The 287,500-nt window shown below is 41.8% G+C and overlaps 7 protein-coding genes and 8 long non-coding RNA genes across 24 annotated transcripts in view; 12 read left to right on the forward strand and 3 right to left on the reverse strand.

Moving 5' to 3' along the window:
* Window positions 1-142, forward strand: part of LOC143420756 (protein NLRC3-like) — a 29,378-nt gene extending 29,236 nt beyond the window's left edge. Inside the window, exon 9 of the mRNA XM_076888904.1 lies at window positions 1-142. This exon is cut by the window's left edge and continues 723 nt beyond it. The gene's annotated coding sequence lies outside the window, so the exon portion shown is untranslated.
* A 23,004-nt stretch (window positions 143-23,146) lies between these two features.
* Window positions 23,147-25,101, forward strand: LOC143420765 (uncharacterized). The gene is made up of 2 exons (XR_013100496.1): window positions 23,147-23,639; window positions 23,965-25,101. It is a non-coding gene; the product is annotated as an uncharacterized LOC143420765 (long non-coding RNA).
* Window positions 25,102-28,691: 3,590 nt separating this feature from the next.
* LOC112432791 (uncharacterized) lies at window positions 28,692-38,230 on the forward strand. Its single transcript, XR_013100483.1, has 2 exons — window positions 28,692-36,442; window positions 36,610-38,230. It is a non-coding gene; the product is annotated as an uncharacterized LOC112432791 (long non-coding RNA).
* Window positions 38,231-54,306: 16,076 nt separating this feature from the next.
* On the forward strand, window positions 54,307-55,823 carry LOC143420769 (uncharacterized). The gene is made up of 3 exons (XR_013100501.1): window positions 54,307-54,410; window positions 55,403-55,481; window positions 55,643-55,823. It is a non-coding gene; the product is annotated as an uncharacterized LOC143420769 (long non-coding RNA).
* Window positions 55,824-55,891: 68 nt separating this feature from the next.
* Window positions 55,892-74,672, forward strand: LOC143413412 (protein NLRC3-like). Its single transcript, XM_076876419.1, has 6 exons — window positions 55,892-55,916; window positions 55,958-57,755; window positions 58,943-59,116; window positions 59,330-59,503; window positions 59,679-59,852; window positions 73,650-74,672. The coding sequence occupies exons 1-3, from the start codon at window positions 55,892-55,894 to the stop codon at window positions 59,049-59,051; spliced, it is 1,932 nt and encodes a 643-aa protein (XP_076732534.1). The 3' UTR covers window positions 59,052-59,116; window positions 59,330-59,503; window positions 59,679-59,852; window positions 73,650-74,672.
* Window positions 74,673-95,931: 21,259 nt separating this feature from the next.
* LOC143413413 (protein NLRC3-like) lies at window positions 95,932-177,285 on the forward strand. Its single transcript, XM_076876424.1, has 8 exons — window positions 95,932-96,068; window positions 98,820-98,940; window positions 99,025-99,126; window positions 99,435-99,533; window positions 99,604-99,702; window positions 174,959-175,037; window positions 175,199-175,385; window positions 175,502-177,285. Exons 2-8 carry the CDS (start codon window positions 98,852-98,854, stop codon window positions 177,283-177,285), a joined length of 2,439 nt encoding a protein of 812 aa, XP_076732539.1. The 5' UTR covers window positions 95,932-96,068; window positions 98,820-98,851.
* On the forward strand, window positions 100,391-110,668 carry LOC143413255 (protein NLRC3-like). Its single transcript, XM_076876029.1, has 5 exons — window positions 100,391-100,406; window positions 101,969-103,769; window positions 104,863-105,036; window positions 105,402-105,575; window positions 110,433-110,668. Exons 1-5 carry the CDS (start codon window positions 100,391-100,393, stop codon window positions 110,623-110,625), a joined length of 2,358 nt encoding a protein of 785 aa, XP_076732144.1. The 3' UTR covers window positions 110,626-110,668.
* On the reverse strand, window positions 122,250-125,679 carry LOC112432783 (uncharacterized). Of its 2 annotated transcripts, XR_013100485.1 has the most exons (4): window positions 124,517-125,679; window positions 123,644-124,226; window positions 123,461-123,554; window positions 122,250-123,124 (listed from the first exon to the last, which is right to left on the reverse strand). It is a non-coding gene; the product is annotated as an uncharacterized LOC112432783 (long non-coding RNA). The 2 variants fall into 2 exon arrangements; XR_013100484.1 differs by having other exon boundaries at window positions 123,461-124,226.
* On the forward strand, window positions 147,909-150,445 carry LOC143420766 (uncharacterized). Its single transcript, XR_013100497.1, has 4 exons — window positions 147,909-148,132; window positions 148,596-148,635; window positions 148,782-148,828; window positions 150,411-150,445. It is a non-coding gene; the product is annotated as an uncharacterized LOC143420766 (long non-coding RNA).
* Window positions 154,443-157,060, forward strand: LOC112432489 (phospholipase D1-like). 3 transcript variants are annotated; one of them, XM_076888922.1, is made up of 4 exons: window positions 154,443-154,806; window positions 155,097-155,345; window positions 155,769-155,862; window positions 156,201-157,060. In XM_076888922.1, exons 1-3 carry the CDS (start codon window positions 154,585-154,587, stop codon window positions 155,820-155,822), a joined length of 525 nt encoding a protein of 174 aa, XP_076745037.1. In that variant the 5' UTR covers window positions 154,443-154,584; the 3' UTR covers window positions 155,823-155,862; window positions 156,201-157,060. The 3 variants fall into 3 exon arrangements, 2 of the variants coding, with proteins under 2 accessions (XP_076745037.1, XP_076745043.1); XM_076888928.1 differs by having other exon boundaries at window positions 156,205-157,060; XR_013100475.1 differs by having other exon boundaries at window positions 154,446-154,806; window positions 155,097-155,679.
* Window positions 177,286-197,364: 20,079 nt separating the features above from the next.
* On the reverse strand, window positions 197,365-216,231 carry LOC112432365 (phospholipase D1-like). 5 transcript variants are annotated; one of them, XM_076888915.1, is made up of 6 exons: window positions 216,139-216,231; window positions 208,455-208,560; window positions 200,651-200,767; window positions 200,113-200,361; window positions 199,596-199,689; window positions 197,365-199,257 (listed from the first exon to the last, which is right to left on the reverse strand). In XM_076888915.1, exons 2-5 carry the CDS (start codon window positions 208,470-208,472, stop codon window positions 199,636-199,638), a joined length of 438 nt encoding a protein of 145 aa, XP_076745030.1. In that variant the 5' UTR covers window positions 208,473-208,560; window positions 216,139-216,231; the 3' UTR covers window positions 197,365-199,257; window positions 199,596-199,635. The 5 variants fall into 5 exon arrangements, 3 of the variants coding, with proteins under 3 accessions (XP_076745030.1, XP_076745029.1, XP_076745028.1); XR_013100473.1 differs by lacking the exons at window positions 208,455-208,560; window positions 216,139-216,231 and having other exon boundaries at window positions 199,779-200,361; window positions 200,651-201,164; XM_076888914.1 differs by lacking the exons at window positions 208,455-208,560; window positions 216,139-216,231 and having other exon boundaries at window positions 197,365-199,253; window positions 200,651-201,181.
* Window positions 216,232-227,236: 11,005 nt separating this feature from the next.
* On the reverse strand, window positions 227,237-228,405 carry LOC143420764 (uncharacterized). Its single transcript, XR_013100494.1, has 3 exons — window positions 227,630-228,405; window positions 227,433-227,544; window positions 227,237-227,361 (listed from the first exon to the last, which is right to left on the reverse strand). It is a non-coding gene; the product is annotated as an uncharacterized LOC143420764 (long non-coding RNA).
* Window positions 228,406-240,017: 11,612 nt separating this feature from the next.
* LOC143420762 (uncharacterized) lies at window positions 240,018-243,628 on the forward strand. 2 transcript variants are annotated; one of them, XR_013100488.1, is made up of 4 exons: window positions 240,019-240,506; window positions 240,796-241,378; window positions 241,468-241,561; window positions 241,900-243,628. It is a non-coding gene; the product is annotated as an uncharacterized LOC143420762 (long non-coding RNA). The 2 variants fall into 2 exon arrangements; XR_013100487.1 differs by having other exon boundaries at window positions 240,018-240,506; window positions 240,796-241,561.
* Window positions 243,629-254,851: 11,223 nt separating this feature from the next.
* On the forward strand, window positions 254,852-257,191 carry LOC112434379 (uncharacterized). 2 transcript variants are annotated; one of them, XR_013100499.1, is made up of 3 exons: window positions 254,852-254,940; window positions 256,610-256,739; window positions 256,995-257,191. It is a non-coding gene; the product is annotated as an uncharacterized LOC112434379 (long non-coding RNA). The 2 variants fall into 2 exon arrangements; XR_003024028.2 differs by lacking the exon at window positions 254,852-254,940 and adding an exon at window positions 256,475-256,534.
* Window positions 257,192-262,309: 5,118 nt separating this feature from the next.
* Window positions 262,310-284,090, forward strand: LOC112434502 (ribonuclease inhibitor-like). The gene is made up of 5 exons (XM_076888907.1): window positions 262,310-263,467; window positions 268,456-268,635; window positions 271,470-271,649; window positions 278,349-278,522; window positions 283,060-284,090. Exons 1-5 carry the CDS (start codon window positions 263,235-263,237, stop codon window positions 283,250-283,252), a joined length of 960 nt encoding a protein of 319 aa, XP_076745022.1. The 5' UTR covers window positions 262,310-263,234; the 3' UTR covers window positions 283,253-284,090.
* The last annotated feature ends 3,410 nt before the right edge of the window (window positions 284,091-287,500 follow it).

The following is a 287,500-nucleotide window of genomic DNA, read 5'->3' on the forward strand; positions in this document are numbered from 1 at the left end:
GTGATGTCACATGTGTTCCTGTCCACACAGCAGAATGAGTCTATTGCTGACAGTGATGTACAAACAGAGTGAGCATTTCTGAGGCCCAAAATAAACTGAGTAGTTCACTGAATGAACAATGGACTGTGAGCTCAGTTCCTTCATCATTAGTATGGATTATATATGTATATGTATTATATTAGTATCATATATATCAGGTGCTGCTGCTTTCAGTCATTGTGCAAATGTGCTGTTTGTAAGCTTGTAAAGCTGCAGTCAGCTGAGACTGAAGAAGTCACCTGATCAGTGAGCAAACGTTTCTGAAAACGTCCAGATGAACAGAATCAACCTTTGGGATAATCTGTTCCACACATCCATGTTTCACTTACTGCATTATATTTCCTCATTGCTGTGCACACAGGCCTGTGGCTTATAACCAACTCCAAGTTCAGACTCAGAGGCTGCTGAAGCTGTTTTCTGGAACAGAGACGTGTTGGATATAAAACCAACTCTTCTTTATGTGTCAGCACTGAGGAAAGGAGCAGCTTCGTTTCTAAGTGTATGAAGGACTGTAGCAGTGTGTGTGTGAGCTTTATTTCACAGACAGAACCATGTCAAAAACACAACTTCAGGTAAAAACAATACAAAATCAAAGAGTCTGATCAGAAGGATTAAACAGAGGAGTGTGGGACTGTTTTTAACAGACAGCAGGTTAAGCCAGGCTGGAGGAGTAAACTGAGCCTCGGTGTGAGCAGCAGTGTGTTTGACAGGAAGCTGAGATAAACAGTCTGGAGCCCATTTAGTGCTTCATATGAAAGTGTGAGGATTTGAAAGCAAATCTAAAATCAAGCAGGAGTCAGTGTGAGAATGATTTGTGCTTTTCCTCAGTCAGATGCTGGGAGTTTCAGTTCATCCATGTTCAGCGTGCTGTGCTTTGTGTAACAGGAGAATATGACAGTATAAATCAAGTCTTCATGTCACTGAAAGCCTCCACAGTCTGCTATGGAGGTGCATCAGTTTGGATTTACAAGAAGAACATTTCTTAAACCTGCCACAAGATGGCGCTCCAACAGAAGGGATGTCCACAGTGTAACACAGACACACACATACTGTGTGAATGTGTGAGTGAATGGGCTTTCAACACAAGGCTTCTGCTGCTACCTTTAATGACATAATTAGCTAACAAGAACAAACTGTTAATTACCACCAAAGAACGGCTCCAGATTTTAGCTGCTGACCATTTTGTGAAACGTTGATTACATCAGCTTATTGTTGATTTTTCAACCTTAATATCAGCTGCTTTAAAGGAGCCTCGTTCTCTGGCAGTAACACTTTTCTTCACTAGATGCAGTGCAGGCACAGTCTGTGTTTCTAAACTACACACTAATGTTCATTGTTGTGCAGCTAAATCCTCCCTCTGGATGGGAAGAATCCCTGTCAGGCTTCAAACACCTGGCTTGGTGTTCTGGAGCTAATGTGTCACCTGTGAGGACTCTGAGATGAACACACAGCAGACACTTCAGTTCTCCGTCTGTGTGTCCTCAGTTTCCCAGCATGCCTTGGCTGTGGTGGTGGAGGTGAATGAGGGGGAACATGCTGCTCTGTCAGCACTCAGGTTTCATACCTGGTGATCTCAGAGGACAAAGCGGCGTTACAGCAGCGCACGTTGATGAGACCTGATGCTCTGAACAGTTCAGACTTCAGCCTCACTCTGAGAAAACAAACGACTGACTGTCAGCAGCAACTACACCTGCTCCATCAGTGACGGAGAGAAGAACTGAGACTGAGAGACATACAGCTGCAGGTCAAAGGTCAGAAACGCCCGCTCTTTGTACGGGTCAGGAGTTAGTACTGCAGAGGTCAGAGGTCAGCTTGCTGACAAACCATTTGAAACAGTTTGGAGCTAAAAGCACAACAGCAGAGGAAAGAAGAGACACTGCAGAGATGATGCAAAATATTGTGTTTTGTTCTCAGCTGTCAAAAAGTGTAACACACGTGTTCCAGCACAGCCTTTGTGTACTTTCACTTCTCCATACTGTCCATTGGAAATCCTGTTTGTTACTTTTTGATTTCAGTCCATGTGTCCAAAGCAAACTTCTGTCCCACACTTTCTCTGCTGACTCTTCACCGATGCTCAGATGATCTCAGATGATTTCACCAGAACTCATCAAAATTCGGGCTCCACAGAAACCCAGACGTCACTAAACAAGCGTAACAAGCAAAGTGAAAACTGGTCGTTCAGCTTTATTGACCAAAGATAAGCTCACATGTCACCTCATGACACAGACACTTATTTCCACAGCATGCACGAGGACTGACAATAAGTGTCTATAAAGCCACTTCTATCTGCCACACCTGTGCTTCTGTCATGGTTGCTCTCCTCTCACTCTGTCATTTATCCACAGTCTGCCTCCCTCTGCTCCGTCAGCTGACGTCCTCTCTACACCACCTGCTGTGTTTTATCCTGCAAAAACACATTTAAGAAGCGTTGCACCGAGTAACGGGAGGAACTGCTATAAAATCCATTTAAAGGAGGTGGTGCTGAGTGCTGTGACTGGGGTCCCACCACTGACATCACGGGTGGAGGACATGTTGGAAAACTGCTACAAAGTGCTGTGCAGCCAGCAGAGCTTACAGTCTGTCCTGTGTGTCATACAGGCTCTCACACTTAGTGTTTCTGTGACACATTGAAGAGAAGTTTGTGTTGTTCACAGTTGTGCTTGTACTGAGTGACAGCTGACATGACCTAACAGGAATAATGTGTCTGTGCTGGGTATAAATAAAGTTACCTTACCTGCAGACGCTGTGCGCAGAGGTTCAGGAGCAGAAGTCCCGTTGTAAACATATCACGGCAGACCCGACGATGTTTGCATGAACGCGCTTTTTTTAAAAGTCAGGTCAAGGCTCCAAAAGCCCAAAGGCGATATAACAGTTTGTGTTTGCTACATGGATCATTGTAGTTCAGCTTTCCTTTGTTATATTTCTTTAAGAGCTCAAAATGTGTTCATTACATAAATCAAATGTAATTTTCTCTGTAGCACTTCATGGATTTCATAAGCAACACACTGTAGTTGTTCACACAAAGCATAAAGGTAAAAACAATATACACAGTGTTATCTTCATTTTAGATGTCACAAAGTATTTGCGGCTCCCAGTGTTTTCCCGAACCCTGACCCTTTGCGTGGAAACCGGGTCCAAAAGGCTCTTTGGGTGTTAAAGGTTGCTGACCCCTGCACTAGGCCCAACTGACACATATATTTGATTCCAAATACAAAAAATAATGTGTAACCTGCTGGAAGAATGTAGGAGGTTGAGACAGGATCTCAACACTTGGTGTCTGCAACAAAAGACAACAATATGTGGGCCGATCGTGGCTCAAGAGTCGGCAGCTCGTCTTGTAATCGGAAGGTTGCCGGTTCGAGCCCCGGCTTGGACAGTCTCGGTCGTTGTGTCCTTGGGCAAAAAAGCACTTTGGGGTCCTTAGGGACGAGTAAAGCGCTCTACAAATACAGGCCATGTAATGGCAGAAACATTCTCTAGTGTAAATCCTGACTAGTTCATTAACTACAGATCAGTTTCAGTGAACATTATTCACAGAGGGATCTGAGTTCCTTATACCAGACTCTACAGAAACTGTAACACTGTACAGCTCTGCGACTCAACAATATGACAACAATGTAACACACACTAGAATCATCAAATAAAGCCCCACTAACCACTAGAACTAGAACTAACTAACTAGCACTGGACACTTGCATATTAGAGATTTCTACCACCATAGGAGGCGAGATATCATCCTTGAACCAGAGCATCCAGCCCTCAATTTCGGACATAAAAAGCGACGTGGCCAGGCATGATAACACTTTGACTGAACTGCAGGACTGTGCCTCGAACCACTCTGACACCATCGCCACTCTCCAGGCCACTGTGGAGCGTTTGTCTGCGGAGGTAAAGAAGTTAGATGAGAGATGTGGAGCTCTTGAGGCACTCCAGGAGGAATAATTTAAGAACTGCAGGAATACCAGAAGGCACAGAGGGACCCAAGATGACTGAGTTGGTTCACACCTGTTGGCGGAGGCGCTATCTCTCGAGGAGAAGCCACTCATCGATCGAGCACATAGAGTGAATCGCCAGCGTCCCAAACAAAGTCATCTTCCTCGGCCCATCATCTTGAGATTGCACTACTACCACATTGGTGAGGAAATTCTGCTGAAAGCTGCAGAGAACAAGAACCTGATGTATAAGGGTTTTTAAAATAAACATCCTCCCAGATTTCCCTCCCTCTGTTGGAAACGCAGAGCCGCATTTGCAAATATGAGAGGAAGACTACGTGGGATGACCGGCGTCAGGTACAGACTGCTATACCCTGCAAAGCTGTTAGTGACCCATGGTGATGTGAGGAAAAGCTTTACCCATCCCAAAGAGACCGTAGACTACGCGGAGAAGCACCTCTCCCACCCACCTTCAAATGTATTAAAAGCAAGGATATATCTATATGTCTAACGCTGACACAGCACTGTGTTTCTTCTTTTCCCTTTATATTCCATGTAAAGGTGAATATGGAGCGTTTATGGAGCTCGTTTATTGACCAGCTGTCAGTTAGAAGGTAAGAGTTACTAGGTTAACAGAGGTTAGCAGTAACAGTACGGGGAAGTATATTGTGTTGTTCTTTTGTTGTTTTTTATTTTATCCTACTTTACTTTGTTATTTTGATTTTACCTGTTGTGAGTGCTTCCCGTAATTCTCCTTTTTCTTGCGCCGCTGCGGCCAGAGTTCACAACATTACATATTTTTGTATCTATAAACAGGAAGCTGACACTCTCCAGACTTTATCAAAGGTGTGAGCGTCACAGCAGAGGCCTTTGTGTCAACGTAGCTGAAGACAAAACACAGAAACACATGAAGGAGATTTTCCTGGCCTGGATTTTATACAAATATTCTGCAGTACATCAAAAATGAAAGAAAACCATTAGTCAACATATGAACATCACCTCTGAAGTTACAGAGCTTTGATTGGAGACACAGCTGAGCGTTTTGCATTTTGCATAATTAATTACATAATTAATTATGTAACCATAATTAAATGGTTACATCATCTTTAAAGTCCCCAGAGATCAGGAAAAGGGCCTGAGGGTGCTGTGTTTGGAGTCTGCTGGTTACAGTGTGCAGGACCTCACAGGCTGCTGCAGCGTTAGCAGAGGGCGGGACATACACAGCTATCATAATCACGTGTGTAAACTCTCGTGGTAGATAGTACGGTCTCATGCTAACCGCTAGCAGCTCAATGTCCTTACAGCATAGCGTCTCTTTGATAGATAAATGCCCAGAGTTACACCATCTATCGTTCACAAACACAGCCAGACCCCCTCCTCCCTTCTTACCACTCTCCGCTGTTCTGTCATAAGAGGCTCAGCAGCTAAAGCAGCACACCTGGGTCTCCCAGCCTATTAAAAGCAGCCCTTTGCTTCACCTGCTTCACTAAACATTATTATTTTAAGCAGAGTGGTGTGATTTATGTAGGCATTGCTGTGTGACAGGATGACTTTTCTTGCACACCCACCAAATGAGGGCGCACATGCTTCCACGCCCACTGGTGACTGCACACATCCTTTCAAGGAAGCATTTCATTCATCCCTAACAAATGGAACAAAACACTGTGCAGCGTGTTCAGGTTTGAACGTGGCCCTGGCCTCTCTCTGCATCCACCTGGCACATGCAACACACATCCACTCCCTGCTGAGCTGCTTGTATTTGATGTGTTGAAGTTTTGGTAAAGTTTGAATAAATTCCACTTTATTTATAGGAACATTTCATCTGTGGACTCCTGCTTCCCCTCTCCTTGAGCCAGTTTGTGACGGGAACATGACATAAGAAAAGTAATTTATCCCTTTTTGATTCTGTGTATCTGGCGCTCATCCAGTGAGTTCACACTTGGCAGAAACAGACTGAATTTGTCTGGAGAACTTTGGCTTCAGCCAAGTTAGATAAACACACTGTGTCTCTGTCAAAACAGCAGTGTAGTTGTGGCACCCCTGTGAGGGAATGACCACATGAATATTATTTTGTGTAAAACACTCATGTAACGGGACATTTTTCATTGCTATATGTATTTATTTTCAGTTTCTTTAAGAGGATAGAAAATCCATGTAACAGGGATTCATTTTATGTTAGAAAGCAGTGAGGGCGGAACTTTGGTGCTTGCTCCGGGGTTTCGGGGAGCAGTAAGTGGAGCCCACCTTCCGCTGCTTCCTCAGACACGTTCTGGAGGAAAGCAGAGACGCATCGTGTCTTCCTTACTCTGCTCTTCACCTGCTTTTACAGGTCGGTACACGGTGCTCGCACCGAAAATGTTGTTTATTGTCACCATGGTTACCCACGTTAATGTGAATGGGAGAGTTAAGGCGGTCCGCCAAAGTTATTTATATGTAAACACGGGAGAAAACCAGAGGAGTGTCCCGCGCGACCGCACCGCGAGCCCGCTCGTTAGGTGGAGCGCTCGTGAAGCAGAGTCAGTGCGCTCCTATGCTCTGTGCAAACGTGTTGTAATGCTCCAATCAAATCAGTTCTGTGAGATGTGAATGTTAATAGTTCTGTTAAAGTGACTGAGTAGATTAGCTAGTGTAACACAAGCACTCTGAGCAACTCTGTGTAGCTAACAGAGGCATTCATGGGTTGATTCAACAAGCTGTGTTTCATGATGCACTAAATAGTGATTTTGCCAGTAAATTACTGGAGGGAACAAATGTAATGTATTTACCAATGCTGTTATTGAATAGAACTGTTTAGCCAGTAAGACACTGCAGAAGACAATGTGATGTGTTTATTGATATGATAAAAGGATGTAGCTGTTATGGAAAGAAGTGTGAACTTGAGAAACTGAACCAGTTAAAAAGAGTATATTTCACTGATGTTGTGAAATAAGTAAATGTAATTGATGTGAATGAGGAACCAGCTGAACAGTATATTGAAAGCTCATGTTTAGTGTTTTATAGCATTTATTTGTGTGAAATAAATCAGACTCAGACACGTTCTGGAGGAAAGCAGAGACGCATCGTGTCTTCCTTACTCTGCTCTTCACCTGCTTTTACAGGTAACATATTTGTCATCGAGGTCTTCATCCTTGGGACCCGTAACATAGTAACTTCTTCATTGTTATACTTCTATAGTTTTCCCATTTTGTGAGCTGTGGATGTGGAAAGTGTCTCAGTGACACATCCACATGAAAACGGCGTTACCTTCGTTCATTTGCACGTCAAATGAACGAGCTGTTTGGACTTTAACGTCACAGCTGATGCTTCGATACTCGAACTCAAGAGTTCAGCTTCCACTCAGAGGTACAAGTACACACAGCAAAGATAAACGTGTACACAAGGTGGAACCCACAAGTGCACAGCTCCAACCAGAGATGGGCAGTAATCCGATTACTTTTTTCAAGAAACGAGTAAAGTGAGGGATTACTATTGCAAAAAAGGTAATTAGATTACTGTTACTTTCCCGTAAGCACGCTGCGTTACTGCGTTACTAAAACCGCAGCTGTGTGCAGATGAACAATGGATAATCTATCGAGTGTGGAGAGAGTGTGAGCGTGCAGCGTTTAAAGCGTGGACGCACTGACCTTACTTTGAGTTTGACTCTGTAAAAAGTGACAAAAACATTAGCATCCGCTGTTCACTGCGTGGGAAGACAACATGCTCACTCACTATGTGTTAATGGGCATGCTTATTTATAACTTTGATAAAATGTCATAAAAATAATTCCATGCCAGCTCACCATTGGTGATCAGGTAGTTTCTGTTCCAGTTCCAGTCCCATAAATCATGAAGCTTGCTGCCAGAAAAGCTTCAAATCTCCTTTGAAAGCTGTTTGTGGTCTTGATTGTGGGAGCTTCAGTTGTCTGACTCCAGCTGCCACACAGTGCTCACTGATATCATTTGCAAAAACCCCAGTGTGACAATATTTATCAGTGAAGCAGAAATCAGGAAGTGACGACTTTTCTTTGAACATTTGCTAAGGCTAAGCTGTGCTTTCTACCACAGTTGGGAATTTCCTGGTTTACAACAAATTATTGTGTCAACACCGCATAAGATTTCAAACTACAGGAAAATCACTGGAGTTATAAGAGGCAGACAACGACACACACACCACATGCATGCTGTTGCTATTTATTGTGGATTAACCTGTCAAGGGCAAGAACAAAATAATTCTGCCTCAAATACAGGAAATCATAGCTTTCCTGTATTTCCTCCATTGTTGGCATGCTGGTTAGTGCTGTTGCTCCACAGTAAGAAGGTCCTGGGCTCAGGACGAGCCGCTCCCAACCTTTGTCGCCCACATGTTGAGTGAGTTTGACAAACTGAAGAGGCCCCCACCTGAAAAAGACAGAATTGACCTAATTAGTAAACATGCTCTCGAAAAATACAGAGTTGCCCTGTATGGCGCTAATGTCACTTCTGTAATGGACCTGCTGCTACGCGCTCATGAGCTTCACTCAGTGCTTGGACCACAAAGACCACAGCCTGCTTTATGTAGCAAAGACAACTATAAGTCTGAACTTTACTGCTTCAAATGCTCTCAGCCAGGGTTCACTACACGCACCTGCCCAAACTGTAACACCCAACCTCATTTGCCACAACGAGCCTCGAACACCGCTAGGCATGGCCCAGTCCAGCCATTGCCAGCACCTGGCCCCTCTGACCCTGGCCATGAAAAGGTGGAATTAAGCAGCACCACATCCCAGCCACAATACAGGCAGTCGGGAAACTACAGGGGGGGGGGGAGGACATTTCACAGAGGCCAACCTTCCCCCAGTTACTAACGGAGCCTCACACGGCCGATTCACTACAGGGTGGACACAGTCTTGGACACTTGGAAGACAATTTTTCACAAGTCCACTGGAATACCCCACTAAGAACGAAAGTGAACTTCAATGCTTCATCTGTGGATGCTACCCTCGACACGGGTGCTTCCCTCTCGGCTGTATGAACAGATCTCATTCAAGTAAATGACTCTTACCCTAGAAACACAAGTGAGTGGAATGGTCCTGCAGTTAACCTCGCCAATAATGCTCCCTGTATCCCTGTTGGTGTTATTTGGCTCAATATTGGATTCATGAACAAGAACTTTTACCAGCTTTTTGCCATAATACCAGATTTGTCCTCTCCTTTCATTCTGGGAATGGATTTTATGGCAAGAGCTTCTGTTTCTATTCACATTCCCACTAGAACAGTCTACATTGAGGACATCCCCTGCCCACTCGCAGACAATGAAGAGGACCTTCAAAATGATTACTCACATTCACCTGGAACACTGATGTCTTTGGACTTGGTTCGCTCAGACTTAACAGCCAAACTGTCTGAAGCAAGTCTCTCAGAGAACAACAAGGATGCTTTACTAAATCTGCTCAGCAAGTTTAGCTCCTTGTTTGATGGTCAACTTGGTCGAACGGCTCTCACTGAGCACGCCATAGAGACTGGCAATGCAACACCTGTCAATCTCCCACCCTATCACACGTCACCTGCTAAGAAACGTGTGATTGAAGAACAAGTGCAACAAATGTTGAAGGACAACATCATTGAACCTTCCACAAGCCCTTGGGCAGCTCCTGTAGTCATTGTAAATAGAGCGGCCACGGAACCAAGGTTTTGTGTGGACTTTTGAGGGCTCAACCAAGTTACCCGAAAAGACTCTTGTCCCCTGCCTCGTGTAGATGAGTCTTTGGACTTTCTGGCAAGAGGAAAGTTTGTCTCGACATTGGACTTAGCGCGAGGCTATTGGCAGATTGCTGTAGCAGAGGACTCGAAGCCTAAAACTGCCTTCATCTCTCACTGCGGTCTCTTCCAGTTTTGGGTGCTGCCCTTTGGGCTCTGCAACGCACCTGCAACTTTTCAGAGACTCATGAACTGTGTGCTTGCTGGCTTCATTTACAAAACGTGCGCAGTCTACCTGGATGACATTGTTATCGCCTCACCTACCTTTGAACAGCACTTAGTGGATCTTGAGGAGGCGCTGGGCAGACTCCAGGCTGCTGGCTTGTCATTGAAGCTCAAAAAGTGCCAAATCTGCCTCGATGAATTCACCTTTCTCGGGTACCGCATCACATCATCAGGTGTTAAGCCCGATCCGGACAAAGTAAAGGCGGTTAAGGAGTTTGATACCCCAACCTCAGTGAAACACGTCCGTCAGTTCCTTGGCTTGACTGGCTATTATCGACGCTTCATTCAGAATTATGCCCGCCATGCCGAACCTCTTCACGCCATCACCAGAAAGGACAATGCTTTCCACTGGGACGACAGCTGTCGAAGGGCCATGGACACTTTGAAGGATCATGTCACATCAGCCCCGATCCTGTCATTTCCAGACTTCAACCGTCCCTTTTCCATTCACGCCGATGCATGTGACATTGGTCTTGGGGCAGTGTTGATGCAAAAGGATGACAAGGGTCGTGAGTACGTTGTGGCTTTTGCTAGTCGCTCCCTTTACAAAGCTGAACTCCCCTACTGCACTTCAGAGAAGGAGTGCCTCGCTGTGATATGGGCTCTGGAACACTTCCGCCCATATGTTGAGGGTGTTCATGTTACTATCTTCACTGACCACAACAGTCTCAGGTGGCTCATGTCTCGTCAAAACCCAACGGGCCGACTCGCCCGCTGGTCACTTCGTTTGCAGGACTTTGATTTCACAATAGTGCACAAACCTGGTGCACAGAACAAAGTTCCCGACGCACTGTCATGCAACCCTTTGCCTCTGACCTGTGACAGGCCGACTGATCTTTTACCAGATCATGCTGTTATGGGCAGCCTGGACATTCGTACTCTGCCCCCCGTCATTCTGGCTGACCGTTCACAATTCAGACAGCTGCAGTTAGACGATCATGTCACAGGTCCACTCCTCAGAGACATTGAAGCAGACTCTCTGAACAGCTCGGACAATGCCACCTTGTTACAGTATGTTGTGTATGACTCTCTTTTGTATCACAGAGAACCCAAGTCCATATGTGCTTTGCACCATTTGAAAGAGCTGAAACTGTTTGCCCCTACTTCCATGAGAGGCACCTTGCTGGACTATTACCATGACCACCCCACAGCAGGTCACTTGGGTGTTTCTAAGACATTGGCTAGACTGCGTTTTAGGTTTTTCTGGCCCAAAATGGCAGCTGATGTGAAACGCTATGTGATTTCATGCTCAGTGTGCCAACTCACCAAGCCAAGTCAGAAAAAAGCAGCCGGTCTTATGGTTCCCATTGTCCCCCAGAAACCCTGGGAGTATGTGGGTGTGGATTTTGTTGGGCCACTTCCCCGCACCCCCACTGGTAATGCTTATTTGATCGTGTTTGTTGACTATTTGACTACCGTATTTTCACGACCATAAGACGCACTGTGCTAAAAGGCGCAGTCTCAGTTATGTGTGCCATTACTGTATTTAACACACACATAAGGCGCACTGGATTATAGGGCGCATACAAGTACCGTATGCGTATTTAAAAATAAAGCGGGAGCAAAACAAAGTTTGGTACTCACATTTTTATTACCAATAATCGTCATCATCAACAACACACAAACATACAAGTGTGCGTATTTAAAAATAAAGCAGGAGCAAAACAAAGTTTGGTACTCACATTTTTATTACCAATAATCGTCATCATCAACAACACACAAACATACAAGTGTGCGTATTTAAAAATAAAGCAGGAGCAAAACAAAGTGTGGTAATCACATTTTTATCATCAATCAAACCCATCGAAGTCCTCATCCTCTGTGTCTGAATTGAACAGCTGCGCTAAATCTCCATCAAACATGCCAGGTTCACTTTCTTCACTGTCAGAGTCACTTTCCGTGCCGTGCGGCTCCTCGGAAATGATGCCGGCTTTTGCGAAAGCTCGAACAACAGTGCCAGCAGACATATTAGCCCAAGCATCTACAATCCATTGGGAAATTGTGGCGTAACTCGCCCGGCGCTGCCTTCCACTCTTGGTGAAACTGTGGTCTCCATCGGTCATCCATCGCTGGATGTGTTTGTCGCCGATGTGTTTGCTGCACTAGGAGCGGAAGATGGCCAGCTTTTCCTTATAATCCGCTGGAAGTTGCTGCGCTACCGTAGTCCTGGTCCGGATGGAAAAATGGCACCGTTTCATAAAAAGTGAAAGTGAAACTGCTTTTAGCCGAATGGTGACCGTCGAAACGCTTCTCCCGCTCGTTCTTTGCTCGATGATCCACCGCTCGAGTCTTTCCTCCAACTCGGGCCACCTCGCCTTATGTCCGCGGAAACTCAGCTGCGTTTTCTTGACCTGCCGGAGCTTGTTTTCTAGCTTCCTCCATTTGCGAACCATCGATTCGTTAATCTTAAATTCTCTCGCCGCTGCTCGATTTCCATGTTCCTCCGCGTAGCTGATGGCCTTCAGTTTAAACTGTGCTTCGTAAGCGTGTCTCTTTGCCATTTTCAGGGTTGTTAAAACAACGATGTCCTGCATAACGCACATACCTGTTCTTTTATACAGGTATGTGCGATAAAGTCAACGCACACACTTCACCCTTTAGCGTTCTCATGGCGTTCTCTACTACGTCCTCATTACAACACACAGGGCGCACTGCGCTATAGGGCGCGCCGTACTTTTTGAAGAAAACCTAAGACTTTTAAGTGCGCCTTATGGTTGTGAAAATACGGTAAATGGGTTGAAGCCAGTGCTGTCAAAGAAGCTATATCTCAGGTTGCAGCTGGTAAATTCGTCACTGACATTTTTGCTAGGCATGGTACACCCACTTACCTCATTTCTGACAGAGGGTCTCCTTTTGTGAGTGAGCTTTTTGAACATGTTGTTTCTGCCTTAGGCTCGGTGCACAGACTCACTACGGCATATCACCCTCAGACAAATGCTACTGAACGCGTCAACCGGACTCTGAAAACTGCAATCCGCGCTTATGTAGGTGATAAGCACACATCATGGGACAAGTTTCTCCCTCAAATTTGCTTTGCTCTGCGCACCGCCCCCCATGACAGTACAGGTATGACTCCTGCCATGATGCTTTATGGTCGTGAGTTAGACACCCCGCTTGACCTTATCACTCAGCCTTCTACAGTAGGTGTTGATGAACCGGGTGTGCCTTACCCTGAGACTCTGAGAGCCTCCCTGCAGGAAGCTCACGACCACGCCAAAGCAGCTTTGGACTATAGCCATGACAGACAAAAACATTACTATGACTTGAAACGTGGCATGTCGATGTCTCGTGTTGGTGACCTTGTGAGAGTTAAGACGCACCCCAGGTCAGACGCTCAGTCTAACTTTACTGCTAAACTTGCACCACTGTTTCAGGGACCATTGTGTGTATCTCAGAGACTCAGTGATGTTAATTACAAATTCAAATTCAAATTTTATTTGTCACGTACACAGTCATACACAGTACGATATGTAGTGAAATGCTTGGACAACTGCTCGTGACCTAAAGAAAACAAAAAAGGAAAAGGCTATGAATAAGATAGGAAATAAATATGAAAAATTAAAAAGGGTAAATTTAACTAGGAAGGAATAAAATATAAATTAAGGTTAAAAATGAAATAACTGTACAACACAAATTAGAATGAAGGGTAAATTTAACTGGGAGAATAAGATAAAATATATAAATTAAATTGAAAATAAAATAACTGTACAACAAAATACACAATATAGAACTATATAAGAATGTATGAACAAAATACACAAGAAGTATAAATAAATATATACACAATAACAGCAGCAGTGATTTAAGTGATGAAGTGAAAACAATGTCCAGAATGTCCAGTGTGTGTGTAAGAACTATATGTGTGGGTCAGTACTGTGTGGTGGTGTGATTGTGATTGAGAGACCGTATCGCCTGCGGGAAGAAGCTCCTCCTCAGTCTCTCTGTGTTGGTCTTCAGGGAGCGGAATCGCTTTCCTGACCTCAACAGAGAGAACAGTCTGTTGTTGGGATGGCTGAGGTCCTTCACGATCTTCCTGGCCTTGGTCCAGCACCGCCTGCTGTAGATTGAGTGCAGGTCAGGGAGCTCGGAGCGGATGGTGCGCTCAGCTGATCGCACAACCCTCTGTAGAGCTCGTCTGTCCTGCATGGTGCTGTTCCCGAACCAGGTTAAGATGTTTCCCGTCAGGATGCTCTCTATGGTGCACGAGTAAAAGTTCCTGAGCACCTTGGAGGGCAGTTGGAAGTCTCTCAAGCGTCTGAGATGGTAGAGACGCTGACGGGCCTTTTTCACCACGGTGTTGATGTGACAGGACCATGACAGGTCCTGCGTGATGTGAACTCCGAGGTATTTGAAGCTGTCCACTCTCTCCACTGGGCACTCGTTGATGACGGGGGTCTGGTAGTTCCTCTCCTGCTTAGTGCTGAAGTCCACTATCAGCTCCTTTGTCTTACTGACGTTTAGAAGGAGGTCCTCTGGCACCAGTTCTCCAGATTCCTAATCTCCTTCAGGTAGGCCGTTTCGTTGTTATCAGAGATCAGGCCCACCACGACGGTGTCGTCAGCAACCCTACAGGCTCACTTGGGTGGACTCCGGTGTGGATGCAGGTGTTTATCATGTTGTGAACATGCAACCGTTCCATACCTGGGACTCTCTCACTTCCAAAGAACATTCTGTTTCATTGCCTGCTGAGAGAGAGACCGCAGAGGGTCTGAACTCTGACTCTCAGGCCCACCCTGGCCCCCCTGCAGACACTGACATTGACTCTGAGCCATTCCCCTTTGATTTACCGGACATTGACTCTTCTTCTGGTGTGGGCGCTGTTCCAGAGAGTGTTTCACCCAGATCTGTCCAGCACCCAGCTGCTGGTGGACATTACAATCTCAGGCCCAGACGTTGCCCCAGAGTTACGTCTGGCTGGAGCAACAAAAGATGGACTAATGATTTTCACACAACCAGGCTTGATCTGAAGTGAAATGTTTTGGTTAAACCTGTTTGATGCTGTCTTGTTGCATTGCTACTTTGAGTCATGATATGTAGATGTTTCTGTTTGCTCTACTTAATCCAGTTTTATGGCTCTTTCGTGCGTTAAGGTTCATTCTTGGCATTTACTTAGAAAAAAAAAAAAGAACAAAAGAAAAAAGTGAAAAAAACTAAAAAAACTGATTTTCCACTGTACATATTCGTCTTATTTTCACCAATTTCATTTTTAAATGGTCTTTTGCCCTGTGTGTGTGCACCAATCTTAGCTGTAACCTCTATGTATAGGGTACTGTTAGGTGTGGTGTGTGCTTTTTCGGCTGTGTATGGCTGAGGACAGCCTTTTTCTCACCAGGGGGGGACTATGTAACAGTTGCTATTGTAATGCAGTGTATCACCACATGGCGGCGCCTCCTGTCTCACGACTGGTGTCACCCCCTTTTGGTTCTTCTTCGCACTCCTCCTGTAATGGATGCTCCCGTGTGTACGCGGACTAGTGTGCTCTTTAGTAATGTGTGGTAGAGGTAGCACTTTTATTTTTGATATTGTAAATAAATGAGTACTTTTTGGAAAGTCAGAAGCTGTTGCTCATTCGCTATCCACCTGCACACCTCCGCGGCTGGCTTCATCTCCACTGCACGTTACAATATGTTGATTTTTTTCGCCTACTCATATCATCATTTTTTTACTCCTGGTTCTGTATGTTCATGTTCTGTTCTTTTGTAAACTTCATCTGTTTGTATGTTGTATACTAATTGTGTTTCAATAAAGTTCGATTTAAAAAAAGGTACGTTCTAAACGAAGCTTCAGACGTCACTGATCACGTGACTCTGGCCAAACGAATCAAGCCTCGACACGGTGCTTCTGAAGCAGCGCGTTGATCTTTCTGACACACGCACCGGAGCGTCAGCTTCAAGCGGACCATCACTACCTCTCACATCTAAAGGTGTCAAGGTAACTTTGAACTGAGTTCAGTCAATCTGGAGTTTTTCCAAGTTTTCTGTTGCTCTCTGTGAGAGAAGAGCGTTAAAGGCGGGGCTCTCTTCTATTGGTGTGCAAACCAATAGAATGCATCGTGGTGGGGGGGGAGGGGCATCACGGGCATTGGCAAGAAAAAAATAAAAGAATCGGTCGTACCCATGCTTCCCCGACGTCATGCCAGCGCATATTGGGAAATTCGTAGGCACCGATCGGTTTTCTATCAGCCATTTGCTGGGAGTAAGGGCGCCCTCCGTTTGCGAGGTGCTGCTGGCGGCACAGGGAGGAGAGGGCGGGGCGGCGGGGAGTCTCTGGCTGGCTGGAGCGGCATCTAATAACCAACTCGCAAAACAAAATAAAAACAACACAACAAACAGATATTATGATACAGACTTATAATCTGCACCGATGTTTTTTCTAAATTCTATAAAGTGAGCGCGAGAGCCCTCGGTGCGCCTGCGCGCTGCTGAAGTCAAAGTAAACTTTATTGTCATCTCCGCTACAGACAGTCCAGCATATAGAGAGACGAGACGACGAGGCTGCAGTTACAGCGGTGCAAGTAAACAAACAATAAATATAAGAAGAGTAAGAAAATAAATCTACACTTTAGGACTCGGGGTAAAGGATCAATAACAATTTAATTTATAATTTACAGTTTGATGATTTAAAGTCTCACACAACCCGTCAAAAGGGGCGGGGCCGGCTGCTTCCAAGTAGAGCACATTTCATTTATAATGATGTAAATCCAAGCCCATCATGGATTCACGATCTGAATCCTGGGTTGTGTGAAATCCCAGAAATCAACCTTAGACAAAGTAAATCTGTGAACTAAGGTGTAGGTCTGTTAGGTTAATTGTGCTGATCCTCGGGTTGGGGGATTTGTGTTTGTACTGGAGCGCAAAATTCAAACCAATGGAAGATGGACAACAAAAGTTCAAAGCCATCAGGTGCTCAGGTTGGAAAAAAGAGAAAAGATGCAGGTAAGCAGACGTGTGATTGGATAATGGCAGCTCATCCTGAACCAATCAGACTAAACTCCAAACAATACATTATGTTACAGATTTTAATATTAATTAGTCATTGTTACTTGTTGATTTGTCCTTTTCTCATTGTGTGACGAATTATGACGACTGTTTGGTAGCTGTTATTGTCTCTCTCTCTCTCTTCATGTGTGTTTCTCTGGTGAAACAATAGTTTTGTGTTAATGTTAGGGCTGCACGATTTTGCATAAAATGAGAATCACGATTTTTTGGCTTAGAATTGAGATCATGATTCTCTCATAACAATAAATAAACATAAAACAACAAATGTCTCACGTTTTGTTGTTGCAGCAAAATGTTGTCCTGCTTGAAATTCCGTCTCCACCGTTGCTCGACGCTGCGTGTACAGAGCAGGTAGTGCAACAATAGAAAAATAGTTGCGGGACGGCACTGTGTAGCGTTTGTCTAGGGTGTTGATCGTTTTCCTAAATCCCTCGTTTTGCACAGTGTTGATGGAGCCATATCTTTGGTCAGGTGATAAGTGATAGCCTCCGTGATGTCTTTGTGCCTGCGGGAGTTCGACGTGTATAGGGAAGCGCTGTATAAGGTTCCCGTTATTGATGTTTGGGTGGTTGACCGGGACGGATTTTCTCCTGTCACTTTCTCGTCATCCCTGACGTGCTCTCCGTTGTTGTTTCCCTGCTAATTTTAGCATCACACGGCACAGCTTCTGTATCACGTGGTATAAGGCTCTGCCCTTGTCATTTGTTGAGCAGGAAGAGTGAGCGCTTGTTTTCATGCAGAGTACGTCCCGGATCAAAATGTGAAGTTTTACAAATCACCACTTCTTTAGTGAATATCATTTCAGTCTCAGACAATCTCGTTTCTCTTACAAAGGTTGAAAGCACCTTCTGCGGATGGCGGTACCACACAGTGTGCGTGGACTTCCCCTGCACAGAAAGCAACTACAAATGCTGTGAATGCTAAATAAACAGAAACAAATGATCCCTGTTGTCTTTGCTTGATGATTGGTTTGAGTCTTGACAATCCACATTGCTGGTGTTGCATCTTTCAAAGCCAGCAATGGCAGGTATCAGTGCTCAAACCTTTTGTGTTTGTTTCCAACAAGTTGCCCACCTCGGGAAACAAAAATGTGTTCTTTTACTTGTCAGATGAACATATGAGACACTTTGACTCTTCAGTGCAGTGTGGAGCCTAACAAAGATCTGTTTTGTGTCCCAGCTGATCAGCAGGAGGAGGAGAGTCTGACGGAGCAGCAGAGGAACATTTTCAGCTACTTGGACTCAGCTCAGCCACTACAGAGGAAACAATGAGCTCAACACAGAAGGTGACAGACAGAGCAGGACCATATGACCAAAGATATTTATCACCATATACATTTGAACATTTGCCATAACGATGTAGCTGACGATAGAATTGACACCAGACAAAATACTTTACAGCTGCACAACTTTATTAAAAACCCATCAATGTATTTTCACTGAAACAAGCAGCTGTTGTTTATGTGCATTAAAGTTATATAAAAATGTAACAGTGCAAATGCAAATTCCTCGCTGACAGTTTAACCAAAAGGCGTTTCCAGTGGAAACTGGCCGACACATCCTGAGCATAACCATGTATAATATCCACTAAACTTCAGAAGAGGTTATACAGTCGTGGCCAAAAGGTTTGAGAATTGCATAAATATTGGAACCTGGAGAAGTTGCTGCTTAAGATTTTATAATAGCATTTTGCCTGCACTCCAGAATGTTATGAGGAGTGATCAGATGAACTGCATCGTCCTTCTTTTTATAATACAGATTTGTACTTTATTTCAAATTGAACCTTTAAAGGGGCATTTCTGGACTTTTAAACACCAGTAATGTACTTTTAAGGGAACATTCAAAAAAAATGTTCCTATAGGTACAAAAATGTTCTTATTTCGTATTTCTGAGAGTGTATCATGTAACACTATAGATCAACTTAGCTCAGAATATATAAACAGTTACAGCAATATGATGCAACAAACACAGCAGCTGCTGATCCAAAATACTCAAAGCTTCATAGAACTGAAACCAACATTTATTTTTAGCTCCATCCTGCTGCTGATACAGACTTTAGGTTTCTGAACATTAAACTTGTTGCTGCCTTTCATAGTGTGTAACTTGAAGGCCCTGAGTACTTTCTCCCACACTGAAAACACTGGGATGATCACATTATTTCAACATTACCTAATAAGACTGATTCAGCACAGACAGTTATGTTAGATTTGTATTGTTGATTGTTATTTATGCTTAGAAATATTTACTTATATATGCTTAGAGTTTTGTAATTAGTTGTAGATTGGTAGAGGTTTTGATCCTTGATAGTCTGCAAACTTTGTGTGTATTAGACAGCACTTTGGGAGCATGAGAGGTCATACCGTGTCTTATTGTTTTATGGTAGGATTAACGTAGCTACGTCTGTTCTAGTCTAAGTGCTTTTCTGTTTAGATGAACTGCTGGACTTCCTCACCGGGGGGGGGGGTCTAGTCTACCCTCTTCCTGACCAAGGATGTTTGACCCTTTGATCAGCAGTCCACACACACACACACACACACACACACACACACACAGGCAAGGTACTCTTTGTTTGTATGTAGACGTCATATGTTAATGAACTTATGCATATTCATGTAACCTCAATAAAAGAACAGTGGTACGGGAGAACGGACGAGAGCTACTGGGGTCAAGCGAAGGAACGGCGCTCTGTCTGGTTCTCTCCCGTGCACGAGTAACATGAAGAAGTTTGCCTACTTGCGTCTTGCTTGCAGTGTAATTATATTGTCTTAACGTTCCAGCGAATAGGTTTATGCTACAAACCTATCAAGTTATGTTAAACTTTCCTAGCAGTCCTTCACAAACAGGGAACAGTCTGTCTATTCTCTCCATCTGTCAGCTGCTGCTGGCTCTTCCTCCTCCTCTTCCTCACACACTGCTGAGTTTGTCCTGGTGGATCATCAGGGCTGCAAAGCCTCACAGATGATGTGCAGCAGTGGGTCCCTCAGTCTGTCCTCACTCTGGACACTTGCAGTCGTCACACATGGAAATCAAATGTGTGATAAGCTGCAGGATTCAAACACAAGTGTAACTTATAAACAGATGTTCATACTTTTATTCCACAATCAGAGAGAAAGAAACAGAGAGAGAGTGCAGGACAGACAGACAGGTGACAGTCTCAGGTGTACACACTGCTACACAACAGCACCAGAGAAGCAGGATTTAGTGTTTGTGTTATTACGAGTGTAAACAAGAAGAGTTCCAGATGGTGCAGTGGACACATGTGTGACTGCTGTGATTAAAGCATCTTTCTTTCAGCTTAACGAGTGAACCGTCAGCTCGTTCAAACACACGTTAAAGTGCGTTTGGCTCGACACCACCGAACAGAGGCAGCAATATAACACAGCTAACATTAACAGTGCAGTGAATCCTGCTTGTGCCGTGATGTTCAGGACTGCAAACCGAGCAGCATCACTGACTTTCAGCTTGTTGTGTTTGTGGATATATGACTGACTTTAATTATCCACAAAATCATCACATTCTCTGTCAGATTAAGGTCGACTATCCGGTTGTTCAGTGATGACGCGACGAATCCTACTTCCGGGTCTAAAGTAGTCTGCGTTTAATATGGCTTTTTTGTTGTTAACATGTTTAATGTTATGTATTTTCTTCTATTTGATCTCAAAATCTCCTAAAACAGTCAGTGATCACTGCTGACCTCCCTCGGCTTTTATTACCGCTAATCATTTATTTAAGCTCAGGTTTTAAAACCTTAGGATGTAACTACAGCCCAGCCCATGCAGCAGTATATGAATGACTAACCTCGTATTGTGGATGGATTATCTCAGTTGTTCTCCTGGCTGAAGTTTGGTCCTTTTACAGCATCCTGCCATGCGATTACATTTGTTCCTGACCACCGAGAACACTCACATAAACTTTTATCGAGTGGAAAAAAAGTTAGGTTGTTTATATTATGCTAACATAGCTGTGTCGCTAGCGGTCACGTAGCACATCATTATATACCAGCTAGCCCAACTTCAGTAACCCTACAAACGTCACTGCTGTTTAGTTTTCTGTCTTCATTTATGTTGGAAGTGATAGCAGAGCTGTAGGTTTTAATTTGTTTCCAAAACCCCGCAGTCAGGACATGCTATATTGTATTTAGATAGAAGCTAGCGAGCTAACTCCCTGCTAACTTCTAACTCCGTTAAATGTCATAAATTCCGTTTTCATGGATGCCTGGATGTTAAACTCAGTTGTTACACCTGGTAGAGCAGAACGCTGATCATTTTATTAAAGATGAAAGACTTTAGACAGTTTTTCAACTCTCAGTAATGCCATAGTGATCGTTTGATATATGGACCTGCAGCGGAGTTTAGACCCAGACACGGCTAGTGACGTCAGACTGAACAACCGGATTGAACGGCGTATATTTTAAAGGCTTTAAAACCAAGTTAACGCTGAAAGTACAAACATCACTAATGTCACATAACTCTGCCGACAAGGCATAGCTATGGCTATGAAATGCTCTTTGTGTATCACTTCTTCATTATGAAAGATGTCATTAATGCACTAGTAATGTCTCATCTGGAGTATTGTTCAATCATTTGGTCAGCAGCTAATAAGACAGATCTTAACAGACTTCAGTTAGTCCAGAATAAGGCGTCCAGATTAGTGTGAAGATGTTCATACTATACTAATATTGATCAAATGCATAATAACCTTTCTTGGCTTCCTGTACAGGCTAAAATATTCTATGGCTTACTTGTAGTTCTAAAGAAAGCAATTCTGTTAAACACACCACATTTATTCTGCTCAGCTGCAGTATCCAGATGAAATACATCATCATATTACACAGTTTTCAACAAGCTGCAATTTAGTAAATGCTCGAGTTAAAAGTAACGTTTTGTAAAACTGTTACATTTAGAGCAACTTTTAAGTGGAATAAGTTGCCTTAAAAAATTAGAGAATTATTCAAAACTTCAATGAACACTTAAAAGCCGATTTACAGAGCTTTTAGTTCTTGTAAATATTGTAAGACATGATTTGTTTTTGAAATTTGTGTAATGTGCCTCAATGTTATTGATATTATTATTATTATTATTATTGATTGCTTATATTTGAACAATTGTGAAACCTCACTGTGGATGTAAGAGTGAAATTATGTGGATATCTTGAATCCACTTTATTGTGTAATATTTTATGGGAGTATTTGACGGAAGACGAGCAACATCTGTTGTGGAAGCTAACGGGGTTCCTTTAGAATAAACAAACATAGGATTTATTATCACTGAATAATTCTGTATAAATCTATACAAATTATAGAAATATGTAATAGGAAACAACAAAATAATCTAAATTATAAAATAATGTGTGTGTGTGTGTGTGTGTGTGTGTGTGTGTGTGTGTGTGTGTGTGTGTGTGTGTGTGTGTGTGTGCATGATTTTAGTGTTTGAACAGTCATGAATTATCTTTAACAGCAGGTTGGATGTAATGTGTTAGAAGTACCAGCAGGTGGGGATAAGAGACCTTTAAGGTGTTTGGTGCCACGCTCCACCTTCAGGTTTAAAACTAGTGTTAATGGAGTTTGAAGGTTGAGTTTGTTCCACGACTGCATTTCACTCACTGCCTCTGTTTGTATCTCTGTCACTGCAGGACCAACATGGAGCCAGAAGTCAGCGCTCTCAGGAGGCCGACAAACCTCACAGAAGAAAGGGAGAGAAAAAACACACCTGTGACGAGTGTGGGAAGGGTTTTACTGAGAAGGCTAAACTAAAACAGCATCAGGTCATCCACACTGGAGAGAGACCGTTCAGCTGTGACTTGTGTGGAAAGTCTTTTTCCTTCAAGCGTTCCCTAAAAAGACACCAACTCATCCACAGTGGAGTTAAAGCGTACAGCTGTGATCAGTGTGGCAGAGCTTTTACTCACAGTAGCCACTTACAGAGTCATCTAGTTACCCACTCTGGAATTAAGGCATACAGCTGTGACGAGTGTGGGAAGGGTTTTACTGTGAGGGCTAAACTAAAACAGCATCAGGTCATCCACACTGGAGAGAGACCGTTCAGCTGTGACTTGTGTGGAAATTCTTTTTCCAGGAAGGGTTCCCTAAAAAAACACCAACTCATCCACAGTGGAGTTAAAGCGTACAGCTGTGATCAGTGTGGCAGAGCTTTTACTCACAGTAGCCACTTACAGAGTCATCTAGTTACCCACTCTGGAATTAAGGCATACAGCTGTGGCGAGTGTGGGATGGAGTTTACTCTGAAGGCTTCACTAAAACAGCATCAGGTCATCCACACTGGAGAGAGACCGTTCAGCTGTGACTTGTGTGGAAAGTCTTTTTCCTTGAAGCGTTCCCTAAAAACACACCAACTCATCCACAGTGGAGTTAAAGCGTACAGCTGTGATCAGTGTGGCAGAGCTTTTACTCACAGTAGCCACTTACAGAAGCATCTAGTTACTCACTCTGGAATTAAGCCATACAGCTGTGACATCTGTGGAAAAACTTTCAGCCAGAGAGGGAGCCGAAATACACACCTACGCATTCACACCAGACATGATGTGTACTGCTGTGAACAGTGTGGCAAATACTTTACAACAGACGCACAGTTACAACGACACATGTTTACCCACACTGAGGAGAGACCTTATCAATGTGACCTGTGTGAGAAGACTTTTAAATCTCCACATGACCTGAGACTACACCAACAGATCCACACCAGAAAGAGACTCTACAAGTGCAGCTACTGTGAGGTATGTATTTATATTGTTATCTTGTCATTTTAGCCTGACTGTTTGGAACAACTCTGCTCATTAAACTGTGTTAGCATGTTAGCAATTCTACTGCATGGAAAAGCAGCTCTGAGTGATTATTCAGATTTTCCTTTCAGTTATGATTTTAGTATTACTGTAGTATTATGGTGGTAGTATTGTAGTTATTGCAGACCAGTAAACTGAGTGTGTTAACTGAAACAGTCAAATGTAGTTGGACGTCTGCAGAGATGCTCTTTATTTCAGGCGACATTCAGGATACAAATGTTGAAGGACTGACTTACACTGTCTTTGTGTCTTTGTTTAGAAGCAGAGCGACATAGATGGATCCAGTTCTCAACCCTGTCATCACTGTGGTGGTGGGAAAGACTTTCATTGTGACCTCTGTGGAAAAACTTTCAGTCGGCAAAAGACCCTAAAAGTACATCAACGTAGACACACTGGAGACAAACTGAAATACTGCAAAGAATGTGGGAGAAGCTTCACCACACCAAGTGATTTAAAACGACATGAACTGATTCACAGTGGGGTTAAAAAGCACCTCTGTGATCAGTGTGGGTCATCCTTCACCACTGAATGTGAGCTTAAATCACACAAACGAGTCCACACAGGAGAGAAACCACACAAGTGCAGACACTGTGAGAGAAGCTTCTCACAATCAGGTAGTCGTAACATTCATGAACGTGCACACATGGAAGGAAACTACAGCTGTGACCAGTGTGACAAGAGCTTCAGGAATCTCAGTTCATACTCTGCACACAAACGATCCCACGTTACTAATAAACTGTTTCACTGTTACCAATGTGCCCAAACATTCACCTCATTGTCTGCTCTGTGCAAACATCAGCGCGATCACTCAGGGCTGAAATCACTCCCATCACTGGATCACAGTGAATCTGAAGACACAGAAAGATCCTCTGGTTTCCTCTGGTCAGAGTCAAAAAGATTGAGATCAGGCTCCACAGAGTTCAGATAGAATCATTTAAACTTGTGTTGAACTGAACTGGTTGCTGGGCTGAACTTCTACATAATACAGATCTACATGGGATCTTCTTTTCTGTTGTTTTACTGAGTCAGTTTTGTCCTTTTTTCTCTGTCCTGGTTTTGCTCGTCTGTAAATGATTGAAACTCAGTCAAATAGTTCATTGTTCTCCAGCAAAACGTTTTGGAAACTCATGTTTAACCTTTAAAACTCTGACATGTTTTAGCACACAAGGCTTCATCGGGGAGTTCACTCATGATTGGACCATGAGAACAAAGGTTTTTAGTTCTTTCAAAGAGATTCTTGGAGATGTTTGATGTTTCTGTTTTTCTGAAACCACCTGAAAGAAAAACTATTTTTCTTGCTTTATGTAGTGTGGAAGTTTTTAATGTTTCTTCATCTGTGATGTTCTTGAATGTGTTCACGTGAAGATGGTACAAATAAACTGTCCTTTCAGCTTTAGCTCCTAATTTATTCATTATTTATGGATGTAGCACAGCAGCCGTCTCTTGATTAACACATGGAGGGCTTGGGATCTGATGGTGTCGTCTCCCTAATTTGCCCACTCAGTAAATCTCACTCATGGCCAAGAAATTGAAATAAACCTTGTTTCCCTGCTGGATAGTGATCCACTGTAACTCTGCTCCTCCTTCCTGTTTAGGATTTCTGTGGCTGAAGTAAAATTCCCTCCATCCATCACTTATCCCAGCTAACCCAAAGTGAAATAAAGTTTTGCTGGTCTTAAAAAAGCATTACAATAATGGGCATTACCAATGCAAACTGAATGATACAGAAGATGAAAGAAGAGACTTTGATCAGTTAATAAAGCTCATGATCTGGATTCATTGTGGCTGCTACACAGATACTTCTGGGTCACTTCTCTCAGTTAGGAACCTTCCTCACCAAACTGACTGTTGGACCACACCCCTGGTTTCATGAGAAATTGTTTCAGCCATGATTTCTCTTCCTGTATTTCAGAGTAAAGACTGAAGTGACAAATGGAAGCATGTTTAAAAAACACAATGTGAGAGAGACGTTGAGGTCCTTAGAAGTTACCCTGGGTTTTTCTGTCACCCTGCTAGATGTTACACACCTTGTTATTGGACTGATTTCTACTGCTGGACTACTCCTGCGGAGAGTAACAATACTCTTACTAATTAGCTCCCTTTCACACCTTTGGGGATATTTATTTTTGTGTTTGCAGCGCTGTGAGCCAGAACAGCGAGAGAAAAATCTGCAACAGCGACGAGCCGAATGCTTACGTGAATCGCAGCAGCTGCACATGTGCTACGCTGAATTAGAGGATATCTTTGCTCTGGATTTCTATTTCTACTTTTTCATTTCTATATGATTCTTCTTGCATCTAAACAAAGATGATTCAATTTGCTAAATGTTGATGGCTCTTCGTGCTCAGGTGTAAATGAGACGTAATATTTGCTCTTTGTTTGGTTCTCCTGTACAGAACCTTGCAGTACAACAGAAACCTAAAAACATTATTTGTAGTTGTTATTCTTAGTTGTTCTGCTGCCTAAATACCACAGGGTCTGATTATGAAGTTATTGAGCTGCACATACTTTACGACCTGCTTAAGTTCGAGGTCACAGCGTCTGTAGAGCAGCTGGAACATAATGAAGTCTACAAGGTTAAAGTTTTCTCTTCAGTTATTGTTCTTTCTGCTGCTTGGTTTGATGGATCTGAGAGCTTTTGTTTTTATTATTGTTATTATAATTATCATTAATATTTTACTCTCTAGAAGCTTTAAAATAGTGTTTGTGTTTGAAAAAATTGATTTAAGAATTGAACAGAAACATCTGTCCTTCTGAAAATGGCCCAAAGGCACGGAGACAAAGTCAAAGGATGCAACCTGTAACTTTCTCTTCCTTCATGTCAGGACCACCATCCATGATTTCATGTGGGAGTGACCCCCCACAGAGGGACAAAAGGACCCCCTGATGATCCTCTAATCGCCTGAGCCAAGGTGTGAAACTGGGTGTGGGCTCCAATCAGCCAGAGTTTCGGGTGTGTTCATTGTGAAACCTGGCCGCACCTTATCATGCGAATTCCTGAGGTCAGATGGCCCAGGATGTGAGTGGGCGTTAAGGCGTCTGGGAAGGGATCTCAAAACTGGATTATAGATGGCAGAGAGTTGGTGTCGTAAACCCCGCCTCTGTTCAAAGATGGTCGCTCATAGTGGACATAGATGGCTTCTTTCACTCCTCTTTCAAACCATCTGTCCTCTCTGTCCAAAATGTGAACATTGGCATCCTCGAAAGAGTGACCTTTATCCTTAAGATGCAGATGGACTGCTGAGTCTTGTCCTGTGGAGGTGGCTCTTCTATGTTGTGCCATGCGCTTGTGAAGTGGCTGTTTGGTCTCTCCGATGTAGAGGTCTGGGCATTCCTCACTGCACTGTACAGCATACACCACGTTGTTAAGTTTGTGTTTTGGCGTTTTGTCTTTCGGGTGAACCAGTTTGTGTCTGAGCGTGTTGCTGGGTCTGAAATACACCGGGATGTCATGCTTGGAGAAAACTCTCCTGAGTTTTTCTGATACACCGGCTACATAGGGGATGACAATGTTGTTGCGTCTGTCTTTCTTATCCTCCCTCGCTGGTGTCTGATCTTCTTTTCTGTGCCTCTTTGCTGACTTTAAGTCAGCAAAGAGGCTCCTTTGACTACGATGACCTGGATGACTGAGAACCTTCACAGACACTTGTGGTCAAATAATGTGTCAATAACCTGTGAATCAAACTGTGTGTGGCTCAGTTCATGTCACAGTGTTGTTTAGTATATCTTCACTTGTCTCACTCTCCTTCTGTTCTGTCCATCAGGACGATCCTCAGCGCTTACACAGATCCTCCATCGATGTTGTAACTGTTGGCATGATGACATTGTATATAATTTGGATTATTTCTTTATCTTGTCAAGATCTATGTCATGATTGTAAATTGTTTAAGCTGTACATTACTGTTTGTTTTTTGTAGTCAACGTTTTGGTGCTTTGTGCTTTTATTTTGAAAGTCAAGTTCGCTTACAAGTTGCGCTAGAATAAAGGTTTTTAGTGGTTTTATTATAAAGGTTTTATATATTATATAATAATGATAATAATAATAATAATAATAATATCAATAACATTGAGGCACATTGTGTGGAGGAGGTTCAGTCATATCCTGATCATCCAGACAGATTTGATGTTCGTCCTCAGCTGCTGTGTAGAAATGGTCTGACTGGTCGCTGTTACTGGGAGGTCGAGTGGAGAGGAAGCGTTTATATATCAGTGAGTTACAGAAGCATCAGAAGGAAAAGGAGGCAGTGATGACTGTGTGTTTGGAAACAATGATCAGTCCTGGAGTCTGTTCTGCTCTGATGATGGTCCTGATTCTGTCTGTCACAATAACAGATCAACATCCATCTCCTCCTCCTCCTCCTCCTCCTCCTCCTCTGTCTCTAACAGAGCAGCAGTGTATGTGGACTGTCCTGCTGGCACTCTGTCCTTCTACAGAGTCTCCTCTGACACTCTGATCCACCTCCACACCTTCAACACCACATTCACTCAAACTCTTTATCCTGGGTTTATGTTTCCCTGGTCTCCTGGTTGCTCAGTGTCCCTGTGCTGAGTGGAGTGTAAAGAGTGTCTCCTGTTACAGAAACACTCTGACTGTTGAACAGATAGTTCAGTCTGTACATGTCTGTCTCTTTCACTCACAAACACGTTTTCAGATTCATGGATTCAATCAGTTGATGTTTGAAACTCTTCTAAATGATTCCTTGTAAACTTCTTCCTCTTCAGTCACAAACAAACAGGAAGTGATGTCACATGTGTTCCTGTCCACACAGCAGAATGAGTCTATTGCTGACAGTGATGTACAAACAGAGTGAGCATTTCTGAGGCCCAAATTAAACTGAGTAGTTCACTGAATGAACAATGGACTGTGAGCTCAGTTCCTTCATCATTAGTATGGATTATATATGTATATGTATTATATTAGTATCATATATATCAGGTGCTGCTGCTTTCAGTCATTGTGCAAATGTGCTGTTTGTAAGCTTGTAAAGCTGCAGTCAGCTGAGACTGAAGAAGTCACCTGATCAGTGAGCAAACGTTTCTGAAAACGTCCAGATGAACAGAATCAACCTTTTGGGATCAGCCAGCAATGCAGCATCATTGTTGTTCAGCTTCAGAGGTTTGCAGGAATGAACTGATGACCAGAAACAGCTGCAAAGTCCAAGAAAATACCAGCTGGAGTTCAGCTGCATTTGAAGAAGTCAAAGAAAAGTAAGGATGGCAAAGGGCGACGTTTTCTTCCAAAGAGCTGCAAACATGGTCGACGCCTCATTAGAAGAATCATCTGGACATTTGTGAGGAACTCTAACCAAGAAAGCAACGTCACACAGATCCAACAGACAGTTTCCATGACTGCAAGTGTTGAGTGGAAAAATGCTACATTGCATTATTGCATCCTCTCACCACAGGAGGCGCTGTTGGCACCACTGATTGCTGATCAGCTGTTCTCTGATGATCTGATTGATACTGTGAATAACGGGACTCACTGAACTCTGTGACACAGTGAAGATTACAGAGTTGAACTTCAACATCTGACTGACGTCACACAGACAGAAGGATGAACCAGTGAGGCACAGAACACAGTTACTGGAGATACTGGATCAGCTCCATGTGAACCTCTGATGGAGAAGCTGCTGAGCCAGAGAAACATCAGGACATGACAGCAGCTGCACTTATCTAACAACATGTATCAGAGCTGATCTATGTTAGAGGATCTATCACAGCAGCTGAAGCCAAAGTCCAACACTGGATACCAGCTGAGCCTGTGCTGAGTGTAGTGTTACAGGAAAAGGGCAGAAACACTGGTAGCTCCCAGTGATGCTGACTGGGGCACAGAGCTGAATGATGCAGCATCAGGACACTGTTTCAGTCTGACTGACAGAGAAACCTGTAGCTGTATCTACATGTGAGGCAGAGGCCACACAAGCAGCTTTCTATGTTTCACAGTGACTGAGATCTTCAGTGGAGGTGGACATTGTGACCAGGAGATATTTTATTTTGTATTCTTATGATCACAGTTAGAATCAGAAGTATCAATCATTAATCATTTACCATTGTTGAATCTGTTGACAGTATAATCTTTTAATTACATCTGTGTTACTCTGAGCAAATATTAATGCACACTGACTGTTTATATAAAGTTGTTGCACTTTAGTGCAGTCACACCAGTCAGACCCACCAGTCCTGTTGGGCCCGGCCCGCCTGCGTGTAGTTCTGCACGTACGCCGGCCTGTAATCACATGCACGCACTTATGTAACACACACGCACGTTCACCTACACACTTAGTAATAATAGGAGGGTCGTCTGAGGACAGTTTTCTGATAGATACACTTTCACAAAATGCACAATGTACTACACACTTGTTTTTCTCTAACAACTGGCAGTTGATGTCCATATTAGGTAAACTCTCTGAACAGGCCCAAACTGTTATCATTTCCAGTAAGGTCTGACTGTGTGACGTCATCATGGCTTATATAAGGAGGGGGAGCTGTCCACTCTTTGGAGATCTGTGGCTGTACGCTTGTCTTCCCATGCTTCTGTCTTAGAAGTGTGTAATAAAATCACTATGTTTGTCACCTACACGGACTCGGCTGTTTTTCCTTCTTACCCAAACTGAACCAGACGCAACAACTTGGTGCCGAAACTCCGGTTGGGGAGGAAGGGAGCTTGCAGCTATCGTGTGGGTGACAAACAGGGGCGGAGGCCAGCAGCCTATCTGAGTGACGCCAGGCGACATAAGAAAAGGTGAGTGCCACCTGTTGATTTTTATCCAAAGGCGCTATATTGGAAGTTAAAACTAAATTTAATTAAATAATATTCACTCGGTCTGGGTTTCTGGCGTTGGTCCATAGTGATCTTGACTAATTAGTTTTAAAATAGGGCATAGTAGTCTGACTAAATTCATTGCTGTTCATTTTGGGGGTGAATTTTGAGTTAAGAAGTTATGTGTTTAAGTTAATACGGTTTAAGGTGTGTGGAAACAAATAAATACGGTTTAAGAGGTTTAAATGTGGGTTGACTGGGAATGCCAGCCAGTCAATCGGTAGTGTAGGGATAATTTGGTTTTAATTGGGTAGCAGAGACGGTCTCGGGCTTCAGATAAATGAAACTGGATGGCAGGGGTCCAACAGTGAGGCGTTTAAAACAAGTAAATTCGTTTAGGACTGAGAAGCTAGGCTCTCTAAGAATGCAGTTGTTCAGCAGGTGGCGCTGACACCTGACCGCGGACGCGTGGTTAGGCTTTTGCCCGGTTTTGGCCTCCCGCTGGGGACTTGGGACTCCCGGTTAATTGGCCAGGTAATCTATGAGTGATTGCCTTCTACTGCATTGATTGATTAAGAAGGTTAGACCTGGCTGCATCCTATCTAAACGTTGGGCACACTGAGCTTTAAGTAAAGCCAAAAGCGTGAACTGTGATGTGTCACGTGGCCGGTGGAGCTCCGTGTTTTCCTGGCGGGGAAGTAGTTTTAAAAGTAATTAGAATTTAGTAATTTGACCGTTCTTCAAGGCGGCGTACTTGAAACGGTAATTGAAAGATGCTTTTAAATTAGTCAAAGATTTAGGAACACCAGCAGAGAAATAGAGAAGTGAGATAAAGTTGTTCTGGCATATGGTGTTTTCTTAGGAATTCGAGCGCTATCGGGAGGGCGTTCCCGAGGCGTGTATTGACCAGCAAGGCTAGGCCTGGGCTATAGGTGCTTTTAAATTAGTCAAAAAGTTAGGTGTAACCTCTTGTGGCATATGACGTCTATGCGGGCCCGTGTGTATATAGATTATAAATTACCGGTGTGTGTAAATAAGTTGTATAAATCTGTTAGATCTGAAACTCCGGCTAAAGACTTCATCTCTAGTAAAAATCTTTTCTCTTCTCTCCCTCTTTCTCTCAGTTGGGATTCTGTGTGTGTATGTGTGCTGGAGAAAAATAAAAAAGGAAAAGGGTCTCTCTCTCTGTCTCTGTGAGAGAAAAAAGGTGGGGGCCGAGTGAGCCCGCGGGGCCGAGTGGGTCCGCGGGAGCGAGCGTGTATGCTGTATGAGGAAGAAGGGAGTGGGAAGGAGCGAGTGAAAAGAGTAACCGAGTATTTGGTGATTTTTTATTATTTCAGAGGCTCTGGGTAAGAGTTTTGACTATATTGATTTAATTCTGTGGTTTTGGAGTTGGCGACTTTAGCTGTGAGAGTTGTGAAAAGAGCAGGTTTTTCTTTTGTTGTGATGTTAAGTATAAATTCAATAGACTGTGAGTAATTGGTGTTTTTCTGCCTATTGTGCTGCGTGGAAGACACAGAAGTGTAGAAATGTTTGTGGTTTATCTTTGTTTGACGTTTTATATAGAGTTGGTTGATTCAGGGTGATTTCTCCCGTTTAAGGGAGGAGTTGCATTGTGGTTATGTTAAAGCTTTGCTGTAGGGGTATGAGTGTGAATTTGTGCTGCCTTCGCATGTTTAAATGGATGCATAGAAGTTTGTGAGTGAGAAATTGTTATGGTGGGGTTTAAAGTTAGTAAAGAGTCAAACAACGCCCACTGTTTTAAAAAGGCCCAAAACATCATGAAAGACACCTCACATCCTGGCCACTCCCTGTTCGAACTGTTGCCCTAAGGCAGACGGTACAGGGCAATCAGAGCAAGGACTAATAGACTCAAACACAGCTGTTATCCAACTGCAATAACACATCTGAATACTACAAAATGTCCACCATGCCACTCTTGTGTTAATCTATGCACGGTCTGAAGCATGACTGTGGGAATACTTAGTATGTTAAGTATTCTATCTATTTTATTTATTGAATTTTATTGTTTTGTTTATATTTTGATATTGCTAGGGATGATGCAATGATCGGGGACCATTCTTAATTTCGTTGGTCTCATGACAATGACAATAAAGTTTTTGATTTTGATTCTGATTCTGAAATCAACCCTCCTCAAGAGTTCAATAATTTAGGCAGTTATGTTTATACAAATACTAAATGTATGTTTAGTGTCTTCATACAGGTGTTTTTTCTTAACCTGGAAACCTGAGTACGGCAGCAGAAGACGGGCCAAGCTTTGGCTAAAAATTCACGGCTGGACACCAGAGTTGTCCCCACCCCTCCCGGAAAAAAAAAAAAAAAAAAAAAAAAGAGGGAATGTAGTTTTAGGCAGGTTTTTCTCGCTGAACTGCTCTGGGTGCTGTGTCCCTGAATCTCACCAGTGTTAACCTCTGGCGGAGGACATGGAGAAAAGGAAAAGATGTTCCTGGTAAATGACCGAAACAAATAAAACCACACACAACCAGAGAAAGGTATGAGAAGTGTGAGGAATAGACACATGTGCGTGTTAGAGAAATGCCTCATTTGAGAAAAAGTTAAATTAACCCATACACTGCATTTCGTTGCCCTGTACCTGTGCATGTGCAATGACAATAAAGTGGAATTCTATTCCATTCTATATACAGACGTACCCATACATGCAATGGAGAAACAGCTTACATACATGTGCACGTACATGGAAGATTAAAGTAGCGACACTTAACACACACCTGTTTTTAAATGATATAGTTTATCCACTACTGACAAATAGACTCTCTGGGTTGCAGGACGACAACTTAACGTGAAAAGACAAAGACACTGGTCTGATGATTAAGTGAGGATACGACAAATTTAGTGGTTAAATTGGGATATGTTTTTGTTGATTGTTTGAGACAAATGACTACTGAATGGGAGAAAATTCCTTTTTAGGTTTCTAAACAGGATCTAAGAATTTTAACACGTACCTGTGTTGTCCTGTCAACTTGGGGGGTTATGAGTTGATTATGTGGTGAGAAAAAACAAAAAGGGGGGAAAGGAGACCTCGTTGTTTCTCGCCTCTCTGGATAACACAGCCAACACAACACAGCCAACACAACATCATTTTCCTGTTCGCCTGTTTTGTTTTGTTTTTGTTTTTTCTGAAAGCCGAAGCTGACCTGGACTCCTACCCTCCCCTCTACCATCGTTGCCCTCTCCGCGACCATCTTTGACCCTTTGACCCCTGAAGGCCACAGCAGCTGGACTCACAACAACAACTTGAGGATGTCAATAGTGCTGCAAAAAAGCGATCTCATGCAGTAGAGACGGAGAGCACTAAACCTAAAAAGCCCGTTTCACTACACGGGGGAAATTCCCAGATTGCGTCAGCTGACAGAGCTGTGACGAGACGCGCATGGAGCCCGGAGGAAAAGGGAGGGTGAGCAGAAGAATGCTGACCTCTGAGAAGAGCCGAACAGCAGAGCTGCAGAAGGCCGTGGAGCAAAGTAAAGACAACATAAATAGACTCCAATCTGACGTGGAAGGAAAAGACTCTGAGGTTTTTGCCCTCAGTAAGAGCTCAAGGCATCAGAGCAGAAATTGAGCATGGCTCCGGAGGAGCTGGCTGCTAATTGAACTCATCAGTCAGATGTGGAGTTTCAAGTACAGGACTTGAAATCAGGCGGAAGCTTGCTGGAGCAGGAAGTCGCCAGACCTGACGCAAAGCTCCAATAGCAGGAGTAAACCCTGAAAGAGCTACAGAAGCAAAAGGGTCAAGTTACAAGGAGAAGATGCAGGCAGCTGCAACAACGGATGAAAACAGACCCAAAGAGGAGGGGAGGACCCCAGGGCATGCTTCAGGCCGCTGGTTTACCTAAACTACAGAACAGGAAGGTGATGAACACAAACATACACCAACACACGAACACACACTTCTGCATGCGCCGACTTAGAATGAAGGGAAACACACACATGAACACTTATGCACTCGTTGAGGGAGTGAAAACTGATACACACCCATGCACCAAAATCAAAATGTTGATTCAATTCACTAAGAAGTGACACACAATGCTCCAGCTGCTGCAATGAAGAATGCTTTACTGACAAAGGCTCAATGCTGCACACGACAAAGTCAAATACAGAATTTGCTATAATAATAAGCCCAGAGGGCATTTGTGTGGTCTGGGGAGCAGAGTCCGGAGCGGTTTGGTTATGAAAACGATGCCTGTGCGAGATATCTGGGGCTTAAGGCCTCGACTCAATTGTTTACTGTACACTAAAAAGAAAAGAAAACACTCTGAGCAGTGGTGCAGAGTGAAAACGAGGAATTAACAGTGTGAGTTTTATTTCAGAGCGCCACATCATTGTGATGGAGATTTAATAAAAGGAGGAACACACGGACAAAGAAGAAGAGAAAGGGGGGGCAGCCCTTGACCCCGATTGCCTGAGGTATTAAAGTTCTGTACTAAATTCTGGTTTCCAGTGTGAGAAAAGTCACGCAGTGCCAGTAGTAGAGCTAGGTTGAGTGATGATTCTAAATTACTGTAAGTAAATCATCGTACACCGTTCAAGATTCATGATAACGGGGATCTAGACTTTGTTGAACCCTAGGCAATTTGAACAGGTAAAATTTGAGTGACCAAGTAGCAGTTGAATAAAAGTCATTGAATAAGTGTTGAAATAAACTGGCAGAATTAAGAGAATTAAAACATTTCAAGAGCTCAAATTATTTAATATGGAAACGGTTCTATTTTGTTTCACGAATGCAAAACATATAGGTTTATGAATATGAAAAAGTTGAGGTGGTGTTGATTTGACTCTGTGTAGGTTTAGGTGGGTATTTTTATTGATGGGAGGAATATTCAGTGACAAGTCCTAAGACCCGGGCGTCTGCATTTTGTTTTTGTTATTTTTCATTTTATTTTGTTTTATATTTTGAACAGTGCACTGATTTTTGTTTGTGAATCTTTTCTTTAAGCAGATCTGCACATCGGAAATTACAAGCATTACACGTCGGCGAGAAAATTGTTGTAAGTGAGTTTCTCCGCATTGAAATGGGTTCTGGAGGAAACACTTGTGGGGACAATTAGAAATGAGAGTCCCTGTCTAAAAAAGGATTCAGCGAGGTAATCCAAACTCAAGTTCTTGTTTTCTTTTTGAGATGACGTCATTTTGCTGAGTGTGGAAACTAAATGCGACGACAGGTTTCACTATCAGCAAAGAAAGAAAGAAATGAATGAATGGATGAAAGACTGGGAATAAAAACAAACGGACTGACTGGTAAAAGATGACAAGACTAGACCATGACTCAAGGTTAACCACCTCCACCTAGATAGGATAAAAGGGTGGATGGATTTATGTGTGTTTCTTTTTACAGGAGTAGAAGGAGGACAAAATATTCGAGGAAGAGTGAACCTTTAAATGCCATTTTTGTGTCTTGTGTTGTTTACAGAGGTAACTGTGCAGCGTTACCATTTACATTTTCTTCCCTACAGGGTTACAGTTTTTAATGTTTTTCTATTACAGGATTTCTGGGTGGATGTGTGAAGAAACGGTGGTTATGGGTTAGGAGTTGGTGATGCTATTACACTGTATTCTGGTGAGAGGGTTGGGGGAGACACACCCTGTCTTGAAAACTGTGATTCTTTTACAGGAAATGTTTTTATAGCACCTATGGAATGAGGATGGCTGACTACGGTCAATGTGCTGCTAATGTTTGCTTTGCTTTGGTGAGAAGGGTGCAGTAGAAAACAGACAAGTGACATGAAAACAAGTAATAATAACAAATAACAAATTTGGGGACAGTTTAACCTAGAGCCCACTAACTGGCCACTAGGGGCTCTCTCTCTCTCTTGGAGTAATATTGCCCAAAGGGTGAATAAAACAAATTGCGGCAATAATAGTGATTTAATGATTGGAGAAACCTGAACATGATACTTGTCTGTTGTGCTGAATCGTTTATTACTCTTATGATTTGCAGGTGGTTGTAAATAAGCTGTTTGCTTTAACAGGTTTGCTTTTTAGCTGAATTGCAAAATACAACTAGAACGATTAATTGAGACTAATCGCAACTAACCTGAAACTGAGGAGGTTCTATATAAGGAAGAATTAAAACAGGTATAAAATGCATCCGATCTTTAATTGCAGGTGGGACCATGAAGATTTTTTGGTACAGATTGCAGGTTGTTGCTCATTATTGAAGTGTGCTCATAAAGGCAAAAGCTATATAGGGGGTCTATGATTTGGTTTGTGTTTTAATAATTTAGGTATGGCAAAATTAAAGGTTTCTAGACAATTTAGGGAACGAGTGAGAAGCATAATGAGATGATCAGAAACTGAGTACTACACTCAAGTTAGAATTAAGAATGCCCAATTTGTTTGAGGTCTGTTGTTCATTTTTATACACACATTGCAAATGTGCTTATAAGGAGCTGGCACTTAGTCTGTGAAGGTCAAAAGCTTCATCCGACAACGGATCGGATTGATATATTGGAGCTATTGACTTCACGTGCAGAGGGTTAAGTGCATGCACGCTTACACACATAAGCATGGCATAGGATTGGAATAAACAAAGTCAACAACATTAGGTTAGGAGAGCCAGCGCAGGAGAGGTGTTGGCTTTCTGTCTCTTGCAGAGAAGGGAACAGACACCAGACGGGGACACGGAGATATGGGGACCCTCCACAGCAACGGGGGTCAAGTGTCATGGCCTTGGGGCTCCTTGAGAAGATGGATCCCATAACCACAGCGATAACCAGGAAGGGGTTGGCGAAAACTAGGAACACCAGAGACCAACGAGGTTCGAGAGGCTTTTGGCAAAAAGGGGGACACGGCGGTGACAACGGACAATAAACATACAGATCTTTGTTTGAAAGTGGGGCAGAATAATCCCCAGATCTGTGTAACGACTGAAGGGTGGTCTAACCCCGGATGTCGAAGAAAGAAGAATCTGAGGGCGTTTCTTCACTCCAAGAGGAGGTGGTAAAGGGGCCTGAAGCGTGTCAGGCTGAAACTCGAGTCTGAAGCTAAAAGAACAGCTGGGTTGTGGGAAAATTGGAAAACAACGGAGGTGTTGGGGTTGATAAGTGTCATAACGTGTTTGTTTGGTTTGGAAATAAATCCTGGTGTGAGTTGGGCTGGCAAGCCAGCCCAAAGAGGAGGAATGTGACCAGGAGATATTTTATTTTGTATTCTTATGATCACAGTTAGAATCAGAAGTATCAATCATTAATCATTTACCATTGTTGAATCTGTTGACAGTATAATCTTTTAATTACATCTGTGTTACTCTGAGCAAATATTAATGCACACTGACTGTTTATATAAAGTTGTTGCACTTTAGTGCAGTCACACCAGTCAGACCCACCAGTCCTGTTGGGCCCGGCCCGCCTGCGTGTAGTTCTGCACGTACGCCGGCCTGTAATCACATGCACGCACTTATGTAACACACACGCACATTCACCTACACACTTAGTAATAATAGGAGGGTCGTCTGAGGACAGTTTTCTGATAGATACACTTTCACAAAATGCACAATGTACTACACACTTGTTTTTCTCTAACAACTGGCAGTTGATGTCCATATTAGGTAAACTCTCTGAACAGGCCCAAACTGTTATCATTTCCAGTAAGGTCTGACTGTGTGACGTCATCATGGCTTATATAAGGAGGGGGAGCTGTCCACTCTTTGGAGATCTGTGGCTGTACGCTTGTCTTCCCATGCTTCTGTCTTAGAAGTGTGCAATAAAATCACTATGTTTGTCACCTACACGGACTCGGCTGTTTTTCCTTCTTACCCAAACTGAACCAGACGCAACAACATGCTCCTGTACAGACCTCTGAGGAGAACCAAGGTGCAGTCAAAGAGTCCAGTCTGTCCTCACAGATGTGAACATGTGCTTTCATCAGGTCTGCTGTCAGCTAGCAGGCTCACATCAGAATCACTGTTCCTGAAAAACACAGTCTGTGTGACATCATCAGTCAGCTGATGGTCCCAGATCTGAATGGTTTCTGTCTCTACTGAGGAAGTCAGAGAATATCACTGAGGTGTGGATCAGGTCTGAGTGAGCTGTGGAGGGACAGCTTTAAACAGTCCACAGGTCTCACGTCCTGCTCAGTCTGCTAGCAGATACCTCGTATTGTTCCAGATGTGCTGACATCAGCAGCAGCAGCACAGCTGTGTGATACCATGAATCTCAGTTATTGATCCAACACACAGTAAATACAAAGATCAGGATTTCTGAGAGTAATCATTATGAGTCTGAACACATGATCACTGAATGTTAGTCTCCACAATAATAAGCTAACACAAGCAAACACAGCTTTCAGCTCTTATTTTGAAACTGGCTTATTTAGAGAGCTGTGATGTGAGCGTGCCTGGCTCTGAGGCACTTGGGTCAGCCTCTGTTGTTTAGAAGTGTTACAGACTGTGAATGACACAGACCTGTCAGTTTCCATGTTTGTCTGTAACACAGCTCAGGGCTCCATGCTGAACGCATCCATCCAGTGTTATTGATCCAGGACTGATACCAGCATTGGGATCAATACTACAACACACAATCACATGTGTCCACGTGATGTGTTTGACCAGCTTTATTCATTAATGATCAATCAGCTTATTTACTGCATCTGAGTCCAGCTTCATTTAAATGATCCAACCATGAAAATGACATCAGTCCTACAGAAGCACTTCATGCTAACAGGAAGTCATTGATTAAGGTGGAATAACACAGAGACACAACCACTCACAGCTAACCTGACCCCACTAACTGCATGTGTTTGGACTGTGGGAGGAAGCCGGAGTACCGGAGAGGACGCACACAAACACGGGAGAACATGAAGCTCTGAAACAAAGATGGTGGATTTGACCTCAGGACCAGGCGGGGTTACGGGGGTCATGACCCCCCAATAATAGATCCAGCTACACTGAAACTGTCAATTTCATTTACTTTTCCTGTTTTAAAGCTATCAGGCTGCTTTGTGGCTCACTCAATACTAAACTAAGATACTTTCAGTGTGAATCATTTGCAGGAACACAGGCAGGATTTAAAGTGCAGAACTTTACAGTCTCTGTCTCAAAGTTGGTCTAAACATGCTAACAGCTCTTTGTTTTTTTCAGTTTTCACTGGTTTGATGTAATGAAAGAAATTTTAAAGAAGCAGACGATTGTTGTTATTTTAGTTCTATAGTTTCATAAATCGTGGTGTGGATCTAAGTCAACATTCAGAATAAATAAGATAATACAGCACTTTGATGGTTGCCTTTGTATTTTCCCAGCAGTGCTCAGGTTGGTTCTCGGCTACATTTACATACAGATGTTAATGTGTTCAGCAGCTGGACTCATCTGAGGAAGGAACATTGGAAAGGTGCTCAGTGCACAACTGCATCACTAATTTTATGTAAGACCCTGTGTTTTATTGTATTTATATATTTGTAACATTTGACTCAAACACTTTTGGGAAGGATGAAAATGTTTTCAGGAGGAAGTTTTTCCTTCTGTCCGACTGCAGTACACACAACACTGCGTCTCCCCCCATTATCACACTTCCTCAGGCTGGTGATGAGCGCCCCCTGGTGTCAGTGTTGATGACGTCATGCACAGTGAAACATAAACAGTGTCTGTTAATAAAAAATCATGTGTCCATTCTCATGTTTGCATCATGTTTCTGTAAAATCATCAGCTGTTTCTGAACCTTCTTCATTGTTTGACTCATTCCAACAGCTGTGAGCTGTGATGGAGTCAGAGCAGCTTCATCACTGATGTTCAGGTGAAGCTGAACTTAATAAACTGTAGAAATGATCAGGATTCAGGCTGGGTGTGTAAAACACTTCTGTGTGAGGTCGCAGTGCTTCATATGTGTGTGTGGGCTGAAGCACACATGTGTGAGTCCTCAGAGGTTTCAAACACATCACTGCACACACTTATAATCCTAGTTTAAGCTTGTGGATCATATCGGACACATCAGCAGCTCTTTGGAGACAAAGATTTGAGATTTAAGATGAGTCATAGTCTTTCTATCCATGGTAGCTTCCACTGCTGAGGCTCGGGAAACATGAAGAGGATGATTAAGAGCAAGCATCAGCTCTGTCTCATCTAACTACACAGTATTATGATCATGCACTTATGTCTCAAACTAAGACACAATGAGACAAAATGAGTTCTGTGAGTCTTTAGATTATCAGTAATTCTGGTGACAGTTTGACGCTCAGTGGAGCCATTTTTGGTTTGTGATGAGTGTTTTGTGAGCTTCTGTTTTGTGAATCGCTCTTTGTAATTTAGAAGATCGTGCAGAAATGTGCGCGCCCTTATCTGAGAGGACACGGAGAGAGTGTCGCAGACTCGAGGTGAGGAGATAAACCTCGGAGCAGGACGGCCTGCACGTTACCCATGTGCATCTTTTCAGTGACATCAAGTGAACCCATAATAAGCATTTCTATGTCTTAGACATCATGTCCATTTCTAATGAGAGATTATTTTTAAATGAGGGAAACCTGGTCTAACAACACGCTTCCAACAGAGCTAAAGGTTCACCACAGTGAGACGGTGGGACTCTGATAAGAACTGAAACACTGTGTATGAACAGCTGAGACAAAACTATATATAAACACTCATTTATTCCAGTTTAGTTTACAATGATTTTAAAGTGGAACGATTCATGTTCATGAGCTGTTACAAACACAACTATTGATTTGTCTATATATGGTCGGACTACAAGGCTCGTGTTGAGGCTCTTGGAATAATGTGTGAATTACAGCAAGAAATGATGGTTTTCCATTTTACCAAAGTGGAATAAAATCACCACAGCAAAGAAATCATGTTATTGTCTGCAGCTAAAATATATGGTGAACATGGTTTTATAATAATGTGCAAACACAACCTCACTCTGCTCTATACGAGGAGCCAACCACAGCTGTCCGGGTCTTCATCCACCACCTCCACCATCTTTGCTCATCATCATTCACTTAATTGCTGATTGGTTTAAATCAAACTCCATTACAGGTTCAACTCCATTATATAACAGCATGTTGACTTTGGATCTGGTGTGCAGTGCCACCTTAAAAGATGAGGAAACTAAGAGATTACAAAAAAAGAAGTGGAGGAGTTAAAGAGCTGCAGCAGATTAACAGTTTCTGACAGTCATGTGTTAGAAATAGGACGATTAGATGAGCTGAGGGATCCATCTACTGCTCAGTGAAGCCTCATCAGAAACAGTCTCAGTGGAAGGATGGCTCTATTGTTAAGGAAGGACACAGGCAGAAAGACTGGCGTCTGTCACACAGGAACTGGACTGAAAATCAGCTGCACATATTCATCAGTATGTGCAAACATATTATAGGTGTGGAATTCAGGACAGTACCATCAGAAGTTGATCCACTGTGCAAATGTCTGATTGGCAGTGGCTTCATTTTTCACTATGAACAAACTGCTAATGCAGCATCACAGGACGTCAGCCATGGATTGGCCTCCCCAGACCTCAACATTACTGAAACATCTTAACAGAGGATGGAAACAAAGGGAACCAACATCCAAGAAAAGAGCTGCTGCTGAAAACTTCCTCACAGAAAACACAAACAAGCTTGACTAAGAGACTCCAGGCTGTGCTGAATTATAAAGGTGGACTGACCTCCAGGGTCCTTAGTATCATATAAGCTCAGTTTGTGTCTTATATACTTTCCATTTATATAACAAAATATATAGAAAGGAGGGTGGTTTAAGATGTCTGTAGAGTTTTATTCATTATCTTTAGACAAACAAAGAAAGCACCATCCATTCGTCTCCAGTCTGTATGAAAAACAGGGGAAAGGTCAAATTAAACCTTTGAAATTCCTTTCACAATAAATCCATAAATAAACAAAATAAAACATAGAAAAGTGTTTAAACCCACTTTTCCATAAAGCTGTCAATAGGAAATGTTCCAGTAAACATGTCTGTGTTTCTGCTGTTTTCCTTTCATGCGTCCACAGCTGACAGGTAACCCTATTGGAGTCGCCATAGTGACGGGTGGCGTCTCAGCTTCAGCGTGTTGATGGGCACAGCCATGGTTACCACAGCTGGAGTTGGTGTACGGCGAGCTGTGAGAGGACAGAGATGGAGAACGCACATTTAACTCTTTAACAGGAGATACGTTACGACTAACAGACGACTGCTGTCTACATGATGTCTTTGCAGCCCTTATGCTACATGTTACACAACTTTTCTTCATGCCAACAAGACTGAGGTGCCACATAGTCGACACATACAGCTGATTATGATGCATGTTTTACTATTGCTATGTTCACATCATCTGCTTGGCTTTATTACTGAGAGCCTGGAGATCCTCTGACGTGTGCATGGCTGATGTGAAGTATGATTAGTCCTACATGACATCAACAACAGAGGCAATGAAAGCTTTGTTGTTAACAGGTTGTAGGTAAAGTCAAATGTCTACTTCTACACTTGTGTTGGGTAAAGTTCTTCTCACTGCAGCAGATTTATATCTGTGCTTTCACAGGGCGTGATGTGGAGCTCAGCGCTGAGGTGCAGGTCTCCTTGGAGACGGCATCCTGGCTGAAATATTATCATGCTTCCAAAACATTTCAGCTTTTATTTTGAAAGAAACAAGACTTGAAAACGAATCCCCTTCTTCCTCTTTGTCTTTGTTCTTCAGAGGAGTGTCACCTGGACAAACTCAGGGCTGTTCTAGAGCCTTTCTTATTATTTGACTCCATAGAAATAAAACTGAATCGAATCAAACAAAAACTCCCAAACAGCTAAAACACTTTGCTTTATTCTCTTTTTTAACAAATACGTTGAAGTCCATCCATAACAACACAGCTGAGATCTCCTTTGTAATCAAGTGTTTACATCCTTTGTACAGATCTGCATACAAAACAATCATTTACGTCCCACAGAAGTCTAGTTACACGTAACTATACAAGAACTGGTGAATGACAGAAACATAAGACACATGATCACAGGTGATAACAAAAAGAGAAAGAATTCATGTGTTAGTGATGTTTTTCAGCCCTGATGGCTCATGTTGGAGAAACAAGCTGAGGTACGTGGAAAGTTCACACACACAAGTGGGCGTGAGCGCACACACAGAGAGAAACACAACTGAAGCATCTGTTTGCTGTTTCTGCTTTCATCATCTCTGCTGCTGTGTCAGGCTGGGGTCTCTCAGTGACGTGGTTGAGGTGAAGTATGACGAGTATCCCTGATTCAGTCCATCGAGACAAAGGGCAAAGAAAGCTGTTGTTAACAAACTCTATGGTGATGTGGCATTTAGCTCTGACTCTACGCTCTGCTGAATCCTTTGAACCTGCTGATCAGTAAAGCTCTACGTGCTGCAGCAGATTGAGCTCATCTGTGTTCACAGGTGTGGACCTCAGCGCTGAGGTGCAGGAGAGTTTCATTCAGTTCTCCCTGCAAACAGCATCCAGCCTGGAAATACTGTCATCTTTCCCAGAAACGGTGCTCTTATCTCAGAGAAGAAGTCTGATGTAAATAACTGCAATCAACAGTGATGTTCTGCACAGATCACTTTTCCATTTTGCTCTCTAGATGAGTCCCAGCTGCCTGACCTTGTGTCCAGGTGATCGTCTCACTGAGGAGCTTTTGTTCTGAAAATCTCACGTCCATCACCTGTTTCCTTTTTACTATCTCTGCTCTTTCTTTATTCACAATGCTCATAATATCACACAATTATATTCATCACCTGCATGTTTTTATCCAGCTGCTGTTAGAACCAAACAAATAAAAAGGATGAAAAGCCTGAAATCCTTTGATTTATTACATTTGAAACAAATATGAGAGCATCCCTAACAGCACAGCTGAGACCTTTGTTTTAATCAAGCCTTTGTATCGACACACTTGTAAAGATTCATATACAAAACATAATAGAATAAATCAATATAAAATACACATAATCACAAAAATGCAGCCATGTTGTGAGTTTGCATGTAAAACATGCATGTTTCCCTTTGTACAGGCAGATTTACAGCAGACAAAGCAACACGCTGATCGACTTTGACCGCTGCAAAAACAAAATACCCACCAAGTCTGAAGTCGATCAGAGGAACTGTTGACAGACTGACAGACAAACAGATGCTTGATTCATTAGTGCGATTAAATGTTCTTCTTTAGCAGCATCACTTCATGTGTTTGTGTTCCAGGAATAAAGGTCTGTTTAAACTGGACGTCTCCTCAGCATCACTCGTGCTGTCGTGGTTTCAAAGCTGTGCAGAAAGAATCTGAGGGATGATACAGAGGTGACCAAAGTTACAAACATCCAGCTGTGCTGCAAATGTTTGCAGAGCTCCAAACTCTTTGGCTTTCTGCAGAGCAAGTATGGAAGAAGCACCTGAGCTAACTTCAGTTTAGACGATATGAGGAAAAATGCTGCTTCCCAAAGTTTCCTACAAGTATCCAGTTTATATTTAGAGAAGCGAAGGCTCTTTATCCTGACAACTACTCCCTGGTGGATCCCTGTCCTGTGACAGCAGCAAAGACTGTGTATCAGTATCATCAAAGCCACTTCAATAACCAGTGTTTAAAGCTCTCTAGCAGATGGACTTCAGTGGCAGCAGCCTCTGTCTGCTGTGTACAGAAGGTTCTCTGATGAAGCACACAGCAGATGCTGCACTACAACAGCAGCAGCAGCTCAGCTTCAGTTTGCTTCGACGCCCTTTTTGACCTGTGAAACAGCAGAAAATGAAACATTTCAACACCCGTTTGTTAGCGTGAGCTATTCTGCTGTTTTTCATCATTTCACAGGTGAAATAAAATCACATTTACTTCCTGTAGGAGTGATCGTGTCCAGCCTGACTGAGACCATGTGCTCCATCCTGCACAGGTAATAAACCTCTGACATGAAGGGCTGTCAAGTAGTTTTAGACAAATGGGGGTAAAAGAGACGTTAAAAGCTTAAAGAGAAACTACATTTTCTAAGAACTGTCTGACGTTCACCTCTCACACAGTGGATACGATTCTGCCGCTGCAGGAATAATCTTTGTGGTTATGAAACTGTCCATGTGTTTGCAGAAAATGTCACATGTTCAAAGCCATCCCAGCACCTGGGGTTTGTATAAGTGCAGCTGCTGGTGGGGAGATAGTCTCACTCTTCTATATAAAGAGTCAGCAGGCAGCAGATCTTCATCTGTGATCTCCTCCATCATCACGTCTTCACTCTTCAGCAGCTATGGCTTCACTTCGTGCCCTTCTGGGAGTGGTGCTGTGCTCCTCATGGTTTCTGCTTCTGCCTCAGGCGGACTTTGATTTACAGAGTCATCCATAATATTTTTTATTTTACTGCCCATCTATTTTCATACAAATGTCTCCGTCTTATGGAAAAGGGGTGGAGCTTATCCAACGAGGACAGGCAGGGCCCCCCCAGACAGTTTAGCAGTCTATACAGGAGGCTGACCTTTGCAACATGTACTTCTATAATGACTTCACCATTTAGGTTATTTGGTTATGTTTCACCCTGGATTTTGTGTGATAATATTTATTTTGTCCACTGATTTAAAAACAACAAACTATATGAATATAAAACAGAGTGAACAACAAAACATCAGCTTTGGAAACTTTGATGTAAAATTCTGCAGTTGTTTTCTCAGATATAGCATAAATCAAACTAACATACATCAGTGTATTATTAATGTGCACACACACACACACACACACACACACACGTGTTACAATAAACAGCTCTTATGCTTCTGTATGATTCTCAGTGCTTTCCATTTGCGTGTCCACAGGTTGCTGTAAGTGGTGCTTGACTGCAGTTTGCTCTCATTTCAAGTGGTTTGCTGTCACAAAGCCAACAGGAAGTCCGGCCATGGTTGAGCCAACTGAAGATGGGTTGAAGGTGGCGTCCTCGTTTCCTCTGTGAGCGCGAGAGGACAGACAAAGCAAACACAGTTTGGACAGCATTAAAATATTTACACTGATGATTAATGTTGTGTCTTTGCACCTGTAGCGATACATGTTGGAAAATGGAGACTTTAGCCACCAAGACTGACGTGCCTGGAAACTTCCCTGTGAGTACGCCCACAAAGACAGGAAACAGTTTAACCACCGCGGTTAATCCTCCATCATCATCATCCAGTATTTTTCACATCTTTTCTTCTGCTGTTTCCCTTGTTGTCAGTCACGGGGTTTGTGACTGAAATGCGTGTGGTCGACGGGAAGCCTGACGAGTACGGCCTGAATCATTCCATCAACACCGGACGGAGTGAAACCTTTGTTGAAAACAGATTATATGGTAACGTTGCATTTAGCTTCAGTAAACTGTGAAGTTACAGCAGCAGATTTACATCACGTGGCTTCACAGGAAGTAGTCTGGACCTCAGCGCTGAGGTTCAAGCAGCTCTGCTTGCAGACGGCATCCTTCCTGAAAATGTTCTTCATCTTCCTCAAACCAGAACTTTTACATTGGTGCTGAAGTTCTATATAAAAACAGCCTGAAATACAAAGTGATGTTGTGCACTGATTACCTCACACTTTCCATGTTTCCTTCTACAGAGGAGTGTCCGCCTGAGTGTTTTGTCTGATCTGTTGTTGATCGTCTCATTGACACTGCATGCAGATCTGACACCAGGGCTGGACTGGGACAAAAAATGGTCCCGGGCATTTTGACTGGAGACCGGCCCCCCAGGTATTAAAGGAAAAACCATGAAGCCTTTGAATGAAAACAAACGCTGTTGTCACAGTGATGGACGCTGTCTTGTTGGTATACATGCATCAGTCTAATAAACTTAAACCTGCACCATCCTCCCTGTCCTGGTATTCTAAACAGGAAGTAGACTGTTGGTCGAGTTAACCTCCTGAACATCTACAACACACGGTGGAAACCTGACATTAAGACAGAGACTAGAGGTGAGACATGATCATTGCTGATTACTGATGACAGATTTAGATATATTTTCATAAACCTTTCATTTGCCACATCAATAAACAGCACGGCAGGGCAAAATATGTTTTCTAACATGGCAACCTTTAAAAAGTGAAAGGAGACAGAAAGACAGCTGAGAAAGAATCAAACTGACTTTTTGATGCATTTTACACACAGCACTGGTGCAGAATCTAGAAAATGTGGGAAACACTGGCATCATATGCAGTACTTACTTCTGAAGAAATTATGATGGGACCCTAAAAAAATGACTATGTACAATAATGGATTTCTATACATTTTACATCAGATGAAAACGTTTGTTGTAAGATTCAGATAATTATTTATTAAAAGTGAGACATTTTAAATGAGAACAAGAAAGAAAAGTATGTCTTTGTGCCCCCCTCTCCCTGTTAATGCCCTACCTGCCCCCCCTGGCAACACTTTGCTAGACCCGCCCCTGCACAGTTACCAGCTGTCAGCTACACAAAAAGGATCCTGGTGTTATTTGTCTCTCAGAAACAGTTCATAACTTCAACTCATTTTTGTTTTGTCATGTTTTGTTCTTTACATTGTCTTTCTTCTATATAATTGTTAAACATTTAATAAATATGTCTACAAAAAGATTTTAAAAATCAGACATTTCACACAGACACCCAAATGATTTCTGACTGATGAAGGGGGCTGAAGGTGCCCTGCTCTTGCCCAGCTTCTGCTGCTCTCTCCCTGCTCACTGTCAGCAGCTGGCAGCCTCGGTCCTGCCTGAGACTCTTCATCTATCAGTGCCAAAGAATATGGGAAATAGCAACGCACAACATGCACATTACAAAACAAGCACATGAATCAGCATTACATTCATTAGTGAAGTGCTGACGTTCGTTCCTAAACTTTGGGCCTTAATTAACATCACTGTGAACTAATGATTGCTTTGCTTCTTAACCAGTGAAGCAGCGAGGGGCTTTCTGAGGTTCCTGCTCGTAAATGCCCAAAATGAGTCGAGTATTTCTCTGCAACTACAAACTCTGCTTTCATCAGAGGTGTAAATATTACAGCACTGTGTCAGAGTCACTGAGGCTGGAACACAGAAAAAGGAAGTAGATGTATTTATTTTTAGACTTTATTGCCTGGAACCACTTTAAAAATACGCTTTGGGTCACAATTAACTGCAGAAACCAGGAATCCACATATGAACATTATCTGTGCAGATTTATGCTTCTGAAGGTAAACAGTGAAAACTTGCAGCACTAAATGCACAGATAGCCAGGCGTTTCACATTTTGGGACCATCTGCCAGTTTTCATTTCTTAGGTATTGAAGAGCAGAAATGATTGAATTTTATTTACATGCTTAAAAATGTTTGCTTTTGAATATTATTTGAAGAATTACCCACACACTCAGGCACTGTGGGCCTGTTTCCCTTTGCACAACCGAGTGTTGGAAACGGGCCTTTTCTCTTTAAACTCTGAGGGGCTGTAACTTTGGCTTCTATTGGCAGATTTGCATGATTGAGCCTCTTTTTAAAATAGTTTTAGCCAAGAGAATCAAGCTAACATCACTGTTTTTACGTCAGCTCACGTCACACGAGCTGTTTCAAGAAAAGTCCTCCTGTCACACAGCAATGCCTACATGAATCACACCACTCTGCTTAAATAATAATAATAATGTTTAGTGAAGCAGGTGAAGCAAAGGGCTGCTTTTAATAGGCTGGGAGACCCAGGTGTGCTGCTTTAGCTGCTGAGCCTCTCATGCTAGCCTCCATCTATAAGCTGGGATCACAGGAGCACTGCAGTCCTGACTAGATCAAGGATTGTTATTCATGCAGGTGACAAAAGTTTACATTCACAGAGTCATAGGATTGAGCCTGGTTTGAAAAGCAGCTGTTTAATGCAGCTGCTTAGAGTTCACACACAGTAGAAGAATCAGACTTGAGTCACATTTCAAACACTGGAAAAATACTCAGCAAGTAACAATGAAAACAGCACAGACTCAGTATATCCTGTTCAGTCCTGTGTTTGATATGAATGTGCTGTTCAGAGAGGATCTCATGTCCTCTTTTACAAAGCCTTTGTTTCATGATGTTTGTGTATAAATGAATGTAGGTGTGTTTCTAAGTGTGAAGGAGCCCTGGGAGAAAAGACTGAAGCTTGTGCCAAAGAACAAACAGGAAAGAAAGATCAGCATTAATGAAGACGAGCACAGAAGGAGCCCAAGCACGTGTTGCTTTTTCAGATTTCTCTAAAAGTGTGTGTTCATTTGTTCCATCCTTCACAACAAACAACAGCTGACAGACACACATGCACTCTGTGTCACTTCACAGGGGCTGATGAAAGTGGACACAGTAAAGGGAGAGCTGGACCTGCTCTACACATCCTGCACTCTGTTAACAGACTTTATTCTGCAGCATCAACAGATAAAAATATATGAAGATATAGAAACGTTTAACATTGTGACTGTTCACATTAGTGAAGCTGTTACTTTGCTGCCAGGTGGGAAAAGAAGCCTAAAGCTGAGTCTGATTAAACATCTGCTGCACCAGAGAGTTTCATGGCCCTGCTTTATCCTGTGCTTGCTGACCACCTCGTCCTGAAACCTCTTCATCATCCTCACAGTTGTGTGAAGAAAGAGGGAAGCAGGTGGAAACCATCTGTGCTGCTGTGTTCACTTGTGTGTGTGCGACTATGGTCATATCTAATGTGTACCTACAGACAAACACAAACACCTGGCATTGCACAAGAGTCTCTATGGAGCAACCTGCAGATGTCAGCGATGTGATTAGAGGGTAAAGTGGACTAGTGAGAGCATCTATGTTGTTGTTGTCTGCTGGGGGACAGCATCAGCTCCAGAGATGCATCAGGATCAGCAAACTAATCTGCAAGGCTGCAAGTGTCACTGAAGGAGTTTGAGTCAGTGAGGGACTCAAACTCACACAGCTGGTCAAGAAGGCTCAGCAGCTGCTGTATTTCCTGAGGAGGCTGAGGAAATTTGGTATGTTGGCCAAGATCCTCAGCAGGTTCTACAGCTGCACTGTGGAGAGCAGCCTGACCAGCTGCATCACTGCATGGTACGGCAGCACTACTGCAAACCGCAAACGCCTGCAGAGAGTGATAACAACTGTGGAGAAGATCATCAGGACCCCGCTGCCCTCTCTGCAGAGCAGCTACCATCACAGAGTCCAGAGGAGAGACACACCTCTGCCCTCGAGACGAAGGTTCAGAAGTGTGAAATGTAGAACATCCAGACTCAACAACTCCATCTTCCCCACTGCTATCAGACTCCTGAACAGCTGACCGACCTCAAACTGCAGTTTGCACATCAGGTCACTTTGCACACTAAGTTCATTTTGCACATTAAACTCCATGTACATCCATGTACATCGACATCTGCAGACCACACGTGTCTTCAGTTACTTATTTGTACTTATTTGCAGTTATTTATCTTTTTATTTTATTTTTTTAAGTTATTTCTTATCCTTATTTTATCTTTTGATTTATTCTTATCTTGTTCTTTTAACCATTATCTAACTTGGCATTGTGCACGGTGTGTTTAGATTCAGTTTAAATTCAGGGACACGGAGCCCCTGTTGATCCTCTACCTAATCACACGAGCCACGGTGTGAGAACGGGTGTGGGTCTCAATCAGCCAAGGTTTTGGGTGAACCCATTGTGAGATCTAGCCCCACCCCATCATGTGATTTCCTGTGATCAAATGTCCCAGGATGTGAGTGGGCGTTAAGACGTCCATGTCCCTCTTCAAGCAACTTAAAGAAGTCCAGACGCTTTTCTTTCCAAGCTCCTTCAACAACATCATTCATAGAACAACTTCCAGCTTCTTTTGCTCGGCTACAGTTTGGATGGATTTGCAGATGCAACAAGACTAAAATGGTTAGGGTCAGGAGGTCAAAGGTCAGAGCTCCTGTGGGTCTGAGGGCGGCCTCACGCTGGAGAAGGATGAAGGAGTCTGACCTGAGCCAGTGTTTGACATGAACACATCAGCACTGCTGTCAGTGAGCCTAACGACAGCCGTTAGCATCATTTCAGTGTTTCAGTCATAAAAACACTTCCTGTCACTGTGGTGGTTACAGTGACATCATGCAGTTTGTGCTTTGACCTCCAGAGGGCGACAAATCAGCACAGACAGAGAGCTCCATTCAAACTTTGCTGCCATCAGGAATAATTCTTCAAATATAATCATCAGTGTTTGAGCAGTTATGATATCAGGGACAATCTAGACATGTGTGACAATACTGAACATGTCACATGACACACCTCAAACATCATGTGATCCACTCTCAGTCTGCACTTTCATTCATGACTTCAACAGGTTGAAATGAGCTTTGAAGAAACATTCAGTGAAATAAATCTTTCATGGATTCATGTGAGCAGCAGATGAACTTTGTACCAACAACATCTTCAATAACAGAGTCTGAATGAAGCTCAGGTGTTGATGCTGCTCACTGATTGGACGCTTGGTTTCAGCTCTGCTCTCAGTCTTTACTGCACAGGTGAAGGTAGAAAGTGTGACTGGATCTATAGACTGGAAACAGAGAAACATGCTGAACATTTGAAGCTTTGCAGCAGAAATGTTCATGTTACAAATACAGCAGAGCTGATCTGGGATCAGTGTGTTCACACCTGCAGCTACAACAAGGTTTCATGTCTCCACACGTCAGCATGTGAACTTTACTCTGACTCAGTCTGAGCAGTCAGACGGCATATTTTTAAAGTTAACACATCAGCACACACAGAGCTGAGCCCCTCCCACCTGTGCTGAGCTTCAGGTGGAGCCCCGCCTCCTTCCAGGAAGCAGCTCACCTGTGTGTCCGTGTTTAGTGTCCAGGTGTGGAGTGGAGCTTGTTGTTGGTGTGTGAAGAAACTGTAAGTTTGCTTTGTTTCCTCCTTTAACAGTTTGTCTTTAGGAACTTTACTGTTTGTTCAGCTCGTGTTTGATTTCTTCACACAACAAACTGTGTGTGTTTGTATTTCCGGTCTCTCCATTAAAGTCAGTGTGTAATGTTTCCTGGCTAACATCAGCTGTGTGCAGCTTAGTTCAGCACAAATCTGCCGCTCCATAGTTCACGGTAACGGACTCACAGCTGGACCAACGAGGCCGAGTGTGTCCGCCACTCTGAGCTACGTTCGTGTTTGTGTACTTGTAGTTTGTACTTTGAGTTCACTCAGAGCCCACAGAGGACGCAGCGTACGTGATGACGTCACAGCCCTTTACCTCCTTTACTGTCACTGTGATTAATATTTACACACGAGACACCTGCAGAGCTCTGACGCTAAGCTAGCACACAGCATGCTAACGCTAAGCTAACACTAAGCTAGCACACAGCATGCTAACACTAAGCTAATGCTAAGCTAGCCAAGAACCCAGAGTGAGGTTAAAGCTGAGTAAACACTGACCCCAGACCAGCACCGTGATAAAGTGAGCTGCTGCTGCTGAACTTGAACAGGTAACAAAGTGATGAGCAGTCAGGCTGCAGGTTTCTACCTGTTCATGTTTCTACAGTAGAATCACTTTGAAGTGTCTTTGTGCTGTTTCATCTTTGATTTGTGTTCATAAACACTCAGAGAAACATCACGTGACCTCATCAGGATCTGTGTTGGTGTGTGGGGCTGTACCTCAGCTTTATGTTGTTACATGCTCATTTGTTCATTTTACACAGTAACATCAAAGTAATGTTATGAGGAGTAATGAAGTAACGTACTCCATTACTTTTAATCAAAGTGTTCTGTGTAATATGTGTAATAATGACTGTTTTGAGTAATGACCAACACTGATCACAACAAAGAGGAAATGCCTCCAACATGCACAAACATTTGAGCCACAACATGCAGTTAATGTGCACAAATGTCTTTGATATGCTGCTCAGTGATGGTGGTGACTGTCAGAGCAGAGCTACTGAGAATCAATAAGTAATATCAATGATGGGATCAGAATCACTAAATTCTTCTCATCCCTGTCAGTATCATACATGTGCTGTATAATGTGATAAATGTAGAGGTGCTGGCTGTTCTCTCACTCTGCTGTTTAGCTGTAAAGGACGCCTCCCTGCCTTTGTCTCATTCATGACCTTTAATAGTCTCTTCTAACATGCAGAGATCTGTATGATCTGTTTCATAGAGTCTAACCAGCCTGTACAGGTAACAACAACAGTCACTGCATCACTGACACACAAACGTCATCTCTGTCAATAACAACATTCATACATGGAATAAAAACACATCAGTGGATCATTGCTGGAGCTGATGTTTGTGCTCCTGGTGCAAAGGCTCTCAGTTTCCTCCTTGAAATAACATCAGTGGTGGGTCAGCGACATGCTTTCTTTCCCTCTCAGGTTTAAATATCTGGGACTCTCCACCGTTTGGTTTTAGAGCTGAAGAAGCTTCTCAGATGAAACGTCTTCCAGAAACTTAAAGACGTCTCTTTTCTCTCCAAGCTCCTTAGATCACATGACCTGGATGACTGAACCTACAGACATATTGACCTGGTTTCATGGTCACATGACGGGTCAGAGGTCAGCGACTGTAACTCAGTTCCTCCTGTTAATGTGAACTCACTGAGTGTTTGTGGTTTACCTCTCAGACTGACTGAAGATGATGATGGAGGAAGAGGAGGACAGAGCAGAGTCTGCAGGGTCCAGCTGTCCGTCTGTGAGGAGTGACCGGTCCAAACCTCTAAATCCTCCAGCCTTCAGTGGTGAACCTGGAGCAACGAGGTCAGAGAGCTGAACTCACTGAGTAACAGAAATAATTCTGCACTGACATTATAATCAGTGTTGACTCTGGTTGATTGTCTGACTGTGTTTGTGAGCTGAGAGGAAATGAAAATGAGTTTGTAACAAAAATCAGTTTTGTCCAGTTTTCCTGTAAAAAGCTGAACTCTAATCTAAGAGGATGTTACTGACAGGAAACAGCTGCATTATCTGCAGTCTGTGTGATCACAGCTGCTTCAATCATGTTTGTGTCTGCAGAGGTCAGAGGTCACAGTCTGCAGGGTCCAGCTGTCCGTCTGTGAGGAGTGACCGGTCCAAAGGCAACGTTCCACACTTCAGTGGTGAACCTGGAGCAACGAGGTCAGAGAGCTGTGATGACTCCTTTACATGTTTGTGTTTCCTGGATAAATATGACCTGAAACATCCTCAGATTGTTACAAAGATTCATTGAAAAGAAAACAATGAAAGAGAAAAGATCCAAATGTTCGACTTGGTCATTTGCTGTTTGAGGACAGTGATGCTCATATCTGTGGGGAAAGTGTGACCTGAGTGGGTTCATGTTTGTCTTTAAAGAACAGAGCTGCTCTGATTCTCTTTGTGTCTGATCTGTTAAACAGTCTGAGAGGTCACACAGAGACCCAGCAGCTAAAGCCTGGATCATACTGGCTGCTGTTACTCCATCAGGACAACACTGAACCACAGTGGTGTGGATGTAGTGGATAAATCCCACCATACTGATGCTCAGAGTTAACCACAGGGAACAAAACCAGATGTTACCTTCAGATTGTGACCTTTGGAGTGGACGATGCAGATTTCAATAGAGAATAAATGTTGTTGTTTTTCAGCTGTGAAGAAAGAATCTAATTTTCTGAACTTAAGAATTTATGATGCTGGAAACAACATGGAGACTATAACACAACATTTCCACTGTGTTCATAGAATGAATGTAAAACTGTCAGACATTCATTAAATATGCAAAATGTCTACAGAAGCATCAGAGGGTCAGACGTGAAGCACTCAGTGATTTTGATCAAATGACTCATCAGTTATTGATCTGTACTACACTGATCTACCACGTTAGTAAAGCTGGTGTTCTGGTGGTGGAGGGAGACTCGGATCATGTTCTGGTTTTGGAGCAGTGATCTGCTGATGGTTCAGTTTGATGAGCTTCTTCAAAATCATCCCTGACATCACCACTGAAAGGACGTCCATGAAAACAGACTGAAAATTACTGATATGTTCACAATCTGAGAGTCTAAAACTTGACAGACTTGATTCAGATGAAGTTATTTGAGCAGAAACTCCTGGATCTTTATCCTGTGTTGATCTAATCCTTCATGGTTCCTCCACAGAGTGGACCAGCAGAGCTCAGAGGTTCCCAGTGGTCAGTCTGCCCAGCAGCATCAAACACAGCTGGACTCCATATTTATGGTCTGTACATGTACAACAACTACTGTTACATCTGTTCTGTTCACAGTCGTCTCCATGCTGCTCTTTGTAGACCAGTGGATCGTCAGTGTGTCCAACATGGATCTGATGTTTGGCTCCATGATTTCAGTCTGATTGGCTCATTCATAAATATTCTGTTCCAGCTGCTGGAGGACAACATCATCACTTTTGTGAAGAACGAGCTGAAGAAGATCCAGAAGGTTCTGAGTCCAGGTTACCCAGAATGCTTAGAGAGTCAGAGGAGCAGCAGCAGAGAGGCATTTGTGAAGATCACAGTGGACTTCCTGAGGAGAATGAAGCAGGAGGAGCTGGCTGACCGTCTGCAGAGACGTAAGAGGATTTATCTAAAGATTTAAGCTGCTGGATAAATGAACATTTTCCAGAGATGGAAGATGGAGCAACATGTTTTAAAGATTAGCTCTTTTTGGAATTGAGTGTTTATTTTTCTTCTCATTCAGAACTTCAAGCTCCAGTTTGTCAGCGTAACCTTAAATCCACCCTGAAGAAGAAGTTCCAGTGTGTGTTTGAGGGCATCGCTAAAGCAGGAAACCCAACCCTCCTGAATCAGATCTACACAGAGCTCTACATCACAGAGGGAGGGACTGCAGAGGTCAATGAGGAACATGAGGTCAGACAGATTGAAACAGCATCCAGGAAACCAGACAGACCAGAAACAACCATCAGACAAGAAGACATCTTTAAAGCCTCACCTGGAAGAGATGAACCAATCAGAACAGTGCTGACAAAGGGAGTGGCTGGCATTGGGAAAACAGTCTTAACACAGAAATACAGCCTGGACTGGGCTGAAGACAAAGCCAACCAGGACATCCAGTTCATATTTCCATTCACTTTCAGAGAGCTGAATGTGCTGAAAGAGGAAAAGTTCAGCTTGGTGGGACTTGTTCATCACTTCTTTACTGAAACCAAAGAAGCAGGAATCTGCAGCTTTGAAGACTTCCAGGTTGTGTTCATCTTTGATGGTCTGGATGAGTGTCGACTTTCTCTGGACTTCCACAAAACTACAATCCTAACTGACCCTAGAAAGTCCACCTCAGTGGATGTGCTGCTGATAAACCTCATCAGGGGGAAACTGCTTCCCTCTGCTCGCCTCTGGATAACCACACGACCTGCAGCAGCCAATCAGATCCCTCCTGACTGTGTTGGCATGGTGACAGAGGTCAGAGGGTTCACTGACCCACAGAAGGAGGAGTACTTCAGGAAGAGATTCAGAGATGAGGAGCAGGCCAGCAGCATCATCTCCCACATCAAGAAAGCTCGAAGCCTCCACATCATGTGTCACATCCCAGTCTTCTGCTGGATCACTGCTACAGTTCTGGAGGATGTGCTGGAAACCAGAGAGGGAGGACAGCTGCCCAAGACCCTGACTGAGATGTACATCCACTTCCTGGTGGTTCAGGCCAAAGTGAAGAAGGTCAAGTATGATGGAGGAGCTGAGACAGATCCACACTGGAGTCCAGAGAGCAGGAAGATGATGGAGTCTCTGGGAAAACTGGCTTTTGATCAGCTGCAGAAAGGAAACCTGATCTTCTATGAATCAGACCTGACAGAGTGTGGCATCGATATCAGAGCAGCCTCAGTGTACTCAGGAGTGTTCACACAGATCTTTAAAGAGGAGAGAGGACTGTACCAGGACAAGGTGTTCTGCTTCATCCATCTGAGTGTTCAGGAGTTTCTGGCTGCTCTTCATGTCCATCTGACCTTCATCAACTCTGGACTCAATCTGCTGGAACAACAACAAACAACATCCAAGAAGTCTGAAACAGGAGAATCTGCAAAGAAACACTTCTACCAGAGTGCTGTGAACAAGGCCTTACAGAGTCCAAATGGACACCTGGACTTGTTCCTCCGCTTCCTCCTGGGTCTTTCCCTGCAGACCAATCAGACTCTCCTACGAGCCCTGATGACACAGACAGGAAGTAGCTCACTGACCAATCAGGAAACAGTCCAGTACATCAAGAAGAAGCTCAGTGAGGATCTGTCTGCAGAGAAAAGCATCAATCTGATCCACTGTCTGAATGAACTGAATGATCGTTCTCTAGTGGAGGAGATCCAACAGTCCCTGAGATCAGGACGTCTCTCCACAGATGAACTGTCTCCTGCTCAGTGGTCAGCTCTGGTCTTCATCTTACTGTCATCAGAAGAAGATCTGGATGAGTTTGACTTCAAGAAATACTCTGCTTCAGAGGAGGCTCTTCTGAGGCTGCTGCCAGTGGTCAAAGCCTCCAACAAAGCTCTGTGAGTAAACATGTTGTCATCGCTTCATTGTTAAAATCATGGGAAATAAATCAGAAATGCTGAGTTCAAAGAGCACTGTAACATTTTTTTAAAATAGTAAATTAAATGATCATCAGTCACTCGGTAAATATATGGTAGTTTTAATGTTTCACTCCAGCATTTCTAAAACACACTTTGTTCTGTAACTCTTATCAAAGGACAATCCAGACCCAGCCTATAAGAACATGAGCTCTGATGCTTCAGCCCCTCTGACAGGTTTATTATCCTCAGCTTGTTCATTTGTCTCCAACTCCAGGAGTTTGGTTGTTTTATTCTAAAGCACAAACTTCACCTGCCAGACTTCACCTACATCTTTTTCTGATGTTCATAATTTAAGTTCAAGTTTGTATCTCACTTTCAGTGCACACCCTCCCTTTTTAAATATAAATCTCTGCTGTGCTGTCATGTTTTCATCCTGTATGGAGGGAGAAACTCGGTCTTCATTACTGAAATTGCCTCTAAGGTCGTGTTTCTTGTCAGTAACCATATGTAACTGTAAGGCTTCCATAACCAGTGTTATCACAGAATTACAGTGGGTTCACTCTGGGTCCTCTACAGTTTCTTCCCACTGTCCACAGACATGCAGTTAGGTTACCTGGTGATCCAAACTTCATGCAGGTGTGAGTGAGAGTGGTTGTCTGTCCCTCTGTGGGCTTAGTGGAAGAGACTGGATGGATCTCTGCTTTGTCTTTGATATATGCTGACAGCAAACATTCTCCATGAAGTCTGCATTTCAGCTCATCTCCTTTATACGCACCTTTAACAGGAAGAGTTTTATACAGCTAGTGTTTAAAATCAAGTGTTATTCACAATACACAGGTAATGAGCATGATTATTGAATTACTAAAATTTTCTAAAATAATTGTTTTAGTTAATATTGTATGATAGTATACACAGAATTATTAGCTCAGTAGGCAGAGTGGTCGCCCCATGATCATAAGGTCAGGGGTCGAATCCACCGAATAGTTACCTTGTGGTACCCCTGAGCAAGGTACCATCAAGGTACCAATCATGTGCACTGGACTGGTAGCACTCATAGTCTCATAGGTTTAAATACATTTTTTTTAAAAAGGGTTCAACATATAAACAAATTTAATTTGATCACATATATTGTTTGTTTGTTTTTGTTTTTTTCCTTTCTCTCACAGACTGAGCAGCTGTAACGTCTCAGAGAAAGGCTGTGAAAATTTGTTGTCAGTGGTCAGCTCCCAGTCCTGTAGTCTGAGAGAGCTGGACCTGAGTACCAACAGCCTGTAGGCTTCAGCAGTAAAGCTTCTGTCTGCTGCAGTGGAGAGTCCACATGCCAAACTGAATGTTCTGAGGTCAGATCAATTTGTATTATGTTTAGTTCTGTTTGTTTATGTGTTTGATGTTTGTTTTTGTTTATGTCTTTATCCAGTTATCCTTGTTTCATAGCATTTTTATTCATTTCAAAGTTAAACAGAAGTTTTACTAACCTGCTCAGCACAAGACAATAAGCTATTGCACCTTGATTACACTTTAACAACAATCTTTATTCATGTTTTTATCTTCAGACTTAACATCTGTGAACTCTCAGAGGAAAACTGTGAAGCTCTGTCCTCAGTTCTCAGCTCGCAGTCCTCTAGTCTGACAGAGCTGGACCTGAGTATCAGAAAGCTGCAGGATTCAGGAGTGAAGCTTCTGTCTGCTGGACTACAACGTTTAAACTGTAAACTGAATACTCTGAGGTCAGATCAGAAAACATTTAGTTTTTAGCATTATTAATTAAAGTTCATACATATGATGTTGTATCTTAGTATGTTTATGTTTCCTTTAAAAATAGAAAGTCAACATTTAATGTTGTGAAATGTATTAACAAACTCTACATGAGTACTTGTTTATAGATTGTCTTTTATTTTTCAGACTGAGTGGCTGTAACCTGTCAGAGAGAAGCTGTGAAGCTCTGTCCTCAGTCCTCAGCTCCCAGTCCTCCAGTCTGAGAGAGCTGGACCTGAGTAACTCTGACCTGCAGGATTCAGGAGTGAAGCTTCTGTCCGCTGGACTAAAGAGTTCACAGTGTGCAGTGGAAACTCTCAGGTCAGGATTCAAACTTTTCCACAGATGATCATTTGAAATGTGATTTATATTATTGTATAAACAGGTAACTTTTACAGCTGTCAAGTGAACTTTTATTTACATTTGAATGGATAATTGGACTCTGAATTACTAAAAGTTGTTATAGTCATGTCTTTGTTTATTTAAAAAAATACTTCACGTACTGCCTAATTTAAAGATTTAGGCTCCTTTGGGCCCATAATATATATATTTGATTTCTTTGTGAATGAAATTAGGAGGATATTGGCGACTGCTGATTGGCTCGCTGTTTGTTTTTTATTCACAGTACTTAATTTTAAAGGCTGATTTCTCAAAATGAGATGTTTATCTTTTCTTCTACAACACGTGGAGCCACCAAATCTTCTTGCTTGATTTATTCATTACAGTTTGATTTAAAGAATATTAGACTCGTAACATAATAAATATATTTATTTCACTTCTTCTTGAGAGAAAGAAAGGGATGACTGGGTGAGCTCCAGTGGTTCATCCCAGCAGAGAGAGCGGCACACTGGGCTGCAAATGATCACAGTAGTAATGGCCATAGTTTGATAAAACAGGCAGTCTTACCCTGTAGATAATACAGGGTTCTGGTGCCGATGTGGGGGAGGGGAGTCGCCCGGTACTAACTACATACTACTAACTACCTCATCCAGATGTCTTCCCTACTAAACCTGATAAGAAGTAACTGCAGTAGCCTTATAGGTCAAATCAGTTTCACCTGTTAAAGTTAGCTCCACTATTAATTAGGGGTGGGGGAAAAAATCGATACTGTGTAGTATCGTGATATTTTGTTTGCTAATAATGTATCGATACAGGGACAGCAGAAATCGATATTTTGTTACAAACAATTTTTTCTCTGAAGTCAACATGCTCTGGAGTCAGAGCATGTTGACTTCAGAGCATGTTGATCCTTTTTCTGAGCAACAATCCTGACATTCCTTCACTGTCCAAATGTGTTTAACTGACAGTTTACTTATTTTAATTTAAGACATGTTTAATTTTAATTAAGTTTGAAACTTTTTATTTAATGTAAAATTATATATTTTTTTAAATTTACTTTCAAATTCTTCAGTTGCTGAAGGGGCTGCATAGTTTTCATAAATTGCATAGTTCAGAATAGCTATAATTGTACCAGATGGTTGCATTCAGTTAAGTTGGACTAGACTGTAATACAAACCGTTCAGTTTGTCAACAATAAAACTGACTGAAATGAGAGAAAGACTGAGTGTGAGACTTTGATATTAGATAAATGAATATTGATAAAGTTTACCCTTATGTGCAGAATTTAAATATCGCAAAATATTTTAAAAAATCGCAATAATATCGTATCGTGCGTTAAGTATTGTGATAATATCGTATCGCGAGTTGTATGGTGATTCCCACCTCTACTATTAATGGTGTCACTTGTTATTTCTGGGATGAGTTTAGTAGCCTGAACAGCTGCTTAAAGGAAAGTAATTAAATAATAAAAATAACCTAAGTCCGGGGGAACCTGCAAGAGCTGTTTGCACAAAGAATAATGCTCAGACTTTGAGGTTTTATCGTTTTACACAAGGTTTAAAAATGAATGTTGTTGAATTCTCCCAATTCTTTGAATCTTTGGGCTGAAGGAGGGACAATACTCGGTGTATAAATGCTCAATCAACAATCATTTATTTCCATACAATTCAACAGTCAGAGCATTACAACGTCCGGACGGGAGAGATGCTACCAGAGGGTCAGGCACATGTCTCAAAATGGTGACGGGTTGCTCAGCTTTTTATAGTCTCTAGTGGCCCCCAGCTAGTCGTAAAAGCCAAAACATCACATTTTTTCTCTGTTACAGCGCCTAAGTTATGACCTCGGCAGTTGTCTCTCTGCTTTCTGTAAGGTGGGGGTGTGGAATGTGGTCTGTCTATCTCCCCTGTCTTTAGACACAGAGTCTCCTGCTTACAACCTTCTCTTCATGATTCAACAATTAAGCATGTCAAGAAAACAGTGTAACACATTCCCAGCAGATCAAGGATACAGAGTGATGCACATTTATCTAATGAACTAATATGTGAATATGTTCTGTTAACTCAAAAGTATAATGAGAACTAAACTACATACTGATCACACACTCTATATTAAAGGGTATAATGTGATCTACAGCAGTATTCTAATTCAACTACTTTGATTACATATATAAGGTAACATATAATAACAGAATAATCTAATAATTCCCCCTTTTGATCTCTGAAAGAGATCACTTACAACATGCACTCCAGGGTCGCATGGTCCAGGTTTTCTTGATCCTGAGGCCCTCTGTCCCCCTTTAACGGGTGGACCATATGTGGGATGACCTCTGTGTTCACGCAGTTCAGATGCAAGCAAAGTTAGATTTACAACCATAACAGCAGTTACAGATGACTCTCCCATCACTCCCCAATTCTCCCACAGCTTTATTTTGGTGCTCCAGTTTTCCACTCCCATTTTAATGCCCCCTTATACCTTTCAAATGTACTTAGACTAGAACCTCTGTCTAAGGAGCTTTTAACCTTTATTTTTATTGCTGCAGCTACCAGTGTCTTCCAGTTGGGTGATTCTCAGCTTCTTTCTTCGACCTCCGGGGTTAGACCACCCTTTAGTCATTGCACAGTTCTGGGGATTATTCTGCCCCGATTTCAAACAAAGATCTGTGTATTTTGGGGTCACCGGCGTGTCCCCCTTTTTGCCAAGAGCCTCTTGAACCTCGTTGGTCTGGTGTTCCTGGTTTTCGCCAACCCCTTCATGGTTATTGCTGTGTTTGTGGGATCCATCTTCTCCAGGAGCCCAAACGTCATGACACTTGACCCCAGTTGCTGTCTCGGCAGTCCCTACATCTGTCTCTGCTGTGAAGGGTCCTCACATCTCCGGGTCCCCGTCTGGTGTCTGTTCCTTTCTCTGCAAGAGACAGAAAACCAAAACACCTCTCTCCCTAGCCTTGATAATCTAATATTGTTATCCATTGTTCTTCTAATGATTCAAATTTGGTTTAAAATATTATGTTCAGGACCTATTCTAATCATAATCTATGTGTGTGTAAAAGAAATCAAAAATTAATGAACCATTTCTAAGTCTAACACATTATAAGCTTAAGTTTTACCATAGCTAAATTATTAAACACACAAATAAAGTCATAAAATGTTCATAACACCATTGTTTGATGTTCGGACTCAACTCCCCCTTTTTGACACACTCCCATGTGTCAATTCATTGGAGCTAGACACTTAAAAGAGAAGGTTAGTGACATCATATCTGGTAACTGGTCCATCCAGAGCTGTAACATTTTGAAATGTACATACAACAAGCCAAACCACACCTTGGTCACACCAACCCTTTTCCGCCCCGAAGACGTCCAATGCCATCCCAGTATGGACTGTCAAAAGTGGCTTTAACGCTGACTGTCCTGACAATCCATTTTATAACGTTTCCTGGTCAGATTTGCCAATCTCTGCACCAGGGTTTTAAACTTTTCGCCATTTCCATTAGTTGTTATTTTTATTTAGTTTCGACTCCAGATTTTCAATTTTTACCAGTTGTAATTAGTTTTTACCAATTCTTTGCTAGTTTAGTGTAGTTTTTATTTTCTGAAAATCCTTAGTTTCAATTTGGTTTTATTTGTGTTTTGCAAAAATTAAGTGTAACAAAATCCCAGTTCCATCATATCAGTCATGCTCTTCTGGTTATCCTTGGGTGTTGAGACTAATAACTATTAACTCTTGCCGCACCGAGTGGTCCTAATTTTGGTTCAAGTGAATTGATAACCTTTTGAAGGCGATTGTTTCACACCTTTATTTAGATGTCCCAGTCCTGTTGTCTCGGGATACATCACGCTGCCTTATCTGGGGTTAGCTGTTTTCTGGGGATGCGGGTTGAGTGGGTGAGCTCTTCAAGGAGGGGGAGTGTGCTCCCCCTGATGAGGTCTTCTAGGTAAGCTAGGTTAACCTTCTTGTGTGGGCTTTTCAAGTGCACTTTAAGGTTAGTGGGACTTTTAGTTTTATAAATGTCCCTCATGACCCCCTGATGACCCAGTATTTCATTTTTGCACACTGTAGTACACATTTTAGTTTTTGCTTGTAGCTCGCATACTCTACTTGCCACTCCTCTAATTCCTGATGTTTCTTAGAGAGGGCAACAGTACCTTTAAAATTATATCACATGTGTGGGGGTGTGGCCTTGCCAATTGTTTTGCCCACCTTTTCAAAATGGCTGGCGTGCCCACAAGCACATTTCATGGAAAAAGAAAGGTAAGCTTGATATTTACATTTAAAATGTTTTGTTAAACTCAGATTTTTATTTTATTCTTTTTGCAAGTACCCCTCCTCGGTGGCGAGAAACTGTTGGTGTGGTCAAGTGGGTGCTCTAGAAACAAACGCTCAGGACAGAACAGTTATCAGTCATGTACTTCCTACAAATTTTGCATATGTTTTATTCCATATTGATCCTCTGAGTGTAATGGTACATTTTAATTTGAATTTATCCAAACTAAACACAATATTTTCTTTATTTACTTTGCTCTTGTTCTTTTTCAGTACCACATCCTATCAAATGTCCCTGTCGATTATATTCTACATTTAATAACTTACTATTTCAAGTGAGAACCTAAATCACGTGGACCAATGTTTATTATTGCATATCTCTATTCTGAATGTGGCCAGTCATTCATAGGTATTGTTCAATTTTGGCGATTTTCCTCTATAAAATTTAATTGACTTTTTTACAGTGGCCTGCTGTGGTTAATAATAACATATTCCAGTCATGAGTGATATCAATAGTTATCTCCACTTTAGCATTTGGCATTCCCAATAATATAACATGATACCTTACTCAAAACACAGCTAATATAGCACAGTTTTCTTAATGCAAACATCAGTAACTCAAAATCAGCAACCACAGTGTTAAGTCTGCAGTTCATACTTATGTGAAGCTAGAGTCTCCTCCTCCAGTCTCTCTTATCCTCCCGCTCCTGAAAAAACAAAACAAAACAAAGCGAAGCATCCACCCTTCTCTTGTCGGCTGGGTGAATTGTTTATTGGCATTTACTAATCCTATAGTGGGTGCAGTCATTGTCTCAGTATCAAGTCAGTCAAAGCTTTTAGTCGTCAGTCCATCACAGTCCATTCACATGCATACCTCCATACACATTCATACCAGATGTTGCTGATAATGGAGTCTCCCGCGCAACCTATTCGAGCCTCCATCACCAGCAAGATGACGTCATCATTTTAAAGGAAAACAATTCCTTGTTGTTTTTTGGGCCGGATTGACTCGGTGCAATCCTTTTTAGATCAGTGTTCCCTATAAGTGAATTTCTCCCAAGCCAATTACAATCATGGAGAAGCACACTTTGCAACTGTTTTTGTAATAATATTTTTTAGCGCTTTAAATTTCAATCTTTCAGGCCTGGTTTAAAGAGCTGATTGTTAAATCATGAACTCACAAAATATCAACATATCACCACCGGTGGATCACACCTCTCAGATGTTTTTTCTCCAGTGCACTGTAACAAACACGAAAACAGACATAACCAACAAAACACTAATAACAATAACATAAACTAGGGCCCGTTGCAGACATGTCCAAGCATAAAACTATCCCTCTCTCGCTTACGAGACAGAACACAAGCCAAAGCTCACTGATAAAATCAAGCTAGCGCTAAACAAAACCAAACAATCAACCAGAAATTCACAGGAACATTTTGCTTCCTGCCGGGACAATATTGTGTGGGAATGAGAACCTCAGGTGCCGTAACACCTTTTGTTCCTCCTTGAATTAAAACTCAATCACAGAAAATGCCGTACTCCAACCTAACCTTACACTATTAATTCATCATTTTCACTCTGTGCCACTGTTCCTCATCAGGGCTGTGTGAAGCACAGCAAAGAATTCAGTCAAGGCCTTGAGCCATAAACAGACATCACGCACAGACATTGTTTTCATAACCAAACTTTTTTAGACCTTATTCCTAAAATCTACATAAATGCCCTCTGGGTGACATATAACACATTCTAAGTATTTAATGGTAATCAATGGCTCCTCATAAAAATTATGCATTGGGATGTTTGTGTGCAGCATTTTGCATATCAGCATAAGCAAAGCATTCTTCATTGCATCAGCGTGTATGTGTGTGTGCGTGTGGATCACTCTTCATTGCACAAGCGTGTGTATGTGTGTGCATCACTTCTCAGTGAATCAGCATTCCCGTGTGTGTGTGTGTGTGCGTGTGTGTGTGTGTGTGTGTGTGTGTTCATCACTTTCCTGTTCTGGTGTTCTGGGTAAACCACGGCCTGAAGCATGCCCTGGGGTCCTGCCCCCCTCCTTTTCAGTTTGTTTGCGACCATTGCTGCTGCTGCTGGTCAAAATTCAGTCCGTCCTGGTTCTGACCCCAATTGGGGCAGTCCTTTCTCCAGTGTCGATGTTCACGGCAGGTGAAACCTGCATCTTCTTCTGTGTTTTTGTCCATTCTGAGGTGCCTTCTGTCCTCAGTTACTCCTCTTGTCTTGGTCACGCCCTTTTTCGCCACCCGATCATCCGTGTTGGTCCATCACTGTCCTGCACAGTGTGAATGCAAAGTTATCAAGGTCAGCATTCTTTCGCTCGGCCTTACTTTTCATTCGGGCTTGGCGGGCGTCTCGTCACAGCTCTGTCAGCTGACGCAGTCTGGGAATTTTCCCCCGTGTAGTGAAACGGGCCTTAGGTTTAGTGCTCTCCGTCTCGGCTGCATGAGATCACATTCCTGCAGGTCTGTTGACATTCTCAGGTCGTTGTTGTGGGTCCAGCTGTTGCAGCATTTGGTCAGTGTCACGTATGGGGGAGAGCAGGAGTCCAGTCAGCCTCGGCTTTCAGGGCCGGCAAAGCAGCCTGTAATTAAATATGTATAGAAAAAACAAAAACAAAACAAAACAAAAACAAACAAAAAACAAAAACAAAAACAAACGAACAGGAAAATGTTGTTGTGTTGGCTGTGTTATTCAGAGGGGAGACAATGGGGCCAGGCCCTATGTCAGCCTTCTCTCCCCCTTTTTTTTGTTTTTTGTCTCCCGATATAATCAACTCCTAACCCACCAAGTTGACAGGACAACACCGGTATATGTTAAAATTCTTAAGATCATGTTTAAAAACCCAAAAAAGGAACTTTCTTTCATTCAGTAATCACTTTTATTAATCAATCAACAGAAAACATGTCACAATTTGAATCTTTTAACCACTAAATTTGTTGTGTCTTGCCTGGTTGGTTAGACCAGTGTTCCTTTTTTTTTTTTTTTAAATTAAATTGTTGTCCTGCAACCCAGAGGGTTTCTTTGTCAGTAATGTATAGACTTCATCATTTAAGTATGTTAATTTTTCTTTAACCTTGCTGGAAAATCTTCACGTGTTCATGAGTGTAAGCTGTTTCTTCATTGCGTGTATGTGCATTTGTATAAAAGCAGGTTAATTTTATCTTTTCTCAAACTAGGCGTTACCTTAAAAGGAGCCTTTCTCTCAGATTTCTCTGCTTGTGTGTTTTTGTTTCACCTTTTTGTTGTGATGCTCCGGACGCCTTCCCAACCTCCACAAGTCTGTTGGCCCCAATTTTATGTGTTAAAACTTCTCTTAATTCCTCCTCTAATTCTCTCCTCGCTGCTGTCTGTTTCACAGCTGCTGATTCGTGCTGGGTGTGGTTCCCATTACCTATAATTTTGCTTCGGCCGCTGTGCTTGTGGGGGCAGTTGGTCCAGGTCCGCAGCTCCCTGTATTAACACACTAAGAGATTTATTTGACAGCGTAAACTGTACGCCAGTCTCCCAACACATTCCTCTCTCTACTCCTCCATAATTCTCCACTGCACACCTCTTACTATCTCTCCTTTTTATTTTTATTACACCACAGAGTAATACACCCAATTATGCCCGTCTATCTCCATGTGGCTCCAAATTCCCTCTTTATTTTAATTTCACACTCGTCAGGGGACAGGCACACAACAATTTCAACCACTGAAACGAGGAATTCAACCTTTTTATATTTCTTTACTAATCTAGACTCAACGTTTGTTCGCAAAATGTGTCTTGTTCTAGTCCGGAATAAATGTGAACCCGTGATTACACGGCCGTTCCAGTGTTATTTCCGTAGCTATGCGGGGGCCCTCACCTCCCCAAGTCACCACCTCGGCACCCGGACGACGCCGGTCCTGGCCACGCGTCCACGGACAGGAGGGTCGCCACTCCTAGGGCAAAGTTCCACAGGTACACTAGGCATCAACCTTTGATCCTAAAATGTGTATTTGCTCTAATGTCCTCCTAATCAAACACATTAACCGTCACTGTCACTGTGTTCACGCTTCACACTCCACACAAAAAACACTCAGAGCGCGCCTCACTCACACTCTCACTCAGTGCGCGCTTTACCCACAAGACAGCACCCAGAGCGCGCTTCGCAGCTTCACACACACTCTCTCACTCAGAGCGCGCCTTCACACTCACACACAACACTTTTCCTCAGCGGGAATTTTACACAGAAACCTCTGAGCTCAACTATTAGATCTTCTTAAAGCACACTGCACCATAGACCAAGATACCCCTTTCTCTGCGATTATGACCGCCACCACGGGGCAAAGTCGCATCATAAAAGTGATGCTTGCATCCCCGAAGTTATACCTGACATCATAAACCAGGTGTTGCTATGTACTTAAATTTTACTTTGTATTATGACCGCAGCCCTTTATACTCGACTGACGCCACAAACCACCGTCAAAACCTCTATCCAATGTACTAAAACTAGCACCAACCACTACTGCACTTCACGGCCGCACCACCGGAACACGCCGTATCATAAACCAAACCTACGGACGTGTTTCGCTCTCGCGTTGCCAGTGTCCAACTGCACCGTGAAGCCAGCATCTGCTTTTCCTTAAATCAACTTCTATTTCATAGCCGGCAAAAGCCAGGACGTCACTGACACCATAAACAAAATAAACAAACCTCGACTTCAATGTACTGGACTAATGGCCGCGTCTTCAGAAGAAATTCTAACGTATTATTGCTACAGAAGCCAGTATTAGACAAAATTAAATGTGGAAGGTAAAGTGGCTGCAACTAGCTCAACGTAGTGTCTTATTAGTTTCTCGGTAGAAGCAGTTTACTGCAACTAGCTCAACGTAGTGTCTTATTAGTTTCTCGGTAGAAGCAGTTTATTTAACACACTGGAATTCAGCCTCAACTTATGTTGTTAGTATCTTGCGCCAAAAACCAGACACCGACAAATTTACTGTGAAAATACATGTGACTCAGTGAACAGATTAATTTGGAAAGCCCAATATGCACATTTGGTATTTATAATACAACAGGCTGTGCTTACCTTTTTATTTTTGGACCGGTCCTCTGTTCACCTCGCCTCACGATCTCACCAAAGGTCAAATCTGCACCTCCTCAGCACACCAAAGATCCGGGTCACACGGCACCAAGTTGTTGAATTCTCCCAATTCTTTGAATCTTTGGGCTGAAGGAGGGACAATACTCGGTGTATAAATGCTCAATCAACAATCATTTATTTCCATACAATTCAACAGTCAGAGCATTACAACGTCCGGACGGGAGAGATGCTACCAGAGGGTCAGGCACATGTCTCAAAATGGTGACGGGTTGCTCAGCTTTTTATAGTCTCTAGTGGCCCCCAGCTAGTCGTAAAAGCCAAAACATCACATTTTTTCTCTGTTACAGCGCCTAAGTTATGACCTCGGCAGTTGTCTCTCTGCTTTCTGTAAGGTGGGGGTGTGGAATGTGGTCTATCTATCTCCCCTGTCGTTAGACACAGAGTCTCCTGCTTACAACCTTCTCTTCATGATTCAACAATTAAGCATGTCAAGAAAACAGTGTAACACATTCCCAGCAGATCAAGGATACAGAGTGATGCACATTTATCTAATGAACTAATATGTGAATATGTTCTGTTAACTCAAAAGTATAATGAGAACTAAACTACATACAGCTCACACACTCTATATTAAAGGGTATAATGTGATCTACAGCAGTATTCTAATTCAACTACTTTGATTACATATATAAGGTAACATATAATAACAGAATAATCTAATAATGTCCACAATTGAATTGCAGAAATTGTTATTGAGCTAATACTGATGTAGTTGTTATCTTTGGTAAGGAGAGGTTGGAGGAAGGATGAGCACAGTCAGGCCTAAAGATGCTCTTAATAATAATAATGGATTGCATTTATATAGCGCTTTTCGAGACCCTCAAAGACCCTTTACAATCCCACTACAGGGAGTGCAGAATTATTAGGCAAGTTGTATTTTTGAGGAATAATTTTATTATTGAACAACAACCATGTTCTCAATGAACCCAAAAAACTCATTAATATCAAAGCTGAATGTTTTTGGAAGTAGTTTTTAGTTTGTTTTTAGTTTTAGCTATTTTAGGGGGATATCTGTGTGTGCAGGTGACTATTACTGTGCAGAATTATTAGGCAACTTAACAAAAAACAAATATATACCCATTTCAATTATTTCTTTTTACCAGTGACACCAATATAACATCTCCACATTCACAAATATACATTTCTGACATTCAAAAACAAAACAAAAACAAATCAGCGACCAATATAGCCACCTTTCTTTGCAAGGACACTCAAAAGCCTGCCATCCATGGATTCTGTCAGTGTTTTGATCTGTTCACCATCAACATTGCGTGCAGCAGCAACCACAGCCTCCCAGACACTGTTCAGAGAGGTGTACTGTTTTCCCTCCCTGTAAATCTCACATTTGATGATGGACCACAGGTTCTCAATGGGGTTCAGATCAGGTGAACAAGGAGGCCATGTCATTAGTTTTTCTTCTTTTATACCCTTTCTTGCCAGCCACGCTGTGGAGTACTTGGACGCGTGTGATGGAGCATTGTCCTGCATGAAAATCATGTTTTTCTTGAAGGATGCAGACTTCTTCCTGTACCACTGCTTGAAGAAGGTGTCTTCCAGAAACTGGCAGTAGGACTGGGAGTTGAGCTTGACTCCATCCTCAACCCGAAAAGGCCCCACAAGCTCATCTTTGATGATACCAGCCCAAACCAGTACTCCACCTCCACCTTGCTGGCGTCTGAGTGGGACTGGAGCTCTCTGCCCTTTACCAATCCAGCCACGGGCCCATCCATCTGGCCCATCAAGACTCACTCTCATTTCATCAGTCCATAAAACCTTAGAAAAACCAGTCTTGAGATATTTCTTGGCCCAGTCTTGACGTTTCAGCTTGTGTGTCTTGTTCAGTGGTGGTCGTCTTTCAGCCTTTCTTACCTTGGCCATGTCTCTGAGTATTACACACCTTGTGCTCTTGGGCACTCCAGTGATGTTGCAGCTCTGAAATATGGCCAAACTGGTGGCAAGTGGCATCTTGGCAGCTGCACGCTTGACTTTTCTCAGTTCATGGGCAGGTATTTTGCGCCTTGGTTTTTCCACACGCTTCTTGAGACCCTGTTGACTATTTTGAATGAAACGCTTGATTGTTCGATGATCACGCTTCAGAAGCTTTGCAATTTTGAGACTGCTGCATCCCTCTGCAAGATATCTCACTATTTTTGACTTTTCTGAGCCTGTCAAGTCCTTCTTTTGACCCATTTTGCCAAAGGAAAGGACGTTACCTAATAATTATGCACACCTGATATAGGGTGTTGATGTCATTAGACCACACCCCTTCTCATTACAGAGATGCACATCACCTAATATGCTTAATTGGTAGTAGGCTTTCGAGCCTATACAGCTTGGAGTAAGACAACATGCATGAAGAGGATGATGTGGACAAAATACTCATTTGCCTAATAATTCTGCACTCCCTGTATTCATTCACTCTCACATTCACACACTGGTGGAGGTAAGCTACAGTTGTAGTGGTAGGTTAGGTTTTGCCCAAGGACAAAATGACCAAGACAGAGAGAGCTGGCTCATCAGACAGACAAGCTCATCTTGTAACCTACTGGTTCGCTGGTCAGCACACCAGCTGACTAGCGAACCGGCTAACTAGCACACCAGCTAACTAGCACACCGGCTAAATAGCAAATCAGCTAACTAGCAGACCAGCTAACGGCAGCCACAAGCTGAAGGACGATTAAATGTAGTGGAGATATCAGAGATGACACTGGTGTGTCCGATTCACTCTTTAGCACTCTGGTCACTCCGGTGTGTCAGCCAGAACACCACTGAAGGCCAAATGATCCCAGCATGTGGAATAAAGAGCTTAAGGTTTGGTTTGAGACACTTTATTCTTTCACTGATTGATTCTTGCGGCTGTGATCATGTGTGTGGTTTCTTACAAAAAGGAAGTACACAATACAAATACATGACAAATAAGATGAATAGATGAGTTACATATCCAGTTATATGTACGTACATCAGTATAGCTAATATAGCCATATATAAGGACAAAGATCACAGTACTATAATGCAGTAATGTTAAACACAAAGGTGTATATCTACATAAATCTGTCCTATCAGTGATCAGGGTACTGTAGTATACTTCCACTACATAAACTATAGAAACTAAACGACATTAGTGTGACTTTAAGTTACCATCAGTACAGACGAACTGATGGTAGTTGTACAAAATAAAGGCATTGCAATTATTGTGAAGGGCTTCCGGTTAAACTAAGATCAGCTGATTACCTCATAACAAATTGTTTGCTATAGAACGCAGCTCCCACTCTTCATTAATATCATGTACTGTAACTCCCAAGTAACCATGGTTACCCAGCCACGCCCAGTAGTCTCCAGAGAGACCAACAGCTGGTGCACGTTGTAACGCCGTGGCTTTCATAGTCTCTCCTTTTTCTACAGCTCATGTGTTCTTCTTGTGATGGTGCGTCTTGAGGGAGGCTCATACATGCCGTCATTTGTTGATCCTAAGAACGTTCCTCAGACCGACTTCTTCAACAACACTAATCGGCCTGCAGTTTGTAGCTACTCACTTCACTGTGGTGTTTGTTAGCTTGTCTTTCTTCGGTTTTATCCTGACTCCTCCCACAAGCTGATCCTACGTAGTCTGCCCAAGCCTCCCACCTCTGTTTGTTTGGGTGGTTTGTTTGCTGCCATCAACAGCGTGTAATGCATTTAAGTGATACTTCAGACATGAAGTACTGCGACAATAAAAAACTCAACTTTGCTTAAAAATTACTTTAGTTGTATCAACACTGCCCTCTGGAATAATTAGACTTTGGTGACAAACTGATGTGATCTCCATGTTTCCTTTGTTGGACTGTGGGCGAGTGTCAGAACTGGATGTACTGAGTAACATGTGGAGTTTAAATATGTGTCAGTTCCAGTTTTAGAGCTCTAAAGTACAGCTATCATGTTAGGAATATGTTAGGAATAGACAGGAACACTGAGCACACTGAGGTCAAATCTTTATTTATCCAGTTCATCTGTAGGCTGAGCTCAGTCCATCCATTTAGTGAAATGATATTTAAAGGTCTCCTTGTTCTGTGAGCGTGCACAGATCCTGAAGCAGAAAGCCTGGGTTAACAGAGAAATGATCATCACTGTGATGATGCTCACCATCTCTGACTGGGATTTGAGGTTTTGTCAAAGCAGCAAAGAAAGCCTGGCTATGTTGGACTGGGTGTGGAAGCAGCTCCCAGTTTGAGTTCAGGAGACAGACACCCTCTCTACTTTGACGATCAGCTTCAAACTTTCCTTTTTGATAAAACTTATAGTTAGAGCTGGATCAGGTGACCCTGAACCATCACTTAGTTATGCTGCTATAGAGATGGATAACAGATGGATTGTTGTTTTGTGTGTCTGCAGTCTGTCAGGCTGTCTGATCACAGAGGAAGGCTGTACTTCTCTGGCCTCAGCTCTGACCTCCAACCCCTCCCATCTGAGAGAGCTGGACCTGAGCTACAATCATCCAGGTCTTTCAGGAATGAAGCTTCTGTCGGCTGGACTGAAGGATCCAGGCTGGAGACTGGACACTCTCAGGTATGGAGAGAATGTCTGATATAGGAGGAAGAGCTGGAATCATTTCCTGTGTCTTTCACTCACTTCCTGTTTGTTTCCTGCAGATGAGACATGAACAATCACACATGCAGGAATATTTTCAGGGACAGACACACTAGTCTAGCTGGATAGTACATGGATATTTATGTAGGGGGTCTTCAAGGAGTCTGTTTGCAGGAACATTAATGATAACTGATAAGTCATGTTGAGAGTTTCATTAAAAGTAGACTTACAGTTAGGTAATATTTGGACAGAGACAACATTTTGTAACTTTAGATACAAGTATCAGCCATGTGTGTGTTTCCCATGCTGTATGTCCACAGTCACAGTGACAGTCAGTGACACTGACAGAAGGATGAAACAAGGCTGTGAATCATTTCAGTCTGTGTGTGTGACAAAGAGGCAGACAGGAGCAGCTAACATTTGGAAATGGAAGCTTACTGGAAACACTACATTCACGGCTGAATTCACAATAGATTTGTTCTCAAGTGCACATTTAGCAGCTAATGCTAATACTGTTTTCCCTTTGCTTTCTACAGCAGCTATTGCTAAGTAGGCCACTTTGCTCCGCTAAGGATTTGTGTGACCATGATGGAGACTCTGATAAGCTAATGCTGCTAAGCTAATGCTGTTTATGGGCCCTGTTAGAATCAATATTTCATTCTCATTCTGTTGTTTGAGAACAATATTAACGTTTCACATCATTATAACACAAGAGAAAAGGGTATTGGCATTAGCTACTAGTGCTTATTCACCTCAAATTACCTTTAGCTGCTAATGGCAGCCTACTTAGCATTAACTCCTCACTAATATAATGCTAATTTACATCAAATTAGCATTAACTGCTCATTTTGTTAAGGAAAGAGAAAACGGTATTAGCATTTGCTGCTAATAATTATTCACCCCTAATTAGAATAAGCCGCTAAAAGCAGCCAACTTAGCATTAATTCCTCACTTTGTTGTTACCCAACGGAAAAGAGTATTAGTATTAGCTACTATCATTTTTAATAAGTAAGAGAAAACAGTATTAGCAGTAGCGCATAATGCTAATTCACGTCAACGTAGTATTAGTTAATAATGGCAGCCTACTTAGCATTAACTGCTCACTAATATAATGCTAATTCGCATCAAATTAGCATTAGCTGCTCAAGTTGTTATAAGGAAAAAGAGAAAACAGTATTAGTATTAGCTGCTAATAATTATTCAGGCCTAATTAGAGTTAGCCCCTAATGGCAGTCTACTTAGCATTAACTCCTGACATTGTTATAATGCAGGGGAAAAGAGTTACCATTATCGGATAATGCTAATTCTCATCAAATTAGCATTAGTTAATAACGGTAGACTTCATATCATTAGCTGCTGTCATTCTTACAAAGCAAACAGTATGAGCATTAGCTGTTAATCCTTTTTCATCTAAAATTAGAATTAGCCACTAATGGCGTATTGTTAAAAAGTAAGAAAAAACATTGTTAGCATAAGCGGATAATGCTAATTCATCTCAAATTAGTATTAGCTAATAATGGCACCTGCTTAGCATTAGCTGGTCACATTGTTATAAGGCAAGAAAATATGGTATTAGCATTAGCTGCCAATTTCTATTTACCTAAAATTAGCATTAGCCACTAATGGTAGCCTATAGCAAAAACTTCTTAATGCTAAATGAAGTTAATTAATGCTAAGTAGGTTTAACTGAAATTAAAGTAGTGTTAGCATTAGCTGCTGATATTGTTAAAAGGCAAGATAAAACATTGCTAGCAGCAGCGGATAATGCTAACACACATAATAATTAGCATTACCTAATAATGGCAGCCTTCTTAGCATTAGCTGCTCATATTGTTATAATGCAAGGGAAAAGAGTTGGCAAAAACAGTGTTAGCATTAGTGGATAATGCTAATTCACCTAAATTAGCATTAGCTAATAATGGCTACGTACTTAGCATTACCTACTAATATTGATATAAAGCAAGAAAATATGGTATTAGCATTAGCTTCTAATGCTTTCTCATCTAAAATTAGAATTAGCCACTAATGGCATCCTATTTAGCATTAACTCTTCACATCGCAAGGGAAAAATTAGAATTCAATAAAAAAAAAAAGTGTTCACATTAGCTACTTGTATTGTTAAAAAGTAAGAAAAAACATTGTTAGCATAAGGGGATAATGCTAATTCACCTCAAATTAGTATTAGCTAATAACGGCAACCTACATAGCATTAGCTGGTCACATTGTTATAAAGCAAGAAAATATGGTATTAATAATAATAATAATAATAATAGCTGGTAATATTTATTCACCCCTAATTAGAATTAGCCACTAATGGCAGCATACTTAGCGTTAACTCCTCACATCGTTGTAATGCAAATGAGGCTAACTTGCATTAAATTAGACTGCTGTTATTAGCTAATGCTATTTAGCAGTAGCTGCTCACATTGTTATAAAGCAAAGGAAAACGATATGAGCATTAGGTTCTAATGCGTATTTGCCTTAAATTAGACGTAGGTGCTAATGGCAGCCTACTTAGCATTAGCAGCTCAGATGTTGTAATGCTAGGAAAAAGAGTGTTAGCATTAGCCGTTCACATTGTTATAAAGTTAAGGGAAATAGTGTTAGCATTAGCTACTCACATTGTTAAAAAAAGTAAGTGTTAGCATTAGTGCATAATGCTAATTCATGTCAAATTAGCATTAGTTAATAACGGCAGCCTATTTAGCATTAGCAGATAATGTTGACCTTGGCCCACTGGAAAAGTTAAGAACTAAAGATTTAGGAGTGTTTCTCGATAGCTCTTTCTCGTTTGAGAAACAAATGAATTCTGTTATTAAAACCAGCTGTAAGGTTTATATTGTTGATTGTCATTTATGCTTAGAAATATTTACTCATATATGCTTAGAGTTGTATAATTGATTGCATAATGATAGAGGTTTGATCCTGAGTAGTCTGTAAAGACTCTGTGTGCCTTCCACAGTGCTCTGGCATGCACACACCACTTGGGGCCATGAGAGAGGTCGTACCCTCTCTTACTGATTTATGGTGTAGGACAGGGGTCTCAAACTCAATTTAGCTGGGGGCCGCTGCAGGCAGAGTCTGGGTGAGGCTGGGCCGCATTAGGTTTTCCACAAGAAAGGCATGGTTAAAAAATTCCAATCTTCTCAAATCTCTTTATTTTTATTTTTTAATACAAAATATGAAAAATAAATAAACAAATTAAGAATTAATAAGAAAATAAATCAATCTGTAATACATAAATAAAATAATAATAAGATATTTTTAGTCAGTGAACTTGTGTGTTTTTTTCAGTCTTCTATATCTGCTGTATTTAGATTGAAATGTCTGTATTAACAGTTCTATAACCTTCTTCTGAACATGAATGGAACACTGTAGAAAATGAACTGTTCTTCTGAACATGGCTTCTCTTGCCTACTCCTTGCTGCTAGAGACCTGGCAGCGTTTCCTCTCGCATAGCCGAGCCAGATTTGGCCTGAGGGAGGAAGCAGTTGCGACCCTCAGTATGTCTTGAAGATGATCATCCGTAAGTCTGGACCTGTACTTGGACTTATTGAAGTTCAAAGTGGAGAAGAGCTTTTGGCACAAGTATGTGCTACCAAAAAGGCACATGGTCCGCTTGAACATTCGGGAAAGCCGAGGGAAACTAGGGCTCAAGTCTCTCAAAAATTGTCCAAGCTTGTCTGCTTTTCCACTCACCTCCCTGAACTTTGCTTTGAGTTCAGAGTTGCACTGCAGCTCAATGAGCTCCATTTGAAGCACAGAAGGGGCATCTTGCACATCAAAGGAGAAGGGGTCCGCAAAAATGTGAAAGGTGGCTCTGTGTGTCTTGAAGTCAGCAAATCTGTGATCAAATTCCTCCTGTAGCCTCAAAATGACATCAACATACTCGTCAGCACTGAATGGTGTGCCTGCATCCACGAGTGCCTTGCATGCTGGGAAATGGCAAAGGTTTGTCTGAGAGAGCTGAGCTTTCCAGAGCGCCAGTTTTGTGGAGAATGCTCTCACGTTGTCATAGGCAGCACTGACAAGTTGCCCCTGGCCTTGTAACGTCTTGTTCAGTACATTAAGCTCATGTGTCATATCAACAAGAAAAGCTGAGTCCATGAGCCATTTGGGATCAGTTAGCACAGGAACACTAACTCCATCCTTCTCCATGAAGGCTTCACTTCTGCTCTCAACTCAAAAAGTCTCTTTAATACATTTCCCCTGCTGAGCCAACGTACCTCAGTGAAGTCGAGCACATCCCCATATTCTGACTCCATTTCCTCTAAAAAAGCACAGAACCTTCGGTGCTTTAAGCCCCTGGATCTGATTTGGTTGATGCATTTCACAACAATAGACATCACATTGTCAAACTTCAGGCATTTGCTGCAAAGGACCTGCTGATGGATGATGCAGTGCAGAGCAATGGCCTCCTCCACGCCTTCCTCTTCCAGTTTGTTTTGTGCCACCAGTCTATGTTTCCTCCCTGTCATTGATGGCGCTCCATCTGTTGTTATTCCAACAAACCTCTTCCATGGCAAACCAACATTCTCAATGGCATCACACAGCTTGTAAATATCTGCTGAGCGGTGGTCTGGCCATGCATTGGAATTACTGTGAGCAGCTCCTCCATCACTGCAAAACTGTCATCAACACCACGGACATACATTGGGAGCTGGGCAGTGTCGGTGATGTCTGTGGTCTCATCAAGAGCGACTGAGTATACACTGAAACATTTGGCTTTCTCACACAGTTGGTCATAAATGTCACTTGACAGGTCAGAAATGCGATCTGCTGCGGTGTTGGCAGAAAGGCTGATGTTGCTAAACTGACCTTTCTTTCCCGGACAGACTATATTTGCAGCCTGCAATATGCACTTTTAGACAAATGCACCTTCTGTGAATGGCTTCCCTGCTTTAGCAATCATCTCACTAACCACGTGGCTCCGACTGCTGCATTATTCTCTTTGGTTGCTTTCTTGGAGAAATCTTCAAGTCAAGTCAAGTCAACTTTATTTGTCAATTCTGCCACATGTACAGGACATACACAGAATAGAAATTGCGTTACTCTCAAACCCTAGTGATTAGAAAAATGCAAATAAAATAATTAAAAAGTAAAAATTTAAATAAATTTAAATAAATACAATACAATTTTACGTATAACAAAAAAAAGCTATGCAATATACAATATACAATATTCAAGTAAGAAGGCATAGTGGTGCAAAATAGGCAAATAGTGCAAATGGGGATTTAGTAGTGTACGGTAAGAGATAGTGTAACAACAAGGCTTATGAGGTCCAATGCTTAAGCAGTCCAATGCTCCACAAAGTGACTGGAGCAGGCCAGTGAGTGCGTCAGAGAGTGAGTGTGTGTGTGTGTGACAGAGTTCAGTGAGACCGTGGTGGAGAAGAGGGGAGAGGGGGCAGAATCGGGAGGGAGTTTAGCTTCCTGACAGCCTGATGGATGAAGCTGTCCTTCAGTCTGCTGGTCCTGGCCTGGAGACTCCGCAGTCTCCTCCCTGACGGCAGCAGCTTGAAGAAGCTTTGCATTGGGTGCGTGGGATCAGCCGCTATGCAAAGGGCTTTTTTAGTGAGACGGGTGCTGTAAATGTCCTGGAGGGAGGGGAGAGAGACACCAATGATCCTCTCTGCAGCTCTCACTATGCGTTGGAGGGTTCTATGGCAGGACGCATTGCAGGCTCCAAACCACACAGTGATGCAGCTCGACAGGATGCTCTCGATGGTGCCTCTGTAGAAAGTGTGCATGATGGGGGCTGGTGCTCCTGCTCTTCTTAGTTTGCGGAGAAAGAAGAGACGCTGCTGTGATTTCTTGGCCAGTGCTGTGGTGTTGTACGTCCAGGAGAGATCCTCTGTGATGTGCACACCCAAGAACTTGGTGCTGCTCACTCTCTCCACAGACGCTCCGTCAATGGTCAGAGGAGCATGTTGGGTGTGCATTCTCCTGAAGTCCACAACAATCTCCTTCGTCTTCTCCACATTCAGAGAGAGATTGTTGTCAGCACACCACGTGGCCAGGCGTCTCACCTCACTTCTGTAGTCGGTCTCATCCCTGTTGCTAATGAGACCCACCACCGTTGTGTCGTCCGCAAACTTGATGAAGAGGTTGGAGCTGTGTGATGGAGTGCAGTCATGGGTCAGCAGAGTGAAGAGGAGGGGGCTCAGCACACATCCCTGCGGGGCCCCCGTGTTTAAAATGATGGTGCTGGATGTATTACTGCCGACCCGTACTGCTTGAGGTCTTCCGGTGAGGAAATCCAACAGCCAGTTGCACAGTGAGGTGTTGAGCCCCAGCTGGACCAGTTTTTGAGTGAGCTGTTGGGGGATTATAGTGTTGAATGCTGAACTGAAGTCTATGAACAGCATTCGAACATATGAATCTTTTTTGTCCAGGTGTGTGAGTGCTGAGTGGAGTGCAGTGGAGATGGCATCATCGGTTGAGCGATTGGGCCGATACGCAAACTGGAAGGGGTCCAGGGAGGGGGGCAGGACAGTCTTGATGTGCTGCATGACTAGTCGTTCGAAGCACTTCATCAGGATGGGAGTAAGTGCAACAGGACGGTAGTCATTAAAGCAGGAGGGAGATGACTTTTTTGGAACCGGAATGATTGTGGTGGCTTTAAAACATGTGGGGACGACAGCCTGGATGAGTGATATGTTGAAGACATCAGTGAGTTCCACTGCACAGTCTCTCAGTACACGACCAGGAATGTTGTCAGGACCCGGAGCTTTACGTGCATTGATCCTGCTGAGGGATCTCCTCACGCTGTCCGGGGACAGAGTCATCACCTGGTCACCAGGAGGGGGTGGGGTCTTCTGTGCAGTGGTGCTGTTTCGGACTTCAAAGCGAGCAAAGAAAGTGTTCAGCTCGTTCAGCAGGGGGATAGTACTGTCACAAGTCTGTGGTGGGGGCTTGTAATCTGTGATGGTCTGAATGCCCCGCCACAGGCTCCGTGAGTCTCTGCTGTCTTTGAAGTGATGGGATATTTTCCTGGAGTACTGTCTCTTAGCCTCTCTGATGCCACGGGAAAGGTTGGCCCTAGCTGTCCTCAGGCTTGCCTCAGTAGATCTGTTTTAAGACTGGCAACCCGGTTCGCTCTCTCGTCTCCCTGGTATTTTGCATCCAGCTCAGCATGTCTAGTTGTGTAATGACGTTTCAAATTGTATTCCTTGTGCAGCGCAACTTTCTCTGTGCAAATAAGACAGGTCGGGGTGCCCCTGTGCTCAACAAAGAAATATTGCATTTCCCACTTTTCCTGAAATTGTCGGTGCTCATCACCAACCTTTCTCTTCACCGCAGGCTTTGAAAAAGACATGTTTGGGGCTATGTGACATTTATAATTCTACTTGGTGTCACTGTCGCATTGAAGTTTCAATCAAGCGTTTAGCCGACGGACGGGGAACGTCTCAACGCGTAGAGAACGTCATTTCTGCTTCTTTTTCTTGCAACCGTAGCACGGCGATCGGCAGATAAAAAGCCGGTAGCAGTCTCCTTTGTTTTTACGCTCGATGTTCATGTCTTTCATGATGACACGAACACCGTGGCATTTGCAGATGGTAGAAAGTGCAGGGATAGCGAGCGCAAAAAAGGCGACTGCTCACGGCGCCGGGCTGTTGTTACAGAAGAAAGAAGCGGAAATGACACCGTGACATATAACAAATAACATCAGCTGTTTCTGATGTTAGTTGTTTTGACTGCTTTTACATTATATTGAAATATATGTAATGTTCATGTTTGCTGCAATGCAAACGCAGTGATGCAAATAAAAACATGGAGCCACAAATTACGGTGCGACCCTATAATTAGTCCGGGTTACCGGGGACTGTTGTTGCCGATGAACAGGTGTCGCTATGTGACTGCAGACTAAATTGGGCTGCATTGAGTTCATGACTTTTCTTTTATCCCGCCGCCTACGCATCACTGTGAGAGTTAATATGAGATCTCTCTCTGTGGAAAAATAACTTTAAATCCCACTGACGTGTGTATAAATCTATATACGTATAATGTCCCGCTGGGCAGCAACTTAAAAAAACAACTTTTTTTGAAGTGTTGTGAACGCAGCGCGCTGGGGCGAATGTCGGCGTTTGCCCAATAGAAAGGAGGAAGCCAGCCAGGCACAGGAAAGAAAGAAACACTCCAGGGCAACGCTGCTGGAACTTTGACTCATTGAGAAATGTTTCCCTGCTTGCATCAAGCCCGGCTGGTGTCCCCTGAGATCCATATCCCACCCTGATTGGTGGGTTAATTCAGCTCCGCCCACAACACTGTAAAGTGTCATACATTATCAAACTAACATTACATTTTCATATTAAGGTGGGGCCAAAAACTATCGTCCTGCGGGCCTCAATTGGCCCGCGGGCCGCGAGTTTGAGACCCCTGGTGTAGGAGGACACCTGCTCTGTGTCTGGTTAAGTATAAGAGCCCTTTGTTAGGGGGACCGCTGGACTCTTAGCACCAGCTTTGGGGTCACAGGGTCACATCTGGAACACACACACACACACAGACACACACACACACAGACACAGACACACACAGACACAGACACACACACACAGACACAGACACACACACAGACACACACACAGACACACACACACACAGACACAGACACACACACACACACACACACACACAGACACAGACACACACAGACACAGACACACACACACAGACACAGACACACACACAGACACACACACAGACACACACACAGACACACACACAGACACAGACACACACACACACACACACACACTATGCACAGACTGGTACTCTTTGTTCATACCTGTGTAAGACGTCATAATGAACTTGTGCATATTCATGTAAGCTCAATAAAGAGCAGTGTTACGAGGGAGCAGACGAGAGCGACTGAGGTCAAGTGAAGGAACGGCGCTGTCACAGTTCTCTCCCTCATCAATTGTCTGGTTCCAGCGGTGGGTCTGTGCTAGACGACCCATCACCAGCTTTTTCCACTGGTTACCAGTACGTGGTAGAATCCACTTCCAGATCTGGTTGTCTTTAAATCTGTGAATGGATTGGCTCCATCTTATCTCTCTTTATCTTTAACAAAAGAATCCAAGTGGAGCCCTCAGGTCTGCAGATAAGCAGCTTCTGACCAGAACTAGACGTAAAAACAGAGGTGAGCTTTATCGATGGCTGCAGCCAAACTCTGGAACAGTCGCCCTTCACATCAGGTCGTCACCAACACTGGACATTTTTAAAAGCCGGTTGGAAACACATTTGTACTCTGTAGCTTTCAATCCTGACCAGTCTTTATAGTCATTACTGTGTATGTTTCCTATTTTCTCTCTACTCTGTGCAGCACTTTGGCTCAAGCTGTTTTTAAATGTGCTGATAAATAAATGTAGATTTCTTTGAATAAAACAGTGGAGCCGAGCTTTGAGCTCAGTGTGTAACAGTGTGTGTGTGAGAGCCATGTAATGTCCATGTGTGCATGCTGACTGTGCTGCTCTGACCCCCCTCCTCCTTTCAGGGTGGAGCCTGCTGGAGTCCGATGGTTGAGACCAGGTCTGAGGAAGTGTAAGTGTGTTTTTAATGGGATTCATGAAAACAAAGCAGCACACATTCAACCATCTTCATCATGTCAGGAGTCATCATCAAAGTGTCAATCAATGAACAGATGATGGATCAATAACTGCAGCTGGATTGTGTTTGTTCTCTCCATCAGATTCCTGTCAACTCACAATCGACACAAACACAGTGAACACAAAGCTCCAACTGTCTGACAACAACAGGAAGGTGACACATGTGTGGAGGAGGTTCAGTCATATCCTGATCATCCAGACAGATTTGATGTTTATCAGCTGCTGTGTAGAAATGGTCTGACTGGTCGCTGTTACTGGGAGGTTGAGTGGAGAGGAAGCGTTTATATATCAGTGAGTTACAGAAGCATCAGAAGGAAAGGACGCAGTGACTGTGTGTTTGGATACAATGATCAGTCCTGGAGTCTGTGCTGCTCTGATGATGGTCCTCAGTCTGTCTGGCACAATAACAGACACACATCCATCTCCTCCTCCTCCTCCTCCTCCTCCTCTGTCTCTAACAGAGCAGCAGTGTATGTGGACTGTCCTGCTGGCACTCTGTCCTTCTACAGAGTCTCCTCTGACACTCTGATCCACCTCCACACCTTCAACACCACATTCACTCAAACTCTTTATCCTGGGTTTAGGTTCTGGTCTCCTGGTTCCTCAGTGTCCCTGTGCTGAGTGGAGTGTAAAGAGTGTCTCCTGTTACAGAAACACTCTGACTGTTGAACAGATAGTTCAGTCTGTACATGTCTGTCTCTTTCACTCACAAACACGTTTTCAGATTCATGGATTCAATCAGTTGATGTTTGAAACTCTTCTAAATGATTCCTTGTAAACTTCTTCCTCTTCAGTCACAAACAAACAGGAAGTGATGTCACATGTGTTCCTGTCCACACAGCAGAATGAGTCTATTGCTGACAGTGATGTACAAACAGAGTGAGCATTTCTGAGGCCCAAAATAAACTGAGTAGTTCACTGAATGAACAATGGACTGTGAGCTCAGTTCCTTCATCATTAGTATGGATTATATATGTATATGTATTATATTAGTATCATATATATCAGGTGCTGCTGCTTTCAGTCATTGTGCAAATGTGCTGTTTGTAAGCTTGTAAAGCTGCAGTCAGCTGAGACTGAAGAAGTCACCTGATCAGTGAGCAAACGTTTCTGAAAACGTCCAGATGAACAGAATCAACCTTTTGGGATCAGCCAGCAATGCAGCATCATTGTTGTTCAGCTTCAGAGGTTTGCAGGAATGAACTGATGACCAGAAACAGCTGCAAAGTCCAAGAAAATACCAGCTGGAGTTCAGCTGCATTTGAAGAAGTCAAAGAAAAGTAAGGATGGCAAAGGGCGACGTTTTCTTCCAAAGAGCTGCAAACATGGTCGACGCCTCATTAGAAGAATCATCTGGACATTTGTGAGGAACTCTAACCAAGAAAGCAACGTCACACAGATCCAACAGACAGTTTCCATGACTGCAAGTGTTGAGTGGAAAAATGCTACATTGCATTATTGCATCCTCTCACCACAGGAGGCGCTGTTGGCACCACTGATTGCTGATCAGCTGTTCTCTGATGATCTGATTGATACTGTGAATAACGGGACTCACTGAACTCTGTGACACAGTGAAGATTACAGAGTTTAACTTCACCCTTTAAGACTGACCACAGAACCAAGTCCGCCAGAGCTTTTGTTATATTTTTACATGCTGTGGAGCCATTTGTGGGAGCATTTCAAGTTGCTATACATCAATACAACTGTTATAGCCCTAATTTTAATAATATGTGTGCATTAAGTCCATAGTAACTACATAAACTGCAAAAAAAACCTCTGCTCATCCATCTCTGTGTGTATCAGGATACATTTGGTTCATAATACACAGAAAAATCAGAGTTATTACCTGTAATAAATGTGAAAGATTCCTGCAGTGATAACCAGGCAGGACTGAAACACATCCAAGCTGTCACCACGGTAACAGCACCGCCCATCCACAGGTGAGGGGAGGAGCAAAAAGACGGACTTTGACCATTTTATACTAAAAACACTCAACTAATGTTTCTAATATGAAACAAATAAGCCCACATTAATGTGAGCGTTTATTAAATAATAATAATGATGATTTCCTCCTGATCTCATTTCCACAGCAGAGAAAACTGTGGTGTATATTGAGGTGGAGGGTGTGGTCTGTGGCTCAGGTGTAGAGTGAGGGTGGGGTGCACCACAGCAGCATGCTGGGACTGCTGAGGGTGGAGGAGGGAGTGATGATGACATCAGAGCTGCAGCACAGAGACCAGTGAACACACAGTCTGTTCATCTTTGCATAGATACAATATACAGCACAATATTGAATGACAGACACGCTGTGGGAGCTTCCACAGATACACTGACGTCAGCATCCAGAGTCCTCCTGCTGCTCCCCCCTCAGAGCCCCGTGATCAGCACCAACACATTCAGTTAGATGACAGAGTCCAGCTGCAGCTAGAATCAGCTCCCCTCTGTGAACAACAGCACAGCGTCAGTGTTTCACACTCAGTGAAAGGAGGAAACAGCAGAAGAACACCATGTGTGCTACGTTTCCCAGGACACACTACAAACTGCACAAATACAGAGCAGCACGTGGAAGGACCTGGAGCTGCATTTACAGAGCTGCAGACAGCGTGATGTCCTGTATGGACAGGTGGAAGGAAGCAAGTCCTCAGCTGGAACACTCGTGTTTGTCCACAGACAGGAAACACAGCAGGAAACTTCCTCACAGAAGTGCAGCTCATGGATAACACACTTCCTGTCAGTCAGAATGAGGCTGCAGCCAAACACAGAAAGGTGTTTTTGTCCAGATGAGCCCAGAGAAGAAACACGAGTGTTCACAGACATCAGAAGCTCAGAGAGGTGAAACATGAGGTTGGAGTCCTCGTCAGCATCCAGAAGAGCTGCTGTGAAACCCTGAGTACTCATGACAGACTCTGATGGCACAAACACATCATGATTCAAACAGAAAGACAAACATGGAGCTCCTGATCCTCCTGCATGAGAACAAGCTGACATGAGCGCTGTGTCTGAGAGTGTCTCCCTGTCACAGTGACAATAACACAGCTGCTGCTCACAGTCATTAAACTGACCTGAGGTCAGCTGTGCTCCTTACATATGAACCATGTGACCTCACATCAGTGCTGTGGATGACTGTAGTCATAGAAGAGTAGAGCTGTAGCAGGTGGTGTGAGGAGGAGGTGGTGTATTCTAGTTAACGCAGTACTGAAACACTCCAGCAGAGGGCGCTGTTAAGTCCTTATTGTAACACAGTTACTGTGTGCAGTTAGACTTCATACATAATCTGCACTTATTTCCATCAGACATGCTGTCAGTAAATGATTGGTTTCTATTGATTCTACTTCCTGTTGACTCGTTTGATGACAGTGAAACAATCACAGCTGATTGTGTGATGATGTAAACTGTCACTGTTACATTCAGTGTGTGTGACATAATGTTAGTGCAGGCTGATAACAGCCTGGTTCTGTTAGAAACACATGAACGTGTCCATAGATCAGTGTGTGTTTAACATGAGAGCTTCAGCCCTGCTGATGTGTTAAATAAAGACATGCAGGAAAACTGATGAGACTCTGAAATAACTCTTTATATTTATAATGTAACTCTGCATCAAAAGAACAACAAAGGATCCCAGACAGGTTTCTGTGAACAAAGACCATTCTGATGTTTCTGTGTTTCTAACACTTTGACATTATTAGTAAACAGACTGCAGTGAGCAGCATTTATAAAGAGCTTCTATATAAAGATATGACAGCTGTTTGACAAGTTTATCACTCTGTGTTTGGACCTGATCAGTCCAGCTGTTTACTTGAAACATGTTCATTTACCTGTTCTGTTATATTCATGTTCTTGTCTCTGTTGAAAACACATTTTAATGTCCCTCAGATTTTTCTCCCAGATGAATAAATATAAAAATGACACAAACTGACTGCAGCTACTTTTTGTCCTTTCTGTCAAAAACCTTCATGTGACTCATGAGAGACACGTTTCAGCTGTTTGTGACAGATCAGAGGCCAACAAGTCATTTATAACACTTTCCATCATTGTTTAAAGTTCTCAGTGTTTCTGTGTTGCTGCGTATAGGATCTCCCAGCATCATCACTGTGCTGTCCAATCATTGTGTGCGAGGTTACCCTTATAGTGCGATGTGTGTTTGCACAAAGAGAAGCATGTGTGTCAAATATAAATAAGCACAGAACAGAAACAGCTGCTCGTTTCTTCTGTTTAGAGTCAAGTTAGTGTTTTGTGTCTTTGTTTGAGGCCTGATGTCGAGCAGAGGTGTGTGTAACTGCACTGCTCTGTTATATGTGTGAAGTGTGTGCTTCTCTTCAGCATCATCTTTGTCACTGCTGATTCCTTTGTGTCATCATGTGTTGAGAAGAGAGAACAGTTATAACGGAGGAGCAAAAGGAAGCCCTGAAATCTGCATCAACAAGGAAGTGTTGGCTCACCAGTGATCCCAGCAGAGCCACTGGTTTGGCTCCAGTTGTTCTAGATTCAATGATGTTGTTGCTACAGATACATGTCAGCATCTTTATTGAATTTTATATGAAGCAGAAATGGTGTCATTAGGAGAAGAAGAGGAGAACAAGTCCGGCGAGGAGGCAGCAGCTCTTAAAGATGAAACAGCAGCTCAGCCCTGAGCTCAGAGAGCTGCACATGAAAAAGCTCCTCAAGCAGATCCTGTCAGAGGTTTGTCATCAACAGGAGGAACTGTTCACATCATAGGATGAAGATGCTGTCAGCTGGATGAAGAAGGTTATTTAATGCAAACGTTCACACTGAAGTCAAATTGTTGTCGTGTTGAACAGATTCATGTACTGATCGTCTCCAGAATGTTAGAAGAGCTTCAATGAATCATTAGAAACAACTTACAGCTGCACAGCTGTGTCAAACACATCTGTGTGTCATTGTGGGATTGTTGTGTTTCTACATGTGACACACGTCTAAAACATGCACACAATCTGAACACAAACAGGGACTCATGTGTTCCCACAGCCAGATGCTGAGAGCCATTTCCTTGTAGTCCTGTGTCTACATACATGAACCATTAGATGTTATTGGAATGATTGTCAGCTCTGATAGTTTCATGTGTGTTTAGCTGGACGCTGTTTGATCCTCGACATGTTTAAAGGTGTCCAGTCCTGAGACACTGGGGCTGGAAACAGCTGTGATGTCATTGGACTGTCACACAGACAGAAGTGCATGAAGTGAGCAGCCGAGGAGCCGCTGATGTTTTGGATTCAACAGCATTTGAAAGGTCGACACAGACACATTTGCACACAGAAAGCTGAATCTGTCATATGCCACAGTGAACTCACTGTTCAGTGTTTTTCAGGAAGCTTCTTAACTGCCTCTGCTGCCAAACAAGCAGCTGATGTCCTTGAGAAGAAGCTGAAGAAGTCTTCAACAACAAATACAGGAAGTGGACTTTCAAATACTAGATTCACTTTAGACTCACAGAGAAATGACTCAACCAGCTGTGTTTGACTATATGAAAGGTCAGTGTGTGTCTGCACACAGACTGTTGTGTTGGACTGTTATTCAGTTGTCTGCTGAATGTTTTCAAATGTCTGCATCTCAGCTGTGATGAGGCTGGGGGTCATGGGAGGCCACCGTAGCAGCCTCTTCAACATCATGACATCATCATAAATGCTGCTGGACTGTCTGATGGGCTGACGGTGAAAAAGCCGTCGGGAAGGAAACAGAAGACATTTCAGAGGCTGCAGCAGATTTCTTTGATTCGGGGCCTTTTTCAGCTTTATTGGACAGAGCAGTGAAGATAAGTGACAGCAAAGCAGAGAGAAAGGGGGCGTGGCCCGGGTCAAAGCCAGGCCAGCTGCTCTCCACCTCGTGGTCACCTGCTCATCCTAGTGAGCTCCACCAGCAGCCCTTTCACACACTTTACACTGTCAAACACTGTGTGTGGACCTCAGCTAACAACAGGCTACATTTAAGTCTGGACTACATGCTTTTATATTGTTTTTATTCCATCAGCAGCTCAACATCATGAGCAGCTTTGACATAAAGACATCAAACTCAAGCTGACTTTAAGCTACTTTTAATACAGGGGCTCAAAAACAACAACATCTTTATTATATATCAGGACACAAAGTCATTTCATCTCAAAGGGAAACAGCTTTATTTGGAATAACCAGCACTATCAACTGGTTTGGGATCTCCACCAGTTTCATGTCTTTGCAGCTTGTCCAACAAAGTTCCTGTAAAATCAGCATGTTTGTCTTTATTGGTTTGATAGTGATTGATTATTCAGTCCCAATCTGCTGTCATCTAAAGAACAAAATGATGTTTCTATGAGTCACAAAGCTCCAGATGTTGTCGGCTTCACAAAGAAAACAAAGAACTTAAACACAAAGTGTTTGGAGCCAAAATGTTCCCAAGCTGCTCTTTTTGAAATGGCAGAGGTACAGTGGTGTCTAACAGCACACTGTGGAAGGCAAACATGTTATTGTTGGATGAAACTTCATGAATCCTTTGTACATTTGAGCTGTTGGAGCCTTTCTTTTCTCTTCAGGTGTACAGATGCTGAGGAGGCAGGTGGAGCAGGTGGAGCTGTTGTGATGCTGGCAGAGGGTGTGTCTTAGTAACTCTGTGAGGCAGAACTGGATCCAACATTGTGGATGTGTTGATGTTGGAGCCATTAAGAGTCTCTGGCCACACTGTAGGATTTCCCTTTGATCCACTGTGGGGGCATTTTGGAGTCTGTCAGTGAAACTCTTCATGTTTGTGTTTGACTCCAGTTTATAGAAACAGAGAAATGTGTCATGCTTTTGTTCGGCCTCCACAAATACACACATTTGTTCATTGGTTGGACTTTTTGGAAGGAGACACATTGAAAACCATGTTAATAAGATCTTGTTGTTTCCTGTGGATCCGACACAGAGAGTGGACTTCAGACAGAAAGCGTGGAAGAGATTTTAGAGGCCGTGTGTGGCAACAGGAAGTTTCTGTGTGTTTGCTGATCTTACATGTGGAAAACAACACGTGATGTTTGTGAAGTTCTACAATGATCATTGTTCTCACAGCATTTTGAGTGGGAACAGTTCAAACTGGGAGTAGTGGGAGTTATTTACTGATTGAAACAAGCTGAATGTTTCTGTGACGATGAAGATCAGCAGCTCAGCTGATCAATGAACTGACATCTATCAGTCGTTTCATGAGATGAAGTCATCAGCAGACATTTGTTCTGACTGTGTGATGAATGTCAGAACGTCAGGGCTCTGCTTTAGTCACTGCTTGATGATCATTGGCTCATTGTTGAATCCAGGGCCCAGTCTGACCTCTGACCTTTGCTGCAGGTCTTCTGTGTTATCTCCACTTTCATGTCTGATCTTCTGCTGTATCGTCCAAAATAAACATCTGGATCATTTCCAACACTTCAGCAGATCTTTAGTTTGGGCAGTGCAGCACAGAATAACACATATTGTACTATACTGCCCACTTCCTGATCTTATTGGATCTGTGTGTGAGGTTGGTGAAGGAAACACATGTTTACTGAGTGAGTCGCTGCCATTAGGAACTAGTTTTTATATCACAGCCTGGAAATCACACAGGACCATTTCTGCAAGTGAAAAGTCGTCATTGGAGGAAAATCATTGTGTAGTTTGTGTGACTGAAGAATTGTCCCAACTACATGTGCTGCTGACCCTTGACCTTTCCTTTAGGTGCACAGAGGAGTCTGTGGGAACATCCAGAACTGAGGCATCTTGTGTACAAACGTGTTCAGACCAGATGTCAAATGATGTCAGATGTCATCCGTGAATGGATGCAACTGTGGATCGTTCCAATAAAATGAGGCAGTTTTGTAAGTACAAGCCCACTACAACCCATCATCAACATTTTAAATTACATTATACATCTTCACTGATATAAAGCACCACTATTTTAACCTGATTCACTTTTTCCACCCTAACAGTTCATTCCTCAAATCAAACAAGATATTTGACCCTAAAAAAATGCATCAACAAATAATTTTGTAATAAAATATTTATTCTTCAACTTTTACAAGTGAAATCAAACAAGTGTGTTTAAGAGTGAAACCAGAGTGGAAGCTGCTCATATAGAGTCCAACCCAGGCTAAAGTAAGCTGAGTAGAGCAGCACCATCAAAGTGTCGGCTCTCTGAACACGGTGCAAGATCGCCATCTGCAGGACAAAACTAGTTTTTCTCGCCCTCCTCGTCAACATCAAGATGATGTCATCGTACAGCAACTGATTCCCTGTCCGTCTGGAACAAAGCATTTACATTAAAAAAGACATTTACAGAAAATACAAACACCAACAACACATCTCATCATCACATGATATTTTATTATTTATTATATTATATATTTTTATTGTACCATCAACATCAACAAACACCAGCATATTTTCTTTGAGATTGAGTAGAGTGGACCTTTCCCTTGGTTCACTTCCTGCTCGCAGCATCAGCTGACCTCTGACTTCCTGGTTAAGGTCTCTCAGCGTTGACTGGAATATCAAATCGGACTCACACCATGTTCTTGTAATGTGGTCATGTCTGTCCGCTGTTTGAAGAGCATCTCTGGCCTAAACACAATAGGAAGAACAACAACACGGCAAAAAAACCCAACACATTTCCATATTAGATGAAGGGCACCGTAACTGGAAATGGTAACATTCATCTGATGCTGCTTTGGATTTATCTTCTGTTTTAGACCAACTTTGATCACTTCGAGCCATCTTAAGTCCGTTTGTTCTAACTTCTCACTAACATCTCGTATGATTTCAGATCCCTGCTGTTCCCCAGCTGCCCTGTAGGTTTGTGCTTTGACCTCCAGAGGGCGACAAATCAGCACAGACAGAGAGCTCCATTCAAACTTTGCTGCCATCAGGAATAATGCTTCAAATATAATCATCAGTGTTTGAGCAGTTATGATATCAGGGACAATCTAGACATGTGTGACAATACTGAACATGTCACATGACACACCTCAAACATCATGTGATCCACTCTCAGTCTGCACTTTCATTCATGACTTCAACAGGTTGAAATGAGCTTTGAAGAAACATTCAGTGAAATAAATCTTTCATGGATTCATGTGAGCAGCAGATGAACTTTACAAAGAATCAGTGGATTTATCTTCTGTTTTAGATCAACTTTGATCACTTCGAGCCATCTTAAGTCCGTTTGTTCTTCTCACTCACTAACGTCTCGTATGATTTCAGATCCCTGCTGTTCCCCAGCTGCCCTGTAGGTGGCCTCAGTGTTTCTCACACCATTTACAGATGATTACAGGTCGTTTACAGTTCAAACAGGTCCAACATAAGAAATATGCAGAAAATATCCTGCTATAACAGTTTGGGTCAAAGTGCAGATGTTCCAGATGTTCTGAGTCTGTCTGTGTTTCATGTTAACATGTAGATGTTGGACCAAAGTGAAGCTTTTTGATGTGACAGCAGGAATGTGAAGTGTAACTCTGAGCTGTAGGAAATGAAACTAAACGCACTTTTTCTCCTTTATTTATAGGAAAGTGTAGGAGAGCAACAGATGAACAAGCGTTACTGTAACAGGAAACATCAGAGGACCTGTATGTTCATCATCATCACTGTTTCCTTGTTCTGTCACAAACACACAACACTTCCTGCTCTCTCTCTGATGGATCTGATTGGCTGTTTCATTCACAGGAGGTCAGGGCGTCACACAAACAGCTTTAACTGCACAACGACACACTTTAAATCATCTGCAGACAAACCTGTGTGTTTGATTTATGAAGAAATAATAAAGACGTGTGTACAGCTGTCCATGAAGCAGCTTCTCACACAAACTCTGACACTTCAGCCACTTTAATTCCTGCAAAGCTGCGTAATAAAGAGCTGTGACTGCTATGAGCTGCTGATGATGACTGCATGAAGCTCTCAGCTGAAGCTTCTTTCATTTATTTTAATGTTAATGTCGCCTTTTTAAGTCTGTGTGAGGATTTTAATGACACACATTAAAGGAGCTTCTTTGATTAGAACCAAATTCATGTTGATTTTCAGCCTGAAATGATAAAAACTTTAATAATTCTGTTTATAATCATCAACCTGGAGACTAATGAAAAGTATAATAGTGAAAGAAAGCCTTTATTATTTGAGTAATGCCTGAATCTGCTCAGAGACGGAGACAACACAGAGGTGTTGATGACAGTTTGACATTAACTGAATTAAAAACAAAGTGCTCTTATTGTGAAAATCTGCCTCCTACTTCTTTAAATCATTTTTATGTATTTTTTAACCTCACAGTGAAACATTGAGGCATTAATCTGACACAGTTTGATCAGCAGCTGTGTTTTCACTGACGTTTCACTTTGATTTGTTCAGACTGAGCAGAGAGGATTGGTTCTCTGTGTGCGCACTGCTGAGAAACAGAAGCTCATTTCTGCTGTTTCATGAAAAGTGTTATGGAGGAACAAGAAGTTCAGCCTCTAAACTCTCAGCGTGAGGACTGAGTGAAGAGTTTCAGAGCAGAGAGTTTTGGCTCACAGCTTTTAGCGTCTACACAAAGAGACGATTACGCACTTGATCTGAGAACATCTCCACCTCCTACAAACAAACTCTCCTACGAGCAGCTGTCACAACCACAACAGGCAGAAGACTGGATTTCTTCAGGTCAGATTTCATGCAGTTTGCATAAATTGTGTGTCACAGACTTTGTAGTTCACATTTGTGTGACTCGTTTAAATCTTCTCCTCCTGAAAGTGAAACTCTTACAAACACATCAGGCCACAACCTGCTGCAGGTTAATGATTGATCTAAAGGCAGCTGACCTTTGAGCAGGAACTTGTGAGTCTTTTATTGTGTTTAATGCTCACAGTGCTGAAGCCTGCAGACACACCCACATCATATTATTTGTTCTCAGGGTTGTTCGGCGTGGTGGAGTGGGAACAGAAACTTTCTGCAGGTTAATTATTGATCAAACTAAAGTCATATTAAGGAGCTACTGGCACGGAGTCAGAGCAGAGCTCAGAAATCTGAAATATATCAAAGTATATTAAAGTTAGAGTTTAGAGAACACTGTTTGGTTAGCTGCCTCAAAGGCAGATGACTCTCAATATCACAAGATCAGGTGAAATTTCAGACCAAGGGAAAATCACTGGGATTATCTGTGAAGAGGCAGAAAAGCATAGACCTCGTCTACCTTATAGACATTTTGAAAAGGTAAGAGTGAATCTGTCTTCATTCATCTACATGGAAACATAAAACCAAAAAACAAACCAATACAACAAAATCACTCCCAGTAGGGCTGGGCGATATAAACAATAAACGACAGAATCGATTAAATTTGGTCAACGATAGAGATTTTGACTATATCGCTTCTTCTGACCTTCTGACCAACTTTACACAAACATCACATTGGGCAGACATGTCAGAAAGGTAGGCTGATAGGAAAAAACAACGAAAATACACTACATGAGGTGGAGAAAAAAAACTCCACTCAGACTGAGCTCCTAGTGGGAGAACAGTTTGATAACAGAAAAAACACCTCAGCACAAAAGCACATGACTATCAATACACCATAGAAACACAAGACAAGCAACAGGGGCGGGTAAAGGGTAAGAGACAGCGCATCCGGTCCTGCAGCATCTGTGCTGGTCCAGTTGACTGCTATCTTCCCCGGTAGAGCACAAGCATCGAAGGCGTTGGAAAGGGAGGGGGATGAGTGTGTGCTTATCAGTGTAAGTGTGTGTGTGTGCGTGTCCATAGTTTAGCTGAGACAGTGTCCTTCGGCCTATCAGGCTAAGTAAACAGTCCTCCAACCAATCCAGGTGTCCTTATAGGATCCTTATAGTCCAGTATATCTAGAATTCATACATAAGCCACACTCTTGACTTTTGAGAAAATTAAAGGATTGTAAGTGTGCCTTATAGTGTGGAAAATATGTTATACAGAAGAAAAGAATATATCGCGATATATATCGTTACCGCACGTGCTTCAAATTATACCGCAATATGGATTTTAGGCCACATTGCCCAGCCCTAACTCCCAATTTATTTACAACATTTGAAACATACAGTGTAGCTCCGTCAAAACACTCCAAGGCCAAGTGAAAGTGCTGAGAGGGAAAAGATCATGATTAATGATTTATTTAAACTCATAACTGGGTGCAGCAGCTGAGCTTTGACCTGTGAGCTGCAGCTTAAGCTTCTTTTATGGTTCAGTGTTTAATGTGTAAACTGTTTATCACTGCAGAGACGCCTACAGGCTATCTACTGTTCAAAAGTGAATTGTTATACACAGTGTGGCAGCTGACCTTTGACCTGTGAGCTTCAGCCTCTTTGCTGAGTGTTTAATGCTCATCTATTGAAGCCTGCAGACACACCCACACACCATCTGATTCGTTCTCAGGGTTGTTTTCTGTGTGTTGGAGTTGGAGCAGAAACCTGCTGCAGGTTAATTATTGATCAAATTAATATCACACAAGGTGCAGCAGCTGACTTTTGACCTGTGAGCTTCAGAGTCTTTGCTGGTGTGAAGTGTTTAATGTGACGCAGCCTGCAGACACAGACGACTGCTGACGGAGAAGAAGCAGAGGATTTTCTCTGTTTCTACACAGACCTGGTCCAGACAGCAGAGAGCTGCAGAGTGAAGACGTTCATTGGAAGAAGCTGAGTAAGTTCAACGTCCTCTTTGAATCCTGGATCAGGAAGTGAATATTTGGTGTTTATATAAGGTTTCTGTCTTTGACTCAGTCTGCTGTCACTTTTTAGAGAGAAAAGGAGATTTTAGATTAACTGGTGTTCCTGCTGCTCTAGCATTAAAGCACAGTATAGGTGACCGCGCTGATGCCTGTTTATAATTTCACCAATGCTAATAAACTGTTGGCTAAATTTTCTTGTTTTCAGAGGTAAACAGAGGTGAGAGGAGGAGATAATAAGGATTAAATATTATGCTGAATAACTAAATTCTGCTAGTCCAGCTCTGAGGTCTTTACACTGGCTGCCTGTCCGTCAGAGGATAGACTTTAAAGTTCTGATGCTGGTCTATAAAGCTCTGAATGGTTTAGGACCAAAATACATCAGTGACCTCCTGACCCAGTATGAACCTTCCAGATCCCTCAGGTCATCTGGATCCGGTCTGTTATCAGTTCCCAGAGTCAGAACCAGACACGGAGAAGCTGCATTCAGCTTTTATGCTCCTTATATCTGGAACAAACTCCCAGAAAGCCTCAGATCAGCTGAAACACTCAGTTTATTTAAATCCAGGTTGAAGACTCACCTGTTCTCAGCTGCATTTGAATAAAGCACCAAATCCACACTTTTAAGCTTAAATTTCAAAACTTACATTTAACTACTGATTTTATCTACTGTTCTGATTTTATCTGTTTTGATTTTATATACTGTTTTGTTTGTTTGTTTGTTTGTTTGTTAATTAGTTAGTTTGTTTGTTTGCTTGTTTTAATCAATTTTAAATCATGCTTTTTATTTGTTTTTGTTTCTAATGTCTCTGTAAAGCACTTTGAATCACCTTGTTGTTGAATTGTGCTATACAAATAAACTTGCCTTGCCTTGCCTTGCCTAGTCTGTGATGTAACTCCCAGCAGCATCACCTCATTTCTTTGACCTTTAACATGAGATAGCTTAGCTAGCAGAGCAGCTATCTCTGCTGTCTGTCATGTGACCGAGTCAAGTGTGTGTAGTAGACTTGTTAGCATAGCTAGCAGGCTGAAAGAGGCTAGCAAACAGTGTGAACACTTTGTAAGAGGTGATCAGTAAAGAGAAGGATAAGGAGCTCCTCCAAATGCTGATAATGCACTTAACCTGAATTTACTGCTTGTTACATTATATGTGATGTTCAGTCAAAAACAATTACTTAAATTAACATTATTATTATTAGTAGTATTAGTATTATTATTTGTTTATTATTCATAACATGGCTCCCTACTGTAGTGGTTTGAACAATTGACAATCTGTGGTTATTGTGTCCCTGCAAATTCAACAATGCGCCTCAATGGAAAGCATCAAACAAATATTTCAAGTCATTCGACCTACTGGTTGAATCACCGTAGCTCTGACAGTGAAGCACACTCGTTTTTATGGGTAGTCACCTTGTAAGTGCAAGCTTTAAACTCTCATGGATGAGTAAAACTCATTAGAAACACTGGCGAGCAGTGAGTGAATAACAGGTCTGACAGCAGCAGCAGGGGCGATGCTGTCATAGTTTAACGTGGAGTCTGTTTGCACTCAAACAGTGAAGAGCAAAGAAAAGAACTTTAATGGTTCCGGGTCCTTTTGACCCAGTACTTTGCGTTTCTTGTGTTTTGGTTTATGTTCTGGTTCATTTACAGTCTTATTTATGCTGCTTTGAGTTTCTTATACTTCCTGTTTAGTTCCTTGATCATTAGATTCCCTCTGTGTCTCTGTGTGTGTCTCTGTGTGTGTCTGTGTTTGTGTTTGTGTCTGTGTGTCTCTGTGTGTCTCTGTGTGCCTCTGTGTGTGTCTGTGTGTGTCTGTGTTTGTGTTTGTGTCTGTGTGTCTCTGTGTGTCTCTGTGTGCCTCTGTGTGTGTCTGTGTTTGTGTTTGTGTCTGTGTGTGTCTGTGTGTGTCTGTGTTTGTGTTTGTGTCTGTGTGTCTCTGTGTGCCTCTGTGTGTGTCTGTGTGTGTCTGTGTTTGTGTTTGTGTCTGTGTGTCTCTGTGTGCCTCTGTGTGCCTCTGTGTGTGTCTGTGTGTGTGTCTGTGTGTGTCTGTGTGTGTCTCTGTGTCTCTGTGTGTGTCTGTGTCTCTGTGTGTGTTTGTGTGTGTTTGTGTGAGGCCTGATGCTCCATTCTATATTTCCTCAGCCTGTCATGTCTCTCTTGTCTCCTCTTTCCCTCGCTCACTCTCGTCTGCCTTTCCTCCACTCCTCTGTCAAGCTCACGTGTCAGTGTTGTGTTCCTTTGTTTGCTGTTTTATTGTGAAAGTCTTGCATTCTTTGTTCAGTGTGTTTCATTTTTCCTGTGAAGGTTCTCAGTCATCCAGGTCATCGTAGTTTAAGGAGCTTGGAAAGAAAAGCATCTGGACTTCTGTAAGTTGCTTGAAGATGTTTCGCCGTTATATTCGGGTCCTACCCTGTCTGCATTACGCAGCCAGTTCAAGACCAACATTGTTCTAGTTTCCCAAACAGTAAATGTGTGCAGTTCTCTGCAAACTCAGCAGGAAGAATTAGTGTGTGTCAGTGAATGCATCGTGTGTGCTTCAGGCTCCATCTAGTGGACTGATAGCAGAGCAGCTGATGGCAGCTTCCTCTGCCTCACACTGCTGTCTGACTGCATCCAGCTGACACTGAGATGAAGCAGGAAAGAAGCAGCTGATATTTGGACAGCACACATGATGAAAGGAGGATTTCAGCTGATGTGCACATGAATGATTTGTGTTTCCTCTGCAGGTAGAAAGTGTGTGTGAGCTGAATTGAGCAGCATGGATCAGTGTGAGGACAGAGAGGAGGGAGCCCCTCCCTCTAAAAGCACTCTGTGTGGGGAACATGAGAGTCAGACCAAAGCTCAGAGGTGAGATGACCATCTCTAACTGTCCATGACTCTTCTCCATGTCACAGCTCAGCACTCACATCACTGCTCCATCATTATTCACAGGAACCAGCCTGGACCTCCACCCAGCTCTGTGTCCTTACAGAGTGACTGGTCTGAAGAGCGCTACATTGAATTTAAATCCCAGCCTGTGTCTGCTGCAGAGAGGTGAGCTGTTAGTAACATGAACTCTCTGATTTAAATGATTTGATGTTTCCTGGTTTCTAAAATGCATCTCTGTAGGAAAGCAGTGTCTCAAAGGACACTGCTCTCCTACAGAGATGGACACAAAGGACACACAGGCTCAGCTGTAACTGTCATTTCATCTGGTTTAAGACACATTTGGACACACAGTCGCGTCTCCATCCCGCTTTTATTAATGAACTTCCTGTTGCTTGCAGATGACAGGAACACAAAGTGTTTGTGCCACGTGATGCTGCACGAATTGTTTAAATGTCCATGATGGTTTTTCACAGGAACCAGCCTGGACCTCCACCCAGCTCTGTGTCCAATGAAAGTAACCGAGTCAAAGATGCCCTTAAGAGATTTGAGCAAAGACAGTCAGCTCAGAAAAGGTAAGCTAACACCAATAATATCAGCTGATATGTGATGAGAATTTAACTGAAGATTTACAACTTTTTTCAGGATCCATCAGAGACTCAAACCTGGACCCAGCTCTGTGTCCTTAAAGAGTGACTGGTCTAAAGATGGCTACATTGATTTTAAAGTCTCTGCTGCAGAGAGGTGAGCTGCTAGTAAGATGAACTCTCTGATTTAAATGATTTGATGTTTCCTGGTTTCTAAAATGCATCTCTGTAGCAGTAGTGTCTCCAAGAACACACAGGCTCAGCTGTAACTGTCATTTTATCTGGTTTAAGACACAATATTATTATACACACACAATTGGCTGTTTTTAACTATTTATTTTAATCACAGGTGTAAATTTCGACCTCACACATCTCGATCCTAAACTATGATAGAAACAGCTGCTAGCAGTGGGTAGTTTGACTTTAGCCTGGTGGCTAAGCTAACGGTAACAAGCGTGCCAGCTGTGCTCTGTGAGGATGAGACGCTGCTCTAGAAAGCAAACAAAGGTTTGTGCAGCTCCTCTTCAGAAAAGTGTTCAGAGAGCATTAGACAAAGGCTCGTCATGTGAGACAGGAACACAAAGTGATTGTGCCACGTGATGCTGCAGGATTTGTGTCCATGATGGTAACATCTCCTCGTCTAACTGCAAACACATGAGCGCTCCTAACGGCAGCTATCACAGCCACACAGGCAGACTGTGTCTCACTGTTGCATTCAGGGACATTTGTTTTCCTATAAAAAGCTGAACTCTAATCTAAGAGGAATGTTACTGACAGGAAACAGCTGCATTACCTGCAGTCTGTGTGACCACAGCTGCTTCAATCACTTTATCAGAGAATGAAAAATGTTTGTTTGCAGAGGTCAGAGGTCACAGTCTGCAGGATCCAGCTGTCCGTCTGTTTGTGTTTGTGTTTCCTGGATAAATATGACCTGAAACATCCTCAGATTGTTACAAAGATTCATTAAAAAGAAAACAATGAAAGAGAAAAGATCCAAATGTTCGACTTGGTCATTTGCTGTTTGAGGACAGTGATGCTCATATCTGTGGGGAAAGTGTGACCTGAGTGGGTTCATGTTTGTCTTTAAAGAACAGAGCTGCTCTGATTCTCTTTGTGTCTGATCTGTTAAACAGTCTGAGAGGTCACACAGAGACCCAGCAGCTAAAGCCTGGATCATACTGGCTGCTGTTACTCCATCAGGACAACACTGAACCACAGTGGTGTGGATGTAGTGGATAAATCCCACCATACTGATGCTCAGAGTTAACCACAGGGAACAAAACCAGATGTTACCTTCAGATTGTGACCTTTGGAGTGGACGATGCAGATTTCAATAGAGAATAAATGTTGTTGTTTTTCAGCTGTGAAGAAAGAATCTAATTTTCTGAACTTAAGAATTTATGATGCTGGAAACAACATGGAGACTATAACACAACATTTCCACTGTGTTCATAGAATGAATGTAAAACTGTCAGACATTCATTAAATATGCAAAATGTCTACAGAAGCATCAGAGGGTCAGACGTGAAGCACTCAGTGATTTTGATCAAATGACTCATCAGTTATTGATCTGTACTACACTGATCTACCACGTTAGTAAAGCTGGTGTTCTGGTGGTGGAGGGAGACTCGGATCATGTTCTGGTTTTGGAGCAGTGATCTGCTGATGGTTCAGTTTGATGAGCTTCTTCAAAATCATCCCTGACATCACCACTGAAAGGACGTCCATGAAAACAGACTGAAAATTACTGATATGTTCACAATCTGAGAGTTTAAAGCTTGACAGACTTGATTCAGATGAAGTTATTTGAGCAGAAACTCCTGGATCTTTATCCTGTGTGGATCTAATCCTTCATGGTTCCTCCACAGAGTGGACCAGCAGAGCTCAGAGGTTCCCAGCAGTCAGTCTGCCCAGCAGCATCAAACACAGCTGGACTCCATATTTATGGTCTGTACATGTACAACAACTACTGTTACATCTGTTCTGTTCACAGTCATCTCCATGCTGCTCTTTGTAGACCAGTGGATCGTCAGTGTGTCCAACATGGATCTGATGTTTGGCTCCATGATTTCAGTCTGATTGGCTCATTCATAAATATTCTGTTCCAGCTGCTGGAGGACAACATCATCACTTTTGTGAAGAACGAGCTGAAGAAGATCCAGAAGGTTCTGAGTCCAGATTACCCAGAATGCTTAGAGAGTCAGAGGAGCAGCAGCAGAGAGGCATTTGTGAAGATCACAGTGGACTTCCTGAGGAGAATGAAGCAGGAGGAGCTGGCTGACCGTCTGCAGAGCAGTAAGAGGATTTATCTAAAGATTTAAGCTGCTGGATAAATGAACATTTTCCAGAGATGGAAGATGGAGCAACATGTTTTAAAGATTAGTTCTTTTTGGAATTGAGTGTTTATTTTTCTTCTCATTCAGAGCTTCAAGCTGCAGTTTGTCATCGTAACCTTAAATCCACCCTGAAGAAGAAGTTCCAGTGTGTGTTTGAGGGCATCGCTAAAGCAGGAAACCCAACCCTCCTGAATCAGATCTACACAGAGCTCTACATCACAGAGGGAGGGACTGCAGAGGTCAATGATGAACATGAGGTCAGACAGATTGAAACAGCATCCAGGAAACCAGACAGACCAGAAACAACCATCAGACAAGAAGACATCTTTAAAGCCTCACCTGGAAGAGATGAACCAATCAGAACAGTGCTGACAAAGGGAGTGGCTGGCATTGGGAAAACAGTCTTAACACAGAAATACAGCCTGGACTGGGCTGAAGACAAAGCCAACCAGGACATCCAGTTCATATTTCCATTCACTTTCAGAGAGCTGAATGTGCTGAAAGAGGAAAAGTTCAGCTTGGTGGGACTTGTTCATCACTTCTTTACTGAAACCAAAGAAGCAGGAATCTGCAGCTTTGAAGACTTCCAGGTTGTGTTCATCTTTGATGGTCTGGATGAGTGTCGACTTCCTCTGGACTTCCACAAAACTACAATCCTAACTGACCCTAGAAAGTCCACCTCAGTGGATGTGCTGCTGATAAACCTCATCAGGGGGAAACTGCTTCCCTCTGCTCGCCTCTGGATAACCACACGACCTGCAGCAGCCAATCAGATCCCTCCTGACTGTGTTGGCATGGTGACAGAGGTCAGAGGGTTCACTGACCCACAGAAGGAGGAGTACTTCAGGAAGAGGTTCAGAGATGAGGAGCAGGCCAGCAGCATCATCTCCCACATCAAGACATCACGAAGCCTCCACATCATGTGCCACATCCCAGTCTTCTGCTGGATCACTGCTACAGTTTTGGAGGATGTGCTGGAAACCAGAGAGGGAGGACAGCTGCCCAACACCCTGACTGAGATGTACATCCACTTCCTGGTGGTTCAGGCCAAAGTGAAGAAGGTCAAGTATGATGGAGGAGCTGAGACAGATCCACACTGGAATAAAAAGAACAGGAAGATGATGGAGTCTCTGGGAAAACTGGCTTTTGATCAGCTGCAGAAAGGAAACCTGATCTTCTATGAATCAGACCTGACAGAGTGTGGCATCGATATCAGAGAAGCCTCAGTGTACTCAGGAGTGTTCACACAGATCTTTAAAGAGGAGAGAGGACTGTACCAGGACAAGGTGTTCTGCTTCATCCATCTGAGTGTTCAGGAGTTTCTGGCTGCTCTTCATGTCCATCTGACCTTCATCAACTCTGGACTCAATCTGCTGGAAGACAAACAAACAACCTCCAAGAAATCTAAATTATTTAACAAACCAAAACTTCAATCTCTCCACCAGAGTGCTGTGAACAAGGCCTTACAGAGTCCAAATGGACACCTGGACTTGTTCCTCCGCTTCCTCCTGGGTCTTTCACTGCAGACCAATCAGACTATCCTACGAGGTCTGCTGACACAGACAGGAAGTAGCTCACAGACCAATCAGGAAACAGTCCAGTACATCAAGGAGAAGCTCAGTGAGAATCTGTCTGCAGAGAAAAGCATCAATCTGATCCACTGTCTGAATGAACTGAATGATCGTTCTCTAGTGGAGGAGATCCAACAGTCCCTGAGATCAGGAAGTCTCTCCACAGATAAACTGTCTCCTGCTCAGTGGTCAGCTCTGGTCTTCATCTTACTGTCATCAGAAGAAGATCTGGATGTGTTTGACCTGCAGAAATACTCTGCTTCAGAGGAGGCTCTTCAGAGGCTGTTGCCAGTGGTCAAAGCCTCCAACAAAGCTCTGTGAGTACATTTGTACTCATGTCTTTACTTTTAACATAAACAGTGTAATGTGTGATGGACCCTTAAAAACTTAAACATATTTATTTGACTGGTCATCAGCACTAAATACAGTATATTATAGTTAATGTTTGATAGCAGCAGTAAATGTCAGTGTCTTAGACATATATGGACTTCAGCTTTAATCAAAGTCATATCCAGAATCATCCTGTAAGTAAACTTTATTTATACAGCAGCTTTCACAGGTGAAAAACCACAAAGTGCTTTACAATAGAAACAGGCAATAAAAACACAGAAGATAAAAACATTAAACAGCAAACACTGAACATCATACAGCCTAAAACTAGTTAAAGGCCACTCTGAATACTAGAGTCTGAATAAATGAGTTAGTGGGACCAGTAACAGCCTTTAACTGGAAGATCTCAGATGTGAGAAGAGCTGTAGGATTGTAGAAAGTCAGAAATATAGACTGGGACTAAAAGTAAGGACTAAAACTTTAAATAAAGCCTAAAATGAACTGGTTACCAGTGTGAAGAGATTAAACTGGAGTAATGTCCAGTCTGTTTCATGTGCTGGTTAAAAGCCTCGCAGCATCATTCTGTACTGACTGAAGATGTTCAAAGACTGTGATGGAGCCATAGGTGATCAACTCCCTCATTCCTCCTCTGGTCTTATTGCTCAGCTGAAGAGGAGTTCACTTCTATATGTTACAATCAGCATCACCAGTACAGCTCCAAGGATCTGCAGCTGCTGGCAGATTCAGTCATGCATGCTTGATTGTTTTTCAGTCTCTCAGGTCAGATGAAGTCATATTCTTTATGAATTAGCATAAGAAGTCAATAAAAATTCAAAGCAAATCAAGATAAGCGTTTATTCTTGTTTTAACAAATATATGAGCGAGAGGGACCTTTTTGGTCTAAAGTTATAATCATCTGCCACATTTCTAATCTCTTTACTACGTGGACTTTTAAAATATTTTCTGTTCCCCCAGACTGAGTCTCTGTAACTGGTCAGAGAGTTCATTTAACTTGTCATTTGATAACAGTTTGTTATTAAATTACAGTTTTTCAAATTGTGTTTTTATTTTGTTTTTTAGCCTGAGTGTCCCTGATCTCTCAGACAGAGGCTGTGAAGCTCTGTCCTCAGTTCTCAGCTCCCAGTCTTCTACACTGAGAGAGCTGGACTTAAGTAACAACAACCTGCAGGATCCAGCAGTGAGGTATCTTTCTGCAGGACTGAGAAGTCCAGACTGCAAACTGAATACTCTGAGGTGAGATCAAGATATGTTGGGCTTTTCATCAATTGACAGAATTAACCAATAAGAATCCACTAAATGGGAAAAAAGTCAGTTAAACTTCTGTAATAGTTTTATGATAATTTAATGAGCAGAGAGTTATTGATTAATATGTCAGTTACTTTGGTGCTAATGCACTGCCCGGCACATGGAGCCCAATTGGCATTTGCAATAGAATACCAGAATTGATTGACCATTGTCAGTTAACAAATGTCAGCGTCATCCATTTGTTGACTCTCAGTAAAAACACAGAATTAATTGCTAAATCTAATAACTCTTTAGTGCACCCTCATTGCAACTTAACAACAGTGTTTGTTTAATGTTTATCTGTCATTTTTCAGACTGAGTCACTGTAAGCTCTCAGAGAGAGGCTATGAAGCTCTGTCCTCAGCTCTCAGCTCCCAGTCCTCTAGTCTGAGACAGCTGGACCTGAGTAACTCTGACCTGCAGGATTCAGGAGTGAAGCTTCTGTCTGCTGGAGTGAAGAGTCCACACTGTAAAATGGAAACTCTCAGGTCAGAATTAAAAATTTTCCAATGATGATCACGTTAAACCTGATTTCTATTACTGCATAAACAGGAAATTGATTTTTAAAAAAGTCTTAATGTAGAAATTAGTGTCTGGGGTTTTTAGTGATATTTGTTTACTTTCTGTCTTTCATTTGCAATGAAATGTCCCATCTGCTCCTCTGAGTCCAAAATCTTTATTTTAGCAGTGCTTCATCCACCAAACCTTCTAGTTCGATTCCTGTATTCTGAAGGTTTTTACAGAGCTGTTTGTTCAGATATCAGAAATTTATTTTCAGAAACATTTAGTAATAAAAATATGATCAATTGATTATTTCTGACTGAAAAGATGAAATATATATTTGGTCATAGTGATATGACTCATTACCTCACTTAAACATAAAATGTAAACAAAAATTCAAAACAATAGATTAATACAAAACAGAATTTGACTGTTGAGCTTAAAGTGAGCTTCAATGTTATCCACTTCCTGTTTTATTTTGGTAGTTATCGTCTCTGATTTTTACCCCAACATTGTCTACATTAGTTTCAGCTGTAGAAGGTTTTATTGACTGTTTGATTTGTCACTTTATTTAACTATAATTGTTGACTTATAAACTATTGCTTAAAATGTATTTTCATTAAAATACCAAACAATTTATTACTTTATCATCTAATTAGATTATAATTCTGTAAATAAGAGTGATAGTGTGGCCTGTGTGGGTTGTCTTCAGGTTCTCTGCTTCCTCCCACAGTCCAAAAACATGCATGCTGGGTTAACTGGAGATGTGTGATTGTGAGCATAAATGTTTGTCTGTCTAGCTCTGTTTCTACCTGGCTACATCACCGTTACTGATGCTGAACCAATAACCTGGTCTGGATCAAGTTATGTTCAGTGTTTTTGTTTAAAATCAGCTGAAGCGCCTCATTTTCACTGATTCTTTCATTTACAGAAAGCTTTAAGTGAGATATAGATTCAGTCATATGTTACTAATATTACTTTTAACCTGAGTAGCGAAAGTCCGCGGTGATCTGAAAATGATGTGCCGGGAGTTGTGCCGTTCTCTGCGGCTTCAGTGACCCTCGAGCTCTCGACTAGCTATCGAGTTGGTGGGTAACAGACGTCTCCGAAAACGTCGAAGCACTTTTGCAAATATGCGATATCTTGATAAACCGAGCAGATATTTGAAGTTTACACACCCACATTCTCCCCTGAAAATATGTTAAAAGTTTATTTTGTGACCCAGGAAGATTAATAAGAGTAATTTTAAAACTTAGTAGCGGTCACCATTACTGGAAGCTGGAGTTTGGCTGGGCCGCACTATGAATTCTGGGATATGGTGGGCCACGAAGGACACACCCGACCCATCCTTCAAATTCGGGGAAAGGAGGACGCATTTGTCGGCTGCATTCGGAGGAATTTGGACAGCCTTCGGTGCGTCGCTGTGACGTAATCGGTCTACAAATGTGTCCTCAGGAGGATGCAGCCCATGAATTTGTACACACCGAGCCTGCGTGCTGGTAGCACCTTAGCCACAGCTCGGGTGTGGAGGAGAAGCTGAAAAAGAAGGTTTTCTAGTTTTTAAGGAGGAAAAAACTGAGAGGACTAAGTGAAAGAGAGGCTGGAGAGTAACACAGAGCAGCAATGAATGCTGCTCACACAGTTTAGACAGTTTAGCATCAAATGTTCGAGTGAGTTAGCTCCCAGCTAACTAGCAGAGCAGCTAACTAGCAGAGCAGCTAACTAGCAAACCAGCTAACTGCACCCACAAGCTGAGACTGCGTCTTTCTAACAAGAGCGTCAGACACGCAGACTGGTTTTCTTTGTGGATGATGATGTATTCTCACACTGATCCTTCATGATGATGCTGTCATCCACCCACTGCTCCTGGTGTTGCCAATTCCTCAGTAAGGAAAATTGCTATTGGCTGTCCTAAAAGTCGCTGGAAGTCGCTAAATGATGTCATCGCCTAATTTGGATAAATGGTCATGTAATTGTAATTGTAACGTACGTTGTAGGAGAGAAAAATAACATCGTGGAAGAGACATAGCGTGAGTAAAAAACGTCCTGGAATGCATTTAAATAAATAAATCATAGTTCTGTCTGTAACTATTACAACACTCTCACCACATTTGTTAACAATTCTCTCAACAAATGTGTTTTTCCTCGTTCTTTGTTATCCAGCTGCGACTTTGAGTATAAATGTGTCATAAACAGGATAAAGCAGTGCAGGTTCAATGTAATCAAACCTCAGACTGAGTTCAAAATCATCACCTGTCCCTGATACCACATCAGCACCAGAACCATGATGTGTTTACTCACATTTAAAAAGGTGGAGGGCAGTGTGAATGGACTGTTGTCATTGGTCTGAATGTGCCTCTATAAACATGTGCTCTTCATTATTGATGTTTTCCTAATGAACAGAAAATGAGACTTAACAAAATCCTTCTGACTGTTGTTGGAGCAGGTTGGGTCCTGGGTTTGAGTCCCCCACTGAACCACAGGGGCTTCTAGCTTTGTTTCACAGTGTATAGAACAACAAATAAAACCAAATCACAAAAAAAACACATCAGACTTTGAGGGTTGAACCAAGGATGAGGAAGCAGACTCGGCCCCAAACAGCTGGATATATGGATGGTTACCAGAGCAACCACAGCAGTGTGCTCTCAGTATATTTAGTTGTATAAAGGTGTTTGTGGTGTGTTGCAGCTGAAGCAGCCTCATGTATGTTGACACAGGGAGAAAATAGTGTGAGGACACTGTTCACAGCAGTCACAGCTCGCTGCCTTCAACAGTCTCTTCCTTCCTTGTTTGGATGTCACTGATATCATCTTCTGCTCTCACACTGACCACCTGTTGAAGCTAACATGCTAACATGGAAGCAGCAGGTATGCCACCTGTGGCAGCTGAGGTCACGTGACCTGAGTGTTTGAACCACACGTTGGAGCAGCATTTCCAAACATCTGCACTTCAGAAGCTCCAAAGTGTGGAAATGTCACTGTGGAGCGTCTCATCACTATCTAAGAGATTTTCTTGCCTCTGCAAAGCGAAGCTTGCAAACAGCACCATAGTTTGTCAATCCCAACCAATCAGAGCGCTCCTTATGTCACGTCACATGACTCATGTGTTTTCCTCTTTGATTAGCACCCAAAGAACTAAAGAAAGGCTAAAAGGATGTTCAGCCAATCAAATCCCTCCTAGGAACAGGAAGTCTAGAGAGGAAATGGAGCAGAGAAGGAGAATCACCAGTTTAAATGTCTGAGTTTTAAACTGGTGACCCTCTAAAGAGGCTTTTATTGACTCTTTCTGTTTTCTTTACAGCTTTTTTCACCATTTAAACTGTTTAATATCAGATTTAGAAATAACTTTTGGACAGTTTTTCTACATTTGCACTAAAATATGACATCAGTAATGACTTTCTGACTTTACGTTGGACTAATCTAACGACTCAGCCTGGCTATGTTGGACTGGGTGTGGCAGCAGCTCCCAGTTTGAGTTCAGGAGACAGACACCCTCTCTACTTTGAAGATCAGCTTCAAACTTTCCTTTTTGATAAAGCTTATAGTTCGAGCTGGATCAGGTGACCCTGAACCATCCCTTAGTTATGCTGCTATAGGCTCAGGCTGTTGGTGGACTTCCCATGATGCTCTGCTTTCTTCTCCCCTCTTTTCACTCCTGATGCTTTTATATGTCACTGCTGCATGTCCTTAACTTTTGTCTCTCTGTTTTGTTCTTGTCTCTCTGAGCTCATCTCTTCTCTTTCCCCTCACCCTGCAACCAGTCATGGTAGATGCTCCTCCTGGAGCCTGTTTTCACTGGGAGGATCTTTGTGTCAAAGGGAGTTCTTCTTCCCACCATCACCAAGTGCTGCTCACAGTGGATTGTGTCGCGAAATCTATCAATGTAGAGCAGTGAGACAAACCACGGAGGCCCCAGAGAAGTGCAATCAAACGATGAGTTTATTAACACACAGGAGAAAACATCAGCCTATGTCTTCTGACAAAAATACATGTTGTGGACACTTACAAAGCAGTGGGGTACACGCCCCCCCTTGGCGTCAATAAAAATAGTCAGAGTAAAATAGGTTCCAGACATTAGTCACAGTTAATGGTACATCTTGTACATCTTTAATGGCTATAAACAGACACAGAACTTCTCTTTTCTGTAACACCTTCCATACAAGGTAATAAACTTCAAGCCCTCAGGGTCTCTGGGGCTAATTATTGACTCTGGTCATCTGTTGCCAAGTAGAGTAAAATATAGTGAGACACCAAATGAGTTAAGGCCTCAGGCCTGACACATTCCTAGATTATATGTGTTATATGTATTGTAAGCATGCATGCAATCATCCTGTTCTAGTTTCCCTCAGCATGTATCACCTGGACAGTCACGCCAGTGAAGCTTAAGACCCTTAATGAACCGAACATCAACTCGACATAAGCACAAATATGCAATGTGTATGAAATACTTCTGACCGTACTTGTAATAAGAGTTAACATAATTGAAGGATCCTCAAATGAACATGTTCAATAGACAACTTTAATGCAATATCAATAGTGTGAGAAATATTATTAGATGGAATAATGCTGTAAAGAACATTATTAATGCAGTTATAATGATGCAGATTATATGGCAGCAATAAAAGAATTTCTGTATCTCCACAATTGTCTGATGTTTGGGGCTTTCTCTCTGATATTGGAGGCTGTTACCTTACACTGTTAAACAGCTTCAGATGACTGTTGTTGTCCATTGGGTATTGTCACTTTTAAATAAAGTTACATTGAATGGATGTAAATGGATAGATGTTATTGTGACAAAGAGAAAACGATTGTTGACAGATTGATTGTTGTTTTGTGTGTCTGCAGTCTGTCAGGCTGTCTGATCACAGAGGAAGGCTGTACTTCTCTGGCCTCAGCTCTGAGCTCCAACCCCTCCCATTTGAGAGAGCTGGACCTGAGCTACAATCATCCAGGTCCCTCAGGAATGAAGCTGCTGTCGGCTGGACTGAAGGATCCAGGCTGGAGACTGGACACTCTCAGGTATGGAGAGAATGTCTGATAGAGGAGGAAGAGCTGGAAACATTTCCTGTGTCCTTCACTCACTTCCTGTTTGTATCCTGCAGATGAGACATGAACAATCACACATGCAGGAATATTTTCAGGGACAGACACACTAGTCTAGCTGGATAGAACATGGATATTTATGTAGGGGTCTCCAAGGAGTTTGTTTGCAGGAACATTTAGGTCACAGGTGTACCTGAGATAGATACCAGTGTACCTAATAAAGTGTCAGCTAACATTTGGAAATGGAAGCTAAAATAATGACAAACTCTACATTCACAGCTGAATTCACAATAAATTTGTTCTCAAGTGCACATTTTTCTGTTATTGTTCTCAAACAACAGAATGAGAATGAAATATTGATTCTAACAGGGCCCATAAACTTTACTAACTAAACATTACTGTGAGCAGCTCCTCCATCACTTCAAAACTGTCATCAACACCACGGACATACATTGGGAGCTGGGCAGTGTCGGTGATGTCTGTGGTCTCATCAAGAGCGACTGAGTATACACTGAAACATTTGGCTTTCTCACACAGTTGGTCATAAATGTCACTTGACAGGTCAGAAATGCGATCTGCTGCGGTGTTGGCAGAAAGGCTGATGTTGCTAAACTGACCTTTCTTTCCCGGACAGACTATATTTGCAGCCTGCAATATGCACTTTTAGACAAATGCACCTTCTGTGAATGGCTTCCCTGCTTTAGCAATCATCTCACTAACCACGTGGCTCCGACTGCTGCATTATTCTCTTTGGTTGCTTTCTTGGAGAAATCTTGCTGCCTCAGTAGATCTGTTTTAAGACTGGCAACCCGGTTCGCTCTCTCGTCTCCCTGGTATTTTGCATCCAGCTCAGCATGTCTAGTTGTGTAATGACGTTTCAAATTGTATTCCTTGTGCAGCGCAACTTTCTCTGTGCAAATAAGACAGGTCGGGGTGCCCCTGTGCTCAACAAAGAAATATTGCATTTCCCACTTTTCCTGAAATTGTCGGTGCTCATCACCAACCTTTCTCTTCACCGCAGGCTTTGAAAAAGACATGTTTGGGGCTATGTGACATTTATAATTCTACTTGGTGTCACTGTCGCATTGAAGTTTCAATCAAGCGTTTAGCCGACGGACGGGGAACGTCTCAACGCGTAGAGAACGTCATTTCTGCTTCTTTTTCTTGCAACCGTAGCACGGCGATCGGCAGATAAAAAGCCGGTAGCAGTCTCCTTTGTTTTTACGCTCGATGTTCATGTCTTTCATGACGACACGAACACCGTGGCGTTTGCAGATGGTAGAAAGTGCAGGGATAGCGAGCGCAAAAAAGGCGACTGCTCACGGCGCCGGGCTGTTGTTACAGGAGAAAGAAGCGGAAATGACACCGTGACATATAACAAATAACATCAGCTGTTTCTGATGTTAGTTGTTTTGACTGCTTTTACATTATATTGAAATATATGTAATGTTCATGTTTGCTGCAATGCAAACGCAGTGATGCAAATAAAAACATGGAGCCACAAATTACGGTGCGACCCTATAATTAGTCCGGGTTACCGGGGACTGTTGTTGCCGATGAACAGGTGTCGCTATGTGACTGCAGACTAAATTGGGCTGCATTGAGTTCATGACTTTTCTTTTATCCCGCCGCCTACGCATCACTGTGAGAGTTAATATGAGATCTCTCTCTGTGGAAAAATAACTTTAAATCCCACTGACGTGTGTATAAATCTATATACGTATAATGTCCCGCTGGGCAGCAACTTAAAAAAACAACTTTTTTTGAAGTGTTGTGAACGCAGCGCGCTGGGGCGAATGTCGGCGTTTGCCCAATAGAAAGGAGGAAGCCAGCCAGGCACAGAAAGAAAGAAACACTCCAGGGCAACGCTGCTGGAACTTTGACTCATTGAGAAATGTTTCCCTGCTTGCATCAAGCCCGGCTGGTGTCCCCTGAGATCCATATCCCACCCTGATTGGTGGGTTAATTCAGCTCCGCCCACAACACTGTAAAGTGTCATACATTATCAAACTAACATTACATTTTCATATTAAGGTGGGGCCAAAAACTATCGTCCTGCGGGCCGCAATTGGCCCGCGGGCCGCGAGTTTGAGACCCCTGGTGTAGGAGGACACCTGCTCTGTGTCTGGTTAAGTATAAGAGCCCTTTGTTAGGGGGACCGCTGGACTCTTAGCACCAGCTTTGGGGTCACAGGGTCACATCTGGAACACACACACACACGCACGCACACACACACACACACACACACACACACACACACACACACACACACACACACACACACACACACACACAGACACACAGACACACAGACACAGACACACACACAGACACACAGACACACACAGACACACACACACAGACACACAGACACACACACACACACACACAGACACACACACACAGACACACACACACAGACACACACACACACACACAGACACACACACGCACACACAGACACACACACACAGACACACAGACACGCACACACACACTATGCACAGACTGGTACTCTTTGTTCATCCCTGTGTAAGACGTCATAATGAACTTGTGCATATTCATGTAAGCTCAATAAAGAGCAGTGTTACGAGGGAGCAGACGAGAGCGACTGAGGTCAAGTGAAGGAACGGCGCTGTCACAGTTCTCTCCCTCATCAATTGTCTGGTTCCAGCGGTGGGTCTGTGCTAGACGACCCATCACCAGCTTTTTCCACTGGTTACCAGTACGTGGTAGAATCCACTTCCAGATCTGGTTGTCTTTAAATCTGTGAATGGATTGGCTCCATCTTATCTCTCTTTAACAAAAGAATCCAAGTGGAGCCCTCAGGTCTGCAGATAAGCAGCTTCTGACCAGAACTAGACGTAAAAACAGAGGTGAGCTTTATCGATGGCTGCAGCCAAACTCTGGAACAGTCGCCCTTCACATCAGGTCGTCACCAACACTGGACATTTTTAAAAGCCGGTTGGAAACACATTTGTACTCTGTAGCTTTCAATCCTGACCAGTCTTTATAGTCATTACTGTGTATGTTTCCTATTTTCTCTCTACTCTGTGCAGCACTTTGGCTCAAGCTGTTTTTAAATGTGCTGATAAATAAATGTAGATTTCTTTGAATAAAACAGTGGAGCCGAGCTTTGAGCTCAGTGTGTAACAGTGTGTGTGTGAGAGCCATGTAATGTCCAAGTGTGCATGCTGACTGTGCTGCTCTGACCCCCCTCCTCCTTTCAGGGTGGAGCCTGCTGGAGTCCGATGGTTGAGACCAGGTCTGAGGAAGTGTAAGTGTGTTTTTAATGGGATTCATGAAAACAAAGCAGCACACATTCAACCATCTTCATCATGTCAGGAGTCATCATCAAAGTGTCAATCAATGAACAGATGATGGATCAATAACTGCAGCTGGATTGTGTTTGTTCTCTCCATCAGATTCCTGTCAACTCACAATCGACACAAACACAGTGCACACAAAGCTCCAACTGTCTGACAACAACAGGAAGGTGACACATGTGAAGGAGGTTCAGTCATATCCTGATCATCCAGACAGATTTGATTATTATCAGCTGCTGTGTAGAAATGGTCTGACTGGTCGCTGTTACTGGGAGGTCGAGTGGAGAGGAAACGTTTGTATATCAGTGAGTTACAGAAGCATCAGAAGGAAAGGAGGCAGTGCTGACTGTGAGTTTGGACGCAATGATCAGTCCTGGAGTCTGTACTGCTCTGATTATGGTCCTCAGTCTGTCTGGCACAATAACAGACAAACACTCATCTCCTCCTCCTCCTCCTCCTCCTCCTCCTCCTCCTCCTCTGTCTCTAACAGAGCAGCAGTGTATGTGGACTGTCCTGCTGGCACTCTGTCCTTCTACAGAGTCTCCTCTGACACTCTGATCCACCTCCACACCTTCAACACCACATTCACTCAAACTCTTTGTCCTGGGTTTGGGTTTAGGTTCTGGTCTCGTGGTGCCTCAGTGTCCCTGTGCTGAGTGGAGTGTAAAGAGTGTCTCCTGTTACAGAAACACTCTGACTGTTGAACAGATAGTTCAGTCTGTACATGTCTGTCTCTTTCACTCACAAACACGTTTTCAGATTCATGGATTCAATCAGTTGATGTTTGAAACTCTTCTAAATGATTCCTTGTAAACTTCTTCAGTCACAAACAAACAGGAAGTGATGTCACATGTGTTCCTGTCCACACAGCAGAATGAGTCTATTGCTGACAGTGATGTACAAACAGAGTGAGCATTTCTGAGGCCCAAAATAAACTGAGTAGTTCACTGAATGAACAATGGACTGTGAGCTCAGTTCCTTCATCATTAGTATGGATTATATATGTATATGTATTATATTAGTATCATATATATCAGGTGCTGCTGCTTTCAGTCATTGTGCAAATGTGCTGTTTGTAAGCTTGTAAAGCTGCAGTCAGCTGAGACTGAAGAAGTCACCTGATCAGTGAGCAAACGTTTCTGAAAACGTCCAGATGAACAGAATCAACCTTTTGGGATCAGCCAGCAATGCAGCATCATTGTTGTTCAGCTTCAGAGGTTTGCAGGAATGAACTGATGACCAGAAACAGCTGCAAAGTCCAAGAAAATACCAGCTGGAGTTCAGCTGCATTTGAAGAAGTCAAAGAAAAGTAAGGATGGCAAAGGGCGACGTTTTCTTCCAAAGAGCTGCAAACATGGTCGACGCCTCATTAGAAGAATCATCTGGACATTTGTGAGGAACTCTAACCAAGAAAGCAACGTCACACAGATCCAACAGACAGTTTCCATGACTGCAAGTGTTGAGTGGAAAAATGCTACATTGCATTATTGCATCCTCTCACCACAGGAGGCGCTGTTGGCACCACTGATTGCTGATCAGCTGTTCTCTGATGATCTGATTGATACTGTGAATAACGGGACTCACTGAACTCTGTGACACAGTGAAGATTACAGAGTTTAACTTCAACATCTGACTGACGTCACACAGACAGAAGGATGAACCAGTGAGGCACAGAACACAGTTACTGGAGATACTGGATCAGCTCCATGTGAACCTCTGATGGAGAAGCTGCTGAGCCAGAGAAACATCAGGACATGACAGCAGCTGCACTTATCTAACAACATGTAGCAGAGCTGATCTATGTTAGAGGATCTATCACAGCAGCTGAAGCCAAAGTCCAACACTGGATACCAGCTGAGCCTGTGCTGAGTGTAGTGTTACAGGAAAAGGGCAGAAACACTGGTAGCTCCCAGTGATGCTGACTGGGGCACAGAGCTGAATGATGCAGCATCAGGACACTGTTTCAGTCTGACTGACAGAGAAACCTGTAGCTGTATCTACATGTGAGGCAGAGGCCACACAAGCAGCTTTCTATGTTTCACAGTGACTGAGATCTTCAGTGGGGGTGGACATGCTCCTGTACAGACCTCTGAGGAGAACCAAGGTGCAGTCAAAGAGTCCAGTCTGTCCTCACAGATGTGAACATGTGGTTTCATCAGGTCTGCTGTCAGCTAGCAGGCTCACATCAGAATCACTGTTCCTGAAAAACACAGTCTGTGTGACATCATCAGTCAGCTGATGGTCCCAGATCTGAATGGTTTCTGTCTCTACTGAGGAAGTCAGAGAATATCACTGAGGTGTGGATCAGGTCTGAGTGAGCTGTGGAGGGACAGCTTTAAACAGTCCACAGGTCTCACGTCCTGCTCAGTCTGGTAGCAGATACCTCGTATTGTTCCAGATGTGCTGACATCAGCAGCAGCACAGCTGTGTGATACCATGAATCTCAGTTATTGATCCAACACACAGTAAATACAAAGATCAGGATTTCTGAGAGTAATCATTATGAGTCTGAACACATGATCACTGAATGTTAGTCTCCACAATAATAAGCTAACACAAGCAAACACAGCTTTCAGCTCTTATTTTGAAACTGGCTTATTTAGAGAGCTGTGATGTGAGCGTGCCTGGCTCTGAGGCACTTGGGTCAGCCTCTGTTGTTTAGAAGTGTTACAGACTGTGAATGACACAGACCTGTCAGTTTCCATGTTTGTCTGTAACACAGCTCAGGGCTCCATGCTGAACGCATCCATCCAGTGTTATTGATCCAGGACTGATACCAGCATTGGGATCAATACTACAACACACAATCACATGTGTCCACGTGATGCAGTTTGAAGAGCAATCAGATGTCTCTGTATGAGGAGGCGGGGTCACAGGAGGTTCACAGAAACTCTGCAGCAGCATCATCAGCTCACATGGAAACTTTGATGATTCACTTCTGTGGTGTTTTTACAGAAACACGTCACAAAATTAGCTCCACCTGTTTTGTGAGCTTTGAGTTTCTTGTCTTCATCCTGGATTCTTGTGTTGCTGTTTTTACACACAGCAGATATTTCCTGGTTGCTTCCTTGATGACCACATGAAGCTTTCTGAAGCTTGGATTGAAAACGCTTCATTACTCAAAGCTTTCCAACACAGGCCTCTGTGCTGCCATCTGGTGGACAAACATGTGAAGTGCAGCGTGAAGCTACAAATGAAACTGCTTCAGCTACGTTTATATATAACATACTATAACCTATATAATGTGGAGATCAGGGAAATTATTTTGTTGCTACTGTTAATAATCATCATCATTACCATTGCATTAATAATATAATCTACAGCATTGATATTGCATTCAGATGTTTAAACATTTTGGTACCCAATTAGCCTTTACTACAGGTGCAGTTATAACCACTTTAAACTGTTGAGTTGAATCTATGATCTTAAATGCTTTTGAGTGCTTGTTATAATCTTAAGTGTGTATGGGCTGATTCTGTTGATTCTGAGGACACTCTGTGCAAAGTCTTGACAGGAAACTGCAGGTTTGCAGAGCGTGCTTTTGCAAAAGTGAAACTAAAAGCAGAGTGTAAGTGCAGCTTATTCTGAGGAGCTGTTTGGATGATGCTATTTGAATAACCAGGTTGTTCATTATTATCTTTTATACTTTTATATTCTTTTATTAAGCTTCTAGTAGAGGTTCTTGATTAAAACATTTATTCAATATACTACATATATAGTTTTAGTAAACTGCTAACACATTTGAGAGTGGCCTCTGTTTGACTGCGAGCGTTAGTAGGTGAGAGGTGACACAGAGTGCCAAGTGAGGTCGTGACACACACACACACATAGTAGATACATTCAGTTATAGGTGAGAGGTTAATCATGTTTGCTTGCAACTGCGGGCGTGCAGAAGTGGTATCTTACTGCAGAGCATGGTCTGTGGTTTTGGAGAAGCGGCAGTCAAAAGGTTGACAGGAAACATCTGCCATGAAGATAGAGATAATGTTCTTTTCAAACTGTGTTAAAAGTCATTGTGGTTTTGATTTGACGTATGTATGTATGTATCTGTGTGACGTTGAAGGGGCGTCATTAAATTCAAACCCCGATGGTATAAAATATCTGTTTATGCTTTGATTAGTCGGAGATCAGCGCTGTCTGCGTACGGCGCTGGTCCCCCCACGCCTGTGTTCATTAAAATCAATTGTTTGACCAAGCTCTTCTGGACCTGGTTGTTTGTACTCTCCTTCCTCAATATTTGAACCTTAACAATAACTATATGTATAGTGTATTATGTAGGTGTTAGAGCTGGGGGTAGAACTGCTGATGGCCTGGTTGTTATTTATGTTCCCATGGTTCACCAGCTCTCACACAACATCAGCACCAATGATCCACGTCCTTATAAACCTCTGAATCAGGTCCTGAAGCAGTGACGTCCTGAGTGAAGACCTCACTGATCACATGACTCTGGTCACCTGGACTCAGTGTTTCTGAAGCAGTGTGCTGGGTTTTTAAAAATACGTGGCTGCTGCCTGATGTTGGGCCCACAGAGGAAGACGACTCACTCGCTCTTCTTCACTTCCTCCTTAAACATGTGGAAGGAGAGCAAAGTGCTGCCAGACTCTTATTTCTGACAGGAACAGAAGAAACCACAGCAAACTGGTCCAGTTCTTCATCTTCATCACAATCTGTTTATTTCTGATGGTGTCTTCAGTCTGAGGTTTGAAGTTTCCATGTCTGTGTGATGTGTGGTGTGAAGGCTGCTGGTTAAACTGGGACTCACTGTTTAAAGCACTGAGTGCTCATAGAGAGATGCTCCATGAGTCCCAGTACAGACTACAAACATGGTGGAAACTTAGCTTTGATATCCACACACTCTGCACGTCTGTGAGTAACTGTGATGAAGATGTGCAGAGATCTGTGTCCAAACAGGAGAAAGACTGTAAAGACTCTGTGCTTCTAACAGCCTCTGTTAACATATGTGAGGCTGTTTGTTGTTGTTGCCATGGAGCTTTGCACTGTTTGGGTCAGCAGGTCATGTGATCAGGTTTGTTCTGCTGGACGATGGTTCAGTGTCAGGTTTGTTTGCATTCATCAATAAATATCTAAATAAATCAAAGACTCCATGTTTGTTCTTTCAACATGTGACCTCTGCTCATCCATCTCTGTGTGTATCAGGATACATTTGGTTCATAATACACAGAAAAATCAGAGTTATTACCTGTAATAAATGTGAAAGATTCCTGCAGTGATAACCAGGCAGGACTGAAACACATCCAAGCTGTCACCACGGTAACAGCACCGCCCATCCACAGGTGAGGGGAGGAGCAAAAAGAGGGACTTTGACCATTTTATACTAAAAACACTCAACTAATGTTTCTAATATGAAACAAATAAGCCCACATTAATGTGAGCGTTTATTAAATAATAATAATGATGATTTCCTCCTGATCTCATTTCCACAGCAGAGAAAACTGTGGTGTATATTGAGGTGGAGGGTGTGGTCTGTGGCTCAGGTGTAGAGTGAGGGTGGGGTGCACCACAGCAGCATGCTGGGACTGCTGAGGGTGGAGGAGGGAGTGATGATGACATCAGAGCTGCAGCACAGAGACCAGTGAACACACAGTCTGTTCATCTTTGCATAGATACAATATACAGCACAATATTGAATGACAGACACGCTGTGGGAGCTTCCACAGATACACTGACGTCAGCATCCAGAGTCCTCCTGCTGCTCCCCCCTCAGAGCCCCGTGATCAGCACCAACACATTCAGTTAGATGACAGAGTCCAGCTGCAGCTAGAATCAGCTCCCCTCTGTGAACAACAGCACAGCGTCAGTGTTTCACACTCAGTGAAAGGAGGAAACAGCAGAAGAACACCATGTGTGCTACGTTTCCCAGGACACACTACAAACTGCACAAATACAGAGCAGCACGTGGAAGGACCTGGAGCTGCATTTACAGAGCTGCAGACAGCGTGATGTCCTGTATGGACAGGTGGAAGGAACCAAGTCCTCAGCTGGAACACTCGTGTTTGTCCACAGACAGGAAACACAGCAGGAAACTTCCTCACAGAAGTGCAGCTCATGGATAACACACTTCCTGTCAGTCAGAATGAGGCTGCAGCCAAACACAGAAAGGTGTTTTTGTCCAGATGAGCCCAGAGAAGAAACACGAGTGTTCACAGACATCAGAAGCTCAGAGAGGTGAAACATGAGGTTGGAGTCCTCGTCAGCATCCAGAAGAGCTGCTGTGAAACCCTGAGTACTCATGACAGACTCTGATGGCACAAACACATCATGATTCAAACAGAAAGACAAACATGGAGCTCCTGATCCTCCTGCATGAGAACAAGCTGACATGAGCGCTGTGTCTGAGAGTGTCTCCCTGTCACAGTGACAATAACACAGCTGCTGCTCACAGTCATTAAACTGACCTGAGGTCAGCTGTGCTCCTTACATATGAACCATGTGACCTCACATCAGTGCTGTGGATGACTGTAGTCATAGAAGAGTAGAGCTGTAGCAGGTGGTGTGAGGAGGAGGTGGTGTATTCTAGTTAACGCAGTACTGAAACACTCCAGCAGAGGGCGCTGTTAAGTCCTTATTGTAACACAGTTACTGTGTGCAGTTAGACTTCATACATAATCTGCACTTATTTCCATCAGACATGCTGTCAGTAAATGATTGGTTTCTATACATTTCTAAACACAAAACCTCTTCACACTTCTAACATGCACATTTACACAACTAAATGGCAGTATTGATGAAAAGAAACACATTCAACAAATCCATTTAAACCTTAAAACAAACAAAAGGAAGCATCTCTATGGACAAACAAACCCCTCCACTTGGTTTGACCTGCTGATGTCATGTGTGACATCAGCAGGACTTTAAAATGAGGAAATGCCGGGCGGGCGTTTCCCCACACCTGACCCTCATGAAGACTGAAAAGACAAACAAAGTAAGAACAAATGACTTAATCTGTAACATAATAAAATGTAAAGAAACATGTAACTGAGTATTCAGCTTCATTTGCAGAATGTTTGATTTGCCAGCAACTGAATGCTTCCACACACAAACCCGGCATAGTGAGTGAAGCAATGTTACTTAACAAATAGCAAATCATAGCAAATACATAGAAACAGAATAATGTGTTTAATATGCAAAAGAAGAAGAAGAAGTAAACACATATGGGACAAATGGAGACCATTGCAGCTCATCCACCAGTGGGGTAAAAAGAGCAACCAAGAAAGTGGCAGCCTGCACGGCCACAGATGTGCTGGAGGAGCTAGAAGCTCTACCCATGGAGAAACTCCTGGAGAACCTTGCTAAGCCTAACAGGGGACAGGTACTTCTGCCCAACCTGGCAGCCACAAAGTGAACTCATTTAGGTAAAGATAACCACATGCACCTAACCAGCCTGCACCAGCCTGACATTTCTTCCTCCTAAGTAAAAACCAATGGATGGATTGAACTTAGAGTCTCAGCTCAGTTTTCTATTTTGACCACCTACACCCCAAGATACTCTTTTAAAAAGTGTTGTTTTCAGATCCCTTTGAAGTTCATAAAGGGCCTGTTCATTTTCATTCAGATGTTTTATTACATAAATGTTACTGTTTTCTTTTGATTTATGCTCCCACTACACTGCACCTCTACAAACAACAATGCCACGGACTGTCAGCTGCTTTTACATGCTGTGAACATGAGTAGGTTTGATCAGAGTTTCAATTATCAAAGAAAAGACAAACTGAGCAAAAAGAAGGAAAAAAAGACCAACTTCTTCCCAACTGACAAGAAAAATACTCGTCATGTTTTCATAATAAAGGATCAGGCTCCCCATTTATGACAGCTTGGACCAATAATGTATGTTACACTGATGCTACTGTAGAGACAGGGTCAACATCTCTATTTAAATATAATTAATATACAAAACACAATAAAAGTTATACATGAATTATTCATTATTTTGACTATTGATAAAATTCATGTATACTAATCAAAGTTATACATGAGTAACGACATTATTAATAATGATTAATAATAATAATTCTAATGCCAACATGATGACTGTTCATAGCTCCTGCTTTGAAATACTGAACTTAAACATTGACCTGATGAAAGATCACAATTCACAGTGGCCCACTGTCAGAATCATTCTGAATATAAACTCATCGAGTTCATCTGAACCTTTCTCAAATGTGCTGTGAATAAATGCTGCTGCAAGCCACTGTGGGAAAGCTGTGTTATTATCATGGAAACATCTGTGACACATTCACAGAGGACGAGGACACAAAGGGACGACACGCAGAGGCTGTGTTAAAGTCAAAAATCCAAATCTTTAGTCCTAAACAGGCAGTGGTTACAAACAGGAAGACGAGCAGTCCATTAAACAGTCTACAGGGTCAAACATACAGAGAATTCAAACAGCTATTAAAAACAAATAACTGGACACTGAAAAACTTCAGTGATGTGTGAGGCACCAAAGGGAAGCAGCTGAGTATATTCAATGAATTATCTTCAAATACAAAGACAGAAACTCCTACAGGCAGCATGCAAACTGAGCAGGATACACAAAGATCAGAGATTACAAAAGAAATCAGAAAAGGATTTCAAACTTACTGAGAGCAAGGCCTCTGTTACAAATCTGTCTAATAGAGAAACATGCTGTACAGATACAATACGCTCAGTGTTCATGGTCATTTAAAAACTGGCTCTACCTGAACCACTTCAATATTTTATGAAGTCACTGAGTCGACCATTTCTACAGTTTGTTTCCTTCATTGCAGTTAGAGTGCGGCTGGTAAGGATGAAAACACACACAGAGCGTAAATTGTCTTTGTTAGTAACAAACGTCAGCAAAGAAAAGACAAAACACACAAACACTCTCATGATATTCATGAATCATTAGAAAGCATCCAAACATTCTGCTCGTGGACTTTTACAGTCTTATTTGCACTCGCTCATCTTCATAATCATCCTGATCAATACATGACAGGGGAGGCTTTGAGGTAGGCGGGGCTCTCTGCTGATGTCAGCATGAAAGGCAGGACCAGCGTCTGCCACATGTTGGTGAAACATCACAGTACACTGGCGTGGTTTCCTTTCCAGATGTTGGACGTTTGACACTTCAACGTTGAGGCCAACAAGAAGACACAGTTTTGGGTCGGGTTGCTGCAGGGTTTCTAACTGAGCAAAAGCAGAAGCACACAGACCAACAGGGATCAGATGCTGAGTGTTAGAGGAACATCTGTGCTGATCACTGAATGCTGCTGTGGTCTCTTGTTGAAGTTGGCTGGTGGGACAGTCTAATAGTGATATCCTGCCCATCGGAGGAACACTTTTAAAAACACATGCAATACTTTGTTTGTATTACAGTCACAGTTTGTTATTTTTGTCCTTTAAAAGTGTTGCTGTACTATAAAGTCCTATAATTTGAGGCTAAAATGGCTCAGAGAGTCTCTCTCTCAGAGGATCTCCTTTGAAAGTGGAGACGGCTTTATCCGCTGATCCACGTCACTTTACCTGGATGTTTTCTTTGAAGCTGGATGAAGACTCCTCTCCCTCACTCCTGCTGCAGCTGTGTGGTCCAGTTGGCCTCTGAGGTCACAGTCAACATCTGTAGCAGAAGAGGGGAAATAAAAGTCCAGGTTACCAAAACTGGGAGCTTTTCCAAAATAGAGCGTAACTGGACTTTTTCAGCCTTACAGGCAGATAGTCGTCTGAAGCTGCAGCTTTTTCTTTTTAGCTTTTTCCAATCTCTGCTCTCGGCTTTCTTTGAGAACATGTCTGCTTTCTTGGCATGGGTCTGTCTGCTGTTGGTGAAGAGACTAAATCCACATACTCGCTACTAAGATCTCCTCAAGTAGTCTCAACCAGATTACAGTTTAAGAGTAAATGTCTCCTGAGAGTTTCACCTTGGGGAGATGCTGTCTTGCTAACATGCAATCATGAGCATTAATCTATGAGGTGAAAAAGTCATTTTAAAAGCTCCAGCCACAAGTTTTATTTCATCTGTGTTTTGGTCAGAGTCCCATCAGACCTCCAGAATGGTGTCAGAGTGTTTTCTATCCACGTGATGAGCACAGGCCTCAGGTCCAGACCTCCACGGGCACCATAGCCTCTTTGGAGCTAATAGGTGCAAGAAGGTTTTGTTGGGATAGGAACTGAAGAGGAAACTGACGAGGAAGGCAAGGATCTTCTTCAGCTCCTCCGAGCCGGGACCTCTTTGTGTAGGCCAGCATTGGCCAGGTAGCCCTCCAGCATCGCTGGATGGCCGACAGTGGAAAACCTAGAGGAGGAGGAGAGAAACAGCAGCTTGGAGCATGTCTTTATACTGTTTAGTTTTTAGAGCCACAGACTTTCTTTTAATGTCATTGTTCAGGATCTATGACTGATTATGTATTTATTGTATTCCTCCATGACTGTGTGACAGCAAGTGGAAAAAACCAGCTTCACCTTTGTTGATATGCTTGTAATTTTAATATTGATTAAATGGCCCATGAAATAATAGAAAGCTCATATATGAAAATGTATTTTAAGACGTAAAATGTTAATCTGAGCACAAAGGAGTACACTCACCTTCTGGTAGATGGAGGTGTAGCGAGCGCTGGTGAACGAAGAAAACAGCGCTGGTGTTTTCTTCGTTCTACCCAAAAAGGAAACTAGCGCAACTTGTAAGCGAACTTGACTTTCAAAATAAAAGCACAAAGCACCAAAACGTTGACTACAAAAAACAAACAGTAATGTACAGCTTAAACAATTTAAAATCATGACATGGATCTTGACAAGATAAAGAAATAATCCAAATTATATACAATGTCATCATGCCAACAGTTACAACATCGATGGAGGATCTTTGTAAGCGCTGAGGATCGTCCTGATGGACAGAACAGAAGGAGAGTGAGACAAGTGAAGATATACTAAACAACACTGTGACATGAACTGAGCCACACACAGTTTGATTCACAGGTGATTGACACATTATTTGACCACAAGTGTCTGTGAAGGTTCTCAGTCATCCAGGTCATCATAGTCAAAGGAGCCTATTTGCCGAATTTAAAGTCAGAAAAGAGGCACAGAAAAGAAGATCAGACACCAGCGAGGGAGGATAAGAAAGACAGACGCAACAACATTGTCATCCCCTATGTAGCCGGTGTATCAGAAAAACTCAGGAGAGTTTTCTCCAAGCATGACATCCCGGTGCATTTCAGACCCAACAACACGCTCAGACACAAACTGGTTCACCCGAAAGACAAAACGCCAAAACACAGACTTAACAATGTGGTGTGTGCTGTACAGTGCAGCGAGGAATGCCCAGACCTCTACATTGGAGAGACCAAACAGCCACTTCACAAGCGCATGGCACAACACAGAAGAGCCACCTCCACAGGACAAGACTCAGCAGTCCATCTGCATCTTAAGGATAAAGGACACTCTTTCGAGGATGCCAATGTTCACATTTTGGACAGAGAGGACAGATGGTTTGAAAGAGGAGTGAAAGAAGCATCTATGTCCACTGTGAGCGACCATCTTTGAACAGAGGCGGGGTTTACGACACCAACTCTCTGCCATCTATAATCCAGTTTTGAGATCCTTCCCAGACGCCTTAACGCCCACTCACATCCTGGGCCATCTGACCTCAGGAAATCACATGATAAGGTGGGGCCAGGTTTCACAATGAACACACCCGAAACTCTGGCTGATTGGGACCCACACCCAGTTTCACACCTTGGCTCAGGCGATTAGAGGATCATCAGGGGGTCCTTTTGTCCCTCTGTGGGGGGAAACTCCCACTAGGTTTATATCTGGGACTCTCCACCATTTGACCTTAGAACTGAAGAAGCTTCTCGGATGAGAGGTGAAACGTCTTCAAGCAACTTAAAGAAGTCCAGACGCTTTTCTTTGCAAGCTCCTTTGACATTTGACCACAAGCAATCTTTTCTGGTTTGACGCCGTCTTTGTAGCCAGAAACCAGCTCTCTCCTCGGCTTCCTCCACTACACGCTTCCCCACGCCAGTCTCCTCCGTCACTATAAAGGGGAGAGTCATGAGCTCCATCACCCTCACCTGTGCCGTCCAACGTCCCGCCACCAGCCTCCACTGCAGCAGGCCAGAGACCACACCCCTGCCACAATAAGTAAAAGTATATCCTTGCTGTACCCTTAATGCTAAATGTGCTAAATTAACCGCTGCCTTTGCCCCTTTGGGATTATTCTTATGTCACTGGGATGTTGACCTTTGACCTTCACATTAGAGAGATGGGCAGACATAATTAGTGTATGAATTTTAAAGTAACAGGTAATAAAGAGAGTGTAGCAAATGTAGTCAGGTTTATTACTCTGTATCACACATGAGTGCCCGAGGGAGGCGGGGCTGACTGGGGAGACACAGGAAACAGAGAGACAGGGCTGACTCGACATGAAACGATGAAACGTGGGACACGGGAACAGAAACTAAACACAGGCTGAAATGAACACTGAGGGAGGGAGAACTAAGATTACTGAGAGCCTGATAAATAAGAAGAACAAAAACCAAGAAAAACAAGAGTCAAAGAAAACCAAAAACACAAAGCATTGGGCCAGGACCCACTGCTGTGACATTTATATGTGATAAAAACATTAAAAACTGCTCAGATGTTGAAATCTTTCTACGTATACTTTAGGTTCAGCTCTCCAGCCTGGCATTTGGTTAAGCATGATTCAAACATTTGATTTTGTTTAACTGGTTTTAATTATAGTTACTTTTTGTGAACATTTGTTGCAGCATTTAAAAATACATCATTTATTTTCAAACTTTTATTTGATTTAGAGCATCATATTTGACCAACGTAAATGTTTTAATTTCATATAAAATAACTGAAACAGTGAACTAAATATCTGAAATCTTTCCTTCCTTAAAAGTTATAATCCTACTTAAGTTATAGTGCAAACGCTTAAGCAACAAATATACTTGATGCTAATTAATTAATATTTCCCTTTGATGTTGCAACTATGCGGTCACTTCTGTCTTTAAACAAAATAATATTTTCCAGTTACAGAAATCATAAAGTCCAAACTAAAGTGCTACTGTTGCTATATGCATTTTATATAAATCATGGATGATGGTCCTGACATGAAGGAAGAGAAAGTTACAGGTTGCATCCTTTGGCTTTGTCTCCGTGCCTTTGGGCGATTTTCAGAAGGACAGATGTTTCTGTTCAATTCTTAAATCAATTTTTTCAAACACAAACACTATTTTAAAGCTTCTAGAGAGTAAAATATTAATGATAATTATAATAACAATAATAAAAACAAAAGCTCTCAGATCCATCAAACCAAGCAGCAGAAAGAACAATAACTGAAGAGAAAACTTTAACCTTGTAGACTTCATTATGTTCCAGCTGCTCTACAGACGCTGTGACCTCGAACTTAAGCAGGTCGTAAAGTATGTGCAGCTCAATAACTTCATAATCAGACCCTGTGGTATTTAGGCAGCAGAACAACTAAGAATAACAACTACAAATAATGTTTTTAGGTTTCTGTTGTACTGCAAGGTTCTGTACAGGAGAACCAAACCAAGAGCAAATATTACGTCTCATTTACACCTGAGCACGAAGAGCCATCAACATTTAGCAAATTGAATCATCTTTGTTTAGATGCAAGAAGAATCATATAGAAATGAAAAAGTAGAAATAGAAATCCAGAGCAAAGATATCCTCTAATTCAGCGTAGCACATGTGCAGCTGCTGCGATTCACGTAAGCATTCGGCTCGTCGCTGTTGCAGATTTTTCTCTCGCTGTTCTGGCTCACAGCGCTGCAAACACAAAAATAAATATCCCCAAAGGTGTGAAAGGGAGCTAATTAGTAAGAGTATTGTTACTCTCCGCAGGAGTAGTCCAGCAGTAGAAATCAGTCCAATAACAAGGTGTGTAACATCTAGCAGGGTGACAGAAAAACCCAGGGTAACTTCTAAGGACCTCAACGTCTCTCTCACATTGTGTTTTTTAAACATGCTTCCATTTGTCACTTCAGTCTTTACTCTGAAATACAGGAAGAGAAATCATGGCTGAAACAATTTCTCATGAAACCAGGGGTGTGGTCCAACAGTCAGTTTGGTGAGGAAGGTTCATAACTGAGAGAGGTGACCCAGAAGTATCTGTGTAGCAGCCACAATGAATCCAGATCATGAGCTTTATTAACTGATCAAAGTCTCTTCTTTCATCTTCTGTATCATTCAGTTTGCATTGGTAATGCCCATTATTGTAATGCTTTTTTAAGACCAGCAAAACTTTATTTCACTTTGGGTTAGCTGGGATAAGTGATGGATGGAGGGAATTTTACTTCAGCCACAGAAATCCTAAACAGGAAGGAGGAGCAGAGTTACAGTGGATCACTATCCAGCAGGGAAACAAGGTTTATTTCAATTTCTTGGCCATGAGTGAGATTTACTGAGTGGGCAAATTAGGGAGACGACACCATCAGATCCCGAGCCCTCCATGTGTTAATCAAGAGACGGCTGCTGTGCTACATCCATAAATAATGAATAAATTAGGAGCTAAAGCTGAAAGGACAGTTTATTTGTACCATCTTCACGTGAACACATTCAAGAACATCACAGATGAAGAAACATTAAAAACTTCCACACTACATAAAGCAAGAAAAATAGTTTTTCTTTCAGGTGGTTTCAGAAAAACAGAAACATCAAACATCTCCAAGACTCTCTTTGAAAGAACTAAAAACCTTTGTTCTCATGGTCCAATCATGAGTGAACTCCCCGATGAAGCCTTGTGTGCTAAAACATGTCAGAGTTTTAAAGGTTAAACATGAGTTTCCAAAACGTTTTGCTGGAGAACAATGAACTATTTGACTGAGTTTCAATCATTTACAGACGAGCAAAACCAGGACAGAGAAAAAAGGACAAAACTGACTCAGTAAAATACAGAAAAGAAGATCCCATGTAGATCTGTATTATGTAGAAGTTCAGCCCAGCAACCAGTTCAGTTCAACACAAGTTTAAATGATTCTATCTGAACTCTGTGGAGCCTGATCTCAAGCTTTTTGAGTCTGACACAGAAACCAGAGGATCTTTCTGTGTCTTCAGATTCACTGTGATCCAGTGATGGGAGTGATTTCAGCCCTGAGTGATCGCGCTGATGTTTGCACAGAGCAGACAATGAGGTGAATGTTTGGGCACATTGGTAACAGTGAAACAGTTTATTAGTAACGTGGGATCGTTTGTGTGCAGAGTATGAACTGAGATTCCTGAAGCTCTTGTCACACTGGTCACAGCTGTAGTTTCCTTCCATGTGTGCACGTTCATGCCTGTTACAAGTACTTGAATGTGAGAAGCTTCTCTCACAGTGTCTGCACTTGTGTGGTTTCTCTCCTGTGTGGACTCGTTTGTGTGATTTAAGCTTCCATGCAGTGGTGAAGGATGACCCACACTGATCACAGAGGTGCTTTTTAACCCCACTGTGAATCAGTTCATGTTGTTTTAACTCACTTGGTGTGGTGAAGCTTCTCCCACATTCTTTGCAGTATTTCCGTTTGTCTCCAGAGTGTCTACGTTGATGTCTTTTTAGGGTCTTTTGCCGACTGAAAGTTTTTCCACAGAGGTCACAATGAAAGTCTTTCCCACCACCACAGTGATGACAGGGTTGAGAACTGGATCCATCTGTGTCGCTCTGCTTCTAAACAAAGACACAAAGACAGTGTAAGTCAGTCCTTCAACATTTGTATCCTGAACGTCGCCTGAAATAAAGAGCATCTCTGCAGACGTCCAACTACATTTGACTGTTTCAGTTAACACACTCAGTTTACTGGGCTGCAATAACTACAATACTACCACCATAATACTACAGTAATACTAAAATCATAACTGAAAGGAAAATCTGAATAATCACTCAGAGCTGCTTTTCCATGCAGTAGAATTGCTAACATGCTAACACAGTTTAATGAGCAGAGTTGTTCCAAACAGTCAGGCTAAAATGACAAGATAACAATATAAATACATACCTCACAGTAACTGCACTTGTAGAGTCTCTTTCTGGTGTGGATCTGTTGGTGTTGTCTCAGGTCATGTGGAGCTTTAAAAGTCTTCTCACACAGGTCACATTGATAAGGTCTCTCCTCAGTGTGGGTAAACATGTGTTGTTGTAAGTGTGCGTCTGTTGTAAAGTATTTGCCACACTGTTCACAGCAGTACACATCATGTCTGGTGTGAATGCGTAGGTGTTTATTTCGGCTCCCTCTCTGGCTGAAAGTTTTTCCACAGATGTCACAGCTGTATGCCTTAATTCCAGAGTGGGTAACTAGATGCTTCTGTAAGCTGCTACTGTGAGTAAAAGCTCTGCCACACTGATCACAGCTGTACGCTTTAACTCCACTGTGGATGAGTTGGTGTGTTTTTAGGTGACCCTTCAAGGAAAAAGACTTTCCACACAAGTCACAGCTGAACGGTCTCTCTCCAGTGTGGATGACCTGATGCTGTTTTAGTTTAGCCCTCACAGTAAAACCCTTCCCACACTCGTCACAGCTGTATGCCTTAATTCCAGAGTGGGTAACTAGATGCTTCTGTAAGTGGCTACTTTGAGTAAAAGCTCTGCCACACTGATCACAGCTGTACGCTTTAACTCCACTGTGGATGAGTTGGTGTTGTTTTAGGTAACCCTTCAAGGAAAAAGACTTTCCACACAAGTCACAGCTGAACGGTCTCTCTCCAGTGTGGATGACCTGATGCTGTTTTAGTGAAGCCTTCAGAGTAAACTGATTCCCACACTCGTCACAGCTGTATGCCTTAATTCCAGAGTGGGTAACTAGATGCCTCTGTAAGGTGCTACTGTGAGTAAAAGCTCTGCCACACTGATCACAGCTGTACGCTTTAACTCCACTGTGGATGAGTTGGTGTGTTTTTAGGTAACCCTTCCAGGAAAAAGACTTTCCACACAAGTCACAGCTGAACGGTCTCTCTCCAGTGTGGATGACCTGATGCTGTTTTAGTTTAGCCCTCACAGTAAAACCCTTCCCACACTCGTCACAGGTGTGTTTTTTCTCTCCCTTTCTTCTGTGAGGTTTGTCGGCCTCCTGAGAGCGCTGACTTCTGGCTCCATGTTGGTCCTGCAGTGACAGAGATACAAAAAGAGGCAGTGAGTGAAATGCAGTCGTGGAACAAACTCAACCTTCAAACTCCATTAACACTAGTTTTAAACCTGAAGGTGGAGCGTGGCACCAAACACCTTAAAGGTCTCTTATCCCCACCTGCTGGTAGTTCTAACACATTACATCCAACCTGCTGTTAAAGATAATTCATGACTGTTCAAACACTAAAATCATGCCCATCCCTCCTGATTGTACACACACACACACACACACACACACACACACACACACACATTATTTTATAATTTAGATTATTTTGTTGTTTCCTATTACATATTTCTATAATTTGTATAGATTTATACAGAATTATTCAGTGATAATAAATCCTATGTTTGTTTATTCTAAAGGAACCCCGTTAGCTTCCACAACAGATGTTGCTCGTCTTCCGTCAAATACTCACATAAAATATTACACAATAAAGTGGATTCAAGATATCCACATAATTTCACTCTTACATCCACAGTGAGGTTTCACAATTGTTCAAATATAAGCAATCAATAATAATAATAATAATAATATTTCTCTGTCAGCCTTCTCGGTTACGAATCGTCTTCTGCTCCTCTGTCATGCGGCGTCCCACAGGGCTCAATTTTAGGGCCACTGCTCTTTTCACTGTATCTATTGCCTCTGGGTTCTATCCTTAGAAGGCATGGGATCTCATTTCATTGTTATGCCGATGACTGCCAACTTTATTTGCCACTAAAACACAAGGATGGCATCTCTATAAAACCTCTCTTGACATGTCTAGATGACATTCAAGCTTGGTTGGCTCTAAACTTTTTAAATTTTAATGAAAAGAAAACAGAGCTGTTGGTGTTTGGACCCAGTGGTCCCTGTGAGTCCTCCCCTGTTGTTTTAGGATCCCTGGAAGTCTATTTTAAATCTGTTGTTACTGACCTTGGTTTTAAGTTGGACAGTGATTTTAAATTGGACAACCAAATCAGAGCAGTGGTGAAGTCCAGTTTTTATCATTTAAGGCGACTGGCAAGAGTAAAATCTTTTCTTTCGAGGCAGCACCTTGAAACAGTGATCCATGCTTTTATTTCTTCCCGCCTGGACTACTGTAACTCACTTTATGTGGGGGTCAGTCAGTCGTTGCTCTCACGTCTGCAGCTGGTTCAAAATGCAGCTGCACGACTCCTAACAGGAACTCAAAAAAGAGAGCATATAACCCCCGTGCTAGCCTCTCTGCACTGGCTGCCTGTGTCTTTTAGAGTTCATTTTAAAATTCTTATGTTTGTTTTTAAATGCCTTCACAGTCTTGCCCCGCCTTACCTCTCTGAGCTTCTTCATCTCCACACACCCTGTCGGTCTCTCAGGTCAGCTGACCAGCTGCTCCTGGAGGTACCGAGATCCAGGAGGAAGCTCAGAGGGGGCGGGGCCTTCTCTATTGTGGCTCCAAAGTTATGGAATCATTTGCCCATGCACGTTAGAGAGGCCCCTTCACTGTCCACTTTTAAATCACGTCTTAAAACCCACTTTTATTCCTTGGCTTTTAACCTCAGTGAGACTTAGTTTCTTTTTTAATTGAAGTAGTTATTTAATTAATGATTTCACTCTTTTATTTGTGTTTTATTTATATCTCATGTAATTTTATTTTACAGTTCCAATGTACAGCACTTTGTGTCAGCTGTGGTTGTTTTAAAGTGCTTTATAAATAAAGTTGATGATGTTGATGATGAATATCAATAACATTGAGGCCCATTACACAAATTTCAAAAACAAATCATGTCTTACAATATTTACAACAACTAAAAGCTCTGTAAATCGGCTTTTAAGTGTTCACTGAAGTTTTGAATAATTCTCTAATTTTTTAAGGCAACTTATTCCACTTAAAAGTTGCTCTAAATGTAACAGTTTTACAAAACGTTACTTTTAACTCGAGCATTTACTAAATTGCAGCTTGTTGAAAACTGTGTAATATGATGATGTATTTCATCTGGATACTGCAGCTGAGCAGAATAAATGTGGTGTGTTTAACAGAATTGCTTTCTTTAGAACTACAAGTAAGCCATAGAATATTTTAGCCTGTACAGGAAGCCAAGAAAGGTTATTATGCATTTTATCAATATTAGTATAGTATGAACATCTTCACACTAATCTGGACGCCTTATTCTGGACTAACTGAAGTCTGTTAAGATCTGTCTTATTAGCTGCTGACCAAATGATTGAACAATACTCCAGATGAGACATTACTAGTGCATTAATGACATCTTTCATAATGAAGAAGTGATACACAAAGAGCATTTCATAGCCATAGCTATGCCTTGTCGGCATAGTTATGTGACATTAGTGATGTTTGTACTTTCAGCGTTAACTTGGTTTTAAAGCCTTTAAAATATACGCCGTTCAATAGTCGACCTTCATCTGACAGAGAATGTGATGATTTTGTGGATAATTAAAGTCAGTCATATATCCACAAACACAACAAGCTGAAAGTCAGTGATGCTGCTCGGTTTGCAGTCCTGAACATCACGGCACAAGCAGGATTCACTGCACTGTTAATGTTAGCTGTGTTATATTGCTGCCTCTGTTCGGTGGTGTCGAGCCAAACGTACTTTAACGTGTGTTTGAACGAGCTGACGGTTCACTCGTTAAGCTGAAAGAAAGATGCTTTAATCACAGCAGTCACACATGTGTCCACTGCACCATCTGGAACTCTTCTTGTTTACACTCGTAATAACACAAACACTAAATCCTGCTTCTCTGGTGCTGTTGTGTAGCAGTGTGTACACCTGAGACTGTCACCTGTCTGTCTGTCCTGCACTCTCTCTCTGTTTCTTTCTCTCTGATTGTGGAATAAAAGTATGAACATGTGTTTATAAGTTACACTTGTGTTTGAATCCTGCAGCTTATCACACATTTGATTTCCATGTGTGACGACTGCAAGTGTCCAGAGTGAGGACAGACTGAGGGAGCCACTGCTGCACATCATCTGTGAGGCTTTGCAGCCCTGATGATCCACCAGGACAAACTCAGCAGTGTGTGAGGAAGAGGAGGAGGAAGAGCCAGCAGCAGCTGACAGATGGAGAGAATAGACAGACTGTTCCCTGTTTGTGAAGGACTGCTAGGAAAGTTAAACATAACTGTCTGTGCTGAATCAGTCTTATTAGGTAATGTTCAAATAATGTGATCATCCCAGTGTTTCCAGTGTGGGAGAAAGTACTCAGGGCCTTCAAGTTACACACTATGAAAGGCAGCAACAAGTTTAATGTTCAGAAACCTAAAGTATGTATCAGCAGCCGGATGGAGCTAAAAATAAATGTTGGTTTCAGTTCTATGAAGCTTTGAGTATTTTGGATCAGTAGCTGCTGTGTTTGTTGCATCATATTGCTGTAACTGTTTATATGCTTTATATATTCTGAGCTAAGTTGATCTATAGTGTTACATCATATTCTATAAGGATGTTATGTGTTTGTAGACTTTCTGCCCAGTTTGACCCATTTAGCAGACGTCAGCCTGTTTAAGGCTCTGATATCTATTCTGTGTGACTTAAAGCAGTTATGACATGGTCTGATTTTCTCACCCAATAAAGGAATATTTCATATATCAGTCTACTCTTCATTCTATCAGACACAGTTATCACAGCTCCTACATTTGCTTTTTACACATATATGTAAGCACTGAGCCAAATTTAGTACCAACACATTAAACGAACAATATTTGTCTCTTATATATGATACATCTGTATACACACTGTCACAGATACTTGTCTGTGAGTGAAGTGATTAATATAATAACTATAATATTGGCCATATTATATTTACATTACCACAGTGAGATGACTTTAGTCTCATGAACAACATCAGCTAATTGTTATTTACAGCTAATCTTAAACGACTGTTCAGCACAGAAATGAAGCCCAACAATCATGTTTCACAGTCCTGTGGTCTCAGCCTCAGATACTCATCAAATCACACAGAGCTCATGTAGAAACAAATGAACTAAATATGTTCTCCTTCATTTCTGTCAAACAAAGCTGTATGAAACGTTTCCAGCTGTTAGTATCATGGTTGCTAGGCAACCTGGGCAGCGCGACGGAGGCTAGACGTCCCATTTCACGAGCCTACGAGCCTCGCACTTCGGCCTTAGCGGTCTTTGAGTACGCGGCCCTTGAGGACTTTAAAGCTGCAGAACCTGAATCGGGATACAGCCATGATGATCTCCAGCCTCGTGCTCGCCAACATTCTCACCTGAGTTAAGAAGACGATCACTGAAATGGTCTCAGCAGGTCCTTTGATGACAGCAATGAAATGCAGTGGTAAGGCGTTTTGGGGATTAAGTTCGTTTTCATGGCAAAGAAGGACGATGCAGTTCATCTGATCACTCCTCATAACATTCTGGAGTGCAGGCAAAATGCTATTATAAAAACTTAAGCAGCAACTTCTCCAGGTTCCAATATTTATGCAATTCTCAAACCTTTTGGCCACGACTGTATAACCTCTTCTGAAGTTTAGTGGATATTATACATGGTTATGCTCAGGATGTGTCGGCCAGTTTCCACTGGAAACGCCTTTTGGTTAAACTGTCAGCGAGGAATTTGCATTTGCACTGTTACATTTTTATATAACTTTAATGCACATAAACAACAGCTGCTTGTTTCAGTGAAAATACATTGATGGGTTTTTAATAAAGTTGTGCAGCTGTAAAGTATTTTGTCTGGTGTCAATTCTATCGTCAGCTACATCGTTATGGCAAATGTTCAAATGTATATGGTGATAAATATCTTTGGTCATATGGTCCTGCTCTGTCTGTCACCTTCTGTGTTGAGCTCATTGTTTCCTCTGTAGTGGCTGAGCTGAGTCCAAGTAGCTGAAAATGTTCCTCTGCTGCTCTGTCAGACTCTCCTCCTCCTGCTGATCAGCTGGGACACAAAACAGATCTTTGTTAGGCTCCACACTGCACTGAAGAGTCAAAGTGTCTCATATGTTCATCTGACAAGTAAAAGAACACATTTTTGTTTCCCGAGGTGGGCAACTTGTTGGAAACAAACACAAAAGGTTTGAGCACTGATACCTGCCATTGCTGCCATTGAAAGATGCAACGCCAGCAATGTGGATTGTCAAGACTCAAACCAATCATCAAGCAAAGACAACAGGGATCATTTGTTTCTGTTTATTTAGCATTCACAGCATTTGTAGTTGCCTTCTGTGCAGGGGAAGTCCACGCACACTGTGTGGTACCGCCATCCACAGAAGGTGCATTCAACCTCTGTAAGAGAAACGAGATTGTCTGAGACTGAAATTATATTCACTAAAGAAGTGGGGATTTGTAAAACTTCAAGTGTATGATAAGGTGAAAACAAATACACAACTGCATGTCATGTAGTTGAAGGTTTTTTTTCTTTTGGAAGACCGGAAAACACTGAAAGTTACAAATTAGTCCTTTATTTATCCAGGTAAAAAAAAATCTCATTGAGATTAAAAATCTCATTTCCAAGAGAGACCTGGCGTCATGGCAACACAAGTCACATACCACACAGGTATATAACATTTAAAACAAACACAATATCCCAACATGTGTAACAAATGTATTGTGCTTGAAACAAATTCAGAATAGGTGATAAAGCAGCTGCACATGTGTGTCACGAGTAAATCTGGCTGTATAACAAACAGAAACAAGTGATCCTGCTGTCTTTGCTCAACGGTTGGTTTGAGTCTCGACAATCCACATTGCTGCCATCTTTCAATATGTTGAATGCACCAGTGTAAGTGCAGCCACTCAGACTCAATGTGTTCATAGAAACAGGTGCAGATGTGTCACGAGTTCATCCAGCAGTAGCTATGGCACTTGGCCACAGGGGGCAGCAGTGGACTGACCTGCATTCGAGACTGCTCCAGCTGCTCTGTGACAGTCAGTAGATCTGCTACAAATTGCAGATCATATGCAAGTTTTGGAAATGACATTATAAATATTCCTAACTTAGCCACGGCAGCATTGTTGATGTATTACCTATATACTACAAATTATTCCACCTGCTGAAAAGTGGATCTAATGTGGGCGGACTCACACTTAGCAAATAAACCTGTGATGTGAGAATGTAATCAAACTGTTGATCAGCGGCAAAGTAATTTAAAGTTTATGATGCTATCGTCTAATGTTAGCTGACATGATGTTAGCTTGTAAACTTATGTTGTTGTCTGGGTCTCATGTCTGATCTGATGATAATAACTGTGACAACACAGAGATTAAATAAAGGACGTTGGTGGGACTTCTTATGTTAGAACTACAACTTCAGTTAAGGAGTGAGACGTAAGGTGACAAGGAGAATGAAGAGAATGAGAAAGAAGTAACTGGGAAGAGAAAATGAAAACAAAAATTTGAAATGATCAAATTTGTGTTAACAGATGATGGTGATTTTAAAAATTCAAGTAATTTAAAGGTTTTATCCTATTTGCTGTTGTTTTTTTCATATTCTTCTATTTGCAAGAGGTTATTAATAAAACAGGTTCTCTTTCTGGTTTCTCTTTTTGGACGCACTCTCTACAGCTTATCACATCCAAAATGGCGCATGTCAAGTACAAAACCTCGACAGAAACAATCAACAAGAATTTTAGCATCAGTCCAAAATAAAACTGTCCAACTACAGAGTTTTAAAATCCAACTAAAATATGAACAGAGATCTTTTACAAATAGGCTATTGATGAGATGACAGTGGTAACAAAAACGTACACATCCGCGCACACAGACAAAATGGCGGGAGAGCGTTTAACGGTCGACCTCATGAGTCCGTTACCGTGAACTATGGAGCGGCAGATTTGTGCTGGAACTGAGCTGCACACAGCTGATGTTAGCCAGGAAACATTACACACTGCTAACGTTACCTTCACACGGAGCTCCACACGGAGACAATCAGCGTCAGGCACAAACACCAAGTTCAGAAAAGAGGAACTTTGAGCAGGAAGGAAAGAGTCAGAGAGGCGTTTGAGGACACGTTTACAACCACGAACATCAGAATCTGTCTGTGCTGCATTCAAGTGCAAGTTGGAAACTCACTAATCTCTGTCATGTTGTCCAAAGATGATTTATTTCTGCTGGTTTTCCTGTTTGAAACACAAACATGTGTCAGCACTTTGTTGTTCTTCACCCTGCAGCATTTGAATATTTCAGGAGTAAACTGATCATAAATTCATGAAGTCATGACTGAAAGTGCAGACTGAGAGTGGATCACATGATGTTTGAGGTGTGTCATGTGACATGTTCAGTATTGTCACACATGTCTAGATTGTCCCTGATATCATAACTGCTCAAACACTGATGATTATATTTGAAGAATTATTCCTGATGGCAGCAAAGTTTGAATGGAGCTCTCTGTCTGTGCTGATTTGTCGCCCTCTGGAGGTCAAAGCACAAACTGCATGATGTCACTGTAACCACCACAGTGACAGGAAGTGTTTTTAAATGATGAAATATGTCAGTGATGCTGATAGTGTGTTCATCACAGACGTTCAGGCTTCGTGTTGACATGAATCAAAGTTAATGTCATTATGGACCAAGGACAGTACTCTGGGTCTCCTGCAGAACAACTCGAGCTGTGATACCTGAATGAAGAGCCTCTGCTGCTTTAAAGAAGGAGGCTCGAGGCAGCGGTGAGGTGCAGACCAACCAGCTTTTATTCAGCAACTTTAACAGAAGGATCAGAAAAATAAAACTATACAGCACAGTGATGCTGACTGAAGCCACAGCATTAAACTAAACAAGCATCTGATCATCTTTAACAACATCTAATAAATAATGACAACTATTTACTCCTGTATTTCCTACAATAAAGCCTGTTCAGATATTTGTTGCTGATGGAAATGTAAAAGGCTCCCAGGAACCAAAGGACAAAAACAGAGGCAACAGTCACAACTGCAAAGGATCCCCTAACACATAAACTGGTTCGAAGATATTTTCTAGCTCTGCAGAGGAGCTTGATTGCACGGACAGTAAAAAGTGGATTCAATAACAGCAGCGAGCGCTGAGTGATATAACGGTGCTGCGAGCAGCAGTGCAAAGGCTCACACAGAGACAGCAGCTACACTGTGTGTGGATGTGATCCACAGTCACAGCTGTGGGTTTCAGTCAGTGTGTCTCTAACTTCATGGTCACATTTCAAAGCTTATTGGAGCCAGAAGATGTTCAAGTAAAAGATTTATTGCTGTACTCGTCTACCAGGATAACAGGAGGTTCATAAAGCTGTGTAATACTTCAGCTTTCCATCATGGAGTAGTAGTTGTGTCCCTTTGTGTTTATTAGTGTGTTCACACGTCTACTTTAACTTCACTCTGTAATGAAAGGATTCAAATCACTGATAAATACATACATGCTGACTCTGAGTCTCAGTGAAGGAGGAAAGGATGGATGAAGGCAGCCTAGTGTGGGTCATGTGTGTCCAGCAGTCATCCAGGGCCTGGATCCATCTGTAACAGGAAGACAAAGTCCAGCCTGTAATCATCCTATCAGGCACAGCGTTTCCATCCAGCATCCTGACGACGCTAACAACCCGTCAAACGTCTCCTCTGGTCCACAGAAGTCACACTTCCTGTGTCATGTTTACCTTTTTAAGTGTGCTATTCAAGCCTGTGTGACCAACTCTGACTCTCCAGATTCCATCCTGGTCTCTGCTGCAGCTTCTTCTACACGACTGTTTTCTGTATAATAATATCTGCCTTTCCCGTCTCTGTCCCAGTGTGCCTGCCACTCGTCCTTCATCTTTACCTTCATTATACTCTTCACCTCACTTTCACTGTATTTTATAGTCAAACCTGCACGACTTCTTCTTGCTGCACCTTTTTAAACTTATCGTCCTGTTCATTGCATCAACACCGATATTCACAGGGAGCCATAAGAAATCCACTTCTATCCCTCTGTGTTTGATTCTATACAGTAAATGAAGTATATCAAAAACAATATGTTGCCTAGAGTCTGAAGACATATCACCTGTGCTCACTAGCACGCTGCTAGAGTCCCAGCAAACCACATACCTCCATATTAGTGCGTCCTCCACCCAGTTCAAGCCAGTAACATCACTACCAGCTCCCAGTATAAACTGCCACATCATCTGTAATTCTTTTACTCATCACCAAACTTATTTGTGGGAGAACAAATGCAGCAGCCGTTCTTTTATCTGACAGTGTTGACGCATCAGTAAATATCCTCACATGACCTGAGGACTTTCCCACTATATGAACCTGCTTTTAGTCGCCCCTCCTCCCTCGCCACAAGCTGCCTTTACAACATAACTTATAAAAAACAACTTTATTGACAATCAGCAATAACAATTACAGACAGTCTAGAAGAAGAATCACATGATCAAGGAGCAGAAGTTTATGGTTTTAATAGCTTTTTCATTTTGGGAAAGTTTTAAAAACATTGTTTGGTTTTCTTTCTAAAGCGTTGAAAGGACGGCTTTGCATCAGAAAAGTAAGATCAGCAAATGAATCCATTAAAGTTCTTTTGCCTTGTTTGCAAAAGAAGCCAAACAACATTTGTGTTACAAAGAGAGACTTCAGAACAGATCAAAGATCACAAACATCAGGCACTGATGGAAACAGCCAAACACAGAAACAGGCACCAGCAGGTGAAGGAGGCCTGTTGTAGAAATGACTCTGAGTGCTCAGGTAGAAACGCATGAAGAACCAGTGCGTCTAATATTTGGAAACCAGTCTGTGTTTGAGCGTCCTGGATGAAACACAGATCATGTTGCAGAGCGAGGACGTCGTCTTTCCTCCCGAGTGTGTAACTACAGGACGTGTGCAGAAGGTTTAATCGTCCTCCTGACAGTTACTGATGAACGAGTCCTTCAGGGAGGCTCCAGGATCACTGTGGCTTTTACCAGCTGCTGCTAAACTGAGAGGTGTTGCTGCTTCATGTGTGAAGATGTTTGCATGGCTTTAACAGTGCAGACGTTCCTCATGTGCACCCATTTCATATGTTTTATTGTGATGTTTAGTAACATCTGCTTCCCTCCTTCAGGCAGACGATAAAGTGAGCTCAGCCTTAAACATGTGGAGAGAACGTTTGACCCACAGTCCTGGGACGACTGCAGAACAATGGTTTGTTTTTAATGATAAAGTTTCATAATGGAAATAAATGCTGAGCCTGTTTCATGATGTTGGCCCTGCAGCATCAGGCAGGATTAATACTGTAACAAACGTGTGTCACAGTTATAATGACTTTAAATGAAGACTTGGGTTGGATGGAGATGTCAGCTGGATTTGTGCTGACTGTCACTTTAAATGTTTTCAGTTCAGCTTCTAAATCTACTTTTGTATAATGTTTGCTGAGTTTTGCACTTCATGACGCTTTTAAGAAGAGCCAATAAATCCTGACTTTACACCAAAATAAAGGTTTAATGTGTTTAGTGTGACAGTGGAGGAGAGCGCACATAATAAGAGTCATTAACAGAATGGTGACAATTATAATCTGTCTCATTTTAGGAGCAGCTCACAGGCACAACAGACTACAGAGCAACCAAAGCACCAGTTAAACGTCCATGTGACCGGCTTACAGCCAATGAACAATCAGTCCCCACTGTCCCCACCAACATCACTGTACTGGAAAGACTGTGCTGCCATGGTCAGAGATGAACTGGTACTAAAATGTAAGGCAGCTGATGTGTGTGGCCTTAGCAGCACAAATGCATCACGGCTGCAACGCTGCAGTGTGTTTAAACATTTGAACATTTCTGTGGCTTCAAACCAGCAGCTGCTCTGTACTCAGTCGTGTTTGTGTGTCTGTCAAAGTGATTGTTGTCTTTAAAAAGCCTTTTGTGTTGAGTTTTGTGAGCAGTGCCGAGCTTCTCTGTAGTCTAAGCTGAGTCGATATATTTGATTCGATGTTTGGTGTGATTTTCAAAGTCAGCAGCAGCAAACCCATACGGTAAAAAAATACATTTTTCCTGGCCAAAATATATTTCAAATATATGGTAAATATATTTTGTATTTGTGATGCTCCAAAAAAATATATTTTTGAAATTGAAAATATATTTCTTTCAAACCAAAATACATTTCAAAACATATTTTAGGGTGAAGAAAATACATTTCCAACCTTACAGTAGAATGTATATCAAAGTATCCTTTATTTAAAATATATTTAGTGCAATAATGATGATAATGATAACAATACTAAAAGTAACATGTTTTATGCACATCTGCAAAAAACAGTTGGATTCAAACAAAACAGAGTCAAAGGTCTATCACGAATTAGGTTGTTTATTCATTTGCTTACAGTATTTCACATTACACAATATCTCACTATAATGTAGCGTTCATTGACTTTGAAATTATCTGTCAGTGATACAGTAAACAAGATACAACAACTGCTATGTACACTTTAGTTTTTGACAATATATACAATTTAGTACTTAAAGGAACACACTCCACTGTTTTGGAAATAGGCTCATTCTCCATCTCCCTCAGAGTTAAAAATGCAGCGTCTTCTTTTTTTATTTTTTATTTTTTTATTTTTATTTTTTTTCCTAAATGGCATCAGAAACAGCAGTATGCAACATTACGTGATGGCAGAGCTTCAGTTCATCCTTTGTCATTTTTTTTTTTTTTTTAATAAATAGGACAGGGGGAATGAATGAGAGAAAGAGGGGGCGAGAAAGAAAGAAAACCAAAGGGGAGAAGAGACGGTGAGAAGGGGGGGGAAGAGAGAGAGAGAAAAAAAAAGAACTCCTGGGTCACCTGTATGGAGAAAAAAAACAAACAAACAAACAAAAAAAAAACAAACAGAGGAGACAGCAAACAACAAAGAGCAACATAATAATAGAGAAAACAAAGCACCATCACAATAAACTAGCTAGCCATAGATATCAATATTTACTAAATAATAAACGATATTGTGCAGCACGCAAGATAGACAGCGCACAGTGTGCTTTGAGGCAGCAGCCAAGAAAGCTTTAGTCCGCGTCTGTGAATACCCATGTGTGCATACCTGTGTGGATCAGCATGCTTGCATTCCAAAGGTTTCTCCATGTAATGATCTGCTAGGGAGTGTGGGGGGGCCACAGCCCCGTCCTCCAGGGTGTGAAGCGGGTATGGAGGAGATCAAAACTCCAGACATCCAGAGGCCCCCAGAACACAAGAGACCATGGAAGACCAACAGAGGGGCAGCCGCGCCACTGTTCCAGTAAGAGCTGAGGAGAGTCCCAGATGCAGCGTCTTCTTTCTAGATCCGTACGTTAATAGGGCTCTGGAGCGTGATCTTACGGGATGGGGCGTAGCCAGGATTTTTGGTCAAGGCGCCATATTAGCAGGCCAAACAAATGCTTGCTGTGTGGTCGGTTGTAATGTTAGATTGCACTACCGACAAAGGAATAAGCTTGAAAACAGGCTCTCTTTTCATTGTTTCCTCACCTGGAAACATCATGAGGGAGCTTATGTGTTGGATGTTACCAAAAGAAGGCGTCTAGCCTGGATAGCAGCTGCGAGACGAGCTGATATTCAGTTCTCTACCAGCCACAGATATCTGTTGGTGTGCTCCAGTATTTTCATTCAGGTAAGTTCTAAATAAGTTCATATTATTATTTATAGCCTGTTAATTTTATTTTCAATGCGCTCTGAGATCATAGCACAAACTTAGAACAAACATGCAGAACTACCTTCTATTTATAGAGTTGCTAATTATTTGGCATTATTGCAACAAACCAGCCTATGAAATGAATGAAACAAATCCTGACTGGGTTCCAACACTACACATGGGGCACTACGAAATCCCTGCTTCAAACTACATGCTACATACCACCATGCCAATCAGATTACTTCTTCCATGTGAGGGTAAAAAGGTGACCTTCCTGGATAAGATGGCAAAGGTTTGCTGCGTTTTGGTGAACATGTGCCCCAGTGTGGTAGTAAAACCAGGGAAAAATGCTCTTGTTAAATACTCTTAAGTCTTGTGCTGTTTATGTAGTGATAAGTTTTCTTTTTTTTTTTTTTTTCCTTTTTTCTCTTCTTTTTTTTTTTCTCCTTCTCTTTTTACAGTTGCAGAAACATATAGGTGATTGCTGTAACGTATGTTTTAATTTTGAAATTAAAGCAGCCTTTTTTCCGTTAAAAGGTTCTTTGTGAGGATCAATCCAGACATGGGAACAAAATGCCCTGCAAAACTTGGTACAAGCCGCAAGACAGGTCGTGTCGTAAAGAGGAAGGTTACAAGAATCAGCCCTCGGATCACCACCTTCCTCCAGCGGCTCTCTGAGTTTGAATGGAGGACTTCCAACTAGGTAAGAACAGAGATGATAATATCTTTTACATAGCTGATAATTATATACATACTGTACACACATCCATACAACAGTATGAATGATCTCAGACAGATGTGAACAAGTGAATAACCTGAGCAAACATGAATATTGATGATGTGTCTTTGACAGGTGGTGATAAAGACTACGCTGAACCCGACCATCCTGGTAACGGAAATCTAAATCCCATGTCACATTCTATTTGTCAGGTTCGACGGTGCCCCGACCGGCGACCTGTGTGTGTGTGTGTTTGTTCTCCCGCTCTGTTTTTGTCTCCGTTGTAGTTGTTACGCGGTTGCGTAGCAACGGGAGATGTCCGACCCGGAAGTTCCGCCACTCTGAGTGGTCCCACCTGCAACTGATTCCTCGCCAGCTGCTGCCAATCATCCACCATTGTGACAGAACTATTTAATGATGTGGCTGAGTGACAGACAGCGCTGGAGTATTCCACCAAGCCGGGTAGTGACTCGAATTCAGCGAGTGTTAGACAAACGTTTGATAGCGGAGGGAGGCTAACCGCATCTGTTTGCCTTTTTTCCAGGCTACGAGTGAGACGGAGATACGAGAGGAGAGACGTCACTGTTTACGAAAGTCGTATGGACACACGAGGGGAGCACGGAAGGGACTTAGCACTATGGATTACTTTGGATTTGCTTCACTGTAAATAAAGACACTGTTCAATCTTAACGAGCGATCCGCGTCTGGGTTCTCTTACTCATCACTCCCGTAACACTATTTCCTGGGACCCACTGATAATTATTACATTTTGTAAATGAGTTTTGTTTTACAATTGTAATAGTTTATTTAATGTTCATGCTGGTGGGTTTGTCCTGTTTTTAGTGGAATGAAAAACTGTTTTCCTTAAAAAAATCAGACAGAAAGGTGAAGGACTGTGTAGTTTTCATGTACGCTTCTATTTATTTTGGTTATTGGCATTGTTTTTATTCAGTTTAAAAATGTTTTTCTTGTTAAAAAAAAAATCAACAATAAATGTTGGTTTAATTCACTATTCTGAGACTACTTTATTTTTTTTATTTTTTTTTGTCCCGTTTGGATCTATAGCTATCAGAATTGTTGTCTTGAGGCCAAGAAAGATGCCAGGCGGATTTATTTTACCAAGTGGATCATCATGGCCTTGCCATATTGGTCCATTTGATTGACCTTTATTATAATTATGAATTTATTTTATTTTCAGTTGCAAACGGGACAGACATAACTGTGGGACAGGACAGGGGGAAAGAATGAAAGAAAGAGAGGGAGAGAAAGAAAGAAAACCAAAGGGGGGAAGAGACGGTGAGAAGGGGGGAAGAGAGAAAAAAAAACAAACAACAAAAAAAAAAACTCCTGGGTCACCTGTATGGAGAAAAAAAAAAACAGAGGAGACAGCAAACAACAAAGAGCAACATAATAATAGAAAAAAAAGCACCATCACAATAAACTAGCTAGCCATAGATATCAATAGTTACTAAATAATAAACGATATTGTGCAGCACGCAGGATAGACAGCGCACAGTGTGCTTTGAGGCAGCAGCCAAGAAAGCTGTAGTCCGCGTCTGTGAATACCCATGTGTACACCTGTGTGCATACCTGTGTGGATCAGCATGCTTGCATTCCAAAGGTTTCTCCACGTGATAAGTGATAAGTTTTCAAAAGAGACAGTAAATTACAGAATGCTAGTAGTGGGTGATATTATACAAATGCTGTCATGATTTTATGTGAACATTTTGTCATTTGTAAACTATACATAACATTTTTTCTACATTGTAACTGATGTGATGTTCGACAAAGTGCTTTTAATTAAAAATAGGCAAACATTTCTTTGTTTCTTTATTCAACTTTTGAACAGTGGTATTTAGTAAGTACATATTCAGTAAATGCAAAGTATTTACATGGCCCCCTAAATTAAAACATTATGGGTTATTCAGAACAGAACTATGCTTGGAAAAATATTGTCCCATCAGTTGATCCAACTCCTCCACAGTAGCAGGTGGAACTTTTCTTTTTTGAGGATGGCTTCTTTTACCTGTCACTACAGATGGTCTGTTTATGTTTTGATCAAGAACCTTTTTTTTGGGCAGCTGAAGAGGAGAAGTCTATCTTATGGCCAACCTCTGGCTGTATCTTGGTCATATTACCCAGCAAAACCCAGTATGCAGGTTCATCTGTAACAGTCCTTGTGCCACAGATCCTCACTGTTGCTTCTACATTAAACAGAAGAGCAGTGACATGGCTGCAAGTCTCCACGACTCTAGCCATACAGCTGCAGTGGGCGGCTTCAACCTTCCCTGTGATGCTCACAATGACCTGTGGCTGCAATGCTGCAATTCAGTCTTTAAGAGTGCAGGACCTGAAACACACACAGACAAAGTTCATTTAAAGACAAGAACTATGAGCCAAGGCCGACACAAATGTGTTTTATTTACTTTCAAATCCATTTATCATAAATGTAACAAATAAAGTGTTTTTATGTATCCATCTATAGAACGCTGCATGTTATATTCTAAATCTGCATGTTTCTTTTTAGAAACCTATCAGCAAAAAATGAACCTAAAGTATGTAATGCAAGGATGTAATCACTTTCAAGAGGGAGAAAACATAAAGTTCGACTTTAAGTGACAACTATGGACACCTAATATGACAAGGAGATTCTGCAGGTCATTAATCAATGTATAAAACTAAAACAGAATGTATTTTTAGTGACACAGGACACAAACAAGGAAGCAAGATGTGTAATTAGGATTATTTATAATAAATATGAATTAATTAGGGCAATTTCTTTAACCATAAAGAATAACTAAATCCTTCAGGACAATGTCACATCAATGCACTGAACTCACTATGTTATCCCTCTAACAGAGCCTCTACATGTTCTCACTGTAATTTCCCCCTCACGAATGAATTTTTGCTAGCACTAATTTGAATGTTGGGGGGAATCAAACGCATTTTACTCGCAGTACTCAAGCTGACTTACCTTTGCTTGAATGACGCCGTACTCACAACGTGGAGGCTTAAAAATAGCCAAATCTTGTACCCAGTCCTTGGTGAATTGGATGTGCGCCTCCAGAGATTTATAATTGCGAAATTGGTGCGCCGTGTATGCTCTGACTCCACAGACAAGGTATGAGAGTAGATCATGCTAAGTCAATAGCGGTTTGGTCTTCAGGGTTTCTACTCCACGGCTATATTTCATACGGGTCCACATTTCAACAATCAAGTACCGTCTCTTTGCATCTGGACAGAATCTGTCTCTATACCGTCATTTTCTTTTGAGCTACGTTTCAGAATGGTTCGTAGCAATCTTGTTTTGATTCGTGACCTGCCAAGATGGTGCTGCGCTCCCACAATGCATTGCGACATTACGTCAACTCCAAAGCCCTTTGCGTGCAGGAGTGTATGCGCATGCGCATTGCCACGGTGGTTTAAAAAATAAAGATATAATGAAAAGTAATGAATAAAAATTAAATATTTAAACATTCCCACAAATGTGCAATGAACGTGCAAAAACTCTCTTTAGTAGTTGTTGCTGTTTCCTTCTTTCTTTCTTTTTTTTTTTTTTTTTTTGAAAAATAACGACGTCTCTGAGGCGCGAAATCTGACAGTGAGAGGAACGGCCGGATACAGGAGACGGGAAGAAACAAGCCGATTATGTTCGCGTTAATTAAGTGGTTGGAAGATGTAAAATTCTCAATTCTGCCAACTGAACATATACGAGATTTTAATGAGGATGAATAATTAGCCGGCATGGAGGAAACGGACCTTTATTTCGTGGAGTGGCGACAAGAAGCCAAGGCGGGTGGCCAGTCTAAGAAGCCTCCATCATCAAGCTAGCAGGTGCCTTTTCCCATATAATATTACTTTATTCTCGTGTATTTGGAACGGAAGCGTAGAGCTGCCACCCAGGCAAAAGAGAAATATAAGTATATCACGTTATAACGTGAAAAGTTTATCGTTCTAACAATATACTATCATGTTTGAACAACATTGTACGAAAAATGTACATAATTATCACGTCCGTACAATATTGTGCGAACGTGACAATTATGTATATTATAATAACGTGATATTATATTATACAAACATGAAAAGCATAATGTTAGAACAATAAACATTTCACGTCATAACGTGATACAGCTCTATTCTTCTTTTGCCTGGGTGGCAGCTCCACGCTTCCATAATTTGGTAATCAAAATATGTAACTTAATTAATTATATTGTGACGTACTTTTGCCTTTTCTTATTATTCTGCCTTCTCAATAACTATCAAAGCCTATTCACATTTAATTTGGCTTTCACAGAAATCCTACCTCTCCTTCTGGCTACAGAGTACTTACCAAGGTTAGAAAGAAAGAACAGTTATGCTTTATTAATGTTCGCTAATTACAATGTTCCACATTTCCTTGCTTTTTAAGTCATTTTTAGGCTTTTTAGAGTTTTTGTTTTTTATTTTTTTTAGCAGTAATGTTTCTGCCTATTTATCTCAGCCCATGAAATCGAATGCAGATCTTCCTAATGTGAGATTTACATAAATGTAAGTAATTTTGTTTGTCATTGTCATTAATGTTGTTGCTGTTGTTGTTTTTGTGCAGTTTGCAATCATATAAACCTAGCAAGCATCAGTCAGCACAGTGACTAACCTAAACAGATTCTTGCTTTATTCACATATATTATATGTAATTATATATACCTGCACATTGTACCTAGGGTTGCAGCCACTTGGCCCCACCCCATTGTTGTGACAGCCCTGATTGTAGGGGAGACCGGGGATAGTTGTAACATTTTTGACATTTCTGTCTGTAAATTGGAGCTCTTTTAAGGTAGTGGATTCAAAATGTAATGCAAAGTATTTACATGTCTCTGCTATTAAATAGTGCAGCTATTTTCTCTGCAGCACAATTACCCATTGCATGGTATGGTCTCAAACACGAAGAGTGAAATGTTACAATTAACCCCCTAGTCTGGGTTAGTTGTAACATATCCTGGGGTGAAATGTAACACAATGAAATAAGGGTACTAACAAAACATTAACGTGTAATCTTTGTTTATTCAACACATAAATGCACTTACATCCATTTATGTAGCTATGTGTGTGTGTGACAGAATGCAGAAATCTAGCTTTTGAACATATTCCAACCCCCCAAAAAAGACAAATTATGGAATTTTCTGCAACTGAATATTTCATTAATTTTGGTTGGTCTTCCTTGAGTTTGGCCTCATTGGCTCAGTGGGCATTATAACCTACAGCTCTTGCACCAATTTTGAACATAACAATGAAGCTGAAAAAACGTAGTTGTTCACCAGCATCGCAATTCCATTACTTTTTATCCTGGCTTACCTTGGTGTGGTTTGCAAAGTGCTTCAGAAAGATGAGGAAATCTGTTTCTTGCACCCATCCTGATTTATTTCCACTACCAGTACTTCCTACTGGTCCATCTCTGACACAGTGGTCAGCATAATGTATGTGTGGGAACACAAACAGTGGAGGAATTGTGTTGCCAATGGCATTAACCGCATATACAAAAGCGACCAGTGAACCTCTCTCTGCTGATGTCGTTGCCCCAACTTGTTTAATATAAGTTAAAGTAATAGTGTGGTAAGTTGTAACCTCTGCATTATTGTTACAACTAACCCAGACTGTTGCTGTTACAACTGACCCAGACTCCTAGCCATGAACTAGCTAACATTACAGCCAACGGCTAAAACATTAGCACTAAAGACCAACACAGAATATATCCCCATAGACATACAAATAACATAATTTGAGTTTGATGAGTTTAACTGCAAAGCAGATAATGCTATTAGAAACTGAAATAAAGTAGAAAAACTTACTTTTTGGCATACAAATTACTTTTTTTCATGTTAAATTGTCTGTGTTTGACAAAATGTGCTGATTTTTCACATGTGATAGCAGAACTGAATTGGGCATGCACAGGATGAGTCACATCATTTGAAACTTAGCCCTGATTGGAGAAATTGAAAGTGTTACAACTAACCCATGTTACAACTATCCCCGGTCTCCCCTACTTATACACTGCATCTGAACAGGGAACAGTCTGCCACATTAATGTATTTTTAAGTGACTTGTTTGTAATACATTAATTTGTTTCTTACAGATGTCAAAGTCTCAACCTCATGCTGCCCTCCCCCATCGTCCTAAAGTAAGTATTTGTTGTTGTAGTTTTTTATGCGGTGTCTGTGTCACATGCTAATCATAATTATTGAAATAACTGTTTTCTAACAGATTTTCCAAAACACTAGTTATGTTTGTTGTCATTCAGACCAATACTACTGCTTAGACATTGTTTAGTGGTCATGCATGTTTGACAAGCTCGTTATGATACCAAAACAGTAGGCCTATCACAATAATCGATATATCGACTTAACACACAGTACATGTACATGACCTCAATAATTGTTGATGATGTAATTTATCTGCCATTATATTTACAAAAATAAAATATAATGATAACAAAACAATAACATTAAATATCATTGTTTTCTATTTGTTAGAAAACTTACTATTTATTCAAGTTTTTAAGGTATCTAATATTTTGATTCCTAATTTCAATGATCTAAATACTTTAAGAATTAGATGTTGGTTTGTCAATTGAAAGTGTGTAGATCTTGCATTATTATGGTGTTATATTATGATTATACATTCAAAGACATAAAATGGTCTTAAAATGACAATGACATAACTTGTCGCAATTGTTTATGGGGCAATATACCGACCAACAAAAAGTCGTTATCGTAACAGGCCTTCAAAACAGATGGTTTTATGATTGATAAATTAAAAAAATAAATACCTTTAATTTCTCTGAGATTCTCTAATATTCAGTTACAGTTCACAACACAGCTACCCGTACATGCAGTATTATACTGTAAATATAAATCTCTGCATTTAGCATCCCACTAGAAGCGTCACAGTTACTGCCTCTTTTTTTTTTTTTACAAATACCTGTACTATCACTAACACATTTACTGTTTTACTTTTAGCCTGTGGATACAAATGCAGATTTCCTTAATGTAAGTTGTGCATTTTAATTACATCATGTTATTTTTATTATTATTTATTTATTTATTTTATTTTACATTCAAATATTTCAAGCTTCTTGGTTAAAGAAGCTTGATTGCTAGTAGGTAAAGAATAGTTCACCTATAATTCATATTCCCAATTAATTTCTCACCTCTGATTGAATGCCTTTGTTTGTTTTCCTTTTGACTATAACAAAACATTTTTGCTGGATATATATGGTGAATTTATATGCATAGATACAGTCGTAGTGCTTGACACATGCACACAGCAGTAGATGTACTAAAAAGGAAATAATTACAATCATGATGTTGATTGCTGATGTCAGTATATATATTTTAGAGGAATGTTTTGTTTTTCACCCAAAATAACTATATTGCTTCAGAAGAGATTTATTACCCTACCGGACTCTTATATATTGTTCTGTTTTTTGTTTGTTTTTGTTATTTTCAGGTTCAATGGTGCGTGTTCTTCTAATGGCCGCCTTCCCACTGGAGGTTTTGATCCACAGCAATTTAAAAGGTAATCAGCTTTGAAAGTCAGTTCAAATTGTTAGCTAATAGTACTTTAAAAAGCCTACAACTCTGTCACCAGTTTCTTTACCAAAAATTACCCATAAAAGTATCGCTCAATAGCATATAATTGTAGTTCAAATGTTTAGTTGTACAAATATCAAATTTTTGGAAATCTAAAACTAGTTGATAGGTTTTGTATTGTTGATTGTCATTTATGCTTAGAAATATTTACTCATATATGCTTAGAAGTGTATAATCATCATCTGTAGATTGAAAGAATGTTTCATCTTAAAGGAGGTCTGTATTAACTCTGTGTAGCATTCATTCCTCTAGAGTGTCCTTGGTATAAATCACATACTCCCTAGGGGAGTTTATCTTTTCTTGTTGATTTATGGTATAGCAAGCACACGTATATCTGTTTAAGTATAAGAGCCTTTTGTTTAGATAAATCTGCTAGACTTCTAGGCGCCAGCCTTGGGGAGTCTTCACAGGGTCACATCTTGACCTCACACACACACACACACACACACACACACACACACACACACACACACACACACACACACACACAGGCAAGGTACTCTTTGTGTGTATGTAGATGTCACATGTTAGTGAACCTATGCATATTCATGTAACCACAATAAAAGGAGTGCTATGGGGAGCCTGGCTGAGGGTCTCTGACGGAGGTCAAGTGGTGGGACAACACTTGGCTCCAGCCAGACACCTCCCTCATGCATGAGTAAACCAGAACCTTGTGTCTTGCTATGCAGTGTAATTATATTGTCTTCAACGTTCCAGCGAATAGGTTTATGCTACAAACCTATCAGCTCCCTTTCACACCTTTGGGGATATTTATTTCTGTGTTTGCAGCGCTGTGAGCCAGAACAGCGAGAGAAAAATCTGCAACAGCGACGAGCCGAATGCTTACGTGAATCGCAGCAGCTGCACATGTGCTACGCTGAATTAGAGGATATCTTTGCTCTGGATTTCTATTTCTACTTTTTGATTTCTATATGATTCTTCTTGCATCTAAACAAAGATGATTCAATTTGCTAAATGTTGATGGCTCTTCGTGCTCAGGTGTAAATGAGACGTAATATTTGCTCTTGGTTTGGTTCTCCTGTACAGAACCTTGCAGTACAACAGAAACCTAAAAACATTATTTGTAGTTGTTATTCTTAGTTGTTCTGCTGCCTAAATACCACAGGGTCTGATTATGAAGTTATTGAGCTGCACATACTTTACGACCTGCTTAAGTTCGAGGTCACAGCGTCTGTAGAGCAGCTGGAACATAATGAAGTCTACAAGGTTAAAGTTTTCTCTTCAGTTATTGTTCTTTCTGCTGCTTGGTTTGATGGATCTGAGAGCTTTTGTTTTTATTATTGTTATTATAATTATCATTAATATTTTACTCTCTAGAAGCTTTAAAATAGTGTTTGTGTTTGAAAAAATTGATTTAAGAATTGAACAGAAACATCTGTCCTTCTGAAAATCGCCCAAAGGCACGGAGACAAAGTCAAAGGATGCAACCTGTAACTTTCTCTTCCTTCATGTCAGGACCATCATCCATGATTTATATAAAATGCATATAGCAACAGTAGCACTTTAGTTTGGACTTTATGATTTCTGTAACTGGAAAATATTATTTTGTTTAAAGACAGAAGTGACCGCATAGTTGCAACATCAAAGGGAAATATTAATTAATTAGCATCAAGTATATTTGTTGCTTAAGCGTTTGCACTATAACTTAAGTAGGATTATAACTTTTAAGGAAGGAAAGATTTCAGATATTTAGTTCACTGCTTCAGTTATTTTATATGAAATTAAAACATTTACGTTGGTCAAATATGATGCTCTAAATCAAATAAAAGTTTGAAAATAAATGATGTATTTTTAAATGCTGCAACAAATGTTCACAAAAAGTAACTATAATTAAAACCAGTTAAACAAAACCAAATGTTTGAATCATGCTTAACCAAATGCCAGGCTGGAGAGCTGAACCTAAAGTATACGTAGAAAGATTTCAACATCTGAGCAGTTTTTAATGTTTTTATCACATATAAATGTCACAGCAGTGGGTCCTGGCCCAATGCTTTGTGTTTTTGGTTTTCTTTGACTCTTGTTTTTCTTGGTTTTTGTTCTTCTTATTTATCAGGCTCTCAGTAATCTTAGTTCTCCCTCCCTCAGTGTTCATTTCAGCCTGTGTTTAGTTTCTGTTCCCGTGTCCCACGTTTCATCGTTTCATGTCGAGTCAGCCCTGTCTCTCTGTTTCCTGTGTCTCCCCAGTCAGCCCCGCCTCCCTCGGGCACTCATGTGTGATACAGAGTAATAAACCTGACTACATTTGCTACACTCTCTTTATTACCTGTTACTTTAAAATTCATACACTAATTATGTCTGCCCATCTCTCTAATGTGAAGGTCAAAGGTCAACATCCCAGTGACATAAGAATAATCCCAAAGGGGCAAAGGCAGCGGTTAATTTAGCACATTTAGCATTAAGGGTACAGCAAGGATATACTTTTACTTATTGTGGCAGGGGTGTGGTCTCTGGCCTGCTGCAGTGGAGGCTGGTGGCGGGACGTTGGACGGCACAGGTGATGGAGCTCATGACTCTCCCCTTTATAGTGACGGAGGAGACTGGCGTGGGGGAAGCGTGTAGTGGAGGAAGCCGAGGAGAGAGCTGGTTTCTGGCTACAAAGACGGCGTCAAACCAGAAAAGATTGCTCGTGGTCAAATAATGTGTCAATCACCTGTGAATCAAACTGTGTGTGGCTCAGTTCATGTCACAGTGTTGTTTAGTATATCTTCACTTGTCTCACTCTCCTTCTGTTCTGTCCATCAGGACGATCCTCAGCGCTTACACAGATCCTCCATCGATGTTTTGGATCCAATCAGTGATCAGTTCTACGAGGAGGCCTGGATGTTCACCAGCGCTCGCTACACCTCCATCTACCAGAAGGTGAGTGTACTCCTTTGTACTCAGATTAACATTTTACTTCTTAAAATACATTTTCATATATGAGCTTTCTATTATTTCATGGGCCATTTAATCAATATTAAAATTACAAGCATATCAACAAAGGTGAAGCTGGTTTTTTCCACTTGCTGTCACACAGTCATGGAGGAATACAATAAATACATAATCAGTCATAGATCCTGAACAATGACGTTAAAAGAAAGTCTGTGGCTCTAAAAACTAAACAGTATAAAGACATGCTCCAAGCTGCTGTTTCTCTCCTACTCCTCTAGGTTTTCCACTGTCGGCCATCCAGCGATGCTGGAGGGCTACCTGGCCAATGCTGGCCTACACAAAGAGGTCCCGGCTCGGAGGAGCTGAAGAAGATCCTTGCCTTCCTCGTCAGTTTCCTCTTCAGTTCCTATCCCAACAAAACCTTCTTGCACCTATTAGCTCCAAAGAGGCTATGGTGCCCGTGGAGGTCTGGACCTGAGGCCTGTGCTCATCACGTGGATAGAAAACACTCTGACACCATTCTGGAGGTCTGATGGGACTCTGACCAAAACACAGATGAAATAAAACTTGTGGCTGGAGCTTTTAAAATTACTTTTTCACCTCATAGATTAATGCTCATGATTGCATGTTAGCAAGACAGCATCTCCCCAAGGTGAAACTCTCAGGAGACATTTACTCTTAAACTGTAATCTGGTTGAGACTACTTGAGGAGATCTTAGTAGCGAGTATGTGGATTTAGTCTCTTCACCAACAGCAGACAGACCCATGCCAAGAAAGCAGACATGTTCTCAAAGAAAGCCGAGAGCAGAGATTGGAAAAAGCTAAAAAGAAAAAGCTGCAGCTTCAGACGACTATCTGCCTGTAAGGCTGAAAAAGTCCAGTTACGCTCTATTTTGGAAAAGCTCCCAGTTTTGGTAACCTGGACTTTTATTTGCCCTCTTCTGCTACAGATGTTGACTGTGACCTCAGAGGCCAACTGGACCACACAGCTGCAGCAGGAGTGAGGGAGAGGAGTCTTCATCCAGCTTCAAAGAAAACATCCAGGTAAAGTGACGTGGATCAGCGGATAAAGCCGTCTCCACTTTCAAAGGAGATCCTCTGAGAGAGAGACTCTCTGAGCCATTTTAGCCTCAAATTATAGGACTTTATAGTACAGCAACACTTTTAAAGGACAAAAATAACATAAACTGTGACTGTAACACAAACAAAGTATTGCATGTGTTTTTAAAAGTGTTCCTCCGATGGGCAGGATATCACTATTAGACTGTCCCACCAGCCAACTTCAACAAGAGACCACAGCAGCATTCAGTGATCAGCACAGATGTTCCTCTAACACTCAGCATCTGATCCCTGTTGGTCTGTGTGCTTCTGCTTTTGCTCAGTTAGAAACCCTGCAGCAACCCGACCCAAAACTGTGTCTTCTTGTTGGCCTCAACGTTGAAGTGTCAAACGTCCAACATCTGGAAAGGAAACCACGCCAGTGTACTGTGATGTTTCACCAACATGTGGCAGACGCTGGTCCTGCCTTTCATGCTGACATCAGCAGAGAGCCCCGCCTACCTCAGAGCCTCCCCTGTCATGTATTGATCAGGATGATTATGAAGATGAGCGAGTGCAAATAAGACTGTAAAAGTCCACGAGCAGAATGTTTGGATGCTTTCTAATGATTCATGAATATCATGAGAGTGTTTGTGTGTTTTGTCTTTTCTTTGCTGACGTTTGTTACTAACAAAGACAATTTACGCTCTGTGTGTGTTTTCATCCTTACCAGCCGCACTCTAACTGCAATGAAGGAAACAAACTGTAGAAATGGTCGACTCAGTGACTTCATAAAATATTGAAGTGGTTCAGGTAGAGCCAGTTTTTAAATGAGCATGAACACTGAGCGTATTGTATCTGTACAGCATGTTTTTCTATTAGACAGATTTGTAACAGAGGCCTTGCTCTCAGTAAGTTTGAAATCCTTTTCTGATTTATTTTGTAATCTCTGATCTTTGTGTATCCTGCTCAGTTTGCATGCTGCCTGTAGGAGTTTCTGTCTTTGTATTTGAAGAGAATTCATTGAATATACTCAGCTGCTTCCCTTTGGTGCCTCACACATCACTGAAGTTTTTCAGTGTCCAGTTATTTGTTTTTAATAGCTGTTTGAATTCTCTGTATGTTTGACCCTGTAGACTGTTTAATGGACTGCTCGTCTTCCTGTTTGTAACCACTGCCTGTTTAGGACTAAAGATTTGGATTTTTGACTTGAACACAGCCTCTGCGTGTCGTCCCTTTGTGTCCTCGTCCTCTGTGTCACAGATGTTTCCATGATAATAACACAGCTTTCCCACAGTGGCTTGCAGCAGCATTTATTCACAGCACATTTGAGAAAGGTTCAGATTAACTCGATGAGTTTATATTCAGAATGATTCTGACAGTGGGCCACTGTGAATTGTGATCTTTCATCAGGTCAATGTTTAAGTTCAGTATTTCAAAGCAGGAGCTATGAACAGTCATCATGTTGGCATTAGAATTATTATTATTAATCATTATTAATAATGTCGTTACTCATGTATAACCTTGATTAGTATACATGAATTTTATCAATAGTGAAAAATAATGAATAATTCATGTATAACTTTGATTGTGTTTTGTATATTAATTACATTTAAATAGAGATGTTGACCCTGTCTCTACAGTAGCATCAGTGTAACATACATTATTGGTCCAAGCTGTCATAAATGGGGAGCCTGATCCTTTATTATGAAAACATGACGAGTATTTTTCTTGTCAGTTGGGAAGAAGTTGGTCTTTTTTTCCTTCTTTTTGCTCAGTTTGTCTTTTCTTTGATAATTGAAACTCTGATCAAACCTACTCATGTTCACAGCATGTAAAAGCAGCTGACAGTCCGTGGCATTGTTGTTTGTAGAGGTGCAGTGTAGTGGGAGCATAAATCAAAAGAAAACAGTAACATTTATGTAATAAAACATCTGAATGAAAATGAACAGGCCCTTTATGAACTTCAAAGGGATCTGAAAACAACACTTTTTAAAAGAGTATCTTGGGGTGTAGGTGGTCAAAATAGAAAACTGAGCTGAGACTCTAAGTTCAATCCATCCATTGGTTTTTACTTAGGAGGAAGAAATGTCAGGCTGGTGCAGGCTGGTTAGGTGCATGTGGTTATCTTTACCTAAATGAGTTCACTTTGTGGCTGCCAGGTTGGGCAGAAGTACCTGTCCCCTGTTAGGCTTAGTTAGGCTGTTCTCTTCTAATCAGACAAATAAGGCGATGACTTTCTGCGAACAGTATTTCTTATAACTCAGCAGTATAATGCATCATAAAACAATATCATTCATTCACAATAAATCAGCAGTCTAATGCAAATCAGTTTAATAAATGCAATAGTTATTACCTTTAGGTTATTACCTTTAAACCTTTAGGAGAGCCGTCTCTGTGCTGTGGTTCACCCTAAATCCAGACTGGAATATCTCCAGGATCTGTCTATCATTCAGAAAATCAGTAATCTGAGTAAAAACAAGTTTTTCTAAGATTTTACTTAAAAATGGTAAGTTGGATACAGGTCTGTAGTTATTAAAATCATTACAATCCAAATTGCTCTTCTTCAGAAGGGGCCTCACCACCGCCGTTTTAAAGGCAGCAGGGAAGACACCCAACTGAAGAGAGCAGTTCATCATGTATAAAAGCTCAGCCTCAAAAAATCCATAAAGTGTTTTAAAGAGTGAAGAAGGGATTGGATCTAAAAGACATGTGGTGGGTCTCACTGTGGAGAAAACTTTCTGCAGGTTCTCAGCATTAACCAGGACAAAGCTGTCCAGTGTCTCCTCAGGTACAATCGAGCCCTCAGATGTGTTTAAAATCATATCGCGATTAGATAAAATATCAGATCTGATGGCGCTGATCTTTCCCCTGAAGTGGTCTGCAAACTGCTCACAGAGCGAGTCTGTTCTTTGGGAGCTGTTAAAATCAGGGTTAAATAAATGATCTATGGTGGAAAAGAGGACCTTGGGATTATTTTTGTTAATACTGATTATTTTGGCGAAGTATGAATTTCTTGACTTCCTTAATGTATTATTGTACATTTTAAGTTGCTCGCAAAATATTTGATGGTTGATATTATTTTTATTTTTCCTCCATCTCCTTTCTGCTGCCCTGCAATTTCTTTTGAGTGTTTTGACTTCTTCGTTTCTCCAGGGTGATGCATGTTTTACGTTAATCTTTTTGGTGGTGAGTGGAGCAACGGAGTCAAGGCTTTTCTTCAGTTTGCTGTTGAAATAACTAAAAATCAAATCGCAGGGTGCAGGTAAAATCACAGGGGGGCATTTGACTAAAACCCTGGTAAAATTTGCAGCCACTTCAGAGGTTAGATAGCGCCTCCTCACAGTTCGCACTGAGGTCTTCCGCTGAATAAAACCGGTGATGTTAAAAAACACACAGTAGTGGTCAGAGACAGCCAAGTCAACAACAGAGGACACGCTGGTGGACAGCCCATGGGTGATGACCAGGTCCAGAGTGTGTCCTCTGTTGTGAGTCGGCTGTGTGACGTGCTGGGTAAAATCCAAACAGTGAAGAATGTTTAAGAATTCTTTTGTTGCAGGGTCAGAAGGATTATCTATGTGCAGGTTAAAATCACCGGTTAAAATTATCATATTATATTTTGAATGTATGTTTGTTAAAAATTCTGAGAATTCCTTGATAAGAGCAGCGCTGTCTTTAGGTGGTCTGTAAACTGTGACAGATGAAACTGGAGGGCTGCTGAAAACAATAGCATGGAATTCAAAAGTGGTAAAATGATCAAATAAAATTTGTTTGGAGGTGAGTGTGTTGTTGGTTAAAGATGCAGTCCCACCACCTCTCTCACCACTTCTAATAGAAAAAGAGAAATTAAAATTTGGTGGGGAGGCCTCAGTGAGAACAACTGGTGCATCCGAACCCAGCCATGTTTCAGTTAAAAATAAACAGTCAAGTTTATTATCTAAAATTAAATCATTAATAATAAAAGACTTGTTCAACAGAGAGCGTACATTTAAAAGTGCCATACTGATTGAGACTGGTGGATTTTTGACAATAGAGTTGGATGGATGTTGATATTTTTGAAGAGGCCGGAGGTTATTAATGTTTTTGGAGTTACTGGATTTATGATAATTCTGTTGCTCTCTGTTTGTGATTATGACGGGTATTGTGTTGACTGTGGGAGAGAGAGGTCCGAGTCCAGAGTTTTGTGTATTACTGTTAAAAGTGGAACAAATATAGGAGCTGGGACCAAGGGGACATCAGTCAGTAGCAGACGGATCAGCAGGTAATGTCAGTTTGGGGTAGTGACAGGGCGATGTGCGGCAGTGCTGTACGCCAAATGCCAAATTGGCGGACAGCAAACGGCGTCCCCAGGCGTTGAGGTGGAGCCCGTCTGCCCCAAAAAGATGCCTCCTCTCCCAGAAGGCATCAAAGTTGTTAATAAAACCCACGCCGTGGGAGACACAGGCGGAGGAAAGCCAGGTGTTAAGGCTGAGCAGCCGGCTGAAACGGCCTATCCCTCTGCCACAGGTGGGGGTGGGCCCAGAGATAAAAGCACTCACCTGCAACTGACCAAGGAGGCTGAAGAGTTGGAGGAAGTCCAACTTCAGCAGCTCAGATTGCTGTTTGGGGATGTCATTGGTGCCGATGTGGATGATGAGCCGGTTAACCTGTGGGTGGGATGCCAGAATGTTGGGAATTCTGTCCACTATGTCAACAACAGTGGCTCCCTGGAACGACAGCGTGAGCGCCCCCCTCATCCGCACGTTCCTGATGATGGAATCCCCGAGGACCAGCGTGGAGAGAGGAGGTGCCACCGGGGGCTATTGGCCATCTGAGACGCCCGCGCCGCGACACCGGAGGTGTTCAGATGGAGATGCGCCAGCCGGACTGCGTGAGTGACTCCCAGGTTTAGCTCTGACTCTACGCTCTGCTGAATCCTTTGAACCTGCTGATCAGTAAAGCTCTACGTGCTGCAGCAGATTGACCTCATCTGTGTTCACAGGTGTGGACCTCAGCGCTGAGGTGCAGGAGACTTTCATTCAGTTCTCCCTGCAAACAGCATCCAGCCTGGAAATACTGTCATCTTTCCCACAAATGCTGCTCTTATCTCAGAGAAGAAGTCTGATGTAAATAACTGCAATCAACAGTGATGTTCTGCACAGATCACTTTTCCATTTTGCTCTCTAGATGAGTCCCAGCTGCCTGACCTTGTGTCCAGGTGATCGTCTCACTGAGGAGCTTTTATTCTGAAAATCTCACGTCCATCACCTGTTTCCTTTTTACTATCTCTGCTCTTTCTTTATTCACAATGCTCATAATATCACACAATTATATTCATCACCTGCATGTTTTTATCCAGCTGCTGTTAGAACCAAACAAATAAAAAGGATGAAAAGCCTGAAATCCTTTGATTTATTACATTTGAAACAAATATGAGAGCATCCCTAACAGCACAGCTGAGACCTTTGTTTTAATCAAGCCTTTGTATCGACACACTTGTAAAGATTCATATACAAAACATAATAGAATAAATCAATATAAAATACACATAATCACAAAAATGCAGCCATGTTGTGAGTTTGCATCTAAAACATGCATGTTTCCCTTTGTACAGGCAGATTTACAGCAGACAAAGCAACACGCTGATCGACTTTGACCGCTGCAAAAACAAAATACCCACCAAGTCTGAAGTCGATCAGAGGAACTGTTGACAGACTGACAGACAAACAGATGCTTGATTCATTAGTGCGATTAAATGTTCTTCTTTAACAGCATCGCTTCATGTGTTTGTGTTCCAGGAATAAAGGTCTGTTTAAACTGGACGTCTCCTCAGCATCACTCGTGCTGTCATGGTTTCAAAGCTGTGCAGAAAGAATCTGAGGGATGATACAGAGGTGACCAAAGTTACAAACATCTAGCTGTGCTGGAAATGTTTGCAGAGCTCCAAACTCTTTGGCTTTCTGCAGAGCAAGTATGGAAGAAGCACCTGAGCTAACTTCAGTTTAGACGATATGAGGAAAAATGCTGCTTCCCAAAGTTTCCTACAAGTATCCAGTTTATATTTAGAGAAGCGAAGGCTCTTTATCCTGACAACTACTCCCTGGTGGATCCCTGTCCTGTGACAGCAGCAAAGACTGTGTATCAGTATCATCAAAGCCACTTCAATAACCAGTGTTTAAAGCTCTCTAGCAGATGGACTTCAGTGGCAGCAGCCTCTGTCTGCTGTGTACAGAAGGTTCTCTGATGAAGCACACAGCAGATGCTGCACTACAACAGCAGCAGCAGCTCAGCTTCAGTTTGCTTCGACGCCCTTTTTGACCTGTGAAACAGCAGAAAATGAAACATTTCAACACCCGTTTGTTAGCGTGAGCTATTCTGCTGTTTTTCATCATTTCACAGGTGAAATAAAATCACATTTACTTCCTGTAGGAGTGATCGTGTCCAGCCTGACTGAGACCATGTGCTCCATCCTGCACAGGTAATAAACCTCTGACATGAAGGGCTGTCAAGTAGTTTTAGACAAATGGGGGTAAAAGAGACGTTAAAAGCTTAAAGAGAAACTACATTTTCTAAGAACTGTCTGACGTTCACCTCTCACACAGTGGATACGATTCTGCCGCTGCAGGAATAATCTTTGTGGTTATGAAACTGTCCATGTGTTTGCAGAAAATGTCACATGTTCAAAGCCATCCCAGCACCTGGGGTTTGTATAAGTGCAGCTGTTGGTGGGGAGATAGTCTCACTCTTCTATATAAAGAGTCAGCAGGCAGCAGATCTTCATCTGTGATCTCCTCCATCATCACGTCTTCACTCTTCAGCAGCTATGGCTTCACTTCGTGCCCTTCTGGGAGTGGTGCTGTGCTCCTCATGGTTTCTGCTTCTGCCTCAGGCGGACTTTGATTTACAGAGTCATCCATAATATTTTTTATTTTTTATTTTACTGCCCATCTATTTTCATACAAATGTCTCCGTCTTATGGAAAAGGGGTGGAGCTTATCCAACGAGGACAGGCAGGGCCCCCCCAGACAGTTTAGCAGTCTATACAGGAGGCCGACCTTTGCAACATGTACTTCTATAATGACTTCACCATTTAGGTTATTTGGTTATGTTTCACCCTGGATTTTGTGTGATAATATTTATTTTGTCCACTGATTTAAAAACAACAAACTATATGAATATAAAACAGAGTGAACAACAAAACATCAGCTTTGGAAACTTTGATGTAAAATTCTGCAATTGTTTTCTCAGATATAGCATAAATCAAACTAACATACATCAGTGTGTTATTAATGTGCACACACACACACAGACACACACACACACACACACACACACACACACACACACACACACGTGTTACCATAAACAGCTCTTATGCTTCTGTATGATTCTCAGTGCTTTCCATTTGCGTGTCCACAGGTTGCTGTAAGTGGTGCTTGACTGCAGTTTGCTCTCATTTCAAGTGGTTTGCTGTCACAAAGCCAACAGGAAGTCCGGCCATGGTTGAGCCAACTGAAGATGGGTTGAAGGTGGCGTCCTCGTTTCCTCTGTGAGTGCGAGAGGACAGACAAAGCAAACACCGTTTGGACAGCATTAAAATATTTACACTGATGATTAATGTTGTGTCTTTGCACCTGTAGCGATACATGTTGGAAAATGGAGACTTTAGCCACCAAGACTGACGTGCCTGGAAACTTCCCTGTGAGTACGCCCACAAAGACAGGAAACAGTTTAACCACCGCGGTTAATCCTCCATCATCATCATCCAGTATTTTCCACATCTTTTCTTCTGCTGTTTCCCTTGTTGTCAGTCACGGGGTTTGTGACTGAAATGCGTGTGGTCGACGGGAAGCCTGACGAGTACGGCCTGAATCATTCCATCAACACCGGACGGAGTGAAACCTTTGTTGAAAACAGATTATATGGTAACGTTGCATTTAGCTTCAGTAAACTGTGAAGTTACAGCAGCAGATTTACATCACGTGGCTTCACAGGAAGTAGTCTGGACCTCAGCGCTGAGGTTCAAGCAGCTCTGCTTGCAGACGGCATCCTTCCTGAAAATGTTCTTCATCTTCCTAAAACCAGAACTTTTACATTGGTGCTGAAGTTCTATATAAAAACAGCCTGAAATACAAAGTGATGTTGTGCACTGATTACCTCACACTTTCCATGTTTCCTTCTACAGAGGAGTGTCCGCCTGAGTGTTTTGTCTGATCTGTTGTTGATCGTCTCATTGACACTGCATGCAGATCTGACACCAGGGCTGGACTGGGACAAAAAATGGTCCCGGGCATTTTGACTGGAGACCGGCCCAGCAGGTATTAAAGGAAAAACCATGAAGCCTTTGAATGAAAACAAACGCTGTTGTCACAGTGATGGACGCTGTCTTGTTGGTATACATGCATCAGTCTAATAAACTTAAACCTGCACCATCCTCCCTGTCCTGGTATTCTAAACAGGAAGTAGACTGTTGGTCGAGTTAACCTCCTGAACATCTACAACACACGGTGGAAACCTGACATTAAGACAGAGACTAGAGGTGAGACATGATCATTGCTGATTACTGATGACAGATTTAGATATATTTTCATAAACCTTTCATTTGCCACATCAATAAACAGCACGGCAGGGCAAAATATGTTTTCTAACATGGCAACCTTTAAAAAGTGAAAGGAGACAGAAAGACAGGTGAGAAAGAATCAAACGGACTTTTTGATGCATTTTACACACAGTACTGGTGCAGTATCTAGAAAATGTGGGAAACACTGGCATCATATGCAGTACTTACTTCTGAAGAAATTATGATGGGACCCTAAAAATGACTATGTACAATAATGGATTTCTATACATTTTACATCAGATGAAAACGTTTGTTGTAAGATTCAGATAATTATTTATTAAAAGTGAGACATTTTAAATGAGAACAAGAAAGAAAAGTATTTCTTTGTGCCCCCCTCTCCCTGTTAATGCCCTACCTGCCCCCCTGGCAACACTTTGCTAGACCCGCCCCTGCACAGTTACCAGCTGTCAGCTACACAAAAAGGATCCTGGTGTTATTTGTCTCTCAGAAACAGTTCATAACTTCAACTCATTTTTGTTTTGTCATGTTTTGTTCTTTACATTGTCTTTCTTCTATATAATTGTTAAACATTTAATAAATATGTCTACAAAAAGATTTTAAAAATCAGACATTTCACACAGACACCCAAATGATTTCTGACTGATGAAGGGGGCTGAAGGTGCCCTGCTCTTGCCCAGCTTCTGCTGCTCTCTCCCTGCTCACTGTCAGCAGCTGGCAGCCTCGGTCCTGCCTGAGACTCTTCATCTATCAGTGCCAAAGAATATGGGAAATAGCAACGCACAACATGCACATTACAAAACAAGCACATGAATCAGCATTACATTCATTAGTGAAGTGCTGACGTTCGTTCCTAAACTTTGGGCCTTAATTAACATCACTGTGAACTAATGTTTGCTTTGCTTCTTAACCAGTGAAGCAGCGAGGGGCTTTCTGAGGTTCCTGCTCGTAAATGCCCAAAATGAGTCGAGTATTTCTCTGCAACTACAAACTCTGCTTTCATCAGAGGTGTAAATATTACAGCACTGTGTCAGAGTCACTGAGGCTGGAACACAGAAAAAGGAAGTAGATGTATTTATTTTTAGGCTTTATTGCCTGGAACCACTTTAAAAATACGCTTTGGGTCACAATTAACTGCAGAAAACCAGGAATCCACATATGAACATTATCTGTGCAGAGATTTATGCTTCTGAAGGTAAACAGTGAAAACTTGCAGCACTAAATGCACAGATAGCCAGGCGTTTCACATTTTGGGACCATCTGCCAGTTTTCATTTCTTAGGTATTGAAGAGCAGAAATGATTGAATTTTATTTACATGCTTAAAAATGTTTGCTTTTGAATATTATTTGAAGAATTACCCACACACTCAGGCACTGTGGGCCTGTTTCCCTTTGCACAACCGAGTGTTGGAAACGGGCCTTTTCTCTTTAAACTCTGAGGGGCTGTAACTTTGGCTTCTATTGGCAGATTTGCATGATTGACCCTCTTTTTAAAATAGTTTTAGCCAAGAGAATCAAGCTAACATCACTGTTTTTATGTCAGCTCACGTCACACGAGCTGTTTCAAGAAAAGTCCTCCTGTCACACAGCAATGCCTACATGAATCACACCACTCTGCTTAAATAATAATAATAATGTTTAGTGAAGCAGGTGAAGCAAAGGGCTGCTTTTAATAGGCTGGGAGACCCAGGTGTGCTGCTTTAGCTGCTGAGCCTCTCATGCTAGCCTCCATCTATAAGCTGGGATCACAGGAGCACTGCAGTCCTGACTAGATCAAGGATTGTTATTCATGCAGGTGACAAAAGTTTACATTCACAGAGTCATAGGATTGAGCCTGGTTTGAAAAGCAGCTGTTTAATGCAGCTGCTTAGAGTTCACACACAGTAGAAGAATCAGACTTGAGTCACATTTCAAACACTGGAAAAATACTCAGCAAGTAACAATGAAAACAGCACAGACTCAGTATATCCTGTTCAGTCCTGTGTTTGATATGAATGTGCTGTTCAGAGAGGACCTCATGTCCTCTTTTACAAAGCCTTTGTTTCATGATGTTTGTGTATAAATGAATGTAGGTGTGTTTCTAAGTGTGAAGGAGCCCTGGGAGAAAAGACTGAAGCTTGTGCCAAAGAACAAACAGGAAAGAAAGATCAGCATTAATGAAGACGAGCACAGAAGGAGCCCAAGCACGTGTTGCTTTTTCAGATTTCTCTAAAAGTGTGTGTTCATTTGTTCCATCCTTCACAACAAACAACAGCTGACAGACACACATGCACTCTGTGTCACTTCACAGGGGCTGATGAAAGTGGACACAGTAAAGGCAGAGCTGGACCTGCTCTACACATCCTGCACTCTGTTAACAGACTTTATTCTGCAGCATCAACAGATAAAAATATATGAAGATATAGAAACGTTTAACATTGTGACTGTTCACATTAGTGAAGCTGTTACTTTGCTGCCAGGTGGGAAAAGAAGCCTAAAGCTGAGTCTGATTAAACATCTGCTGCACCAGAGAGTTTCATGGCCCTGCTTTATCCTGTGCTTGCTGACCACCTCGTCCTGAAACCTCTTCATCATCCTCACAGTTGTGTGAAGAAAGAGGGAAGCAGGTGGAAACCATCTGTGCTGCTGTGTTCACTTGTGTGTGTGCGTCTATGGTCATATCTAATGTGTACCTACAGACAAACACAAACACCTGGCATTGCACAAGAGTCTCTATGGAGCAACCTGCAGATGTCAGAGATGTGATTAGAGGGTAAAGTGGACTAGTGAGAGCATCTATGTTGTTGTTGTCTGCTGGGGGACAGCATCAGCTCCAGAGATGCATCAGGATCAGCAAACTAATCTGCAAGGCTGCAAGTGTCACTGAAGGAGTTTGAGTCAGTGAGGGACTCAAACTCACACAGCTGGTCAAGAAGGCTCAGCAGCTGCTGTATTTCCTGAGGAGGCTGAGGAAATTTGGTATGTTGGCCAAGATCCTCAGCAGGTTCTACAGCTGCACTGTGGAGAGCAGCCTGACAGCTGCATCACTGCATGGTACGGCAGCACTACTGCAAACCGCAAACGCCTGCAGAGAGTGATAACAACTGTGGAGAAGATCATCAGGACCCCGCTGCCCTCTCTGCAGAGCAGCTACCATCACAGAGTCCAGAGGAGAGACACACCTCTGCCCTCGAGACGAAGGTTCAGAAGTGTGAAATGTAGAACATCCAGACTCAACAACTCCATCTTCCCCACTGCTATCAGACTCCTGAACAGCTGACCGACCTCAAACTGCAGTTTGCACATCAGGTCACTTTGCACACTAAGTTCATTTTGCACATTAAACTCCATGTACATCCATGTACATCGACATCTGCAGACCACACGTGTCTTCAGTTACTTATTTGTACTTATTTGCTTTTCTTTCCAAGCTCCTTCGACAACATCATTCATAGAACAACTTCCAGCTTCTTTTGCTCGGCTACAGTTTGGATGGATTTGCAGATGCAACAAGACTAAAATGGTTAGGGTCAGGAGGTCAAAGGTCAGAGCTCCTGTGGGTCTGAGGGCGGCCTCACGCTGGAGAAGGATGAAGGAGTCTGACCTGAGCCAGTGTTTGACATGAACACATCAGCACTGCTGTCAGTGAGCCTAACGACAGCCGTTAGCATCATTTCAGTGTTTCAGTCATAAAAACACTTCCTGTCACTGTGGTGGTTACAGTGACATCATGCAGTTTGTGCTTTGACCTCCAGAGGGCGACAAATCAGCACAGACAGAGAGCTCCATTCAAACTTTGCTGCCATCAGGAATAATTCTTCAAATATAATCATCAGTGTTTGAGCAGTTATGATATCAGGGACAATCTAGACATGTGTGACAATACTGAACATGTCACATGACACACCTCAAACATCATGTGATCCACTCTCAGTCTGCACTTTCATTCATGACTTCAACAGGTTGAAACGAGCTTTGAAGAAACATTCAGTGAAATAAATCTTTCATGGATTCATGTGAGCAGCAGATGAACTTTGTACCAACAACATCTTCAATAACAGAGTCTGAATGAAGCTCAGGTGTTGATGCTGCTCACTGATTGGACGCTTGCTTTCAGCTCTGCTCTCAGTCTTTACTGCACAGGTGAAGGTAGAAAGTGTGACTGGATCTATAGACTGGAAACAGAGAAACATGCTGAACATTTGAAGCTTTGCAGCAGAAATGTTCATGTTACAAATACAGCAGAGCTGATCTGGGATCAGTGTGTTCACACCTGCAGCTACAACAAGGTTTCATGTCTCCACACGTCAGCATGTGAACTTTACTCTGACTCAGTCTGAGCAGTCAGACGGCATATTTTTAAAGTTAACACATCAGCACACACAGAGCTGAGCCCCTCCCACCTGTGCTGAGTTTCAGGTGGAGCCCCGCCTCCTTCCAGGAAGCAGCTCACCTGTGTGTCCGTGTTTAGTGTCCAGGTGTGGAGTGGAGCTTGTTGTTGGGGTGTGAAGAAACTGTAAGTTTGCTTTGTTTCCTCCTTTAACAGTTTGTCTTTAGGAACTTTACTGTTTGTTCAGCTCGTGTTTGATTTCTTCACACAACAAACTGTGTGTGTTTGTATTTCCGGTCTCTCCATTAAAGTCAGTGTGTAACGTTTTCCAACAAGGCCGAGTGTCTCCGCCATTTTCTGGCCTTGTGTGATCAGAGTCCGGGAATCAGACTAAACACACTGAATGTGGCCTGAGCTCAACCGGAGAGCCGCTGAGCTCCGGATGTTTTTATTTACACGCACAGCAGGAGACAGAGAGCGGACTTTGTAAATGAATACTTCGTATAGATGTGTGTTAGATACAGGCTCAACATGTCGGTCTTAAAAATACTGCGTCACAAACTGTTGGCTCCTCTCCAACAGGAAGAAGTGTTACAAAACACACAAAACTGAAACTCAACTTAGAACTAGAACAGCTAGATCTGAAAAAAGTTAAAGTAGAAATAAAAACTGCACAAACAAACTAAAACTAAATTATTGAGAATGATCAATGAAATGATTTTGTAAAACTGATTAACATTTTACAGGAAATGGCGTGTTAGTGTTGTTAGTTTGGCTAAAAAAAAAAGACTGAGTCACTGCTTTCAAAAAGTTCAGTTTTTATCATAAAATCTGCATTAATCTACGTCAGTCCAGCCTCTGACCCCGTAAATATATAATAAATAAAAAATCAAATATAAACTGAAACAAGCAAACTCACCGTGGAAACTAACTGAAACTAAACAGAATTAAAAACACAAAGTGTAAAAGAAATGGAAATAAAAACTAATTAAAAATTACAAAACTACAACAACCTTGCTGTCTGTGGATATGTTTTGGGTGGAGGTTTCAGCCACCACAGATGTCTTCCTTCATTTGTCTGTAAGTCAGTGAGATCATTTAAAGATGGTTACATATCTGCCACAGTGTTAATTTAAAGTTCTCACCCTTTGTGTTCAGAGGCAGCAGGTGGAGGGACAGCAGAGGACTTTGTTTTTTAAAACAAATTTGATTCAGCAGGTCGGCCTCTGTTAAAAATATCACGAACTGTCCGCTCAGACTGTTCACACTGAAACAAAGATGGAGGATAAAACATGTTTTACATTTCTCAGACTGAACAAAAGTTACTGTATTAAGTTTAAAACACTGTTAATAAATCGGAACATTTAAAGATGCTTCAGTCACGGTTTTTATATTAATAGTAAGTCAGATGTTGAGCTTTGATGTGAAAAAAGTTTTTCTTTTTTCCTGGTGAGGAAAAAAGTTTGAAAAAAATCAGTTTTAAGTTTTATATATACATATTTGATTTGTACGGGACTCATATTTTAATACTAAAGTAAACCTTTTGTCTTCTGTCTGTACAAAATACCAGATATTAAAGTGCAGATGTTACAGATGTTTATATCTATATTTTATTATGAAACAGAACAAATGAACAGTTTAGCACAAACAAACGTTAACATGTAGATATTGTACTAGACTGCAGTGAATATGAACTCAAACTCTGACTTTTAGAAGATTAAACTTTATAGTGACGTGTAGGAGAGGAACAGATGAACACGAACTTTGACATTTGAATACAAACGAGTGATTCTGAGCATTTTTTTTCTCACCTCTCATCATCTTATAATATATTTGCTTATTCTTCATAAACAGTAAAAACAAAATCAGATCAGTGGATCTATTTTACCGTTTTAATGGCAGAATGGACAGAAGTTTCATATCTCTGTGTTTATTTTTGAGGGGATCACTGTATATCAGTACTGTTATAGTTTAATATTATTTCTGTACAACTGCTTCAGCAAAAAAGCTTAAAGTTTGAAACCAGGAGTTTAACTTTGATCAGAGTTTCCATAGTGAGTTAAAAATATTTGCACAGCAGCTCCGAGAACTTTTATCAATATTTCTTTGAATCCTCTAAATTTCATTCATAGCTGTTGGACTGTTCATAGGTCTCAATAAAGTTTGTTTCAAAAGAAAAAGACTGACACAGACACGTCATCCGTCTGTGTTCATGTCACATGAAACTTAGTGGAAAATTCCTTCTTATGCTGCATTCAGGAGCACCAGTAAAACCTCGGTTCTCCAGAGATTACAAACACTTTGGGTCACGTGAATGGCGGCCATGAAAACGACATTCTTGTATCAGAACCAAGAAATGTTGATTTCTCAGGGAACATTACTGATAATTAAGAATTTAGAGAAAGACACAAACATATTTATTTTAATAAAAGCTGAACCTGCTCAGTGGACAAACAGAAATGTGTTACGGCCCTAGCAGGGCCTCCTCCTGAAGGTGCCTGTGTGGGCGTGTCCTTCAATGGCTTCTGCCTGAGGTGCCAGCTTTCCCTTTTACACAGCTGACTCTCGTCAGTAATCAAAAGTATTTAATCCCAGGGAAAGGTGAGCTCTGGGCCAGAGTGCCATGTGAGTGGTTACAGCTAGTGAGCTGCTCTTTCTTTCTGGCTTACATTTTACTTTATTGACCAACGCCTGAGTTTTGTTTGTTTTCTTAAATGGTGATAGCGGTTTGTCCGTCTCTTTTAGTTGAGCTACTTTAATAAAACTCTTTAATTTAACCCCTTTGCCTTCTTGTCTCCTTTTTCTGACCCGGACACTTTTTGTTACTTCCCCCTCACCGCCTAGACCCCTCAGGGGAACGTAACAAATGAGATGAGATTAAATCTGACATCACCAAGTTAAACTGTCAGAAACTCTTCTGAAAATCTGCCTCCTCCCCCCCTGTGCTGAGCTTCAGGTGGAGTCCTGCCTCCTTCCAGGACGGCTGTAAGTTTGCTTTGTTTCCTCCTATAACAGTTTGTCTTTAGGAACTTTAGGGGCTTTTTTTCTCCTCATGAACATGATGTGAGACAGAGGACAGAGCTGCTTGTGTTCTGCTTTTTTGGGTTTCCCTCAATAAGCTGCTCCCTTTATGTTCTCAGTTCTTCTGTATCTAATGTCAGCATGTGAGTCATCTTCAAACACAAGCTGAGCATGTTTTCATGGTAGCATCGGTAGGATTCATGGAAAAAGCACTGATTCAGGTCACTAACCAGGTTCAGGGGGATGACTGGAGTATTTCCCAAACAGAGACATCCTGCGGGGATCTTTGTTCTCTTGTAGACTCTGATATTGTTTCCAATGTTTCCAATAACAAAAGAGAAAATCTGTTTGATTCATTTTTCTTTCTTTCTTTTGTAGATATAGAGATATACCTCTAGGTTAGATTTATTTCTCTGAACCTCCACAGCTGCAGGTGGAGGAGATGGTGTCTCCATCAGCAGATTCAGTGGAAAGGCCGGACTTAAAGGAGGCTTCAAAAGGCTTCCAGACAGGATGAACTGGGCTAAGTGAAAGAGGATAGAAAGGATTGTTTTGAACTTTGAATCATATAAAATCATTCCTGTAGTCCCAGAATAAAAACATTGTAACATTTAAATGTCACAGCATATCTGAGTGAAGAATAAGTCAGTGTCTTTAGCTTAACAGCCTCAATTCACCAAAGACATCTTGCTTAACTATAGCTGAGAGCCAATAAGCAGATTTTTAGAGCCCAGATCTAAAAATGTCTAAGAACAGTTGGTTCATAGACCCTTGGTCTGAGGAACAGAATATAACAACACACTACTTAATCTAGTGAGTAACTAAGTAATGTACTGCATTACTTTTAAGAAAACAAGAAGAAGAACCCGAACAGAGCAAATCAGCATGTGAACTTTACCCTGACTCAGTCTGAGCAGTCAGACGGCTTTTTTTTTTTTTTTTGGAGTAACACATAAAGGTGTGACACACACACTTAAATCCAATCTGAAGTGAGACTCAAAGTTCAGTTTGTACATAAACAGTAAAAGAAACTGCATTTACAGTATTTCACAGAACTGAGTACACTGATTTTCCTGCCTCCATCAGTCTGTGGAGGAGGTGGAGCTGCTGCTCTCACTGACACACTGACTGCAGAATGAGCTCAGCTGCTGTTCCACAGTAACTGCTGCGAGGTGGACACATCTGTTTGACCATAACCAGTTACTGTGTCAACAGCTGTTGGAGGTCAGGGGTCTTTATAATTACAGTGCAGGTGGATATGCATCCACCTGCACTGCACCATATGCATGCATGTCTATGAAGCGCCTTGAGGCGACTTTTGTTGTGATTTGGCGCTATATAAATAAATTGAATTGAATTGAATGTAGTGTAGAACTGAATTAAACATGCTGACGTTATCTGTTTAAAAATCCTTCATTACAAATTTTGGATCTGCTTCAACAGGAAGTAATTATGACAACAATACAAAGGTTGTTGGGTTTGATATTTAGACTGACTTAATTAGATAATGGTAAATGGCCTGTATTTGTACAGCGCTTTACTAGTCCCAAAGGACCCCAAAGCACTTTACACATCCAGTCATCCACACATTCACACACTGGTGATGGCAGCTACATTGTAGCCACAGCCACCCTGGGGCGCACTGACAGAGGAAACATTTGTCACAACGTCAACACAACATCAACACAAGTACAGAAACAAACTGTCACTTCTAATTTTTCTTATTAATAGTGAATCAGTGTGTGTCAGTGAATGCATCGTGTGTGCTTCAGGCTCCATCTAGTGGCCTGATAGCAGAGCAGCTGATGGCAGCTTCCTCTGCCTCACACTGCTGTCTGACTGCATTCAGCTGACACTGAGATGAAGCAGGAAAGAAGCAGCTGATATTTGGACAGCACACATGATGAAAGGAGGATTTCAGCTGATGTGCACATGAATGATTTGTGTTTCCTCTGCAGGTAGAAAGTGTGTGTGAGCTGATGTGAATCATGTGACCTGGTTTCTAGGTCACATGACAGGTCAGAGGTCGGCGACTGTAACTCAGTGACTCCTGTTAATGTGAACTCACTGAGTGTTTGTGGTTTACCTCTCAGACTGACTGAAGATGATGATGGAGGAAGAGGAGGACAGAGCAGAGTCTGCAGGGTCCAGCTGTCCGTCTGTGAGGAGTGACCGGTCCAAAGGTGACCCTCTAAACTTCAGTGGTGAACCTGGAGCAACGAGGTCAGAGAGCTGTGATGACTCCTTTACATGTTTGTGTTTCCTGGATAAATATGACCTGAAACATCCTCAGATTGTTACAAAGATTCATTAAAAAGAAAACAATGAAAGAGAAAAGATCCAAATGTTCGACTTGGTCATTTGCTGTTTGAGGACAGTGATGCTCATATCTGTGGGGAAAGTGTGACCTGAGTGGGTTCATGTTTGTCTTTAAAGAACAGAGCTGCTCTGATTCTCTTTGTGTCTGATCTGTTAAACAGTCTGAGAGGTCACACAGAGACCCAGCAGCTAAAGCCTGGATCATACTGGCTGCTGTTACTCCATCAGGACAACACTGAACCACAGTGGTGTGGATGTAGTGGATAAATCCCACCATACTGATGCTCAGAGTTAACCACAGGGAACAAAACCAGATGTTACCTTCAGATTGTGACCTTTGGAGTGGACGATGCAGATTTCAATAGAGAATAAATGTTGTTGTTTTTCAGCTGTGAAGAAAGAATCTAATTTTCTGAACTTAAGAATTTATGATGCTGGAAACAACATGGAGACTATAACACAACATTTCCACTGTGTTCATAGAATGAATGTAAAACTGTCAGACATTCATTAAATATGCAAAATGTCTACAGAAGCATCAGAGGGTCAGACGTGAAGCACTCAGTGATTTTGATCAAATGACTCATCAGTTATTGATCTGTACTACACTGATCTACCACGTTAGTAAAGCTGGTGTTCTGGTGGTGGAGGGAGACTCGGATCATGTTCTGGTTTTGGAGCAGTGATCTGCTGATGGTTCAGTTTGATGAGCTTCTTCAAAATCATCCCTGACATCACCACTGAAAGGACGTCCATGAAAACAGACTGAAAATTACTGATATGTTCACAATCTGAGAGTTTAAAACTTGACAGACTTGATTCAGATGAAGTTATTTGAGCAGAAACTCCTGGATCTTTATCCTGTGTTGATCTAATCCTTCATGGTTCCTCCACAGAGTGGAGCAGCAGAGCTCAGAGGTTCCCAGTGGTCAGTCTGCCCAGCAGCATCAAACACAGCTGGACTCCATATTTATGGTCTGTACATGTACAACAACTACTGTTACATCTGTTCTGTTCACAGTCATCTCCATGCTGCTCTTTGTAGACCAGTGGATCGTCAGTGTGTCCAACATGGATCTGATGTTTGGCTCCATGATTTCAGTCTGATTGGCTCATTCATAAATATTCTGTTCCAGCTGCTGGAGGACAACATCATCACTTTTGTGAAGAACGAGTTGAAGAAGATCCAGAAGGTTCTGAGTCCAGATTACCCAGAATGCTTTGAGAGTCAGAGGAGCAGCAGCAGAGAGGCGTTTGTGAAGATCACAGTGGACTTCCTGAGGAGAATGAAGCAGGAGGAGCTGGCTGACCGTCTGCAGAGCAGTAAGAGGATTTAAACTTTTGGATAAATGAACATTTTCCAGAGATGGAAGATGGAGCAACATGTTTTAAAGATTAGTTCTTTTTGGAATTGAGTGTTTATTTTTCTTCTCATTCAGAACTTCAAGCTGCAGTTTGTCATCGTAACCTTAAATCCACCCTGAAGAAGAAGTTCCAGTGTGTGTTTGAGGGCATCGCTAAAGCAGGAAACCCAACCCTCCTGAATCAGATCTACACAGAGCTCTACATCACAGAGGGAGGGACTGGAGAGGTCAATGATGAACATGAGGTCAGACAGATTGAAACAGCATCCAGGAAACCAGACAGACCAGAAACAACCATCAGACAAGAAGACATCTTTAAAGCCTCACCTGGAAGAGATGAACCAATCAGAACAGTGCTGACAAAGGGAGTGGCTGGCATTGGGAAAACAGTCTTAACACAGAAATACAGCCTGGACTGGGCTGAAGACAAAGCCAACCAGGACATCCAGTTCATATTTCCATTCACTTTCAGAGAGCTGAATGTGCTGAAAGAGGAAAAGTTCAGCTTGGTGGGACTTGTTCATCACTTCTTTACTGAAACCAAAGAAGCAGGAATCTGCAGCTTTGAAGACTTCCAGGTTGTGTTCATCTTTGATGGTCTGGATGAGTGTCGACTTCCTCTGGACTTCCACAAAACTACAATCCTAACTGACCCTAGAAAGACCACCTCAGTGGATGTGCTGCTGATAAACCTCATCAGGGGGAAACTGCTTCCCTCTGCTCGCCTCTGGATAACCACACGACCTGCAGCAGCCAATCAGATCCCTCCTGACTGTGTCGGCATGGTGACAGAGGTCAGAGGGTTCACTGACCAACAGAAGGAGGAGTACTTCAGGAAGAGATTCAGAGATGAGGAGCAGGCCAGCAGGATCATCTCCCACATCAAGACATCACGAAGCCTCCACATCATGTGCCACATCCCAGTCTTCTGCTGGATCACTGCTACAGTTCTGGAGGATGTGCTGGAAACCAGAGAGGGAGGACAGCTGCCCAACACCCTGACTGAGATGTACATCCACTTCCTGGTGGTTCAGGCCAAAGTGAAGAAGGTCAAGTATGATGGAGGAGCTGAGACAGATCCACACTGGAGTCCAGAGAGCAGGAAGATGATGGAGTCTCTGGGAAAACTGGCTTTTGATCAGCTGCAGAAAGGAAACCTGATCTTCTATGAATCAGACCTGACAGAGTGTGGCATCGATATCAGAGCAGCCTCAGTGTACTCAGGAGTGTTCACACAGATCTTTAAAGAGGAGAGAGGACTGTACCAGGACAAGGTGTTCTGCTTCATCCATCTGAGTGTTCAGGAGTTTCTGGCTGCTCTTCATGTCCATCTGACCTTCATCAACTCTGGACTCAATCTGCTAGAAGAACAACAAACAACCTCCTGGTGGTTTAAACCATCTCTCCACCAGAGTGCTGTGAACAAGGCCTTACAGAGTCCAAATGGACACCTGGACTTGTTCCTCCGCTTCCTCCTGGGTCTTTCACTGCAGACCAATCAGACTCTCCTACGAGGTCTGCTGACACAGACAGGAAGTAGCTCACAGACCAATCAGGAAACAGTCCAGTACATCAAGGAGAAGCTCAGTGAGAATCTGTCTGCAGAGAAAAGCATCAATCTGATCCACTGTCTGAATGAACTGAATGATCGTTCTCTAGTGGAGGAGATCCAACAGTCCCTGAGATCAGGACGTCTCTCCACAGATGAACTGTCTCCTGCTCAGTGGTCAGCTCTGGTCTTCATCTTACTGTCATCAGAAGAAGATCTGGATGTGTTTGACCTGAAGAAATACTCTGCTTCAGAGGAGGCTCTTCTGAGGCTGCTGCCAGTGGTCAAAGCCTCCAACAAAGCTCTGTGAGTAAATCTGTGATCATGTTTATTTTTAAAATGTTGATTAAAAGTGGTCATAGATTTCTTCCATGACAAATCCATGTCCTAAAACCATGAGCCAGCGTAGTTGTATAGTATAAAAAAAAAAAGGAGAACTTTTGACCACAATATTGTAACTTGAATGAACTTTTGATACAGCCTTTAAACATAAAATTATGAACAGAATCGGTGACAAAGGGCAGCCCTGGTGGAGCCCATCACCCACCGGACTTATTACTATCCAACGTATTGCCGGCTATGCCAACCAAGCTCTTGCAATGGTTGTAAAAGGATCGAATGGCCATAAAATGTTTCTCAGTTTTATTATTTTCAGTCACATCTGTTTTTGATTATTAACTGAATATTTTAAAATTCAGGCTTTTTATGTTATACAAAACATCATATTTTCTTATGATGTCTTGTATTGATTCTGAAGGAATAGTTTTCATCAGTATCGCAGATACCAGCCTGAATTTTACTTTGTATTGGATCAGAAAGGAAATCAGTGGCATCACACATCACTTACAGCAACTTCAGTACCTCTTCATTTTAATAAACTGGGGGGAGGTGCACCAAGATTCAGTATGAGATAAAGAATTATTTTTAACTGTAAGGTTGGAGAAATCTGTTGTTGGAAATTGGAAGAACAGGTCATCTTAAAAATCACTGCATTGTAGTTTTATTCAGGCCCCTTCAATCTGTGATCGCTGTTGCTTTGCATTGTAAATGCTACTATTACAAAAGTCACAAATATTAGTGTATGTGTGTGTTGTTGGGTAATAAACCAAAAGAACAGAATCTACCAGCACCTCACTGATTTCTGCTTAAAAACAATAAAAAAGCAATAAAGCTCTGATTTGTTTGGTTGATCTTGTCTCCCTTCCACCTTGATTTCAGACTGAGTGGCTGTAACCTGTCAGACAGAAGCTGTGAAGCTCTGTCCTCAGTCCTGAGCTCCCAGTCCTCCCGTCTGACAGAGCTGGACCTGGGTAACAACAACCTGCAGGATTCAGGACTGAAGCTTCTGTCTGCTGGGATGAAGCGTCAATACTGCAAACTGGAAACGCTGAGGTCAGATCAAGCAATATCGATTTTTTTTTCATCAGTTAACATCATTTAATCAATTTCATTTGGAAAAAATTAACATTGTGTATATGTTTTGTTTTTTTAATGAATCCATGCAAGTCACAGTAAACTGCCACATTTGACTTTTGTAACATGAGGCAATAAGGATTCCAGCATGTCCTGAAACAGTGTTGAAATATTGTAAATGTAGTAGCTCCTCATGGCACCATGAATATACTGTAACACAAGTGTTTCATGTCTTCTTGTCATCCTTTCTTCAGACTGAGTGGCTGTAACCTGTCAGACAGAAGCTGTGAAGCTCTGTCCTCAGTCCTGAGCTCCCAGTCCTCCCGTCTGACAGAGCTGGATCTGGGTAACAACAACCTGCAGGATTCAGGACTGAAGCTTCTATTTTCTGCAGTGGAGAGTCCAAAGTGTACACTTGGGATTCTCAGGTCAGGATTCAGTCTTTTCTGATGATGATTTAAAACCTGAGTCAGGTCGATAAATGGCTTACTCATTTACAACAGACATGATTTGTTAAATCACCTTATATATGTGTGCTTAAGTTCTGTGCTGCTCTGATTTATTGCCTGTGCTGTCTTTCAGTTCAGCTTTGTCGAGTTTCTGGTAGGATTTCTTTTACATGACCTGTGTAAAAACAAAACAGTAAACACATTAAGCTGAAGTAAGATGCACAATTTGAAAAATGGGGCACAAAAAATGTTGCTGCTTTCTGGAAAGTGCGTCTAAGAAGACCCAATGGAGAAAGTGAAGAGAAAAATCAAAGATTAAGAAGAAGAAAATGGCAGAGGCAGTTTCTCTTGGACTACCTGCAGATGGGGCGAGACTCTAGAAACAGGGATGATTGGAGAAAATGTAAAGAGGCCATAGGATAAACCAGGAGATGAATACTCTGGTGTTCTGGGGATAGTGGGAGTGAGAGGGAGAGATGCCAGTAAATGATTTCAAGGATAAATTTCAGAGAATCAGAGCTAAGAAACCAAAGCAAGTGGGGAACTACAAACATGTGGACAGACTCATAATTAGGCCAAAGACACATTAAAGCAATTATTACAGGTTTAGAAACAGGGATGGATGTGAAGGAGCTTAGCATGAATTTGCATTGAGGAAAGAATATCAACGAGCATCAGAGGAAACAGGAAAACTAAGAGGATGTACTGGCAGGAATACTGCAGTACTTTAGGAAGAACTACACCAGTTAAGAATGTGTGGAGTACTGTTAAGAACATGAATGCAGACAGGAAACAACAGCAGTTTTTGTAAAGTAAATTCAAACTCCTTCATTAAATGCAGCTGGTTGAGTGAAAACAATGGAGAATGATTGTTTTACGTTGTTTATTCTCTATAGAAATGGAGCAGCAGGAGTGCATGCATAGCTGGACGTGGGCTGTATATACATGCGTGTATCTGTGTTGTCTGTGAGCAGAGAAAACAAAGCGCTGGAAATGTCCAGTGTATCATAAGCCAGCCAGTCCTGTTACTGCAATTCACTTCTTCACCAGAAAGTGTCACCATCAGGCTTCAACAGCAGTTTCCAGTATTAATAGTGTTAATGAGCTCCAGGTCGTATGGATGGGAAAATGTAGAGATGCTGGACAAACAATATGATCAAATCCACAGTGGGAATAATTGAAGTGATGACGGCAGGTGTAGAGAACAAAAATGAATCATATTGAAATGTTAAATCAGGAAAATCCTGGAGAAGAGCATAGTTCTAATGTTCAGTTTGTAATGTTGAATTCAACACAGCTCTTAAATGCATAAAAATGACTTCACCTGACGTCAGACTGAACAATCGGATTAGCTACTGATATTGATTTAACCCTTTAAGACTTACCATAGAACCAAGTCCGCCAGAGCTTATATTATATTTTTACAGGCTGTAGAGCCATTTTTGGGAGCATTTCAAGTTGCTATACATCAATACAACCATTACAGCCTAAATTTTAATAATATGTATGTATTAAGTGCATAGTCATTACATAAATTGCAAAAAAGTGCAATAAACTACAAAAGAATTGAAAATCGTTTTTGTTTTTTTAAACATATATTTCTAGTTAGAGAAATTTAAGAGGCTTATCCCTCAAAACTGTAAATACAAAAAAGTTGCACAAAATAGTTTCCCACCACAGGAAATTTATTATGAGTGCCTTCATAGTTTTATTTTTGAAATACACCAATTTTTATATACTGCAGGAAAAACGAAAATAAATATTATACTGCAAATTTGCAAAATAACAGCATATGCATCAAAATAAACTATTTCCATCACTGCAATATGAGTCCTAAGCATATGTGGAAGAAAACTGTAACCTAGGACAAGCTGATGGCATAAGATGTAAGTACAACTCCTCAGGTTTCATATGCAAAAAAAAATTATTGCGCTAGCTCACGTGATTACAGTGCTACCGGGATTTTAAAATAGTTGGCAAAACGGAGTGTGCCCACTCTGACCAGTTTTAAAGGGTTAAAGCAAGAAAATATGGTATTAGCATTAGCTGCCAATTCCTATTCACCTAAAATTAGCATTACCTGCTAATGGCAGTCTACTTAGCATTAACTCCTCACTAATGTACTGCTAATTCACATCAAATTATCTTTAGCTTTAGCATTAGCTGCTAGCTTCAGCCTACCTAGCACTAGCTGCTCACATTGTTAAAAGGGAAGAGAAACCGATATTAGCATTAGCTGGTAATAATTATTCACCCTTAATTAGAATTAGCCACTAATGGCAGCATACTTAGCATTAACTCCTCGCATCGTTATAATGCAAATGATGCTAACTTGCATTAAATTAGACTGCTGTTATTAGCTAATGCTATTTAGCAGTAGCTGCTCCCATTGCTATAAAGCAAAGGAAAACAATATGAGCATTAGGTTCTAATGCGTATTTGCCTTAAATTAGATGTAGGTGCTAATGGCGGCCTACTTAGCATTAGCAGCTCAGATGTTGTAATGCTAGGTAAAAAGAGTGTTAGCATTAGCCGTTCACATTATTATAAAGTTAAGGGAAATAGTGTTAGCATTAGCTACTCACATTGTTAAAAAGTGTTAGCATTAGTGCATAATGCTAATTCACATAAAATTAGCATTAGTTAATAACGTCAGCCTGCATTAGCAGATAATGTTGACCTTGGCCCACTGGAAAAGTTAAGAACTAAAGATTTAGGAGTGTTTCTCGATAGCTCTTTCTCGTTTGAGAAACAAATGAATTCTGTTATTAAAACCAGCTGTAAGGTTTATATTGTTGATTGTCATTTATGCTTAGAAATATTTACTCATATGCTTAGAGTTGTATAATCGATTGCATGATGATAGAGGTTTGATCCTTAGTAGTCTGTAAAGACTCTGTGTGCCTTCCAGAGTGCTCTGGCATGCACACACCACTTGGGGCCATGAGAGAGGTCGTACCCTCTCTTACTGATTTATGGTGTAGGACAGAGGTCTCAAACTCAATCTAGCTGGGGGCCGCTGCAGGCAGAGTCTGGGTGAGGCTGGGCCGCATTAGGTTTTCCACAAGAAAGGCATGGTTAAAAAATTCCAATCTTCTCAAATCTCTTTATTTTTATTTTTTAACACAAAATATGAAAAATAAATAAACAAATTAAGAATTAATAAGAAAATAAATCAATCTGTAATACATAAATAAAATAATAATAAGATATTTTTAGTCAGTGAACTTATGTGTTTCTTTCAGTCTTCTATATCTGCTGTATTTAGATTGAAATGTCTGTATTAACAGTTCTATAACCTTCTTCTGAACATGAATGGAACACTGTAGAAAATGAACTGTTCTTCTGAACATGGCTTCTCTTGCCTACTCCTTGCTGCTAGAGACCTGGCAGCGTTTCCTCTCGCATAGCCGAGCCAGATTTGGCCTGAGGGAGGAAGCAGTTGCGACCCTCAGTATGTCTTGAAGATGATCATCCATAAGTCTGGACCTGTACTTGGACTTATTGAAGTTCAAAGTGGAGAAGAGCTTTTGGCACAAGTATGTGCTACCAAAAAGGCACATGGTCCGCTTGAACATTCGGGAAAGCCGAGGGAAACTAGGGCTCAATCCTCTCAAAAATTGTCCAAGCTTGTCTGCTTTTCCACTCACCTCCCTGAACTTTGCTTTGAGTTCAGAGTTGCACTGCAGCTCAATGAGCTCCATTTGAAGCACAGAAGGGGCATCTTGCACATCAAAGGAGAAGGGGTCCGCAAAAATGTGAAAGGTGGCTCTGTGTGTCTTGAAGTCAGCAAATCTGTGATCAAATTCCTCCTGTAGCCTCAAAATGACATCAACATACTCGTCAGCACTGAATGGTGTGCCTGCATCCATGAGTGCCTTGCATGCTGGGAAATGGCAAAGGTTTGTCTGAGAGAGCTGAGCTTTCCAGAGCGCCAGTTTTGTGGAGAATGCTCTCACGTTGTCATAGGCAGCACTGACAAGTTGCCCCTGGCCTTGTAACGTCTTGTTCAGTACATTAAGCTCATGTGTCATATCAACAAGAAAAGCTGAGTCCATGAGCCATTTGGGATCAGTTAGCACAGGAACACTAACTCCATCCTTCTCCATGAAGGCTTCACTTCTGCTCTCAACTCAAAAAGTCTCTTTATAGCATTTCCCACTTTTCCTGAAATTGTCGGTGCTCATCACCAACCTTTCTCTTCACCGCAGGCTTTGAAAAAGACATGTTTGGGGCTATGTGACATTTATAATTCTACTTGGTGTCACTGTCGCATTGAAGTTTCAATCAAGCGTTTAGCCGACGGACGGGGAACGTCTCAACGCGTAGAGAACGTCATTTCTGCTTCTTTTTCTTGCAACCGTAGCACGGCGATCGGCAGATAAAAAGCCGGTAGCAGTCTCCTTTGTTTTTACGCTCGATGTTCATGTCTTTCATGACGACACGAACACCGTGGCGTTTGCAGATGGTAGAAAGTGCAGGGATAGCAAGCGCAAAAAAGGCGACTGCTCACGGCGCCGGGCTGTTGTTACAGGAGAAAGAAGCGGAAATGACACCGTGACATATAACAAATAACATCAGCTGTTTCTGATGTTAGTTGTTTTGACTGCTTTTACATTATATTGAAATATATGTAATGTTCATGTTTGCTGCAATGCAAACGCAGTGATGCAAATAAAAACATGGAGCCACAAATTACGGTGCGACCCTATAATTAGTCCGGGTTACCGGGGACTGTTGTTGCCGATGAACAGGTGTCGCTATGTGACTGCAGACTAAATTGGGCTGCATTGAGTTCATGACTTTTCTTTTATCCGCCGCCTACGCATCACTGTGAGAGTTAATATGAGATCTCTCTCTGTGGAAAAATAACTTTAAATCCCACTGACGTGTGTATAAATCTATATACGTATAATGTCCCGCTGGGCAGCAACTTAAAAAAACAACTTTTTTTGAAGTGTTGTGAACGCAGCGCGCTGGGGCGAATGTCGGCGTTTGCCCAATAGAAAGGAGGAAGCCAGCCAGGCACAGAAAGAAAGAAACACTCCAGGGCAACGCTGCTGGAACTTTGACTCATTGAGAAATGTTTCCCTGCTTGCATCAAGCCCGGCTGGTGTCCCCTGAGATCCATATCCCACCCTGATTGGTGGGTTAATTCAGCTCCGCCCACAACACTGTAAAGTGTCATACATTATCAAACTAACATTACATTTTCATATTAAGGTGGGGCCAAAAACTATCGTCCTGCGGGCCGCAATTGGCCCGCGGGCCGCGAGTTTGAGACCCCTGGTGTAGGAGGACACCTACTCTGTGTCTGGTTAAGTATAAGAGCCCTTTGTTAGGGGGACCGCTGGACTCTTAGCACCAGCTTTGGGGTCACAGGGTCACATCTGGAACACACACACACACACACACACACACACACACACACACACACACACACACACACACACACACACACTATGCACAGACTGGTACTCTTTGTTCATACCTGTGTAAGACGTCATAATGAACTTGTGCATATTCATGTAAGCTCAATAAAGAGCAGTGTTACGAGGGAGCAGACGAGAGCGACTGAGGTCAAGTGAAGGAACGGCGCTGTCACAGTTCTCTCCCTCATCAATTGTCTGGTTCCAGCGGTGGGTCTGTGCTAGACGACCCATCACCAGCTTTTTCCACTGGTTACCAGTACGTGGTAGAATCCACTTCCAGATCTGGTTGTCTTTAAATCTGTGAATGGATTGGCTCCATCTTATCTCTCTTTAACAAAAGAATCCAAGTGGAGCCCTCAGGTCTGCAGATAAGCAGCTTCTGACCAGAACTAGACGTAAAAACAGAGGTGAGCTTTATCGATGGCTGCAGCCAAACTCTGGAACAGTCGCCCTTCACATCAGGTCGTCACCAACACTGGACATTTTTAAAAGCCGGTTGGAAACACATTTGTACTCTGTAGCTTTCAATCCTGACCAGTCTTTATAGTCATTACTGTGTATGTTTCCTATTTTCTCTCTACTCTGTGCAGCACTTTGGCTCAAGCTGTTTTTAAATGTGCTGATAAATAAATGTAGATTTCTTTGAATAAAACAGTGGAGCCGAGCTTTGAGCTCAGTGTGTAACAGTGTGTGTGTGAGAGCCATGTAATGTCCATGTGTGCATGCTGACTGTGCTGCTCTGACCCCCCTCCTCCTTTCAGGGTGGAGCCTGCTGGAGTCCGATGGTTGAGACCAGGTCTGAGGAAGTGTAAGTGTGTTTTTAATGGGATTCATGAAAACAAAGCAGCACACATTCAACCATCTTCATCATGTCAGGAGTCATCATCAAAGTGTCAATCAATGAACAGATGATGGATCAATAACTGCAGCTGGATTGTGTTTGTTCTCTCCATCAGATTCCTGTCAACTCACAATCGACACAAACACAGTGAGCACAAAGCTCCAACTGTCTGACAACAACAGGAAGGTGACACGTGTGGAGGAGGTTCAGTCATATCCTGATCATCCAGACAGATTTGATGGTTTTTATCCTCAGCTGCTGTGTAGAAATGGTCTGACTGGTCGCTGTTACTGGGAGGTCGAGTGGAGAGGAAACGTTTATATATCAGTGAGTTACAGAAGCATCAGAAGGAAAGGAGACAGTAATTACTGTGTGTTTGGAGACAATGATCAGTCCTGGAGTCTGAGCTGCTCTGATGATGGTCCTCAGTCTGTCTGGCACAATAACAGACTAACATCCATCTCCTCCTCCTCCTCCTCCTCCTCCTCTGTCTCTAACAGAGCAGCAGTGTATGTGGACTGTCCTGCTGGCACTCTGTCCTTCTACAGAGTCTCCTCTGACACTCTGATCCACCTCCACACCTTCAACACCACATTCACTCAAACTCTTTATCCTGGGTTTTATGTCTCTCCTGGTTCCTCAGTGTCCCTGTGCTGAGTGGAGTGTAAAGAGTGTCTCCTGTTACAGAAACACTCTGACTGTTGAACAGATAGTTCAGTCTGTACATGTCTGTCTCTTTCACTCACAAACACGTTTTCAGATTCATGGATTCAATCAGTTGATGTTTGAAACTCTTCTAAATGATTCCTTGTAAACTTCTTCAGTCACAAACAAACAGGAAGTGATGTCACATGTGTTCCTGTCCACACAGCAGAATGAGTCTATTGCTGACAGTGATGTACAAACAGAGTGAGCATTTCTGAGGCCCAAAATAAACTGAGTAGTTCACTGAATGAACAATGGACTGTGAGCTCAGTTCCTTCATCATTAGTATGGATTATATATGTATATGTATTATATTAGTATCATATATATCAGGTGCTGCTGCTTTCAGTCATTGTGCAAATGTGCTGTTTGTAAGCTTGTAAAGCTGCAGTCAGCTGAGACTGAAGAAGTCACCTGATCAGTGAGCAAACGTTTCTGAAAACGTCCAGATGAACAGAATCAACCTTTTGGGATCAGCCAGCAATGCAGCATCATTGTTGTTCAGCTTCAGAGGTTTGCAGGAATGAACTGATGACCAGAAACAGCTGCAAAGTCCAAGAAAATACCAGCTGGAGTTCAGCTGCATTTGAAGAAGTCAAAGAAAAGTAAGGATGGCAAAGGGCGACGTTTTCTTCCAAAGAGCTGCAAACATGGTCGACGCCTCATTAGAAGAATCATCTGGACATTTGTGAGGAACTCTAACCAAGAAAGCAACGTCACACAGATCCAACAGACAGTTTCCATGACTGCAAGTGTTGAGTGGAAAAATGCTACATTGCATTATTGCATCCTCTCACCACAGGAGGCGCTGTTGGCACCACTGATTGCTGATCAGCTGTTCTCTGATGATCTGATTGATACTGTGAATAACGGGACTCACTGAACTCTGTGACACAGTGAAGATTACAGAGTTTAACTTCAACATCTGACTGACGTCACACAGACAGAAGGATGAACCAGTGAGGCACAGAACACAGTTACTGGAGATACTGGATCAGCTCCATGTGAACCTCTGATGGAGAAGCTGCTGAGCCAGAGAAACATCAGGACATGACAGCAGCTGCACTTATCTAACAACATGTAGCAGAGCTGATCTATGTTAGAGGATCTATCACAGCAGCTGAAGCCAAAGTCCAACACTGGATACCAGCTGAGCCTGTGCTGAGTGTAGTGTTACAGGAAAAGGGCAGAAACACTGGTAGCTCCCAGTGATGCTGACTGGGGCACAGAGCTGAATGATGCAGCATCAGGACACTGTTTCAGTCTGACTGACAGAGAAACCTGTAGCTGTATCTACATGTGAGGCAGAGGCCACACAAGCAGCTTTCTATGTTTCACAGTGACTGAGATCTTCAGTGGGGGTGGACATGCTCCTGTACAGACCTCTGAGGAGAACCAAGGTGCAGTCAAAGAGTCCAGTCTGTCCTCACAGATGTGAACATGTGCTTTCATCAGGTCTGCTGTCAGCTAGCAGGCTCACATCAGAATCACTGTTCCTGAAAAACACAGTCTGTGTGACATCATCAGTCAGCTGATGGTCCCAGATCTGAATGGTTTCTGTCTCTACTGAGGAAGTCAGAGAATATCACTGAGGTGTGGATCAGGTCTGAGTGAGCTGTGGAGGGACAGCTTTAAACAGTCCACAGGTCTCACGTCCTGCTCAGTCTGGTAGCAGATACCTCGTATTGTTCCAGATGTGCTGACATCAGCAGCAGCACAGCTGTGTGATACCATGAATCTCAGTTATTGATCCAACACACAGTAAATACAAAGATCAGGATTTCTGAGAGTAATCATTATGAGTCTGAACACATGATCACTGAATGTTAGTCTCCACAATAATAAGCTAACACAAGCAAACACAGCTTTCAGCTCTTATTTTGAAACTGGCTTATTTAGAGAGCTGTGATGTGAGCGTGCCTGGCTCTGAGGCACTTGGGTCAGCCTCTGTTGTTTAGAAGTGTTACAGACTGTGAATGACACAGACCTGTCAGTTTCCATGTTTGTCTGTAACACAGCTCAGGGCTCCATGCTGAACGCATCCATCCAGTGTTATTGATCCAGGACTGATACCAGCATTGGGATCAATACTACAACACACAATCACATGTGTCCACGTGATGCAGTTTGAAGAGCAATCAGATGTCTCTGTATGAGGAGGCGGGGTCACAGGAGGTTCACAGAAACTCTGCAGCAGCATCATCAGCTCACATGGAAACTTTGATGATTCACTTCTGTGGTGTTTTTACAGAAACACGTCACAAAATTAGCTCCACCTGTTTTGTGAGCTTTGAGTTTCTTGTGTTCATCCTGGATTCTTGTGTTGCTGTTTTTACACACAGCAGATATTTCCTGGTTGCTTCCTTGATGACTACATGAAGCTTTCTGAAGCTTGGATTGAAAACGCTTCATTACTCAAAGCTTTCCAACACAGGCCTCTGTGCTGCCATCTGGTGGACAAACATGTGAAGTGCAGCGTGAAGCTACAAATGAAACTGCTTCAGCTACGTTTATATATAACATACTATAACCTATATAATGTGGAGATCAGGGAAATTATTTTGTTGCTACTGTTAATAATCATCATCATTACCATTGCATTAATAATATAATCTACAGCATTGATATTGCATTCAGATGTTTAAACATTTTGGTACCCAATTAGCCTTTACTACAGGTGCAGTTATAACCACTTTAAACTGTTGAGTTGAATCTATGATCTTAAATGCTTTTGAATGCTTGTTATAATCTTAAGTGTGTATGGGCTGATTCTGTTGATTCTGAGTCCACTCTGTGCAAAGTCTTGACAGGAAACTGCAGGTTTGCAGAGCGTGCTTTTGCAAAAGTGAAACTAAAAGCAGAGTGTAAGTGCAGCTTATTCTGAGGAGCTGTTTGGATGATGCTATTTGAATAACCAGGTTGTTCATTATTATCTTTTATACTTTTATATTCTTTTATTAAGCTTCTAGTAGAGGTTCTTGATTAAAACATTTATTCAATATACTACATATATAGTTTTAGTAAACTGCTAACACATGTGAGAGTGGCCTCTGTTTGACTGCGAGCGTTAGTAGGTGAGAGGTGACACAGAGTGCCAAGTGAGGTCGTGACACACACACACACATAGTAGATACATTCAGTTATAGGTGAGAGGTTAATCATGTTTGCTTGCAACTGCGGGCGTGCAGAAGTGGTATCTTACTGCAGAGCATGGTCTGTGGTTTTGGAGAAGCGGCAGTCAAAAGGTTGACAGGAAACATCTGCCATGAAGATAGAGATAATGTTCTTTTCAAACTGTGTTAAAAGTCATTGTGGTTTTGATTTGACGTATGTATGTATGTATCTGTGTGACGTTGAAGGGGCGTCATTAAATTCAAACCCCGATGGTATAAAATATCTGTTTATGCTTTGATTAGTCGGAGATCAGCGCTGTCTGCGTACGGCGCTGGTCCCCCCACGCCTGTGTTCATTAAAATCAATTGTTTGACCAAGCTCTTCTGGACCTGGTTGTTTGTACTCTCCTTCCTCAATATTTGAACCTTAACAATAACTATATGTATAGTGTATTATGTAGGTGTTAGAGCTGGGGGTAGAACTGCTGATGGCCTGGTTGTTATTTATGTTCCCCATGGTTCACCAGCTCTCACACAACATCAGCACCAATGATCCACGTCCTCATAAACCTCTGAATCAGGTCCTGAAGCTGTGACGTCCTGAGTGAAGACCTCACTGATCACATGACTCTGGTCACCTGGACTCAGTGTTTCTGAAGCAGTGTGCTGGGTTTTTAAAAATACGTGGCTGCTGCCTGATGTTGGGCCCACAGAGGAAGACGACTCACTCGCTCTTCTTCACTTCCTCCTTAAACATGTGGAAGGAGAGCAAAGTGCTGCCAGACTCTTATTTCTGACAGGAACAGAAGAAACCACAGCAAACTGGTCCAGTTCTTCATCTTCATCACAATCTGTTTATTTCTGATGGTGTCTTCAGTCTGAGGTTTGAAGTTTCCATGTCTGTGTGATGTGTGGTGTGAAGGCTGCTGGTTAAACTGGGACTCACTGTTTAAAGCACTGAGTGCTCATAGAGAGATGCTCCATGAGTCCCAGTACAGACTACAAACATGGTGGAAACTTAGCTTTGATATCCACACACTCTGCACGTCTGTGAGTAACTGTGATGAAGATGTGCAGAGATCTGTGTCCAAACAGGAGAAAGACAGTAAAGACTGTAAGACAGCCTCTGTTAACATATGTGAGGCTGTTTGTTGTTGCCATGGAGCTTTTCACTGTTTGGGTCAGCAGGTCATGTGATCAGGTTTGTTCTGCTGGACGATGGTTCAGTGTCAGGTTTGTTTGCATTCATCAATAAATATCTAAATAAATCAAAGACTCCATGTTTGTTCTTTCATCATGTGACCTCTGCTCATCCATCTCTGTGTGTATCAGGATACATTTAGTTCATAATACACAGAAAAATCAGAGTTATTACCTGTAATAAATGTGAAAGATTCCTGCAGTGATAACCAGGCAGGACTGAAACACATCCAAGCTGTCACCACGGTAACAGCACCGCCCATCCACAGGTGAGGGGAGGAGCAAAAAGAGGGACTTTGACCATTTTATACTAAAAACACTCAACTAATGTTTCTAATATGAAACAAATAAGCCCACATTAATGTGAGCGTTTATTAAATAATAATAATGATGATTTCCTCCTGATCTCATTTCCACAGCAGAGAAAACTGTGGTGTATATTGAGGTGGAGGGTGTGGTCTGTGGCTCAGGTGTAGAGTGAGGGTGGGGTGCACCACAGCAGCATGCTGGGACTGCTGAGGGTGGAGGAGGGAGTGATGATGACATCAGAGCTGCAGCACAGAGACCAGTGAACACACAGTCTGTTCATCTTTGCATAGATACAATATACAGCACAATATTGAATGACAGACACGCTGTGGGAGCTTCCACAGATACACTGACGTCAGCATCCAGAGTCCTCCTGCTGCTCCCCCCTCAGAGCCCCGTGATCAGCACCAACACATTCAGTTAGATGACAGAGTCCAGCTGCAGCTAGAATCAGCTCCCCTCTGTGAACAACAGCACAGCGTCAGTGTTTCACACTCAGTGAAAGGAGGAAACAGCAGAAGAACACCATGTGTGCTACGTTTCCCAGGACACACTACAAACTGCACAAATACAGAGCAGCACGTGGAAGGACCTGGAGCTGCATTTACAGAGCTGCAGACAGCGTGATGTCCTGTATGGACAGGTGGAAGGAAGCAAGTCCTCAGCTGGAACACTCGTGTTTGTCCACAGACAGGAAACACAGCAGGAAACTTCCTCACAGAAGTGCAGCTCATGGATAACACACTTCCTGTCAGTCAGAATGAGGCTGCAGCCAAACACAGAAAGGTGTTTTTGTCCAGATGAGCCCAGAGAAGAAACACGAGTGTTCACAGACATCAGAAGCTCAGAGAGGTGAAACATGAGGTTGGAGTCCTCGTCAGCATCCAGAAGAGCTGCTGTGAAACCCTGAGTACTCATGACAGACTCTGATGGCACAAACACATCATGATTCAAACAGAAAGACAAACATGGAGCTCCTGATCCTCCTGCATGAGAACAAGCTGACATGAGCGCTGTGTCTGAGAGTGTCTCCCTGTCACAGTGACAATAACACAGCTGCTGCTCACAGTCATTAAACTGACCTGAGGTCAGCTGTGCTCCTTACATATGAACCATGTGACCTCACATCAGTGCTGTGGATGACTGTAGTCATAGAAGAGTAGAGCTGTAGCAGGTGGTGTGAGGAGGAGGTGGTGTATTCTAGTTAACGCAGTACTGAAACACTCCAGCAGAGGGCGCTGTTAAGTCCTTATTGTAACACAGTTACTGTGTGCAGTTAGACTTCATACATAATCTGCACTTATTTCCATCAGACATGCTGTCAGGAAATGATTGGTTTCTATACATTTCTGTTGGATTATGTGTCCACAGGTGTTTGTACTTTGTGCCTTAATAAAATGACGGTAAAAGGCCCCGCCCATATCCTATCCATGTCTTATCATGCAATGACTCTGTGAATGGACTGGAGAGGGGTTGTGGTACAGTCCTCCGTCAGGAATGAGATGTATGTGTCGACTTTTTATTCTCCCTTAAAAGTATTATGCCATAAATGCTGCACAGGGCAGCTCTGCTAACAGGTTATGGGCCCAGACAGCAGTAAAGAGGAGGTCCTGTAACTGCCAAAGGAAGGGCAGCGTTTCCTGAAACCGCAAGATACCGGCAGGTGTTAAAAGTTTGGCACGATTGAGTGAGTAAGCGTTTTTGTGCATCATGAGCAGACGCACGGCAGAGTCGGGCAGTCGATATTCCTGTTTGCAGTTTGATGGAGATGAAAGGAAATATGAGATATGGGAAACAAAGTTCCTTGGTCATCTCAGACTACAAGGTTTGAAAGATGTCATCTTGAAGGCTGAGGGTGATGGAGAAGCCGAAGGTGAAGATAATGACAAAAATGCAGAAGCATATGCAGAGTTGATACACTTTCTAGATGACAAAAGTTTATCGTTAGTTATGAGAGATGCAGTTGATGACGGACGGAAAGCTCTAAGAATTTTGAGAGGTCATTATGCAGGAGTGGGCAAGCCACGGATTATAAGTCTGTACACCGAACTTACTTCTCTCACATATGAAAGGAATGAAAGTGTGACGGACTATATTATCCGAGCAGAAGCAATTATCACAGCGTTGAAAAATGCGGGTGAGCAATTAACTGATGGACTTCTGATCGCAATGATAATGAAAGGACTACCAGAGACATTTAAACCCCTGATTGTGCACGTTACACAGAGCGAAGCAAAAATCACATTCTCAGAGTTTAAAGTAAAACTCAGAAGTTATGAAGAAACCGAGAGAATGCGTGCGGCTGTAACAGATGATAACGTAATGAGGACAAAAGTGCAATTAGATCAGGATTCTACTTTTTGGCGAGCAGACGACCGAAGATCAAAGAATAATGAGATTGTGTGTTTTAAATGTGGACTAAAGGGACACACTGCAAGAACGTGCCGATCCAGAGTATGGTGCAGTTTTTGCTGGAGTAGTACACACAAAGATGCGACCTGTAGAAGGAAGCTGAGACGGGATGAAGCGAGAGGGGTTATGGAGAAGGACTACGCGTTCAAGACTGGCTCCGAACCCCAGAGGGTCCCGGACGGCGGCCGGGAGATGCTGAACAATCAGCTACTGGTGGATACCGGAGCGACGTCACATATCTTTACGAAGATCGAGAGTTTTAAGACTTTTGATGACACATTTCGACCCGAGGCTCATTGTGTAGAGTTGGCTGACGGAAGGTGGAGCAGAGGAGCTGCAAAGCGGCGAGGAGATGCTGAGATAAGTATGATTGACAGTAAAGGACGAAGTCACAAGGTAACATTGAAACAAGCACTCTACATTCCATCGTTTCCACAGGACATTTTGTCAGTAAAAGCAGCTACTAGTAACGGAGCCACTGTGGTTTTCAAACACGGGGACAGTTTTCTTAAACATGTTGATGGAACAAAATTCCCTATATGTGAACATGAGAGACTGTTCTTTATAAATACTGTGCAAGAGTTTGAGGAGAAATGTAATGGATGTTTTGATATGCAAACGTGGCATGAAATTCTAGGACACTGTAATTATGAGGATGTTCAAAATTTGCAAAATGTCGTCGATGGAATGGACATTAAGGGTAAAATCAACAAAAATATGCAATGTGAAGCCTGTATACAAGGGAAGTTTATCCAAACTAGGAACCGAGAACCCGATGAAAAGGCCAGGACAGCATTAGAGTTGGTACATACGGATTTAGCTGGTCCGATTACGCCAAACTCTAAAGAAGGGTTTAAGTATGTTTTGTCGTTTGTTGATGATTATTCAGGTGCAACATTTGTATATAATCTGAAACACAAAAGTGATACAACTCAGGCAACTGAAAGATTTATTGCAGAGGTGGCATCGTATGGGAAAATCAAGTGCATTCGTTCTGATAATGGAACTGAATTTACAAGTAGACAGTTCAGAGATTTGTTAAGTAGACACGGCATTAGGCAGGAAACTTCGGCGCCATATTCGCCTCATCAAAATGGAACAGCAGAGAGGAACTGGCATACACTTTTTGACATGGCGAGATGCATGTTAGTTGAGAGCGAATTGCCAAAGTCTTTATGGCCATATGCAGTACAAACCGCGGGAGTGATTCGGAACCGGTGTTTTAATAAATGCACAGGTCAGACAGCGTATAAGATGTTAACTGGAAAAAGACCTGATCTTTCTAGAATGAAAAAATTCGGATCATTGTGCTATGCTTATAAACAAAATAGGGGAAAACTGGATCCAAGATGCGACAAAGGTGTTTTCTTGGGATATGACAAAAATAGTCCAGCATATTTGATCTATTTCCCAAAAACCGGGAAAGTTGAAAAGCACAGATTGATAAAAATACTAAATCCCGTGACAATGGATCAACAAACACAGAGTGATCAGATGTGTGAAGATGAGGTTTATGAATCCAGAAAAGATGGTGGGTCCAAACAGACGAAGGATGAGGATATTCAGGATGGTAGTGAAAGCAGTCAAACTGAGTCTGAGGTTAAAACTGATGATAAAGTAGATGCTGGAGCTACACGTTATCCATCCAGAATCAGAAAGAGACCTGATTATTTGAGTGACTATATCACGGATGTGATAGAGTGTGAAAATGAACAGATGCAAACCAGTGTTGATTATTGCTACAGATTGTTGTGTGAAATACCCACATCATTTAGCGAAGCTATTGTGTCAAGCAAGTCAAAAGAATGGGAAAGAGCGATGAGTGAAGAAATCCAATCCCTTAAGGAGAATGACACATTTACTTTAACCACCTTACCAGAGGGAAAGAAAGCAGTGGTGGGTAAATGGGTTTATGCCGTTAAAAAGAACTCAGACGGATCAGACAGATATAAAGCTCGATTTGTGGCTTAAGGTTTTAGTCAAACAAAAGGAGTTGATTATGAGGAGACTTTTTCACCGACTGCTAATTTATCGAGTGTGAGAGTTTTGATGCAGAAAGTGGTTCAGGATGATATGTTGGTTCACCAGATGGATGTAAAAACCGCCTATTTACATGCACCAAATAAATGAAGAAATATATATACAACAACCAGAAGGTTTTGAGATAGAATCAAGTGAGACTAATAAACTGGTGTATAGACTAAAGAAATCACTTTATGGGCTGAAGCAATCGGGTCGTAACTGGAATCAAACCTTACATGACTATTTAAGCAATTGTGGATTTAGACAAAATATTGGTGATCATTGTGTGTATTCAAAAGAGACTGAAAGTGAAAAGGTAATCATCATAGTGTGGGTGGATGATTTACTCATTGCAGCTAACAATGAAAATGTGCTTTCAGGCATGAAAGAAATGCTCTCTTCTAAATTCCAAATGAAAGATCTGGGGAAGCTTAACCATTTTCTAGGAATAGATTTTCTTCAAGAAAAAGAATGTGTCACAATGTCACAGAAAGTATATATTGAGAACATTTTAAAGAGATTTAACATGCAAAACTGTAAGCCACGGTTAACACCCTGTGAACAGAAATGGACTCATTCTGATAAATTCGAGACATTACCAGATGTGAGGAGATATCGTGAAGCGGTAGGATGTCTTATCTATCTGAGCCATTGTACGCGACCTGATTTAAGCTATGTTGTCAGCAAACTGTCACAACATTTCAATGCGCCAACTGTTGATGATTGGACAGCAGTGAAACATGTTTTGAGGTATTTAAAAGGTAGTCGAGGGAGAGAACTGTGTTTTAGGAAATGTTCAAGTGGAAAACTGGGTCTATAAGCATACAGTGATGCAGATTGGGCATCCGATGTTTCTGATAGACGCAGTATGACAGGTTATTGTGTAAGCCTAAATGAAAATGGTCCTTTGATATCAGGGGTGGCTGTAGCTCAGGTGGCAGAGCAGGTCAGCCACTAATCAGAAGGTCGGTGGTTCGATCCCAGGCTGCACCCTGGCTGCATGCCAAATATCCTTGGGCAAGATACTAACCCCGTGTTTGCCTACTGGTGGTGGTCAGAGGGCCCGGTGGCGCCTGTGTCCGGCAGCCTCGCCTCTGTCAGTGCGCCCCAGGGCAGCTGTGGCTACAATGTAGCTTGCTATCGCCAGTGTGTGAATGTGTGTGTGAATGGGTGAATGACTGAATGTAGTGTAAAGCGCTTTGGGGTCCTATGGACTAGAAAAGCGCTATACAAATGCAGGCCATTTACCATCATGGAAAACCAAAAAGCAGACAACTACAGCATTATCAACTTGTGAAGCCGAATACATGGCATTAGCAGCAACAATTCAGGAATGTATGTATTTGACTTATTTGATTCAAGATCTTGATGAGTTTGAGTATGAAATACCTATGATTTTGGAGGACAATCAGGGAACAATCGCTTTGTCAAAGAATCCAGTGAACAGACAAAGACGTAAACACATTGATGTGAAATATCATTTTATAAGGTCAGCTGTACATGAAAGAAAAGTGCTCATTGATTACTGTCCAACTGAGTCAATGGTAGCAGATATGATGACGAAACCAGTCTCAAAGTCTAAGTTAGACAAATTCTCTGGATTCGTGTTTGGAATATAAGATGTTTTTTTTGGAGGATTGTTTTTCCCCCCAACCTGTGTACAAGTGGGGGTGTTGGATTATGTGTCCACAGGTGTTTGTACTTTGTGCCTTAATAAAATGACGGTAAAAGGCCCCGCCCATATCCTATCCATGTCTTATCATGCAATGACTCTGTGAATGGACTGGAGAGGGGTTGTGGTAGAGTCCTCCGTCAGGAATGAGATGTATGTGTCGACTTTTTATTCTCCCTTAAAAGTATTATGCCATAAATGCTGCACAGGGCAGCTCTGCTAACAATTTCTAAACACAAAACCTCTTCACACTTCTAACATGCACATTTACACAACTAAATGGCAGTATTGATGAAAAGAAACACATTCAACAAATCCATTTAAACCTTAAAACAAACAAAAGGAAGCATCTCTATGGACAAACAAACCCCTCCACTTGGTTTGACCTGCTGATGTCATGTGTGACATCAGCAGGACTTTAAAATGAGGAAATGCCGGGCGGGCGTTTCCCCACACCTGACCCTCATGAAGACTGAAAAGACAAACAAAGTAAGAACAAATGACTTAATCTGTAACATAATAAAATGTAAAGAAACATGTAACTGAGTATTCAGCTTCATTTGCAGAATGTTTGATTTGCCAGCAACTGAATGCTTCCACACACAAACCCGGCATAGTGAGTGAAGCAATGTTACTTAACAAATAGCAAATCATAGCAAATACATAGAAACAGAATAATGTGTTTAATATGCAAAAGAAGACGAAGAAGTAAAGACATATGGGACAAATGGAGACCATTGCAGCTCATCCACCAGTGGGGTAAAAAGAGCAACCAAGAAAGTGGCAGCCTGCACGGCCACAGATGTGCTGCAGGAGCTAGAAGCTCTACCCATGGAGAAACTCCTGGAGAACCTTGCTAAGCCTAACAGGGGACAGGTACTTCTGCCCAACCTGGCAGCCACAAAGTGAACTCATTTAGGTAAAGATAACCACATGCACCTAACCAGCCTGCACCAGCCTGACATTTCTTCCTCCTAAGTAAAAACCAATGGATGGATTGAACTTAGAGTCTCAGCTCAGTTTTCTATTTTGACCACCTACACCCCAAGATACTCTTTTAAAAAGTGTTGTTTTCAGATCCCTTTGAAGTTCATAAAGGGCCTGTTCATTTTCATTCAGATGTTTTATTACATAAATGTTACTGTTTTCTTTTGATTTATGCTCCCACTACACTGCACCTCTACAAACAACAATGCCACGGACTGTCAGCTGCTTTTACATGCTGTGAACATGAGTAGGTTTGATCAGAGTTTCAATTATCAAAGAAAAGACAAACTGAGCAAAAAGAAGGAAAAAAAGACCAACTTCTTCCCAACTGACAAGAAAAATACTCGTCATGTTTTCATAATAAAGGATCAGGCTCCCCATTTATGACAGCTTGGACCAATAATGTATGTTACACTGATGCTACTGTAGAGACAGGGTCAACATCTCTATTTAAATATAATTAATATACAAAACACAATAAAAGTTATACATGAATTATTCATTATTTTTACTATTGATAAAATTCATGTATACTAATCAAAGTTATACATGAGTAACGACATTATTAATAATGATTAATAATAATAATTCTAATGCCAACATGATGACTGTTCATAGCTCCTGCTTTGAAATACTGAACTTAAACATTGACCTGATGAAAGATCACAATTCACAGTGGCCCACTGTCAGAATCATTCTGAATATAAACTCATCGAGTTAATCTGAACCTTTCTCAAATGTGCTGTGAATAAATGCTGCTGCAAGCCACTGTGGGAAAGCTGTGTTATTATCATGGAAACATCTGTGACACATTCACAGAGGACGAGGACACAAAGGGACGACACGCAGAGGCTGTGTTAAAGTCAAAAATCCAAATCTTTAGTCTTAAACAGGCAGTGGTTACAAACAGGAAGACGAGCAGTCCATTAAACAGTCTACAGGGTCAAACATACAGAGAATTCAAACAGCTATTAAAAACAAATAACTGGACACTGAAAAACTTCAGTGATGTGTGAGGCACCAAAGGGAAGCAGCTGAGTATATTCAATGAATTCTCTTCAAATACAAAGACAGAAACTCCTACAGGCAGCATGCAAACTGAGCAGGATACACAAAGATCAGAGATTACAAAAGAAATCAGAAAAGGATTTCAAACTTACTGAGAGCAAGGCCTCTGTTACAAATCTGTCTAATAGAAAAACATGCTGTACAGATACAATACGCTCAGTGTTCATGGTCATTTAAAAACTGGCTCTACCTGAACCACTTCAATATTTTATGAAGTCACTGAGTCGACCATTTCTACAGTTTGTTTCCTTCATTGCAGTTAGAGTGCGGCTGGTAAGGATGAAAACACACACAGAGCGTAAATTGTCTTTGTTAGTAACAAACGTCAGCAAAGAAAAGACAAAACACACAAACACTCTCATGATATTCATGAATCATTAGAAAGCATCCAAACATTCTGCTCGTGGACTTTTACAGTCTTATTTGCACTCGCTCATCTTCATAATCATCCTGATCAATACATGACAGGGGAGGCTTTGAGGTAGGCGGGGCTCTCTGCTGATGTCAGCATGAAAGGCAGGACCAGCGTCTGCCACATGTTGGTGAAACATCACAGTACACTGGCGTGGTTTCCTTTCCAGATGTTGGACGTTTGACACTTCAACGTTGAGGCCAACAAGAAGACACAGTTTTGGGTCGGGTTGCTGCAGGGTTTCTAACTGAGCAAAAGCAGAAGCACACAGACCAACAGGGATCAGATGCTGAGTGTTAGAGGAACATCTGTGCTGATCACTGAATGCTGCTGTGGTCTCTTGTTGAAGTTGGCTGGTGGGACAGTCTAATAGTGATATCCTGCCCATCGGAGGAACACTTTTAAAAACACATGCAATACTTTGTTTGTATTACAGTCACAGTTTACGTTATTTTTGTCCTTTAAAAGTGTTGCTGTACTATAAAGTCCTATAATTTGAGGCTAAAATGGCTCAGAGAGTCTCTCTCTCAGAGGATCTCCTTTGAAAGTGGAGACGGCTTTATCCGCTGATCCACGTCACTTTACCTGGATGTTTTCTTTGAAGCTGGATGAAGACTCCTCTCCCTCACTCCTGCTGCAGCTGTGTGGTCCAGTTGGCCTCTGAGGTCACAGTCAACATCTGTAGCAGAAGAGGGGAAATAAAAGTCCAGGTTACCAAAACTGGGAGCTTTTCCAAAATAGAGCGTAACTGGACTTTTTCAGCCTTACAGGCAGATAGTCGTCTGAAGCTGCAGCTTTTTCTTTTTAGCTTTTTCCAATCTCTGCTCTCGGCTTTCTTTGAGAACATGTCTGCTTTCTTGGCATGGGTCTGTCTGCTGTTGGTGAAGAGACTAAATCCACATACTCGCTACTAAGATCTCCTCAAGTAGTCTCAACCAGATTACAGTTTAAGAGTAAATGTCTCCTGAGAGTTTCACCTTGGGGAGATGCTGTCTTGCTAACATGCAATCATGAGCATTAATCTATGAGGTGAAAAAGTCATTTTAAAAGCTCCAGCCACAAGTTTTATTTCATCTGTGTTTTGGTCAGAGTCCCATCAGACCTCCAGAATGGTGTCAGAGTGTTTTCTATCCACGTGATGAGCACAGGCCTCAGGTCCAGACCTCCACGGGCACCATAGCCTCTTTGGAGCTAATAGGTGCAAGAAGGTTTTGTTGGGATAGGAACTGAAGAGGAAACTGACGAGGAAGGCAAGGATCTTCTTCAGCTCCTCCGAGCCGGGACCTCTTTGTGTAGGCCAGCATTGGCCAGGTAGCCCTCCAGCATCGCTGGATGGCCGACAGTGGAAAACCTAGAGGAGTAGGAGAGAAACAGCAGCTTGGAGCATGTCTTTATACTGTTTAGTTTTTAGAGCCACAGACTTTCTTTTAATGTCATTGTTCAGGATCTATGACTGATTATGTATTTATTGTATTCCTCCATGACTGTGTGACAGCAAGTGGAAAAAACCAGCTTCACCTTTGTTGATATGCTTGTAATTTTAATATTGATTAAATGGCCATGAAATAATAGAAAGCTCATATATGAAAATGTATTTTAAGAAGTAAAATGTTAATCTGAGTACAAAGGAGTACACTCACCTTCTGGTAGATGGAGGTGTAGCGAGCGCTGGTGAACATCCAGGCCTCCTCGTAGAACTGATCACTGATTGGATCCAAAACATCGATGGAGGATCTGTGTAAGCGCTGAGGATCGTCCTGATGGACAGAACAGAAGGAGAGTGAGACAAGTGAAGATATACTAAACAACACTGTGACATGAACTGAGCCACACACAGTTTGATTCACAGGTGATTGACACATTATTTGACCACGAGCAATCTTTTCTGGTTTGACGCCATCTTTGTAGCCAGAAACCAGCTCTCTCCTCGGCTTCCTCCACTACACGCTTCCCCCACGCCAGTCTCCTCCGTCACTATAAAGGGGAGAGTCATGAGCGCCATCACCCTCACCTGTGCCGTCCAACGTCCCGCCACCAGCCTCCACTGCAGCAGGCCAGAGACCACACCCCTGCCACAATAAGTAAAAGTATATCCTTGCTGTACCCTTAATGCTAAATGTGCTAAATTAACCGCTGCCTTTGCCCCTTTGGGATTATTCTTATGTCACTGGGATGTTGACCTTTGACCTTCACATTAGAGAGATGGGCAGACATAATTAGTGTATGAATTTTAAAGTAACAGGTAATAAAGAGAGTGTAGCAAATGTAGTCAGGTTTATTACTCTGTATCACACATGAGTGCCCGAGGGAGGCGGGGCTGACTGGGGAGACACAGGAAACAGAGAGACAGGGCTGACTCGACATGAAACGATGAAACGTGGGACACGGGAACAGAAACTAAACACAGGCTGAAATGAACACTGAGGGAGGGAGAACTAAGATTACTGAGAGCCTGATAAATAAGAAGAACAAAAACCAAGAAAAACAAGAGTCAAAGAAAACCAAAAACACAAAGCATTGGGCCAGGACCCCCTGCTGTGACATTTATATGTGATAAAAACATTAAAAACTGCTCAGATGTTGAAATCTTTCTACGTATACTTTAGGTTCAGCTCTCCAGCCTGGCATTTGGTTAAGCATGATTCAAACATTTGATTTTGTTTAACTGGTTTTAATTATAGTTACTTTTTGTGAACATTTGTTGCAGCATTTAAAAATACATCATTTATTTTCAAACTTTTATTTGATTTAGAGCATCATATTTGACCAACGTAAATGTTTTAATTTCATATAAAATAACTGAAACAGTGAACTAAATATCTGAAATCTTTCCTTCCTTAAAAGTTATAATCCTACTTAAGTTATAGTGCAAACGCTTAAGCAACAAATATACTTGATGCTAATTAATTAATATTTCCCTTTGATGTTGCAACTATGCGGTCACTTCTGTCTTTAAACAAAATAATATTTTCCAGTTACAGAAATCATAAAGTCCAAACTAAAGTGCTACTGTTGCTATATGCATTTTATATAAATCATGGATGATGGTCCTGACATGAAGGAAGAGAAAGTTACAGGTTGCATCCTTTGACTTTGTCTCCGTGCCTTTGGGCGATTTTCAGAAGGACAGATGTTTCTGTTCAATTCTTAAATCAATGTTTTCAAACACAAACACTATTTTAAAGCTTCTAGAGAGTAAAATATTAATGATAATTATAATAACAATAATAAAAACAAAAGCTCTCAGATCCATCAAACCAAGCAGCAGAAAGAACAATAACTGAAGAGAAAACTTTAACCTTGTAGACTTCATTATGTTCCAGCTGCTCTACAGACGCTGTGACCTCGAACTTAAGCAGGTCGTAACGTATGTGCAGCTCAATAACTTCATAATCAGACCCTGTGGTATTTAGGCAGCAGAACAACTAAGAATAACAACTACAAATAATGTTTTTAGGTTTCTGTTGTACTGCAAGGTTCTGTACAGGAGAACCAAACCAAGAGCAAATATTACGTCTCATTTACACCTGAGCACGAAGAGCCATCAACATTTAGCAAATTGAATCATCTTTGTTTAGATGCAAGAAGAATCATATAGAAATGAAAAAGTAGAAATAGAAATCCAGAGCAAAGATATCCTCTAATTCAGCGTAGCACATGTGCAGCTGCTGCGATTCACGTAAGCATTCGGCTCGTCGCTGTTGCAGATTTTTCTCTCGCTGTTCTGGCTCACAGCGCTGCAAACACAAAAATAAATATCCCCAAAGGTGTGAAAGGGAGCTAATTAGTAAGAGTATTGTTACTCTCCGCAGGAGTAGTCCAGCAGTAGAAATCAGTCCAATAACAAGGTGTGTAACATCTAGCAGGGTGACAGAAAAACCCAGGGTAACTTCTAAGGACCTCAACGTCTCTCACATTGTGTTTTTTAAACATGCTTCCATTTGTCACTTCAGTCTTTACTCTGAAATACAGGAAGAGAAATCATGGCTGAAACAATTTCTCATGAAACCAGGGGTGTGGTCCAACAGTCAGTTTGGTGAGGAAGGTTCCTAACTGAGAGAAGTGACCCAGAAGTATCTGTGTAGCAGCCACAATGAATCCAGATCATGAGCTTTATTAACTGATCAAAGTCTCTTCTTTCATCTTCTGTATCATTCAGTTTGCATTGGTAATGCCCATTATTGTAATGCTTTTTTAAGACCAGCAAAACTTTATTTCACTTTGGGTTAGCTGGGATAAGTGATGGATGGAGGGAATTTTACTTCAGCCACAGAAATCCTAAACATGAAGCAGGAGCAGAGTTACAGTGGATCACTATCCAGCAGGGAAACAAGGTTTATTTCAATTTCTTGGCCATGAGTGAGATTTACTGAGTGGGCAAATTAGGGAGACGACACCATCAGATCCCGAGCCCTCCATGTGTTAATCAAGAGACGGCTGCTGTGCTACATCCATAAATAATGAATAAATTAGGAGCTAAAGCTGAAAGGACAGTTTATTTGTACCATCTTCACGTGAACACATTCAAGAACATCACAGATGAAGAAACATTAAAAACTTCCACACTACATAAAGCAAGAAAAATAGTTTTTCTTTCAGGTGGTTTCAGAAAAACAGAAACATCAAACATCTCCAAGACTCTCTTTGAAAGAACTAAAAACCTTTGTTCTCATGGTCCAATCATGAGTGAACTCCCCGATGAAGCCTTGTGTGCTAAAACATGTCAGAGTTTTAAAGGTTAAACATGAGTTTCCAAAACGTTTTGCTGGAGAACAATGAACTATTTGACTGAGTTTCAATCATTTACAGACGAGCAAAACCAGGACAGAGAAAAAAGGACAAAACTGACTCAGTAAAACAACAGAAAAGAAGATCCCATGTAGATCTGTATTATGTAGAAGTTCAGCCCAGCAACCAGTTCAGTTCAACACAAGTTTAAATGATTCTATCTGAACTCTGTGGAGCCTGATCTCAAGCTTTTTGAGTCTGACACAGAAACCAGAGGATCTTTCTGTGTCTTCAGATTCACTGTGATCCAGTGATGGGAGTGATTTCAGCCCTGAGTGATCACGCTGATGTTTGCACAGAGCAGACAATGAGGTGAATGTTTGGGCACATTGGTAACAGTGAAACAGTTTATTAGTAACGTGGGATCGTTTGTGTGCAGAGTATGAACTGAGATTCCTGAAGCTCTTGTCACACTGGTCACAGCTGTAGTTTCCTTCCATGTGTCCACGTTCATGAATGTTACGATTACCTGAATGTGAGAAGCTTCTCTCACAGTGTCTGCACTTGTGTGGTTTCTCTCCTGTGTGGACTCGTTTGTGTGTTTTAAGCTGACCTGCAGTGGTGAAGGATGACCCACACTGATCACAGAGGTGCTTTTTAACCCCACTGTGAATCAGTTCATGTCGTTTTAAGCGATGTGATGTGGTGAAGCTTCTCCCACATTCTTTGCAGTATTTCAGTTTGTCTCCAGTGTGTCTACGTTGATGTACTTTTAGGGCCTTTTGCTGACTGAAAGTTTTTCCACAGAGGTCACAATGAAAGTCTTTCCCACCACCACAGTGATGACAGGGTTGAGAACTGGATCCATCTGTGCCGCTCTGCTTCTAAACAAAGACACAAAGACAGTGTAAGTCAGTCCTTCAACATTTGTATCCTGAACGTCGCCTGAAATAAAGAGCATCTCTGCAGACGTCCAACTACATTTGACTGTTTCAGTTAACACACTCAGTTTACTGGGCTGCAATAACTACAATACTACCACCATAATACTACAGTAATACTAAAATCATAACTGAAAGGAAAATCTGAATAATCACTCAGAGCTGCTTTTCCATGCAGTAGAATTGCTAACATGCTAACACAGTTTAATGAGCAGAGTTGTTCCAAACAGTCAGGCTAAAATGACAAGATAACAATATAAATACATACCTCACAGTAGCTGCACTTGTAGAGTCTCTTTCTGGTGTGGATCTGTTGGTGTTGTCTCAGGTAACGTGGAGATTTAAAAGTCTTCTCACACAGGTCACATCGATAAGGTCTCTCCTCAGTGTGGGTAAACATGTGTTGTTGTAACTGTGCGTCTGTTGTAAACTCTTTGCCACACTGTTCACAGCAGTACACATCATGTCTGGTGTGAATGCGTAGGTGTGTATTTCGGTTCCCTCTCTGGCTGAAAGTTTTTCCACAGATGTCACAGCTGTATGCCTTAATTCCAGAGTGGGTAACTAGATGCTTCTGTAAGCTGCTACTTTGAGTAAAAGCTCTGCCACACTGATCACAGCTGTATGCCTTAATTCCAGAGTGGGTAACTAGATGACTCTGTAAGTGGCTACTGCGAGTAAAAGCTCTGCCACACTGATCACAGCTGTACGCTTTAACTCCACTGTGGATGAGTTGGTGTGTTTTTAGGGAACGCTTCAAGGAGAAAGACTTTCCACACAAGTCACAGCTGAACGGTCTCTCTCCAGTGTGGATGACCTGATGCTGTTTTAGTTTAGCCCTCACAGTAAAACCTTTCCCACACTCGTCACAGGTGTGTTTTTTCTCTCCCTTTCTTCTGTGAGGTTTGTCGGCCTCCTGAGAGCGCTGACTTCTGGCTCCATGTTGGTCCTGCAGTGACAGAGATACAAACAGAGGCAGTGAGTGAAATGCAGTCGTGGAACAAACTCAACCTTCAAACTCCATTAACACTAGTTTTAAACCTGAAGGTGGAGCGTGGCACCAAACACCTTAAAGGTCTCTTATCCCCACCTGCTGGTAGTTCTAACACATTACATCCAACCTGCTGTTAAAGATAATTCATGACTGTTCAAACACTAAAATCATGCACACGCACACACACACACACACACACACACACACACACACACACACACACACACACACACACACACACACACACTATTTTATAATTTAGATTATTTTGTTGTTTCCTATTACATATTTCTATAATTTGTATAGATTTATACAGAATTATTCAGTGATAATAAATCCTATGTTTGTTTATTCTAAAGGAACCCCGTTAGCTTCCACAACAGATGTTGCTCGTCTTCCGTCAAATACTCACATAAAATATTACACAATAAAGTGGATTCAAGATATCCACATAATTTCACTCTTACATCCACAGTGAGGTTTCACAATTGTTCAAATATAAGCAATCAATAATAATAATAATAATATCAATAACATTGAGGCACATTACACAAATTTCAAAAACAAATCATGTCTTACAATATTTACAACAACTAAAAGCTCTGTAAATCGGCTTTTAAGTGTTCATTGAAGTTTTGAATAATTCTCTAATTTTTTAAGGCAACTTATTCCACTTAAAAGTTGCTCTAAATGTAACAGTTTTACAAAACGTTACTTTTAACTCGAGCATTTACTAAATTGCAGTTTGTTGAAAACTGTGTAATATGATGATGTATTTCATCTGGATACTGCAGCTGAGCAGAATAAATGTGGTGTGTTTAACAGAATTGCTTTCTTTAGAACTACAAGTAAGCCATAGAATATTTTAGCCTGTACAGGAAGCCAAGAAAGGTTATTATGCATTTTATCAATATTAGTATAGTATGAACATCTTCACACTAATCTGGACGCCTTATTCTGGACTAACTGAAGTCTGTTAAGATCTGTCTTATTAGCTGCTGACCAAATGATTGAACAATACTCCAGATGAGACATTACTAGTGCATTAATGACATCTTTCATAATGAAGAAGTGATACACAAAGAGCATTTCATAGCCATAGCTATGCCTTGTCGGCAGAGTTATGTGACATTAGTGATGTTTGTACTTTCAGCGTTAACTTGGTTTTAAAGCCTTTAAAATATACGCCGTTCAATAGTCGACCTTCATCTGACAGAGAATGTGATGATTTTATGGATAATTAAAGTCAGTCATATATCCACAAACACAACAAGCTGAAAGTCAGTGATGCTGCTCGGTTTGCAGTCCTGAACATCACGGCACAAGCAGGATTCACTGCACTGTTAATGTTAGCTGTGTTATATTGCTGCCTCTGTTCGGTGGTGTCGAGCCAAACGCACTTTAACGTGTGTTTGAACGAGCTGACGGTTCACTCGTTAAGCTGAAAGAAAGATGCTTTAATCACAGCAGTCACACATGTGTCCACTGCACCATCTGGAACTCTTCTTGTTTACACTCGTAATAACACAAACACTAAATCCTGCTTCTCTGCTGCTGTTGTGTAGCAGTGTGTACACCTGAGACTGTCACCTGTCTGTCTGTCCTGCACTCTCTCTCTGTTTCTTTCTCTCTGATTGTGGAATAAAAGTATGAACATGTGTTTATAAGTTACACTTGTGTTTGAATCCTGCAGCTTATCACACATTTGATTTCCATGTGTGACGACTGCAAGTGTCCAGAGTGAGGACAGACTGAGGGACCCACTGCTGAACATCATCTGTGAGGCTTTGCAGCCCTGATGATCCACCAGGACAAACTCAGCAGTGTGTGAGGAAGAGGAGGAGGAAGAGCCAGCAGCAGCTGACAGATGGAGAGAATAGACAGACTGTTCCCTGTTTGTGAAGGACTGCTAGGAAAGTTTAACATAACTGTCTGTGCTGAATCAGTCTTATTAGGTAATGTTCAAATAATGTGATCATCCCAGTGTTTCCAGTGTGGGAGAAAGTACTCAGGGCCTTCAAGTTACACACTATGAAAGGCAGCAACAAGTTTAATGTTCAGAAACCTAAAGTCTGTATCAGCAGCAGGATGGAGCTAAAAATAAATGTTGGTTTCAGTTCTATGAAGCTTTGAGTATTTTGGATCAGTAGCTGCTGTGTTTGTTGCATCATATTGCTGTAACTGTTTATATGCTTTATATATTCTGAGCTAAGTTGATCTATAGTGTTACGTGATACACTCTCAGAAATAGAGGTACGAGAGAAGAACATTTTTGTACCTATAGGAACATTTTTTTAAATGTTCCCTTAAAAGTACATTACTGGTCTTTAAAAGTCCAGAAATGCCCCTTTAAAGGTTCAATCTGAAATAAAGTACAAATCTGTATTATAAAATCTTAAGCAGCAACTTCTCCAGGTTCCAATATTTATGCAATTCTCAAACCTTTTGGCCACGACTGTATAACCTCTTCTGAAGTTTAGTGGATATTATACATGGTTATGCTCAGGATGTGTCGGCCAGTTTCCACTGGAAACGCCTTTTGGTTAAACTGTCAGCGAGGAATTTGCATTTGCACTGTTACATTTTTATATAACTTTAATGCACATAAACAACAGCTGCTTGTTTCAGTGAAAATACATTGATGGCTTTTTAATAAAGTTGTGCAGCTGTAAAGTATTTTGTCTGGTGTCAATTCTATCGTCAGCTACATCGTTATGGCAAATGTTCAAATGTATATGGTGATAAATATCTTTGGTCATATGGTCCTGCTCTGTCTGTCACCTTCTGTGTTGAGCTCATTGTTTCCTCTGTAGTGGCTGAGCTGAGTCCAAGTAGCTGAAAATGTTCCTCTGCTGCTCCGTCAGACTCTCCTCCTCCTGCTGATCAGCTGGGACACAAAACAGATCTTTGTTAGGCTCCACACTGCACTGAAGAGTCAAAGTGTCTCATATGTTCATCTGACAAGTAAAAGAACACATTTTTGTTTCCCGAGGTGGGCAACTTGTTGGAAACAAACACAAAAGGTTTGAGCACTGATACCTGCCATTGCTGCCATTGAAAGATGCAACGCCAGCAATGTGGATTGGTTTGAGTCTTGACAATCCACATTGCTGGCATCTTTCAATATGTTGAATGCACCAGTGTAAGTGCAGCCACTCAGACTCAATGTGTTCATAGAAACAGGTGCAGATGTGTCACGAGTTCATCCAGCAGTAGCTATGGCACTTGGCCACAGGGGGCAGCAGTGGACTGACCTGCATTTGAGACTGCTCCAGCTGCTCTGTGACAGTCAGTAGATCTGCTACAAATTGCAGATCATATGCAAGTTTTGGAAATGACATTATAAATATTCCTAACTTAGCCACGGCAGCCATGTTGATGTATTACCTATATTGGCTGAAAATGTTCATTTGCAGAGAAAAGACACAGGCAGACTGTGCTTACAGGACAACAACAACAACAATCTTTATTTATAGAGCACATTTAAAAACCAACGGCATGCCAAAGTGCTTAACATAAAACAAATTAACACAAGTATAATCAGAGTCATAAAAATAAAAGTGTAGAATTATGTTCACAGGAAAAAGCCACCAATAGAAAAAATATAACTATAGCACATAGCTATAGCACAATATAACTGTGCCATCAACACACAATGGGGATAAGACATACACAGCGCAAATAAAAAGCAAGATAGGAAAATTAGTAAAATAAATCACTGCAGACAAGGCCAGCATTTAACCAGTAGAAAACGCAAGATTAAACAAATACGTTTTAAGCCGTGATTTAAAAGATTGAATAGAGTCAGACGCCCGAATGCCAATGGGAAGGTTGTTCCACAACTCTGGTGCGGCCAGGGCAAACGCTCGATCACCTCTAGACTTCAGCCGAGATCTAGGCTGCACCAACAGTAACTGTGAGGATGATCTTAAAGCCCTAGCAGGACATATAAGCTTAAGAGTACCTTAAGATAGCTCGGTGCTGTGTTATTAGTGATTTTAAAAGTAAACAGCAGAATTTTAAATTGGATACGGTATTTCACAGGCAACCAGTGCAAATCAGCTAGGACGGGAGTAATGTGGGCAAACTTCTTAGTTTTGGTTAGAATGCGTGCAGCAGCATTTTGGACTGTCTGTAAACTATGGAGGAGGGAGAGTGGAGTCCAAAATAGAGTGAATTGCAGTAATCCAGCCTCGAAGTTACAAAGGCATGGATGAGTTTTTCCAGGTCTTTATGCGGGATATACTGCCTGGCCTTAGAAATAAGGCGGAGTTGGTATAAACTCGATCTAACAACAGCAGACACTTGTCTATCAAGTTTAAATGAGCTGTCAAGTAACACGCCCAAATTCCTAACAGTGTCGGAAAAGGAGCTAGTGAGAAAACCAAAAGCATCACGAAGTTTGGCACGAAGGACGTCACTGCCAAAGACCACAATTTCAGTTTTCTTATCATTAAGGATAAGAGTATTTGCCAGGAGCCATTGCCTGACCTCACACATGCACTCTCGAAAACTATTCAAGGACAAAGCTAGGTCATCATTTAACTCAAAGTAGATCTGAATGTCATCAGCATAATAATGAAAAGCGATGTGATATTTCTCAAAGATAGCGCTTAGTGGAAGCATGTACAATGAGAGCAGAGTAGGGCCTAACACAGATCCCTGAGGGACACCACAACAGACAGGTACAGCGGAGGAAGAGGAAGTGACCAAGTGAACCGAGGAGAGCCGATTGGACAAGTATGATTTAAACCAATCCAGGGCAACACCCTTGATGCCTACAGCGTGCTCAAGTCTCGCCAATAGGATTTTATGATCAACCATATCGAAAGCCGACGATAAATCCAATAGCACTAGGACCGAGGAGCGCCCATTATCAGCCATTAGTAGAAGGTCATTGAGAACTCGGAGCAGCGCTGACTCAGTGCTATGATGTGGTTTGAAGGCCGATTGGAATTTATCATTAATGCTATTCTCATCCAGGTAGGCCTGGAGTTGAAGCAACACTATCTTCTCAAGAATTTTGGCCAAGAACGGAAGCTTGGAAATCGGCCTATAGTTCGCATAATCATTATAATCGAGGTTCCTTTTTTTAAGAACAGGCTGAATTATAGCATGTTTAAAGGCTGATGGTATGCAACCAGAGAGCAAAGAAGAGTTCAAAAGGGACAATATACTAGGTCCAATTGCACTAAAACAGTCCTTAACTATACGAGATGGAAGAACATCATATACGAGATTAGTATTGTTCAGTTGTTCAACCAGACGCTTAAGAGTAGGGAGTGAAACGGGTTCAAACTGATAGAAGGAAGAGGAACAGTCAGGGGTAAACGCAGGGCCTGTCATTAAAGGAAGAGCAGATTTAAGAGATGAGACTTTATCTAAAAAATAATTTAAAAATTGTTCGCAAAGAACCGTGGAGCACGGCAGCGGCATAGTGGGGCAGGGGTTGACCACAGAGTTAAAAATTTTAAATAAAATTCGAGGATTGTTACCATTGGTAGAGATAATTTTTGAAAGAAAAGCTGCTTTAGCCATTTTGGCAGCAGTTTGAAACTTCAAGCGACTAGTACGTAGGATGTCGTAAGATGCCTGGAGTTTATCTTTCCTCCACCTTCTCTCATCCCGCCGACACGCACGTCGTAGAGCGCGAACAGAGTCACTTAACCAACATTGTGAGTAAGTTCTGGGGCGCTTCATTTTAATAGGTGCCACAGTGTCGAGGATGGAGGAACATGTAGTTAACAGGGTATTGGCAAAATTCTCAACCATATGAGGGGTAAGACAATCTGACGTAATAGATGCAGAATACACAAAAGAAGCAGAGAATTTCACCACAGTATCAGCATTAACAGTACGCACATCACATAATAACGTTACATGTTATTATGTGATGTTACTGAAATCATCATGAATAACAGGAGTGGTGATTCCTGTAACTTTGTGTATATAATTTGGCATTTCTTACTGATGTAGGCCAAAAATAAATACATAAACTGAGCACCTGATGGCTTTGAACTTTTGTTGTCCATCTTCCATTGGTTTGAATTTTGCGCTCCAGTACAAACACAAATCCCCCAACCCGAGGATCAGCACAATTAACCTAACAGACCTACACCTTAGTTCACAGATTCACTTTGTCTAAGGTTGATTTCTGGGATTTCACACAACCCAGGATTCAGATCGTGAATCCATGATGGGCTTGGATTTACATCATTATAAATGAAATGTGCTCTACTTGGAAGCAGCCGGCCCCGCCCCTTTTGACGGGTTGTGTGAGACTTTAAATCATCAAACTGTAAATTATAAATTAAATTGTTATTGATCCTTTACCCCGAGTCCTAAAGTGTAGATTTATTTTCTTACTCTTCTTATATTTATTGTTTGTTTACTTGCACCGCTGTAACTGCAGCCTCGTCGTCTCGTCTCTCTATATGCTGGACTGTCTGTAGCGGAGATGACAATAAAGTTTACTTTGACTTCAGCAGCGCGCAGGCGCACCGAGGGCTCTCGCGCTCACTTTATAGAATTTAGAAAAAACATTGGTGCAGATTATAAGTCTGTATCATAATATCTGTTTGTTGTGTTGTTTTTATTTTGTGAGTTTGTTATTAGATGCCGCTCCAGCCAGCCAGAGACTCCCCGCCGTAATAAACTACGTATTCTCTTATTGCTGTTACCAAGTTCCTGTGAAAAGCAGATTTTTCCCACTGCTTACATTTATGGATATAAAATAGCTAAAAGTATTAACATGCCTCAGAGAAATCACTAATAACACTAAGGGCTGGACGGATTTGATTTGCATTCTTCAAGAAGAGTGTGGTGTCATCAGCTAGCTGGCTGATGATGAGCTCCTTATCAGCTGTGCTGATTCCTTGTATAACAGGTCAAATCTCGGGGTGGAGTCTCAATCATTTTAATTGAGCTATTGCCATTCGTGTACAAGGTTTTGATAGCTTTACAGAAAAATGCCAAATTTTTCCAAAGAGTGGAAAATAAATTGATGTTCAATTGTATCAAAAGCCTTTTAAAAATCCAGGAAGAGAATGAAGCTATAGTCAGATACCAAATCAGAGTAATCAAGTAGATCTAAAACCAGTCTCATGTTCTTAGAAAGGTGTCTGTTTCTCATAAAGCCTGATTGTGTCTCATCGATAATTGTGTCCAAGAACTCTTTCATTCTGTTAGCAAGTACTAAAGCCATAATCTCATAGTCATCATTGAGCAGACAGATGGGTCTCCAATTATCAATAAGAAGTAAGTCTTTGTTTGGCTTTGGAATAAGTGTTATGAGACCCTGAGCAAGAGTAGGAGGGAGGATGTTATTCTCTACACTTCCTATGAAAAGCTGCAGTAAGAACGGAGCCAGGAGATTAGAAAATGATTCATAAAACTCTGCAGTTAAACCATCTGTGCCGGGAGATTTGTTGGCCTTAAGTGCAGAAATAGGATTACAAACGTCCTCCACAGTCAGAGGGCTGTCACAGTGACTTCTATCTTCCACAACAATAGTTTTTAGGTTTTTAATATTATTGAGAAACAGCGTTGAGACATATATATATATATTCTACTTTTCTAAATGATTGACTATTTCAATGGAGAACCTAAATGACACGGACCCGTGTTTGTTATTACATATCTCTATTTTGAATGTGACAAGTCTATCATTGCCTGTTATTCATAGGTATTAACAGAGTTTTTGGCCTTTTTTCCTCTATAAAAGCTAATTGACTCTTTACAGTGGCCTGCTATGGTTAATAATAACATGTTCAGTCATGAGTGAAATCAAAGCTTTTCTTCACTTTAGCATTTAACATTCCCAACAATATAATGTGATACCTTAATTAAAACACAGCTAATAAAACACAATTTTCTTAATGCAAACATCAGTGACTCAACATTAGCAACCAAAGGGTTCAGTCTGCAGCTCACACTCATGTGAAGCTACAGCCTCCCCCTTTAGTCTCTGTCATCCTTCTGCTCCTGCACAAACAAAGCAAGACAAAACCTCCACCCTTCTTCTACAGGCTGGGTGAATTGTTGTGGACATTCACTAATCCTAAAGTCGGCACCGTTTTTGTCTCAGTATCAAGTCAGTTAAACTTTTAGTCGTCAGTCCGTCACAGTCCAGTCACATGCATACATCCACACACATTCATACCAGATATTGCTGATAATGGAGTCTCACGCGCAGCCTATTCGAGCCTCCATCACCAGCAAGATGACGTCATCATTTTAAAGGAAAACAGCTCCTTGTTTTTGGACTGGATTGACTCGCTGCAATCCTTTTAGGCTCAGGACTCCTCATGTGATCAATGTCACATATAAGTGAATTTCTCCCAAGCCCATTATAATCATGGAGAAAAACACTTTGCCACTGTTTCCAGTAAGAATATTTTATAGCGCTTTAAAGTTCAACCTCTCAGGTCTGGATTAAAGAGCTGATTTGTTAAATCGGGAACTCACAAAATACCAAAATATCACCACCGGTGGATCACACCTCTCAGATGTTCTTATCTCAGTGCACTGTAACAAAAGCACAAACAAACGCAACCAATAAAATACTAATAAAGTAACAAATACTGGGGCCCATTGCAAACATGTCCAAGCATAAAACCATCTTTCTCTCTCTTAGAGAAAGAAAACAATCCAAACCTCACTGATAAAATCAACCTAGTGTCAAGCAAAACCCAAAAATCAACCAAAACTTCACCAGAAAGTTTTTCTCCCTCCCGGGACAATATTGTGCAGGAATACAGGCACCGTAACTCCTTTTGCACTGACAAAAACATGTTGGATTTACTTGATTCAATAGTGGACACTGGTTGCACACAAAGGTTTTGCTTTGGCAGAAACTTAAACAACTGAGTTAAATCAACACAACCTTTTCATATTCAGTGAAGCTGCATGTTGTGTTCATAAAACACGATTGAAACATGTTCAGATGGAGTAAGTTGAGCTCCTGGAACATTTTAATCCTTCAATTGAAATTGAATGGGTCTACAACAACTACCATCCTCCTATCTCTATCCTGGTTGCAGCAGGGCTGGGAAATAACCCTGAAGTGATAGGTTACCAGGCAGGGTACACCCTGGACAGCTCACCAGTCTATCAGATAGAAACACACAGCCGTTTACATTCATGGATAATTTAGCCCAGGACCTTCTTACTGTGGAGCAACAGCACTAACCAGCATGCCAACAATGGAGGAAATACAGGAAAGCTATGATTTCCTGTATTTGAGGCAGAATTATTTTGTTCTTGCCCTTGACAGGTTAATCCACAATAAATAGCAACAGCATGCATGTGGTGTGTGTGTCGTTGTCTGCCTCTTATAACTCCAGTGATTTTCCTGTAGTTTGAAATCTTATGCGGTGTTGACACAATAATTTGTTGTAAACCAGGAAATTCCCAACTGTGGTAGAAAGCACAGCTTAGCCTGAGCAAATGTTCAAAGAAAAGTCGTCACTTCCTGATTTCTGCTTCACTGATAAATATTGTCACACTGGGGTTTTTGCAAATGATATCAGTGAGCACTGTGTGGCAGCTGGAGTCAGACAACTGAAGCTCCCACAATCAAGACCACAAACAGCTTTCAAAGGAGATTTGAAGCTTTTCTGGCAGCAAGCTTCATGATTTATGGGACTGGAACTGGAACAGAAACTACCTGATCACCAATGGTGAGCTGGCATGGAATTATTTTTATGACATTTTATCAAAGTTATAAATAAGCATGCCCATTAACACATAGTGAGTGAGCATGTTGTCTTCCCACGCAGTGAACAGCGGATGCTAATGTTTTTGTCACTTTTTACAGAGTCAAACTCTGTTCAGCTGGTTCCTCATTCACATCAATTACATTTACTTATTTCACAACATCAGTGAAATATACTCTTTTTAACTGGTTCAGTTTCTCAAGTTCACACTTCTTTCCATAACAGCTACATCCTTTTATCATATCAATAAACACATCACATTGTCTTCTGCAGTGTCTTACTGGCTAAACAGTTCTATTCAATAACAGCATTGGTAAATACATTACATTTGTTCCCTCCAGTAATTTACTGGCAAAATCACTATTTAGTGCATCATGAAACACAGCTTGTTGAATCAACCCATGAATGCCTCTGTTAGCTACACAGAGTTGCTCAGAGTGCTTGTGTTACACTAGCTAATCTACTCAGTCACTTTAACAGAACTATTAACATTCACATCTCACAGAACTGATTTGATTGGAGCATTACAACACGTTTGCACAGAGCATAGGAGCGCACTGACTCTGCTTCACGAGCGCTCCACCTAACGAGCGGGCTCGCGGTGCGGTCGCGCGGGACACTCCTCTGGTTTTCTCCCGTGTTTACATATAAATAACTTTGGCGGACCGCCTTAACTCTCCCATTCACATTAACGTGGGTAACCATGGTGACAATAAACAACATTTTCGGTGCGAGCACCGTGTACCGACCTGTAAAAGCAGGTGAAGAGCAGAGTAAGGAAGACACGATGCGTCTCTGCTTTCCTCCAGAACGTGTCTGAGGAAGCAGCGGAAGGTGGGCTCCACTTACTGCTCCCCGAAACCCCGGAGCAAGCACCAAAGTTCCGCCCTCACTGCTTTCTAACATAAAATGAATCCCTGTTACATGGATTTTCTATCCTCTTAAAGAAACTGAAAATAAATACATATAGCAATGAAAAATGTCCCGTTACATGAGTGTTTTACACAAAATAATATTCATGTGGTCATTCCCTCACAGGGGTGCCACAACTACACTGCTGTTTTGACAGAGACACAGTGTGTTTATCTAACTTGGCTGAAGCCAAAGTTCTCCAGACAAATTCAGTCTGTTTCTGCCAAGTGTGAACTCACTGGATGAGCGCCAGATACACAGAATCAAAAAGGGATAAATGAGTTTTCTTATGTCATGTTCCCGTCACAAACTGGCTCAAGGAGAGGGGAAGCAGGAGTCCACAGATGAAATGTTCCTATAAATAAAGTGGAATTTATTCAAACTTTACCAAAACTTCAACACATCAAATACAAGCAGTTCAGCAGGGAGTGGATGTGTGTTTCATGTGCCAGGTGGATGCAGAGAGAGGCCAGGGCCACGTTCAAACCTGAACACGCTGCACAGTGTTTTGTTCCATTTGTTAGGGATGAATGAAATGCTTCCTTGAAAGGATGTGTGCAGTCACCAGTGGGCGTGGAAGCATGTGCGCCCTCATTTGGTGGGTGTGCAAGAAAAGTCATCCTGTCACACAGCAATGCCTACATAAATCACACCACTCTGCTTAAAATAATAATGTTTAGTGAAGCAGGTGAAGCAAAGGGCTGCTTTTAATAGGCTGGGAGACCCAGGTGTGCTGCTTTAGCTGCTGAGCCTCTTATGACAGAACAGCGGAGAGTGGTAAGAAGGGAGGAGGGGGTCTGGCTGTGTTTGTGAACGATAGATGGTGTAACTCTGGGCATTTCTCTATCAAAGAGACGCTATGCTGTAAGGACATTGAGCTGCTAGCGGTTAGCGTGAGACCGTACTATCTACCACGAGAGTTTACACACGTGATTATGATAGCTGTGTATGTCCCGCCCTCTGCTAACGCTGCAGCAGCCTGTGAGGTCCTGCACACTGTAACCAGCAGACTCCAAACACAGCACCCTCAGGCCCTTTTCCTGATCTCTGGGGACTTTAAAGATGATGTAACCATTTAATTATGGTTACATAATTAATTATGTAATTAATTATGCAAAATGCAAAACGCTCAGCTGTGTCTCCAATCAAAGCTCTGTAACTTCAGAGGTGATGTTCATATGTTGACTAATGGTTTTCTTTCATTTTTGATGTACTGCAGAATATTTGTATAAAATCCAGGCCAGGAAAATCTCCTTCATGTGTTTCTGTGTTTTGTCTTCAGCTACGTTGACACAAAGGCCTCTGCTGTGACGCTCACACCTTTGATAAAGTCTGGAGAGTGTCAGCTTCCTGTTTATAGATACAAAAATATGTAATGTTGTGAACTCTGGCCGCAGCGGCGCAAGAAAAAGGAGAATTACGGGAAGCACTCACAACAGGTAAAATCCAAATAACAAAGTAAAGTAGGATAAAATAAAAAACAACAAAAGAACAACACAATATACTTCCCCGTACTGTTACTGCTAACCTCTGTTAACCTAGTAACTCTTACCTTCTAACTGACAGCTGGTCAATAAACGAGCTCCATAAACGCTCCATATTCACCTTTACATGGAATATAAAGGGAAAAGAAGAAACACAGTGCTGTGTCAGCGTTAGACATATAGATATATCCTTGCTTTTAATACATTTGAAGGTGGGTGGGAGAGGTGCTTCTCCGCGTAGTCTACGGTCTCTTTGGGATCGGTAAAGCTTTTCCTCACATCACCATGGGTCACTAACAGCTTTGCAGGGTATAGCAGTCTGTACCTGACGCCGGTCATCCCACGTAGTCTTCCTCTCATATTTGCAAATGCGGCTCTGCGTTTCCAACAGAGGGAGGGAAATCTGGGAGGATGTTTATTTTAAAAACCCTTATACATCAGGTTCTTGTTCTCTGCAGCTTTCAGCAGAATTTCCTCACCAATGTGGTAGTAGTGCAATCTCAAGATGATGGGCCGAGGAAGATGACTTTGTTTGGGACGCTGGCGATTCGCTCTATGTGCTCGATCGATGAGTGGCTTCTCCTCGAGAGATAGCGCCTCCGCCAACAGGTGTGAACCAACTCAGTCATCTTGGGTCCCTCTGTGCCTTCTGGTATTCCTGCAGTTCTTAAATGATTCCTCCTGGAGTGCCTCAAGAGCTCCACATCTCTCATCTAACTTCTTTACCTCCGCAGACAAACGCTCCACAGTGGCCTGGAGAGTGGCGATGGTGTCAGAGTGGTTCGAGGCACAGTCCTGCAGTTCAGTCAAAGTGTTATCATGCCTGGCCACGTCGCTTTTTATGTCCGAAATTGAGGGCTGGATGCTCTGGTTCAAGGATGATATCTCGCCTCCTATGGTGGTAGAAATCTCTAATATGCAAGTGTCCAGTGCTAGTTAGTTAGTTCTAGTTCTAGTGGTTAGTGGGGCTTTATTTGATGATTCTAGTGTGTGTTACATTGTTGTCATATTGTTGAGTCGCAGAGCTGCACAGTGTTACAGTTTCCGTAGAGTCTGGTATAAGGAACTCAGATCCCTCTGTGAATAATGTTCACTGAAACTGATCTGTAGTTAATGAACTAGTCAGGATTTACACTAGAGAACGTTTCTGCCATTACATGGCCTGTATTTGTAGAGCGCTTTACTCGTCCCTAAGGACCCCAAAGTGCTTTTTTGCCCAAGGACACAACGACCGAGACTGTCCAAGCCGGGGCTCGAACCGGCAACCTTCCGATTACAAGACGAGCTGCCAACTCTTGAGCCACGATCGGCCCACATATTGTTGTCTTTTGTTGCAGACACCAAGTGTTGAGATCCTGTCTCAACCTCCTACATTCTTCCAGCAGGTTACACATTATTTTTTGTATTTGGAATCAAATATATGTGTCAGTTGGGCCTAGTGCAGGGGTCAGCAACCTTTAACACCCAAAGAGCCTTTTGGATCCGGTTTCCACGCAAAGGGTCAGGGTTCGGGAAAACACTGGGAGCCGCAAATACTTTGTGACATCTAAAATGAAGATAACACTGTGTATATTGTTTTTACCTTTATGCTTTGTGTGAACAACTACAGTGTGTTGCTTATGAAATCCATGAAGTGCTACAGAGAAAATTACATTTGATTTATGTAATGAACACATTTTGAGCTCTTAAAGAAATATAACAAAGGAAAGCTGAACTACAATGATCCATGTAGCAAACACAAACTGTTATATCGCCTTTGGGCTTTTGGAGCCTCGACCTGACTTTTAAAAAAAGCGCGTTCATGCAAACATCGTCGGGTCTGCCGTGATATGTTTACAACGGGACTTCTGCTCCTGAACCTCTGCGCACAGCGTCTGCAGGTCGGGGCTGTACGAAGTCACTTTATCTCTACAGACTGTAAGCTGTCGTCTGTGAGGCGTGAGCGTGTTTGTTTGAACACAGTTCACGGTGGAGAACAGCTGCTGACATAATGTGGATCCAAGATCCATAACTGGCCTACCTGGGGCTGAAAGTCTCCATAAATGCAGGCGTTTCGGCGGCTACACCGGCTTCCACGAGTGTGACGCTTATTTTGAGAAAATAATAGAATATAAATGTATTTTTATATTTCAATATCACAATAATCTTCCAATGTAGAACTACAAGTTAAAAAAGAAGTAACATAAATCAAATCCACTTCAGCTAAATACTTCTCATTTATTTCCATCTTACATGCTGTGACTGCAGCCATTCCCACATCTCTGTGAATGGGACTCATGGACATGGATCAGTGGTTGTTGATCAATGGTCCTGAGAATCTGCATAATTAAGATGAAGGAACGGAGCTCCCAGCCCATCGTTCCTGCAGCTGCTTTCAGTCTTTATGCAAATGTCCTGTTTGTAAGACTGAAACCTGCAGCTGAGACTGAAGACGTCACCTGATGATGACGACACGTTTCTCCCACAAAACGCTGCGTCCAGATGAACAGAAGCAACAGACTCACTTTCCTGGATGATTGAGATGCATCAAGACTTCATTGTGTGTTACTTCTCATTCAGCACAGACACATTATTCCTGTTAGGTCATGTCAGCTGTCACTCAGTACAAGCACAACTGTGAACAACACAAACTTCTCTTCAATGTGTCACAGAAACACTAAGTGTGAGAGCCTGTATGACACACAGGACAGACTGTAAGCTCTGCTGGCTGCACAGCACTTTGTAGCAGTTTTCCAACATGTCCTCCACCCGTGATGTCAGTGGTGGGACCCCAGTCACAGCACTCAGCACCACCTCCTTTAAATGGATTTTATAGCAGTTCCTCCCGTTACTCGGTGCAACGCTTCTTAAATGTGTTTTTGCAGGATAAAACACAGCAGGTGGTGTAGAGAGGACGTCAGCTGACGGAGCAGAGGGAGGCAGACTGTGGATAAATGACAGAGTGAGAGGAGAGCAACCATGACAGAAGCACAGGTGTGGCAGATAGAAGTGGCTTTATAGACACTTATTGTCAGTCCTCGTGCATGCTGTGGAAATAAGTGTCTGTGTCATGAGGTGACATGTGAGCTTATCTTTGGTCAATAAAGCTGAACGACCAGTTTTCACTTTGCTTGTTACGCTTGTTTAGTGACGTCTGGGTTTCTGTGGAGCCCGAATTTTGATGAGTTCTGGTGAAATCATCTGAGATCATCTGAGCATCGGTGAAGAGTCAGCAGAGAAAGTGTGGGACAGAAGTTTGCTTTGGACACATGGACTGAAATCAAAAAGTAACAAACAGGATTTCCAATGGACAGTATGGAGAAGTGAAAGTACACAAAGGCTGTGCTGGAACACGTGTGTTACACTTTTTGACAGCTGAGAACAAAACACAATATTTTGCATCATCTCTGCAGTGTCTCTTCTTTCCTCTGCTGTTGTGCTTTTAGCTCCAAACTGTTTCAAATGGTTTGTCAGCAAGCTGACCTCTGACCTCTGCAGTACTAACTCCTGACCCGTACAAAGAGCGGGCGTTTCTGACCTTTGACCTGCAGCTGTATGTCTCTCAGTCTCAGTTCTTCTCTCCGTCACTGATGGAGCAGGTGTAGTTGCTGCTGACAGTCAGTCGTTTGTTTTCTCAGAGTGAGGCTGAAGTCTGAACTGTTCAGAGCATCAGGTCTCATCAACGTGCGCTGCTGTAACGCCGCTTTGTCCTCTGAGATCACCAGGTATGAAACCTGAGTGCTGACAGAGCAGCATGTTCCCCCTCATTCACCTCCACCACCACAGCCAAGGCATGCTGGGAAACTGAGGACACACAGACGGAGAACTGAAGTGTCTGCTGTGTGTTCATCTCAGAGTCCTCACAGGTGACACATTAGCTCCAGAACACCAAGCCAGGTGTTTGAAGCCTGACAGGGATTCTTCCCATCCAGAGGGAGGATTTAGCTGCACAACAATGAACATTAGTGTGTAGTTTAGAAACACAGACTGTGCCTGCACTGCATCTAGTGAAGAAAAGTGTTACTGCCAGAGAACGAGGCTCCTTTAAAGCAGCTGATATTAAGGTTGAAAAATCAACAATAAGCTGATGTAATCAACGTTTCACAAAATGGTCAGCAGCTAAAATCTGGAGCCGTTCTTTGGTGGTAATTAACAGTTTGTTCTTGTTAGCTAATTATGTCATTAAAGGTAGCAGCAGAAGCCTTGTGTTGAAAGCCCATTCACTCACACATTCACACAGTATGTGTGTGTCTGTGTTACACTGTGGAGATCCCTTCTGTTGGAGCGCCATCTTGTGGCAGGTTTAAGAAATGTTCTTCTTGTAAATCCAAACTGATGCACCTCCATAGCAGACTGTGGAGGCTTTCAGTGACATGAAGACTTGATTTATACTGTCATATTCTCCTGTTACACAAAGCACAGCACGCTGAACATGGATGAACTGAAACTCCCAGCATCTGACTGAGGAAAAGCACAAATCATTCTCACACTGACTCCTGCTTGATTTTAGATTTGCTTTCAAATCCTCACACTTTCATATGAAGCACTAAATGGGCTCCAGACTGTTTATCTCAGCTTCCTGTCAAACACACTGCTGCTCACACCGAGGCTCAGTTTACTCCTCCAGCCTGGCTTAACCTGCTGTCTGTTAAAAACAGTCCCACACTCCTCTGTTTAATCCTTCTGATCAGACTCTTTGATTTTGTATTGTTTTTACCTGAAGTTGTGTTTTTGACATGGTTCTGTCTGTGAAATAAAGCTCACACACACACTGCTACAGTCCTTCATACACTTAGAAACGAAGCTGCTCCTTTCCTCAGTGCTGACACATAAAGAAGAGTTGCTTTTATATCCAACACGTCTCTGTTCCAGAAAACAGCTTCAGCAGCCTCTGAGTCTGAACTTGGAGTTGGTTATAAGCCACAGGCCTGTGTGCACAGCAATGAGGAAATATAATGCAGTAAGTGAAACATGGATGTGTGGAACAGATTATCCCAAAGGTTGATTCTGTTCATCTGGACGTTCTCAGTGAAACATTTGGTCTCTCGGTCAGGTGACTCCTTTAGTCTCAGCTGACTGCAGCTTTCCAAACCTTTGTCACTGGATCACTCACTTCATCTCCAACGTGTCCCTGACACAGACAGCTGGAGCCGTTACAGCAAAATCATTGATCATCGTTTTTAGAACATTAGCTGGTGTTGGTGGGCAGGCTAGCAGTGCTAATTGTTAGCACTAGTTCTGCTGCTCTCCCTTTGTCTCTGTTATTGTTGGTCTTTAGTGAACAATAGAAAGTGTCTTCATGAGACTGTTGCCTAATGTTCAAATGTAGATAACACCACCTGCACCAACCTGTTACACAGCACAACCCTCTGGTGTAGCTTTGGCTGGAGCACATATTGGCAGCTCCAGTGACATCACCACTCCATGGTGACATCATCTCTACAGACTGTGGCTGTTACATATCCTCACCTGGTAATAATAAGACTGTCCTCAGCTGCACACAGCTCCAAGATGAACAAACTGAAGTAAATACAAATTAGAGTTACGATAGATTGAAATCTTGTAATCAGAGCTAATTCTTAGTGAAACTCTCACAACATCATATCATGATCCTGGGTTAGTGTCTTGGTCTCAGATCACAACATCAGCACAGGCTTGGCTTGGGTGAGGTATTGAGTGGTTCTTGTCCATGACAGCTGCAGGTACAGTGCCATCAGCCATGCTGCACCACATGTCTGCCCAGGAACATTAGTGTGGCTGAGTCTCATGTAAACATTGTGCTAAAGTGGTGGGAAAGTGGCTGCAAGCTGGCTGCACTGTGTCCAATACTCTCAGTATGATATCCACAAACCTCTGAGTGTCACAGAGTGGGCCTGTGCTCAGCTCACTGTGCCCCATTCAATTCTACTTGCATAGTTTTACAAGTAAAATTAAAAGTTGCTCAATGATAAGTTATTGTAGTAACAACTAAGTCCATGGTCATTATTTGTTAATAGTAGCTTAAAGCTTCTGCACCAATCATGGAGCACCAGGTTTAGAGCATGTGGATCTACAAAAGTAAGTCCCAGTAAGATGGGCTGAGCCTTACATACTAGAAGAAACATGTCATTCCCAGCAGATGAAGCGCCCTTTAAAGCAGGATCTCACTTTCAACCTAAAGAACTTGCTATGAGCATGCAGTGCATTCATGGTTATTATTCATACGATTGTGGGGAGCTAATAAAGTGCAACTATCACATTACATTTTATTATTAAATTGTTGTTAACAATCCCTTCACTTCTGCTTATCTAATTCATGGTTGCAGGATGGCTGACAGCTTCCATTAGGCAGGAGGTAATGTCCATTCTGGCCACAGTGCAACCCACAATGTGTAACTGACACTATTATATTGCATTATGTCACATTGTTACATCTTTTTAATAAATGATGACAGTCAGCTGAATTTGCTGCCCCCTTGGTGGAGGACATCAGGATCAGCAGCTCCATCACAAACACCACAGAAGAAGAACAACACTGGATCAGATTATCTGGACGTGTTTGACAGGGACAGTGTTCATGTTCATGGACATCAGGACAAAAACAGACGATGGAAACCTGCCAGATTTGAGCTAAACTGCTCGTTTCCATGTGTAGTCCCTGGGAGGTCACATGACCAACAAAGACACACAAGCTGTGTCCCAAAACGTCGGCTGCATCCTCCGGAGGCCGCATTTGAAGGCCAATGACGTCACAGCCAGGCGACGAAGGCTGTCCCGATTCCTCGACTCCTTCAAATGCGTCCTTCATTCCCCCGAGTTTGAAGGATGGGTCGGGTGTGTCCTTCGTGGCCCACCATATCCCAGAATTCATAGCGCGGCCCAGCCAAATTTCAGCTGCCAACAATGGCGGCCGCTACTAAGTTTTAAAATTTAACGAGGGAGTACTACTTACTTACAATGAATTCCTTACACTATATAATTTTCCCGTCAGTGTTGGGGAATTCTCAATGGTGCTTGGTGCCATACCCTCAGGGACTTTAATGTTATATAAAAACACTGACAGCTCAATATCTGCCTCAGTCACTCTCCCTGATCCAGCTGAGTCAGCAGTGGGAAAAATCTGCTTTTCACAGGAACTTGGTAACAGCAATAAGAGAATACGTAGTTTATTCCAAGAAGATATCATGTCTCTCCCATATATAGAATATCTTACTGGAACCGACATGTTCCAGATATCACCTGGAAGACAGTCTGGATGATCCCATAAATATCTAATTGTGAACAAGGTGAAGGAAATCTCATATAAAATTCTTCATAAATGTGACCCAGCCAGTCACTATATGGTAACATTTAAAAGAGACATAAATACTAATTGAACTTTCTGTGGGGATCATCCAGAAACTGTGGCACATCTCTTTTGGTTCCTCTACACAGAGATTCTGGAAGAATTTAGCAGTTTTGTTATTGTCCATATTTTAAGGGAGTTTTCTTTACGATGGAAAATGTTTTATTCTTTTTCTTTAAGTTCCCCAGGAAGAATGATAAATGTTTTTTATAAAAAATTTGTTAATACTTTTAGCTATTTTATATCCATAAATGTAAGTTTATTAATAAAACACCATATTTCTGCCGTTTTATAAGGATATGAATTGTACATACAATCAATTTCAGACTCAACCAACAAAAAGCCTCTCAGAACAATATTTATATGTTGATTTTTTTCGCCTACTCATATCATCATTTTTTTACTCCTGGGCCCTGTTTCAGGAAGCCGGTTTAGAAAACTCAGAGTGAAAAACGATACGCAGGGTTGAGTAACCCCGAACTGTCCAACTCGGAATATTCGGTTTCAGAAAGGCTGATAACAATTAGTTCAGTCAACGCGGAGTTGCTTTAACCCCAAGTGAAGCGCGCGGACGAGGATATATAAAGCCCTGATAAGCGGAGCACAGATTAAGCGAGTCACCATGGAGACGGAGGGAAAGAAGGCGTGGTCAATGTATTTTACAGCGCTTGAGGCTGAAATTCTGATGGCAGCATATGCCGATAACACGCAAATTCCGCGGAAAAAAGTAACACAGCCACAGCTGCGAAAGACAGGGAGCATGCATGGCAAAACATAGCCGACAGAGTCAATGCGTGAGTGTTAATATAAACATTGATCTAGGGATTTCCACCCATTTAACACGTTATTTTATCATATGTTATTTTATTTGTTATTTTATACATTTTATTTTGTGATGTGATGTGAGCGCAGGTGCAACCCAACAGGCCCCAAACGTTCCTGGCAGCAAGTAAAAATGAAATATAAAAATATAGTCCAAACAGGTAAGGTGTAATTGTATTATGAGCCATAGTGCTTGGTCTGTTTGTCCCATGTAAATCAATTGCAGTTAGAGGCTACATTAATTTTCTTTCTGTAAGCACTTATTGAAATTATCTGAGCACATTACAAGTACATATTTGCTTACTCTGTATGCTCAAATGTGGCCCGTTATAGCCAACAGAAAAAAAGCGGAGGCCCGAAAAACAGGTGGGGGTCCTCCACCACCACCACTCACAGAGGCTGAGCAGTTGGCCCTCAGCCAAAACAGTGGGCGCCCTGTGGCCGAAGGCATCTCTGCGGGGACATCCTCTGAGTCAATAACCCCGCAAGACACAAGTGCCTACATAGGGGGTAAATCCAAAATAATACATGATGTGCATACATCCTTTCTTCACAGTCACCTTTGCAGTGCTACTCATTCATTTGATAAACTCTTTACCATAATGGATTATTTTGTAGTGAAGTTATTTTCCTACTGATTTTGCCTTCCCTCAGGCTTGGTTGTCTTTGAGAGCATAATGACAATGAAGTGTAAGGTGATTGGTATGTTTGTTAATTGCCATTTGGTCCCTTGTAAGTTATAAGTGACCTGTATAAACCTCATATTCTATCAGTTGATGGTGATGGTGTACTGCATCTGGTGCAGCCTCCTGTTGAGCCAGACCAACATGCAGTTGTGAGTAATACTCCACAGATTATATGAGTTTACAGTAGAACAGCAATGTTGTTTATTTCTTTACTGCAGGAAAATAATGAAGAAACATTGACAGCTGTTACAGAGGAGGAAGCAACAGAGACACTTTATGAGGTGTACATCTTTTAATACTTTGTGTACAGGAAATACAGGCGACCAATAAAGCCAGTTGAACAAAAAATCTGTTTATTCTTCTTTCAACATGTTGAGGTGATGGGTCAAAAGAAATGATTGTGACATATGGTGTCTCTGACTGCGCTTCCATCTTGTATGTCCGTGGGAGGGTCAGGATGTTCATGGTTTGGATCACTGCTGTTTGGTTCAGAAGGACAGTGTTCTCCTCTAATTGTGGCAATGTTGTGAAGAATCACACATGCCACAATAATGTCACATGCCCTTTCTGGGGTGACCCTGAGTCTTTGCAGGCACTGGAACCGGGCCTTAAGCATTCCGATAGTCATTTCAATTCTGGCTCTTGTCCTGCAATTAGCCAGATTATATCGCTGCTGTGGGCCCGGTTCAGGGTCAGGGTAAGGGGTAAGCAAATAGGGTAAACATGGATACCCCCTATCACCAAGCAAGTAGCCAGTGAACTCTCCTAAGACAGAAGGATACACTTCAGTTCAAATGTCCCTGAAGCAATTGGTCTTTAAAGTATTCTCAACTCACCATGTCCAAATTTTGTGCTCAGTGTACATTCACGGAATATTTGTGAGTCATGGACAGAGCCTGGCCACTTGGCTTCCACATTTGTGATAATGTTGGCAGCATCACATATGATCTTCACAGTGCAGAGAACACAAATTAGCATCCATTACTATGATAAAATAATTTGTTAGTTTGAAATGCTACAGGGAACTATGTACCTGTACATTAATGCTGTGGAAAGACTTCCTGTTCACATAGTCTCCTTCATTTACTAAAGGAGCAATGATTGGAATGTGAGTGCCATCTATACAGCCAATCACGCCTGGGAACCCTGAAAATAAATGTAAAATTTAAGTAGTAGTCCAAGTATCACCACACCATAAATTAAGTTTTGGTCATCCTGATACCTGCAATTTTGTGGAATCCCTCTTTGATAAATCTTGTGGGTCTGTGACCGGGGAACACCACAAACGAGTGCAGGAGACGTTTCAGTGCAACTGTAACATTCCTGACTGCCCGACAGACGGTAGCCTTGGAAACGTGCTCAGCGTCACCAATATTATACAGAAAGCTCCCGTTTGCAAAAAAACGAAGTGCAATACAAATAATATGTACAGAACTGAGAGCATGTCCGCGATGTGTCACATGCGTAATATATGGCCTGAGGATGTTATTCAAATAAATTATAGATTGTGCTGAGAAACGGTAACGTTCGCACAGAAAATCATCAGGAAATGATAAAATGTCCAAACGCGCTCTAATCACTCTCTCCCGGCGGAGAGCTCTGCGGAGAATTTGGGCTTCACGATCTACTGGCTCTTCAAGGAAGGGACACGCCATGTCCGACACTTCCTACTGTCAGGTTTCCGACAAAGGGGCGGAGACAGTCAGGGTTAGTTGTAGTAAACCTGCTAGGGGGCAGGTTAGCTTCACGGCGTGTGTCGTCATAGTGACTCACTCAGGCTTCAGCTGAACTCGCTTTGTGAAACCGAAAACCCAGAGTTTTCGTTAACTCAGGGTATACTTACTCAGTTTTTCCACTAAACCGGCTTCCTGAAACAGGGCCCAGGTTCTGTATGTTCATGTTCTGTTCTTTTGTAAACTTCATCTGTTTGTATGTTGTATACTCATTGTGTTTCAATAAAGTTCGATTTAAAAAAAGGTACGTTCTAAACGAAGCTTCAGACGTCACTGATCACGTGACTCTGGCCAAACGAATCAAGCCTCGACACGGTGCTTCTGAAGCAGCGCGTTGATCTTTCTGACACACGCACCGGAGCGTCAGCTTCAAGCGGACCATCACTACGTCTCACATCTAAAGGTGTCAAGGTAACTTTGAACTGAGTTCAGTCAATCTGGAGTTTTTCCAAGTTTTCTGTTGCTCTCTGTGAGAGAAGAGCGTTAAAGGCGGGGCTCTCCAGAGTCCAGCAAAACAGGAAACCACAGCTGGGTGTGTGTAAGTGTGCAAACCAATAGAATGCATCGTGGTGGGGGGGGCATCACGGGCAAGAAAAAAATAAAATAATCGGTCGTACCCATGCTTCCCCGACGTCATGCCAGCGCATATTGGGAAATTCGTAGGCACCGATCGGTTTTCTATCAGCCATTTGCTGGGAGTAAGGGCGCCCTCCGTTTGCGAGGTGCGCCTGCTGCTGGCGGCACAGGGAGGAGAGGGCGGGGCGGCGGGGAGTCTCTGGCTGGCTGGAGCGACATCTAATAACCAACTCGCAAAACAAAATAAAAACAACAAACAGATATTATGATACAGACTTATAATCTGCACCGATGTTTTTTCTACATTCTATAAAGTGAGCGCGAGAGCCCTCGGTGCGCCTGCGCGCTGCTGAAGTCAAAGTAAACTTTATTGTCATCTCCGCTACAGACAGTCCAGCATATAGAGAGACGAGACGACGAGGCTGCAGTTACAGCGGTGCAAGTAAACAAACAATAAATATAAGAAGAGTAAGAAAATAAATCTACACTTTAGGACTCGGGGTAAAGGATCAATAACAATTTAAATTTATAATTTACAGTTTGATGATTTGAAGTCTCACACAAGCCGTCAAAAGGGGCGGGGCCGGCTGCTTCCAAGTAGAGCACATTTCATTTATAATGATGTAAATCCAAGCCCATCATGGATTCACGATCTGAATCCTGGGTTGTGTGAAATCCCAGAAATCAACCTTAGACAAAGTGAATCTGTGAACTAAGGTGTAGGTCTGTTAGGTTAATTGTGCTGATCCTCGGGTTGGGGGATTTGTGTTTGTACTGGAGCGCAAAATTCAAACCAATGGAAGATGGACAACAAAAGTTCAAAGCCATCAGGTGCTCAGGTTAGAAAAAAGAGAAAAGATGCAGGTAAGCAGACGTGTCATTTCAGTCTCAGACAACCTCGTTTCTCTTACAGAGGTTGAATGCACCTTCTGCGGATGGCGGTACCACACAGTGTGCGTGGACTTCCCCTGCACAGAAGGCAACTACAAATGCTGTGAATGCTAAATAAACAGAAACAAATGATCCCTGTTGTCTTTGCTTGATGATTGGTTTGAGTCTTGACAATCCACATTGCTGGCGTTGCATCTTTCAATGGCAGCAATGGCAGGTATCAGTGCTCAAACCTTTTGTGTTTGTTTCCAACAAGTTGCCCACCTCGGGAAACAAAAATGTGTTCTTTTACTTGTCAGATGAACATATGAGACACTTTGACTCTTCAGTGCAGTGTGGAGCCTAACAAAGATCTGTTTTGTGTCCCAGCTGATCAGCAGGAGGAGGAGAGTCTGACGGAGCAGCAGAGGAACATTTTCAGCTACTTGGACTCAGCTCAGCCACTACAGAGGAAACAATGAGCTCAACACAGAAGGTGACAGACAGAGCAGGACCATATGACCACAGATATTTATCACCATATACATTTGAACATTTGCCATAACGATGTAGCTGACGATAGAATTGACACCAGACAAAATACTTTACAGCTGCACAACTTTATTAAAAAGCCATCAATGTATTTTCACTGAAACAAGCAGCTGTTGTTTATGTGCATTAAAGTTATATAAAAATGTAACAGTGCAAATGCAAATTCCTCGCTGACAGTTTAACCAAAAGGCGTTTCCAGTGGAAACTGGCCGACACATCCTGAGCATAACCATGTATAATATCCACTAAACTTCAGAAGAGGTTATACAGTCGTGGCCAAAAGGTTTGAGAATTGCATAAATATTGGAACCTGGAGAAGTTGCTGCTTAAGATTTTATAATACAGATTTGTACTTTATTTCAGATTGAACCTTTAAAGGGGCATTTCTGGACTTTTAAAGACCAGTAATGTACTTTTAAGGGAACATTTAAAAAAATGTTCCTATAGGTACAAAAATGTTCTTCTCTCGTACCTCTATTTCTGAGAGTGTATCATGTAACACTATAGATCAACTTAGCTCAGAATATATAAAGCATATAAACAGTTACAGCAATATGATGCAACAAACACAGCAGCTACTGATCCAAAATACTCAAAGCTTCATAGAACTGAAACCAACATTTATTTTTAGCTCCATTCTGCTGCTGATACAGACTTTAGGTTTCTGAACATTAAACTTGTTGCTGCCTTTCATAGTGTGTAACTTGAAGGCCCTGAGTACTTTCTCCCACACTGGAAACACTGGGATCATCACATTATTTGAACATTACCTAATAAGACTGATTCAGCACAGACAGTTATGTTAAACTTTCCTAGCAGTCCTTCACAAACAGGGAACAGTCTGTCTATTCTCTCCATCTGTCAGCTGCTGCTGGCTCTTCCTCCTCCTCTTCCTCACACACTGCTGAGTTTGTCCTGGTGGATCATCAGGGCTGCAAAGCCTCACAGATGATGTGCAGCAGTGGCTCCCTCAGTCTGTCCTCACTCTGGACACTTGCAGTCGTCACACATGGAAATCAAATGTGTGATAAGCTGCAGGATTCAAACACAAGTGTAACTTATAAACACATGTTCATACTTTTATTCCACAATCAGAGAGAAAGAAACAGAGAGAGAGTGCAGGACAGACACAGGTGACAGTCTCAGGTGTACACACTGCTACACAACAGCACAGAGAAGCAGGATTTAGTGTTTGTGTTATTACGAGTGTAAACAAGAAGAGTTCCAGATGGTGCAGTGGACACATGTGTGACTGCTGTGATTAAAGCATCTTTCTTTCAGCTTAACGAGTGAACCGTCAGCTCGTTCAAACACACGTTAAAGTGCGTTTGGCTCGACACCACCGAACAGAGGCAGCAATATAACACAGCTAACATTAACAGTGCAGTGAATCCTGCTTGTGCCGTGATGTTCAGGACTGCAAACCGAGCAGCATCACTGACTTTCAGCTTGTTGTGTTTGTGGATATATGACTGACTTTAATTATCCACAAAATCATCACATTCTCTGTCAGATTAAGGTCGACTATTGAACGGCGTATATTTTAAAGGCTTTAAAACCAAGTTAACGCTGAAAGTACAAACATCACTAATGTCACATAACTCTGCCGACAAGGCATAGCTATGGCTATGAAATGCTCTTTGTGTATCACTTCTTCATTATGAAAGATGTCATTAATGCACTAGTAATGTCTCATCTGGAGTATTGTTCAATCATTTGGTCAGCAGCTAATAAGACAGATCTTAACAGACTTCAGTTAGTCCAGAATAAGGCGTCCAGATTAGTGTGAAGATGTTCATACTATACTAATATTGATAACATGCATAATAACCTTTCTTGGCTTCCTGTACAGGCTAAAATATTCTATGGCTTACTTGTAGTTCTAAAGAAAGCAATTCTGTTAAACACACCACATTTATTCTGCTCAGCTGCAGTATCCAGATGAAATACATCATCATATTACACAGTTTTCAACAAGCTGCAATTTAGTAAATGCTCGAGTTAAAAGTAACGTTTTGTAAAACTGTTACATTTAGAGCAACTTTTAAGTGGAATAAGTTGCCTTAAAAAATTAGAGAATTATTCAAAACTTCAATGAACACTTAAAAGCCGATTTACAGAGCTTTTAGTTGTTGTAAATATTGTAAGACATGATTTGTTTTTGAAATTTGTGTAATGTGCCTCAATGTTATTGATATTATTATTAATATTATTGATTGCTTATATTTGAACAATTGTGAAACCTCACTGTGGATGTAAGAGTGAAATTATGTGGATATCTTGAATCCACTTTATTGTGTAATATTTTATGTGAGTATTTGACGGAAGACGAGCAACATCTGTTGTGGAAGCTAACGGGGTTCCTTTAGAATAAACAAACATAGGATTTATTATCACTGAATAATTCTGTATAAATCTATACAAATTATAGAAATATGTAATAGGAAACAACAAAATAATCTAAATTATAAAATAATGTGTGTGTGTGTGTGTGTGTGTGTGTGTGTGTGTGTGTGTGTGTGTGTGTGTGTGTGTGTGTGTGTGCGTGTGCATGATTTTAGTGTTTGAACAGTCATGAATTATCTTTAACAGCAGGTTGGATGTAATGTGTTAGAACTACCAGCAGGTGGGGATAAGAGACCTTTAAGGTGTTTGGTGCCACGCTCCACCTTCAGGTTTAAAACTAGTGTTAATGGAGTTTGAAGGTTGAGTTTGTTCCACGACTGCATTTCACTCACTGCCTCTGTTTGTATCTCTGTCACTGCAGGACCAACATGGAGCCAGAAGTCAGCGCTCTCAGGAGGCCGACAAACCTCACAGAAGAAAGGGAGAGAAAAAACACACCTGTGACGAGTGTGGGAAAGGTTTTACTGTGAGGGCTAAACTAAAACAGCATCAGGTCATCCACACTGGAGAGAGACCGTTCAGCTGTGACTTGTGTGGAAAGTCTTTCTCCTTGAAGCGTTCCCTAAAAACACACCAACTCATCCACAGTGGAGTTAAAGCGTACAGCTGTGATCAGTGTGGCAGAGCTTTTACTCGCAGTAGCCACTTACAGAGTCATCTAGTTACCCACTCTGGAATTAAGGCATACAGCTGTGATCAGTGTGGCAGAGCTTTTACTCACAGTAGCCACTTACAGAGTCATCTAGTTACCCACTCTGGAATTAAGGCATACAGCTGTGACATCTGTGGAAAAACTTTCAGTCAGAGAGGGAGCCGAAATACACACCTACGCATTCACACCAGACATGATGTGTACTGCTGTGAACAGTGTGGCAAAGAGTTTATAACTCACACAGACTTACAACGACACATGTTTACCCACACTGAGGAGAGACCTTATCAATGTGACCTGTGTGAGAAGACTTTTAAATCTCCACATCACCTGAGACAACACCAACAGATCCACACCAGAAAGAGACTCTACAAGTGCAGCTACTGTGAGGTATGTATTTATATTGTTATCTTGTCATTTTAGCCTGACTGTTTGGAACAACTCTGCTCATTAAACTGTGTTAGCATGTTAGCAATTCTACTGCATGGAAAAGCAGCTCTGAGTGATTATTCAGATTTTCCTTTCAGTTATGATTTTAGTATTACTGTAGTATTATGGTGGTAGTATTGTAGTTATTGCAGCCCAGTAAACTGAGTGTGTTAACTGAAACAGTCAAATGTAGTTGGACGTCTGCAGAGATGCTCTTTATTTCAGGCGACGTTCAGGATACAAATGTTGAAGGACTGACTTACACTGTCTTTGTGTCTTTGTTTAGAAGCAGAGCGACACAGATGGATCCAGTTCTCAACCCTGTCATCACTGTGGTGGTGGGAAAGACTTTCATTGTGACCTCTGTGGAAAAACTTTCAGTTGGCAAAAGACCCTAAAAGTACATCAACGTAGACACACTGGAGACAAACTGAAATACTGCAAAGAATGTGGGAGAAGCTTCCCCACACCAAGTGATTTAAAACGACATGAACTGATTCACAGTGGGGTTAAAAAGCACCTCTGTGATCAGTGTGGGTCATCCTTCACCACTGCATGGAAGCTTAAAACACACAAAGGAGTCCACACAGGAGAGAAACCACACAAGTGCAGACACTGTGAGAGAAGCTTCTCACAGTCAGGTAATCGTAACATTCATGAACGTGCACACATGGAAGGAAACTACAGCTGTGACCAGTGTGACAAGAGCTTCAGGAATCTCAGTTCATACTCTGCACACAAACGATCCCACGTTACTAATAAACTGTTTCACTGTTACCAATGTGCCCAAACATTCACCTCATTGTCTGCTCTGTGCAAACATCAGCGTGATCACTCAGGGCTGAAATCACTCCCATCACTGGATCACAGTGAATCTGAAGACACAGAAAGATCCTCTGGTTTCTGTGTCGGACTCAAAAAGCTTGAGATCAGGCTCCACAGAGTTCAGATAGAATCATTTAAACTTGTGTTGAACTGAACTGGTTGCTGGGCTGAACTTCTACATAATACAGATCTACATGGGATCTTCTTTTCTGTTGTTTTACTGAGTCAGTTTTGTCCTTTTTTCTCTGTCCTGGTTTTGCTCGTCTGTAAATGATTGAAACTCAGTCAAATAGTTCATTGTTCTCCAGCAAAACGTTTTGGAAACTCATGTTTAACCTTTAAAACTCTGACATGTTTTAGCACACAAGGCTTCATCGGGGAGTTCACTCATGATTGGACCATGAGAACAAAGGTTTTTAGTTCTTTCAAAGAGAGTCTTGGAGATGTTTGATGTTTCTGTTTTTCTGAAACCACCTGAAAGAAAAACTATTTTTCTTGCTTTATGTAGTGTGGAAGTTTTTAATGTTTCTTCATCTGTGATGTTCTTGAATGTGTTCACGTGAAGATGGTACAAATAAACTGTCCTTTCAGCTTTAGCTCCTAATTTATTCATTATTTATGGATGTAGCACAGCAGCCGTCTCTTGATTAACACATGGAGGGCTCGGGATCTGATGGTGTCGTCTCCCTAATTTGCCCACTCAGTAAATCTCACTCATGGCCAAGAAATTGAAATAAACCTTGTTTCCCTGCTGGATAGTGATCCACTGTAACTCTGCTCCTCCTTCCTGTTTAGGATTTCTGTGGCTGAAGTAAAATTCCCTCCATCCATCACTTATCCCAGCTAACCCAAAGTGAAATAAAGTTTTGCTGGTCTTAAAAAAGCATTACAATAATGGGCATTACCAATGCAAACTGAATGATACAGAAGATGAAAGAAGAGACTTTGATCAGTTAATAAAGCTCATGATCTGGATTCATTGTGGCTGCTACACAGATACTTCTGGGTCACTTCTCTCAGTTAAGATAAGATAACCTTTATTAGTCCCACACGTGGGAAATTTGTTTTGTCACAGCAGGAAGTGGACAGTGCAAAAGTTATGAGGCAAAAATTAGAATACAATAAGAATAAATACAGTACACAACTGTACAGAATAGAATAAAATAAAATACTATATACAGAAGAATAAAATAAATATACAATAAGATAAAAATAGAATACAAATACAAATACTATATACAACTGAGTAAAAATACAACGATGACAGAAAGGATTATTGCACTTAGTATTATTGCATATGTATGGATGTGTGTGCTTGATCAGTTAAAGTCTTTATTATGGAGTCTGACAGCAGTGGGGAGGAAAGACCTGCGAAATCTCTCCGTCCCACACCGTGGGTGCCGCAGTCTCCCACTGAAGGAGCTACTCAGTGCTGTCACAGTCTGCTGCATGGGGTGGGAGATGTTGTCCAACAGGGATGACAGCTTAGCCGCCGTTCTCCTGTCACTCACCACCTCCACTGGGTCCAGAGGGCATCCTAGAACAGAGCTGGCCCTTCGGATCACCCTGTTCAGTCTCTTCCTGTCCCCAGCAGAGATGCTGCCGCCCCAGCAGACCACACCATAGAAGATAGCAGAAGCCACAACAGAGTCATAGAAGGTCTTCAGCAGTGGGCCCTCCACCCCAAACGACCTGAGTCTCCGCAGCAGGTACAGCCTGCTCTGCCCTTTCCTGTAGAGGGCGTCTGAGTTATGAGTCCAGTCCAGTCTATTGTTCAGATGAACACCAAGGTACCTGTAGCTGTCCACAGCCTCAATGTCCATACCTTGGATGTTCAGTGGTTGCAGTGGAGAATGCTTGTGCCTGCGGAAGTCTACCACCAGCTCCTTGGTTTTACTGGCGTTGATCTGGAGGTAGTTCAGCTGGCACCAGTCCACAAAGTCTTGGGTCAGACCTCTGTACTCCTTGTCGTCCCCATCAGTGATGAGGCCGACTATTGCAGAGTCATCAGAGAACTTCTGCAGGAAGCACTGGGTGGAATTGTGGGAGAAGTCTGCAGTGTAGATGGTGAAGAGGAACGGAGCCAGAACCGTTCCCTGTGGGGCCCCCGTACTGCAGACGACCCTGTCCGACACACAGCCCTGAGTCCTCACATACTGTGGTCGGTCGGTGAGGTAGTCCAGGATCCAGGTAGTGAGGTGATGGTCCACTCCAGAGTTCTCCAGCTTGTCCTTTAGAACCGAGGGAAGAATGGTGTTGAAGGCACTGGAGAAATCAAAGAACATGATTCTCACAGTGCTTCCAGCGGTCTCCAGGTGAGCGAGGGAACGATGTAGTTAGGAACCTTCCTCACCAAACTGACTGTTGGACCACACCCCTGGTTTCATGAGAAATTGTTTCAGCCATGATTTCTCTTCCTGTATTTCAGAGTAAAGACTGAAGTGACAAATGGAAGCATGTTTAAAAAACACAATGTGAGAGAGACGTTGAGGTCCTTAGAAGTTACCCTGGGTTTTTCTGTCACCCTGCTAGATGTTACACACCTTGTTATTGGACTGATTTCTACTGCTGGACTACTCCTGCGGAGAGTAACAATACTCTTACTAATTAGCTCCCTTTCACACCTTTGGGGATATTTATTTTTGTGTTTGCAGCGCTGTGAGCCAGAACAGCGAGAGAAAAATCTGCAACAGCGACGAGCCGAATGCTTACGTGAATCGCAGCAGCTGCACATGTGCTACGCTGAATTAGAGGATATCTTTGCTCTGGATTTCTATTTCTACTTTTTCATTTCTATACGATTCTTCTTGCATCTAAACAAAGATGATTCAATTTGCTAAATGTTGATGGCTCTTCGTGCTCAGGTGTAAATGAGACGTAATATTTGCTCTTGGTTTGGTTCTCCTGTACAGAACCTTGCAGTACAACAGAAACCTAAAAACATTATTTGTAGTTGTTATTCTTAGTTGTTCTGCTGCCTAAATACCACAGGGTCTGATTATGAAGTTATTGAGCTGCACATACGTTACGACCTGCTTAAGTTGGAGGTCACAGCGTCTGTAGAGCAGCTGGAACATAATGAAGTCTACAAGGTTAAAGTTTTCTCTTCAGTTATTGTTCTTTCTGCTGCTTGGTTTGATGGATCTGAGAGCTTTTGTTTTTATTATTGTTATTATAATTATCATTAATATTTTACTCTCTAGAAGCTTTAAAATAGTGTTTGTGTTTGAAAAAATTGATTTAAGAATTGAACAGAAACATCTGTCCTTCTGAAAATCGCCCAAAGGCACGGAGACAAAGTCAAAGGATGCAACCTGTAACTTTCTCTTCCTTCATGTCAGGACCATCATCCATGATTTATATAAAATGCATATAGCAACAGTAGCACTTTAGTTTGGACTTTATGATTTCTGTAACTGGAAAATATTATTTTGTTTAAAGACAGAAGTGACCGCATAGTTGCAACATCAAAGGGAAATATTAATTAATTAGCATCAAGTATATTTGTTGCTTAAGCGTTTGCACTATAACTTAAGTAGGATTATAACTTTTAAGGAAGGAAAGATTTCAGATATTTAGTTCACTGTTTCAGTTATTTTATATGAAATTAAAACATTTACGTTGGTCAAATATGATGCTCTAAATCAAATAAAAGTTTGAAAATAAATGATGTATTTTTAAATGCTGCAACAAATGTTCACAAAAAGTAACTATAATTAAAACCAGTTAAACAAAATCAAATGTTTGAATCATGCTTAACCAAATGCCAGGCTGGAGAGCTGAACCTAAAGTATACGTAGAAAGATTTCAACATCTGAGCAGTTTTTAATGTTTTTATCACATATAAATGTCACAGCAGTGGGTCCTGGCCCAATGCTTTGTGTTTTTGCTTTTCTTTGACTCTTGTTTTTCTTGGTTTTTGTTCTTCTTATTTATCAGGCTCTCAGTAATCTTAGTTCTCCCTCCCTCAGTGTTCATTTCAGCCTGTGTTTAGTTTCTGTTCCCGTGTCCCACGTTTCATCGTTTCATGTCGAGTCAGCCCTGTCTCTCTGTTTCCTGTGTCTCCCCAGTCAGCCCCGCCTCCCTCGGGCACTCATGTGTGATACAGAGTAATAAACCTGACTACATTTGCTACACTCTCTTTATTACCTGTTACTTTAAAATTCATACACTAATTATGTCTGCCCATCTCTCTAATGTGAAGGTCAAAGGTCAACATCCCAGTGACATAAGAATAATCCCAAAGGGGCAAAGGCAGCGGTTAATTTAGCACATTTAGCATTAAGGGTACAGCAAGGATATACTTTTACTTATTGTGGCAGGGGTGTGGTCTCTGGCCTGCTGCAGTGGAGGCTGGTGGCGGGACGTTGGACGGCACAGGTGAGGGTGATGGAGCTCATGACTCTCCCCTTTATAGTGACGGAGGAGACTGGCGTGGGGGAAGCGTGTAGTGGAGGAAGCCGAGGAGAGAGCTGGTTTCTGGCTACAAAGACGGCGTCAAACCAGAAAAGATTGCTCGTGGTCAAATGTCAAAGGAGCTTGCAAAGAAAAGCGTCTGGACTTCTTTAAGTTGCTTGAAGACGTTTCACCTCTCATCCGAGAAGCTTCTTCAGTTCTAAGGTCAAATGGTGGAGAGTCCCAGATATAAACCTAGTGGGAGTGACCCCCCACAGAGGGACAAAAGGACCCCTGATGATCCTCTAATCGCCTGAGCCAAGGTGTGAAACTGGGTGTGGGTCCCAATCAGCCAGAGTTTCGGGTGTGTTCATTGTGAAACCTGGCCCCACCTTATCATGTGATTTCCTGAGGTCAGATGGCCCAGGATGTGAGTGGGCGTTAAGGCGTCTGGGAAGGATCTCAAAACTGGATTATAGATGGCAGAGAGTTGGTGTCGTAAACCCCGCCTCTGTTCAAAGATGGTCGCTCACAGTGGACATAGATGCTTCCTTCACTCCTCTTTCAAACCATCTGTCCTCTCTGTCCAAAATGTGAACATTGGCATCCTCAAAAGAGTGTCCTTTATCCTTAAGATGCAGATGGACTGCTGAGTCTTGTCCTGTGGAGGTGGCTCTTCTATGTTGTGCCATGCGCTTGTGAAGTGGCTGTTTGGTCTCTCCAATGTAGAGGTCTGGTCATCCCTCGCTGCACTGTACAGCACACACCACATTGTTAAGTCTGTGTTTTGGAGTTTTGTCTTTCGGGTGAACCAGTTTGTGTCTGAGCGTGTTGCTGGGTCTGAAATGCACCGGGATGTCATGCTTGGAGAAAACTCTCCTGAGTTTTTCTGATACACCGGCTACATAGGGGATGACAATGTTGTTGCGTCTGTCTTTCTTATCCTCCCTCGCTGGTGTCTGGTCTTCTTTTCTGTGCCTCTTTTCTGACTTTAAATTCGGCAAATAGGCTCCTTTGACTATGATGACCTGGATGACTGAGAACCTTCACAGACACTTGTGGTCAAATAATGTGTCAATCACCTGTGAATCAAACTGTGTGTGGCTCAGTTCATGTCACAGTGTTGTTTAGTATATCTTCACTTGTCTCACTCTCCTTCTGTTCTGTCCATCAGGACGATCCTCAGCGCTTACAAAGATCCTCCATCGATGTTGTAACTGTTGGCATGATGACATTGTATATAATTTGGATTATTTCTTTATCTTGTCAAGATCCATGTCATGATTTTAAATTGTTTAAGCTGTACATTACTGTTTGTTTTTTGTAGTCAACGTTTTGGTGCTTTGTGCTTTTATTTTGAAAGTCAAGTTCGCTTACAAGTTGCGCTAGTTTCCTTTTTGGGTAGAACGAAGAAAACACCAGCGCTGTTTTCTTCGTTCACCAGCGCTCGCTACACCTCCATCTACCAGAAGGTGAGTGTACTCCTTTGTACTCAGATTAACATTTTACTTCTTAAAATACATTTTCATATATGAGCTTTCTATTATTTCATGGCCATTTAATCAATATTAAAATTACAAGCATATCAACAAAGGTGAAGCTGGTTTTTTCCACTTGCTGTCACACAGTCATGGAGGAATACAATAAATACATAATCAGTCATAGATCCTGAACAATGACATTAAAAGAAAGTCTGTGGCTCTAAAAACTAAACAGTATAAAGACATGCTCCAAGCTGCTGTTTCTCTCCTACTCCTCTAGGTTTTCCACTGTCGGCCATCCAGCGATGCTGGAGGGCTACCTGGCCAATGCTGGCCTACACAAAGAGGTCCCGGCTCGGAGGAGCTGAAGAAGATCCTTGCCTTCCTCGTCAGTTTCCTCTTCAGTTCCTATCCCAACAAAACCTTCTTGCACCTATTAGCTCCAAAGAGGCTATGGTGCCCGTGGAGGTCTGGACCTGAGGCCTGTGCTCATCACGTGGATAGAAAACACTCTGACACCATTCTGGAGGTCTGATGGGACTCTGACCAAAACACAGATGAAATAAAACTTGTGGCTGGAGCTTTTAAAATTACTTTTTCACCTCATAGATTAATGCTCATGATTGCATGTTAGCAAGACAGCATCTCCCCAAGGTGAAACTCTCAGGAGACATTTACTCTTAAACTGTAATCTGGTTGAGACTACTTGAGGAGATCTTAGTAGCGAGTATGTGGATTTAGTCTCTTCACCAACAGCAGACAGACCCATGCCAAGAAAGCAGACATGTTCTCAAAGAAAGCCGAGAGCAGAGATTGGAAAAAGCTAAAAAGAAAAAGCTGCAGCTTCAGACGACTATCTGCCTGTAAGGCTGAAAAAGTCCAGTTACGCTCTATTTTGGAAAAGCTCCCAGTTTTGGTAACCTGGACTTTTATTTCCCCTCTTCTGCTACAGATGTTGACTGTGACCTCAGAGGCCAACTGGACCACACAGCTGCAGCAGGAGTGAGGGAGAGGAGTCTTCATCCAGCTTCAAAGAAAACATCCAGGTAAAGTGACGTGGATCAGCGGATAAAGCCGTCTCCACTTTCAAAGGAGATCCTCTGAGAGAGAGACTCTCTGAGCCATTTTAGCCTCAAATTATAGGACTTTATAGTACAGCAACACTTTTAAAGGACAAAAATAAGATAAACTGTGACTGTAATACAAACAAAGTATTGCATGTGTTTTTAAAAGTGTTCCTCCGATGGGCAGGATATCACTATTAGACTGTCCCACCAGCCAACTTCAACAAGAGACCACAGCAGCATTCAGTGATCAGCACAGATGTTCCTCTAACACTCAGCATCTGATCCCTGTTGGTCTGTGTGCTTCTGCTTTTGCTCAGTTAGAAACCCTGCAGCAACCCGACCCAAAACTGTGTCTTCTTGTTGGCCTCAACGTTGAAGTGTCAAACGTCCAACATCTGGAAAGGAAACCACGCCAGTGTACTGTGATGTTTCACCAACATGTGGCAGACGCTGGTCCTGCCTTTCATGCTGACATCAGCAGAGAGCCCCGCCTACCTCAAAGCCTCCCCTGTCATGTATTGATCAGGGTGATGATGAAGATGAGCGAGTGCAAATAAGACTGTAAAAGTCCACGAGCAGAATGTTTGGATGCTTTCTAATGATTCATGAATATCATGAGAGTGTTTGTGTGTTTTGTCTTTTCTTTGCTGACGTTTGTTACTAACAAAGACAATTTACGCTCTGTGTGTGTTTTCATCCTTACCAGCCGCACTCTAACTGCAATGAAGGAAACAAACTGTAGAAATGGTCGACTCAGTGACTTCATAAAATATTGAAGTGGTTCAGGTAGAGCCAGTTTTTAAATGACCATGAACACTGAGCGTATTGTATCTGTACAGCATGTTTTTCTATTAGACAGATTTGTAACAGAGGCCTTGCTCTCAGTAAGTTTGAAATCCTTTTCTGATTTCTTTTGTAATCTCTGATCTTTGTGTATCCTGCTCAGTTTGCATGCTGCCTGTAGGAGTTTCTGTCTTTGTATTTGAAGATAATTCATTGAATATACTCAGCTGCTTCCCTTTGGTGCCTCACACATCACTGAAGTTTTTCAGTGTCCAGTTATTTGTTTTTAATAGCTGTTTGAATTCTCTGTATGTTTGACCCTGTAGACTGTTTAATGGACTGCTCGTCTTCCTGTTTGTAACCACTGCCTGTTTAGGACTAAAGATTTGGATTTTTGACTTGAACACAGCCTCTGCGTGTCGTCCCTTTGTGTCCTCGTCCTCTGTGAATGTGTCACAGATGTTTCCATGATAATAACACAGCTTTCCCACAGTGGCTTGCAGCAGCATTTATTCACAGCACATTTGAGAAAGGTTCAGATTAACTCGATGAGTTTATATTCAGAATGATTCTGACAGTGGGCCACTGTGAATTGTGATCTTTCATCAGGTCAATGTTTAAGTTCAGTATTTCAAAGCAGGAGCTATGAACAGTCATCATGTTGGCATTAGAATTATTATTATTAATCATTATTAATAATGTCGTTACTCATGTATAACTTTGATTAGTATACATGAATTTTATCAATAGTAAAAATAATGAATAATTCATGTATAACTTTTATTGTGTTTTGCATATTAATTATATTTAAATAGAGATGTTGACCCTGTCTCTACAGTAGCATCAGTGTAACATACATTATTGGTCCAAGCTGTCATAAATGGGGAGCCTGATCCTTTATTATGAAAACATGACGAGTATTTTTCTTGTCAGTTGGGAAGAAGTTGGTCTTTTTTTCCTTCTTTTTGCTCAGTTTGTCTTTTCTTTGATAATTGAAACTCTGATCAAACCTACTCATGTTCACAGCATGTAAAAGCAGCTGACAGTCCGTGGCATTGTTGTTTGTAGAGGTGCAGTGTAGTGGGAGCATAAATCAAAAGAAAACAGTAACATTTATGTAATAAAACATCTGAATGAAAATGAACAGGCCCTTTATGAACTTCAAAGGGATCTGAAAACAACACTTTTTAAAAGAGTATCTTGGGGTGTAGGTGGTCAAAATAGAAAACTGAGCTGAGACTCTAAGTTCAATCCATCCATTGGTTTTTACTTAGGAGGAAGAAATGTCAGGCTGGCGCAGGCTGGTTAGGTGCATGTGGTTATCTTTACCTAAATGAGTTCACTTTGTGGCTGCCAGGTTGGGCAGAAGTACCTGTCCCCTGTTAGGCTTAGTTAGGCTGTTCTCTTCTAATCAGACAAATAAGGCGATGACTTTCTGTGAACAGTATTTCTTATAACTCAGCAGTCTAATGCAAATCAGTTTAATAAATGCAATAGTTATTACCTTTAGGTTATTACCTTTAAACCTTTAGGAGAGCCGTCTCTGTGCTGTGGTTCACCCTAAAACCAGACTGGAATATCTCCAGGATCTGTCTATCATTCAGAAAATCAGTAATCTGAGTAAAAACAAGTTTTTCTAAGACTTTACTTAAAAATGGTAAGTTGGATACAGGTCTGTAGTTATTAAAATCATTACAATCCAAATTGCTCTTCTTCAGAAGGGGCCTCACCACCGCCGTTTTAAAGGCAGCAGGGAAGACACCCAACTGAAGAGAGCAATTCATCATGCATAAAAGCTCAGCCTCAAAAAATCCATAAAGTGTTTTAAAGAGTGAAGAAGGGATTGGATCTAAAAGACATGTGGTGGGTCTCACTGTGGAGAAAACTTTCTGCAGGTTCTCAGCATTAACCAGGACAAAGCTGTCCAGTGTCTCCTCAGGTACAATCGAGCCCTCAGATGTGTTTACAATCATATCACGATTAGATAAAATATCAGATCTGATGGCGCTGATCTTTCCCCTGAAGTGGTCTGCAAACTGCTCACAGAGCGAGTCTGTGGGGCTTCTTTGGGAGCTGTTAAAATCAGGGTTAAATAAATGATCTATGGTGGAAAAGAGGACCTTGGGATTATTTTTGTTATTACTGATTATTTTGGCGACGTATGAATTTCTTGACTTCCTTAATGTATTATTGTACATTTTAAGTTGCTCGCAAAGTATTTGATGGTTGATATTATTTTTATTTTTCCTCCATCTCCTTTCTGCTGCCCTGCAATTTCTTTTGAGTTTTTTGACTTCTTCGTTTCTCCAGGGTGATGCATGTTTTACGTTAATCTTTTTGGTGGTGAGTGGAGCAACGGAGTCAAGGCTTTTCTTCAGTTTGCTGTTGAAATGATTAAAAATCAAATCGCAGGGTGCAGGTAGAATCACAGGGGGGCATTCGTCTAAAACCCTGGTAAAATTTGCAGCCACTTCAGAGGTTAGATAGCGCCTCCTCACAGGTCGCACCGAGGTCTCCCGCTGAATAAAACCGGTGATGTTAAAAAACACATAGTAGTGGTCAGAGACAGCCAAGTCAACAACAGAGGACACGCTGGTGGACAGCCCATGGGTGATGACCAGGTCCAGAGTGTGTCCTCTGTTGTGAGTCGGCTGCGCGACGTGCTGGGTAAAATCCAAACAGTGAAGAATGTTTAAGAATTCTTTTGTTGCAGGGTCAGAAGGATGATCTATGTGCAGGTTAAAATCACCGGTTAAAATTATCATATTATATTTTGAGTGTATGTTTGTTAAAAATTCTGAGAATTCCTTGATAAAAGCAGCGCTGTCTTTAGGTGGTCTATAAATTGTGACAGATAAAACTGGAGGGCTGCTGAAAACAATAGCATGGAATTCAAAAGTGGTAAAATGATCAAATAAAATTTGTTTGGTGGTGAGTGTGTTGTTGGCTAAAGATGCAGTCCCACCACCTCTCTCACCACTTCTAATAGAAAAAGAGAAATTAAAATTTGGTGGGGAGGCCTCAGTGAGAACAACTGGTGCATCCGAACCCAGCCATGTTTCAGTTAAAAATAAACAGTCAAGTTTATTATCTAAAATTAAATCATTAATAATAAAAGACTTGTTCAACAGAGAGCGGACATTTAAAAGTGCCATACTGATTGAGACTGGTGGATTTTTGACAATAGAGTTGGATGGATGTTGATATTTTTGAAGAGGCCGGAGGTTATTAATGTTTTTGGAGTTACTGGATTTATGATAATTCTGTTGCTCTCTGTTTGTGATTATGACGGGTATTGTGTTGACTGTGGGAGAGAAAGGTCCGAGTCCAGAGTTTTGTGTATTACTGTTAAAAGTGGAACAAATATAGGAGCTGGGACCAAGGGGACATCAGTCAGTAGCAGACGGATCAGCAGGTAATGTCAGTTTGGGGTAGTGACAGGGCGATGTGCGGGAGTGCTGTACGCCAAATGCCAAATTGGCGGACAGCAAACGGCGTCCCCAGGCGTTGAGGTGGAGCCCGTCTGCCCCAAAAAGATGCCTCCTCTCCCAGAAGGCATCAAAGTTGTTAATAAAACCCACGCCGTGGGAGACACAGGCGGAGGAAAGCCAGGTGTTAAGGCTGAGCAGCCGGCTGAAACGGCCTATCCCTCTGCCACAGGTGGGGGTGGGCCCAGAGATAAAAGCACTCACCTGCAACTGACCAAGGAGGCTGAAGAGTTGGAGGAAGTCCAACTTCAGCAGCTCAGATTGCTGTTTGGGGATGTCATTGGTGCCGATGTGGATGATGAGCCGGTTAACCTGTGGGTGGGATGCCAGAATGTTGGGAATTCTGTCCACTATGTCAACAACAGTGGCTCCCGGGAACGACAGCGTGAGCGCCCCCCTCATCCGCACGTTCCTGATGATGGAATCCCCGAGGACCAGCGTGGAGAGAGGAGGTGCCACCAAGGGCTGTTGGCCATCTGAGACGCCCGCGCCGCGACACCGGAGGTGTTCAGATGGAGATGCGCCAGCCGGACTGCGTGAGTGACTCCCAGGTTTAGCTCTGACTCTACGCTCTGCTGAATCCTTTGAACCTGCTGATCAGTAAAGCTCTACGTGCTGCAGCAGATTGACCTCATCTGTGTTCACAGGTGTGGACCTCAGCGCTGAGGTGCAGGAGACTTTCATTCAGTTCTCCCTGCAAACAGCATCCAGCCTGGAAATACTGTCATCTTTCCCACAAATGGTGCTCTTATCTCAGAGAAGAAGTCTGATGTAAATAACTGCAATCAACAGTGATGTTCTGCACAGATCACTTTTCCATTTTGCTCTCTAGATGAGTCCCAGCTGCCTGACCTTGTGTCCAGGTGATCGTCTCACTGAGGAGCTTTTGTTCTGAAAATCTCACGTCCATCACCTGTTTCCTTTTTACTATCTCTGCTCTTTCTTTATTCACAATGCTCATAATATCACACAATTATATTCATCACCTGCATGTTTTTATCCAGCTGCTGTTAGAACCAAACAAATAAAAAGGATGAAAAGCCTGAAATCCTTTGATTTATTACATTTGAAACAAATATGAGAGCATCCCTAACAGCACAGCTGAGACCTTTGTTTTAATCAAGCCTTTGTATCGACACACTTGTAAAGATTCATATACAAAACATAATAGAATAAATCAATATAAAATACACATAATCACAAAAATGCAGCCATGTTGTGAGTTTGCATCTAAAACATGCATGTTTCCCTTTGTACAGGCAGATTTACAGCAGACAAAGCAACACGCTGATCGACTTTGACCGCTGCAAAAACAAAATACCCACCAAGTCTGAAGTCGATCAGAGGAACTGTTGACAGACTGACAGACAAACAGATGCTTGATTCATTAGTGCGATTAAATGTTCTTCTTTAGCAGCATCACTTCATGTGTTTGTGTTCCAGGAATAAAGGTCTGTTTAAACTGGACGTCTCCTCAGCATCACTCGTGCTGTCGTGGTTTCAAAGCTGTGCAGAAAGAATCTGAGGGATGATACAGAGGTGACCAAAGTTACAAACATCCAGCTGTGCTGCAAATGTTTGCAGAGCTCCAAACTCTTTGGCTTTCTGCAGAGCAAGTATGGAAGAAGCACCTGAGCTAACTTCAGTTTAGACGATATGAGGAAAAATGCTGCTTCCCAAAGTTTCCTACAAGTATCCAGTTTATATTTAGAGAAGCGAAGGCTCTTTATCCTGACAACTACTCCCTGGTGGATCCCTGTCCTGTGACAGCAGCAAAGACTGTGTATCAGTATCATCAAAGCCACTTCAATAACCAGTGTTTAAAGCTCTCTAGCAGATGGACTTCAGTGGCAGCAGCCTCTGTCTGCTGTGTACAGAAGGTTCTCTGATGAAGCACACAGCAGATGCTGCACTACAACAGCAGCAGCAGCTCAGCTTCAGTTTGCTTCGACGCCCTTTTTGACCTGTGAAACAGCAGAAAATGAAACATTTCAACACCCGTTTGTTAGCGTGAGCTATTCTGCTGTTTTTCATCATTTCACAGGTGAAATAAAATCACATTTACTTCCTGTAGGAGTGATCGTGTCCAGCCTGACTGAGACCATGTGCTCCATCCTGCACAGGTAATAAACCTCTGACATGAAGGGCTGTCAAGTAGTTTTAGACAAATGGGGGTAAAAGATGTTAAAAGCTTAAAGAGAAACTACATTTTCTAAGAACTGTCTGACGTTCACCTCTCACACAGTGGATACGATTCTGCCGCTGCAGGAATAATCTTTGTGGTTATGAAACTGTCCATGTGTTTGCAGAAAATGTCACATGTTCAAAGCCATCCCAGCACCTGGGGTTTGTATAAGTGCAGCTGCTGGTGGGGAGATAGTCTCACTCTTCTATATAAAGAGTCAGCAGGCAGCAGATCTTCATCTGTGATCTCCTCCATCATCACGTCTTCACTCTTCAGCAGCTATGGCTTCACTTCGTGCCCTTCTGGGAGTGGTGCTGTGCTCCTCATGGTTTCTGCTTCTGCCTCAGGCCGACTTTGATTTACAGAGTCATCCATAATATTTTTTATTTTTTATTTTACTGCCCATCTATTTTCATACAAATGTCTCCGTCTTATGGAAAAGGGGTGGAGCTTATCCAACGAGGACAGGCAGGGCCCCCCCAGACAGTTTAGCAGTCTATACAGGAGGCCGACCTTTGCAACATGTACTTCTATAATGACTTCACCATTTAGGTTATTTGGTTATGTTTCACCCTGGATTTTGTGTGATAATATTTATTTTGTCCACTGATTTAAAAACAACAAACTATATGAATATAAAACAGAGTGAACAACAAAACATCAGCTTTGGAAACTTTGATGTAAAATTCTGCAATTGTTTTCTCAGATATAGCATAAATCAAACTAACAAACATCAGTGTATTATTAATGTGCACACACACACACAGACACACACACACACACACACACACACACACACACACACACACACACACACACACACACGTGTTACAATAAACAGCTCTTATGCTTCTGTATGATTCTCAGTGCTTTCCATTTGCGTGTCCACAGGTTGCTGTAAGTGGTGCTTGACTGCAGTTTGCTCTCATTTCAAGTGGTTTGCTGTCACAAAGCCAACAGGAAGTCCGGCCATGGTTGAGCCAACTGAAGATGGGTTGAAGGTGGCGTCCTCGTTTCCTCTGTGAGCGCGAGAGGACAGACAAAGCAAACACCGTTTGGACAGCATTAAAATATTTACACTGATGATTAATGTTGTGTCTTTGCACCTGTAGCGATACATGTTGGAAAATGGAGACTTTAGCCACCAAGACTGACGTGCCTGGAAACTTCCCTGTGAGTACGCCCACAAAGACAGGAAACAGTTTAGCCACCGCGGTTAATCCTCCATCATCATCATCCAGTATTTTTCACATCTTTTCTTCTGCTGTTTCCCTTGTTGTCAGTCACGGGGTTTGTGACTGAAATGCGTGTGGTCGACGGGAAGCCTGACGAGTACGGCCTGAATCATTCCATCAACACCGGACGGAGTGAAACCTTTGTTGAAAACAGATTATATGGTAACGTTGCATTTAGCTTCAGTAAACTGTGAAGTTACAGCAGCAGATTTACATCACGTGGCTTCACAGGAAGTAGTCTGGACCTCAGCGCTGAGGTTCAAGCAGCTCTGCTTGCAGACGGCATCCTTCCTGAAAATGTTCTTCATCTTCCTAAAACCAGAACTTTTACATTGGTGCTGAAGTTCTATATAAAAACAGCCTGAAATACAAAGTGATGTTGTGCACTGATTACCTCACACTTTCCATGTTTCCTTCTACAGAGGAGTGTCCGCCTGAGTGTTTTGTCTGATCTGTTGTTGATCGTCTCATTGACACTGCATGCAGATCTGACACCAGGGCTGGACTGGGACAAAAAATGGTCCCGGGCATTTTGACTGGAGACCGGCCCCCCAGGTATTAAAGGAAAAACCATGAAGCCTTTGAATGAAAACAAACGCTGTTGTCACAGTGATGGACGCTGTCTTGTTGGTATACATGCATCAGTCTAATAAACTTAAACCTGCACCATCCTCCCTGTCCTGGTATTCTAAACAGGAAGTAGACTGTTGGTCGAGTTAACCTCCTGAACATCTGCAACACACGGTGGAAACCTGACATTAAGACAGAGACTAGAGGTGAGACATGATCATTGCTGATTACTGATGACAGATTTAGATATGTTTTCATAAACCTTTCATTTGCCACATCAATAAACAGCACGGCAGGGCAAAATATGTTTTCTAACATGGCAACCTTTAAAAAGTGAAAGGAGACAGAAAGACAGCTGAGAAAGAATCAAACGGACTTTTTGATGCATTTTACACACAGTACTGGTGCAGAATCTAGAAAATGTGGGAAACACTGGCATCATATGCAGTACTTACTTCTGAAGAAATTATGATGGGACCCTAAAAAATGACTATGTACAATAATGGATTTCTATACATTTTACATCAGATGAAAACGTTTGTTGTAAGATTCAGATAATTATTTATTAAAAGTGAGACATTTTAAATGAGAACAAGAAAGAAAAGTATTTCTTTGTGCCCCCCTCTCCCTGTTAATGCCCTACCTGCCCCCCTGGCAACACTTTGCTAGACCCGCCCCTGCACAGTTACCAGCTGTCAGCTACACAAAAAGGATCCTGGTGTTATTTGTCTCTCAGAAACAGTTCATAACTTCAACTCATTTTTGTTTTGTCAGGTTTTGTTCTTTACATTGTCTTTCTTCTATATAATTGTTAAACATTTAATAAATATGTCTACAAAAAGATTTTAAAAATCAGACATTTCACACAGACACCCAAATGATTTCTGACTGATGAAGGGGGCTGAAGGTGCCCTGCTCTTGCCCAGCTTCTGCTGCTCTCTCCCTGCTCACTGTCAGCAGCTGGCAGCCTCGGTCCTGCCTGAGACTCTTCATCTATCAGTGCCAAAGAATATGGGAAATAGCAACGCACAACATGCACATTACAAAACAAGCACATGAATCAGCATTACATTCATTAGTGAAGTGCTGACGTTCGTTCCTAAACTTTGGGCCTTAATTAACATCACTGTGAACTAATGTTTGCTTTGCTTCTTAACCAGTGAAGCAGCGAGGGGCTTTCTGAGGTTCCTGCTCGTAAATGCCCAAAATGAGTCGAGTATTTCTCTGCAACTACAAACTCTGTTTACATCAGAGGTGTAAATATTACAGCACTGTGTCAGAGTCACTGAGGCTGGAACACAGAAAAAGGAAGTAGATGTATTTATTTTTAGACTTTATTGCCTGGAACCACTTTAAAAATACGCTTTGGGTCACAATTAACTGCAGAAACCAGGAATCCACATATGAACATTATCTGTGCAGAGATTTATGCTTCTGAAGGTAAACAGTGAAAACTTGCAGCACTAAATGCACAGATAGCCAGGCGTTTCACATTTTGTGACCATCTGCCAGTTTTCATTTCTTAGGTATTGAAGAGCAGAAATGATTGAATTTTATTTACATGCTTAAAAATGTTTGCTTTTGAATATTATTTGAAGAATTACCCACACACTCAGGCACTGTGGGCCTGTTTCCCTTTGCACAACCGAGTGTTGGAAACGGGCCTTTTCTCTTTAAACTCTGAGGGGCTGTAACTTTGGCTTCTATTGGCAGATTTGCATGATTGACCCTCTTTTTAAAATAGTTTTAGCCAAGAGAATCAAGCTAACATCACTGTTTTTACGTCAGCTCACGTCACACGAGCTGTTTCAAGAAAAGTCCTCCTGTCACACAGCAATGCCTACATGAATCACACCACTCTGCTTAAATAATAATAATAATGTTTAGTGAAGCAGGTGAAGCAAAGGGCTGCTTTTAATAGGCTGGGAGACCCAGGTGTGCTGCTTTAGCTGCTGAGCCTCTCATGCTAGCCTCCATCTATAAGCTGGGATCACAGGAGCACTGCAGTCCTGACTAGATCAAGGATTGTTATTCATGCAGGTGACAAAAGTTTACATTCACAGAGTCATAGGATTGAGCCTGGTTTGAAAAGCAGCTGTTTAATGCAGCTGCTTAGAGTTCACACACAGTAGAAGAATCAGACTTGAGTCACATTTCAAACACTGGAAAAATACTCAGCAAGTAACAATGAAAACAGCACAGACTCAGTATATCCTGTTCAGTCCTGTGTTTGATATGAATGTGCTGTTCAGAGAGGATCTCATGTCCTCTTTTACAAAGCCTTTGTTTCATGATGTTTGTGTATAAATGAATGTAGGTGTGTTTCTAAGTGTGAAGGAGCCCTGGGAGAAAAGACTGAAGCTTGTGCCAAAGAACAAACAGGAAAGAAAGATCAGCATTAATGAAGACGAGCACAGAAGGAGCCCAAGCACGTGTTGCTTTTTCAGATTTCTCTAAAAGTGTGTGTTCATTTGTTCCATCCTTCACAACAAACAACAGCTGACAGACACACATGCACTCTGTGTCACTTCACAGGGGCTGATGAAAGTGGACACAGTAAAGGCAGAGCTGGACCTGCTCTACACATCCTGCACTCTGTTAACAGACTTTATTCTGCAGCATCAACAGATAAAAATATATAAAGATATAGAAACGTTTAACATTGTGACTGTTCACATTAGTGAAGCTGTTACTTTGCTGCCAGGTGGGAAAAGAAGCCTAAAGCTGAGTCTGATTAAACATCTGCTGCACCAGAGAGTTTCATGGCCCTGCTTTATCCTGTGCTTGCTGACCACCTTGTCCTGAAACCTCTTCATCATCCTCACAGTCGTGTGAAGAAAGAGGGAAGCAGGTGGAAACCATCTGTGCTGCTGTGTTCACTTGTGTGTGTGCGTCTATGGTCATATCTAATGTGTACCTACAGACAAACACAAACACCTGGCATTGCACAAGAGTCTCTATGGAGCAACCTGCAGATGTCAGAGATGTGATTAGAGGGTAAAGTGGACTAGTGAGAGCATCTATGTTGTTGTTGTCTGCTGGGGGACAGCATCAGCTCCAGAGATGCATCAGGATCAGCAAACTAATCTGCAAGGCTGCAAGTGTCACTGAAGGAGTTTGAGTCAGTGAGGGACTCAAACTCACACAGCTGGTCAAGAAGGCTCAGCAGCTGCTGTATTTCCTGAGGAGGCTGAGGAAATTTGGTATGTTGGCCAAGATCCTCAGCAGGTTCTACAGCTGCACTGTGGAGAGCAGCCTGACAGCTGCATCACTGCATGGTACGGCAGCACTACTGCAAACCGCAAACGCCTGCAGAGAGTGATAACAACTGTGGAGAAGATCATCAGGACCCCGCTGCCCTCTCTGCAGAGCAGCTACCATCACAGAGTCCAGAGGAGAGACACACCTCTGCCCTCGAGACGAAGGTTCAGAAGTGTGAAATGTAGAACATCCAGACTCAACAACTCCATCTTCCCCACTGCTATCAGACTCCTGAACAGCTGACCGACCTCAAACTGCAGTTTGCACATCAGGTCACTTTGCACACTAAGTTCATTTTGCACATTAAACTCCATGTACATCCATGTACATCGACATCTGCAGACCACACGTGTCTTCAGTTACTTATTTGTACTTATTTGCAGTTATTTATCTTTTTATTTTATTTTTTTAAGTTATTTCTTATCCTTATTTTATCTTTTTATTTATTCTTATCTTGTTCTTTTAACCATTATCTAACTTGGCATTGTGCACGGTGTGTTTAGATTCAGTTTAAATTCAGGGACACGGAGCCCCTGTTGATCCTCTACCTAATCACACGAGCTACGGTGTGAGAACGGGTGTGGGTCTCAATCAGCCAAGGTCTTGGGTGAACCCATTGTGAGATCTAGCCCCACCCCATCATGTGATTTCCTGTGATCAAATGTCCCAGGATGTGAGTGGGCGTTAAGACGTCCATGTCCCTCTTCAAGCAACTTAAAGAAGTCCAGACGCTTTTCTTTCCAAGCTCCTTCAACAACATCATTCATAGAACAGCTTCCAACTTCTTTTGCTCGGCTACAGTTTGGATGGATTTGCATTTAAAGATGCAACAAGACTAAAATGGTTAGGGTCAGGAGGTCAAAGGTCAGAGCTCCTGTGGGTCTGAGGGCGGCCTCACGCTGGAGAAGGATGAAGGAGTCTGACCTGAGCCAGTGTTTGACATGAACACATCAGCACTGCTGTCAGTGAGCCTAACGACAGCCGTTAGCATCATTTCAGTGTTTCAGTCATAAAAACACTTCCTGTCTCTGTGGTGGTTACAGTGACATCATGCAGTTTGTGCTTTGACCTCCAGAGGGCGACAAATCAGCACAGACAGAGAGCTCCATTCAAACTTTGCTGCCATCAGGAATAATTCTTCAAATATAATCATCAGTGTTTGAGCAGTTATGATATCAGGGACAATCTAGACATGTGTGACAATACTGAACATGTCACATGACACACCTCAAACATCATGTGATCCACTCTCAGTCTGCACTTTCATTCATGACTTCAACAGGTTGAAATGAGCTTTGAAGAAACATTCAGTGAAATAAATCTTTCATGGATTCATGTGAGCAGCAGATGAACTTTGTACCAACAACATCTTCAATAACAGAGTCTGAATGAAGCTCAGGTGTTGATGCTGCTCACTGATTGGACGCTTGCTTTCAGCTCTGCTCTCAGTCTTTACTGCACAGGTGAAGGTAGAAAGTGTGACTGGATCTATAGACTGGAAACAGAGAAACATGCTGAACATTTGAAGCTTTGCAGCAGAAATGTTCATGTTACAAATACAGCAGAGCTGATCTGGGATCAGTGTGTTCACACCTGCAGCTACAACAAGGTTTCATGTCTCCACACGTCAGCATGTGAACTTTACTCTGACTCAGTCTGAGCAGTCAGACGGCATATTTTTAAAGTTAACACATCAGCACACACAGAGCTGAGCCCCTCCCACCTGTGCTGAGTTTCAGGTGGAGCCCCGCCTCCTTCCAGGAAGCAGCTCACCTGTGTGTCCGTGTTTAGTGTCCAGGTGTGGAGTGGAGCTTGTTGTTGGTGTGTGAAGAAACTGTAAGTTTGCTTTGTTTCCTCCTTTAACAGTTTGTCTTTAGGAACTTTACTGTTTGTTCAGCTCGTGTTTGATTTCTTCACACAACAAACTGTGTGTGTTTGTATTTCCGGTCTCTCCATTAAAGTCAGTGTGTAATGTTTCCTGGCTAACATCAGCTGTGTGCAGCTTAGTTCAGCACAAATCTGCCGCTCCATAGTTCACGGTAACGGACTCACAGCTGGACCAACGAGGCCGAGTGTGTCCGCCACTCTGAGCTACGTTCGTGTTTGTGTACTTGTAGTTTGTACTTTGAGTTCACTCAGAGCCCACAGAGGACGCAGCGTACGTGATGACGTCACAGCCCTTTACCTCCTTTACTGTCACTGTGATTAATATTTACACACGAGACACCTGCAGAGCTCTGACGCTGAGCTAGCACACAGCATGCTAACACTAAGCTAACACTAAGCTAACGCTAAGCTAGCCAAGAACCCAGAGTGAGTTAAAGCTGAGTAAACACTGACCCCAGACCAGCACCGTGATAAAGTGAGCTGCTGCTGCTGAACTTGAACAGGTAACAAAGTGATGAGCAGTCAGGCTGCAGGTTTCTACCTGTTCATGTTTCTACAGTAGAATCACTTTGAAGTGTCTTTGTGCTGTTTCATCTTTGATTTGTGTTCATAAACACTCAGAGAAACATCACGTGACCTCATCAGGATCTGTGTTGGTGTGTGGGGCTGTACCTCAGCTTTATGTTGTTACATGCTCATTTGTTCATTTTAACATCAAAGTAATGTTATGAGGAGTAATGAAGTAACGTACTCCATTACTTTTAATTAAAGTGTTCTGTGTAATATGTGTAATAATGACTGTTTTGAGTAATGACCAACACTGATCACAACAAAGAGGAAATGCCTCCAACATGCACAAACATTTGAGCCACAACATGCAGTTAATGTGCACAAATGTCTTTGATATGCTGCTCAGTGATGGTGGTGACTGTCAGAGCAGAGCTACTGAGAATCAATAAGTAATATCAATGATGGGATCAGAATCACTAAATTCTTCTCATCCCTGTCAGTATCATACATGTGCTGTATAATGTGATAAATGTAGAGGTGCTGGCTGTTCTCTCACTCTGCTGTTTAGCTGTAAAGGACGCCTCCCTGCCTTTGTCTCATTCATGACCTTTAATAGTCTCTTCTAACATGCAGAGATCTGTATGATCTGTTTCATAGAGTCTAACCAGCCTGTACAGGTAACAACAACAGTCACTGCATCACTGACACACAAACGTCATCTCTGTCAATAACAACATTCATACATGGAATAAAAACACATCAGTGGATCATTGCTGGAGCTGATGTTTGTGCTCCTGGTGCAAAGGCTCTCAGTTTCCTCCTTGAAATAACATCAGTGGTGGGTCAGCGACATGCTTTCTTTCCCTCTCAGGTTTAAATATCTGGGACTCTCCACCGTTTGGTTTTAGAGCTGAAGAAGCTTCTCTGATGAAACGTCTTCCAGAAACTTAAAGACGGCTCTTTTCTCTCCAAGCTCCTTAGATCACATGACCTTCATGACTGAGATCCTACTGGTTTCTAGGTCACATGACAGGTCAGAGGTCAGCGACTGTAACTCCGTTCCTCCTGTTAATGTGAACTCACTGAGTGTTTGTGGTTTACCTCTCAGACTGACTGAAGATGATGATGGAGGAAGAGGAGGACAGAGCAGAGTCTGCAGGGTCCAGCTGTCCGTCTGTGAGGAGTGACCGGTCCAGACCTGAACCTCCAGACTTCAGTGGTGAACCTGGAGCAACGAGGTCAGAGAGCTGAACTCACTGAGTAACAGAAATAATTCTGCACTGACATTATAATCAGTGTTGACTCTGGTTGATTGTCTGACTGTGTTTGTGAGCTGAGAGGAAATGAAAATGAGTTTGTAACAAAATTCAGTTTTGTCCAGTTTTCCTGTAAAAAGCTGAACTCTAATCTAAGAGGATGTTACTGACAGGAAACAGCTGCATTATCTGCAGTCTGTGTGATCACAGCTGCTTCAATCATGTTTGTGTCTGCAGAGGTCAGAGGTCACAGTCTGCAGGGTCCAGCTGTCCGTCTGTGAGGAGTGACTGGTCTAAACCTCTAAATCCTCCAGTCTTCAGTGGTGAACCTGGAGCAACGAGGTCAGAGAGCTGTGATGACTCCTTTACATGTTTGTGTTTCCTGGATAAATATGACCTGAAACATCCTCAGATTGTTACAAAGATTCATTAAAAAGAAAACAATGAAAGAGAAAAGATCCAAATGTTCGACTTGGTCATTTGCTGTTTGAGGACAGTGATGCTCATATCTGTGGGGAAAGTGTGACCTGAGTGGGTTCATGTTTGTCTTTAAAGAACAGAGCTGCTCTGATTCTCTTTGTGTCTGATCTGTTAAACAGTCTGAGAGGTCACACAGAGACCCAGCAGCTAAAGCCTGGATCATACTGGCTGCTGTTACTCCATCAGGACAACACTGAACCACAGTGGTGTGGATGTAGTGGATAAATCCCACCATACTGATGCTCAGAGTTAACCACAGGGAACAAAACCAGATGTTACCTTCAGATTGTGACCTTTGGAGTGGACGATGCAGATTTCAATAGAGAATAAATGTTGTTGTTTTTCAGCTGTGAAGAAAGAATCTAATTTTCTGAACTTAAGAATTTATGATGCTGGAAACAACATGGAGACTATAACACAACATTTCCACTGTGTTCATAGAATGAATGTAAAACTGTCAGACATTCATTAAATATGCAAAATGTCTACAGAAGCATCAGAGGGTCAGACGTGAAGCACTCAGTGATTTTGATCAAATGACTCATCAGTTATTGATCTGTACTACACTGATCTACCACGTTAGTAAAGCTGGTGTTCTGGTGGTGGAGGGAGACTCGGATCATGTTCTGGTTTTGGAGCAGTGATCTGCTGATGGTTCAGTTTGATGAGCTTCTTCAAAATCATCCCTGACATCACCACTGAAAGGACGTCCATGAAAACAGACTGAAAATTACTGATATGTTCACAATCTGAGAGTTTAAAACTTGACAGACTTGATTCAGATGAAGTTATTTGAGCAGAAACTCCTGGATCTTTATCCTGTGTTGATCTAATCCTTCATGGTTCCTCCACAGAGTGGACCAGCAGAGCTCAGAGGTTCCCAGTGGTCAGTCTGCCCAGCAGCATCAAACACAGCTGGACTCCATATTTATGGTCTGTACATGTACAACAACTACTGTTACATCTGTTCTGTTCACAGTCATCTCCATGCTGCTCTTTGTAGACCAGTGGATCGTCAGTGTGTCCAACATGGATCTGATGTTTGGCTCCATGATTTCAGTCTGATTGGCTCATTCATAAATATTCTGTTCCAGCTGCTGGAGGACAACATCATCACTTTTGTGAAGAACGAGCTGAAGAAGATCCAGAAGGTTCTGAGTCCAGATTACCCAGAATGCTTAGAGAGTCAGAGGAGCAGCAGCAGAGAGGCATTTGTGAAGATCACAGTGGACTTCCTGAGGAGAATGAAACAGGAGGAGCTGGCTGACCGTCTGCAGAGCAGTAAGAGGATTTATCTAAAGATTTAAGCTGCTGGATAAATGAACATTTTCCAGAGATGGAAGATGGAGCAACATGTTTTAAAGATGAGTTCTTTTTGGAATTGAGTGTTTATTTTTCTTCTCATTCAGAGCTTCAAGCTCCAGTTTGTCACCGTAACCTTAAATCCACCCTGAAGAAGAAGTTCCAGTGTGTGTTTGAGGGCATCGCTAAAGCAGGAAACCCAACCCTCCTGAATCAGATCTACACAGAGCTCTACATCACAGAGGGAGGGACTGCAGAGGTCAATGATGAACATGAGGTCAGACAGATTGAAACAGCATCCAGGAAACCAGACAGACCAGAAACAACCATCAGACAAGAAGACATCTTTAAAGCCTCACCTGGAAGAGACGAACCAATCAGAACAGTGCTGACAAAGGGAGTGGCTGGCATTGGGAAAACAGTCTTAACACAGAAATACAGCCTGGACTGGGCTGAAGACAAAGCCAACCAGGACATCCAGTTCATATTTCCATTCACTTTCAGAGAGCTAAATGTGCTGAAAGAGGAAAAGTTCAGCTTGGTGGGACTTGTTCATCGCTTCTTTACTGAAACCAAAGAAGCAGGAATCTGCAGCTTTGAAGACTTCCAGGTTGTGTTCATCTTTGATGGTCTGGATGAGTGTCGACTTCCTCTGGACTTCCACAAAACTACAATCCTAACTGACCCTAGAAAGTCCACCTCAGTGGATGTGCTGCTGATAAACCTCATCAGGGGGAAACTGCTTCCCTCTGCTCGCCTCTGGATAACCACACGACCTGCAGCAGCCAATCAGATCCCTCCTGATTGTGTTGGCATGGTGACAGAGGTCAGAGGGTTCACTGACCCACAGAAGGAGGAGTACTTCAGGAAGAGATTCAGAGATGAGGAGCAGGCCAGCAGGATCATCTCCCACATCAAGACATCACGAAGCCTCCACATCATGTGCCACATCCCAGTCTTCTGCTGGATCACTGCTACAGTTCTGGAGGATGTGCTGGAAACCAGAGAGGGAGGACAGCTGCCCAACACCCTGACTGAGATGTACATCCACTTCCTGGTGGTTCAGGCCAAAGTGAAGAAGGTCAAGTATGATGGAGGAGCTGAGACAGATCCACACTGGAGTCCAGAGAGCAGGAAGATGATGGAGTCTCTGGGAAAACTGGCTTTTGTTCAGCTGCAGAAAGGAAACCTGATCTTCTATGAATCAGACCTGACAGAGTGTGGCATCGATATCAGAGCAGCCTCAGTGTACTCAGGAGTGTTCACACAGATCTTTAAAGAGGAGAGCGGACTGTACCAGGACAAGGTGTTCTGCTTCATCCATCTGAGTGTTCAGGAGTTTCTGGCTGCTCTTCATGTCCATCGGACCTTCATCAACTCTGGACTCAACCTGCTGGAACAACAAACAACCTCCAAGAAATCTAAATTATTTAACAAATTAAAACTTCAATCTCTCCACCAGAGTGCTGTGAACAAGGCCTTACAGAGTCCAAATGGACACCTGGACTTGTTCCTCCGCTTCCTCCTGGGTCTTTCACTGCAGACCAATCAGACTCTCCTACGAGGTCTGCTGACACAGACAGGAAGTAGCTCACAGACCAATCAGGAAACAGTTCAGTACATCAAGAAGAAGCTCAGTGAGAATCTGTCTGCAGAGAAAAGCATCAATCTGTTCCACTGTCTGAATGAACTGAATGATCGTTCTCTAGTGGAGGAGATCCAACAGTCCCTGAGATCAGGACGTCTCTCCACAGATGAACTGTCTCCTGCTCAGTGGTCAGCTCTGGTCTTCATCTTACTGTCATCAGAAGAAGATCTGGATGTGTTTGACCTGCAGAAATACTCTGCTTCAGAGGAGGCTCTTCTGAGGCTGCTGCTAGTGGTCAAAGCCTCCAACAAAGCTCTGTGAGTACATTTGTACTCATGTCTTTACTTTTAACATCCAACTGTGTCAGTAATTTATTTCACCAGGCTTTCGGTCTTTGTATGAATTTGTATCCTAAAGTTTTGGGATTTCTCCAGTACAACTGTAACCTCTTTGATGCCTCCAGAACTCGGTGAACTCGAGACGCTGGATTCACCATAAACTCTAATCATCACTGCTGCTGTTATGTTATCAGTCTTTGTTTAAACACTTAGGCTGCATGTGCCTGATGTTGTGATACTTCATATTCACATGCATGCTCCTAGATACATTTCTACTGCAGGTCTATTTTAGTCACAAATGTTGGTGAAACACTTGCTTTTACATGCATGGTGGGTCCTGCATTAAAGAAAGCATTTGAATTACTCAGTGAATCCTGGCAGCCAGAGAAACATCCTTAGTTCCACTTTAAACTAAACTCTGCTTCGGTCTTCCACAGTGTGTTTGTTGTTTCTTTGTTGTTGTTGGCCTGCTCTCTCCTCTCACTCCAATCTGGTTGCAGCAGATGTTTGTCCCTCCCTGAACCTGCAGACTTGGGTGCAGCACCTCAGTTCATCTTCAGTCTGAAACCAGCTGTTGTAGCTATATCCCCTCAAGCACACCTTCCCTGGTCATCTCTGCTGTGGTTGCTATAAAATTTAATCTTGATTTAAAAAAAAGAACAAAAAACCTCAAGTCAGACTTGATGCCATTTGTTGGCAGCATGGTGCCTGTTTGTCTTTGATGATAAACTGCAGCACAGTCTAAAGCAAACCTTCTGACTTTATTGACTTTATGCATGTATATATTCTTCCTGTTCACCTTGGACACACAACAGCTCTCTGTTTGTTGTTATTGGATCTAGAACAGCCAACATATCCTAATCTAGATGATTTCTAAGGTGGTATCTGGGAGGAAAAGTTAAAATCAGCTTGAATGGCCTGTACTGTATGATGGCCTTAGTTGCACCACATTGATGGCCATGCAGGGTGGTTCACTCCTTGTGCAAGAAGACCGAGGAGTGAGCCACCCTTGGTCAAAGCTTGGTCATTCAAGCTCACTGTTTTCCCCTTGTTGGTTGATGATAGTATTTTTTTTTTACCTGACTTATAGTCGTCATTGTCTTCAAATTAACTCACACACTGCTGACTGCTGTAGCTTACCTGGCTGAGCAGGTGACCCATGCACTGAAGGTTAGAGTTGTGACTCCAGGGCCTGGTTTGAGTCTGCCCATGACCATTTCCTGTGTTATTCTCCTCACTTCTCCCTCCCTTCCTGTCTTCTTTGTCCTATACAGTGAAGACAAAAGGCCTCGAGTTCTGAAAACTCTTCCCCTTCATCATCTTCCATCTCTCTCATCTAAAATCACCAGTATTCTCTGAGTAGAGAATCTTTTCACAATCTTGAATGATAAGGATCCAAGTGGGTAAAGTTATTTATTTGTTGTATTCCTATTTGCAGCTGGGATGGATTGTGAAAAACTCTCGGCTGCCCAAATTACATCCAGTGTAGAAGACAAACATTGAGTGAAGTGTTTGTTTCATCATCCTTCACAACTCATCAACCAGGTGTCACAAACTGCAGCAGGACAGTACAAAGCATGTCATACTGGATGGCTGCAACAACCAGAGTTTTACCTACCTTTGGTATTTCGTGACAGCATGAGCGTAATATTTACTGAACAGAGTCGTCTTCTGTAATCTTTTCAGATTCAGATTAAGAACTCTGTATTTATTTTCAAGAGGCAATTAGGATACTGAACCGTACATACAATACACAAACATCACATTGGGGGGACGGGTCAGGCCAGGTAGCTGGCCGGTCAGCCGCTAGAGCAGCGACCTGGAACCGAACAGCAGAAAATGCACAACATCAGGAAAGATGAGGAGACAAAAGAACTCCTCCCAGACTGAGCTCCAACAGGGAGATCAGTTTGAGAACAGAAAAAAAATGACCTTAGCGCAGAGCACATGAAAACTCTTAATGCGCCATAGAAACACATGACAAGCAACAGGGATGGGTAAAAGGTGAGAGACAGCCGGTGTAGACAGCGCACCCGGGCCAGCAGCATTTGCGCTGGTCCCCTCGACCCACCGTCTGCACCGGGAGGGGATAAGCATGCTTAGGATGGGAAGGAACAGTCTAAACACCGTCTGTTATCAGGGTGAGATTTGTTATGTTCAGCTCCAGCCTTGAGACCACAGCTGGCGCCGGTATGTTAGCCGCATGAAATGATGGTGGCTTTCTTTGGTGCGAACAACTGCATGTCAATTTCACAGCTGATCTAGCAGTCCGTCACTCGTCTCTCAATCTCCCGTTGGAGAGCCACGAGCTTCTCCGAGAGGTTATCGGTTTTGCGCTCAAAGAGCAAAGTCTGAGAACTCACGACCGCCATGAGCTTCTTCAAGATCTTATCCGTGCTGCGTTCAATGAGCCCATTTTGAGAAGTCACGACCCGTCCCATTGTTTCAGTCACAGCGGGCAGCCTTGTGGGGTTTTGAACAGCTGATTCCACTTTCTTTAATCTTCAATAAGCCAGGGCCAAGCCAGCTCAGATCAGCAAGAACCCTTTGCTGCTGTGAATGTCCGTGCTGCTATATTTCAGGATCAGGCTCTAAATGTACAAATGGATCTGAGAAGATTTCCAATCATGTTTCTACTAGATTCACAGTTTGTTTTCATGTCGTCTGACTCAGATGGTGGAGCAGGTGGAGCTTACAAGGAGTAAGTGCTGATATAGAAGAAGAGTTGTGTTTTAATGAAGCTATTTAGTTAACCAATAATTGTATTGCATGCTGGCATTAAAAATGTTTCATTTGACTGATTTAATTGTTTGTTTGTTTTCTTCCAGACTGAGTGGCTGTAACCTCTCAGAGAGAAGCTGTGATGCTCTGTCCTCAGTTCTCAACTCCCAGTCCTCTAGTCTGAAAGAGCTGGACCTGAGTAACAATGACCTGCGGGATTCAGGGGTGAAGCTTCTGTCTGCTGCACTGCAGAGTCCACATTGTACACTGGAAACTCTCAGGTCAGGATCCAAACATATCATTAAATGATATTATTGTACAAACAACCAAGCTTTATAGAATTGGCAGGTGAATTTTTCTTTATATTTGGATTGCTTAGGAGATTCTTAATTACTGTCTGAAGATTTTTTACAGTCACATATTTTGTTTTAATGGTCAAACAGAATTATTGTTCAGTTCAATGAGCAGGTAGCTGTGAGATTCATAATAATGAGGTATATTTGTATTAAAGATGACTAAACTTGAACAGTAGCTGTGAGTTACTTTGTTTACTCATTTGTGCTGATGTTGTGAGTAATTTAAAGCTGAAGTAAACTTGTAATGAGTTTGATAGAGTTTCTGAAGTAAGTGTACTTGGAGATATGTCTGTGTTTACTAAAGTCCAGGAGCAGGAGGCTGTGTGTAGCATAGAGGAACCCAGACCTCAGCTTTGTCTCCTGGTTTCTGTTGCTGCTGTTACAGTTTCCCCTCATCGTTCCCTTCAACAGTCTCCTCACTGTAACAAATCAAAGTGTTACTGTATCGATTCACGTCTGAATGTTGCCATGTGCTATCAAAACTAAAAGCGATGTTTCATACACCCTCGTGGTTCAGTCACACAGTAACTGATGGTAAATAATGTTTGTGTTGAGCACATCGTGCAGGTCAGCTGCTCCACACAGATCTCAGGTTTACATGCTGGAACAGTTTGTGATCATGAAGGATAAACCTCACTTCCTCTTTGTTTCATACAGATGTGACATGAACAATAACACATTCATGAAATTCTTTTAGGAACACAAACACTATTGTAGCTGGAGAATATATTTGAATGTAGGATAATGTAGGGGATCATAAACAACAGTAATAACTAACCACCACCTCACCTTTTGGGTTGGTAGCTGCATGTTGATTGATGAAGTCATTTTCTTCTTCCTCCATTTCTACCTTATTAACATCAGATTAAAAGCTGCACAGAGACAGGCACTGGACATGTTTAGCCTAGCTTAGTACAAGGACTGGACATGGGGGAAACGGCTCTCATCACTGGATCAAAACATGAAAACAAATCTGAAGTAAAGTTTTGTTGAAGTGAACTGTGGTGGTGCCCAATGTTCCCTCTAAGCTGCGGTCGTGCAACTGCGCGCTGCTGGCACGTCTCTGCACAAAGAAAATCTGTGTTGCACACACAAAAAAAAAAATAATAATCAAATCTCAATTGAAATTAAAATTAAAACTTTAACAATTCTGTTTTGCAGTGTTAGTCAGTGACCGGCTGCTCCCATATGGGATTAGAACGATGCCACCTTATCCCATAGTCCAGCCAATCACGCGATTCACATTCGTATATACGCAGCTAATCAACGTCGCTGACAGGCTATGACAGCGTCCTTATGTGCCGACAATGGTGTTATAGCGAGCAAAGTGGCTGATGATGAGGTGAAGCCACGTTAATGACAACGTGTACAACCATTGGAGATGTGAGCAGGACAGATGGAGCAACTGAGGGACAAAGTGTGGACTTTATACCAGTTTTTAAATTGTGTTGATCGGCCACGTAAAACCAGAGTTATGATAAAATATCTGCAATGTTTGGTTTTCTTCCTGAATAGTATTGTTGTTTATAACAACGATAGTATTCAGTATTTATTGCAACAAACTTTGTTGTTTGCAAAACTCAGTTACTTTTTTGAAGAAGTAACTATATAATTAATTGCCCAACATTGGTCATTATATCCTGTATTTTGCAGACAGAGTTACAGACTCTCTCCCAGACCACAGACTCATAATACAAGTCAGAGCTTTATAAAAATAGAAAAAATAAAGTTGTGTTTTCAAAATTGGAGTTCAAGTTATTTTTACTTCCAATAGTGTTAACATGCTACAGGTCATGAACAAGGTTGTTTTTAATTTTCATTGTAAGTGGGCTAAAGCAGTTAATTAAAAGTAGTCTAACATAAATGTAAATGCTGTAATTTGATTACTTTAATAAACCATGTAACTTGGATGGATAAGATGCTGGCGTGACCACAGTGCACACGTCTGCTGTTGATCACAGTGGTCCAAGGGACGCTCAGGGAGTTTGTGTGTTCGCTCAGACACATGAAACATTAGAGGGAACATTGGCGGTGACTGGCAGGGAAAAGGGGATTGATAAGACTTACTGTAAATATAATTATGTATGTATTGAAAAAGAAACAACTAAAATGTTCCAGCTGAAAAAATGAAATCAGTTTCAGTTTATGAGCTCTGTTTGTTTTCTTTACAATTCCAACCTTTTATTTTGAAATGAGCTGCTCGTTCCTGTTTAGAGTTGATGAGCTGATGTGGGTGAGAGGACTCAGGCAGCCTGACAGAGTTGATGTCCAGGTCTTCCCTGCTTGTCCTCATATACATAAACATGAGTATCCTTGCAGGTCAGATCTCATCAGTCACACCTGTTAGTGCAGTTCTCCTCTAGATTGTAGTGCTTGTTAAACTAGGATGATTTTAGGAGCCTGGACCGCAGATCTAAGGGAAGATATGACTTGGAAAGACTAAACCAACCTATTAGAGGTGTTCGCACTAACATAGATAAATACTCAGATTTACACCTTTAGTGTCTCACAAAGGGTTGAAAAGTGAATGTGCACAGAGGTGTTGGTGGTGAGACGGGCACTTCCAGCACTGTAGATGTGATCCAGCTCAGTGTTCATGGAAATAATCCGGAGAGCAGGATTCCTTGATGAATGTTACATCTTCTTAAAGTTATAATCCACAGGGAAAACTGTGAAACTGTCGATCTGATATCTACTCAACCAATCAGGTGTTTACATGCCCTTCACTGATCTCCAGCCCCACCTTATTATCAGTTTCTCTCTTTTACATCTGAATTATCTTCACTTCACATTTCAGTCAGTTCAGATTTCATTAGCACGTTCACTTTAGCATAATCCATTTTAATCCAAACACCTTTCTCTTTAAACTCTGTTTGTCAGTCACAGTATATCCAGTACAATCCTCTTTTTCACTGCGTCACACACATTCAGAGATCAGAGTGTCCTGTGTGTGCTCTCATTCACTCACACTCACTCTCATATGGCTGAAGTCTGTTTGTACACAGGCTGTCAGCTGGCCTGAGTTAGGCCTGTCTCTAAAATCATTATTTTATTACTTTTATTCTGATTCATCAAAGCCAAACTCAAACATATTTATATTTACTGATTATGTTCTCATCAGTAATTAACAGTCAGTACATTCAGATATGAATCATAATTCAGTGTTTAACATATTATCACAGATGGACTGCACAGGAGATCTCCTTTATGAAGAAACTGTGAAAGTTTGTCCAACAGTGGGAAACATTTCAGAGAACATCTCAGAGAATATCTGTGAAGCAGAAACTAAACATAATAATAGAAGAAAAGCCAAATAATGATCCAAATCCTGCTCTGAGACTATCAGACAGTAAAGGCTTCCAAAGACTGCTCACCTCTCAGACTTACTTAAAGATGCTGGTGCTGTCCACAGATCAGCTGACCTGCTGGGTCTCCATGATCAGCTTTGTTTCTTGGAGATAAAGGCTGAAGCCTTTAGAGCTTCAGTTCTCCAGAGCAGCAGGATGTCTGAGGTCCGCAGAAACACAAAAACACAGCAGCTAAAAATAGTTGTTCAAAGAAAACGAGGTGGGAGCTGCTGATTCCTGAGCTTTGATACTGGATTAGCTTCAGTAGTTATTCCAATCACTGCTGTAGGAGCTACATTTAGTCACAGCTGACTGTCTTCTTTGAACAATCACAATGACTACTGTTCTAAAAAACAAGCACACAAAGAACCAATGAGAGTGTAGAACAGGATAAAGAGCTCCTGTGATGGTGGCAAAGAAATGAGCAGCAGACGGCCGTCTACATGTTGTAGTGGTTTACAGTCACCAGGGGGCGCCGTCACGGCCACGCAGTCAGTGGGCTGCTCTGCTTGTGCTGTTGTTGGTGAAGCTGAAGTGAAAGCGAATGTTAAAACAATGAAAAGTGTCCACTGCAGCCTCCATCTGAGCTTGTCATGTTCTTCTTCTTTGGTCCTTCGTGTTTGTGCTGAACACTGCTGTCGCTCTCTTCCCTGTTCCCGCCCACTTTCTAACCAATCAGCATTGGAGCGTGCACAGCGTCGTCCACACTGAGCTTTGTTGTGAGCGCATGGACTCGTCTGCAGAACATTTGTATGGGCTCAAAATGTGGTCATAAATATTTTGTACTTGTAAATCAGGATTTGTATGTGTAAAAAAGATTTGCGTGTGCGTGAAAAAAATTTGTGTGTGTGTAAAAAAGATTTGTGTGTGGACTTAGCCAAAAAAAATCCCTGCAAGTTACAAGTACGGATTTTGACCCTATTTTTCTTCCTTTCATCTGATTGGTCAATGTCATGTCAATCACAAATGTAACTATCCAATCAGAGAACAGATGGGTTTGGCTGTCGGAGGGGCACTTTTTTGACCTGACGTTCCCGTCACAAGTGTCTTCTAAGTGAAGCTACCAGGTTCAGGTCCAGCTCTGTTTATCTGGAGCTGCAGTAAATGATCCGTCCTCACAAAGCAACACAGACACCAGATATGCAAACACAGCATCATACAACACAACCAAGAGATCCAAAGAATTATCTCTGCATTTCTGTGGCTGATGCTGCTGGAACGAAGCTGTTTGAAACCTTGTTGTTCTGCACTTTGGGACCTGAAGAGAAACCTGAACCTCTGTGCAGAGGGTTCAACTCTGAGGATTCCTGTTCAGTTTTGTTATTTCACACGGCAAAACTTGACAACTTTATGATAAATGTACGACTTTAATGTGAAAGATTCAGAGTTTTTTCTCTTGTTGTGTTTGTTTGAAGCTGCTTCCTGTTGGCTTCGGCTGTTTGGAGTTTCCATTTTCTAAACTTCTACATTCTGAACCTTCTTCAGCTCTGAACAGATGATGAAACACTGAATGATTTCAAGCTCACACTTTGTCTAATAAACTTACATCTTTCATTTTTTATTCAGATTGAAGGACTGTGGTTTGTCAGAGATCAGCTGTGATTATCTGGCAGCAGCGCTGAAGTCCAACCCCTCGTATCCCAGAGTGCTGGACCTGAGTGGAACCTACAACAACCTGCAGGATTCAGGAGTGAAGCAGCTGTGTGTTCTTCTGGAGAATCCACGATGTCGATTTGAAACTCTGAGGTCAGTCACATGTTTTACTAGTGCTGAGATGAATATGATGTGAAAGTTGTGCTGACACTGTGGATCAGTAGGCCCACACACCTCTATACAGGAAGTCTGGTTCTACTCTTTGTAGAACTTCTGATCCCTGATCCTCTGAGTCTGACTCAGTAGATAATGCAGAGTTCTGAGCTGATGTGGGTGAGAGGACTCAGGCAGCCTGACAGAGTTGATGTCAAGGTCTTCCCTGCTTGTCCTGATATACATAAACATGAGTATCCTTGCAGGTCAGATCTCATCAGTCACACCTGGTAGTGCAGCTCTCCTCTAGATTGTAGTGCTTGTAAAACTAGGATGATTTTAGGAGCCTGGACCGCAGATCTAAGGGAAGATATGACTTGGAAAGACTAAACCAACGTATTAGAGGTGTTCGCACTAACATAGATAAATACTCAGATTTACACCTTTAGTGTCTCACAAAGGGTTGAAAAGTGAATGTGCACAGAGAGGTTGGTGGTGAGACGGGCACTTCCAGCACTGTAGATGTGATCCAGCTCAGTGTTCATGGAAATAATCCGGAGAGCAGGATTCCTTGATGAATGTTACATCTTCTTAAAGTTATAATCCACAGGGAAAACTGTGAAACTGTCGATCTGATATCTACTCAACCAATCAGGTGTTTACATGCCCTTCACTGATCTCCAGCCCCACCTTATTATCAGTTTCTCTCTTTTACATCTGAATTATCTTCACTTCACATTTCAGTCAGTTCAGATTTCATTAGCACGTTCACTTTAGCATAATCCATTTTAATCCAAACACCTTTCTCTTTAAACTCTGTTTGTCAGTCACAGTATATCCAGTACAATCCTCTTTTTCACTGCGTCACACACATTCAGAGATCAGAGTGTCCTGTGTGTGCTCTCATTCACTCACACTCACTCTCATATGGCTGAAGTCTGTTTGTACACAGGCTGTCAGCTGGCCTGAGTTAGGCCTGTCTCTAAAATCATTATTTTATTACTTTTATTCTGATTCATCAAAGCCAAACTCAAACATATTTATATTTACTGATTATGTTCTCATCAGTAATTAACAGTCAGTACATTCAGATATGAATCATAATTCAGTGTTTAACATATTATCACAGATGGACTGCACAGGAGATCTCCTTTATGAAGAAACTGTGAAAGTTTGTCCAACAGTGGGAAACATTTCAGAGAACATCTCAGAGAATATCTGTGAAGCAGAAACTAAACATAATAATAGAAGAAAAGCCAAATAATGATCCAAATCCTGCTCTGAGACTATCAGACAGTAAAGGCTTCCAAAGACTGCTCACCTCTCAGACTTACTTAAAGATGCTGGTGCTGTCCACAGATCAGCTGACCTGCTGGGTCTCCATGATCAGCTTTGTTTCTTGGAGATAAAGGCTGAAGCCTTTAGAGCTTCAGTTCTCCAGAGCAGCAGGATGTCTGAGGTCCGCAGAAACACAAAAACACAGCAGCTAAAAATAGTTGTTCAAAGAAAACGAGGTGGGAGCTGCTGATTCCTGAGCTTTGATACTGGATTAGCTTCAGTAGTTATTCCAATCACTGCTGTAGGAGCTACATTTAGTCACAGCTGACTGTCTTCTTTGAACAATCACAATGACTACTGTTCTAAAAAACAAGCACACAAAGAACCAATGAGAGTGTAGAACATGATAAAGAGCTCCTGTGATGGTGGCAAAGAAATGAGCAGCAGACGGCCGTCTACATGTTGTAGTGGTTTACAGTCACCAGGGGGCGCTGTCACGGCCACGCAGTCAGCGGGCTGCTCTGCTTGTGCTGTTGTTGGTGAAGCTGAAGTGAAAGCGAATGTTAAAACAATGAAAAGTGTCCACTGCAGCCTCCATCTGAGCTTGTCATGTTCTTCTTCTTTGGTCCTTCGTGTTTGTGCTGAACACTGCTGTCGCTCTCTTCCCTGTTCCCGCCCACTTTCTAACCAATCAGCATTGGAGCGTGCACAGCGTCGTCCACACTGAGCTTTGTTGTGAGCGCATGGACTCGTCTGCAGAACATTTGTATGGGCTCAAAATGTGGTCATAAATATTTTGTACTTGTAAATCAGGATTTGTATGTGTAAAAAGAATTTGTGTGTGTGTAAAAAAGATTTGTGTGTGGACTTAGCCAAAAAAAAAACCCTGCAAGTTACAAGTATGAATTTTAACCCTATTTTTCTTCCTTTCATCTGATTGGTCAATGTCATGTCAATCACAAATGTAACTATCCAATCAGAGAACAGATGGGTTTGGCTGTCAGAGGGGCACTTTTTTGACCTGACGTTCCCGTCACAAGTGTCTTCTAAGTGAAGCTACCAGGTTCAGGTCCAGCTCTGTTTATCTGGAGCTGCAGTAAATGATCCGTCCTCACAAAGCAACACAGACACCAGATATGCAAACACAGCATCATACAACACAACCAAGAGATCCAAAGAATTATCTCTGCATTTCTGTGGCTGATGCTGCTGGAACGAAGCTGTTTGAAACCTTGTTGTTCTGCACTTTGGGACCTGAAGAGAAACCTGAACCTCTGTGCAGAGGGTTCAACTCTGAGGATTCCTGTTCAGTTTTTTTTATTTCACACGGCAAAACTTGACAACTTTATGATAAATGTACGACTTCAATGTGAAAAATTCATTTTTTTCTCTTGTTTGTTTGAAGCTGCTTCCTGTTGGCTTCAGCTGTTTGGAGTTTCCATTTTCTAAACTTCTACATTCTGAACCTTCTTCAGCTCTGAACAGATGATGAAACACTGAATGATTTCAAGCTCACACTTTGTCTAATAAACTTACATCTTTCATTTTTTATTCAGATCGAAGGACTGTGATTTGTCAGAGATCAGCTGTGATTATCTGGCAGCAGCGCTGAAGTCCAACCCCTCGTATCCCAGAGTGCTGGACCTGAGTGGAACCTACAACAACCTGCAGGATTCAGGAGTGAAGCAGCTGTGTGTTCTTCTGGAGAATCCACGATGTCGATTTGAAACTCTGAGGTCAGTCACATGTTTTACTAGTGCTGAGATGAATATGATGTGAAAGTTGTGCTGACACTGTGGATCAGTAGGCCCACACACCTCTATACAGGAAGTCTGGTTCTACTCTTTGTAGAACTTCTGATCCCTGATCCTCTGAGTCTGACTCAGTAGATAATGCAGAGTTCTGAGCTGATGTGGGTGAGAGGACTCAGGCAGCCTGACAGAGTTGATGTCCAGGTCTTCCCTGCTTGTCCTCATATACATAAACATGAGTATCCTTGCAGGTCAGATCTCATCAGTCACACCTGTTAGTGCAGCTCTCCTCTAGATTGTAGTGCTTGTAAAACTAGGATGATTTTAGGAGCCTGGACCGCAGATCTAAGGGAAGATATGACTTGGAAAGACTAAACCAACCTATTAGAGGTGTTCGCACTAACATAGATAAATACTCAGATTTACACCTTTAGTGTCTCACAAAGGGTTGAAAAGTGAATGTGCACAGAGAGGTTGGTGGTGAGATGGGCACTTCCAGCACTGTAGATGTGATCCAGCTCAGTGTTCATGGAAATAATCCGGAGAGCAGGATTCCTTGATGAATGTCACATCTTCTTAAAGTTATAATCCACAGGGAAAACTGTGAAACTGTCGATCTGATATCTACTCAACCAATCAGGTGTTTACATGCCCTTCACTGATCTCCAGCCCCACCTTATTATCAGTTTCTCTCTTTTACATCTGAATTATCTTCACTTCACATTTCATTCAGTTCAGATTTCATTAGCACGTTCACTTTAGCATAATCCATTTTAATCCAAACACCTTTCTCTTTAAACTCTGTTTGTCAGTCACAGTATATCCAGTACAATCCTCTTTTTCACTGCGTCACACACATTCAGAGATCAGAGTGTCCTGTGTGTGCTCTCATTCACTCACACTCACTCTCATATGGCTGAAGTCTGTTTGTACACAGGCTAATCTGGGGCTCTCCACCATTTGACCCTAGAAATAAAGAAGCTTCTTGGATGAGAGGTGAAACGTCTTCAAGAAACTTAAAGAAGTCCAGATGCCTTTTTTTCTAAGCTCTTTAGATAACTGCGAACCTTCACAAACGCCTCATCAGTGGGACTCTCAGAGCTACCAGCCCTTTGCTACAATCACAAAGCTCTTCATTGAAATCAATGATATCAAAGCTGGAATCAAGCTATAGCCATATACACTGCTAAAGACTTCTTATCTCGAAATAATATACTGAAGTGGCAATGCAGAAATTGAAAATAGGCGGACGTGCTACCTATGCTATTAGTAGAATGGACATTGGCCTGCTGGCTAAGGAAGGCCCTGTCTCACATAGAGGTGAGAGAGGCCCCCCTCGAAGCCCCCTCTTTTATCGGGGCTTACTTAGGGTCATATCGGGGACCCCACAGTTGGAAGTCTTTTTTTTTTTTTTTTCTTTGACCAAATAAAGCTTATTTCTGTAGCTGTTGTTTTATACAGCTTTAATGTTAATATTAATGTTTGCTTATGTATGTTTAGGGAGTGGTCTGATGGTACATGTCGTTGTTACATTAATAATATTCAAATAGTAAGGGTATGCTTAAAGATAAGGTAAAAATCATATCATATAATGTAAATGGCCTGTCGAATCCAATTAAACGTAATAAAATTTTAACTAAAATGAAGAAAGAACAAGTACAAATAGTGTATCTACAGGAAACCCATCTAGACTGTAAGGAGCATGAAAAACTGAAAAGAATGGGTTATACAACAGTTTTCTCCTCTTCCTATAAAACTGGACGAAGGAGAGGAGTAGCTATCCTGTTATCAAGCAAATTACTCTTTGAAAAAATATCTGAGATAAGTGATAAAGAGGGACGTTATATTTTGGTAAGGGGAAACATTGAGGGGAACCCAGTCACGTTGTTAAATATATATGCACCCCCTGGAAGCGATATTTATTTCTTTAAGAAAATTATAGATGTGATGGTAACAGAGACAGTAGGTTTCCTAATTTGCGGAGGAGATTTAAATATACATCTACAACCAAAGCTAGATATTTCCAATAGAAAAGCACAGAATACTAAAACATTAATTAAGAATATAAATACATTGATGAAGGAGGTGGGACTAATTGATATATGGAGAGACTTGCATCCCTACCAAAGGGATTATACTTATTTTTCCTCACCGCACTCGTTATACACAAGAATAGTGTGCTGGCATTAGGCATTTTCTGTTCTGCAGCAGTTTGCCCTCTTGTGGTTGTTTTTGTGTATTTTTTTTACTCTGTAAGATCTAGCCAGAGGCAGTTTCACCTCCGTTAATCTGTTGCCATCCATGCCTTCACAAGTTGATAAACGGCATCATCTGTGAGTAATATTGTTTGTTATCACTGAGACAACTTGTGTGCATTATTATTTGTTGTGAAGGCGTGATATAGTTTGTAGTTAGAATTTAATTTGAATATGTATATAACCTAAGCTAGTAAGGTTAAGCTAGCTCACTTGCCATGTGGTTTCTTTAACGTTTTGATCATGAGTGTGATTTCATTTGATGTTTTATTCGGGCACTCACTAAGCAGATAAATATTGCGTTCATATTTTTGAATATGTGTTTGTTATACTGTATGTTGATGCAACATTTTTATTGGTTTATTTCTGGTTTTGTCAACAGTTTCACACTTTTTCCTTATTAAATCATCCAACTCAACACATTGGCCTGTTCCCTGGATTTTGATTAGGAGAGTGTTTAGCTGTCTGTATAGCTGAGTCTACGTTCACGAGGACAACGCTTAGTGAGGACAGAACAAATAGATTATTTCATAACTTTTGGGAAAAATAAAGATAAAATAAGCACTTGTGCAATTGGAACAATAGAGTTAAGCGATCATGCACCAGTATACCTGTCTGTTGATTTAAACGTGCAACCAAAACTCAATAATTGGAAATTAAATTCAAGCTTACTGAATGATCCTCACTTTAAAGGACAAATTAAGAAAGAGATTCACTTCTATATGGAAACTAATGACAATGGTGAGGTGTCTCGTCCTATACTGTGGGATGCCTTAAAAGCTGTCCTGAGAGGGAAAATTATAGCAATATCCTCTTATAAGAAAAAGTTGAGAAATAAGAAATTAGAAGAGCTACAAAATAAGAATTAGAGAAAAGGCATGAAAGAAAAACATCTCAGGATATATTGGAGGAAATTAGGAAAACAAGAAATGAAATAAATGATTTGACCACATATGAAATTTAAAAAAAATTAATGTTTCTTAAACAAAGGTATTATGAGGGAGGATCAAAAGCAAAGAATGTATTAGCCTGGAAAATAAAAAAGAAAATAGCAGATAATACAGTTCACAAAATTAAACATCCAGTGACAAAACTAATAAAAAAATAAACCAATAGAAGTTCAGAGTGCATTTGAAACATTTTATAAGACTCTGTATGCTAATAACACAGAGAGTAGTATAGTTGAAATTAACAGTTTTTTAGATTCTCTTGATTTACCAGTACTGAATGAAGAACAGAATAAAACTTTGATTGAAGATATAACAGAAAAGGAACTAAGAATAGCAATAAGTAAAGTTAAAATAAATAAATCTCCAGGATCAGATGGATATACGGCAGAATGGTACAAGGAGCTAAAAGAAGAATTAATACCAGTGATGCTTCTAACAATGAATTGGATCCTAAAGAAGGCTCAAGTACCTTCTAGCTGGAAAGAAGCAATTATCTCTGCCATCCCAAAAGAAAACAAGGATAAATTAGAATGTGCGTCATATAGACCAATATGTGTTCTTAATACAGATTACAAGCTGTTTACATCTATCATGGCTCGACGATTAGAAAAGTTCTTACCTAATCTAATTCATAATGATCAAACAGGTTTTATTCGAGAGCGCCAAATACAAGATAATGTACGACGGACATTACAAATTATTAATCATATTCAAAAGAATAAAATAGAAGCAATGGTAATCAGTATCGATGCAGAAAAATCATTCGATTCAGTTAATTGGAACTTTCTTTACCGAGTCTTGCATACATTTGGCTTTCACGAATATATAATTAAGACAATACAGGCACTTTATGATAACCCTACGGCAAGGATTAAAATTAATGGCTACCTATCAAATAGTATTAAGCTGCAAAGAGGAACAAGGCAGGGCTGTGCGTGCTCACCATTATTATTTGTGTTATATCTGGAACCATTGGCTCAATATATAAGACAAAATAAAGAAGTAGAAGGTATTAATATCCATGAAAAGGAGCATAAATTAGCCTGCTATGCAGATGATATTTTAATATTTTTGGGTCAACCATCAAACTCTTTACCTAAATTAATGCAATCATTTGAATACTTTGGTCGACTATCTGGATATAGGGTTAATATGAGTAAAACACAATTGCTTAAGTACAATTATATTCCATCAGAAGAAATTAAAAATAAGTATCAATTAGCATGGCAAACAGAGTACTTTAAATATCTAGGAGTCATAATACCTAAGGATCTTACAGAACTATTAGAACGAAATTATTTACCAATACAAAAAAAAATTAAGGAACATATAGCGAGATGGAATCTAATTCCATATTTAAGTTTATATTCGAGAATAGACTCAATTAAAATTAATATTCTTCCTAAATTATTATATTTATTTCAAACATTACCAATAGAAATTAACCAGAAACAGTTTAATGAATGGGATAAAATTTTGTCAAGATACATATGGCAAGGAAAAAGGCCCCGAATTAGATTTAAAACCCTACAACTTAACAAAGGAAAAGGGGGTGGGGCTTACCTTCTCTTAGGGTATATTATTGGGCAGCACAATTAAGGCCTATGATATGCTGATGTAATCCTTCATATGACGCTCAATGGAAAGTTATTGAGGAGAGTCTGACCTCCATCCCCATATAAGCTATTATAGCAGACAGAAGCTTGCAAAATTTAATAAAAACTATTGAAAATCCATGGATCAAGTTGACTTTTAAAATTTGGGAAACAGTAATAAAAGAATATAAACTAGAAGAGGATATAGCAGTTCTTAAGTGGTGTGCATATGACACACATTTTGCTCCAAATAAATTGGACACCAGATTCAAAGATTGGACATATAAAGGATTAACAGCTTTATGTGTGGTAATGGAGGAAGGCAGACTAATTAGTTTTTGCTTTTGCATTAGATTTTGACTTTGTTAACTACTAGAAGACTAGAGGAAAAATTAGTTACATTAATGGAAACAAAAACACACTCCCTATATTTATTTATTTATTTTTCTTTCCTTTTTCTTTTTCCTTATGTATTTTTTATTTATGTTGTTTCCTGTTTTGCTTCTTTTTCTTTTCTTCTTCTTCTTTCATTCTTATTGTATGGATATTTTAGTTGTTTAAATATAGAAAAAAAATAAAAAAAATATATGTACTGAAAGATAGCTGAAGTTGATGGTATTGTATAGTGATTCTAAAATGTCAATAAAAAAGAAAGTTGGAATCAAATGAGTCCGTCTTCTGCTGATTCAGCATCACATTCATCTTTGCTCCTTGTTCTGCATCCCCACCATGGACTTCATTCCTTTCCAAGCCAGCCTTGAGTGTCCTTTATTCAGCTCATCCTCTGCTTTACTTTTACACCTGATTTTAGCTGCTTTTCTTCTCTCCCTCATAACAAGACAGCTTCTTCTGCCTGAGAACATGTTGGAGTGATTTACTAATCCAGGGCTGATTTTGGGGGAAAATAGTTCCTGTTTTCAAAGTAATCCCCATTTTTCCCAGAATGAAATGTAAGTAGAAATAAATAGAATAGAATTAGAATAGAATTCAACTTTATTGTCATTGCACATGCACAGGTACAGGGCAACGAAATGCAGTTTGCATCCATCCAGAAGTGCTTTAGTGATATAGATATATTACAATATATATTAGCAATAGTATAGATATGTAAGTATATTACAGAAATGGGTCTATTATGGTATGTTATAATGTACACGGTATGAAGTATGTTGTGAATATTCTATAACTAAGTATGTACAGGCTGTAGTGAGTACAAGCTATGTACAGGCTATGAACAGGATATAAATATGAAAAACTATACAGAATATGAAATAAATAACTTTACAGAAATTTGAGATATACAGCTATAAAGTGATCTAAGTGAGAACATGAGCCTTTAAAAAGGCTCTTCTGAGGCTGCTGCCAGTGGTCAAAGCCTCCAACAAAGCTCTGTGAGTACATATGTGATCATAGCTTTAGTTTTTAAATGTTTATTCTAGTTAACACAGATCAGGTGGAACAACTCAAATAAAATATCAAAAATATTAAGTGGTCATCGGTACTCAGTTTGTTCAATACTGAATACAATGGAGCACAAATTGTCCACGTTTCTGAAATATTTCTGGGTGTAACTGTCACCAAAGTGCAATTTAGACCTGGCCTGTGGTTGTTATCTAAGTGATAATCATCAATTCTACTAAAACAAATACAAAATAAAGAAGTTTGACACATTCTGTTGATATCAAAAGCACACTGAACAATTCAGTGTTGTTTTACTGCTGTTCTCTCTTCACTTCTTCTCCTCTGATTCTCTCCACATGTTGCTCTGCATCAGTGCTCAGTTTCCTGACAAAACAAGATGAAATATTGCTAAATATAATAGTATCTCATTACACTTCAACATAAGTGTTTTATTTTTGTAATTGTTTATCTGTTATTTTTCAGACTGAGTCACTGTGACCTGTCAGAGAGAAGCTGTGAAGCTCTGGCCTCAGGTCTCAGCTCTCAGACCTCTAATCTGAGACAGCTGGACCTGAGTAACATTAACCTGAAGGATTCAGGCGTGAAGCTTCTGTCTGAAGGACTGAAGAGTCCACACTGTACACTGGAAACTCTCAGGTGAGATCAAGCATTTTTCTTTCATCAACTGACAGAATTAGCAGATTAATAATAAGGCAGTCCTCTAATAAGAGGAGAAGTGGAGGTGTTTTGGAGGGCAACGTACTCTTATGTTAACAAGACAGGAAGTAGTTCCTGGGAACTGCTTCCTTTGTTATTGTCTAAGTAGAAACATGATGGTGAAACAGTGATGAGTTTGCAGAGGTGAATCCACAGCACACAACACAACAATGCTGTTGCGTGCTGAAAGCAGACTTCTCACAGATTCTGAGGCTGCAGGTTTCATCACTGTCCAACCAAAATTCACTGAACCAGCAGTAAATGAACGTCCAAAACTACACTTCATGTTTAAAAAACAGATGATCAGGGGGATTTGTGTTTACATCTTTTTTGTGTGATCTGTTCACCTGCTGTTTCAGCTGTTTGGTGGTTGTTGAGATGGTTTTGTGAACTTTTAGCTGAGATTCTGACGTTTCTGTAGATACCACACATGTCTAATTACTTTGTACAGCATGAATGGCCATAACGAGGTTTTTAACAGTAAGAAAAGTTGTAAAACTTCAGAAAATATAGTTAAAAGTCCAAAACCTTCTACGTCTGGTGGCTTGTGGTAAGGAGCAGATCAAACGAGTAAAGAATTACGTTATAATTATAAATGGCTTCAACAGCACATTCAGGTCTGTGAGACTCATTCAGACACTGAGCCGTGGCTCTGTGCTACATGCACATATTTCTGCATCTCTGCCATTCAGACACACTTTATATATAGTTTATTTTATGTAGGATTCAATACTGAACTGTACATTTAGTCTTTTTAAAGGCAGCAAGTTTTATTCAGTGTTTTCATAAAAGCCTTATTTCTATCCATTTACTGCTATTAGGAAGAACACGTGAGGTTTAAGACCTGGACCAGTTTGAAACCTTTTGTCCTCCACAGTGGAAAATGGGTGGAAATAAAAATGGGTCTCACTTTAGCCAGCTCCTAATTTTATCAGTTCTGCTCTCAGCGTCTCCTGTATATCTCCTGTATAAATGTTGCACTCAGCTTTGTGGTCTCCAATATCACTGAAATGCAGCCAGATGCTGCTCATTTTGCCTTTTCACTCTTTCCTGACACGCTTGCATTTCAGTACAGCTCCCATTTCTCTGTGTACTGGTCTCTACCACTACCCTTGCTGTCTATGGGACATGTCCTCTTTCACATAATGGTATGATCCCAGTCTGTCTCTTAAAGTGTTTGGCCACATGGTTTGCTCATCAGAATAAAACCTCAGCCGTGCTCACATTGATTATCAGCAAGCCTGAAAATTCATCAATATTTGACATACGAAATTATCTCATGGGCTGAATTTGGCCCACGGGCCATATGTTTGACACCCCTGGTTTACACAGTTTGGTATTCAATGTACAAGTGAGCTAGCTCTCAGCTAACTAGCAGACAAGCTAACTGCTGGGACTGCGTCTTTCTAACAAGAGCGTCAGACACTCAGACTGGTTTCCTTTGTGGATGATGATGTGTTCTCACACTGATCCTTCATGCTGATGCTGCCATCCACCCACTGCTCCTGGATTCCTCATCATCATCTCCATCAGCCCTCACAATACTCCACCTTCTTCAGCTCCATGTTCAGGAGCCTGGATGGACAGTAATTCTTTCCATGGGTTATGGTGGGACATTGAGAGCTGAAGTCAAACAGCAGTGAGAATGAAAGACTGATTCATTTCTATTTAGTCTTGTGCTGTGCAGCTTTGTTCAGAGCATTAAGGCCCAGCAAAGATTACTGAGGTCATAGAGTCCTGATGAAACCTGTGTGCTTATAGAAACTGAGACCAGATGAACCAGAATAGAAGGACATTAAAATGAAGTGTCAGCTACACAAAGGCAAAGCTATTCAGTTGTTGCTGTGAGTTATTTAAATGGAGGATGGAGTCAGACTTTAAGCTGCTGGACTCAGTCACTATATCCTGTTGTCCTCATAGAACCTGGACACACAGACTCACCTGTGACACAGTGACACACAGTGTGGGCTACACACACATTAGAAAGTGGATCAGTCACACTTGTGCAATCATTTGTTGTGCTGGGAAACCATGAACACTTTGAATCACATTAATGGCTTTGTTACAGCAACATTCAATCATGAGTTCAAAAGTAATGCATTGTGTACTTATTTTAATAGTACTGCAGTATGAGAAGTGCAACATTCAGTGTGCAGAAACAGATCAGGTGCTTTCTAACAGCAGTGTTCCCTTTAACACAGCAGCAGTTCAAATATTTCTGTCAGTCTGAGCTGAAACATGAATCTAATCAAATATCAAATCAAAGTTCTTTGCCTCCGCCAGGACGTTAACATTTGATCTAGTTTTTTACAAAGTTCCCTCAGCGTCCAGAGCCACCAACATACCTTTGATCAACAGCAAGTGAACATTTATAAATGTGTGTTTGCAGAACAGGAAGCAGCAGAACTATTGTTCTGTTATCAGGCAGCAGCACAAACGCTCATCAGCTCATTTACTGTGCAGGACTTTGAGTGTGTGAAGTGTGTGTTTGTGCTGGATTTCCTTTGGAGAATCTCAGTCAGAAACCAGACAAAGAAAAACTCTTTCAACAGTCCAGGTTGAGTTGACAACATGAACTGCATTTATCTTCCTCTGACTTGACATGTTCTTCCTCCTCTGCACCGAGCCAGCTGCTAAGACTCACAAGCTCATTGACATTTTCTGATGATAAAGAAACTCTCTTCTTCTGCACAATATGAGCAGCAACAGAGAAGAAGCTTTCACAGGTACAGATGTTGCAGCTGTGGCCAAGTACATGTGCTGCATGTTGGAGCAGCACTCTAATGGACAGGCCTCTGTACTGATGGTGGGCTCTGCTCTGTATCCACCACACTGTTCTCAGCTGAGTCTTCCTCCTGTTCACAATCACACTCTGATCAAGCATGTTCATGTTGTAACGCCGTGGCTTTCGTAGTCTCTCCTTTTTCTACAGCTCATGTGTTCTTCTTGTGATGCTGCGTCTTGAGGCTCATACATGCCGTCATTTGTTGATCCTAAGAACGTTCCTCAGACCGACTTCTTCAACAACAGATAACTTTAGTTGTATCAACACTGCCTCCTGGAACAGTTTAAAATGAACATGTCAAAGATCTGTACCTGTCTCCATGTTTCTGTCCCCGCCCCTTTCTTTCTGTCCTGGGTCATGTGAGCGCTGCAGTAGTATTAGGCCCACCCTCAATGCTCCCATTGGCTGAGATGCATAATGACGCCCATTTCAAGCCAGCACTGATCAACATCCCTCCTGTGACCCATGGCTGTTATATTCAGAGCCAGTGAGCACTTTCACAATAATCATGATTTTAAAAACTGTGATTAAAATAATTGCTGACGTTAATCAGTTAATGAGTTAACGAGATAATAACAGGTTAAGTTGCCCTAATAATTAGACTTTGGTGACAAACTGATGTGATCTCCATGTTTCCTTTGTTGGACTGTGGGCGAGTGTCAGAACTGAATGTACTGAGTAACATGTAGAGTTTAAACATGTGTCAGTTCCAGTTTTAGAGCTCTAAAGTGCAGCTATCATGTTAGGAATATGTTAGGAATAGACAGGAACACTGAGCACACTGAGGTCAAATCTTTATTTTACCACTCGCTGCATTCTTGATGTTCATGAATTCAGCAGCTTCATGATTGTCTGCAGCATTAATCTCATATTTCCATTAAAAGTGTTGAATTTGACTGATGTTCTTTATGATCTCTGGCACCAGTTCATCTGTAGGCTGAGCTCAGTCCATCCATTTAGTGAAATGATGTTTAAAGGTCTCCTTGTTCTGTGAGCGTGCACAGATCCTGAAGCAGAAAGCCTGGGTTAACAGAGAAATGATCATCACTGTGATGATGCTCATCATCTCTGACTGGGATTTGAGGTTTTGTCAAAGCAGCAAAGAAAGCCTGGCTATGTTGGACTGGGTGTGGAAGCAGCTCCCAGTTTGAGTTCAGGAGACAGACACCCTCTCTACTTTGAAGATCAGCTTCAAACTTTCCTTTTTAATAAAGCTTATAGTTCGAGCTGGATCAGGTGACCCTGAACCATCCCTTAGTTATGCTGCTATAGGCTCAGGCTGTTGGTGGACTTCCCATGATGCTCTGCTTTCTTCTCCCCTCTTTTCACTCCTGATGCTTTTATATGTCACTACTGCATGTCCTTAACTTTTGTCTCTCTATTTTGTTCTTGTCTCTCTGAGCTCATGTCTTCTCTTTCCCCTCACCCTGCAACCAGTCATGGTAGATGCTCCTCCTGGAGCCTGTTTTCACTGGGAGGATCTTTGTGTCAAAGGGAGATCTTCTTCCCACCATCACCAAGTGCTGCTCACACTGGTGGCGGTTACCTTACACTGTTAAATAGCTTCAGATGACTGTTGTTGTCTGTTGGGTATTGTCACTTATAAATAAAGTTACAATGGATGGATAGATGTTATTGTGACAAAGAGAAAACAACTGTTGACAGATAGATTGTTGTTTTGTGTGTCTGCAGTCTGTCAGGATGTCTGATCACAAAGGAAGGCTGTACTTCTCTGGCCTCCGCTCTGACCTCCAACCCCTCCCATCTGAGAGAGCTGGACCTGAGCTACAATCATCCAGGTCCCTCAGGAATGAAGCTGCTGTCGGCTGGACTGAAGGATCCAGGCTGGAGACTGGACACTCTCAGGTATGGAGAGAAAATCTGATAGAGGAGGAAGAGCTGGAAACATTTCCCGTGTCTTTCACTCACTTCCTGTTTGTTTCCTGCAGATGAGACATGAACAATCACACATGCAGGAATATTTTCAGGGACAGACACACTAGTCTAGCTGGATAGTTCATGGATATTTATGTAGGGGTCTCCAAGGAGTCTGTTTGCAGGAACATTTAGGTCACAGGTGTACCTGATATAGATACCAGTGTACCTAATAAAGTGTCAGCTAACATTTGGAAATGGAAGCTTAAATAATGACAAACTGTACATTCACAGCTGAATTCACAATAAATTTGTTCTGAAGTGCACATTTTTCTGTTATTGTTCTCAAACAACAGAATGAGAATGAAATATTGATTCTAACAGGGCCCATAAACAGCATTAGCTTAGCAGCATTAGCTTATCAGCGTTTCTATCATGGTCACAGAAATCTTTAGCAGAGAAAAGTGGCCTACTTAGCAATAACTGCTCAAGTTGTATAAAGAAAGGGAAAACAGTATTAGCATTAGCTGCTAATGGCAGCTTACTTAGCATAAACTGTTCACATCTTTATAATGCAAGGGAAAGGAGTCACTCATGGAAGCCTATTTAGCATTAACGTCTCACATCATTATAAAACAAGAGAAAAGGGTATTAGCATAAGCTACTAATGCTTATTCACCTCAAATTAGCTTTAGCTGCTAATGGTAGCCTACTTAGCATTAACTCCTCACTAATATAATGCTAATTCATATCAAATTAGCATTAGCTGCTCATATTGTTATAAGGAAAGAGAAAACAATATTAGCATTAGCTACTAATAGTTATTCAGCCCTAATTAGAATAAGCCTCTAAAAGCAGCCTACTTAGCATTAACTCCTCACATCGTTGTTACCGAACGGGAAAGAGTATTAGTATTAGCTACTATCATTTTTAATAAGTAAGAGAAAACAGTGTTAGCATTATTGAATAATGCTAATTCACACTAAATTAGAATTACCTATTTATAAGAGCGTACTTAGAATTAGCTGCTCACATTGTTAAAAAGTAAGGGAAAACAGTATTAGTATTAGCACATAATGCTAATTCACGTCAAAGTAGCATTAGTTAATAATGGCAGCCTACTTAGCATTAACTGCTCACTAATATAATGCTAATTCACATCAAATTAGCATTAGCTGCTCACATTGTTAAAAGGGAAAACAATAATAGCATTAGCTGCTAATAATTATTCACCTAATTAGAGTTAGCCCCTAATGGCAGCCTAGTTAGCATTAACTCCTGACATCGTTATAATGCAGGGGAAAAGGGTTACCATTATCGGATAATGCTAATTTACATCAAATTAACAATAGTTAATAATGGTAGACTTCGTATCACTAGCTGCTGTCATTCTTACAAAGCAAAGGAAAACAATATGAGCATTAGCTGCTAATGCTTTTTCATCTAAAATTAGCATTAGCAGCTAATGGCAGCCTACTTAGCATTAACTCCTCACTAATATAATGCTAATTCACGTCAAATTAGCATTAGCTGCTAGCATCAGCCTACCTAGCACTAGCTGTTCACATTGTTAAAAGGGAAGAGAAAACGATATTAGCATTAGCTACTAATAATTATTCACCCCTAATTAGAATTAGCCGCTAATGGCAGTATACTTAGCATTAACTCCTCACATTGTTATAATGTAAGGGAAAAGAATTAGCATTATCTAATAATGTTGACCTTGGCCCACTGGAAAAGTTCAGAACTAAAGATTTAGGAGTGTTTCTCGATAGCTCTTTCTCATTTGAGAAACAAATAAATTCTGTTATTAAAACCAGCTGTAAGGTTTATATTGTTGATTGTCATTTACACTTAGAAATATTTACTCATCTATGCTTAGAGTTGTATAATTGATTGCATAATGATAGAGGTTTGATCCTTAGTAGTCTGTAAAGACTCTGTGTGCCTTCCAGAGTGCTCTGGCATGCACACACCACTTGGGGCCATGAGAGAGGTCGTACCCTCTCTTACTGATTTATGGTGTAGGACAGGGGTCTCAAACTCAATTTAGCTGGGGGCCGCTGCAGGCAGAGTCTGGGTGAGGCTGGGCCGCATTAGGTTTTCCACAAGAAAGGCATGGTTAAAAAATTCCAATCTTCTCAAATCTCTTTATTTTTATTTTTTAACACAAAATATGAAAAATAAATAAACAAATTAAGAATTAATAAGAAAATAAATCAATCTGTAATACATAAATAAAATAATAATAAGATATTTTTAGTCAGTGAACTTGTGTGTATCTTTCAGGCTTCTATATCTGCTGTATTTAGATTGAAATGTCTGTATTAACAGTTCTATAACCTTCTTCTGAACATGAATGGAACACTGTAGAAAATGAACTGTTCTTCTGAACATGGCTTCTCTTGCCTACTCCTTGCTGCTAGAGACTAGAGATGGCACGATACCACTTTTTTATGTCCGATACCGATATGAATCCGATATTGTGCTTTTTAATCAACAAAACTGTTTTTTAAAATATCTTGCTGCATTTTGCAAGTCTGCAAGTTCATACTCAAGTTTAAAACAACAACTACACTAAAGCTATTCTGTTATACCTGTATACAAAAAAAACATTTCATAGTTCAGCAATACTGATCAATCTAATAAACTTAGACCTACACCATCCTCCCTATTCTGGTATTTTAAAGAGTACTTAGCGTAAATATTAAGCAACCTAACTAATAGGGTTCCAACTCCCAGCAACAACAAAAATAAATAAATAAAAAATAGGGAACCACCCCTCACGCTCCACCTCATGATGCTTAATCGAAGTAATCAACCTTAATTTGATGCAGTGTGAAAAAAAATGCACAGAAATCAATTATTTTTCAAGAAATATTAAATAGATTCAACATCTTTCTTCAACAAAATTGCAGACTGCACAGATGGTACCTTCCCAAAGGAAAAAGTACTATAGCTTACTAGGGTATATATATTAGACTTAATAGTCACTATATACAGTAATTGACTTCTATTCATTTTACATCAAATTAAAACTTTGGGTGTCAGATAATTATTTATTAAAAGCTCGACATTTTAAATGAGAATAAGAAAGAAAAGTATGTCTTTGTGCCCCCTTTTCCCTGTTAATGCCCTATCGGCCCCCCTGGCTAAGCTTTGCTAGATCCGCCCCTGCACAGTTACCAGCCGTAAGCTACGTAGAAAAAGATCCTGGTGTAGAAAGTAATATTAAATAAATTGTAACAACAGCTTATCAAGTTTAAACGTGCTGCTGTTGTTCAGCCGCTGGTTTCCTCTTTCTGGTGCAAAGTGGACCAAAAACAAACAAGAGAGACGGACTCGCGACAGAAAAGCCGATCAGCTGATCATTGATCAGTTTCATGATTGAAGTAGCAGCCGGAGAGCGAGAGGCAGTCGCTTGTTAAGCTTAACGCAGGAATGCTTTACAAACATTCAGAGATGGACTTACACACTTGCTTTACTTCTCTCGGGATAACTTTGTCGAAGATGAAATGCCGGGTTGCTAGCGAAGCTCCACATGCTATCCAGACCACCGACAGGTCCCGCATGCCACAGCCGCTCTATCACGTGATGCATACTGCTCCAACGTGCTAACCTGAGGTGAGTTACGGCGTGTTGCAAGTTTTGTGAGGTGCTTTCGTGATATTTAATGGATCGGATTACATTTTTTATTTTTCTCCGATATCCGATCCAGTAATTTAGGTCAGTATCGGACCGATACGTAATATCGGATCGGTCCATCTCTACTAGAGACCTGGCAGCGTTTCCTCTCGCATAGCTGAGCCAGATTTGGCCTGAGGGAGGAAGCAGTTGCGGCCCTCAGTATGTCTTGAAGATGATCATCCGTAAGTCTGGACCTGTACTTGGACTTATTGAAGTTCAAAGTGGAGAAGAGCTTTTGGCACAAGTATGTGCTACCAAAAAGGCACATGGTCCGCTTGAACATTCGGGAAAGCCGAGGGAAACTAGGGCTCAAGTCTCTCAAAAATTGTCCAAGCTTGTCTGCTTTTCCACTCACCTCCCTGAACTTTGCTTTGAGTTCAGAGTTGCACTGCAGCTCAATGAGCTCCATTTGAAGCACAGAAGGGGCATCTTGCACATCAAAGGAGAAGGGGTCCGCAAAAATGTGAAAGGTGGCTCTGTGTGTCTTGAAGTCAGCAAATCTGTGATCAAATTCCTCCTGTAGCATCAAAATGACATCAACATACTCGTCAGCACTGAATGGTGTGCCTGC

The sequence above is a fragment of the Maylandia zebra genome, linkage group LG2, assembly GCF_041146795.1.
Source record: "Maylandia zebra isolate NMK-2024a linkage group LG2, Mzebra_GT3a, whole genome shotgun sequence".
NCBI lineage: Eukaryota > Metazoa > Chordata > Actinopteri > Cichliformes > Cichlidae > Maylandia > Maylandia zebra.

Bases quoted from the DNA above. Each gene is read 5' to 3' on its own strand.
- LOC143413412 (XM_076876419.1), top strand. From the start codon at position 55,892: ATGGAGCAACATGTTTTAAAGATTA. The intron at 55,917-55,957 runs GCTCTTTTTGGA...CTTCTCATTCAG, and splicing joins GCAACATGTTTTAAAGATTA to AACTTCAAGCTCCAGTTTGT. The intron at 57,756-58,942 runs GTGAGTAAACAT...TTTCTCTCACAG, and splicing joins AAAGCCTCCAACAAAGCTCT to ACTGAGCAGCTGTAACGTCT.
- LOC143413413 (XM_076876424.1), top strand. From the start codon at position 98,852: ATGGATCAGTGTGAGGACAGAGAGGAGGGAGCCCCTCCCTCTAAAAGC. The intron at 98,941-99,024 runs GTGAGATGACCA...CATTATTCACAG, and splicing joins AGTCAGACCAAAGCTCAGAG to GAACCAGCCTGGACCTCCAC. The intron at 99,703-174,958 runs GTGAGCTGCTAG...GTTCCTCCACAG, and splicing joins AAAGTCTCTGCTGCAGAGAG to AGTGGAGCAGCAGAGCTCAG.
- LOC143413255 (XM_076876029.1), top strand. The intron at 103,770-104,862 runs GTGAGTACATTT...TTTGTTTTTTAG, and splicing joins AAAGCCTCCAACAAAGCTCT to CCTGAGTGTCCCTGATCTCT. The intron at 105,037-105,401 runs GTGAGATCAAGA...GTCATTTTTCAG, and splicing joins TGCAAACTGAATACTCTGAG to ACTGAGTCACTGTAAGCTCT.
- LOC112432489 (XM_076888922.1), top strand. From the start codon at position 154,585: ATGTGTCAATCACCTGTGAATCAAACTGTGTGTGGCTCAGTTCATGTC. The intron at 154,807-155,096 runs GTGAGTGTACTC...CTACTCCTCTAG, and splicing joins ACACCTCCATCTACCAGAAG to GTTTTCCACTGTCGGCCATC. The intron at 155,346-155,768 runs GTCTGATGGGAC...CTTCTGCTACAG, and splicing joins ACTCTGACACCATTCTGGAG to ATGTTGACTGTGACCTCAGA.
- LOC112432365 (XM_076888914.1), bottom strand. From the start codon at position 200,872: ATGTGTCAATCACCTGTGAATCAAACTGTGTGTGGCTCAGTTCATGTC. The intron at 200,362-200,650 runs GTGAGTGTACTC...CTACTCCTCTAG, and splicing joins ACACCTCCATCTACCAGAAG to GTTTTCCACTGTCGGCCATC. The intron at 199,690-200,112 runs GTCTGATGGGAC...CTTCTGCTACAG, and splicing joins ACTCTGACACCATTCTGGAG to ATGTTGACTGTGACCTCAGA.
- LOC112434502 (XM_076888907.1), top strand. From the start codon at position 263,235: ATGCTGGCATTAAAAATGTTTCATTTGACTGATTTAATTGTTTGTTTG. The intron at 268,636-271,469 runs GTCAGTCACATG...TTTTTTATTCAG, and splicing joins TGTCGATTTGAAACTCTGAG to ATCGAAGGACTGTGATTTGT. The intron at 278,523-283,059 runs GTGAGATCAAGC...GTGTGTCTGCAG, and splicing joins TGTACACTGGAAACTCTCAG to TCTGTCAGGATGTCTGATCA.